The sequence below is a fragment of the Doryrhamphus excisus genome, chromosome 2 (genome assembly GCF_030265055.1).
Source record: "Doryrhamphus excisus isolate RoL2022-K1 chromosome 2, RoL_Dexc_1.0, whole genome shotgun sequence".
Lineage (NCBI taxonomy): Eukaryota > Metazoa > Chordata > Actinopteri > Syngnathiformes > Syngnathidae > Doryrhamphus > Doryrhamphus excisus.
Window position 1 is genome coordinate 17,737,958 of NC_080467.1, and position 288,358 is coordinate 18,026,315.

Consider the following 288,358-nt stretch of genomic DNA (forward strand, 5'->3'; position numbering starts at 1 on the left):
CCGTATCATAATATCCGTATAATATTCCATATCCGTATGGAAGTGATATGTTTTTTGCCTTTTTACTTGGTCCAGCTCCTTCACTCATTTTAGTGACCATAAACTTTAGCGAGGGCTTAAAATCTCGCAATTCGCCGACTAGCTTAGCACTTTGCATCGTTGTTTACGCATGAGCGGTGACCTAAAGGTCAAAATTCAGTTGTCATCTGACTGGTTGTCCTGTATGTCAATCAAGTAACGGGGATGGATGATAGGCTGACATCGTAAGTTCTGCTGCACTTAGAGACGTTGTTTGATTTGATTGGTCACCCGAAGGGCAACATTCAGTTGTCATCTGAATGGCTGCCCTGTATATCAATCAAGTGACGGCATTGATGCTGGGATGATATTTTTTTAATGTCACGCCGCGATCGACCAGCGATCGACCAGTACCACCTCCGCGATCGACCGGTAGATCGCGATCGACTTAATGAGCACCCCTGCTCTAAAAGCATCCACAAAGACAAAATGAGGGAGTCGTTGTCGTGCAACGCCATGGGGAACGATACTGCACACGTTGAATGTGGAAAGTCTAACCTGGGAAGATTGGCACTGTGAGGACGGTGGTAGTGATGCCATACAGCCACGGCTGTGTGCGGACACAGCACATACTGGTTGTCCTCCCAGCATCTCCTCATTGTCTCCACGATGCCGTCATCGCTCACTGTCCCAGTGGACACAATAAGAGACAACTAGCAGTAGAAAAGGAAAGGGACAAAGACAATGTCGATGAAATGTACTGTGAACAGCGGTTAATGAAGCAGGAAGTATAGCAGGTGAAGAACATCCAAATAGCGGGTACCAGTTTGTGGTGCTTGTCAAGCAGAGTATGTGAATGTGAATGCTGGAAATCCTCCATCATGTCCTTCACCAAAGCACCATCTCTACCCAGAAGCAGCCAGAACACTCGCTCCATGTTATACGGGTCCTGAGTTACAAACGGCAGCACAGTCGCACTCAGACCTAGACGAGCACTGATCCCGAGTGCAAAACTGCGGTACCTGGATGTCGATGGCAGGAGCCAGTGTCTGTGTGACGTTAGCTGCCATGCTAAAATCACCAGAGGTTACCGTCCTGTGCACAATGTCATTGGCATTCACCATGGCCACCAACTTCAGGGGCAATCCCATTTGCTTGACAATGAAGGCAGCTGGGATGGACGAATAACCAGAGAAATAGAACGTAAAGTGCTCCATCGCAGTCAGACAATCCATGAAAAATTCCCAGCAAATTGTGTTGTTCCCAAAAACAAAAAATTGAACCCTGGTCTCCTAGCTGTGCGCTAACCCCTAGACCACCGTGCCGCCCCCACCAACTAATGTTTAACTTTATTTATTAGTTACATTGTTTGTTTCTCATATTGTTAAATATTTCAGCTTAATGCTACTGGAATGATGTCAAATTTTGTCATAATATTATATGTCATAATGTCATTCTCATAAAAAGTTGAGCTTTTTTCGCTTCATATTTTGACTTGACTTGTGTAAAATTTTCCATATATTTTTTTTTACAATTTACTTGTTAAATGCTATTTTTAGAATGTGACATGGGCCAATAAAACAGCCATGCCCTGCACTTACTTGAGGGGGTAAGTGAAAGTGCAACAGTGCACATCAATACCTGTAAGGTTTCCCGCCCCTCCAGTAGGCACCACCACCTCGAGTTCAGGCATACAAGCCTCCATGTCCTCCACATCTGTGAGCCGCAGGTACGCATAGATGAAATGGACCAGCTGGATCATAATACGAGACCAGTTCACTGAGTTGAGGCTCATGAGGCCATGAGACTTTACAAGTTCCTGATCGGCAAACAGACGACGCAGAGGCTGTTCAATGTCATCAGATGAGCCGTCCGCTTTGATAACACACAACAAGTGGAATTATTATTCATATCCTCAATTATTTCCTCTACAACATAGGATGGTGGAGAACAGACAGCTGTTCTCCACCATCTTTACCTGCAAAAACGTGAATGTTATCCTCCAGACAGGTGATCATGTGTTTCTCTTGGATATGGCTAATACGTCCCCGAGGGTAAACCACCACCACATCCAGGCCAGGAGTACCTTTTGCACTCTGGGTGGCCGAGCCACCTGTGTCACCTGATGTACCTACATGGAAAGCAGAAAAGAGAGTGCAATGGTGGCACTTCACAAAAAGTGCATGCATGGGCACAAAGTTGAAGGGCCCTAATTTTGTAGACCAGGCGCAGGCGCAGGCACAGTGCACCTGCCCTGCGCTGTGCCAACGGAGTGTGGCCAGTGCACTTTGCAATTTTCGTGAATAGCGCAGTCCGGCGCAGTGCCGCGCACCCATGCCTCCCACCGGTGCAAGTGGCAAAGAGGGAGGAGAGAAGGCATGACAGGGTTTAACACAGACAAGTGCAATCTTAACCAATCAAATCAACGCCTCTCATTGCCTTTAAATGCACTGGACTGGATGCGCATCAAAACTGCGCCACGCTGCACGCCATCTTATGCTGCGCCACAAAATTAGAGCCCAAAAAAACCAAGGACTCATGTGATCATATAATTTTAACTGTGCTCCCAACTCCCTTGACATCATCAACCAGCTCCTCCGTTGTCATTGTGGGCTGCTCCCTCACCTTTCTCACAATCATCCTTACCCCAACCAGGTAAGATTTCACCTGCACAGAGCTCCAAAGTGAAGGTAATTGACTGTTTGGACTGTCATGGGTTTCTTCCATTTATCAGAGACTGTACCAGTAGTGTTCTCTTTCTCACCAAGCTTCCTGTAGTGCATTCCAGTCTTGTGCTGGTCAACAATCTTGTTGTTGGCGTTGCAGTGCCTTCCAGTCTTCTTCAGGTCCAAACTGGTATCAAACAGGTATCAAACTGGCACTGCCATCCTTCTATTTTTCAGTATGTGGCCCGAGCTGGAAAAAGTTAGCACACCCCTAACCACTCTTAACCTAACGTGCGTGTCTTTGAGAGGAAACGGGAAACGTGCTTAAGCACATTATTTTCTGTAAAATTGAAACTAAAACATGTACGAGAGGCCTCGTTTTACGATGTTTTGTGGCTACAAATGTGCTCCTATAAATTAATTCAATTTGATTTACAAAAAAATGCTGGTTCGAACACGCCGAGGACCTCGATCAATTGATTCTGTTGCTTTCATACCAACAAGAACAGTGGCTCTGCGTCTCTCTTTCTGCAGGAAGTAGCCAAGAAATTGCATGGTGCAGGTTATAGCCAGGTCCTTAAAAGCTAAGGTGTCCCCATGGAAGAGCTCCAGGATTGTCAGGCCATCCTTCAGCTTGACAGCTCTGATCACATCCGGCACAGAGAATCCACACAAAGCAGAGCCAACAAGGACTGAGACAGAGAACAGGAAACCATTTTTAGTGTGATACATGCTATCAATGTGACTTTTTGACACTGATTTCACCTTCCAGGTCCTTTCTGGGAATGAGATGAGAAGGAATGAAGATAGAAGCTACCTCCATCACCAGTTTGGGATACGACAGCCCACTCCAGTGCCTCAGAGTTACGGGGCTCAATGTGGGTATACTCTCGGGCATAAACATCCCACCATCAGGAGCATAACCTGAAAACAGCACATCCCGGAAGTCCCATCCCTGGACTCCACCGCGAGTACTGCAATACTTCATTCCGTCAAACCTGGGAGCACCAAAGAATATTATGCTAAGCTGTGGCCCAAAATATACAGTACATTTTACAGAAAGTGGCAAATTCTGTGTTTTAACTATTATTAATGTAAAAGGTAAAACTATGTGTTGCTGCTGATCCGTGTTGTAGAAATGAACAAAGTAGCCAAACAGTAATACATAAACATATAATTATAATATAAATAATATAATAATAATAAATACATTAATATACTTCTTCTTTCTCTTTGGGCTTTTCCCTTCAGGGGTCGCCACAGCAAAACAATCTCCTCCATTCAAGCCTGTCTTCTGCATCTGTCTCTCTCACACCAACTACCCTCATGTCCTCCTTCACTACATCCATAAACCTCCTCTATGGTCCTCCTCTACGCCTCCTACCTGGCAGCATCCTTCTACCAATATATTCACTCTCTCCTCTGGACGTTTCCAACCATCATAGCTTGGTCTCTCTGACTCTAAAGGAACTATTAATATTACAACTGTTTAATATATCAGGTTTAGCTGTGAGCTGGAGATCAAACTGTAGAAGGATAATATTTATTCTCTTTCCTATAAAACCTAAATTTAAAAAATATATATTTTTGTTACTTTTCTGTGCGACGCAAACATGAGACCACGTGACACAACCAGGAAGTGTGAGGAAAGCTAGACCATCTGAATTCACCAGGCTGTTCGGGGCTGGGGCAGGAGCCTACGAACGTCTGGGCTTCGTAGACCGGGTAGGTAGTAAGATGCATACCCGGAATTCAAACACAGCCATAGATAGACGCCGCATTCAGTAGGTTCGTCAACTGCTGCAATACGTCAAAGTCGCCGCCATATTGGATGAGTCAAGGCTGCGCTGTAAATGAATACAATTCAATGCGCTCTCTCAGAAGGCACCTTTCGACAAAGAAATGTATGTTTCCTCTCGTTTCATTTATCCACACAGCCACTGACATACTCCGAGAAACAGACAGGCACCAAAAACAATCACGTTGTACAAAAACAATGACATTTTTGGTGCCGAACTGTTTTCCAGGTAAACTAGTGCGTATGTGGAAAACATAGACGAGAGGAATCCACTTAAATGTCTTTGAAGAAATGTGCTTTATCAAAGTATGTATATTTACTTGCATACGTTTACAGTACAGCCTTGGCCGATCCAATATGGCGGCGACGTTGACGTAGGCCCGCCGCTCAATGCGGCGTCTATCTATGTCATTGGATGTGCCACCAAAGCGATGGAGACCTGTTAAAACAAGCATAACACAAACCAAGGTAGGCAGTCTTCATAGATATCTATCACCCCCGTTTGCTTGGCTAACCTCCGTTTTGTTCCTTAGACTCGCAGCAGCGTCACGTTTGTTTGCTTTTGTTTAGGATCATGTATATGATCATGTATACGTATGCGTTGATGTGGGTTTCTCCCTGTCCACCATAGTAAACTGTATAAGCAGGAACGCGTACACACTGTACTTGTACTTGTACGTTACGTTACGTTACGTTACATACATTTCCATGTCAAGATCCCCAGTCAGCGATTTTTGGACTTTCTTTTTACTTACAAAGTAACGCCTTCGCCAACCCCACCGTATCCTCCTCGTCTGTTTGGACTTTGTGTGGAGTTTCCACACAATGCCGTGTGGGACGGGTCGGGTCGAGCCAAATATCTATACTCATTGATACCAGCATCGGCTCGATACTGGCGTGATGAGGTCAATATTTGTCAGGTGTCGGTTGTTTTTATTTTTTACGGATCTGTATGTGTTTTTGTGTTGTTCAACAATATTGTATATATGTACATATATAATCATAATCAGTATCCAGCCAACAGTAACAAAACTGGGCCTTAAGATCAGCATCCTGAGCCAAAAAAGGACAAAAGAATGAATTAAATTTATCCAATCCTTCATTTTAATGCAGTATGTAAAAAAATATATGTACAAGTATTAACACTGGCAACAATGAAAATGTGTATCATCAAATTCACAACATGCAACCCGATACATTTTTGAGTACACTGAACACAAGACTGCGTCTAAAACAGGGGTGTCCAAACTTTTCCCATCGAGGGCCACATTCTGAAAAATGAAACGATGTAAGGGCCACTTTGATATTTTGGCTACATTTATACTGCAGGGTAAGAGGTCCAATTGAAAACGTATGTTTTATGTGAAAAAATGCACCATGTCGATGTGAACGTGATAATATTTATAAATAAATTATACATATTTTAAAATATATATTGAAAAAAATATTGAAACATAATTATTGTAAAATTACTGCTGATTTTTGCTGTTTTTTAGTAAGTTTTCTTTTTAAATTGTTCTTTATTTTTAGAATTGTTGAATTATTGTTGATTTGAATTGTTGATTATAGAATTGTATTTTTTTTTATGTACACTTATCCAAGCTGTACACTGACTGCATCTTTTTTTTTAGTGTTGTCTCATGAAAATATATAAAATATTTGCAGAAATGTAAGGAGTGTACTCCCTTTTGAATCCTTTCCAATTGCACATTGTTCATTCCTTGAACACCAACCGTCACTGACCAAGCGGCTCATTTGCTCTGGAACAAAGACATTTACGTACATTTGGACTTAAGCAAAGATAATAAATACTGGAGCAGACTTGAATGGGATGCAGATCTTACATCAGGAAGGATTAAGTACAGCCTGATCCGGCCTCTTCCTGCGGTAGCTGCTGTGTACGACTAATTGACAAGTGGCCCCTGGTATGCTTCATTGCTCCACCCTGTACGGAACGTGAGGGAACCATGGCAATTGACGCGAGAAGGGGAGAGGTCTGGAGCTGAATTTTGTTTAATAATTACAACAGTCACTTTTATTGCTAATGTTGATCCATCAACAAAGGGGAACGGTTGCTGAGGTGTATGTCAATGGCATCTGTTTTTTGGCACAATTGGCACAAAATTGAAACAAAAAAAAGCAGTAATTTTACATGAACAAATTGAAAATATTAAGAGAAAAGAGTTGTAGTCTCATGTGAAAATCCTCGGTTTTATGAGAACAACATGAAAAATTAAGAGGAAAAACATTATTTTAGTAACAACAGCACAAATGGAAACAACAATTTATGAGAATAAAGTTAACATACTCCTAGAAAAAAGTAATTGTAAACACTTCATTATTTTAGATTAAACTTACACTACGACGAAAAAACACCACTTTTGTAGCATGAGTTGAAATATTAAAGATGACAAATGATTACTTAAGAAGAAAGTCAAAATATTGGGAAAATTTGATTTAAAAAAACACAAATGGGGGAAAAGGGTGAGCAAAGTTATATATACTACTAATATATTTATTAGTAGCGGAGGTACAACAAAGCAGAGATGCATTTTCTTTTCTTGAAATATATAACTAGTTAGCATATTTACATGTGTTGCTTTACAAAATATCAAAGTGACCCTAACTTTCTTACATTTTCCAATGTGGAAAAGGTTGAAATAGCTCTGGTACAATGATTCCACCTTTGAAAAAGAAGGGTTCCAAAAAAATGAAGGCCATGCATGCCCACGAGGGAGGAGTGTAGTGTATGATGTATCACAACTTGCATGATACAGTATACTGTAGTGACACCTTTCATTCTGTCAAAATAAAATTTCAATTCCTTGTGGGTCTAAAAGGCACAATACTGAAGTAGCAACCATCATTCATAATAACAAATCATAACAAAAATGCCACTCCCATCCCTTCATGATTATCTTTGTACTACTGCTAGTAATGACTTATATTGAAAACATTCAAATGTTTAAAAAGAGCACAACCACCAAAAACTAAGGAAAGGGACAAAACAACTCATTTATTATGCTTCCAAATGCCGTTTGGATAAAAGCTTGGCTCTGGAATGTTTTCATCACTTACCAATTGAACTGTCACTGCAAACACTGACGACTGTGGACAACAAGCGATGGCAGAGAATGACCACAGGGACTCCTCTTCCCATAATGCACTGTGATACCCTTCCTGATCACCACAATGTTCCTTCATTCAAGTTCTCTTTGGCCGCTCCCACTGACCAAACACCAGATCGTCCTGTTAAAAGTCAATAGGCGTCTTTTTCCCCAACACGTGCGTGGAGGTCCTTAAACAGACAATGTTTTGGTCGACGTCTGCCCTCGCACTCACCACATAAGAGTGGAGGCAACAGCTGGAACTGATTATGAGTTATCCTGCAGTTCTTTGGCCTTCATCAAGATGGTGTGGACATCTGAGATGGGATAATCCTGACACAAACACCAAAGTTGTAAATATATTAGATGCAAAGTATATTTTTTTTCAAGCTACCAATACTAACAACTTTTGCACTTTTCAAATGCACAAGTGAATTCGGGGGAAGATACAACAAGAAAAGGAGCACTTGATTTGCTCACCCTAACTCACCGAGAGCACAATATGGTTATAATCTAACCACAATGGATCACTTTGGGTTTTTTTTATTGTTATCACTAATCAGTATTTTTTCATGTTATTAGACTTAGCGATTATAATGGCCGCCACACACAGTAGGTGACAAACGACTGAGATTGGCGAAACTCACCGGCAACACTTAGCGAACCATGAACACAGGAGGCGATAGCGACTGTAGCCAGCGACACCGGTGAGTGATGTGTTCACATTCAGATAGAATTGTATGAGACTCCCATGGTTTTGATGATGTAAACACACCCAGTATTTTTTTAGAATATAAAAAAATATATATCAATTTTTTTGAAATGTCAAATTGTTCCGGAAAATCTGACACGCCATGTATAGCGTACTGATTTAGCATCCTGTCTGCTCATTGGTCGATGAATGAAACTCCCCCATGTCCTCATCTGGGTGAAACCGACAAAAACATTTTTCAACTTTCTGGGAATGCTTTGCAAGCCAGCGTGTGCACGATGATATGCACAAACACAAACTTTTATTGGCCCAAATTTCTTGTGTCACTTGGCTGAATGGTGACACGGGAAATTTGCCCTATCACGCAGGTTCCATTTAAAATGAATAGAGTAAATGCAATGCCGCCTCCCGTGTGTGGCGCCCATTATTCCTCATATTGGCCCAATAATTATCAGTCTAATATTTATTGTGTAGTATTGTGTTGTATTGCGTATATGGCTGCATGGCGACCGAGTGGTTAGCGCGCAGGCCACACAGCTAGGAGACCGGAGTTTGTTCCATAGAAAAATGGCATGAACATGGCAACAATGGCATGAGTGAGCCCTTTTGTCAGTCATACAGTCTCTTTGCTTTGGTGGGTGGAGGCGGGGCCAGTAGCATACACACAGAGTGCAGAAGAGTGGAATATAGTAGAAATGAAATGGGTAGATTGCAATATATTGTCATATGTTTTACTTTTAATACAACTGATGACCCAAAATCAGAGACAGCATTGGCGAAGGTGTTCCGTGCACCCTCCAAACGAGTCATATACAGACTGAAAATGATGTACTATAAGATGACCAATCACAGCCCTTTATGCAGTAACATAACCCAAACTGAAGTATTCCAAAACATACCCACCTGCAGTAATCTCATATTTACTGTGAAGTCTCCTGCCAGAATGTTGTCTCGGATCAGTCTGTGAAGGTCAAGTCAAGAGGAAATACGGATAATGTGAACAAGTGTTTAGTGAAGCTCGGGGTAAACAGGCTGACATTCTCACATGAGCATGGCACAGCAAACCAGGATGAGGAAGTGGAAGCGGTCCTGGTCGGAGAACAGAGTGTCCCAGATGCGGATGACATCTGGCAGGAGGAACTCTTGTGATAACAACAGGGTCAGCCAGCGGAAGGTGAAATACTGAGGTTTGATATTCTGTTCTAGCTGAGGGCAAAGAAAAAGGAGAAAAGCCATGAATACCCCCATCTGAACTACAATCAAGAAAAACAGGAACTGCATTTTGATCTTGATGTTCCTCCAACTTTCTCCAGTTCACTTTTTGGGTTTTGCTTTGTTTTTGACTTTGGCTACTTTCAAAACACACATATTTGCCTGTGTTAGAAAAATGTCAAGAAGAGTCCACATACTAGAAACACACTGACTGGTTGTCATGTACCAGTCGATGTGTTTCTATGGACTATTCTGTTGTCAAATAACATTTAAAAGCTGGGGTTGTCAAACAGATTAATCTGTTTTTAAATTAATAGTGATTAATCACCATTTGCAACTATGTAAAACATGCCCATTTTCCTGTATTTTGACCAGAAAGACCAAATATATTGACCAGATATATATTTGGACATTGACAAAAGTTCTGTTTTACCTGTGTCGTGAAAGCTATTCCAATTATTGAGGGTGTCTGATATTGTCTTTATTGCCAAAAACAGATATGCCGATTGTACAGTTTTCAATTTCCGATACTAATATGTCTCCAGTGGGAGAATGTACACATACTGTATGTGTTATATACAGCATTTTTTATATATTTGTTTTCAAAAACATCCTGCACTAATATTGCATTTTTATGCTGATATCAGGCCGATAATTATCAATACTCCTACCAATTAGTTATATCATGGACATGGGTATAATGTGCAGACTGTCAGCTTTCATTTGCTGGTATCCACATTCAAATTGGATGAAGAATTTTCGAGTTTCAGCTCTTTAATGTATGCCACCCCATTTTAAAAAGTAATTGGACACTTGGCAGTTGTGGGAAGTTCCTTTGTTATGTCATTACCAATTAAACATAAAAGGTATGGAGATTATTTGAGGTATAGTGTTTGCATTTGGAGGATTGTGCCCGTAAAAACAACATGCAATCAAGGGGGGCTCACCAAGCAGGTGAAATCAAGCCATCTTGCAAAATCTGAGAAAATCCATCTGTGAAATTGCAATAGGAGTACAAAAATGACAGATTAAACCAAGATCAACCTCTCCCAGAATGATGGCAAGAAAAAAGTATAGAGAAAGCATGGTGCAGCTCTGGATGCAAAGCATATTGTGTCCTTTGTAAAACATGGCGGAGGCAGTGTGATGCTCGGGCATGCATAGCTGCCAGTGCCACTGGGTGACTAGTGTTTACTGACACAGGTCACAAGGGTTCAGAGACATATGGTCTCAAACCCAGCCAAACAGCCATACTACAGATGGATAATGACCCAAAACCCACTGCCAAAGCAACCCAGGACTTTATCAAAGCAAAGAAGTAGAATATTCTTGCATGGTCAGGTCAGTCACCTGATCTCAACCCAACTGCAAACCACTGCTGTGCAAGCATGGCAGAGCATTAAAGAGGAAGAAACGCAGAAAGAATCTGCATGAGCTCAAGACTTCAGGCAGTCATTGTCAGGAAAGGGGTTTCCAACCAAGTATTAGAAAAGAACAATTTACTTTCAGTTATTTCAATTGTCCAATTACTTTTGAAACTCTGAAATGAAGGGGTTGTGTTGGGAAAAATGACTATGTTCACTGAATTCAAGCTGAAAATCTGCACTTAAAATACATCTGAATTGTGTCATTTAACATTCATTGTGGTACTCTATAGAACCAAAGCTACAAAAACCTTTGTCTCCATCCAAACATTTATGGCCCTAACTGTATGTAGCTCCAAATAGCTCCAAATCAAATCAGGGCTGTCTGACCTTTTTCCAGTGAGGGCCACATAGTTAACAAAAAAATGCAAGGGCCACTTTGGTATTTTGTAAACAACACATGGAGCTCTGCTAAAAAGTGGGCCAACAGAATCAGAGAGAATGTCATAATTGTGTTTTTGATGTGAATATGTTTTTTTCCTGGCTTGCCGCATGTTCATGGTTGTGTTTTTTTATCTTGTTCTTTAAACTAAATCTGGATCTTTTAACTACTGAGAGGATGGCCTGAATAGCATGACTTTGTTCTTAGTTTCTCTGGAAGAAGACCTGACTTGACTCAGAAGGCTTGTTCTTACCAGCTTGAGATAGAGCTCCAGATCTTTCTCTTTGAGCATGGAGTACACACTCTCCATTTTGTACGTTATGCCGCACTGAGAGTCGTCGAGGCTCTTGATGAAGTTGTCTCTGTTCTCCGACATTAGATTGGTGAAGCAGAAGAACGTGTCTGCCTCTGCATGCTCTGCAAAGTACAAACAGTCCCATGTGCGTCAATGTTTGATCCACCTCAGAGCAAATGCAAAATTCATTGAAAGCAAAGGCATGCCATGCAAATGTTTCCACATTTTCGTAGTATTTCCTCTAAGGGTGTGGAAAAGAATCGATATTAATTGATACACCGATGCGCATGCGAGTGAATCAGCTCATTTACTGGGTATGGATGCAATTGACGCGTGAAATCTAGATTCATCACGATGCGTTTGTGGGTATCAGTAAAATTTGATGCAAGTGCTGTTTTATTAATGTTCAACTTCACTCCATATGCTGTTCCCAAGTTGCAATGAATGCATCATCATTATTTGGTGTTTTGTATTGAACACGGACGGAAGCCGTGAGGCACATACAACTACTAGTAAAACAGCATGGACTTTCGCACGTACTAAGCAGCAGCAGTATGTTTTTCAGACAGGAATATAAACAAACATTGATTCCAACTGTTGAAAGTGTCACTTTAACTTTGTTGTTGCTGCATACTGTATTTTTACAGCAGTAATTGTTTAATTGTTTGACTCCACCACTGAACCACTGCTATTGTAATTGCATAGCTGATTTGAAAGTGTGAGGAAAATCGTCTTGAAAAGTTGTTGAAGATTGTTGAGTTTTAAGATGGCAAAAAGAATGATCAAGAAGTAGTGCATAGTAAAAAAAGACAAACAGCACTTTAGTTGAATTTACTGCCAAGTGCCTATAAGGAATGAAGCCAAATCCTTTTTGGAGACACATTTTCCCCTTTGCTTATTTGCATCATGTTGAATTGCATCATATCGCAAGAAATTGCACCATATAATATCGGATTGCATTGATTTGAACTAAATGATTATCGCATCATATCGTATCATATCGCATCGTGAAGAGGGTTAATAGTATTGCATCGAATCACCAGAAAATTCCAGGTATCGTTAAAGTGTTGTATCACTTGCAGTGCCATCAAGATGTGTATCCAATCGTCCTCAGTGCTGAGATTCACACCCCTAAATTCCTCCCTTTGTTGAAACATCCACTTTGCAAGTACGCTCATTGTCCCATTGTTATCATTTGTCCTGAAATGAAACCCACATTTTGACCATTTGTGCCGCTTGGGAATCGGTAATGATGTTGCCATGAATGTTGCATAGCGCCCACTGGAATCGATAAGGCAATGATTCCCAGAAAATTAAACATGGAACGTCTTTAACATTTTCCAGACTATGTGTTCATAGTTTGGCTGGTCCTGTGACTTCGTAGTGGGGTGTGACTTACAGTGGTATGAAAAAGTTTGGGCACCCCTGATAATTTCCAAGATTTTTCTTTATAAATGATTGGTTGTTGGGATCAGCAATTTCAGTTAAATATATCATATCAAAAGAGTGAGTCAATGGTGGGTTGATTGCAGGATGAAGATTAATTTCCTTTAAGCACAGTCGAATGAGTGTTCTTTAGGCGATACATCATGGGAGTTGTTGTTGAATTATATTTATAAATTGTGTCGAAGTATTTGCAATGAACAGTCATTTTTAAGCTCGAAATGGTTCCACGCTACACTTTGCCCTGCACGCTTCATGTTTTCTACTTCTAATATGTCAGCTGGCAGGCGGTTTTCTCTGCTGTCCATAGGCTATATCGCCCCCCGCTGGTGGGATATTTTACTACCGCCACACAGTAAAATTCATTACATTGCTTTCTCGACGCACACTACATGAACTCTGTTTAACACTGTTGAAAAATCAAAAAATATCAATCATCAATTAATCGTGCCCATCCCTAGTTGATAGAAAACATTTGGACATTCCCGGTGTAGCAAAACCAGTGTTAATGTGTTATGTTAACATTGCAGACACCTATGCAGACTGTGGCTGTGTGATATTGTGTAATACAGGGGTGCTCATTAAGTCGATCGCGAGCTACCGGTCGATCGCGGAGGTGGTACTGGTCGATCGCTGGTCGATCGCGGCGTGACATTAAAAAAATATCATCCCAGCATCAATGCCGTCACTTGATTGATATACAGGGCAGCCATTCAGATGACAACTGAATGTTGCCCTTCGGGTGACCAATCAAATCAAACAACGTCTCTAAGTGCAGCAGAACTTACGATGTCAGCCTATCATCCATCCCCGTTACTTGATTGACATACAGGACAACCAGTCAGATGACAACTGAATTTTGACCTTTAGGTCACCGCTCATGCGTAAACAACGATGCAAAGTGCTAAGCTAGTCGGCGAATTGCGAGATTTTAAGCCCTCGCTAAAGTTTATGGTCACTAAAATGAGTGAAGGAGCTGGAGCAAGTAAAAAGGCAAAAACTGGACCAAGTAAAAAGGCAAAAAACATATCACTTCCATACGGATATGGAATATTATACGGATATTGTGATACGGATATTATCCATGACTGATAAACATTTGGAAGTGTGCTTGAGGCTGGCTATCAGCAGCTACTGTCCGGACTATGCATCCCTGGCTGGTTCAATTCAGTGCAAGTCATCAAAGTAAACTCAGGTAATTACAAAAAAATGTAATAGTTAATTATGTGTGTTTTGGAATATTGGCTCATTTGGTTATGTAAGGTACATCAACATACATTGTACGTACAAATAATCCTCAATACATTTGAAAATAAATAGATGTTTTGCATTTTTGTAGTGGGTAGATCATTTTGACGCGGTCATTTTAAAAGTAGCTCGCGTGCTGAAAAAGTGTGAGCACCTCTGGTGTAATAACTTGCCTTCCCACATTAAATGTTTGTTCTTGGTTTTGAATTTTGTGAAACAAATTTCGATATAAAAGCGACTTTGATGTCTTTTCCTCTTCATGATGCATTTTCTGACAGAGGCAACTTGGAAAATACAGTGATTGACACAAAAACGATTATGGTGCCTTTCCCTGCAATGAAGTATTTACTGAAGTGAAAAGCAAAAGATTTACCTTTCCACTGGCTGTTTGGGTCTGTGGCGAATGTATAGTAAATTGGACCAACGATTTCATTCATGCCCTGGACATAGGCAATCCCTGGATTGAGTTTGGCGTAGATGAAGAGGATGCGCTCCACCACCTCCCAATGTGCTTCACTGCCACAGGGCAACACCTCGTATTCATTGGATGGATACAGATTCAATGCCTTTCCAGGGGAGCTGACCTGGGGGGAAATGTAACAAAGCACATTAAGATGCTGGAGTGGCCTAGCCAGTCTGCAAACTTAATCCCAAAGAAAATCTGAGAAGGGAGATGGTACAGTATCTGCAATACAGTATCTTCTGAAAGAAGAAATTCATACATACATTGGTTACTCCACTGCGGTTCCGATTAACAGTTTGTGCTTTCAGGGTGGTTTGCTCCACTCGCCGACGCAGCGTCTCATAATCATTCTGAGGGTCTAAGATAAGTTGGCATGGGTAGTCCGTAGGACGCTGAAAGAAGGCCATGTCTGGATACAGCCTCCTGGAAAATGGAAACATTTGTCACATAGTGCTTCAAGTGGAAGATGTTTAAAATACAGTTTTTTTGTCCATCACTTTAGATGTCATCCCTTCAAAAAGGGAAAATATATATATACTATATATGGCTTGCTTGGCGGACAAGTGGTTAGCGTGCAAGCCACACAGCTCGGTACCCGTGCATGCGTGGGTTTTCTCCGGGTACTTCAGTTTCCTCCCACATTCCAAAAACATGCTAGGTTAACTGGTAAATCCAAATTGTCCATAGGTATCAGGGCTCTACATTAAAAACAAAAATTACTTGCCCATGGGGAATCCTTAAGGTGAGAACTCTTTGCCCGAACTTGCCCGAATATGCTGATAATTCATCAGATAATAGTACTGATGCATTGTATTTGGAGGAATGTCTGAAACGTATGTTAACATGGCATGCCATACTACCTTACACATCGTAGTCGTAGTAAGCAGTGATATTTATAAGTTGTGCACCACATTGAAACATTATTGAATAGACACATTTGTGTACTAGTAAAGTGTTTTTAATAGTGTTTTTTTGCTCAATGGTCAAACAATAATTTGTGAAGGTGAGAAAAATACACAGAGAAATGGAACTGCTAGATTTTGTAGCTTGTGCAAAATCAGCACTTGGTATTGGATCTAATCGGTGGTGTTTCATTGTGACCACTTCAAATTGTCACAGCAATGTGATTCACTCACCTGTGCCATCATTTGATTTGCTGCCGCTAATAAAATACTTGTTTAGGAGGCACTGGTTCATCACTTTTTGCTGTTTTCCTTCACAAGTTGTTGAAGAATTAGACGATGTTGGCAGGGACGCCATGATAGATGTTTTCGTAGTCAAACGATCGCTGATTGGTTGATCGCAAACAAGAACGGGTTTGGGTAAAACACGGATTGTGGATTACGGACCGCGGTCTAAATAAACGAACCCAACAAGAACCGCTTTTAAAAAAAACTCTTGGCAGTATGGCATGCCAAAGTGCACTTGCCCGACGGGAATATCACTGATTGGATTTACTTTCCCCAATTTTGTTTTAACTTGCCCCGGGCCATCGTTATTGTCGAGCCCTGGGTATGAATGTGAGTGTGAATGGTTGTTGGTCTATATGAGCCCTGTGATTGGCTGGCGACCAGTCCAGGGTGTACCCCACCTCTCGCCCGAAGACAGCTGGGATAGGCTCCAGCACCCCCGTGACTCTCGTGAGGATAAGCGGTAGAGAATGAATGAATGTGTGTGTGTGTGTGTATATATATATATATATATATATATATATATATATATATATATATATATATATACAGTGCATCCGGAAAGTATTCACAGCGCTTCACTTTTTCCACATTTTGTCATGTTACAGCCTCATTCCAAATTGTATTAATTTAATCTCTTAGCCCAAAATTCTACACAAAATACTCCATTATGACAATGTGAAAAAGTTTTTTTTTTTACTTTTTTTGAATTTATTAAAAATAGAAAACTAAGAAATCACATTTACATAAGTATTCACAGCCTTTGCCATGAAGCTCAAAACTTTTTTCCACTGATCATCCTTGAGATCTTTCTACAGCTTAATTGGAGTCCACCTGCAGTACATTCAGTTGATTGGATATGATTTGGAAAGGCACACACCTGTCTATATAAGGTCCCACAGTTGACTGTGCATGTCAGAGCACAAACACCAAGCATGAAGTCAAAAGAACTGTCTGTAGACCTGCGAGACAGGATTGTCTTGAGGCACAAATCTGGGGAAGGATACAGAAAAATTTCTGCTGCTTTGAAGGTCCCAATGAGCACAGTGGCCTCCATTATTGGTAAATGGAAGACGTTTGGAACCACCAGGACTCTTCCTAGAGCTGGCCGGCCTTCTAAACTGAGCGATCGGGGAAGAAGGGCCTTAGTCAGGGAGGTGACCGAGGCCCCGATGGTCACTCTGTCAGAGCTCCAGCGTTCCTCTGTGGAGAGAGGAGAGCCTTCCAGAAGGACAACCATCTCTGCAGCAATCCACCAATCAGGCCTGTATGGTAGAGTGGCCAGACGAAAGCCACTCCTTAGTAAAAGGAACATGGCAGCCCGTCTGGAATTTGCCAAAAAGCACCTGAATGACTCTCAGACCATGAGAAACAAAATTCTCTGGTCTGATGAGACAAAGATTGAACTCTTTGGTGTGAATGCCAGGCGCCATGTTTGGAGGAAACCAGGCACTGCTCATCACCAGGCCAATACCATCCCTACAGTGAAGCATGGTGGTGGCAGCATCATGCTGTGGGGATGTTTTTCAGCAGCAGGAACTGGCAGACTAGTCGGGATAGAAGGAAAAATGAATGCAGCAATATATAGAGATATCCTGGATGAAAACCTGCTCCAGAGCGCTCTTGACCTCAGGCTGGGGCGAAGGTTCATTTTTCAGCAGGACAACGACCCGAAGCACACAGCCAAGATCTCAAAAGATTGGCTTCAGAACCACTCCGTGAGTGTCCGGGAGTGGCCCAGCCAGAGTCCAGACTTGAATCCGATCGAACATCTCTGGAGAGATCTGAAAATGGCTGTGCACAGACGTCTCCCATCCAACCTGATGGAGCTTGAGACTTATTGCAAAGAAGAATGGGCAAAACTGCCTAAAGATAGGTGTGCTAAACTTGTGGGATCATATTCAAAAAGACTTGAGGCTGTAATTGCTGCCAAAGGTGGATCAACAAAGTATTAAGCAAAGGCTGTGAATACTTATGTAAATGTGATTTTTTTGTTTTCTATTTTTTATCAATTCAAAACATGTGAAAAAAAAAAACTTTTTCACATTGTCATAATGGAGTATTTTGTGTAGAATTTTGAGGTAAGAGATTAATTTAATAGAGTTTGGATATATGTATATATATATGTATGTATATGTATATATGTATATATATATATATGTGTGTGTATATGTGTATATATATGTGTGTGTATATATATATGTGTGTGTGTGTGTATATATATATATATATGTATGTGTATGTATATACTATATATATATATATGTATATGTGTATATATATATATGTGTATATATATATGTATATGTGTATATATATATGTATATGTGTATATATATGTATATATATATGTATATGTGTATATATATATATATATATATATATATATATATATATGTGTATATATATATATATGTATATATATATATATATATATATATATATATATATATATATATATATATATATATATATATATATATATATATATATATATATATATATGTACACACACACACACAACAGAATGTTCCTTATTTCCTTACCTTACATCTTTATCAATTTGTAGAAGAATTTCATTATCTTTGAAGTAAGTATTCCACCTGCTGTCTGGATTGGGATTTAGAGGCTGAAAAACAAGAAGACCATCCAGTTGTTAAGGACTGAGACACGAGCCACTGCTACAGGAAATCACTTTTGTTTAGATACCATCCATTCATCAATCATTCATTTCTTGTATACAGTGTTCCCTCGGTTATTATGGATAAAAACGTATGTCTATCTGCGATAGTGAGTTAACTGTGGACAAAAAGCAATTAATCGTGATCAAACATTTTAAATCGATTGAATAAAATGAAAAATCATTGCATGCCACATTTGCCCGGTGGGCCTTGAGGTTGACACATGTGGCAAAATTAATTATTTGGACATTATTGAATAAATGTAACGATTAAGCATGGTAATTATCCAGTCAATCCACTGCATTCATCATCCAGTGGAAAAATTTTTTTTGAAGTGTGCAGGAGTAGGGGGTTCATGATTTCAGGTCAAACATCAGATGGGATATATGACTGAAAAGTTTGGGAACCACTGCTGTCAAACGTTGTCAAAAGCATGACTTTAAGTGATGTGCCATTTTAATCCAAAGGGTTTAATATGACGTTGGCCCACCCCTTCCTGAAACACTGGCTGTACTTCATTCTTCCAACAAGATTATTTCATGTAACCCATGTACGTAAGGTTATATTGGTTGATCAAGATTGTGAAAAAGACAACTTGACTCACATGGTCTTCCATCGTTACATCTTCTCTGGATAGGCCCAGGTTGGCTTTAGCAATGCCAGGCTGGATGATCATTTCTTTCAGAAACTGTGAATACACCTCCCTGTGACAGACCAAATGTAGGATGGAGAGGTGGTGTTAGATGTATTAATATCTAGAGCCATGATGAGAGCTGCTTTGACAGGAGGGGTGAGCTATTTGTGTTTTATTAATATGATTGGAAACAGTTCAATGTCACTTCTTTTCCCAAGCAGATTGCTACTCAAACATTAGATGTATGTCATTGTCTTTATGCTATTTTGTGTTCATTTGAGGCATAATGTCAAAATTAGCTGTGGACCTACTGGTAGTTCAAAACTAAGGATCGACCAATACATCGGCCGGCCAATATATCGGGCCAATATTTGTGTTCTTTACTTGAATCGGTATCAGCCGATACGCGTGTGGGTTCACCGATGTATTTTTCCGCCACATGATTTACAGACAGGCATCCGCCGGGCAGCTTTGTGTTGCCGGAGGACCCTGCAGCACACGCAGTCGCTGTACCCCTCCCACACTGCAAGAGTGGTGAATCACAACAAGGGTACTTTTTCAACTTTTAATTAGCCTCTAATAGTTAAACTTTGGAATATTGCCGCCTGCTTTGAAATAGGAAACATGAATGCCAAGTGCATGCAATATACGTGCTTGAAAATATAGTTTAGTTTGTGGGTCTGAAAACCAGGAATGCTGCTGAATGCTTCATCCTTAAAAGTGCCTACCGTTGTAATTAGGGAGCTGTTGATGTAGTTGAAGGCTGATATGTACAGCTATTACCATCACAGGTTTAATGTCAACGTTGTCAATTCAGTCCCATGGTGTTTGTAGGAGTTTCATTCAGCGAACATCGGGCTGAGGTTAAATGCGTGTCGTGTTATGTGTGTGCATTCTCTCTGAACACACACGCACACACAGAACGAATTGGAGCAGCCGTGTCTGCTTATGAGAGGTCTTTAGCGTGCACAACACAAACGTTAATGATGAGAGAAATGTTTTATATATGTTACTAAATTGTGTCAGTGTGATGTGTTTGCGTGGTAGAAGCGGGGGGTGGGCGTCTCACTGCGGAGGAGCAGTCATCACATCGATGCTAGATAGAACTTAAACTACGACAGAAATGTTTGGCAAATAGTTGAATATTTATTCCTTTTAATTTCAATTAAATATTTCAATAAATATTTGTTTAAACTTGAAACCTGTAATATTTGTTATCATTGTCATTTTTTCATGTAAATTGAGGAAGCAAAAGCAGTATCGGCCACAAATATCGGCCCAAGCAAAATCGGCCATCGGCTAAGGGTGATGGAAAAAAATCAGCATCGGCTGGAAAAAAAACATATCCGCCGATCCCTATTCAAAACTACCTGCAGAAGGCTCATCTAGACAACTGGATAAAATCCTCACATAATAATGACGACAGCGACAAGTTTAAGTTATGATCTGATATCTAGCCATTTCCATGGTTTTCTTGATAATAACCAAAAATCATTGCAACCTTTCTGTCCTAATTAAATGACACAAAGCTCAACGAATGTTGCTGTACTATATTTATACAAATGAGGATTTATGTGGGTTGTATATGGATATCGGGGGTGCACGCACTTTTTCAGCATGCAAGTTACAAGTCCACATGATCTATCGCTGACTATAAAACATTCAACATACAGTTGTGTGGAAAAAATAATTGCCTCATTGCTGATTTCTAAAGCTTTGCAACTTCACTGAACCACAGTGAGATCCATTTTCCACAAATGGCCAAAACATGGACCAGTTGTTCGTAGGAGTGGCTGTCCAACCAACATGACCCACAAGTGCAGCAATGACTCATCCAAGAGGTTACAAAAGACCCCACAACAAAATCAGTTAGGTCAGGGTTAATGACTCCACCATTAAAAAGACACTGTGTATAAACAGCCTGCATGGCAGAGATCCAAGATGAAAACCAGTGCTGAACAAAAAGAACATTAAGGCTTGTCTGTCCTCAAACTGAAACCAACTTGGGTTCTGCACCAGGACAATGATCCAGAACACACCAGCAAGTCCACCTCTGAATGGCTGAAGAAAAAAACAAATGAAGACTTTGGAGTGGCCTAGTCAAAGTCCTGACCTGAATCCTATTGAGATGCTATGGCATGACCTTAAAAGGCTTCATGCTGGAAAAGCCTCCAATGTGGCTGAATGACAACAATTGCATGAAATACTGTTGTTCTCGTTTCAAGTTTTGTTTTTCTCTGAGGTCGTATTTGTCCTGTCTTGTAGAAAAGGTTTCGGAGCCTATACCTTTTTCCACACAGGGCCATGTGGGTTTGGATTTTTTTTGGCCCTTAATAATAAAAAGTTTAATTTAAAAACTGCATTTCGTGTTGAGTTGTGTTGTCATTGACTAATATTTGTTTGATGATTTGAAACATTTAAGTGTGACAAACATGCAAGAAAAAAAAACAGGAAGGGGGCTAACATAACCACACTGAAGATACAGTATATCATCTTTCCACCCATCATTAAGGGCCAGACAATCAATATGCAACCATTTTCCCATGATGTGTATGTAGAGTATATTTCAAGCAACTGCTCAGCACACACAATACAGTTGCCAGTTCTCCTATTTGAGTCATCAGATGGTATATATTCATTAATTCAAGCCATTGTTTACTCAGGGCACTTAATCCATTGCAACTGGACTAGTCCAGTCATGATGTCATCAGCTGTGCTACCTACAGTAGTTTACAATCCCACTTGAAAGTTACCATCCCACTTACCTTTCCTTTTTGAGGAAAGACTCCCATCTTGTCTGGTCAAGAGGAAGGTAGTTAAGAAGGACCTAAAGAGATTAAATGACAAGATTTCATTCCTTCATTGGATCAACTACAGTATCACTCTATTAGCATCATTACTCTGGTCCAAACAGTCAGATGAAACCCAAAACGTATGCTAACATTATTTTACTATAACAAATAAAGCAAATATAATTTATTTAAATTAAATACATTTAAATTAATTTTGAAATTATTTTTATAATATGGTTTTACCTGTGGGAAAAAAAATCAAAATGCACATACATAAATGCCAAATGAAAGGGATATTTAAAGTAACTTTACCTCAATTGGAGTCGAGTTATTTATTATCAACACACACTCTGAACTTCCTTTGGCTCCATTGGGTCTTATTTGAAAGCCATGATCAATAAGAGAAGCAGAGACTTGCGGTGCAACTGTTTTCGTCAGCAAAGACTGCAAAGTCAACCGCTGATGACATCAAAGAGGGGCGACTAAGATGGGGGACGATGACTTCCAATTCCGGTTTGTTGAGTGCAGGCTAACAAGAACGTTTTGTAAATGTTCAACATTATGCAGCTTGTTTCTGCATAAACAAGCCATGCAGGGTGACTCCACACTCTGTGCGGTGTATCGTAAGCACATCTACCACAGTACTAAACTAAAGCCAAAGAAGGTTGCCATTACTCGACTTCCAACACTTCGAGGCAAATGTTTTTCAAACAGGACAAGCTGTTTGGGCACAACGCCAAGCTCGATGTATGTTTGGAAGGGTCAAACCTAGGAACATTGTAGCAACTGTTTGTGGCTCTTTTACTGCCAGAGGTAATGCTACACTGCATGAGGTCAATGGAATCACCAAGAAGGACTCGAGTGGACTATGCTTCAATGCCAGGTCTGTGCCAAGAACCCAAGTAATTGAAATGAACTACATTCTGCCAAGACACATGGTGATACGTATATCCAAGCAGGAAGCCTGTTGATAGCTAGATAAAGACCTTGGACTTGTTGGAAAACTACAAAACCATATTTACCTTCCAGCAAAGAGCCCGTATGCCTCCTTCAAACGGGATTCCTAAAATGAATAAAACAAGATGAAAACATCAACATGAAAAAAACAACTGTCCAATGACTTTATTCAGAAAATAATTACCATTGAAGCACAGTTCTCTTAGTGTCTTCAAGTTGATATTCCCTTCACTCAAAGCTACTTTGAAGTCTTGTATCCTGTGGAAAAGAAAAGTTTGTATCCATATCAGTTTGAAGCTTTTTGATCCTCATCGTGAGGATAAGCGGTAGAAAATGAATGAATGAATGTCAATACATTATACTGTATATACAGTACAGCAAAGTCTCACTACTTCACGCTAATAATTTCACAGCTTCACTCTATCACAGTTGTTCCAAATTACATTCATTACATCAGTGCTGTTTTGTGGTGTAATATGGTCAATTATGAGCCCAAAAATATGCATATTTAAGCAAATTTTCAGCCCAAATTACACATTTTCAAGTACAACAATAGTTAAGGGAACTAAAATACAATATAAAGCGCTGTTCACACTGCAGGATTTGATGGTTAAATCTGCTTTTTCATGTGGTCGTTGACATTACCAAATACATGTGACATGTTAAAATGAACATCTGAAAAGTGACGTTCATGTGCAAAAGCACGTTATCGCTCACATTTCCATGTGTTTACAGAAGTAAACATTGCTGCAATGTGACCGCTAGTGATATGGGATACCATTGAGTTCAATTCTGTGGCAAGAGGTGGCAGGATAACAAGAGCTTTTGCAGTAATTTTCGGATAAGAAGAAGAACTTTGCCTACATCGGTGAGTACCTTTATCCAAGCGTTGCACTATAAACCACGCCTTTTCATGACTGCGTACATCAGTGAGTACACTGCAACATCTCCACATAGCCATGTGCTGTTTGACGCCCCTGCACTGTTTCATTGAAGGAAAAAGAAACCCATATCAGGATTTTACAGTGTGACTAATTCACTTGTGAGTGGAAAAAAATAAAAGGGAGTATCTATGCCAGGGGTGCTCACACTTTTTCAGCATGCGAGCTACTTTTAAAATGACCGAGTCAAAATGATCTACCCACTACAAAAATGCAAAACATCTATTTATTTTCAAATGTATTGAGGATTATTTGTACGTACAATGTATGTTGATGTACCTTACATAACCAAATGAGCCAATATTGCAAAACACACATAATTAACTATTAACATTTTTTGTAATTACCTCCACATTACTCCACATTTCCCTTCTTTGGTACTGCGATGGTAGAATGGCATATGAGGCAAACGCACTTCGAAAAAGACATTGTGAAAAAAAAGTCCACCTCCCATTCCGTATGGAAGTGATATGTTTTTGCCTTTTTACTTGGTCCAGCTCCTTCACTCATTTTAGTGACCATAAACTTTAGCGAGGGCTTAAAATCTAACGCAATTCGCCGACTAGCTTAGCACTTTGCATCGCTGTTTACGCATGAGCGGTGACCTAAAGGTCAAAATTCAGGTGTCATCTGACTGGTTGTCCTGTATGTCAATCAAGTAACGGGGATGGATGATAGGCTGACATCGTAAGTTCTGCTGCACTTAGAGACGTTGTTTGATTTGATTGGTCACCCGAAGGGCAACATTCAGTTGTCATCTGAATGGCTGCCCTGTATATCAATCAAGTGACGGCATTGATGCGAGGATGATATTTTTTTAATGTCACGCCGCGATCGACCAGCGATCGACCAGTACCACCTCCGCGATCGACCGGTAGATCGCGATCGACTTAATGAGCACCCCTGATCTATGCGCATACATTTTCCAGCCCTTTCATTGGTATTTTGCTCCTGAAATAAGTTCATACAAAATGACCAAAACAAGAGTAAGATTTTCACGCATCTGTATATAAAGCGACAAGTCTCCTACAACTTTTCAGCCAAGCTAGCTGGTGCCGCCGAGCAATGCAGCTTGTCAGCCCAATAAAGTTGGAAGCCATTAGGACTGTAATTTTTGTTCTCATCAGGACAGAAAACGTTCTTCCACCATGTCTGGTGATCTGTTTTCAAGTCTCACTCCCATTTCTTATTTTTGCATTTTGAAGCTCGACTTGGAACCTCAATGTACATTCTTGGAATTTTTGCACTGGTCTTAAGTTTTGGGCAGGAGAGAACATTTGTAGACATAACTGCCCTGGGGTGGACGGATAGAAACGTGGCTGCTAATTCACATCCTTCACACCAGTGTGGGCTACACTGGGGAAAGGTGGGTGAACCGTCTTGTACATGGGCACAACAGCAACCTGTTTCTAGACATCCAGGACGACCTGTTTATCTCCGACTGCCACCCATAGCCACTTAAATGGCCAGTCATAAATGGTCATATTCAAGGAATTTAAGACTAGAATTTGTAATAAAAACTTGGACTAACTTAAATTGTATGCCTTTGTGTTACCAATGTTGATAATTATTTTGCTGTTGGGTTGTTGTCATAGAGCTGGCAACATTGGGAAAATACCCTCAGGAGTTTGTACTGTGTGACCAGTACAGCTGGGATAGACTCCAGCATACCCTCGACTCAAGTGAAGCGGTGCAGAAAATTGAGTTATTACATGTGACATTTGATCCCCACAGACTGGTTATGTGTCCATGAAACCATGTCTATGAATCCTGTCCCTTCAGCAAGAAGCTTAGTGAAACAGAGCCCACCACAATTGGAAAATGGAAGAACTGCTAAATAAGAGTCTATTGCCACCGCTTTGAAGCATAAATGATGGAACATTCCCTCGAAATATTATCGGGGCAAGTTACAGAAAGAGTGTGTGTGTTTTGTTATTTTTTGACTCCATTGATATGAAAACACCCAGTCAGCTAAAACGTTAGCCTCGTGTTTATCGCATCAGCTGATGTGCTAACGGGAAGCTAGCACCGCTAGCTAGGCAATGGAGTTAGCTTAAGTAATAGCACTAATTTCCTGCTCCAATTCACCATCATGTTTAAAACTTAAAACGCGTGTATGCTAGAAGTCTGATGGCATGACCAACGCTTATCTTAATGCAGTTGGATATGCTTATGCTCAATTGCAATTGTGCAGTAGGGATGCTAGTTACTGTCAATACGCCAATACAAGTTATTTTTTAAGCGATTCTCGCGTCTTTCTCTGCAGACACAACAAATGTTTAGAGGTGCCCTACCTGTTTTTGTATGCGATAGACATAGCTGGGTAAGCGGCGATGTTTTTGTCCAAAGGTGATTGCCTGAAGGAAGCCACTTCCGTCTTCACACACCAGCAGACAACGCCGCTGTCCCCTCGGATGGGATGATCGATCCAAACATCGATAGTTTAGATACCAAAGGTCGTGAGAGACAATATTGTACAATTGTCTCCTACGTTCATATTATTGTTACAATGTTGATATTGGGTTGTGCTCTACGAAAGTGGCTCAACCAAACCAGGCTTTGAGCACAAGCTGCAATTCAACAAAAGCTATAATTAGAATTAAATTCGAATTAAACCATAATTCAACGGTGTTTTTTCGGTGGTTCTTTGTGCTCAGTACGTGTTCGCATACAAGGTAGCGTTTTCTGGTGCTATTCTTGCCTGTGGAACGTTATGAGGACTTAAAAAAGTTTATCACTGCCAAAAGCAACACCGTCGCCACGAGTAAAGGGTAGGAGGACAACAACTGTGTTTTATTTTCGATTGAAATCCTTATTGTTTAACAGTTTACTGATATCAATTCCAGAATGCCTGTGTGTGTGTTTATGAGTTGCATCAGCGTGTTCAAGAGACGTGCTGTACCTCGTGATGTGACCACTAGGTGGCAATGTTGACGCTTTTTCAGGAAACGTAGGCACCTGTGGAGCTCAAGAGAAACCCGGCATGAGGGTGCTGCTTCCACCTCCCTTGCCCAAGGAGGAGCACACAGTGCTGGACAAACGTTGTCAGAGGTACCTCTGGTGGCGTGGAGCTCAAAAGCTGGACATGAGGGCTCCACGTTTAACAAGTGCAGGCAATCTTGCCACAACATCGGGAGTGGAAATGTGGTCATTCCATGTTATTTGCGGGACCACCCGTATTTAAACACGATGTATAGCGAGGAACGACACCATTTTTGAGGGACACCCTGTGTATTTGATGAAAGGTGTTGGATGGGCATAACACAAGTGACTTCCTGATGGTGAGGAGGGGATCAGAACACATCGTGTTCCACATGTTTTATTGCCATTGCTGTACACAAGATGTAATATCAATGTGGCTCAGTTTATTTTCTTTCTGAGTCTTTGTCAGCACGCATTGAGCCAATTGGGCATTTTTCCACTTCACCGAAGGCACTTACAGCTGTTTGTTGAAGTTAGCATAGCTCAGGATAAGGCCACTTCCTCTTCCTCCTCCTTCTTCTTCTTCAGTTCCATCTCAGTCTGCATACGCATTGACTAAAGATGGGCAGAAAGAGTCCACATTAACATTGCACTTTATCTGATGCATGGACAAGTGTGAGTTTCCTCCCGGTTTCTTCCCACATTCCAAAAACATGCTAGGTTAATTGGCGACTCCAAATTGTCCATAGGTATGAATGTGAGTGTGAATGGTTGTTTGTCTATATGTGCCCTGTGATTGGCTGGCGACCAGTATAGGGCCTATCCCTGCCTCTCGCCCGAAGACAGCTGGGATAGGCTCCATCACCCCTCGTGAGGATAAGCGGTAGAAAATAAATGAATGAATGGCCCACTAGATGAAGTCCAAGTGGCCAGGTTACAACATCTTGTGTTCTGATATTTCATGGTTACAACCAGTGTTGGACACATTTGCAATTAGTTACAGTGAATTGTTACTTTTCAAGAAAAAATGAAGAGAATTATTCATTGAGGTATGCCTTTTCTTCTTTCTTTCTTTCTTCTTGTAAATGGTCAAAATGATGACTTTATTCCCAATTATTTAGACTTGTAACATATATTTTTCTGCAATGTAATTTGACAAAAATTGTAACATTGTTCATTGTTTTGTTTGTTTCTTATAATAGTACGACTAAATATCCGTTTTCTTAAAAATTTCTATTACATTTTTCATTTACATTTTTTTGCGTAATTAACGCATGCGCATAGGGCAAGCCACCCATCTCTATGACAACAGGCGGCGGCACAGTGTGGCTCCCCACAGAGTCACACAGACTTCTTTATAACTTAATTCTGAGCTGAGCACATCAACAATTCAAACATCATTTACGTGTCTCAGACGTCTCGAGTCCATTCGTCATCGCAACACTTCCTCACTAGACAGATAGCGAGATGCTTTCACTGACACCTCAAAAATCACAACAACATGCGATCTGCATCTCAATTTTTGTCATTATTCTTGTTTCAATCACAATTTCATTGAAACTGGAAAGGACAATATATTCTAAAATACTTTTTGTAAACATTCGTTCAAAAGACTGGTTCACTAGTGTCCATTATCTTTTGCTGCTTTAAGTGAACATAATTAAATGCAGCTCCCATTTACAACACTAGATGGGCACTTGAACGCACCAGGGCAGCCGCGCAGGTTTGAGAGTTGTCGTAACATTTGATGTTCAACTGAGAGTGTGCGCTTATAAACGTGAGTAACCTGGTTATATCTCTCATTCTTGCAATGCTAGACGGTTTTTGCACCGTGATATTGTAATGTGTTGGGATGCTGAGCTAAGTTAGCCGTTGCCACTAAATCAATGCTATTGTTAGCATGCTATTTCAGTGTGTTTAGTGTACTGCTTATAGCGGAGATGTTATGTTGCTGTGCATTTGTTTATGTTGCTAACTGTTACCTTTATAAACATTACAGTGTGGTAGACAAACATCATAACATAACACAACATAACATAACAATAACATATAGTTAAAGGCAAATTGGCTATTTGAGAAGTGTGTAAGAAATAAATAGGTTTGAAAACAATAAGTGTATATTCTTGGAAGCAGATGAAATGGACGTTGCCTCAGCGGAGCAACAAGTAGTGGATTTCCTAACATCTAAAGAGGTAGATGTTGACATCAAATCCATCGACACTTGTATCCCACTGTATGGCAGGAACAGAACCCGTCATCATCGTCAAGTTCACTAACAGGAAATCCAAGACCGCTGTACTAAAACAAGGAACGAAGCTGAAAGGTACAAATGTCTACATGAATGACCACCTGACCAAACGCAATACTCAAATTGCGAAGAAACCATGTGACCTGAGAAAGCAGGGAAACCTGCCTACGGGGGCAAGCATAAGGGTCCGGTGCATTGTGTGTTGGATGGCGGTCAAGGGCGGGTGCCTGGGCAACCTGGTCTTCGGCGGCCAAATCTGGTTCTTGGGACATGGAATGTCACTTCTCTGGTGGGGAAAGAACCTGAACTTGTGCGAGAGGTTGAGATATTCCGACTAGACATAGTCGGACCCACCTCGGCCCACGGTTTGGGTTCCGGCTGGACCTTGTTCTACTCTGGAGTTGCCTGGGCAACCTGGTCTTCGGCGGCCAAATCTGGTTCTTGGGACATGGAATGTCACTTCTCTGGTGGGGAAAGAACCTGAACTTGTGCGAGAGGTTGAGATATTCCGACTAGACATAGTCGGACTCACCTCGGCCCACAGTTTGGGTTCCGGCTGGACCTTGTTCTACTCTGGAGTTGCTCCAGGGGAGAGGTGGTGAGTGGGTGTGGGATTATTAATAGCCCCCCGGCTTGGTGCCTCTGTGTTGGAGTCAGCCCCGGTGAACGAGAGGGTCATTTCCCTATGCCTTCGGGCTGGGGAAAGGGTCCTGACTGTCCTGACTTGTGCGTACACGCCAAACGGCAGTTCGGAGTACCTGGCCTTCTTGGAGTCCATCAGCTGGTGACTCCATCGTTCTACTGGGAGACTTCAACGCCCATGTGGGCAATGACAGTGTGACCTGGAGGGGCGTGATTGGGAGGAACGGCCTCCCTGATCTGAACCCGTGCGGTGTGATGTTACTGGACTTCTGTGGGAACCACAGTTTGTCCATAACTAACACCATGTTCGAACATAGGGATGTCCATAAGTGCATTTGGCACCAGGACACCCTAGGACGCAGGTCTATGATCGACCTTGTAGTCGTATCATCAGACCTGCGTCCGCATGTTCTGGACACACAGGTAAAGAGAGGGGATGAGCTGTCAACTGATCACCACCTGGTAATGAGTTGGATTAGATTGCGGGGGAGGATGCTGGACAGACAAACGAGTAGTGAGGGTGTGCTGGGAACGTCTAGCAGAGTCTCTCGTTCGTCGAGTCTTCAACTCTCACCTCCGGCAGAGCTTCACCTGCATCCCGGGGTAGGACCGGGATATTGAGTCCGAATGGGCCATATTCCGTGTCTCCATTGCTGAGGCAGCAGACTGGCGCTGCGGCCGCAAGGCGGTCGGTGCCAGTCGTGGCGGCAGGCCCCGAGCCCGATGCAGGACACCAGAGGTCAGGGCCGCCGTCAAGCTGAAGAAGGAGTCCTATCGAGCATTGATAGCTTGTGGGACTCCGGAAGCAGCTGACAGGTACCGTCAGGCCAAACGGTTCGCGGCTTCGGCGGTTGTTGAGGCAAAAACTCGGGTGTGGGAGGAATTCAGTGAGGCCATGGAGCACGACTTTTGGTCGGCCTCAAAGAGGTTTTGGCAAACCGTCCGGCACCTCAGAAACGGGAAGCAGTGCCCGGTCCACACTGTTTACAGTGGAGACGGGGGCCTGCTGACCTCGACTGGGGATGTAGTCGGACGGTGTAAGGAATACTTTGAGGCCCTTCTCAATCCCACTGACATACCTTCCATAGAGGAAGCAGAGTCTGAGGACACATACATGGACAGTGCCATCGCCGTGGCTGAGGTATCTGGGGTGGTTAAAACGCTCCTCAGTGGCAAAGCTCCGAGGGTGGATGAGTTCCGCCCGGAATTTCTCAAGGCTCTGGATGTTGAGGGACTGTCTTGGCTGGCACGTCTCTTCAACATTGCGTGGAAGTCGGGAACAGTACCTTTGGATTGGCAGATCGGGGTGGTGGTCCCCCTTTTCAAGAAGGGTGACGAGAGGGTGTGTTCCAACTACGGGGGGATCACACTCCTCCCTGGAAAAGTCTATTCCAGGGTGCTGGAGAGAAGGGTACGACCGTTGGTCGAGCCTTTGTTACAAGAGGTCCAATGCGGTTTTCGTCCTGGTCGTGGAACACTGGACCAGCTCTACACCCTCACGATGGTTCTTGAGGGTGCATGGGAGTTTGCCCAACCAGTCTACATGTGCTTTGTGGATCTAGAAAAGGCATTTGACTGTGTCCCTCGTGGCATCCTTTGGGGGGTGCTCCGGGAGTACGGGATTGGTGGCGCGTTACTACGTGCTATCAGGTCCTTGTACAAATGGGGCAGGAGTCTGGTTCGCATTGCCAGTAGTAAGTTGAGCCTGTTTCCGGTAAACGTTGGCCTCCGCCAAGGCTGCCCTTTGTCACCGATTCTGTTCACAATTTTCATGGACAGAATTTCTAGGCACAGCCAAGGTGTTGAGGGAGTCCGGTTCGAGGGCATTAGAATCTCATCTCTGCTATTTGCAGATGATGTGGTTCTTATGGCCTCTTCGGACCTTCAGCGTTTACTGGGACGGTTTGCATCTGAGTGTGAAGCGTCTGGGATGAGACTCAGTACCTCCAAATCAGAGGCCATGGTTCTCAGTCGGAAAAGGGTGGAGTGGGAATGAGGTCCTGCCCCAGGTGGAGGAGTTTAAGTATCTCGGGGTCTTGTTCATGAGTGAGGGAAAGTGGGAGCGTGAGGTCGACAGACGGATTGGTGCAGCCTCGGCAGTAATGCGGTCGCTGTACCGGACCGTCGTGGTGAAAAGAGAGCTGAGCCGGAAGGCAAAGCTCTCAATTTACCGGTCGATCTATGTTCCCACCCTCACCTATGGTCATGAGCTTTGGGTCAAGACCGGAAGAATGAGATTGCGGATACAGGCGGCTGAAATGAGTTTCCTCCGTAGGGTAGCTGGACTCACCCTAAGACAGGGGTGCTCACACTTTTTCAGCATGTGAGCTACTTTTAAAATGACCGAGTCAAAATGATCTACCCACTACAAAAATGCAAAACATCTATTTATTTTCAAATGTATTGAGGATTATTTGTACGTACAATGTATGTTGATGTACCTTACATAACCAAATGAGCCAATATTGCAAAACACACATAATTAACTATTAACATTTTTTGTAATTACCTGAGTTTACTTTGATGACTTGCACTGAATTGAACCAGCCAGGGATGCATAGTCCGGACAGTAGCTGCTGATAGCCAGCCTCAAGCACACTTCCAAATGTTTATCAGTCATGGATAATATCCGTATCATAATATCCGTATAATATTCCATATCCGTATGGAAGTGATATGTTTTTTGCCTTTTTACTTGGTCCAGCTCCTTCACTCGTTTTAGTGACCATAAACTTTAGCGAGGGCTTAAAATCTCGCAATTCGCCGACTAGCTTAGCACTTTGCATCGTTGTTTACGCATGAGCGGTGACCTAAAGGTCAAAATTCAGTTGTCATCTGACTGGTTGTCCTGTATATCAATCAAGTGACGGCATTGATGCTGGGATGATATTTTTTTAATGTCACGCCGCGATCGACCAGTACCACCTCCGCGATCGACCGGTAGATCGCGATCGACTTAATGAGCACCCCTGCTATAGATCATAGGAAGTGTACAGCCGCAGTATTCATGGGTCTGACAAAAGCCTTTGATACAATCAATCATGACATCCTAATAACTAAATTACAAAGGTACGGAATAAGAGGATTAGTTCTTAACTGGGCCAAAAGCTATTTAGCTAAATAATGTGGTGTTTTTGAACGCAACTCCTCATTGCTCATCATAAAACATTTCAAGTTTGATTCAAATAATCGGCAATTAAGGCAACAATCCATCCATCTTCTGTGCTGCGTATCCTCACGAGGGTCGTGGGGGTATGCTGGAGCCTATCCCAGCTGACTCCAGGTAAGAATTAAATAAAGCAGTGTTAGGTAAATAGATTTTCAGACATGTGTGCCATCACTTCATTTGATTTACATTTTGGCCCTGTTAATACATACATAATCCTGCCCTTTAAATTTGGGCATATTTCAGACATTGTGAGACATGCTGATTAATCATGATTAATTAAAAAACTTCAAGATTGTAATCATTTGACAGCCCTAATTTCTATTTTATGATGCTGTTGTTGGATTTTTAAAATATTTTTTTAAAGTATTTTTAGAATATGCCACAGGCCAATACAGTCACATTGCACCAATGGCCCCCGGACCACACTTTGTACACACCTGTTGCATTAATGCAACTTATAGCGCAGTTCCACTTACAGTACTTGTTTTTTCTCCTTTTCATGACATATTTTTTATACTTTAGAGAGACATACATTGCGGTCATAAATATGGAACATGTACTTGCACTTGCACTGAGGGCATCTTGTATAAGAACCCAACAATCAATGTTGCATAAACTTACTGTCACGAGCACATGGCCTTACCTCCAGGTCTTTGGTGATAGCGTGGTTGGGCCCGTGGGTGACCATGAGAATGCCAAAGGCCTGGCAGATCATGCTGTGGCCCTGCTCAGTCTGCCCCGCCTGCCAGTGTATGACGCCTGCACGCATGATGGCCAAACCCAACAGGGGATTATTGTGGTGGTATAACTTCCTGTGGACGATACAGGTTAAGTTGAAATGATTTTCTTGAGCTGTAGTACCGCATGTTCATGAAAGAACCTGATGCAAAATATGACTTTCATGGTAAGACCCCTCAAAACTCCTCATTTCAATAGGGTGCTCCGCAACACTTTTGCACCTGTTCTAAATTGCACAAGCAATCATTGTTGATCACCTGCAACACCCCCATTAATAGTACATACCATTATTGACAATTTAGCACTCGTTATTTTGGACCTTTGCAGAGAGCTGTTTTTTTCAAATTTTTTGTTTTTTACATTTTCCACCTACAGGGTTCCCTCGCAACATCACAATTCACTTTTTCATTCAATGCTATAGTACAGCAGAGTAGCACCAGGACAACGAAGAGGCACAGTCAGAAGAGTGAAATACACTTGAGTCACCTTGGGCCACACTACCTTGGACACCCCTGGGTTGGATAATCCAATCCAATCCACTTTATTTATATAGCACATTTTATAAACAGAGTTTCCAAAGTGCTGCACAGACTAGTAAAAATAAAAAGTAATAATCCAAAACTAAAAGAGCATTTAAGAAATAAAATAATAAAATAGATATTAAAATATTAAAAACAAGAAACAAAGCAATAAAAAGTATAAAAAATAGAACCAATTACAATAAAAACGAAGAACTAAAAGACACAGGACCATACGACTCACTCTGAGTTCAAAGCCAGAGAATAAAAGTGGGTTTTAAGACGAGACTTAAAGCTTTCGATATTGGGGGCCTTTTTTACTTGGGAGGGCAGAGAGTTCCATAGTTTGGGGCCGACCACAGAAAAGGCTCGGTCCCCCCTGGTCTTAAGTCTCGCCTTGGGCACCACAAGTTGGAGCTGGCCCTCGGACCTCAGTGACCGAGCTGGAGAGTAAACTTGGATGAGGTCCGAGATGTATTTGGGGGCCAGCCCATTCAACGCCTTAAAAACAAACAATAAAATCTTAAAATCAATCCTAAAACGAACAGGCAACCAATGTAGGGAGGCCAGAATTGGGGTGATGTGCTCCCCCTTTTTGGTTCCTGTTAAAGGCCGTGCCGCAGAGTTCTGGACTAACTGTAAGCGGGGGAGAGACTTTTGGCTAATTCCAGAGTAAAGTGCATTACAGTAGTCCAGACGTGATGAAATAAAAGCGTGCATGACTTGCTCTAAGTGTTGCAAAGATAAAAAAGATTTAATTTTAGATAAAAGCCGAAGATGATAAAAACAGGATTTTATTCATTCATTCATTCATTCATTTTCTACCGCTTTTTCCTCACGAGGGTCACGGGGGGTGCTGGAGCCTATCCCAGCTGTCTTCGGGCGAGAGGCGGGGTACACCCTGGACTGGTCGCCAGCCAATCACAGGGCACATATAGACAAACAACCATTCACACTCGCATTCATACCTATGGACAATTTGGAGTGGCCAATTAACCTAGCATGTTTTTGGAATGTGGGAGGAAACCGGAGTACCCGGAGAAAACCCACGCATGCACAGGGAGAACATGCAAACTCCACACAGAGATGGCCGAGGGCGGGGACCGAACCCTGGTCTCCTAGCTGGGAGGTCTGTGCACTAACCACCAGACCGCCGTGCCGCCCACAGGATTTTATAACTGCATTAATTTGTTTGTTGAGTTTAAAATCACTGTCTATTACGACGCCAAGGCTGGTGGCTGAGGGATGAATGTTATTTTGGAGGGGACCGAAGTCTATAGGGGGGCCTTTATAGTTGAGGAGGATAGCTTTGGTCTTCTCCTCGTTAAGCATTAAAAAGTTGTGAGCCAACCAGGCCTTGACATCCCTTAAGCACTCAAGAAGGGGTGTCAGGGGATAAGCTTTGTGTTGACATTTGTCACTAAATAAGAGAATGGATAAGGTGGCAAACTTACACGTATCCATTCACCAGCCTCCCAGCGTACGCTGTAGCCTCAGAGAACGAGCGCTGGTATGACAGCACCTCGCTGGCCACACTCAGCACACGCAGTCTGGACAGGTGAGTGTCAGCCAGAACGTTCTCCTGCTTTTGCAAACACTCACGACACAGCTTCACCACCTAAAAGCAGGCTGAGCCAGTTAAGAGCCACATTGAAAATGGTGTGACACCAGGAAGCAAATGTACCTCGTGGAAATTTCCTTCCATTCGGAACTTCTCGATCTTCTCCAGACAGTCTTCAGTGAAGGCAGTGACCTCTTCCAGCTTCTCAGTGGATGGCTGTGAGGGACATACATGTATGAACCTGTCGGACGATTGTGCCCCATACTGGGGGCCTTATTGCTTTATTAATAATAATAGATAGTCATCATAATTGTACACATGCTATACGTCTATGTAAAGCTGAAAAGCTCAGCAAAACTGATTTTATTTGGTTTGTCGATTGCTTGTGGTTACACTGAATTATTTCCACCAGAAGTGTAACGTCCTCTTGTGGCTTCCTACAGTGGATTTCTGATCAACCTATTTGTTTTTTAATTCTTAGAATAATTATTATTTATTTATGTATAATTATTTTTCCTGTATAATCTTGTGTCCCTCACTCCAGTCCAGTATGTGTGCTAATAGGTGAAAGGATTTTGATTTGAGGCAAGGCGCAGATCTGTCAGGGTTAATACGTACAGTTACACAAATACAGTTAGACAATGACTTTCCAAGTCAATAAGTTATGGAGACGAATACCTGTGTATCCGATTCAGTAAAAACTGGCGTGTTTTAACTCTCACATCCGTATCAGTCAATCAGATCAGAAGCTCATATACACACACGTTTATGAGGAGCCGAGCAAACACACAGATTAGATTGAAATTCACACAATTGCCTCACCTTGCTGTCTGCAGCAGCCGTCATCAAGTCATCCTTGAGGTGTTGGCTGCAGTGCTGGCATTTGCACTCAAAGTGGAAACACTCTTCCAGCTTCTTCTTACGCTCAGCTGACAGGTTGAGAAAGTCCACGTAGCTCACGGTCAGCTCCTGACCCTCAGGGATTATTTCTAAAGCTCGCAGCTCAATCCTGGCAAAGAACAAACTATTGATCAGTTTCAAATTGGGAGACACGTCACAAGGCCGGAGTAACTGAGACACCCATGGAAATGTTTATTTCAAACTAACAGGACATCATCAAAGCAAACACGTCCCTTACCGAAACCAAAAATAGCACAAGTAACACGTGGAACACACAATGTAACCACACCACACAGATTACGAGGGTATCAAAATAAATGTTAATACATACAAAATAAAACTATTACATACTCTCATACATACATACTCATACATTACATAAATGATACTTCATCTGGCCTTAAATGACCATTTAGCCTATATATTCATTTATATGCATTTCCAATTGTTTTCTGCATGTCAAACAATGTTTTTTTTTGGTTTGGAACACATTCATCAGATTTATATGATTTCCTATGGGATGAATTGATCGTGTTAGAGTACATTTTAGTTAGTGTCTGACCTTCTGGAACGGATAAATGATGTTAACCAAGGTTCCACGTCCTTATTTGACACAAATGTACTTGGAATATTAAAAAAAACAAAACGTATATTTGGACTGATAATAATTGAAACAGTGACACTTATTGAGAGCCTTATTAGCAGTTTTGCAGGCAAATGTCTCCTGTTCTTGATCCAAAATAGTTAAGGTGAGCACGGGCTGTACGTACCTGCTCTGAGAGTGAAGAGCAGAGCTCAGAGCAGTTTGGCTGTAAAAAGAAAGGGACAAGTGTAGTGTGAGAAACACCATGGTTACCATAGGGCAGTGGTTCTCAATTATTTTCTGTCATGCCCAAAATGGGGGACAAAAAGGTTTTGTGCCCCCCAAATTTAAATAATAGTGAGAAACTGATATCTATATATTTATCTGTACAGACTGAAGTCAATACTGAAACCAGCATAATGCAACAAAATGGAGAGCAGTGAGCATACAAGCGTATTGAAGTGTCAAATTGCACGTATGACAAAGTCATACATGTTGGCAGATCTGCCTCTCACGCCCCTTTGGAGTCGCCAATTAACCTAGCATGTTTTTGGAATGTGGTAGGAAACCGGAGTCCCTGGAGAAAACCCACGCATGCACGGGGAGAACATGCAAACTTCACACAGCGATGGCCGAGGGTGGGATTGAAACCTGGTCTCCGAGCTGTGAGGTCTGCGCGCTAACCACTCGACCGCCGTGCAGCCCAAATTGTAATACTATGATAAAAATAATGTCATTTTAGTTGCAAGAAGTTTAAATATCAAATAAAAAAAGTTGTTATTTTTGAAGTGGTAATACTATGACAGGCCTGCACGGCGGTAAGTGGTGAGCGCGTAGGCCACACATCTAGGTGACCCGAGTTCGATTCCACCCTCAGACATCTCTGTGTGGAGTTTGCATGTTACTTTTAACCAGGGGATTTTTTTAAACATATCTGCATGTTTTTCTTTTCAAAATATCTACGTGGCCTTTGCACCATTCAGTTTTCAGTATGTGGCCCTTGGTATAAAACGTTTGTTAGATGATACATACTTGCCGTGGTTGAGGACAACAGAGCAGTTGGGCCAGCAGTCATGGTTGACCAGACACAGGTTGGGAAAAAGGCCCACACCGACAACTTGCAGCCCACTCTGGTCACTCAGTGTGAATCCATTGCATTTAATCTACAGGTACACAAAAAAGAGGAGCATTTGGAAAATAATGCGGTGGTCCAGGAGGAACAAAAACAGCTTTCTGTGTTCATTGTTACAATGCCAAAGATGTGTGAGATGTAGTCGACTGAGTGCTGTTTCTTTCCATAAGACCAATATCCCAGCAAGCTCTGGACATCACTCTCAAGCTTTCTGAGGCTGTCCCCTGGTAGGCTGGACACGTGGTCCTCCAGCTGGTCCACTGAGATCATCTGATTGTCTGCCACAATGCCTGTGTCCTTGTGAAGGCGCCACAGCACTCGTGCAGCCAGACTGCAGGGGAAATAAGAAGAGTACATAAGTGGTTGTTTCAGTCCATGATCAACACAGTCAGAGGCCCAAAGGATATCCTGGAATAAGAACATAAGCTCATGACACACAAAAGCCCTGATCAAGCTAAACAATAAACACAAGTTGTTATTGTAGTCCAGGAAGGGATAAACTACAGCTTGTTTAGCATTTTCATATTACCCACATACTCTCTACGTCTTCAACCATTTGTCTAATCAGAATCATTTCAAACGTTTCTGAAACTTGAGGCAGTGCTGGGATTGCATGCGTCACAGCAGCTCCGGGAGGACCAGGCTTTGATACCAGCAGCGTCTGCCTGTGTGATGAAGAGGGACGGAGAAGCAAAGTGTTTCTGACAAAGTTCACTGGGTGTTTTTTTTACTGTTTATTTTTTTTTGTTTCACCATGTTCCATCTATCCATCATCTATCTTTGGATTCCAGGGGCATCCCAAGGATCCCAAGCTTTTCTCTCCCCAGTGACCTCATCCAGCTCCTCCCGACTGATCCAGAGACATTCCTAGGCCAACTGAGAGACACATTCTCTGAAATGTGTCTGACTGGTCAGACATACCCTGAACACCTCCACAGGGAGGCACCGACGAGGCATCCTGACCAGATGCCAGGACACCATCATCTGGTTCCTCTCAATGCGGAACAGCAGCGGCTCTTCTCCGAGTTTCTCCCAGATGACGATTGACAGATGACAATCTATCACCATGTAGTCTGCCGTGGAACTTTCAATGGAACTTTCATTGCCGTGTTCAAAATACAGCCCAACCTTGGTTTTCAAATGCCCCGGTTTTCATCTGATTCGGTTTTCGACAAAAAAATTGCCTCAGTTCCCGACCACACATGCTGGATCATGTCACCCAACATGTCAACACATAGCTGACACAATGTTACGGTGTCCTTTAAGGCACATTCATTTGGCAAACTCAGATGAGAATGTAACATAAATGATTCCCTTTGCAACATCAACTGATGCTGAATCCATTTCAGTCCTCTTATTAAAAAATCTTATTCAAATTTATAAAATGTATTTTTCTTTTCAGATTTTTGGGTGTCTGCAACAGATTCTTTGGTTTTACTATACAGTGGTACTTTGGTTAACGTCCGTCCTGGTTAGCGGGTTTTTTGGTTAACATCCCAAATTTTTGCAAAAAATTTGCCTTATGTTGCGTTTGTCCGTTTCTTTAGTGTCCAAAATACCAGCAAGTTTGTTTACGCCGCCATTTTGGTTGACACACGCAAGATGTAATCTTGCGATACTTGCACATGTAGGCCACGGGCTCAATGTACCAAACACAAGCACCTTGTGGGGGCCTTGGCGGTCCAATCCTCAGCTACAGAAGCTAGCGCTTGGGACATAGAATGTCAGCTCTCTGGTAGGGATGGAGCCTGAGATGGTGTGCAAGGATGCTGTGGCCGTGTCTTGGTTGACACCGCTCTACAGCACCACATGGACATTAGGGACAGTACCGCTGGATTGTCAGACTGGGGTGGTGGTCCCCCGTTTTAAGAAGGGGGACCGGAGGATATGTTCCAACCATCGTGGTAAGGTCTATTCAGGGTTTCTGGAGAGGAGGATCTGCCGGATAGTTGAATCTCGGATTAAGGAGGTGTGGTGGTGTGGACCAGCTCTATACTCTCAGTAGGATCCTTGAGGATAAATGGGAGTTTTCCCAAGAAGTCTACATGTGTTTTGTGGACTTGGAGAAGACATTCAACCGTGTTCTCTGGGAATTCTGTGGGAAGTACTCCAGGAATATGGGGTATCGGACAAGCTAATTCAGGCTGTTCATTCCCTGTATGACTGCCGTCAGAGTTTGGTTCACATCGCCAGAAATAAGTCGGACCCGATTTCAGTGAGGGTTGGACTGCACCAAGGCTGCCCTTTGTCACCGATTCTGTTTATTACTTTTATGGACAGAATCTCTAGGCAGAGCCAGGGCGTTTGGTGGCTAAATGATTGGGTCTCTGCTTTTTGCAGATGATGTGGTCCTGCTGGCTTCATCGAGCTGTGACCTTCAACTCTCCCTGGATCGGTTCGCAGCTGAGTGTGAAGCGGCCAGGATGAGAATCAGCACCTCCGAGCCTGAGGCCATGGTTCTCGCCCGGAAAAGGGTGGAATGCCATCTCTGGGTCGGGGATGAGATCTTGCCCCACGTGGAGGATTATAAGTACCTCGGGGTCTCGAGGGAGGGAAAGATGGAACACGAGTTCGACAGGCAAATCGTCGTTTGCAGTGATGCCCTACATCAGTCCTTTGTGGTGAAGAGAGAGCAGAGCCAAAAGGCAAAGCTCTCAATTTACCAGTCGATCTACATTCCACATATGGTCACAAGCTTTTTGTAGTGACCGAAAGGACAAGATCGTGGGTACAAACGGCCAAAATTAGTTTTCTCCGCAGGGTGGCTGGGCTCTCCTTGAGAGATGAAGTGAGAAGCACTGTCATCCGGGGGAGACTTGGAGTGGAACCGCTATTTCTCCACATTGCGAGGTGCCAGATGAGGTGGCTTGGGCATCTAGGGAGGTGTGCAGGACACGCCAGGATACGTTGGAGAGACTATGTCTCCCAACTGGCCTGGGAACACCTTGGAATCCACAAGGAGGAGCCGGACGAAGTTGCCGTGGAATGGAAGTCTGGGTCTCCCTGCCTCCCGACCTTAGATAAGCAGTCGAAGATGAACGGGTGGATGGATGGACGTTACCAGACACCTTAAAAGACTTGGGTGCACTTCTGTGACATGACTGCCGCCAGCGGTTGTTATTTTTTTCATTTTCTATATTAATTGATTGGTAATGGGGTTTTTTTGTAGTTGCAGCAGAATAGTTTATTTTGTGTTATTTTGTGAATTGGTAGTTTTATGGAAGGGGATTTCAACAAAACTAACCAAAAGTGTGTAAGTGTTCACTTGTCCATCATGTGTCATTGTAGTTATTTTTGCATCATTTTATGCATGTAAAACTATAATTATTGTAGAGAACATACTAACTCCTTATTTGTAAAATCACCACTACTTAAACTTGCTGATATAGTTCATCTTCAAACAGCTAAAATAATCCATAAGGCTAAAAATAACCAATTACCTAAAAATGTCATCCAATACTTCTCTACAAGAGAGGAGAAATATGATCTTAGGGAAGAAGTACATTTGAAACACTTCTATGCTAGGACTACGTTATGCTAGCCATAGCATTTCAGTATGTGGAATCAAACTATGGAATGGATTGAGTAAGGACCTCAAACAATGCACAACGATGAGCCAATTCAAGAAACAATACAAGCAGTTGATGTTTGCTAAATACAAGGATGAAGAGTCTTGAACCACTCATGATGTGCTGTATATATCACTATATGGACCTACAGATCAAGGCACAACTGTACTTACTATGGAAACATTTGCTTTGTTTTTTTGTATGTTTCACTGTTACTGGACGTTTTGGAACCAATGAATAACCAAAAACAAGGTACTACTGTAAACCACCAAAATTACTACATAAATGTGCATTTAACAGCGAAAACTGGCTGTCGAAAAAAGGAGTTTACAGTGTGAGAAAAATATGTTTGACAATGATGATGATAATGATGTCTGGGGTTCCAGAGACTAAGCTTATCTCAGGAGAATGTTGCTACCAGCTAGTATGCTATGACAATTTGATTTTGCAAACACATCAGACAAACACAGGGAACAGGGGAGGTGTAGCTTATACTTTTCCCTGGCAGAGCAAATCGGGTTAGCATGTAAGGGTATTTAGATCGATAGCAGTATTTGCCTAAATGCCTGGACAGGACAAAAAAAGTAAATGATCCCCAAAAATGTAGTTTATCTATTCTTCACTCACAATCAGTCCAGCTTTCAGCTAATGGCGGTGAAGATGTCTTACCGAACATTCTGATTTGGTGCCTTGCCGACCTTCTTGATGGCCGCACACTCCTTCTTGTGTTCATCCCAGCATGCAGTCTGGCAGGTTCGGTTGCAGTAGTAGGCAAACTGACATTGGGCACAACGATGTAACTTGGCCTGCTGGCGGAAGCAGCTGTGGCACACCTGCATGAACATGCTGTGAGAACGCAGAGAGTATTGAGCTAGTTCTGTACGTATTCAAACATCATAAAAAAAATCCTACAAAATTGGGCCCACCGCATTACCCACGAAACACTGCATAGACAAGCATAACAAACCAGCAATTCTAAAAGGGGACCTATTATGCTCATTGCTGTCACTTTGTATTGAGTTGTGGATTCCAATAGAGCAGCTACACCCGATAACCTGCACAGAAAGCTTTATAGATCTTCCAGAATCTGCACCTCCTTCTGAAGTGTTTCCATGGACTTCCTGCTTCCGACCTAAACGGTCTGTTTAATTTACTCCAACCCCGGCTGTGATTGATAACACTACCAAGCGCTCCTGAGGAACTCAGTGGTAGGAAATACTACCATCCAAAACTGCTTTCAGGGCTGAGTTCCAAATATGCAAACCTCATTATGTGAGGCTTTGGCATCGTTTAACACGAGAATACAACATTGTAACAACATTTATAGGTTCGAAAAGTGGAAAAAGCACAATAGGTTTCCTTTAACTGAAGTCCTTTTCTAGACGAACAGTATTGGGGAAACAAAACAAAACAAAATTTGTCTTATTTATGTCTGAAATAGCTTATACTCCGTTATTACTATATTGGGTAATTGAAGTGTAATGGTGACTATGGGGTGTTCTTTTATGACTGTGGGGTTTTAATAATGTCAAAAACCATAATTAGAAAGTCATCGAGTGGTTCTATACTATAACTAATAATATTCATAAAATATTCAATTTTTAATAGACGGAATACGACTTTGCAGAAATGTGCTTATCACGGTCAGGTCTGGAACCAGTTAACCACAATAAATGAGGGATTCCTGTATTAGCATTGTTTAGCCATGCTCAGCATTAAAGACTTTTAAATGTGAAAGCTGTTCTTGTATTTTTCTATTCATGTGAAGGCTGAGAGTCTTATCCTTGCAGGAATGCAGGTGAACTCTGGCTTTGCCATGTTGCTAAGATGCTTTTCTCAATTTTTTATATTTCTTCATTCACGGCTTGGTCTTTAACAAATGTCCCTATGCAAAGGGAAAATACTACCATTTATTGCAACTTTTATTTCCTCACACAATTAAACAATTTTAACGCAGCAAAGTCTTGAAAAAGACTGCACTGAACAGCGGTGGAAGACACCAGATTCACCCACTGTGAAAGTCCTGCTAGAGCTCCACCAGTCAGTGATATGATATACTTTATGTTCTTTTGAAATATATAATATACAGTATGTTCTCTTGAAAAAGACAGTCAACTGTGTTTTTGTCTAAATTAAGGTGAGTTTATGGTTCCTTCTTTCAGATCACCTAGCAGTCAGATGACCTTGCAATTCCCCTCTTAAAAGGCACCCCTGACCAATAGCACAAAATAAATAAATATCAAACTTATTCAATTTATTAATATATCCTACTTCAATAATTCACTTATCGTGGCTTATCGATTCTGGAACCAATTAACTGTGACAAACGCGGGACGACTGTACTTAAAATTAAACTCTCGGTCATCAGGCAATGTTCTTCCTTCATTCTTCGAACATTAGATCTGACACAGTTATTGCACTTTAAAATCCAGAATAAAGTCAACCTTAGGGTCACATGACACCTTGCCAGCTACTGTGTATCTATTTGCTGATGTCAGGACAGTTGAGAATTTGGAAATGAGGTCACATCGCCAATGGGATGGAGGAACGACCTGTAACTAAGTTAGTAAACCATCACTTGATGTGTGTGTCTGTATAAGGACGCTGTCATGATCCTCCTACCTGTCAAAGACCACAGCAGCAAAGCTGGCCTCTGCAAACACTACCTCCCCAGCATTGAGCTCTTTGCCCGCCTTCAGGCCGCGGCCTTTCTGTCCTGCATCAAACAGCTCAGCACTGTCCATGTTGCCTACCGTCATTGCACAAACAAAACAAAAAGCAAAAACAAAAAGGAGAAAACAGCAACAGAGGCTAGACCGAGCTAATTACAGTGGTGGCTTCTGATGAAATTCTTGCACACATTCAGGGTCTCTGGCCTCCTTGGCCTGGCCCATGCTACAGCCAAAAATACATTCACCTCCTCTAAGGCTTCAAGCACCTCCCCCGTGGGAGAAGCAAGACCAGTGGAGGGAATTGAGAGGGTGTGTGGATCCAAGGTGGGAGTCGTTCCCTTGTTGGGTCGCCTCCCTTGTGGTATTTTTGTCTGCGCCATCTGTTGCCTTCGATCACAAGCACTTGACAAGCAAAATAAAACAAACTGGATGGAGTGAAAACACAGATGCTTCTTGGTTAGTATGTCTGTCTCCCGGTTCAAACATATAGTATCTTTCTATCCACGGTCTTCTGGTGCTTGTGTGTTTTTCGTGCTCCGGTTGCCTCCCACGTCACACAAACACGTGTCTTAGGCGAATGGAAGAGTAACGCTGTCACAGGTGCAGCAGTCTCAGGAGGGAAGCCCAGACTTCTCGGTCTCTGGCCACACATTCCAGTTTCATCAGGAGGACACCAAGGTGTTCCGAGGCCAGCTGTGAGGCATAATCTCTTTAGTGTTTCCTAGGTCTGCCCTGGGGCCTAATCCCGGCTGGGCATGCCCGAAACACTTCACCAGGGAAGCATCCAGGAGGCATACGGACACTACAGCGGAAACTCATTTCCACCTCTTGTATCTGTGATCTAGTTCTTTCGGACAGGACGCAAAGCTCATGAGGGTGAGGGTGGGAACATAGATAGACCTGTAATATAAGAGCTTTGCCTTCCGGCTCAGTTCTCTCTCCACCATGATGGTTAAGTACAGCAACCAGATGAACAAGACCCCGAGATACTTGAACTCCCAACCCGGAGGGAGCAATCCAACCTTTCTGACTGAGAACCACGGGCTCTGATTTGGAGGTGCTGAGCCTTATCCAAGATCCACACTCAGCTACAAAAACCTTGCAAGTTATCGCTCAAATTCTGTCCATGAGGGTTAGGCCACAATTGGCACAGACCACTTGGCAGCTGCAGCCCCGATCGGCTGCCACAGTAATAGAGGCATGAATTATGGCCCATTCGGATTCTTTCCCCGGATGCAGGCAAAAGGTGAGAGGTGAAAGTTGAAGACTTAACAAAGAGGAAACTGCCAGACGTTCCCAGCACACCCTCACTACACTTTTGGGTCGCCCAGGTCTGTCCGGCATCCTACTGCACCATCTAATCCACCAAGTGGTGATCAGTTGACAGCTCAGCCCCTCTCTTCCCTCGTGTGTCTAGAACAGGGGTGGGCAAACTACGGCCCGGGGGCCACATCCGGCCCGCCAAGTGTTTGAATACGGCCCGCCCAATCTTTCAAAAGTATTTAATTTAAACTCAACATACAACCTGGCATCATGGCCTGAGCCAACCTTTTGATGGTTGTATCAATTTCGTTGTTTGACATGGTCTGTTGTTTACAAAGTGCTCCTGAAAAAAGAGACACAAGCACATAATAATAATAAAAATTAAAATAATAATTATTATATTATTATAACTATTATGATTATTATATGTACTCTATTAATGCTAATTATTATATTAATTATATATAATAATATTGTTATATTTGCATATTTTACATAATAATAATATAATAATTATTATTTTAATTGTATTTTAATTATTATAATATTTTATTATTTTTAAAATATTTAAATATAAATATAAAATAATAAATAATAATAGCAGATTGCATGACAATTTTACAGATACAATAATACCAGGTGGACTGTTACGTGTAAAATATATAGTCTGCCCCCCCTGGAAATTGTGTTATATCAATGCGGCCCGCGAGTCAAAAAGTTTGCCCACCCCTGGTCTAGAATATGGGAACTATTATACAACTACAAAGTTGATCACAGACCAGCGGCCTTGGGTGTCCTGGTTCCAGTTGCACTTGTGGACATCCTTATGTTCAAACATGGTGTAAAGCAGGGGTGCTCACACTTTTTCAGCATGCGAGCTACTTTTAAAATGACCGAGTCAAAATGATCTACCCACTACAAAAATGCAAAACATCTATTTATTTTCAAATGTATTGAGGATTATTTGTACGTACAATGTATGTTGATGTACCTTACATAACCAAATGAGCCAATATTGCAAAACACACATAATTAACATTTATTATTATTAACATAATATTAACATTTTTTGTAATTACCTGAGTTTACTTTGATGACTTGCACTGAATTGAACCAGCCAGGGATGCATAGTCCGGACAGTAGCTGCTGATAGCCAGCCTCAAGCACACTTCCAAATGTTTATCAGTCATGGATAATATCCGTATCATAATATCCGTATAATATTCCATATCCGTATGGAAGTAATATGTTTTTTGCCTTTTTACTTGGTCCAGTTTTTGCCTTTTTACTTGGTCCAGCTCCTTCACTCATTTTAGTGAGGGCTTAAAATCTCGCAATTCGCCGACTAGCTTAGCACTTTGCATCGTTGTTTACGCATGAGCGGTGACCTAAAGGTCAAAATTCAGTTGTCATCTGACTGGTTGTCCTGTATGTCAATCAAGTAACGGGGACTGATGATAGGCTGACATCGTAAGTTCTGCTGCACTTAGAGACGTTGTTTGATTTGATTGGTCGCCCGAAGGGCAACATTCAGTTGTCATCTGAATGGCTGCCCTGTATATCAATCAAGTGACGGCATTGATGCTGGGATGATATTTTTTTAATGTCACGTCGCGATCGACGAGCGATCGACCAGTACCACCTCCGCGATCGACCGGTAGCTCGCGATCGACTTAATGAGCACCCCTGGTGTAAAGAAATAAATGGTGGTTCACACAGAAGTCCAATAATTGCACCGCACGGGTAAGTAAGTAAGTAAACTTTATTTGTATAGCGCTATTCTCAGTATTTCACAAAGCCCATATTAGTAAATATACAAAATACAATCAACAGGTCTGATTCAGTATGGGTTAAAATGTTTGTCTAAACCAATATCGAAAATCTTAAGATTTTAGATGATCTAGCTACTTGCGTATCAAAGGAGGTTTGTGGAACCATTAACAAATTCTGCCCAGATGACCTCAGGGCAGAGGTGTAAGGCTTGATGAGATCATCAATATATGCAGGAGCCTGTCCATGTAGGGCTCAATATGTAAGGACCAAGATTTTATATTGAACACGATACACAACAGGGAGCCAGTTGAGGATGCCAGGATGTCCAGATCGCACCCTTTCACATGGGCATTGAAGTCTCCCAGTAGTTCACTACATAGCCTTTACTGGAGAACGTTTTGGACACTCTGATCCAAACCCTAATCTAACCAAATCCCCAAACAATTGAGCTCCAATCCTGTATTATTGACACATTTTTAAAAAATCACACACAAATAGCGTAATCAATAATTTATTGATCATTAATTTTCTGTGCCACTTAACCCTCATTGGGGTCGTGAGGGTAGGTAGAGGTATCGATCCTGATTTTGTAAATATACATTTTGGAATGTGATATTTTATATACTGTTTGGTCAAGAATCATTCACATTGTACAGTACAGTGATAAGGAAGGACAGAACTATATTTAGAGACCATACAACATACATTATGATTGTTATTGTATTATTACATACAGCTATAATGGTGAGTCATTTAAACCATTTATTTAAACAATGACACATGCATCACATGGGACACCAGACAAAGGAAAATGAAAACATGAAGAATGTTTAGTTCACAAAATGTATGTGAATACGAGAGATGCTCCGATAGATCGGCCAGAGATTAGTATCCACCAATTTCCGTAAATACACATGATCGGCATATGCTGAGAAATGCCTTTGAAAGCCGATAACAAAAAAACATAGAAGTGCAGTGATGGGAAGAACGGCGTTTAAAATAACATTAGTGTTACTAACTTTTTTCAGTAACAGGTAATCAAACTAATTATTTTTACTTTTACTCTCCACCATTTTTTTTTTACATTTTTTACTGATGCCGATATCATTTTTGACACTCATTTTTGACACGTTACTGCACGTTACTGAAGCCGCCTAAAAATATATCACCGACTTCATAACTAATGTTGCAGGGTGACAAGGGAGGGGGTGAGATAACACATAAGCAATGACGATTGGCTCTGGTGTAAAATTGCGTCTTCAGCCAATCAGAGAATATGCAATATATGCAAGAAAATTTGCAATATATGCAATATGCAATAGTTACTTTTACTGGTAACTAGTTACTTTTGTAGTGGAGTAACTCAGTTACTTTTTTTGAGAAGTAACTGTAACTAACTACTTTTTTAAAGTAACGTGCCCAACACTGTAAATGTGTGGCGGTGATATGACAATTCATGTCATGACAACACAGACATGACAGCGTGACCCAGGCTACTCCAATCCATGCCAGTGTTTGATCACTCCCTTAATAAACATATTGGTGCTCGACTTCTCTTGTACCTTTCTTTACACCACATCTACCAGGTAACTAGCTAGAATTCTCCGCTGAGAACTCTCCTTTTCAGACTCCAAATGTGACTTTTTCACCACTGTGTTTGTTTTTAAAACAAACAAGCAATGCGGTTAGTTTGGAGCTCGCTTTTGTCCTAGAGAGAAGTAGATAGTACATACCCGATTTATGTAATATGTTTTTCAAGTTCCTATTGTTGTCATACGAATTAGGTCCTGTCCTCCGAACACTATTTATTTGTTGACATTTAGAACATGACCTGCTTGCCAGGGGCCCTTGGAATTGTCTAATGGCAACCCTGGACAATAACACTCCTAAATACAGTACACAGAAAAATGGACAGTTAATCCATGCCATTGGTATCGGCCAATGTCATTCATGGATGACCGGTATTGGAATCGGCACCATTAAATCATTCATTCATTCATTCATTTTCTACCGCTTTTTCCTCACGAGGGTCGCGGGGGGTGCTGGAGCCTATCCCAGCTGTCTTCGGGCGTAAGGCGGGGTACACCCTGGACTGGTCGCCAGCCAATCACAGGGCACATATAGACAAACAACCATTCACACTCACATTCATACCTATGGACAATTTGGAGTCGCCAATTAACCTAGCATGTTTTTGGAATGTGGGAGGAAACCGGAGTACCCGGAGAAAATCCACGCGTGCACGGGGAGAACATGCAAACTCCACACAGAAGATGCCCGAGGGTGGGATTGAACCCTGGTCTCCTAGCTGTGAGGTCTGCGCGCTAACCCCTAGACCACCGCCCCCCATTAAATCATGATCGGAATAAATCAAGGATGCTAAATTGTCAAGGCACATGTGGTCCTCCGTAATCCTAGTAAAAATATCTAACAAAATAACAAGATTTTGTAGCATGTGTCACTCAGAACAAGATGCATAAGAACTTGTTAGGTGTATAGATGGTGCTGCAATGTCTGCCTCTGTCTACCAGAAGGAGCCAGAGGAGGCTGAAATAATTGCAGCACACCAATGAATGTGTTGCTCAGAAGCAATGCATTGTGGGAAAACTTTAAAAAAGTCGTTCTTTCATTTTAAACTCGTATTGGTGCGTTTTTATATTTCTCAGGTATACCTTTTGAGTGTTAACTTGCTGTGTGATGAGTTTAGTGATCTTTCTAAGATGACCGTTATATTGTTTTACGGTAATATCACAACCTTATTCAATTTCCAATGGGCTGACAAGCTTGTTGTGACTGCACTGATAGCTTGTGATTGGATCCTGCCAAATGAAGCACTAACGACAAGCTCAGTGGCAATTAGTACTACAATTAGTACTAGTTCTGAAATAAAGGTTATGTCATGGGATTAAAATTTAACATTAGCTGCACCGCTGTATAAACCACAGGGTTCAATGTTTAAGAAAAAAAGTAGTAGTAGTTAGTAGTATACACCATAAATTAGGGTAAATGACAAATTTAGGAGGATAGAAAACCTGTTTACAACCTTGTAAATAGTAAATAAGGGTTTTAACATTATTAGAGTCCTTTAGACATGAAATAACACCCCCATAGTCACCTTTACACTCCTACTACCCAATATAATCAATATTAATAAAAAAAAAACACATATAAGTCATAAAATAGACTCACATGTTAGCATTGGAGGAATTTTGCAGGTATTTTATGACATTCTTCTGAAAGCCTTATATTTGTCCATCCATCCATTTTCTATGCTGCTTTTCCTCACTAGGGTCACAGGGATAGGCTGGAGCCTATCTCTGTTGATTTTGGGTGAGAGGCAGGGGACACCTTGGACTGGTCGCCAGCCAATAACAGGGCGCCTTATATTTGTATTTTATTTATTCATTCATTCATTTTCTACCGCTTATCCTCACGAGGGTCACAGGGGTGCTGGAGCCTATCCCAGCTGTCGAGCAAGAGGCAGGGGACACCCTGGACTGGTTGCCAGCTAATTGCAGGGCGCCTTATATTTGTATTTTATTTAATTTAGCTATTTTTATTCTTGACAGTGCTTCATTTAGGCAGAAAATATGCTTTAAAAAGCTGATTTTGGACTATTTATGGGCCATATTCAATCATGAAATGGCAATGATTTATCAATGAAAAAATGTGATAGAATAAAGCCGTGAAATATGAAGCGAGATTACTGTATCAAGATACATATCATTGACATAAGACAATTTTAAAATAGCTTCAACAATCAGTACAGGTTGATCACGGTATAAAATCGTCATTATATATAGTTGGGTGCTACCTCAATGAGAAAGTATGCTTACTTAATATATAGCCCCAGCATCTACACATCATATACATCAATGTGATCTCCTGATGTGTATTTGTCTTCTAGCAGCAGCTTCATCAGCTTGGCACAGGAGGCCTCACACGTGAGCAGCTGGCCCTGAGCAAACATGTCTGCAAACGCCTGCCTCATGCTGCCAAAAGCTGTTTGGGTCCGGGCCAACGCCTGCATGTCTGTGTCCAAAGGACCTGCACACAAAACACTTTGGTCATTTTGGAATTAAGAGTACAATCTTGTTGTTTCAATTGATCGCATAATCAGCAAGTTAACACATCACATAACTAACTATTGCTACTACATGGGGAATAAAAAACTAAGCACTAAACAGAATGTGTAAATTCAACCATTATTTGTAAACACCCGCAGGGCCACAAGCGTCCCACAGTAGCACTGCATGTCATGTTGCCAGCTACAGTTGATGCTAAAGGGTTAACAAACAGTCATTTGAAAATGCCCAATGGGCCGGATTAAGACTGGTGGTGAGCCTGATGTAGCCTGTGGCCTGCAGTTTGCCCACCCCTGCCCTACTACACCATAGGGCACCAACGCATTTTGATATTTTGTAAAATATGTGAAACAGAAAAGCTTTGTGTTATTGGTGAAGAAGCCTTTCATGAAGCCTTCACTCCCCCACCCCCATTTTTGCTGTTTTTTTAACTTTCTTCTTAAATATTCTTTTCCTTTTGTAACATAAAACTGACAACTTTTGTTTCTCATATTAGATTTATTTCATTACTTTTCATTTTCACAACTGAGCTACTTCCTCATAATATAACAAGTTTACTCCTAACGTTACTCTCATCATTTTTCTCTTTTTATTATTATTATTTTGACTTCATTCTTGCAAAACTGCAGTTTTTTATATTCATGCTGCAGTTTTTCCTTTTCATTTTCCAACTATTTCAACTTTCCTCTTGTAAACTTTCTTCTCATGATGATGACATTATTGCTATAATATTTTGGCTGTATTCTCAGCACAAACATTTTTCTTCAACCTAATTAGCCAAAAGATTCAAACCATCCCAATCGGAAAACATTGCGCTACTTCAAAATATTCTGGCTATGTATTTTTGCAATTCCAAAAAGATCCAGTTATTCCCAGAATTCCACATTTCCACGCCCAAAAATCTTCATTGAAATGAATGACATTTTCCAAACACTTAGTTAACACTTGTCCACATCACAAAAATTCCCCACATATCCTGTAAATCCCAATTTTTCATACAACATTCACACACATTGCCTTTTGTAGTCAATAGGTATAAGTAAATTCATATGTTTGCTTGAAATATGAACAACTTCTAACCTGGAGCATAATTGAGCACACGCAGTTCTGGTTCTTCTTCTGCCAGAACCTTAAACATCATGTCCCGGGCCGCCTTGCCTGTGCAGTACAGCACCCAGGAGGGGAACGGCTTCAGGGCACATAGCGAGGAGATGTTGACCACACAGCGTCGCAGACCTGCTTGCTTTGGAAAAGCCTGGAGTATGCCGGCAGTGAGGCACAGGGCGGAGCTCACGTTGAAAGACAAGTAGGAATCAACCTCAGCCATGCTGGTGAAGCTTGAGGAGAAACGGGACACGTCACCTAGAGAACCTTGGAGGAGAGAGACAGAGTGAGAGGTGCAATTTTCTACGGTGAATAGCTGATGAGGCAGCAGAACTGACAAGCATTTTCATCTAAAAGACTAAGTGGTGTATTCGGCAAAGCGAGTTTCATGAGTTAGCGAGCTGTATAGAGCGGAAAGCCGGACTTGCATCTTCAATGACGGTAGCGCTCTTCTTTATCGCCATGGTCGGGACTAGGTTTATGTTCAGCTTATTTTCAGCTTAAAATGGGCTATGAAAGTGCCGCTGTTTCACCGTTTAACTCATTCAGAGACAGTGTCACCATCTACTGAGAAGACATGGAAAACATTTTTAAAAAGAGCTTTGCCTGAAGATATTATCCATCCATAAGCAAAATAGATTTTCAGCCGAGACAATATGCCTAGATATGCTCACGCAAGAACCAGAAATAAAATGCAATATGAAATGTTAATAATTCATGTCAGCAGATGTAAATGTCACAGGAGTCCTTGCGTGAGTATTCACCCCATTCATCCTCTTATATTAAAATACTTGTTGGAGTAATAAAAATGTTTAAAATAGGTATGCAGATTGTCATGGGGGCATGTGAATAAAAATAAGATTGTTACATTGCCCATCGTGCCGCATGACAGAACTTAAAAGTGTAAATGTTACACTCTAGTGGTGACGTAAATTATTTGTTTTCATTTTCTGTGCGTTAAAAAAATAGTTAATTTCAGCTAGCTTAAAGTGCTGTCATTGTGATACACCTATTTCAACTATGAATCCATCTAAAAAAAAAAAACTCTAACAAAATTGCATCGTTTGATATACATGCTGTGATGTGTGATGCATTAACCCATTTAATCCCAAATTTTTCCCAGGCACAAAAATAATCACATCATTTTTCATTAGTATCCCTTGGAAACAAACAATCAACATTTTTAGAAATTTTCATGGAAAAGTGTGTTAAAAACTTGGTTTTATGATCTGTCACAATTGTGACCGGTGGGATACTTGTACTTGTATACTTGTACTTGTATACTTGTATCAACCACTGGACAGACTCAATATAAGTCTATTTGACCTGTGCAACGTGTTTGTGTGTTATGTGTGTGCGGAGGTGGGGGGGGGTTTGCTAGTGTGTGCATGTGTATTTGTGTGTGTACGTGTTGTGTATATATATATATATACACACACACACACAACATTCATCAATGTATTTCAAGACACTAACTTTATGCGGGGCAGACCTAGGACACGCTGGAGGGATTTTGTCTCACACCTGGACTGGGAGCACTTTGGTGTCCTCCCGGTGAAGCTGAGACTGCTGACCCCGCAACCCAGACCCGGATAAGCGGAGGAAAATGGGTTGTAGAACGAAGACATTTTTTCCCCCCAACTTTTCTTACTAGATGCCAAAGTACTGTTTGTAACTGTATGCAACCGCCAAAGCGATATGTTTGTGAACTGCATGGTACAGCTTGAAGCGCTCCATGTGCAGTGATACTTTGTATTTCTCACATGCATAGGTAGTGCATTTCTCACAAAGGCGAGGTCTCTGGAACTGGTGCATCATGTTAATTGGCCAGTTAGGCCTGTAGGAAGCTTTCGTGTCGTAGCTTGCGTGATCTTCAGTATTACTACTCAGTAGAGATCTCCTTCCATGGCTCACTGGTTTCGTTCCAAAACATTGCAGAAGGGACTCTGAGACTATCCGTGAGAAGTTGAGCAGGTCGATGCTCCTTCCAATAACATCGCTGTAAAATGGACGGCCATATTTATCAGAGCGCTGTTGATAGACCATGCAAATTTCCCCACTGAGGGACGAATAAAGGCATATCTTATCTTATCTTATCTTAAAGACGGGCCACCACTTCTTTTTTGACCTGATTGAGATACCTGTAGGTCGTCGAGGTCTACACCACCCATGTGCTTGGTATTGGCTGATGCATTTTGGTTGTTGGCAAGTGCACATTGATGCCTGTACCATCTCTTGACATGGGTTGACAATATTATTGTCTTTCCAACAAACCAGCAGCTTCTCTCCTTTGCACAGAACCTCAGAGGTTCCCCTGGATAACTTTACGAAGGTATTCAGTTGTATGAATGGGACATCAAACAGGTGGTTCTGCCTAATGGTTCCAGACCACCTATATCCTATTTTTTTTTATCTCATCCATGGGGGAAAGAGTGGTAAAGAAGTTGTCATGGAAGAACTTGCAACCTTGAGGCACCTGAGCTTGCTCTACCAAACCTATGATAATGCTGGGTCGCTGACCAAAGCCTCTCACTGGGAGGAGTGTGTGCAATCTACAGTATGGCTCCAAGTGGTATGTGCATTCATTGGATGAGGCAAGACTCCATACCTTGTAACCAAAGCCATTGGTTTACCTTTGATGAATTGTTTACATCCACCTTGGCTATAGTATGGTATCATGTTCTCATCTACTGACGGCCATTCCTGTAACGGCATGATTTTGTATGAGTGATTAAGTCATTGAAGATGGGTCTAACCTTTAAAAAATGGTTCATCTGTGATCTTGGAACCCCATGAACTGAGGCCATTATATCATCAAGGGCATTATATCCTCATTGTATCAAAATGGTGGGTGGGTGTGGTGGGTGGGGGGTTGTGTGTCTGTGTGTAAAATTTGGGAGAAAGTTACATAGCAGCAGAAAGTAAGGTAGAAAGTTAGCCTATGTGTATAAGCATGTAGATACAATGGGTTATCCCACTGGTCACAATTGTTGTCAGTGACATGTTTGTGAGTTCTATGGCTACATGAAACAAAGTTGAGTAATTGCAAATGCATATATCAATACTAGACACCTTAAACATGATATGTACCAAAAATCTATGTATTATCTTTACTTTGCTTTACTAACATTTCTTTGCTAAGAATAGCTAGCAGATCGGACAGGCACAGATAATTGGGGAGCTAATATAAGGCAAGACGCAAATCTGTTGTTTTTTCACATTGTTAATAAATAACAGAGACCTGTGAACCCCCAAGTCCCGGGTCAGTAAAAAAAAAAAAACAAACTCGGGAGTTTTGAACGACTCGTCAATATTCCACCATCTCTAATTCAAAGTGAAACAGTGCAACCCAATCAGAATGATGATATTTGTATAAAAGTAACAAGTTGTCAATACAGCTGGACAATACCTTACCAGCGTTATTGAACAGAATAACATGTTGGATGTCCTCTGAAAAAGCTTCTTTCGCGGTTCGGACGACACTCTCCACTCCTTCCATGGACGATAGATCCGTCACGACACACCGAACCTTTAGGTCTGACCCGGACATCTGTTTCTGTAGAGCCCGCAGGTCGTCACCTGACCTGGCCACCAGGATTAAAACCGACCTGGGCTTCACCAGCTGGGACACTTCATTCGCTATTGTTCGGCCAAAGCCTCTGGAGGCCCCGGTGATAATGCACAGAGCTCGGCCCAGATGTTCCATTTTCTCCGCGGAATGCTTGCTGGTCAACTGGGCGGAACTAACCGACTTCTGGCTGCTTGAGCGGTGGTTCTTCTTCTTGTATTTAATAAGCGTGACTCAACACTATCGCCATCTCTCGGTTTTATTCTTATTCACAGTGCCACTGGGCGATACTACAATGTTGGTATCGATCTGATACGGAGCATGGAAGATACTGGCCGATACTAATGTGTCTTAAATTGAAAATGTTTCAAGATCATTAAACGATTTTGTTATTTTGCATTTAATCGGTTTAACTAAGACAATCTAGCACAAATATCACCAAAATAATACAATTATTCCTTTTCTTGACATATAGTTGTTTGAGAAAAATCACGGTGGGCGACAGGAGCAAACACATCCAACATCCAAACAATCCACAGAAATGATACAAAACACCACAGAATCCACAGTGCACATGAAACATACAATACAACATACAATTACACAAACAGCTACATGTTCAAAAACTAATGCAAAAGAAACACACACACACACCTGAGACAACTGCATGGGATACTACATCTTCACAATATAAAGTTTAAATGAACCAAGCTACTAGGGAATTAGCCATGCTACCAGCATCCTAGCCAGGCTACTAGCATGTTAGCCATGCTATCAGGGATAGCAATACAGTAAATGTCTTAAGCAAATGTCCAATAATATTGGCACACCAATATTGTCATCCCAAATTTGGCATAAAAATGTATATCTGACAATATTGGTATCAAGTTTATGCCATTTATTTAGTTTTTTTGTTTGTTTGTTTCTCATATTGCAACCTAAAAAAATATTTTATGCTACTAAAATGATATTTTACAGTTTAATTGTCATAAAAACATGACTTTTTTGTTAGAATATGACTTTTTCCTAATATTATTTTTTGACTTGATACTCCTAATATTACAGCTGCTTTTTTTTTTTTTTTTTTTTACAATATTATGACACGATTATGATTTAAAAAAAGAACATCTTGATGTCAACTTTTGCCCAGTGGTACTGTCAACTAAAAAAAAAATTTCTTTTAACATTTTGACTTTATTTTTGTAAAATGACAACATTTCTGTTGTTATTTTGTACAACAATTTAAACTTTGTTCTTGTAAATTATGACATTATTCCCATAATGTTGTAAACTTTCCCCAATCACATTTTCAAAAAATGCCAACTATTTTATTTTGCTTCTCATAATATTACCACTTTCAAAAAATGTCCTTTCTCTTTAACATTTAACTTTATCCTGCTGAAAGCTGGACTTTTAACACCACTGGTCTAGCTGACCTGGTGATGAACATGTCCCCTTTCGTGTCCACAGGCTTTACTTCCTCTTTGGACGGTGCGTCAGTGGTAATGAGAAGAGCCTCAAAGTATTCCTTCCACAGTTGAGGTCAGCAGGCATCCATCCCCACTGTACACAGTGTAGACAGGGCACTGCTTCTCCTCTTTGAGGTGTTGCACAGTTTACCAGAACCTCTTTGAGACTGACTGAAAATCGTGCTCCTGAAGTACTCACTACACCAGGGGTGGGCAAACTACGGTCCAGGGCCAAATCTGGGCTCGCCAAGCATTCCAAAGTATTTCATTGAAACTTTAACATACAAGCTGGCAACATGACTTGCAAGTGGTCAGAGTCAATCTGAGACAACCTTTTAATGGTTTAAGTAGCTTTTCACATGCCGCGATCCTGACAAACAAACACAAGTCAACAAATATGTGACACACAACTTACCATACCCACTGCACTGTCTGGGAAGTACAAATGGAGGGACTGTCACATACTCTTTGTCAATTTTTACTGTTCATAGGTCATATTGTATATCACACATCCTTTATTATTTATGTACTTCCGGGTGTCTTATTCAGTTAAAAAAAAACCCTGTAAAATCCAAGCACATGCACATATATCACATTGTATGACACGTTTACAGATCAAATAAGACCAATTATTCCAGCTGGGCTGTTACAATGATAAGCTTGCACGTGTATCAAATATATATGACCCTTGTTGAGTCAATAAGTCAAAAAGTTTGCCCACCCCGTCCTACACCCAAACATTTGCTTCAGCCACAGCAGTTACTATGCACCACTTGACCTGTCGATACTTGTCACATCCTCCAGAAGTTCCCCAAGCCATCGAGGCATAAAGCGACATTTACACTTGCACACATTTTGCCTTCGCGTTACCTCGCATTTTGCCCTGACAATGCGTGTAATTCATTCACAGCATGAATGAAAAGCATGAAGACGAGTTTGCAAACTGTGTACGTTCTGTTGACGCATAAATTCCGCACTTGGCAAGTCATTTGTGACCAAAAATGGTGCGCATTGGCACAAACTGACCACACACAACTTATTTGCACCTTGTCAAGTGGTGTTTATGTCTAGTGCATGACTATAGTCATGCACTAGACATAAACAGTTCCCTACCATAGACAGGTAGGGAACCTATGGCTCGGGAGCCAGGTAGGGCTCTTTTGATGACTGTATCTGGCTCTCAAGCGTTTCTTACCACAATAAAAATGTATTTTTGCTAACATTTTAAAGTGAACCATCACAGAAATGACTGTTAAAAATAATATTCAAAATCAACAACTTTCTTATGCATTTTAATTCGTCCATCTATATTCTGCTGCAATACGGCCAACCATATCCATCTTTCCTGATGATGTTTTGCAGGTCAAACACCAAAACTTGATTATTACTGGGTAGTTATTACTAGTCTACCTCGGTCATTGAGATGTCAAAAAAACATGTAAATGTAAACTTTCCTCCTTTAGTCAAATAGCTAAAGTTGCAGAACCAAGCCTTCTGGTGAAGATGGCCAAAAGAATGAAATACGTGTACTGAATACGGTTCAAAACTATGCAGCAGCAGAAGTTGCATTAATGGCAGCAAGTATTTGATTTATTATTGGACACTGCGCTGCTCACGAAAGTATGCTGGCCACACCCCATTGGCGTGGGGTAGTGTGCCTGGTCTACGTAATTAGAGCTCATTATATCTAAAACTGTTGGTCTTACATAAAAATGCACACATTTTATTGCATTCAAAATGTATATGGCTCTCACAGATACACATTTTAAAATATCTGGCCTTCATGGCTCTCTTAGCCAAAAAGGTTCCCGACCCCTGCACTAGACTATAACTAGACTATATAGACTATATCCCGCATCCATGAAGCAGTCCTGGCATCATTTGGTCCTGCTGTGTACCGCTGCATCCCACGTCATGCCACGCAACAGTATTAATTCCTTTATTTACGTACAAGGGACATAGAAGATGCTGGACTCTATATTTTCTTGTAGCTGCAGGTAGACAACATGCAAAACAGGAGGAAGGCAATAAACTACAACCAAAACAGACAGACAATGTGGCAGAGGGAATTGCTGACTAAAAGACATTGCTTTGGTCATTGTGATTAGCCATTAACAGAACACAAGGAAGATCCAAGATGCAAATTACTTTTTTCCGAGACGTGGTGGAAAAGTTAACCCACTTATGTGAATCAGACATGCAGTGGTACAGTTTACACCTATTTTATACTTGTTAAAGACCAATTTCAACAACCAGTGTACTCATTGGCACCCCATTGTCCTTTGCAGGAGCAAACTGCGTGCAAGTGAGGCTTCAAGACACCTTAAGCTCGATGGCCGCCTTAACCGCTGGGGGTTGTCACCATGACTGCAGCTCCATTCAGCCACTTCAACTATGGAGCCACAGAATATGGCCAGATCAGACTCAGTATATCTCAGATCAAGATCTCCCGGAGGTGTGGAAAAAAAATGTTGGCAACAAAATGGTGAAAGTAGACGAAAAGGTCAATGTAGTCGTTAGTAATTGTAGATATAGTCACTCTGCTTTTCGCTGACATGGCAGTTTTTGTCCCTCGAATGCAGGTTTATTTTGAACATACTTTCACTTCCACTTAAATGATCTAGTTGCACATAAAGCTGCACACCACTCCCGTGCATGAAGATAACATGAGGATACATTAAACCACTATTTGAGACTATACTTTTTGCTTTTTGGATGGAAGAGGAATGTAAAACCTTCATCGATTCTCAAACACGACAAACAGCAGAAGCAGCGTGAAATCAACGTGTACAAAAGTGTACAATAACAAAAGAAACTAAACAGCCTCAGCCTCACAAACTATGCTAAAAGGCAGTAAACTAAAACTACATGCTCGATTCATTGTGACCACACTTGTCATTTTCAAAATCGCTATTTTGTGAGATGAGCTTGTAAGGCTTCTTCCTCTCTTTCTCCTCCAGCACAGAGTTTCCCATTTCCACATCTTTGCTGCGAAGTTCATGCCGAGAAAGGAACTCAACAATGCCCGCTCCAATGGAATCCCCCAAAACATTGGTGGTGGTACGCAGACGGTCCCTAGGCCCGAAGAATAAGAGAATGTGGGGTTACCGTCAGCTCCATTGAAAATGTCATCATGGTACTCTGGCATTATGACAAAACTGTAAAGCAAAAATGTGATGTCAGTGAGCAGTGAGCAAAAGTTTCCAATGATACTAGAGATGGCCCGGATAGACGGATAGCATATCTGCGACCCTCATGCGGATAAGTGGCATATAAATTGGATGGAAGGAAAATTAATAGCTTCTCAGCAAAATGTGGTGCATTCAAGGACAGTTGAACAATGTGCAATAGCTCCATGTTTGAGGAAAACACATTATAAACGTAAAAATGGTGGACTTTTTTTTAACAGTAGTGCATGTAGGTTGTACATTGTACCTGTACTTCCACAAACAATAATCCCTCTCACTTTGAATTTCTTCACTTTATCACAATTTTTCAGAAATATTTTAGAGTAATAAATAAATCATGCGGCTGCATGGCGGACGAGTCGTTAGCGAGCAGGCCTCACAGCTTGGAGAATCGAGTTCAATTCCACACTCGGCCATCTCTATGTGGAGTTTGCATGTTCTCCCCGTGCATGCGTGCGTTTTCTCCGGGTACTCCGGTTTCCTCCCACATTCCAAAAACATGCTAGGTTAATTGGCGACTCCAAATTGTCCATAGGTATGAATGTGGGTGGGAATGGCTGTTTGTCTATATGTGCACTGTGATTGGCTGGCGACCAGTCCAGCGTGTACCCCGCCTCTCGCCCGAAGACAGCTGGGATAGGCTCCAGCACCCTCGTGACCTTCATGAGGATAAGTTGTAGAAAGTGAATGAATAATAAATCATACTGTTACGTGTTGAAAACAACAAATTCTTTGTCCAAACTTCATATTTTACAAATTCTATGACTAAATTAAGCATGAATAGAAAAATGACACTGTCCTCCCTCTTCTGGGTGTCCTCACACTGCCCGTCACTGAAATGATGCTGGCCATTTGGCCTGAGAAAGGACAATCAATTGCTATGAACAAGACCTATTCAATTGGAAATTGTGCTAAATGTAGGTCAACTGTGTTAACTGTAGTTACCTGTAGTGAGCAATTTGCAAAGATGGATTTGGAGAATTCTAAACAAATGCCACTAAAATATATTTACTTCTCTTCACTACACATTTTTCAATACTGCGACTTATAGACCAGAAAGTAGGGTGAATGAATCGCACGTCGCATACGTACATAGACTCACCAGCCACTTACAGACTGCCATCTGTACTAAACAGTCAGCTCACCAACCAGCGCCAGGTGGTGACTGACCCTTCAAAACAAAATGTCACTGCCTATGGTGCAAAACAGGAAGTAATGAAACCAAAATAAGGTCCCACAACAGGAAATGAGGAAAACAACACTCCACTAGTGTATCCACCACAATTTTAAATTAAGCACTAACGGGTCTGGCTTCTTCAGGATTACGTCTGGTTTATGAAGTTAAAGACTTCATAGAGGACATATTTGGACCATCCAAGTTATAGGAGACAGGAACTTTTCTTCATTGCCCCAGTTAGCCGAGCAATTTCTGAGACGGGCATTCTAATTGAAATGATTAATTTTGGAAAGCTAATTATGTTTCTATGTTAAAAGTAACTCCAGAAAACATTCCATACAAAAGGAAATATGTAGAGCAGGACTTTAGGGAGACAGGAGAAGTGTGTCACTAGGTGGTAGTAGAGATGGAAGTAGGGATGATTCATGTATGGATGTGGATGTGAGGTAGGAGCAAGCCAGTGTTATGTAAGACTCAAGTAAGTCTCAGGTTTAATCTCATGTAAAGATGTGCAACCCAAGTCAATCTTAAGTCAAGATAACGCAGATCAAATCAAGTCCAAAATCAAAGGCTTGAAATTTTGGAGTCCTTGATCCAGAAGCATTCATTCATTCATTCATTTTCTACCGCTTATCCTCATGAGGGTCGCAGGGGGTGCTGGAGCCTATCCCAGCTGTCTTCGGGCGAGAGGCGGGGTACACCAATCACAGGGCCAATCACAGGGCACATACGTATAGACAAACAACCATTCACACTCACATTCATACCTATGGACAATTTGGAGTTGCCAATTAACCTAGCATGGTTTTGGAATGTGGGAGGAAACCGGAGTACCCGGAGAAAACCCACCCACGCATGCACGGGGAGAACATGCAAACTCCACACAGAGATGGCCGAGGGTGGGATTGAACTCGGGTCTCCTAGCTGTGAGGCCTGCGCCCTAACCCCTCGACCGCCATACAGCCATACATTGTTTTATGACTGAGTTAAATGTAAAAATTAGTTTGTCCAGTCATATTTTTTCATTGTACTAAAATTAATGTTAAAATCTCATCTTATTTTCATGGACCCAATCTCGGGCATCGTCTTGTCTCGTTACATTGTAAAGCAAAATTATTGTTCCTCTACATTCTTCTCCCCTGAGTGCTATAATTAGTTCTTGGGCAAATCTCTGTTTAGAGAGCAAAATCAAGTTTTAATGAATTCATGGCAGCATGTTTGAATACATGTAATGTATGTGTGTCAGTGCAGGATACTCACAGGAACCAATCAACCGCAATGATTAGAGTGATGTCATCAGTAGGAAGTCCAACAGAGGTCAATACAATCACCATGGTAACCAGGCCGGCTTGTGGGATGCCAGCCGCTCCTATACTAGCCGCAGTCGCTGTAATACTTGGTTAAAAAAGAACAATATAGTCAGAATTTTGCAATGATTTCCTCATTATAGCCTCTTAAATTCATTCTTACCTGATTGTGATTATTTGGCCAAAGTTCATCTCCATGTTGTTGACTTGAGCAATAAAAATGGCTGCCAATGCCTCATACAGGGCAGTGCCATCCATGTTGATGGTGGCGCCCACCGGCAACACAAAGCGAGTGATTCGCTTGTCAATTCTGTTGTTCTCCTCAAGACATTTGAAGGTGACAGGAAGGGTGGCAGAGCTGGGGGATGACAAATAAAATGTCACCTTCGCATCAACTGATAACCCAATAAAAATGTCACACAACTCGCTCCTTTTCCTACAAACTTTCCTCTTCTCTCTTCAATTGCAGTTGTTCATTTATAACGTAATCCAGGTTTAAACCCTAAATATGCCTCACGCACTTAAACACATTTAAAGCAAAACATGTACAGCTACTCCCCACTAATGAATGATAGATGATCTATGAACACATGGAATCACAGTCAAGGCACAGAACTATGGTGTGTTTAAAGACCTTCAAACAAAATGTGAAATTTCTATGCTTGATGAAAAAAACATTGAGGCAGCATAAAGACATGAACATATAGAAATTGTCAGCTTTTTAAACAGTGGTACATATATGCTGTACACTGTACCTAGATTATCACCTATTTATATGTACATTGATTACCCACTTATGGTGAATGAGACCTGTTTTCTTCCAAAAAGGCTCATTCATGAGTGTCATGTCTTCTCTCTCTTTGTATGTGTGTACATTTAATTTGTTTTGCATTTATACCCTCGTCAATTCATAAATAAGCCAATCTCATATGTTATATTATTTCTATTGTGTTGTATTGTATTTATATAACATTGCTTTTTAGAGTGGTATGACAAAGTTTGTGCACCCCTGATCATTTCCAAGATTTTCCTTTATAAATGACTGGTTGTTGGGATCAACCATTCCAGTTAAATATATCATATAGCAGAAAGTGTGCAATTATGATTTAAACAAAAGTTGGTAGGTGCATAAATTTGGGCACCCCAAAACTAAAATACTTTCATCTGCCTTGCACACAGCCCAACAGCATGATGGAACCACCACCAAATGTTGCCATGCTTACCGCCAGTTGTTATGTCCAAATAACTCCATTTTAGTGTCATCAGTCCACATCACCTTATTGAAGCTAGCTTGTCCAAATGTGCCTCACGATACCTCAAGCGACTGTTTGTGGCATGTGAGCAGAAAAGGCTTTTTCCGCCTGACTCTCCCAGAATAGCTGATCGTTGAATGATGCACAGTGACACCATGTGCACCTAGGTCATGTAGGTCTTTGGAGCTGGTCTGCGGGTTGAGTTTGACTGTTCTCACCATCCTTGGCCTCTGCTTATCTGATATTTTTCTTGGCCTGCCACTCCGGGCCTTAACTAGAACTTTGCCTGTGGTCTTCAATTACCTCACTATGTTCCTCAGAGTGGAACCTGACAGCTGAAATCTCTGAGATAGTTTTTTGTATCCTTCCTCTAGACCAGGGGTGGGCAAACTTTTTGACTTTTGATTTAACAAAAAAGGGGGGGGGCGCGGCAGACTCTATAGTATTTTACAAGTAATAGTCCATTTTTACAAGTAAAAGTGTCATACAATCTGCTATATGTGCAATTTGAGATCATTTATTTGATGTAAAGTGCATTATAAATTACATTTATTATTATTATTAGGCTAGCGCGCAGACCTCACAGCTAGGAGACCAGGGTTCAATCCCACCCTCGGCCATCTCTGTGTGGAGTTTGCATGTTCTCCCCGTGCATGCGTGGGTTTTCTCCGGGTACTCCGGTTTCCTCCCACATTCCAAAAACATGCTAGGTTAATTGGCCACTCCAAATTGTCCATAGGTATGAATGTGAGTGTGAATGGTTGTTTGTCTATATGTGCCGAAGAGCTGTCTTCGGGTGAGAGGCGGGGTACACCCTGGACTGGTCGCAAGCCACTCACAGGGCACATACGTATAGACAAACAATAATTTTTGGAGCCCAGTGAGGATAAGCGGTAGAAAATGAATGAATGAATTTTGTAAACAACAGACCACATCAAATAACGAAATTGATAAAACAGCCACTTCCACCATCAAAAGGTTGGCTCAAGCCGTGATGCCAGGTTGTATGTTGAGTTTAAATGAAATACTTTGGAAAGAACAGGCGGGCCGTATTCAAACACTTGGCGGGCTGGATGTGGCCCCCGGGCCGTAGTTTGCCCACCCCTGCTCTAGACCATGATGTTGAACAATCTTTGCTTTGAGGTCATTTGACAGTTGTTTTGAGGCTACCATGGTGCTACTCTGCAGAGAAGATGCAACTACCTTGAATACCCTTTCTTGATTGGCTTCACTTGTGTATGCAGGTCAAGGGTTAATGAGCTTACCAAATTTTGTATTCCAATAATTAGTGTCTATCAAATCAATTAAACAACAAGGGTGCCCAAATTTATGCACCTACCTACTTTTGTTTAAATAATTATTGCACACTTTCTGTAAATCCTATAAACTTCATTTCTCATCTACGTATCACTGTGTTGGTATGCTATATGATATATTTAACTGGAATGGTTGATCCCAACAATCAGTCATTTATAAAGGAAAATCTTGGGAATTACCAGGGGTGCCCAAACCTTTTCATTGTATGCTTATTTTAATATTTGTCTTTCTTCTGCAATTGAGCTTCTGCGACCAAGCAATTTCCTTTGCGAATCAGTCAAAAACTCTATATAAAAAGACCTGGAAAAAAGATTTAAAAAAATATTTTTAACCATAAATTTGCAACTGTGCAGGGATCACTGTAGTTGTAGACATAGAGGAGCATGACAGTTATGTTTTGGATAATTGTCATACTTGAACCTCACCTGGAGGAGGTGCCCAATGCTGTGACCAGAGCTTGCAGAAGCCCAGCAATGAAAATAAAAGGGTTCTGCCGAGTGATGACAAAATATAGAGTGGGAAGAATTAGAATGCCGTGGATCATTAAGCCAATGATAACTGTGATGGTATACATGCCCAACTGCCCCCCCATCTGTGTCAGATCATCCATTTCCACTATTTTTCCTGCAATCAGGAACAAAATCCCAATAGGAGCATACCTGTGAAGAGGAGAAGGTGATGTTTTAGATAAGTGTGACTGCAACATGATAAATGGTACAGGAAGTGAAAGGTCAAGTTTTACCACATGATGATGGCAACCAGGCGCATGATCGCGTCATTGAGGCTGTCAAAGAAATCCCTCAAGAGCTGGCCTTGCTCCTTCATGTTGCCAATTATTAGCCCAAAGCACATGGAGAAGACCACCAGCCCAAGCGCATTTAATCCGTTCACCTGACCGGACACTGGAATCACTTCTTCTCGGGTGATTTCCATCACCTCCTGGGTTCCATTGGTGGTGTTGAAGAGTGTGTCATTCACTGTCACCGTCACATGAACAGATCGCTTTCCATATTTGGTTTTATACTGGACACATTTGACAAGGGAGGAAGAGGAGGCATTACACAATTACACATACTGCATCATCGTTGTGTGATTTACAGGTTCATAAGGAGACATAATCCCGCCGGCCTTCTCCTGGCTGGGCATGCCCGGACCCTCATAAAGGGAGGCGTCCGTAAGGCATCCAGACTAGATGCAGACTAGGACTAGCAGCTGTACTCTGAGCCCCTCCCAGATGACTGAGCTCCCCATCCGATCACTTGGGGCAAGTCCAGCCATCCTACGGAGGAAACTCATTTCAGCCACTTGTATCCATGATGTTGTTCTTTCAGTCATGACCCTATATTAGGGTGGGACTATAGATTGACTACTAAATTGAGAGGTACATCTGCTTCTCTCGTGTTAAACAATGCCAATGAGTTAGATCACGGGTGCTCACACTTTTTCAGCATGCGAGCTACTTTTAAAATGACCGAGTCAAAATGATCTACCCACTACAAAAATGCAAAACATCTATTTATTTTCAAATGTATTAAGGATTATTTGTACGTACAATGTATGTTGATGTACCTTACATAACCAAATGAGCCAATATTGCAAAACACACATAATTAACAATTAACATTTTTTGTAATTACCTGAGTTTACTTTGATGACTTGCACTGAATTGAACCAGCCAGGGATGCATAGTCCGGACAGTAGCTGCTGATAGCCAGCCTCACGCACACTTCCAAATGTTCATGTACATTGTGAAAAAAAAGTCCACCTCCCATTCCGTATGGAAGTGATATGTTTTTGCCTTTTTACTTGGTCCAGCGCCTTCACTCATTTTAGTGACCATAAACTTTAGCGAGGGCTTAAAATCTCGCAATTCGCCGACTAGCTTAGCACTTTGCATCGTTGTTTACGCATGAGCGGTGACCTAAAGGTCAAAATTCAGTTGTCATCTGACTGGTTGTCCTGTATGTCAATCAAGTAACGGGGGTGGATGATAGGCTGACATCGTAAGTTCTGCTGCACTTAGAGACGTTGTTTGATTTGATTGGTCACCCGAAGGGCAACATTCAGTTGTCATCTGAATGGCTGCCCTGTATATCAATCAAGTGACGGCATTGATGCTAGGATGATATTTTTTTCATGTCACGCCGCGATCGACCAGCGATCGACCAGTACCACCTCCGCGATTGACCGGTAGATCGCGATCGACTTAATGAGCACCCCTGAGTTAGATAATGAGGTTTGTGCATTTGGAAGTGAGCCCTGAAAGTCGTTTTGAATGGTTCCGCACACTGTTTTTTTTTGTAACATCGAGTTCTACTGACATCACTGCAACCTGGACTTCCTTATATGGACTTGCCCAGTTGAGCAATAGCCCCCTTGTTGTTAAGCTTTCCTAAAGTGGCAACCGTCAGGAATAAGTGGTTGGAGTTCTGATTCCCGGTCAGCAAGACAAAAACATTCAATGGAACCACATCACACGGGACTGTTTTGTGAACATGGGCCCAATACGAGGCAGAACTATCTGCCAAACTGTTGCTGAAGTCTAATTCTTAGCACATTTACCTAATGTTGACGCAGCATCCGGAGCGACTGTGCGATCACTTATCTTGCCCAAGGATACTACAACATGATCATGGGAGGACGGAGGATCGAACCCGCAACCTTCAGGTTGGGAAATGACCGCTCAACCACCTGATTCTTACCACTGCACTAGTTGGTCATGTGGAATAGTCAGAAGAGCAATCTGTAAGTAGAAATTTATCTGTGTCCTAACTGTGTTTATTTTGTGTAAGTAATCAAAGAAAAGGGGTTCGGCAGCTGTCCGGACGTCCGTGGGAATGCTTGGGCATGTCACCAATCACAGCAGAGTGGGCTGGATGGGAGGTGTGCGTGGAGGGGGCCCTGGGGGGTGGAGTAAATTACACAAGATCTAGAAAGCTTTCTGTGTCGGTTATCATGTTTCGCTGCTCTATACGAGTCTAGAACTCAATACATAGGCTTGAAAATTAGTATATATTAATATTTCAACTTCATACTACTAAAACTATGTTGTTGTTTTTTCCTCATCATTTTACAACGTCATTCAGGTTCAATTTTGATTACGTTACATTATTTTTTTCACTTTATTCTTGTAGAATTACTGCATTTTCTTTCCAATTTTGCAATATTTTTGCCACAAATGAGGTCACACTCAACACTCCTGGGATAAATGATGGACAAACATTTTTTTGTGTCCATTGCACATGCCATTGTAATTGTGTGTGCAATTTTTGGCTAATATAAAAAATCTTTAAAGCTGTTAACACAAAAGCTAAGCAGATTTGTGTTTTTCGTTTTGTTTAATGAACCCAACCATGACTGTCCAAACCAAGATACGTATGTCGTATAATGTGATTATGGGGTATCCTTACATGTGGATAGGTATGCTTTCATGTCACTGAGCTTATCATTTGCGTACTTTGACGTCACTAGAACACTTAAGACCGTGCATGATATGCTGCAGACAACAAAGTACTGCAAAGGAAGGGACTCTCACATCTACGGAGAAAAAGAATCAGGTAGACGTATTGTAACAAGAATTATGTGACTCACCTGTTGTGTGCAAGCTTGGACCAAATTCGGAGGAAACATATTTCTGAAATGAAAATCCACAGAGCATTACAGCTAGTATTACAACTCATGATGTTGTGATTCTTCCATACACGCACAATGCTACTCTCTCACACACTTGCAAGCTACCTGATCAGATCTAAAAAGGCATCTGCAGGACTGACTTGCTCTATTGTCTGCTGCTTTCCAAACTCATCTTTGGATCCTCTTCCTGGATGGATGATGAGGACAATGAGGATGCCAATGAAGACAGCGATGAAGGTAGTGGTCATGTAGTAGATCACAGCTCTCATGCCCATCTTCCCTGAGGCTTTGCTGTCCAAAGCAGCCATTCCTAATGGACACAGGATAAAGACAACAATTGTTTATTTCTCCAAACACAGACTCTTAGTTATAAAATTGTGATATGTTTATGTCTTAATACTTCACTGATAATGTTTTTTTTTGTCTTTATTCGGTAGTCCTTGAATGCACCATAGTTTTGTGCTGTGACTGACTATACCGTGACTCCTACTCCATGTCTTCATGGACCATCCTACATCATCACGCAGTGGTGAGTATCTATCATTTTATATTTTAAATTGGTTTAATAAATGTGGAAGAGTGAGCTATGTGTTTTTATGGGCATATCAATTACTCGCAGACGTTCGTCATTGCTTTGTTTTTTATGAACTGAAAAACATTTTTGCTCTTGCCTTTAATTTGTGTATGAAGCACATGCACCCTATCCTTTCATTCTGATACTTAGTTGTAAGTGTCACCTCTTGGTGAATTTGAATATACAGTATAATCCACCTTCTCTGCAGTCAAATTCATTATTATTCAGCGTAGTATAAAAATCTATTTCATGCATTTGACTTGCTGCTCTCCAATTGGTGCTGGTGTTTGATCTTCATGGAAATATAGCAATTGTAGGAGCTATTTATTGGTGTGTTCCTAGGTTTCTGATATCTGTTGATTTATTTTTTGTTGTTGTTGTTTTGTTTGGACTACTTGATAATATTTTCTTGTTAGTTATTTATTTATTTTGTTTATCTATCATATTTTGTTGGGGTTAATTAGTAGTTAATTTCTGGGTTTATTTCATTGGATAACACCCTGGGCACCTGCAATATATTTAGGTAGGCAGTGCTCACAGGACCAGCATGCACCGACCGGGGTGGGCCTATGGTTTTTGTACCAGCGCAAGAGAGGCAACAGGAAAAGGCCCTTGTTCCTTTTTTGTTTGTTTGTTTGTTTGCTTGCTCGGTAATAAAAGGAAAGAAGAAGAAACGGAACAAGATTGTTTGGACAATGACTCTTTTGCCTGCGTAAAACAAAACCCATGGTGCATCAGTGGCTGTTTGATTATAGCATAAGTTACGTTTATTATTTTAGTGAAGGACAAATAGCCACTACAGAAATGATGACCACCTACCAGCTCACGCATACTACACACAAATTGATGAATTTACCTGTTATGAGACTGGAAACTAGCAAGGGTAGGACGAGCATCTGCAGCATTCTCATCAATAATTCTCCGGGGAAAGAGAAATATTTCACCTCTCGGTATGACATCTTGTAGGGGCGCAATGCAAACCCCAGAATAATCCCTGTAAGGGGAAGGAAGACTGAACAGTGTGTATGATACCCTTTCACCACATTTCCCTGCACACAAAATTCCTGTTCTAAGCAAAATATCTAAGCAAAAACCTCTGAGACATGCAAACAACTTTTTCAGATTGCCAATTCGGAATCATGGTTATTTTCTCATGATTAAAAATCAAATTGGTAACCCGGGCATATGCTTGCATCATTCCAATATTATGTCATAAAAACACGGAAATAGATTCAGGAGGAACAGTGTGGTTTTTGTCTTGGCCATGGAACTGTGGACCAACTCTACACTCTTGGCAGGGTCCTTGAGAGTTTCCCCATGTGTTTTGTGAAGGCATTGAACCATATTCCTTGAAGAATCCTGTGAGCAATATGGGGCACCAGACCACCTAATACAGGTGGTTCAGCTTGGTCCACATGCCGGCTATAAGTAGTAGGACTCTTTTCCAGTGATGGTTGGACTATTTCAGGTCTGCCCTGTTCATTACTTTTATGGACAGAGTTTTTAGGTGCTCGATCTCCAAGGCCAAATGCATTTTGCTCACCTGGAAAATAGTGAGGGTCATCTTTGGGTGAGACACTGCCCCAGGTAGAGGAGTTGAAGTACCTCTGGGTCTGGTGTGGAACCTGCAGTGATGAGGACACTGCATCGTTCCATACTGGTGACGAGAGAGCTGAGCCAAGAGGCAAAGCTCTCAGTTTACCTGTCCCGCTACTGTATGTATGTTCCTACCCTCACCTGTGGTCATGAGCTTTGGTTTGTCACCGAAAAGATGATAGGTAAAAGCGACTGAAATGACTTTTCCCCGGTAGGGTGCATATAGGAGGGCTCTCTCTACCACAGTCTGGTATTAGATCTGTGGCAGCTTTTTGCATAAATTGAAGGATGCCAGCCTCCTGAGGAAGTACAGATGGCTCTGCCCTTTACTGCACAGAGCATCTATGCTGGCAGTCCAGTTTATCATCCAGATGCACTCCCAGGTAATATACAGTAGTTGTGAACAGGTTCAGAGTGTGTCCACCACCATTTCCCTGGTCTAGGTAGTCTAGAGGTGCAGATGGTTTGTGTAGCACCGGTCCTGGATACTTTTTCTGTGCTCATCCTCCTGTCGGTTCCTGATACATCCCATGGTGGCTGTGTCATCCACAAACGAACACCGTTTCCATACAGTGATGCCATGCTGCTGGTCACAGTCCAAGACCTGCAGTTCACCAGTCACACGTACTGAAGTCTGCCAGTCAGGTGGTCTGTGATCCCTTCCCACATGGGGAGACCCTGCTGCCATCTGTGTCAGTTTGTCCCTGAGGAGCTGAGGCTGGATGGTTTTAAAGGCGCTGGAGAAGTCCAAAAATGTAATCTACACAGCACGACCCCCTCTGTCCATGGGTGATAGATTTGGTGAAGCAAGAAGTTGATGGTGTCCTCAACTCCCACTTTCTCCCGGGATGCAAATCGCAGAGGGTCAAGTGCGCGATGGGCGGTGGCCTCGGTGGCCTCAGCAGCCATTCTTCAGTCTTCATCACATGCAAAGTTATTCAGCTCACCAGGAGGTGGTCTCTTTGGGGCTGGAACAATGAAGGAAGTCTTCCACAGCTGTGGAACCCCACCCAACCCCAAGCTCAGTTTGAAGATGCGCTATAGAGGGTCTCACAGCTCCTCTGTGCAGGCTTTCAGTAGTGGAGGTGATAGCCCATCTGGACCTGCAGCTTTGCTGGGGAACAGCCTTCTTCCTGTGCTGATGACTTGAGTGGGGGCTGCTGTGCGTGGGTTGGGACAATATTGGGAATATGCTATATGCTGATGAGCATGTAGATGACTTGCCACACGACTTGCCTTAAAGAGAATATGAACCCTAACTGGAATATTGTGTGCATGTAAAGGCGGTCTTTGGGATCAAGGTGGCTACGTATTTAGTTTGAACAGGAATCCATACCTGCAATAACTGCACCGACTGTGAAAAGTACAAAGGCGTTCTTCTTCAAGAAAGTCTGGACATCCTCTTTGGAAATCTCCTCCACTTTCCTCTTGGCCTTCATGGTCCGTATGTGGATGCCTTCCCTGAAACGCTGCATCCTGCTGCAGCCATGCAAAAATAGTGACAGTTTACACTATCTCACAGTCTCAACGTCTCACAGTCATCTCACAGTCATGTGAAGAGCATATTTATTCATTGAAAGACTCATGCTCATCATGAGATGGTTCGCTTTTGTTGTCATTGTGGAAGACCACTTTGCAATAACTGCCTCCCCATCACCAAATCAGTTACATACTCACACACACACACACACAGAGATAGTGACAGATCCTCATAGAATCATGATGGAGGGCAACATGTAAGATAAACAACAAAAGAAGATAAAGTTGAAGTGTAAAAGATCAACATCTGAGGAAAGAACATGATCAGTGAAGCATAACGACATATCTACTCATATGTTAAAAAAAGGTGTCCTTTTTGTAACAGTGGTACATTCATGCTGTACATTTTACCTCTATCATTTACATTTGTAGCTTGCTGCTTGCGCCATGAATGAGGCAAGTATAGCCGCACCGCATACATTTCATTTCAAATCTCAAACTTTGAGTTTCGCCAAAAATGTTAATTATTAATCCAAAAATATCGAACTGTGACATTACAGTATCAAATCAAACCGTATTGTGAATTTTCGGTCTTTGCAACCTTAGTTATTATGGCATGTTTATGTGCTCCATAAAGTGATTCATTGACTCGTGTTGCTTTCAGGTCAACATAAGAATAAATACTGATGCCAGAACAGTAAATGATATAATAGTACATGACATATGACATGATACAAAACAACAACCTTACCTTATTATGTATTATCTATTATTGCACTACAAATTTGAATTGAACTTTACATATTTATTGATTTATGTATTTATTTTTATTCTATTTTCTTGTTTTTCCCTTCTTATCTCTCCTTGTCATTTTTAGAGAGCTGCTGCAAACATGAGCTTCTCTTGAAAATGGATAAAGTATATCATACTCAAATTGAATGTAAAACATAAAACTTATTGCACCTGCATTAAGCTGCTCTTTTAGTGAAGTGTTTAAGGTATATGCTAACTAAAAATAAAGATATTATAAGTCCTTAATGAAATATGCTTGTAATGAGGCCAGAAAGTTCAAATAATTAACCGTAGCTGTTTGTGTTGGAAGTACACACTTTTGATGATGCCAGAGAGTTTAAATAACTAGGAAAGGCTAATGTTCAAGAGCCATCAATACACGAAAGAACTGATGACTAACAGCAACATAAATATGGAGCTGATAGTGGGAATGTACTTGCAAGGTGCTGAATGTTGGACACTTCTAGTGAATCCCCATTTCTGGGGTGAGCTAGGGAGGGGCCCTACTTTGTGAAGTTTTTTCCCCTCCTCCCACCAACAGGGACCAAGGGAGATGGCTAGGAATCTCAGGGTCGTGTGTGGTTTTGTGTTTTCTATGTTTTGGGGCCTGAACTGCAGAATAAATCATACACTATAAACAATTACTTTTAATTTACGGCCAATTTCCAACTTATCTCTATTTTTTACAGCAGAATGAAGTAACCTGACTGAAATCAAACTGGCTAGCTGGCGAGACTGATTTTCAGTGCCAGAGAAAGAGCACTGCAATTAAGGACTTATCTCGAACAAACTACACACTTGGTGGCTGATGGAAGAGTGGAATGAGTAACAGAGATGGCCGTGGTGGGTTTTATTTTACTTTCTGTCAACGTTTACATGAGGTGTAATGATTTGTATTTTGATTAGACTGTGTTACGTTACGTTACGTTACGTTACGTTACGTTACGTTACGTTACGTTACGTTACGTTACGTTACGTTACGTTACGTTACGTTACGTTACGTTACGTTAGTTGCTCTCCTGCGTGCCGCACCAACTGACATTGATGATAAGAAAATCAAATGACCTTTTCTTTTCATTCTCAGGTACATCCACGCCTATTTTGAGTTGCTTACAGACACCAATGGGCTTCGTAGCTTGGAACTCAGTATTGAGGAATGTGGAAGAGCCATCACAGAATACTTCAGAGTAAAACTGACCAACAAACATATCGTCTGTAACAGCGAAGGTACAGAGATGGTGCTTCGCATTGGTCAGCTGCTCATGGTACACTTATGGTTGTCTTCCAGGTGTCTGCCTTTGTAGCTGACATTGAAACAACCTTCACTCCTGCTGCAAGTCCTCGTCTGATACTGCTTGGTAAGCATTTCATTTTCATTGTTTCATATGTTACATTGGTCATTATTTTGAGACTATAGATGTGTACATAAAGTAAATGATGTTGATGATGTCACTTGAAGTTTCAGGTGGAACAGAGAATGTCAATATTGGATGCTGGATGATCACTCTGGAGGGGCGTGTAAAATCTGAGGGCATCACACCGTCCCTTTTGACGGGACTGGCTGCTGTGTTTGCAGTCTACTACATATTCAACCTTCAGTATCAAGAGGAGGCAGTTTGTACTCTGGAATGTATTCACAGGTAAGAATCATTTCATTTCCTTGTCATCATTATAGATTCATTCATTCATTCATTTTCTACCGCTTTTCCTCACGAGGGTCGCGGGGGGTGCTGGAGCCTATCCCAGCTGTCTTTGGGCGTAAGGCGGGGTACACCCTAGACTGGTCGCCAGCCAATCACAGGGCACATATAGACAAACAACCATTCACACTCACATTCATACCTATGGGCAATTTGGAGTCGCCAATTAACCTAGCATGTTTTTGGAATGTGGGAGGAAACCGGAGTACCCGGAGAAAACCCACGCATGCACGGGGAGAACATGCAAACTCCACACAGAGATGCCCGAGGGTGGGATTGAACCCTGGTCTCCTAGCTGTGAGGTGAGGTGCGCTAACCCCTAGACCACCGTGCTGCCCATCATTATAGATTTTGTATTTTATTTATTTAATTACTGAAAACTGGAACCTGAATAGGCTGTATGGCAGCTGAGCGGTTCTCGGGCATCTCTGTGTGGAGTTTGCATGTTGCATGTTAGAATAGTTCCAAGATATAGTTTTCCTTTCGGTCTCTAATCATAGACTATTCTGATTTCAGTTGCTTCATTCGTATCAATCCAGAGAGAGGATGGAAGACCACCTGAATAAAGGATGTCTCCAAGAAGACTGGTATGATGGTTCCAGAAGAAGTCTGCCACAGTGAATACACGTCTCCACACTACTGAAGAACCTCATGGACTTTGAATAGGACTTCATATACGTAGGTCAGTGAGCTATCTCTTGTCTCATGCTCTTAACTCCATATGTTGTTCTGACTGACATTGCCACATTAAACCATAAAAGACTCTGATATGATCAGCTTTATAAGCATGTTATGTTATTGTACATCTCTGACTTATTTTGATTTTTGTTTTTGCTGTTGTTTTAGAGCATCAACACTGCTAGCCATAGAGACCAACAACGGCCGGGAACGTGATGATCATCTCTCCCTGACTAAATAATCTTTGCTTTGAATCAGGACTGTCCACGCCTACTCAGACGAAGATAAACATGCACCTACCTTGCAGAACTCTTTAGGAGGTAAAACACAAGCCTCACAGGACTCTATTGAGGTAAAGAACAAGCCTACCTAACCACTTTACCAAGAGCCTATGTCACAGAACTCCTTTAAGAGGTCTTGATTTTCCCCAAATGTTGCCATTGATGCATATTTAAGTTATATAAGTTCTTACTGAGATGCTGTATATTTCCATACATGGCAGGAAATTATATTCAAAGATATAGCTCTAGGATAGAGACCGTGAAGATTAATATGCTCCCAAGGCTTCTCTATCTAGTCCAAGCACTGTCAATTAATATCCCAGAAAAACAGTTTAAACAATGGAATAAAATGATCTCAAGGTTTGTGTGGCATAACCAAAAGCAAAGACAAGTGGGGCATGGGACTACCAAATCTTAAAGAATATTTCCATGCTGCACAGATGAGAGTGGTTGTTGTAAATTCCCTCATTGTGACTGCGATGTTTGGTGCAGGCACTGTTCAGGCCAGACTGTGGTCGTGTTTGTAGCAGGCAACTTGCGGGCCAGCTGAGGGGTTCTCTGTAAGACCACAGCCTAGCCGTCAGAAGGCTTGTTCTCCTTTCCATACATGTCTGTCTGCGTTCATGAGAAAGGTAAGCTAATGGGCTGTTAGGTCTGTTAACGACTGTTCGCGATCGTTATTTATATGCCAATTAGGCGGCGACTATAGCCCTTTATGTCGTGTGCCCAGGTTTATTATACTGACCCTTTCACGTGCTAGCTAACCTGTTGCCGCCCTTTCCATAGCCAAATAAGTGTATGTGTTGCGTAGTGCCCGTGCTGTTTCAAGCTAGTGACCTATATTTGTGCTGATGTTCATTCATTTCAGAAACCATTACTGCATTACTGCATACCAGTTAACCTGTCAGTTGGAATTGGACTGTAATCAATAAAGTCCATACAGTTCTGCCACAGTGTCCGGACTCACTCTCTAACCGGATGAGGTGCTCCAGCGACACTACCTAATAAACATACAGTCCGCTCTCCCCCACAGTGGTTCTGTATTGTGTGACATACATTTTCTTGGAACTGACCATTAATGGGAGAGAAATTCAAAGTGCCATAGTGGATGACAAGAAAGGGAGACGGGTATGACCATGCCGATGATGTGACCAGTTTTACACTAGAACTATGGTTCAGTCTAATAAGTAAACTTAACTTTGTCTGTAGCTGGGATAGGCTCCAGCACCCCCCGCGACCCTCGTGAGGAAAAGCGGTAGAAAATGAATGAATGATTGAATGAACTTTGTCTGTTACAATGGATAGCTTATGATAAGAACTTTGTTCTGAACAGTCATGATAAGACCTTTCAACAATGGATGCCAAGAGGTATACCCGCGCATTGTACAATAGTAAACAAGGGGAACTTCATGAGCTGCCAAGAACTACAAAAAAAAATTATTATTTTAAATACATTTGAGAAAATGTACTATTGAGAAATTACTATGACAGGAAAATAAAATGCTTGATGAATAGAAGAAGACATGGGGTGATTCAAATGGCAATGTCTGTTTATAAATCAAAACCTACCAAAATAGTATCCACGCTATATAAAAATTTAATGGAGAGAAAAGCAAATATTCAATATATTAAAGAAAAGTAGGAAAGAGAGCTCAAAACAAACATTACAGAAACCGAATGGTTGAGTATGATTTTGACCCAAAGCTCCACAACATCATCTCGGGTCTGGAGGGAGCATTGCTGGAAGAATATAATCGGATTTTTCATTACACCAGAAATCAAACAAAAATATCTTAAAGTTACCCAGCCATGCTGGCACCACTGTGGTACAGTCAGTGTTAACCATTCACATGTGTTTTGGTTCTGCCCAAATATCACCAATTTTTGGAAGATGGCATGTAAAACTATGGAGAAGATTTTGGGTTACAACGTGAATTTTTCATGCGAGACATTGTATCTGGGCCACTTGGTGAGAGACCTTGTGTTAAGGGAAGATAGGTATTTATATAAAATCATGTTGGTAGCATGTAAAAAAGCCATTACCAAAAAATGGTTTAATCCAAGACCCCTGGTACCGGAGGACTGGCTTTGTGTGATGAATACAATACACGATATGAAAAAAAAATGCTTGTAGCAACAAACACTTGTTTAACTGTGTGCCATAATGTGCAAACAGCTGATTAAAATAAGGAAAAGGCACTTGCCAAACAACAGCAAAATAAATACTTTATTTCTTTCCTTAGTTTGTCTTTGGCATCAAACACTTGTCGAAGTGGGATCTGCCTGGTAGGTAAAAATAGACTATTAAAAACGACTAGTTGACCATTACATTTGTTGACTATTTAATCGTGGCCGCCCCACATGACATATGACAATGTCATCATTGGTAGTAGTATTATAGTATACTGTATTAAACAACAGCAATGCATGATAGTAATAATAAGGATAATAAGGATAATATGGGTTAGGCACACATTTTCCAACACAAAAGTTTCCACCTACCTCTGAAGATGTGCAGCTTGGTTCTTCTCTCTTTGCAGTGGTTGAACTGAATGAGTGGAGTGCGTTGCATTCTATTAGGGTTCAGGAGAACAGAGAAGCTCAGAGGGGAGATGGTGCTTTCCCTTTCCTACACACACAGTGATTGGGAGGTGAGAGAGCAAAAGGGAAAGGGTTACATTCAAGTACATCACATATTTACAATTGTAGAATTCAACATGCATGAAAAGGTGCAGCATTTAACCCTACCCAATTCCATGTCTGAGGAACGACTGACAGTTTCTTCACTTCCTATCTTTAACACCAGTATTATTACCAGTTTATTGCGTGGTTGCAGACCCGACCTTGGTAAGTGAGTTTCCACGAAGTAAGATTCTTTCTTTTTCAATTGGATATATTTTGGTGGAACATGGAAAACCTGTTAATGATCTTCTAAATATGTTTTTTATATTAGAGCCCTCCACATGACATAACATCCCTATAATAAAACTTTACACTCTTATTACCCAATAAAGTAGATATAACAACTCTAAGCTATTACATTTAATTTAGAATTTAAAAAAATCTCATAATATTACAAAATTATTCTAATACAATAACATCATTTTTCTTGTTAAGGGACTTGGAGAGTAAGATTTAGCCTAGTCATCTAAAAATATTGACTTTGATAAAATTACAGGGTTTTTTTTTTCATTTCTTCTGTTATTTAAAATATTCCAACTATTTCAACTTTCTTTTTGTAATTTTGGTTCTCTTTAATGACCTTATTTCCATATCTGCTTAATTTTTGTTTGTCTCTCATAAAATGACATCTTTTTTAAAACACTTCTTAAATATTTCAACTTTTTGTTACTAAAATGACATTATGATAGTCAACTTTTTCTCATTAAATTACAAATTTATTTTCTGCTGATTTGCTTTTCATTTTGTAGTTTTTTTAGTTTTCATGTTAAATGAGACTGTGCTAATAAATTTGCCAATTAAAAACAGCTGTGGGCCACTGGGCCGCACTTTGGACACCCGTGCCATACGATGTGCACTATTGCTATTTTCTTCTCTTTGCTTTGTGTTTATGCACCCTCTTTTCTTTCATATACAAACAAAACTGTTTTAAATGACACTCTCACCAACCTGGGGACATGTGATAGTTTGAGTTAATTCCACAGATCCACAATTAGCTGAAAAAGTAGAGCTGCTTCTGCAATGACCTCACTATATGGAAAAGTATTCCCTGATGAATCTGAATATAATTAGCAAAGAATACCCCAAAAATCAGGTCATGTCGCTATTACTCTCCTGTCACACTAATGAATGAAATGTAGATAGTGGCAAAAGAAAAACATGTTGCCAACAGGTGTTTAACTAATTATTTTCACAGCAGCCATTTGGACATAAAGGGGGAGTAAAATTTCTGCAAGGTTGGTACGTTTGTCTTATGTCATGCTTGAGCAACGTTGGTGCCAGCAGTGGTTTGTACGGGTAAATCAGCTGACTTTGGGCAAGCGGCGGGGTTCACCCTGGACTGGTTGCCAGTCACTAGTCACACTCACATTCATACTTATGGAGTCTCTAATTAACCCAACATCCATGTGTTTGGAATGTGTGAGGAAACTGGACTACCCGGAGAAAACCCCCACACACACCCGGGGGGAAAATGCAAACTCCACCCAGAGATGCCCAAGATGTTACGTCAATTGGTGACTCCGAGTTGTCCATAGGTATGAATGTGAGTGTGAATGGTTGTTTGTCTATATGTGCCCTGTGATTGGCCGGCGACCAGTCCAGGGTGTACCCCGCCTCTTGCCCAAAGACAGCTGGGATAGGCTCCAGCATACCCGTGACCATAGTGAGGATAAGCGGTAGAACATGGATGGATAGAACATGAAAATGAGTACTCATGTTTCAATCTTTCAATCCACTGTGCCACGATCATCTTGCCAGCTTTCATGCAATGGAACAACTCATTCATTCATTCATTTTCTACCGCTTATCCTCACGAGGGTCGCGGAGGTGCTGGAGCCTATCCCAGCAGTCTTCATGCGAGAGGCGGGGTACACCCTGGACTGGTCGCCAGCCAATCACAGGGTGCAATGGAACAACTGTGAAACGTAATTTATTGATTGTGATTGCTTCATTAGTAGCCAATCATTAACTAGAAATGCGGACATCATCCAAATCCTGCATTTTTATTGGTTCAGAGATTCAAATATGTCATGTGCACAAGCATAGAATTTGGGTCCAAAGGGGTGAAATGCGAACATAAAATATATTCTTAAATACTAATAATCCAAGATGTGTGATATTATATAGTGGCAGTCTAGCTACAAAAAAAAGTGGCACTTGATGGATTTCCAACTCATGATGACATGTAAAACAAGGTCAGGCATGGATGTAGAGTTTAACGTTTTATTCTAACAATTGCAACTCTTAAAAACACCTACAAAATGACTGCGTGACAAAAAACTTAAACCAGTCACGCACAAAAACACATGCATGCTCGGCTGGAAAGCTGTGGCTCGTATCCCTGCCACTGATCACCTGTGTCTCCCTTATGTAATTTTTACGCAAGCCTGATTGCCATCAATTCCATAGCAACCCTAGGGTGCCTCACCTGACACGCACCCACGCACATCCATACACCCTGAAAATTGGCTAGAACATATTACATGTTTGGCTACACAGCGGCGAGTGGTACCGGAGTTCGATTCCACCCTCGGCCTTCTTTGTATGGAGTTTGCATGTTCTCCCTGTGCATGCGTGGGTTTTCTACGGCCACTCCGGTTTCCTCCCACATTCCAAAAACATGCTAGGTTGATTGGTGGCTCCAAATTGTCCATAGGTATGAATGTGAGTGTGAATGGTTGTTTGTATATATGTGCCCTATATGGCAACCAGTCCAGGGTGTACCCTGCCTCTCACCCGAAGACAGCTGGGATAGGCTCAGGCACGCCTGCAACCCTTGTGAGGAAAAGCGGTAGAAAATGAATGAGTGAATGAATATTACATGTTTCATTGTTCATGCTAAATGTATTCGTATTCCTTATGTAAAATGTATTTAAGTGAAGAACATATATTGATTGAAAACTATTGAAATTGTGACATTTTTTGAGTGTCTTACGTGCATATGTTGAAATAAAGGAATTAAAACCCACAAAGAAATATGAAAAAATATACCTGTAATATATAAGATAATCTCTGATTTAATGTCTACCTGTAAATTACACGTCATACATAATGTTTTTTTTTTTTAGACTCCATCACAAACCGCCTATTATGTTCTCCTATTCATGCATGCATGAATGCCACAACAGAGCACGTCCAACGTAAAAATCCCACGTTCTACGTCGCCAATCAGAGATCGGTATACAGATGACGTCATACGTGCTATACGTGCCTGCCAAGTTGGAATTTACGGGAAAGGCATGCTCGCTTCCAGACGTCGTTCGTACTCCAGCAGTTTATGAATATTCAGCTCTCTAAAATATGGTTGGTAGCATGGGCAGGGCGCAGACTTAATTCATATCGTGGTAAGATTGAATCCAGTTGCTACATGTTGGCGAGTTTTGAGCAATCTGCGAGCTGCTTTGTTGCTAGTAACTAGCCTGTACACTTATCATAACTCCTAACATTGATTGTCCAGTACCTAGTTAGCTAGTTAAATGGCGACTAATCACTGTTGATTTACATGTTAACAAATCACGGCTGGGAAACAACTAAAAGTAACCGGAACAAGTAAGTTAGCTGGTGGACTTGGTGACCTTCCAGACTCCTTTGAATGGATACGCAATAGTACTGAACCCGAGCGTCATTCCACACATTTATGTCGACTTTTATTTTTGATTTAATATTAAATTGCAATATGCCTCGACGTTCTGTGGCACACTTGGTGTGTCTTGGAAATCAGGTGGCACACGGAAGTTTAGTTCACACCAAATCTCGTAACTTCTCATCCAAACCAAAATATGGATTCAAACCCGGGAAAGTAGCAGTGGTTACCAAGACGACCCGGTATGAGTTCGAACAACAACGTTATCGCTATGCAGGTCTCTCTGAGGAGGATTTGAAACAGCTGGTGAGACGAGATTGTGTTGAAAGTCCCCCGATGCTAATGCTAACATCATGACTTCTACCACGTGTGAATGTTTGTATTTTTCAGCTCGCTATGAAGGGTTCCAGCTACAGTGGCCTGCTGGAAAGACATAACATTCACACGAACAACGTGGAGCATATTGTGAAAAGCCTGCAGTAAGATACTATCACAGCGACATGCTTGGAATTTTCCTCATGCTGCTTGTCAGAAGTCTTAAAATGCCGGCTTGCAGGAAAGAAGGAATTGACGTGCAAGTGGTGAAGAGGGGTGAATATGATGCAGAAGTAGTACAATGGGCAGATGCCATCATCTCTGCTGGAGGTACCTTTTTGGCAATTTATTATATATTTTAATTATATGCATGCAATATTGTGTATTGGGGGTTTCTAAAGTGTGGCCCTTTAAAGTGTGATTGTGTAAATAAGAGGCATTAACTTCAGTTTCTTGTGGAAAGGCGCTTAATGAACACAGAACTCTGAACTTTTGAGCGACACAGTATTAACAGCGTTATGCTGCAATTTCAGCAAGATTTGCGGCATAAGTGGTACATCGCCTTTCGTTAGAGAGAAGATACTGATATCACCCAGTATCACATTTTGACACTGATATTGGGCCGATTCATTATAATTTTTACAAGAATAAAGTCAAAATATTAAGAGAAAAAAAGCTATCTTAAAAACTTAATATGATGAGGAAACAACAAATTGTGTAGCGTGAAGTTGATATATTTAAGAAGAGGTAAAAAGTTTGTTGCAAGTCAAAAATACTAAGGGAATAAGGTCAACATGTGGGAATAAAATATTCATGAGAAGAAAACATTCGAACATTGGAAAACAACATTAAAGTTGAAATATTTGGAAAATGTAATTAAAAAACATTGATGGAATAAACAGGTGTAATTTTACCAGATTAATTGAAATATTAAGATTATAATTTTGTATTGTAACAAGATAAATGTCATGAGAAAATGCTATCAGCAGAGTTGGAATATAAAAAAAATTATGTACAAGTTGTAATATTAGAAACAAAATGAAAATTTTAGTTGAAAAAGTTATATTGTGGCAATAGAGTCAATATATGTGAATAAAGTTATGAGATCAAAGTTGACATATTTGGAAAAAGAAAAAATGTTTCATCTATATCACAACTCTTGACAGGACGTCCCACACACGGCAGACATGGTTGTTGTGATGCTGCAGAGGGGATCAGCATTTTAACGCCAGTATCGGACAATATCAATACTGTGCTTTTTCACTGATATGCATTTGCATTCTTTAATTTTTCAGTATGTGCAATATATGAACTATTAGACTATTCCTTAAATGTCTCTGTTTTTGTCCTGGGCTAGCAGACATAAGACAGTCTAACCAAGGATTAGGTAAAGTATGCAAATACACAAATATGTTCTCTTACGCTCTCTTTGTTTTGATAGGTGATGGGACAATGCTACTTGTCGCCAGTAAGGTTTTAAGCAAGGACAAACCAATTGTCGGCGTAAACACAGACCCTGAAAGGTATAACACAACACACCAATATTTTGGCAGGACTGTGTAGTATGTGTATCAATGCGCCCCAGGAAAGACGTTTTGATAGTTTTTTAAATCATCAAAAAATACTACAACTATTACCTGTTATCAGTGTACGTGTTAAAGCGTGATCACAGCGTGTATATGAAACCATGCACCGTTGGCTTCATAGTCGAAATAGGTGTATCCGAATGACAGCATCGTCAGCTAGCTGAAGTGAATTAACAATGTGTTACAATGCACAGAAAAGTGAAATAAATTTGTTCCACATCAGTGTAGTGAAAAAAGTGCAGTTCCTCTTCAAAAGCATTTGTCATTCTTTGTATTTCTCTTTCAACCTAAAGGTCAGAAGGTCATCTGTGCTTACCTGTTAAGTACACTCGCAAATTCCCTGAGGCGCTTGGGAAGCTCTCCTGTGGTGAGTTCAGGTGCGTATTTATTCACTAGGAAGTTTTGAAGCGTTATGTCTCACATTTGTAGATCTATTAAGTCTTAACCCTTTGGCCAGTCTGTTTTTTGTGCAGCAGTAAAAATGATGATCTCTGACCTAGTGTGCATGTTCTTCCCATGCTCCTCCTGGCCCCTCACCTCATCTGTTGTCATGCAGATGGCAGTGGAGGCAGAGGATTCGACTGCACCTTGAGGGCACTGGCATAAATCCAACTCCAGTAGACCTGCATGAGCAGCAGCTGAGCCTGGAGCAGCACAGCCAAGCCCATCGCATCACCACCATGGACAACAAACAGAGCAAGTATCTGTTTGTGTAATGTGCCTCCAACTACACTTCTGCTGTATTTTTTTGTTTTTGTTTTTTGATTGTTTGTAAACGCCGATGTTCTCCTTTGGGTTGGTTTCCAGAGATGGGAATACTGAATGAGAGCTTCTCTAAGGCCAGTCTTCTTCCCATCAGGAGCCTGAACGAAATCTTCATTGGAGAGTCTTTGTCCTCAAGGTACCTGGAAAATGACTATATCGACGTGCGTCTCCGCGCGTGTGTGGGAGAATGTGCAACAGCATCAGCACTCACGTTCATGCTGTGACTTGTTCCGTAGGGCGTCCTACTATGAGATCTCGGTGGACGATGGCCCATGGGAAAAGCAGAAGAGTTCAGGGCTTAGCATTTGCACAGGAACAGGATCCAAAGCCTGGTACACTTACACTATAGTCACAGTATTTTTTTTAATTTACATGAAGAACAGTTGTCCCTCGTTTATTACATTTAATTTGGTTCCAGACCTGACCATGATCATGAAGGAGGATTCCTTATTTATAAATGGAATTTTTCTATCATCTGAGAATGGAAATAGAAAACTAGTTTACAACGTTGTAAACACAGTTTTTAAAAATATTAGAGCCCTTCAGACATGAAATAACACCCCTATAGTCTCTCGTATTATTTATATCTAATGTAGTAGACGTAATAAGAGAAAATAAGACATAATATAGACTGAGACTTGTTGGCATCGGGAGAGTTTCTTGTTCTTTTTTCTTTTGGTTTCTGTACAGTACATCTGACTTGCAGTGGCTGTGTAACATGTACTGACACCTAGTGACCAGTTAGAATGCTACATAGTTTTACAGCCAGTTAAAAAGGTCTATTGTGAGTGTGGCTAAAATAGGTTTGGCATTTCAGTTTTGATTTAAAAAAAACAAAAACTAAAGTTAAACTAAAAATAATTGTACTTTTTAAGAATTTTTAAAAATAATTTTACTTTACTAAGAATTGTTTTGACATTAAAGAGCACACGACAACAAAAATGTTTGGGAAAAAAAGCATGGGATATGAGATAAGAGTTTCCCATAGGATTTTTTCAAAGCTGTGGTGGCGGGCTGTATGGGAGATGGACTGCCCTCCTGTGTTGTGCCTCAGCTGAGTTGCTTTGGCTGCAAACACAAAACATTTTTTATGGCTTATTTGTTAATTACTGTCTTTATTTAATTTCACACAGTTTGGACATCATGAGAGGTGTACTCCTGTCACCAGCGGTTTTGAGTTAAAGTGTGCGTGCGTTTTGTCGGGACAGTAGTTTACACTGTTATCCAAGTTTTATAGTGACTACATTGTACCAAAGTGTTGTCACATGAAAATATATAAAATATTTTCAGAAATGTGAGGGATGTACTGACTTTTGTGCCATGCTGTATATATATTACAATGACGGTAAACATTGTCACGTCAACACAGGTTTCCTACCAATAGAATGAAAGGAATTCAGCTCTCGCTCTGAACCAAACTAATTGAGGGGGAAAAAAAGTTTGACATTTTTCTCCACTTTTCTTTGCAGTTTTGCTGAGCAGGCACAAAGGTCTGCCTTTGTCTTGTGTTTTGTTAGTGTAAAATCTCTTTGAAGTAATTGATGCCTTCTCTCTGTCCATAGGTCTTATAATATCAACAAACTTGCTGAACAAGCAGTGAATGAGATCCTAAAAATAGGTAGTGTCACTCTCAGATATTCAGTATGAATCCAAAATAATGCCGACTAATAACATCACTTTTTTAAGGAAAGTATGAGACTGGCCTTGATATTCCACTGAACCCCCAGTTCATTGAGAAAGGTGAGTTTATAAATCCAAATTGTCCAAAAGACTGGACACAGGAAACTATTTATACTGTACAATGACAAATAATAATAAAATAAAATGCATTTTATATATACAAATATTTTGTTTAATTCAATGAGATGTTTTATTAATGCTAATTCTTTAAATACTGATTACTGAAATTGAACTTTTTTATTGTGTATGTCCAATGGTATTTTGTCACTAATTTGTTCCAAAGGTCAGATGTGAATCGAAACGTAAAAAAAACGAGGCAATAATGTAAATCCAATTAATCTGTTCTCGAGAATAATCATAGATATAACTATATATATCTATAATAGTTATAAAGTGGTAGCTTTGAAGCTATGCCATGGTATGAGTCCGTTTCAAAACATTCAACATTTTCATTCAAATTGTCCAACAAATTGCGACTTTCCTCTTAATATTTTTACTCGATTCTTGTACATTTACAGCTGTTGTTTGACTTTTCATTTTATTTTATTTTGCAGCTACAGTCATCCCTTGTTTATCGCAGTTAATTGGCTGCAGACTCCATATTTTTGTAGTAGAATATAAAAATCCAGTTTGACGGTATGGCTTTTGACACTATTAGAGCCCTGTAGACATAAAATAACACCCAATAATCACTTTTACACTCACACTGTTATTCTTTGTTTACATCACATTGCACAGGCTACGGTGTCACTGCAGGACATCAGAAATGGTCGCTGCTAGCACAGCAAGCTACTGGGCTAACAGTCATCCACAATCCTTATGTGAGACATGAACACATACAGCATGTGCCTCTCTTTTCTAAAGATACAAAAGATATAAAAATAGACGGCTCATTTTGGCACATTAGGATACACCGATTCCGCCTACAAAGACCTTCAAAAACAGCCAACAAGGTTTTGTGTTTTTTTATACATGCTATGACCATGCAGTAACAGGTGCATTCATGATAACTTGTAATATTTTGCTGTATTTTACGTACCTTAACTTCCTTCCAGGGCCCATTGATTTCACATAGCAAAATAGAAACGAACGCCCCACCTATCCTTAATGTTTCCAAACTCCAAAATAACAACCCAGCCGCAGTGACGGCATCTCCAATATGTAGCCGTACTTTTTTGGCGTAAATAACAATGTTGCTGACCTAAGTTAATATGCATGCCACATTATATGTCTCTTGCATTCAATAGTGTTTATCAGCTTCTTTATCAAAATGCTGGCACTTGCAACTTTCTGTGACTCCGTTTTGAGTTACCGAGGTGAGAAATACTATTGAATTCAAGAAACCACTCATGCGACAACAGGAAGTCTTTGTCTCGCCGTGTCATGAAGGTAAAAGTATCCTTAAATGTTCATTTATCCCTTTCATTCATCATTTATATATATTTAGAATTGTTTTCTGCATGTAAGACTATAAAAACATGTTTTGTGTTCATATTTTTGGCTAACTGGAACAGATTAATTTGATTTACATTAATTCTCATAATGGTTAACTAGTTCATCATAGTTCCTTCTGGAACTAATTAGTGGCGCTAACTAAGGTTCCATTGCAATTTAATTTTGTGTGGTCTATTTATTGTTCTTGTACATGTGCTTGTAGTTACTGACAAGTACAACGAATCACTGGTGTTCAGTCCCGAAGACAGACGTTTGTTCTTCAGCGTTCGAGAGCCGATCGTCAACCGAGTGTTCTCCAGCAGCCGGCAGAGAGGCTTCGCTAGCAAGTCAGTGGCCATTCCTCCATCTTACAAACGTGAAAGAGTCGAAAGGTTGGTTTATGCTTGATGCATCCACGAGGTCCACACGACTTCCTGTGGTCAAACTTTTCACTTTTGCAACCACGCCCCTCTGTAAGCAAGAGGTTTGAAAATACAGACACGGGTCATAGAGATCACCGTGATCAACAGATTGTCAATAATTCTTGGGGGAAAAACTGCCACTCTTGAGAGAGGAGGGGGTTAATAAAAAAAAAAAAAAAAAAGTTGGGAAAATTGAAGAGACCAACATGTGAAGCCAAGAAAGGGTGCTAAAGGGAAAAGGGATTCCGTGCAGCATCAAGTATAAACCAAGCTCAAGGCTGTGTCTCAGTTCGCACACTTGCATACTTACACATAATCTAAAGTGTGTAAGTGTCTTCACACTAACAAGTACAGCAAAATGTACTGCACCATCAGTACACGGGTAAATATTGCAATTGTCATTTCTGGTCAGTGCGTGACAAGACTACTGCCGTGTTTCATCTTTGAAACAGTGTCACGTGTGCTCTTCCAGAGTGTGTGTTCGCTCTCGGTGCTGGGACGCATGCATGGTGGTGGATGGCGGGACGTCGTTTGAGTTCAACGACGGTGCCATCGCAACAATCAGCATGAGCGAGGAGGATCAGCTCCGCACCGTACTTCTGGATAACTGAGACGCCGGCTTCTACTACGACACCTAACCACTACTGCAGCACCTGCTCAGACCAAGGGTTAAGGGAAGTACTGGTACCTTTTATTTATTACACCCCCACCTCCCTCCCTTTCTATATGAAACTGGAAAAGTTTTGTCCAGATATTTTTGGTAGAAAGTTTGAATTTTTGTAGCTAAAAACTCAGAGAGGAGCAAATAAAGTGTGCAAAGTAGAAGAAACCAAAGGACAGGGGTGTCCAATACCTTAGTATTACCTTAGGGCGGGGGGCACTAAGGTAATATGGTTGTTTTGGAAAATTAGATTGCGGAAAAAATTACGTTGTGAGAATCAAGTCATCATCACAAAATGAAATTATACAAGAAGGAAGTTGAAGTCGTTGTAAAAAAAAAAAAAAAAAAAGAATAAATAAGCTGTAATTTTACCAGAAAGGAAAAAAGTCCTATTGTAACAAATAAAAAAGTTAAAATGTTATGAGAATAAACTCATAGTATTATGAGGAACAATAATTAGTAGTGTAGGGTTGAAATATCAAAGTAAAAATATGTGACTTTTTAAAAGTCAAAATAAAATTTGGTTGGGGAAAATTCTCATGTTATGGGAAGAAAGTCATAATGTTGCGGAGAAAGATTATTTAAGGAGAAAGTTTAAATATTTGGGGTGCGGAAGCAAAAATGGGATAGTAATAATATTCTTATTCATTTGTATCACAAAGCTGAGGTGTGTATTTTTTCATGAAATGTACGTATGTATCTAAGATCCGCTGTAACGACTCCGAAATCAGGAAAATCCCCAAAGAAACAAACAAAACCTTAAGTTGTATATGTGTTGTTTTACAAAATAGCAAAGTGTGGCCCTTGCATCCTTTCATTTTACTATGTGGCCCTTGCTAGAAAGGTTTGGACACCCCTGCCAAAGTAGGTACTTTGGCTCCTCATCTTTGGTAAATGTTTGATCGCAAAACCATGTAGGTCAAAGCTGTTTCACATGTTTCTTTATCAAGAGCAATTGTCTCATTTTTAAAATGAATTATGTCACTATTTTAAATAAAACTCTTACAAAATCTTTTTTTTTTTTTACTTCATTTCACACGCACACACACACACACACACACACACACACACACTGGGCAACAAATGCCTGTGCCCTGTGATTGGCCGGCCACCAGTCAAGGGTGTACCCCGCCTCCCACCCGAAGACAGCTGGAATAGGCTCCAGCATACCATTGCCACCCTAGTGAGGGTAAGCGGCATAGAAAACGAATGGATTGCATCAAACCGATTAGCTCACATGAATATGAAATGTAATCAATTATCTTGGTATCAAAATTGCATTCAGAAGAAAATGGGGCCATAATAAAGCATTTCATTGCACAAGCAATGAACACAAGAAGCTTATTTTTAAGTTGAAACGGCAATGGTTTCTCTGAAAAACTGCTATTAAATAATTAAAAATGAGTGTCTTTTTAACAGAAAAGCTGCAACAGTACATTATGTTTAATTTCAAATTTTCTTGTTATCGTTGTCGCTGAGAGGAATTTTCCTGAATTTCCTCTTTTAGCTTATCTTTGAGGAAGATGTCAGTAGTGGAAGCACTCCGCAACGCTCCTGTCAGTGGAAGATGTTTTGTTTTGATCCAATATCCATACAATCCGTAGTGAACACTCATTTGCACGTTGCAATGTGTTATGACTCTCAGATTAGTCATAGTGGGTTCTAAGCAACGTTAACTTTAATTTGGCACAGGTCCATAAAGGACCTTCTAAATCAGGGGTGGGCAAACTTTTTGACTGGCGGGCCGCATTGATTTAACAAAATTGACGGGGGGGCCAGACTCGATATTTTACATGAAACAGTCCAGCTGGAATGATTGTATCTATAAAAGTGTCATGAAATCTGCTTTATGGGCACTTTGAGATCATTTATTTGATGTAAAGTGTGTTATAAATTTATAATAATAAATGTATTATTTATATCGATATTATTTGTTATTATTATTATTATGTGCCTGTGTCCCTTTTTTCAGGAGCACTTTGTAAACAACAGACCACATCAAATAACGAAATTATTCTATCTGTAAAAGTGTTATGCAATCTGCTATATGTGCACTTTAAGATCATTTATTTGATGTAAAGTACGTTATAAATTTATAATAATTAGAATAAATGTATTCTTATTTGATATTTGTTATTATTTTATATTATTTTATTTATTATTATTATGATGTAAAGTGCTTTATAAATGTATAATAAGAAGAATAAATTTGGTATTTTATATTATTTGTTATTCTTATTTTATATTATTATTATTTGTTATTATTATTATTATTATTATGTGCCTGTGTCCCTTTTTTCAGGAGCACTTTGTAAATAACAGACCACATCAAATAACGAAATTATTGTATCTGTAAAAGTGTTATGCAATCTGCTATATGTGCACTTTAAGATCATTTATTTGATGTAAAATACGTTATAAATTTACAATAATTAGAATAAATGTATTATTATTTGATATTATTTGTTATTATTATTTTATATTAATTTGTTATTATTATGATGATGTAAAGTGCTTTATAAATGTATAAGAATAATAAATTTAGTATTATTTTATATTTGTTATTATTTTATATTATTGTTATTTGTTATTATTATTATTATTATGTGCCTGTGTCCCTTTTTTCAGGAGCACTTTGTAAATAACAGACCACATCAAATAATGAAATTATTGTATCTGTAAAAGTGTCATGCAATCTGCTATATGTGCACTTTGAAATCATTTATTTGATGTAAAGTGCGTTATAAATTTATAATAAGAAGAATACATTTATTATTTAATATTATTATTATTATGTGCTTGTGTCCCTTTTTTCACTTTGTAAACAACAGATCGCATCAAATAACAAAATTGATAAAACAGCCAAACCATGAAAATGTCGTCTCAAGCCATGATGCCAGCTTGTATGTTGACTTTAAATGAAATACTTTGGAAAGAACGGGCGGGCCGTATTCAAACACTTGGCGGGCCGGATGTGGCCCCCGGGCCGTAGTTTGCCCACCCCTGTTCTAAATACATGTTTTTAACATTGGAGCACTCCAGACGTGAAATAACATTCCTGTTACCCAATATTGTATTGACAGAAAAGACACTAGAAAATAAAGAAAATAAGCCATAATACAGAATCACATATGTTAGCATTGGGAAAGTTCCTTGTTCCAGCTTCTGTACAGTGTGATGGATAATGGCTCATCAATGGAACATCACTGACACCGAGTGACCAGTGTATATAATAGTACCTATTGTATCACTACATGTTTTCACTGCATTTTCAGAATGCCTTATTTATATTTTAGTTCATTTAGCCATTTCAGCTGCCAGGTCGCCAATTGGCTGAAAGAAAAAGTAATAACTAGTATATATGGTCTTAATATTGCCGTGGAATTTTCATTTAATGCTTGTGTTTAGTGTTTTATGACAGTATTTTGTGTCCTTACATGTGTTGCGTGAACGTGTGAATGACTTAGGAGTTAATTTAGTTTTAAAAAGTCGACTTCCATGACAATGTAAGTATGTATAACCCAAGGACCACCTCCACACGGAAGTAGGCTTGGGCAGTGTTTGAATTGGAGTGATTCTGATTCGTTCCAATTCCTGTTCCTAATGATTCTCGATTCTGTTTGCATGGCCGCTAGCCAAAGTTCTTGGATGAAATGTCTGTCTCCATGGTTTTTAAAAGACTCTTTATGTAAGAGTACACATTGACATGGTTTGTATTTTTAAAAAGCTTATGAGAAAACAATGGCACATATCCTACTTATGTTTTGGAGTGTCTTATGATGCAGAATAGACGGTGTAAACTTCACCATGGTAAACAAGTGAATAAAGTAGTGTGGGGTCTGGTCAACTTCCTGGCTAAAGCTAGCATTAAGGTCAGGTAAAGTACACCTTCATTAGCTAGGATATTTGAATTGGCCGTCGTATTCACAGTAGAATTTAAATATAGTATCATTTGTTGGCTGCTTCAATGCTGGCATAAGATCCACGTTATTTGTTTTGTTCACGTTATTGGTTGAAAGTCCAGCGTAGTGCGTCAAACTGCCAGTAAACCGTGAATCTAGGGGGGTTTAATCCTGCGAGTAGTGCATCCATTCTGCAATTTTTCTTGTTTTTTTGTCAATTTTGGTCAAACTAGCAAGTGCCATCACACTATCCGAAATGGATGAACACAAACGCTGCCTCTTTTCGTTTGATGTTATGCCGCTGGCCAATCACCAAAACGTAGGCACTGGAAGTTAAATAAATGAACGGTTCCAGGAGAATGAGAATGTCAGACCCAGTTCCAGTCAATGCTTGATGCCCAACCCTAAACGGAAGTGACCTGTGAAAGCTAATTTCAAAGCAAATCACAAACGGGTGGTCAGTGGTTTACTTGTTTGGCACAACACAGTGAAACAATGCGTACACAGCGAACTATAACACGGGTTGTAGCTGGACGATCACGCTGAAAGCAGTTGGACAGATAATCAACACATTTACCTTTCAGCTGCAATGATCATTTATTGTAAACAGGTCAACTCGGCTTAGGTTTCTCTCTTGGAAAACAGAAACCTAACACTGATTAAAAGTGACCGACGGAGCATCATCTGCTTCAAAATATCTTTCTCCATACATAAAACCTCTTGAATTTAAAAACAGTACAACATTCAGCGTTCAAAAAGCACATAACTAGATTTATAAACAGATGATTATCCCTACCTTAAAAAACCTACAAACGTTTGTATTTAAAAAGGCTGCTTTCACTTGATCTTCAACAACTCGAACGCCACATCTCCCTGCATGAAGACAAACATCGTCATCGCAGGTTTCAGCTGAAAAATCCTTACAACTTGAACCTCAATCGACTTTTTTTGTTCCACATGCTGAGGCCGCCAACACCACCCACGGCGCTGGCAGGGGTGGGGCGGGCGATGGCAGAGAATGGCCAGGAGTTAATGCAAATGCCCGGGTTTTCCTTCCTCAGCGTCGGCAGGTGACTGTCGTTCACCAGCCCGAACACGTCCAGGTAATGCAGCGCATGGAAGGTTTTCTTGAGGTTGCTGAAAACGGAGCTCAAGTTAGTTTGTTGGCCGCTTGAACCGGACCCGGCTGGTTGATGGCAGAGCTTACGTGAGGGCGGCGATGTGAATGTGGTAGCAGCGGCTCAAGGACAGGTGCATGAGGTGTTGGAGATCGGAGAGGACTGGGAAGCAGTCGGCCATCAGCTGAGTACTGTCACTGGAACACATTCAGGGTTTCAGTTAATGTGAGAAGACTAGAAATAACATTAGCTTTGTTTGGCTTGAAATGAGCTATGAAAATAGATCAGTAGCTCTTGGCCATTTTCATTCTGTAAAAGTAGCGCTCATGTGAAAAAAAACCTCGGTGAGCCCTAATATAGCCGATTTACACTGCATGTATGTAATCGGTATTGGTATCAGCCGATTTCACTCATGGATTATTGGGATCGGTATTGGCAGCATAAAATCCTGATCAGGACATCCCTAGTGTACATACACATGGTACAATGTGGATATACTGTGTATGCAGATACAGAAGGGAGTTTGCTGTTGTACATCCTTGACTGACCATGAACATACCTGAGATCAAGAGTAAGAATGTGAGGACATCTGGCAACCAACACTTTCACATCTAGAAAGAGAAACCAAAACACATGAGGTAAAGTGCAACATGCCTGCAGCTATGGATATCAGGATAATATGCAATATCGGACACAAAACCTAAAGGTGGAGTGGAGTGTTGATCTCACTGCCAGACTGTGTCTTTGGCAACATGACAAGATGCTGACTCAGCCACTTGCAAGTACTTGAGGGGGGTGATGTACTACGTCTTGAAAGTAAGTATTTTGCTCTTTGAATCCACGGGTCTTGTACTAACCGTCTAGCGTGAGGCTGTCCCTGTAGCCGCTGAGGTTGAGCTTTGCAACACTGGGGGTCACGTGATTGACGACGCTCCTCACATGATTACTGTCAAAGGCGCACCACGATACGTTCAATTGCTCTATTCTGCACAAGGGTGAGACAGAGGGTGACAAAGATGAGGGAAACTGGAAGCGGAGACAAGGAAAGCAAGAGGAGTAAAGGGCAGACCTTAAGCAGGATTGTAGCATGTGAGCAAGGGCGTCGGCAGAGAAGTCTGAGCAGCCGCTGAGGTTGAGCTGACGTAGGCGTGGATTATTGTCCAGAGCTCTGCAAGACAAAATCAACATCCAACTATTCCAAAAACACTGACTTCATGCACCACAGACTCTAAAAGTGCTTCTTCCCTCCCTCCATCACACCTGAACACTTTACTGCATAATAGTACAGTACTACTATGCCTTTCTGCTTTACTCTGCTCACCATGTACCACGGGTGTCATTTTTGGAGTTGGTGATGACCGCAACCAGATGTGACCAGCGGCGTCGCCAGACAGATTTCACTGGGGCACGTGCCCCAGTAAAAATGTCACCAATTTAAAAAAAAAATCACTTCAGAGTTTTAAGTCTAAGGCACATACTACTTAGTAGGGTAATTATCTTAATTGCTGCTGTATTCACTCCACATAAACAATGACACATGGCTAATTAATATGGTAATATAGTATTAACGTGTAGCGACTTCAACTGATAATACTTGTGTGTCAACTCCAAGTCGAGAGAAAGGGAGCGAGAGAGAGAGAGAGAGAGAGGGAGAGGCAGGCGATGAGAATCACTGCGTGAGGTAGGTAATGTTAGCCGACAACAACTTGTTAAATATACTATTTTGATTTTGATTTGACTCCAACTGTAACTCCTAGCTAGATATCAGAAGGTTATTCGCCTGCGGCAGGGACAAAACAGCAAGGAATGAGAGAAGTAACTGAAGTCCTAGCTAGACAGGCAACAGAAGCCCGTCTTAAGTTAATGCTAAGTTAGCTAACGTTATTCCTTGTATCAAGACTACATTAATTTGCTGTACGAGCTGTCGGGAGAACTTCCAGTGAGTTTCATGGTTCATGGTCTGTTGGTTCTGCTCAGGAACCAGCATCTTGAGCATCCTGAACTCTGCATCAATGATGATTTTGAGTAAGCTTGTGTTAGTTGACAGATATAGCCTATGGATGGTGCAGTGGTTCTCGAATGGTCTATCTTCAGGAAGAAAACCATTTAAGTTTATTTCACAGAAAACGGCTCCACGCTTGGCTGAGAAGCACAATGAGGCAGGATAGGCTTCACCATCTTGCCATCATGTCAGTGGAGAGTGAAGAACTTTCCAAGTTAAGCCACAGCCGAGTGATTGACCACTTTGCAAAACTGAAAACAAGACGTTACAGTTCACTTGTTTTTGTAATGGTTTAATGCAGGGGTGCTCACGCTTTTTCAGCATGCGAGCTACTTTAAAAAATGACAGAGTCAAAATGATCTACCCACTACAAAAATGCAAAACATCTATTTATTTTCAAATGTATTGAGGATTATTTGTACGTACAATGTATGTTGATGTACCTTACATAACCAAATGAGCCAATATTGCAAAACACACATAATTAACTATTAACATTTTTTGTAATTACCTGAGTTTACTTTGATGACTTGCACTGAATTGAACCAGCCAGGGATGCATAGTCCGGACAGTAGCTGCTGATAGCCAGCCTCAAGCACACTTCCAAATGTTTATCAGTCATGGATAATATCTGTATCATAATATCCGTATAATATTCCATATCCGTATGGAAGTGATATGTTTTTTGCCTTTTTACTTGGTCCAGTTTTTGCCTTTTTACTTGGTCCAGCTCCTTCACTCATTTTAGTGACCATAAACTTTAGCGAGGGCTTAAAATCTCGCAATTCGCCGACTAGCTTAGCACTTTGCATCGTTGTTTACGCATGAGCGGTGACCTAAAGGTCAAAATTCAGTTGTCATCTGACTGGTTGTCCTGTATGTCAATCAAGTAACGGGGCTGGATGATAGGCTGACATCGTAAGTTCTGCTGCACTTAGAGACGTTGTTTGATTTGATTGGTCGCCCGAAGGGCAACATTCAGTTGTCATCTGAATGGCTGCCCTGTATATCAATCAAGTGACGGCATTGAGGCTGGGATGATATTTTTTTAATGTCACGCCGCGATCGACCAGCGATCGACCAGTACCACCTCCGCGATCGACCGGTAGATCGCGATCGACTTAATGAGCACCCCTGGTTTAATGTAATGGTTTAGAAGTCTAGAGTAAAGTGCACAAGTAGTGCACATCAACACACTGAACTAACCTGATGATGGTGTCAGAGAGTTGCAGGCCTTCCAGACTGAGACACTCTAAAAGATGACAGCGACTGAGGATGCTCTCCAGGGTTGGTGTGGTGATGATGGAACTGGACAGGTCCATTTCAGCTATCTGCAGTGTGCTAACAGGACAAAGACAACACTTTCATGTTGGAAAAACGTCAATAAGCAACAATGATGGTCTCATGAATTAACAATCAATCTGATATTGGCCTCAACATTCCACTGACAAAAGAAACTCGGCACAGAGATGTGTGTGTATTTGGATATTTAGGGATTAAACCTGGATTATGTCGCTAGTTGGGGGTTTCCGGGACAAGATTTCTTGTTCAGTTAGACGACCATAAACAATGGCGTTCCAAGCCACAATGAACGGGGGCCCCCCGTCGGTCATACAGTCGCTTTGTCTTTGTGAGAGGAGGCGGGGACACTAGCATACACACAGCAGAAGAGTCCTCATAAGGAGCAATGCAACGTGAAAAAACACCTGCAAAGCACCAACAAGCCAGTATGCCCAATCTGTTCAAAAATGGTGGCAGCAAAAAGGAAAACAAAATGAACGTGCTCACATCAAATGTATGCACCCGACCCAGTTTTTCCATTAAGAAAAAACCTACAGTCGACTATCACTGAGACGTTTCATCGGCAAAGTAAATACAAAAAACGAAAAAAAAACAAAAAAATGCTGCTTTTTAATAGAGTTGAAAAGCCAGCATTTCAAGAAATGCTACAAACAGACAGAGTACAATTTTCCTTTGGAAAACATACATGTCACTAGGCCTGTCACAATAACAAATTTTGCTGGTCGATAATTGTGCTATTAGATCGATATTCAATCATTTCAACTTAAAAAAACTAAACAATTATCATTAAGATTATCATTCAAAGATCACTGTGTCATGTCACATTTGAGCCACTGGTTGCCCTGTTCTCAAGACACAGCTAATCTCCAAAGTCATCAGGTTTTAACCCCTACTGTCTTTCAATATTTTTTGGACGAACAATAGGCCACAGCCAAACAAAATATCAAAATGGCCCTTGCATCCTTTCATTTTTCAGTATGTGGCCCTCGGTGCAAAGGTTTGGACAGCCCTGGGATAAATGTTGACAGAGCTTTTTTGCAGTCAACTGAATACCAAATTGGATTTCCTTCCAGACATGACAAGCAACACTCACCATGTGCCCGTTACGTGCAGGTTGTCTATAAAAGAGCGAGGGCAGCGTAGCCTTTGCACGCCCGTCTTCAGAACCTGCTCCAGAGCTGGACCCATGTTGGTCATCCCCTCCAGGTCTACACTGTGCCACAGTGATTCATCGAATCTGAAAGACGCCAGCGCCATCATCAACACATGGAAATAGAAATACAATATGACCATGTATGTTTAGGGGTGTGAGGAAAACAAACATTTAGCACTACTTTACATTTAGAGGCTGTTTTACTGTATTTTATTAACAGAAAAAAAAACTGGATATGTATCACACGTCTGAAAAGCTAGTAGTGGTGGGAAAGTGTTTGTCCCTTCATGATTTCTTATGTTTGTCACTTCAATGTTTCAGATCATCAAACAAATTTAAAAATGAGTCAATGACAACACAACTCAATGCAAAATGTAGTTTTAAAATTAAACATTTTATTATGAACGGAGGGCGGCACGGTGGTCTAGTGGTTAGCACGCAGACCTCACAGCTAGGAGACCAGGGTTCAATTCCACCCTCGGCGATCTCTGTGTGGAGTTTGCATGTTCTCCTCGTGCTTTGTGGGTTTTGTCCGGGTACTCCGGTTTCCTCCCACATTCAAAACAAAATTTGTTTGTCTATATGTGCCCTGTGATTGGCTGGCGACCAGTCCAGGGTTTACTCCGCCTCTCACCCGAAGACAGCAGGGATAGGCTCCAGCACCCCCACGACCCTCATGAGTATAAGTGGTAGAAAATGAATGAATGATGAAGGGAGAAAAAAAATCCAAATCTACATGAGCCATGAGCCCCCCCCAAGACTAATTAAGTTCTATCAGTCTGGAAAAGGCTATACGGCCATTTCTAAAGCTTTGGGACTCCAGCAAACCACAGTGAGAGCCATTATCCACAAATGGAATATTAAAACACGAAAATAGTGGTGAACCATTCCAGGAGTGGCCAACCAACCAAAACAACCAAGTGTAGTGACAACTCATCCAAGAAAAGACCCAAAACAACATCCAAAAAATTGCAGGCCTCACTTGCCTCAATTAAGGTCAGTGTTCATGACTCCACCATAAGAAAGACACTCTGCAAAAACGGCCTGCATGGCAAAAAGAACAAAAAGAACATTAAGGCTGAAAGGAGAATGTCCGGCCATCTGTTGGTGACCTGAAGTTGAAACCAACTTGGGTTCTGCAGCAGGACAATGATCCAAAACACACCAGCCCACCTCTGAATGGCCGAGTCAAAGTAAAAGTGCTGACCAGAATTCCTCCACAGCGCTGTAAAAGACTTGATTGCTGCTAAGAGTGCCCCAACCAGTTATTAGGTTTACGCTGCGCTTTGGTTTTGTTTTTTCATTAATAATAATAAAAAAAAGTTTCATTTAAAAGCTGTATTTTGTGTTGTCCATCCATTTTCTATATCGTTTATCCTCACGAGGGTCACAGGACTATGCTGGAGCCTATCCCAGCTGTATTCGGGCGAGAGGCGGGGTACACCCTGGACTGGTCGCCAGCCAATCCCAGGGCACATATAGACAAACAACCATTCACACTCACATTCATACCTATGGACAATTTGGAGTCGCCAATTAACCTAGCATGTTTTTGGAATGTGGGAGGAAACCGGAGAAAACCCACGGGGGAAACCTGCAAACTTCACACAGAGGTGCCTGATCTCCTGACTGTGTGGTCAACTACTCGGCCCCCGTGCAATCCCTGTAGTGCTGTCAGTGACTAATATTTATTTTCTTGATGATGTAAAATATTTAAGTGTGACAAACTTGTAAATCAATAAGAAATCAGGAAGGGGCCAAACACCCTTTCACATATATACATGTCACCCCAGTTGCACCCACGCTACTATTTAATACTATACTAACGCTAGGCGATGCCAGCGCCTGCAAGTGACTGATGTCATGAGTAGGTCGTGCAGCGGGAGGAAGAAGAGGATCCTGAGAATCAGCTCATCAGGAAGGTTATCCCATGAAACACCTGCAGGAGGACATCATGAATGAACGGGCAGACTGCAAGGACTACTAAGACATGATCTTACCAGACAGCGATTCCTTCCTCTTCCTCGAGCGTCTGGAGATGACAAAGTGGTTGCAGTCATTCTCTTTCCCCTTCCACATGGAGCGCTGTTTGTGTCCAGGTGACCACTGGTGGATGAGCTCTGTCGGGGTGCATTCGGAGTCCTGACCCTCAGTCCACTTCCGTTTGCTGCTGCCTTTACACAACAAGGAACCCTGGATGGCCAGGCAGGGAACATCTTGCAGTGGCATACTAAGTGGAAGACAAGCATTTTCTATATGAATGGGATGGAGTTATTGCATGTGTTTGTCAATAAACAGAGGTGCAGCACGTTCTAAAACAAAATAAAAACATTCAGCAGGAATTTTACAAGAATCAGGTGCAAATATCACAACATCTTATGTCTTCCAATGAAGACAAACAAAAAAATCTTAATTTTACAAGAATAATGTAATGTGAGGGGGGTGGGTGTAAATGCCATTTTAGGTTGAAATAATTTTAAATTTAACAATATGAGAAACAAGCAAAAAATAACAAAATTATCAGAAAAAAGCTGAAACTGGAAAATGTAAATAAAAGAAAGAAATGGGGGAAAAACTACTAATTGTATAAAAAAATAAAGTATTCTAATGAGAAAATTTGCAATTTTATGAAAATAAACTCATGATGAAAATATTTTAGTAGCATAGAATTTAAATATTAAAAAGGGGGGGCTTATTTTTGGACAAGTAGGGTGGGAAAAAACTATTATGGGAATAAAGTATCAAGTCACATCGCAAAAAGAAAATGCACATACTTTTTTAAGAAGAAAATTGAAATATTTGCAAAAAACCCATCAAAAATGGGGGGAAATGAGCAAAGGGAGAGTTCATACGATAATACACTTTTTCACCAGTTTTTTTTTCTTCAAATATACAATTTCTTAGCATACAGTATCCACGTGCTACTTCACAAAATATCGATGTGGCCCTCGCATCCTTTCATATTTTATTTTGTGGCCCTCAATGGAAAAAGTTTGTCCGCCAGTAGTTAATGTGTTGCTCGAGGTGAGCAAATGTGATGTGAACGAGTTTTGGGTTCATCCTTGTTCCTTCTGCCCGCCATATTAGCTTGACCGCGCAAAAGCACAACAAAATATGACAACTTTACTTAGTCATTTTGCCATCTTAAGACTCAGATCTTCGTCGATACATTACCAGGATTACACACGAGCAATCAAACAATGTGTTAGTATAATAGAAATAGCCATTAGGTGGCTGGCTCCATAGCAGTTTCACGGTGAATTGAACGACAAGAACAAACTACCGAAAAAAAGTTATTTTCTATCTTTAAAACAGAATTCTGACGATACCTTTCTTGTGGCATCGCCTCCGCTTCCGAAACAAATGTGTCATGTGCAACAAAAACCTGACACTGCAGACTTTAGTAAAGTTTTGCCGCAGTAACCCCCCAGCCTGACTCTTTTAAACGCACCGCCAGCTGCATGGCGCCTTGCGTCATGACGTCACAACTCGCGTACTCCCGCACTAAGTTGCCAGATGAGTAAACACAAATGTACAAACGTACCGGATACTTAAAATGATCCTATTTTGAGGAAACATTTCGTCCGAGCGTACATCTGGCAACGCTGATCCAGCATCCTGCGTCATCTGTCCATTGATCCGAGCATGCTTATTCCCAATATTTGACCTAGGGTCATAAGCAGGAAGTGATATGCATATAGTACTGGTTGTAATGGCACCAGTAACAACCTTCATTTGGGCTGTCTTTAGTTTTTTGTTTCTTAAGTAAATAAATGTCCTACTGCATCCAACCTCAGCAGCAATGGCCACTGGAAGAGGCCTTGATTATGCAGCTCTACAATCCCACCGCATTCAAAGAGTGAAAACAAAGCTTTTTTCCATTTTAAAGCTTTACTTCGAGTAGTAGTAGATCCTTACAAAATTTTAAGACCAGTAGAAAAGTTGCACTAATTTACATTTTGCACTGTTGGATCTAAAGGATGTTCGAAGTAGACAAAATGCGAGTGAGACAAAGAAAAAGTCAAGTCAAGTCAAGTCAAGTTTATTTATATAGCCCTTAATCACAAAAGAGCCTCAAAGGGCTTAACAAGCAGGCAAAAGAGTAAGAGTAAGACCATGCTTGTTTGAAATAAGCATTAAACAACATTTAAAAACACAATTTTAGCACAAAAAAAAAAGTGGAGTCATGTTCTCTTAACGGACGGCATCATGGTCCGGGGTGTTCTTTTCTTCAATGGAAAAAATGGAGCCACAGGTTGCGCAGGGGTGTCAAAATGCATCTGGCGATGTGGAGAGGTTGCAGGGGGCGGCCCTCATGACTGAAGGCGCTGGGCTGTGTGGTAATGACTGGCTTTTTCAACAGGACAACGTTGCCTTAGAGTTTCATTTAAGAGCTTACATCGAGGCATTTCCGTGGTTTTCTTGATAATAACCAAAACCATTCTCATACGTTTAAATGTTCTTATATCAATGGCTATGGAATTGTACTGCCAAAAAGTTTAACTCTTCCTGTGAGCCATTTTTGTCATCATTATATCTGTCCAAATAAAGGTACCTGTAGTTGTGCCAGGTATTAAAATGAATAAGAAACTGAAGAAACAAGGTTGGTCTAATTATTTTTCCATGACTATAAACTTATTTTAAGGTCTGTTGTCAGGAAAATGTGAGCAAAAGAAAACATTTGAAAGTAATGACCATACCAGTGATTTAGCAATATGTTCACTTATAGATCAGATATTAATCGCCTTTACCTCCAAATGACATTAATAAAAAAAAAACTGGCCACAACCTTGCAATGTTCCAGATAAATTGGAGTGTTTCAGTAATGGAGAAATCATTTGATCCCCTGTCAACTTTGTAAACTCACCAACGATTCTGGTGTGTTTGTGTCATTGTAAGTGGATCGACATTTACATTTATTAACATTTGCAAAGTGACACATGACCTGTATGTATTGAAGTGATGACTATTTTATTTTTCACAGTGAAATACATATTGTACCAATTATTACATTCTGATATGGTGAATATTTAATCTTATTTTCAAAGAAAATGAGTCAATCACAAAAGTCACCACTATTAAAATAGACAATAGATCATTTGAATTTGCACTGATTTTTTAAGCCCATCCATCCATGTTCTGTCACTTCAGGGTCACAAGGGGCTGGGGGCTACCCCAGTTGGCTTCAGGTAAATCGCGGACCACACCTTGGACTGGTCAGCAGTCGATCACAGGACATAAAAAAAAAGCATTCACAGCGTCACTGACACCACACTGTCTGCACCAAGTCAGGCCGGCTAAACACTAGAGTCTAGTGGTTTTGATGGTCAAGTCACTAGACTCTAGTGACTAGATGGATATATTAGGAATAATCAGGATAAGAGCCACGGAAACTGGACGGATGTTGAAATCAAACCCAGTTATGGACAAATAGAAACAAGGAAATCACGCATAGCCTTCAAAAAAGTCACCAAAAAAGGTAGTCAAGCTTTCAAATAAGCAGGAAAAAAATCCCAAAGTCAAAGCAGCCCTTGCAGATGTTCTTCCTACACAGCAATCCTTCCTTTATCACGGTTAATTGGTTCCAGACTCCACCATGATAAGTAAATTTCATGATATAGGATTCCTTCTTCATAAATGGAATATCTTCGTAGAGCATAGAAAACCCGTTTACAGCCTTTTCAATACAATTTTTAACATTATTAGAGCCCACTCGGGATGCAATAATAGACATACAGAAAAAACAGAAACTAAGCCATTTAAGTACTTATGTGTTCCTGTAAATGTGTTAAGGTGCTGGGGAGCAGACCGCTTGAAAATACAAACATACATAAAAATGTCTTGTATGTGCTTTTTTGCTTTTACAAATAGACTGTATTCAACCACACATCATGATTTAATATTTTTTAAAAACAGTGATTGCCGTTGCAAAATTCAAAGCGCAAAGTGGCGAGGTACAACCGTACCAGGATCATTAAAATTAAATGCTTATGTTGCAGGGGATATAATGAACACGCGTATACAAAGTATACTGTATGTACTGCATGTACATTATATAAGTCAGCATTCACAGTCCTGCAAATTTGGTCCCCTTTTCCTGCAAGAATAGGGCATTTTATTGCGCAGACAACTTCAAATCACCATTCATGGATAAATACAGTATGCGATAGGTAACATGTACCACTGTTTAAAAAAGCCCAAAATTCTTATGTTTGTCTTTGTTTCAATAATTCACTTTCTTGCTCAAGAGCTGAGAAATCTCATCTTGTCCAGCGGTCCTTCAAGGCCCCATAATTGTGTTCCATGACTTGGTTCCATGTGTTCACGAATCATTTTACATGAATGCTCGTTTGTGATAAATACCAATACACTTTATACTTTAAAGTAGTTAATTAATTTAGGATTGGATTGTCATACGTGAACAACGGTCATTGGGGGGGTGTACCACTACTTTTCATTTAACTCAACATACACAAACCTTCTGGAATAAGTGAAGTACAAACAATTTAACAATTTCATCTCGTTCATTTCATCAACGTTCAAATGATGTCAACACATTTGACTTCAAGTGGGATTTCAAACATGGCACGACAGCATACGTAAGGCTTTGTGTGAGGCTTGGCCTGTGCTGAAGCTGCCTGACTCCAAACAGCACAGTTTAGAGTAGTGGTTCTCAACTAGTTTGGCTGCGGAACCCACCATCACCCATCAATGAAATTTGGTGACCCAAAATGCAGATTTTTTTTCAAGCCAAACTTCTCAAACATCTTATCTTTAAAAAGGGACTGTTTAGAAAACAATGTGAGAGGCAGAGGTGAGACGCTGTTCTCTTAATAGCACACTCTTCTCCAGCATGTCTCTGCAGCTGTTTGTTGGACAAACAATATTAATATGTTTAACTTTCTGGAATGAATGAGTTGGATTTCAAAGATTTCTTATGGGTAAAATGCATTTGGTTCAAGTAAATTTTGATTAGAGATTCACCTTCACAACAGAATGACGCTAACCAAGGCACCCCTGTAAATGTCTGTTCTTGGTCTTCCAAATAAATGACTTCCAGTCCAGTGTAAGTTGCTGCTTTGTTTTGTTTTTTAGACCCATTTGTTTCGCTATGATCTATGATACTGTACTACTCCCAGTAGCTCCACCACCGCCCAGAACAGTAGTGGTAGTAAATTTGACAAACATAATTCATACATGGGAATTGTAATTCAAGGTCCATTTGCGAATTCAGGGGAAAGATGTTTGAGTGCCCCTCCTACCAGGTGCAGGCTGCCAGTGATCAGGATGTGGATCTCAGCTGCATTGCAGAGCGGAGCAACTTTGGCAATCATGCTGGGCTTCAATGGGAGCACTTTCTTAGACGCGTCAGCCAGCACGGGGTCTCTGCCCTGTGTGGCCCAATGAAGGGCACTAAGGATGCATGGGAACACCAGTGTGTCTGCTTTCTTATCGCGGGCCAAAGACAAGCTGCTCTCAATCAGAAGCGGAGTGCCCCCGGCGTCTCCCGTGCTGTTGTGCAAGCGCCAGCTCCTCTCGTTTTCCAAGCAGCGGGTCAACATGTGCTCCACAGACACGTTGAAGTTCTGTTGGTCTGAGAAGCAACAAGATGATTAATATCATCGTGAAATGTACAATCCTAAACAAACAAAGCACCCTACATGTTTGACGGTCTATGCATTAAAAAAAAAGTTTTTATGCAGTACAGCAGGCTAAATAGCACGTTGTGGGCCCATTGCTAGAAAAAGATCATGACAGTCAATACCAAATGGAAAATTATTCATTCATTCATTCATTCATTTTCTACCGCTTTTTCCTCACGAGGGTCGCGGGGGGTGCTGGAGCCTATCCCAGCTGTCTTCAGGCGAGAGGCGGGGTACACCCTGGACTGGTCGCCAGCCAATCACAGGGCACATATAGACAAACAACCATTCACACTCACATTCATACCTATGGACAATTTGGAGTGGCCAATTAACCTAGCATGTTTTTGGAATGTGGGAGGAAACCGGAGTACCCGGAGAAAACCCACGCATGCACGGGGAGAACATGCAAACTCCACACAGAGATGGCCGAGGGCGGGGACCGAACCCTGGTCTTCTAGCTGTGAGGTCTGCGCACTAACCACCAGACCGCCGTGCCGCCCCAATGGAAAATTACAGCATCTCTTTTTCGTACAAAATCAGTATTGGACTTAGTGATCTCACCTGCATTACAGGAAGTGATGGTCTCAGTGATGTTCGGGCAGAACACAGCAAAATCAAAATGGCATGGCTGAAACACAAACCAAGCTGTTCAACTCTTGAGTACAAACTGCATATACAATATTACTTATTTTAACTTGCAGGCATCATTCATTATTCAACATATCATGTATGCATCGGGGCTGATTTTAGCAAAAAAAAAATATATATATATATATATATATATATATATACATATATGTATATATATATATATATAATTGATATACAGTCTGGACTGTCTGCCATACACTGCCACCCATTGGTCAACTTTTGTAAGTGCAAAAAACCTGTTTCAAAAACAAGATGGCCGAAAGAAGTGCAGATGTGCCTTGCAGGGGAGGAATATATCTGTCCATTCCTTCTAAAAAAAAAATATATAATATAAAAAATATTGAGACATCAAGCAACAACTAAGGAGTAATGTAATTGTTAAAATGACCAAGTATTGATTTTGTGATTGATCATGTGTCCACTAAATTGGAGCTGGTAAAATGTCTATAGATTGACAATTGTCATTATCTTGCTGCATGATGAAAAATCTCCCAATCAGTTTGGATGCATCTTTCTTTAAATTCGCAGACAAAACCTTTCTGTAGACACCCGCCCCCCCCCCCCCCCCCCCCAGTTCATTTTGCTGCTGCTATCACGGGTTACATCATCCATGAAGATTAATGAGCCCGCCCCAAAAGAAGCCATGCAAGCCCAGACCATAACGTTGCCCACCATGTTTCACATATGAGCTTGCATGTTTGGGATCATGAGCAGATCCCTTCTTTCTCCAAACTTTAGCCTTTCCATCACTTTGGTGAAGGTTCATCTTTGTCTCATCATTCCATAAAACTTTGATCCAGAATTTTTGAGGCTTGTCTCTGTACATTTTGGCAAAATCCAGCCTGGTCTTCCTATTATTTTTGCTAACGAGTGGTTTGCATCTTTTGGTGTAGCCTCTGTACTTTTGTTCATGGAAGTCTGCAAACAGTAGATGCTGATACCTTCACTTCTGCCCTCTGGACCTTGTTGCTGATTTCACAAACGGTTGTTTTAGGGTCTTTCACTAGAGCTCTCACGATGTTCCTGTGGTCAACTGCTGTTGTTTTCCTTGGTCGTCTGTTACTTAGGACGTCAGTGATTTATTTCTTCTTCAGGACATTCCAGATGGTTGTACTGACTATGGCTAATGATCTTCGATCTTCTCTTAGCTTCACAGCTGCCTCTTTTTCCACCCATAGACAACTCTCTTGTTTTCATGTTTATTACACCTCTGATGTCTGCAAAGGCAAAACCCAAACCTGAAACTGAGCGTAGACATTTAGTAGTATTTATTGTCAATAATATTGTCAACCGGGCAATAGAACACACCCGTGAGTCACATGCTCCAGTACTTTTGCTCACATAAAAATGTGGTGTTCCTTGATAAATAATGTCATCTTCTAAGTTGTTTATCACATCCCAATGTATCTATTGGTGTGAAACCCAAACGTTTCCAGTCTATAGCAAAAAATTATGAAATTGGGACTCACTTTTGGAGGGGACTGTATATCCACAGTAAATACACACACGCTTGCACACGTCTAAAATCACCATTTCATCAGAAACTGATAAATCGTTCAGCCTCAATAAGCACACAACCAGCTCAGAGATGCCATAAAAGAGCTTCTGATTGGAAAGTTCATGCCACGTGGCAATCAAATCACCAGCAGCAGCATGCTAATTATTAGCAGTGATGCCAGTGGAAGAAGTTAGCTCCAGTCTACTTACCAGCAGAAGTTTTAGCATGGCTGCACAGTCTCTCTCTCCAGTAGCATTGAAGACCAAAATTCTGGCCACAGGTCCACTGCAACACAAAATAGTACTACTTTTTTAAAAAGCATAGGAAACTGAACATACGAAGGATCAGACACCCACATACTGTATGCTGCATGCGTTTTGTGGTTTCTCATGAAGGCATTTAATTTCCATCTTGTCTTGTTTTTCCTCAGTCAGAGACCTAGTCAGAGGCGTTGTACTATCCCTCCAGCTTCAACCTGTACAGTCTCTTTGGTCCCTGATGGATTTACATTGGTTGTATCTGACTTTTTTGAAGTCCTCAGTGTAGGTAAATGCAGAAGAACGTCCACGCTGCACGGACTGTACTTCGCAGTTCTTCCAGGGTTTTTGGTGTGGATTTGCGTCACTTGGTGGGGACAATGTTATTTATGCATGTGGCAAACACTGCTCTAGCTTTTAGCTTAGCATGTAGCCTGTCTCGCTTGCTGCGTCTCATTTGCCACATTGGATGAGTTGGCTGGCTACTTCATCAGCTTGGGCTCTCTGCTTTAGCGGCATGCCGGCTGGGATTGTTTGGGTGTTGGCATAGCAAAAAGCTACAATCCAGAAACTTCAAAGAAGGCTCATGAGCTTATTCGATGTCCAAAACATCTTTTTGTTGCCTTTCAAAGACCAGTTCACAAATGCACCGTGTGAGTTTGCCAAGTGACACTCGCAACAAAATCTGTTCATTTTCTTCGTTTTTATGTCCATCATCCTGAAGATCCTTGAGGATGTGCCATTTGTGCGCCTGGACCTCCGCTGAAACCCTTGGACTGACTCACCCAACCCCTGAGGTTCGTCAAACCCAGGTTAAGAACCGCTGTATTAAACATTCACAAATGTGGCTTGAGGATGTCGTCAGACATGAGTTGTAATCATGAGAATACTGACTGGCAAACTTCAGTATGGTCAAACAACCGTCTTATTTCAAGGTGTGGCTATGCTTAAGAAATCCAATTTCAGCTTGTACAAGTCATTCGTAGGACACATGCCAATAAGTCCATGCAGGCAGAGAACATTAGAATGTAAAAACAAAGTAAAGCAATTTTAAATATTTTTTTAAAAATAATTTCAATGTACTGTACTCACCTTGCATCCCTCTCATGCTGAGCTGCTGTCTCTTGGAACCAGTTCACACAAGCCTGCATACTGCGCATGGTATGAGCTCCGTCCAAAAAGTATGTGACTTGTCCATGCTTCATTGTTTGACTCCTCCCGGGCCATGCAGTGTTGGCCAACGCTGACAAAAAGAAATAAACAGAAATCCACATGTTTTGTCACACTTCTGCTGTTGAATTTGTAAGTTAAACCTCCCCCTGCAAAAGATATGGACAGTCCAGAACATTCCTGGTAGGTTCTAAAAAATAAAAAATAATATTAAGAGTATAAATTCATTACTTTCAGATAAAGGTAAACTAGTTTTTGATGGCAATACAAAAGGTGGGTCAGTCGGTGATGTACATTAGATGCTTCATGTAGCTGCTCACCAGGGTTGCACACATCATTGAAGGGTTTTGACCTGAGAAACGTCCCCAAAGCAAAAAGTTTCCACCTCCATGTTTGACAGAAGGGATGTTGTTGTTGGACTCATTTTCTCTATTTGTCTGTGTCCAAAACACATCCAGTCCACTTGAGGCCAAGGAGCTCCATTTTGGTGTCACGCTTGCTTTCCCACTAAGCTGCTTCTTATGCTGCTGCAGTATGTATGGTCTCTATATCAATAAGCTTTTTGTTGATTATTGATTTGTCCATTCCAGTCTTGCGTAGGTCTACAATCATTCTGATGCACTTGTGGTTCTTTCCAGTTTTTTCTATTTCCACAATCTTGTTGTAGTCTTGTGTAGGTCAACAATGTTGTTGATGGTCAGGTAGTCCATGCCAGTCTTGTGCAGGTCTACATACATAGTTTGCGTGACAGGTATCTTTTATCCTCATAGATTAAGAGTACTTTCTTAAAAAGAGACGGGAATCATTTGTGTTTCATAAATAATAATAAACATAACATAAACACTATGTGGAATGTTTTCTGGTTGATAGGGAATCCAATATTTCCTTCAATCAAAGACAAATTCATTTTTAACCTTCTGGACTGTTCATATCTTTATAGGTGGGTAAACTTAGAAGATCATCAGTTGCCACTACATAATCACACACACAAGTATTTGTGTTTTGATTAACAAGATGTGACATAAGTGAGAACAGTATTTAAAATGTAGTTGCGCTTGGTTTAACTTCTCTTACATAAAACACAACATAACTAGAATATGTTACTGGCTGGATAACATAAACACATAAACACACACTAACATAAAATGTACCTTTCTTCATGTTGGGGGAGGGTGTAAAGGAAGGTGCTTCTGAGATATTGGACACCTCAATATTGGTGGACAAAAACGTTCCATCTGTAGACAAACAACAGGCTTCACAAAATGTTCTACACAGTATACAGCAGGGGTCGGGAACCTTTTTGGCTACGAGAGCCATGAAGGCCAGATATTTTAAAATGTGTATCTGTGAGAGCCATATACATTTTTTAAACATTGAATGCAATGTGCATTTTTATGTAAGACCAACAGTTTTAGATATAATGGGCTCTAATTACGTAGACCAGGCACACTACCCCACGCCAAGGGGGTGTGGCCAGCACACTTTTGTGAGCAGCGCAGTGTCTAATAATAAATCTAATACTTGTTGCCATTAATACAACTTCTGCTGCTGCATGGTTTTGCACCGTACTCCGTACACGTATTTCATTCTTTTGGCCATCTTCGTCAGAAGGCTTGGTTCTGCAGCTTTAGCTAGGTGACTATTTGACTAAAGGAGGAAAGTTTATATTTACATGTTGACATCTCAATGACCGAGGTAGACTACCGCATTACCCAGTAATAATCGAGTTTTGGTGTTTGTCCTGGAAATTATCATCAGGAAAGATGGATATGGTTGGCCGTATTGCAGTAGAAAATAAATGGACGGATTAAAATGCATAAGAAAGTTGTTGATTTTGAATATTATTTATATCATTTCCGTGATGTTTACTTTAAAATGTTAGCAAAAATACATTTTTATTGTGGTAAGAAACGCTTGAGAGCCAGATACAGTCATCAAAAGAGCCCTACCTGGCTCCCGAGCCATAGGTTCCCTACATCTGGTATACAGTATGTGCAAAAACACGTTCAGTACCTGGTTGACATCTTCTTTGCAACCACGTGTGACTCAACTGCAGGGCGAGAGAGGCATTGGAGTGTTGATGTTGCCCTGCCAAGCCCAGACTCAGAGGTCCACAGTTTGCCTGGTAGTCCTCAAAGTCTGGACACACCGACAGAGGACACTACAAACAACAAATCAGGTGGAGTCATTTATAGAAAATGTGTTTGCAAAAGGTAAATTAAGTGCAATCATCACATTTACTTTGATCTATATAATAGAATCATCAAAATTAAAATACTTCAATAATTCACTCTCAGTCCAGGCCCATTTTGGATGTTGTCTGGGTCCAGACTCTGACCACCATGTTAGTGGTGTCTGGTCTACCTGGTGACTTACATTGATTTCTTTGGCCCGGTCCCTCAGCACGGCCATTGCCTCTTCTGGCTGTTTGACTGTGAAAGCAGGCACTCCTGGCTAAAAAACAAAACAAGCAAATTAGTTGAGATTTAAATATATATATATATATATATCCCTGTGATTGGCTGGCAACCAGTCCAGGGTGTACTCCGCCTCTCGCCCCCACAACCCTTATGAGGATACACAAATAGAAAACGAATGAATATACATACATAAACACGCACACACTGGGTTGCAAAAGTATTCATACCCATGAGCAACACTCAATTTATCGGCACAGAACAGGAAGGAAAAGGTGTGTTTCTCCTTTTTACATGAAAGGAAATAACACAAACATGACAATGCATCACTGATTTCGTTCAGAAGTACTCTTTAAAATAGATTGCATAAGTCTGTATTTCATTGTTGCAAAAGTATTCACACCAAGGCATCAAGTCATAGTCAGCACTTGGTTGCAACGCCTTTGACAACAACACAAGCTTCCAATCACTTTGGATGATAGCCAGCCATGTTGTTTGGACAGTTTTGCCCACTCCTCTTTGCAAGCTTCTCTTTCTTCTTCTCTTCCGAGCCATTCTTGTGCAATTCCAGCTGTGTTTTGGATCATTATCTTGCTGAAACATAAACCACCTTTCAAGGTCCAGGCTTTTTGCAGACTTGAAGAGGTTCTTCTCTTCCTTGTACACGGACAAGCTCCACAGGACCAGAGGAAGATAAACAGCCCCATAGTGTTATGTTCCCACCTCCATGTTTAAAAGGTAGGGATGGTATGAGCCGCATCATCAGCTGTGTTGGCTTTGCACCAAACATACTTCCTGGTCTATATGTTTGCCGAAAAGTTTGATCTGACCAAATCACTCTTTCTCACATTACTGCAAACGAGCCTTGACATGTTTCTTCAGGTATGGCTTTTTCTTTGCAAAACATGCATGCGTAAAGTGCGGATATATGGATTTGGATGCCCTGTTCTTTGGAGGTGGCATGGGATGACTGTGGACAGGTGACTTTTGACTTTGATTAGGTTAGATCGGTGCAGCATTTGGGGCTGAACACTTGGCAGGGTGTCATGAGTTTGAGGCTCACAATGTGATCCTCCGTCAAGCAGAGGCTACAAAGCCCCGGTCCCAACCTACTGTACGTTCAAGTGTGGGCACACATACCTCCTCAGTACGGATTTGGGAGAACGCAGACACTATGTATCACTTTTAGTGCAGGAGGAACTGTCGCTGTGTGCGGGGCTACGTCGGACTCCGGTTAATGTGTGGTGCGTGACGACTGAGTGTTTTGCCATGCTTGAAACGGGTGTTGTGCACACTGATATTTCATCTCCTCTCCAGACGCAGAAGAGGGAGTTGGCTGTATCTGCTCTTCAGAAGGCAGCAGATGTGGCTAGAGGGACCCAGCAGAGGTGACACATACTGACACTTGGCCATTTGTAACATGCTGGACTTAGGCAGCCCCCCCATGCCACACCCACCTCTTTGTGCGTTGGCCCATTTGCTTGAACAACGCTGTATTATGACAATTGCCCTGATTATGGATTATTTCAGGTCTTACTTGCAATCACTTTGTTTCCTTCTATTGTGCTAAGATGGCAGGATCAGTCATTCAAGCCAATTGTTGGATCAGCAAGAGGTTTTTAATTACACACATTAATGTACCCGTGAGTGAATGAGCATGCCATGAGCTTTGGCAGGGTGTAGTGCGTTTGAGGCTCACAATGTGATCCTATTTCTATTATGGAAGGTGGTAGTTATTAAAAGCTGGCTTCTTCCAAATGTATTCCTACTTTAGTTCTTGTAAAATTGTAGTACTTGCTTTGAAAAGACTAAACTTACTTTTAATCCTTACTGTAGCATTTGTATTCTTCCTTTTTCTTGACACTGCACTGGCTATATTGTGTAATTGTTCTCCCATCTGCTTATTCATTTAAAATAAAAAATCTTCCCTCTTTCCCTCCTTCCACAAAGGAAGTAAACAAAAAGCGAAACCATTTAAATGACAAAATATAAGCACACAAAACATTGCACGTGTAAAAGTTATGGTGTGAATGAATTAGCAGTAATAAACATGGACAAGGGGAAGGATTGAATAAGATTTGCTGCTTCATCACCTTTCTGGGTATGTTTAACTTTGTAATGTTTCTTCCTTGAACATGTCAAGCATGTCTGTAACAAATCAACCATAATGTACTGATAAATATTATTACACTTTTAGATTCAGTCTCACTACATTGTGAGTCTAATAACTTCTAATATGGGCATTCAGGGGGGAGAGAGAGAGCGAGAGAGAGAGAAAGAGCACAATCAAAGTTGTACAAGACTGATAAAAATACAAGGAGGCACAGAATAGATGCATTGTCCTCACACACAAAAGCTTAGTGACACCAAAGCGCATGTTAACCTAGTTATTTACATCATGAAAAATACAAATGAAAGGCATAGTTCCTGTTTTACATGTGTACTCGAATATTCAAATTGTGACCTTTTTAAAAATGTTCTTAAAATTTTTCTAGCGTCTGGACGAGGCAGCGCAAGTGATGTCCACAACAGACTGTGAAATCGAAAGTTGCCTTTTATGACGATGCAATCACTTTTTTCATGCTTCAGACCTTGTGTGGATTTCTCGTTTGTTACGCAGATAATGTTATTCCTGTGTTACTGAATGTCACTTTGTTGGCTTCGCTGGGATTCGTGGCCGTATGTGTTTGAAACTGGTTCCCGGAAGGTATTCTGGTTGTGATGGTGTCACATTTATTTATGTTTATCGACAACAGCGGTACAATAAAAAATGAGTCATTTTATTCAAACTTTTTTGGGGTGTTATGGGTACTTTCAGTTCTACACAAACTTGACTTTGACTTTCTAGAGGGGCGCATGCAACCACTGTATAGACTGTTTTTCACTCTAGGCTCTCCGTTCATCTTCCTTGTTGATGTAGAGTCCAGCACTGTAACCAGTGGTTATCGTGTTCTTCTGTTAACGTGGAACATATATGCCACATTTTTGCCTCGGTCTGTGTGCGTTATTTGGTTAGAATACAATATGGTGCATCTTGTGTTATTAACATACTGCATGAGTCCAGATGTTGAATGCACTTTTACCAAAAAACATACTTTCGGTTAGAATCCTATGGCAACCAGAACCGCAAGTCAGCTACGTAGTATGTTACGTCGTCCATCTGTGATGTCAACAGCGGAGGACTCCCAAAAAATGTGAACACAGGACACATTTTTATATTTTCACAATGAAAGTTTTACATGTATAACACAATTCTACGTGCATATCATGATAAAGAAAGGGATACGTGAGCATTTCAGGTTGCTTTCGCCTTCATTGAAGACATTGATGAATGTTCCCGAAGACACAATGTGACAGCAAGATCAACCATCACACTATCCATTAGTTATTTCTTGAATTCACTTAATTGTTTCTCACTTACTTTGTCAAAATGCTGGCACTTACAGCTTTATTTTGGGTAATTGAGGTAAGAAACACTTTTGAATTCAACAAATAACACATGGCAAAAAAGATGATGGTGGTTACTCTCTAAATCATGTCTTTGGAAACAGTCACCCCAAGAATCACATGATCAGGTAATTAAGGTAAGAGCAACCTTAAATGCTCATTTATCCCTTTCATTCATCAAGTATATGTTCTACTATAATAATCGTCAAAAAAAAAGTATGAAAATGAGTTTGTTGAAATTGTTGGCTTTCTGTGACAAACTAATGAATGTTTTGTGTTTTTTTGTGTTTTTTTTTTTATTTAATGGGAAAATCTGATTCAGTTAATGTCCATTTTGGTTAGGGACGCACCTTCTGGAACAAAATTTTCAAAGCTAATCAAGGTTTCACTGTATATTGCTCTTGTTTTTGTGGTTTGAAAACATTTAAAGTTGTGCGATCATTGACTACGTTTCTGATAGCAATGCGGTCCCAAGAACAGGGAAGAGAATCTATAGAAAATAACTGCTTTTATACCATACCATTCAGTACCTTGTATGCTACACCATACCAACATTGATTGGTCACTCACTAGATGTACAGCTGCTGTATGCTTCTTTTGATCATGAGTGAGGTAACAAAAATGTTTGGACGTCTGGGAAGCAATGCTTTAAGGTGAAACGCTATCAAGTAGACTTGGAGTGACATAAGTGTGTGTGTGATCCAATACTGACCTTGAAGATACCACCTTTTTGCCAGGCAATCTTTTCTATGGTGTCTCCAAGAATCTGAATGTGGTCTATACCCAGAGAGGAGATGCCGCATACCCAAGGTCTCCTGCGGAGATACAGAAAATAACCATTACCGTATGGAGCCCAATATAAGACGCTGAAGAAGGGTTGTCTTATAGTTCTAGAGATTTATACATTCTCATTTACACTCTCTTAGATTAGACTCTTTTAGATTTACAATCCACTGAAAAGTAATCAACTCAGCCACAATAGTATAAAGCAGACATGTCCAAAGTTCGGCCCAGGGGCCAAATTGTATCCGGCCCAAAGCCTCTGTCATAAAATTTATCATACATATATACGTAAAATACATGCTAAATGCAATTTTGCATTACCGACAAGAGGGCAATCACTCTGTCATGACACTGTGACCTTTCTGGACAGTTGGTGTCAATGGTGACAATGAATAAAAAAAGGAAAGTTGACGACGAGGGCTGACAATTCAAGGAACGGTGGAAACTGGACTACTTTTTCCACATTCTCAATTGTGATTATGAACTATGACTAATTGACTCTTGCCTGTGTGACATCTTACCATCAATACCTCTGCCAATGGGCAAGACCTGGCCTTTGTGCTGGAATCCAGATCTCAGTATGACCCTTCGCAGGAACTTCATCAGTTATTTACAATGACTAATGCAGACCTGATCAAAATGTTAAGACCAGTTGAAAAACAGCTAGCTTTTGCACAATAGCTCTTGGGGTTCAGAATAGAACCCCACGTCCTAACTTTTGATTTCAGTTTAATAGTTGTTTTCAATAAATTAATTTATTTTACTTTAAAAGGTGCTTTTTTGTCTCCCCCATCTTGGTTTTGCATATTGTCACTCTACTTAAAGCCCAAATGTGCAGAGGGTATCGATGTGCAATGCAGGTCTCAAAGCTGCATGAACTCCTCCAAAATGCAACACCACCCCTGACCAGCGAAAGAGCCAAGACCTTGGACTCTCCTTTCACCACACATGGTGTCTGAAGTGTAGCTGTAGCACATTGCAGAAATAAAAAAACAAAAACTCAGCAAAAGCGGAACAAATAGAACAAAAAGGTAAAATGTAACAAGAAAAATCTGAAATGTTGATTTTGTATTTCATGCAGAATAAAAAATACTTTTGAGTATAGTTTTGAGTATATTTGACCCATTATGCCTGTTTATTGATTAATTAAATATTTTTTATTATTTTAACTACTCAGGTTGAGTAGTTTGTCATGGGATTATGTCACATGTGAAATGCATTGAAATTGTCACCCAAAGTCCCAAATGCTTTCTAACTCTTACCTTATAATGTTGGTGCAATCATATGCTCCGCCAATCCCAACCTCAATCACAGCCAAATCCACCTAAAGAAGAGAGCACGGTCAGGTGCTAGTATTCTCTAAAATGCTCCCTAAATGATGAAGCATCTCTGCATCTTGAATAACCAAAGAGAGGTATGATAAGAGCATCGTAACAGGCATGGAAGCACTAACGCCACATCGTAGTAGGATTTTTACCTTCTCCTGAAGGAAGATATGGAAGGCCAAGATGGTGAGGAAACGGAAGTATGAAGGCATTGTCCCATCATGGGCTTCCTAAAAGTTTAAAAAAAAAAATTCAATAACCTCATGATTATTTTACAAATAATTATCCAAGTAAACGTAATTAACATCTTATTACAATAATAAATAAATAACAGCTTGGTGAACTTACCTTAGGGGCAACTTGGTTATTGGACTGGCTGACTCATGTTAGTTTAGTCTATTCTGCCTCCTCGGTATGAGGTTTATGCTGTTGTGTAGCTGAATAACCGATGTGACTTTGAGTTTGGAAAATATGACTGTTATGGTGAGCCAGTAAATAATTATTGTTTTGCTGGTTTATTCCAAACTACTGCAAGTTTTAAAAAAAATGAAAAACAAATGCTTACTTTTACAGTGGAACCTAGTTGGTTTGGTTGACTAAATTTAGTTTGTTCTCATACAATATTATGCATAAAAACTGTTGTATTTTATCATTTGGCAAATTGAATCTTGTGGTATTAATAAAAATGGGGATGGACGATATTTTCCAAGCATAGGTTGTTTATTCAGCTATCTTGGATTACACGTCCAATACCAAAGCTCATGATACATACTTGACACAATACTACAGTATCCTGTAAGGCTCATTCATTTGGCAAAATTGAAGGAGAACAAAACTACTTTGTTGGCCACCAAATTGTGTGCCGAAAAAGAATTCCACCTGTTCATACACCGCTAACTAACAGTTCCACCAAAAGTAGGGGGGTGGGGTACAGCTGCAAAATAACCCACAAAGGAGCCAAAGAATGTTGAAAGTACCGGCATCTTGATAAAGAAGGTGAGAGATACCTGAAAATATATAATTCAACAAATAGCTCATGGCGAAACTCCAAAGTGGCTGACCTCTGCCACACCATGTTTATCAGTCACGGCTTCAATCAAGGTGACACATCATACTTTATTAGAAAACCCATTTCGAATAGTTTATCTTATTTTAGAAATTCAATTTGTGACCATCTTGTATAGATAAATGAAGGTAACCAACATTAGAAACAGTTTTGAGTATCTCAGTACAGCTGTACACCGCGGAAAAAAAAAAAAAAAAACGTATCACCTTTCTAACCGGGAGTCAAAACTTGGGTGAGTGTGCATTTGTTACACGACCTACCTTTGTTTCATCTAGACGTCCGTAAACCTGCCAAAAGTATTTAGTAAAGAGCTCTTTCCCGATAGGTTGTCCGTTGATTCGAATCCTCTCTCTTACTTCCACCAAATGTGGGGAACTGTAACCAAAACACACATCACCTTTGGTAAAACAAAAAATAAAAATAAAAAAGTATAATTCCATCAATCAATCTACGGTGTAAAAGAGGTATCTGATCTCTTTTTTGTGGGTTACAAATACATGAAAAGTCCATAATTTATTGGAGTACTTTAAAGTGTAATGGAAAGAACATTATCCAATAGTACTTGATTGAGGGGGGAAAGTATTTGATCCCTACCGACCAGCAAGCCTTCTGATACCCAGAGTGGTATTTACTTTAGTCCTGTCCCTTTAGTACAGTCATCCCTCACCACTTCAAGGTTCGGCTTCACTCTGGCACAGTTTTTCAAAAATATATTTCAGTGGTGCCTTGGTTAACGTCAATCTGATCCAGAAGGTCCAACTCAAACCAAAACAGACTACCGTTGTATCATCGTGCTAAACGATGCCAAAGTTTCAGATAATGAGGTTTGGGCATTTCAAAATGAGCCCTTAAGGAAGTTTGGGATGGCTCTGTGCGCTTGGTTTTTAGAGTTTATTCTCACACCGGCTTGCTGTGACTGTGAGAGAAGTCACTGGCTCCATGTAGTATATAAACTGTTCTCTGTACAAGACGAGTGGGACCAGTCACAGCATTGCAGCATTAAGCTTACCTGTGAAATCCTGTCCGGAAGCCATAACTTCTTAAAATGTTCTCGGTGAAAGCACATGTTGAGCCCTAAAAGATGAAAACAAAGAGTAGAACTACCATAAGGGAACCTGTTATGCCTTTTGCCCCCAATTTTCTGACCTAGAAATAAAAGAATAGAATGTTGTATTATCATGTTAAACAATTCCAAATGTGGTTTGAGCATTTGGAAGTCCACCCTGAAAGTTTGGGATGGCTCTGAAAGCTCAGTTTCAGAGTGTTTTTTTCAAACATCGGCTCACTAGTGTTTTTTCAAACATCGGCTCACTGTGACTTACATGGGCTATATAGAAAGTGAGATTTAGAACTAGTCCAGATTAAGGATCGACTGATACATCGGGCCAATATTTGTGTTCTTTACTTGAATCGGCATCGTCCGATTGCACGTGGGTTCGCCGATGTATTTTTCCGCCACATGATTTACAGACAGGCATCCGCCGGGCAGCTTTGTGTTGCCGGAGGACCCTGCAACACACGCAGTCGCGGTACTGCTGAATGCTTCATCTTTAAAAGTGCCTACCGTTGTAATTAGGGAGCTGTTGATGTAGTTGGAGGCTAATATGTACAGCTGTTACGAACACCGGTTTCATGTCAACGTTGTCAATTAGGTCCCATGGTGTTTGTAGGAGTTTCATTCAGCTAACGCCAGGCTGAGGTTAAATGCGTGTCGTGTTATGTGCGTGCGCTCTATATATACGCACGCACGCACGCACTCGCAACCCCATCGGCTAAGGGTGGTGGAAAAAAATGGTATCGACATCGGCCGGGTAAAAAACATATTGGTCAATCCCTAGTCCAGATGTCCACAGTTGCGCTTGGGAGTGGGACCAATCACAGCAAAGAAGGCGGGCCGTGGGTGGAATAAATTAAAATATACTGTTTTGGAAAGCCAAGGAAATACAGCTAATAGGTTCAGATTCTGGAAGCTCGAGAAAACTTAATGTTTGGGTTATTGTGTGTAGCTGCTCTATAAGAGTCCACATCTCAATACAAAACGTAAACAAGCCAAGTTGAGCGCCACGGCAGACTTTCATACATAAGATGAATGAAATGCTGTCCTCGTGAGGAGAAGGACTGTTCGTGTGGGTATTTACTTGGTGGACCGCTCTCACTATACACACTAAACCACCTCCTCTTGAACTAAGCAGGTTGAAATTGGCGTTCAATACCGGCGGAATGGAAGCTAGAAGTCTTGGAGATCATTTATACAGGTACACCGCATACATATAGCTAGATAAGAATATAGCCACTTCTGACCAATCCATCTCAATTTCAGACTCAAAATAATGTACTGATGTAAGCGCCACCCATTTCCGGTTAAACTGCGCCCATTCCCAGTCTCTGCCCCAATCCGAGTACATGCAGGGATACAGTTAATTTAGATGAATGCACAGATACAAGTGTACTTCCTCAATAATAATAACAATAATGATAATAGATGGTGATGGTCGTGATCAGCTCACCTTGCCCTTTGTTCCAGTCACATGAATGATGTTTAGATGGTCCAGTTCCTTCACCTTTAAAAACATACAAACACACACGCAATGAGGTAATAAGTAATGACACAACCACAACAACAATAGCGTCCTTTGTAATCATTACGTGGACAGAATGCGCCCCTTTGCCCCATGTGAGCTCAATCATGTACTCACCGTGAGGCCGGCCCGTTCCAGAAAACTTCGCATGGCTTGGAGCTGCAGCTCAGGGTTGCTGCGCTCCCGCCATACCTGCTCCAGAGCGCTAGCATTTGTCTGAAGCGTGTTAAGGGTGCAAATGGCATCCTACAAGACAAGTAGTAAACTATTAAGAACAAACCAAAAAACTATTAAATCAGTCTTGCTGATGCCTGACAATTTTAACCCATAAAGATCTGTGTGCTTAAAGCAGTGGTTCAGACTTACCCACCAATTTCAAATGCTAGTGAATAAACAAGTTACTTTTACCTCCCATGAAGACATGATACTTGATGTGACTGTTAAAAAGGGGGGAAAAAAACAATGTGACAGCGAGATCAAAAAGGGTGAGAAACTAATGAATTCAAGAAATATCTCATGGCAAAACAGGAAAGTGGTGGTTGATCTTGCTTCCACATCGTCTCTTTGGGACCAGCATGTCTTCAATGATAAATGTTAAAAGTACCTTGAAATATTCATTTATTCATTCATTCCTCATTTAATGCTGTTTGTTTAATGCATGTGAAAGTATTACTTAGTTAATTTCCGCCCCCATTAGTGCATTTTGCTGGTTTATTTTTGCCGCCATCTTGGCTCACGCACCCAAAATTAACTCTCGCCATACTTGTGTGTGATCGCACAATGCATTCTGGGCTGAGGGCGCCATTTTAGAGTAGAATGTTTATAGCAGAGTTGTACGCGCATTTGTAACAAACACATAGACAAGCAAAGACATCGACCACAGAGACCAAGAGAAAGGCGTTGGATCATACAGAGACAAGGAAGACCTCCCAATTGTATGACATCTGTAAATGTGGCTTCATCATTGGCTGCAATAAAAGTAGGTAACATGTTAAGTTGTCCTATCATTTGTCATTATTACATACAAAAAACTCGCAATATGGAGTTATTTCAACATGTGAAAGAAACACTCGGGGAAGCCGGCACCCGTTTGACTATTCTGTTTGATGATAGCGGCGCATGGAGACAGGAGATTGCAATATTCCTTTCCATGTATACCATTGTTTTAGGAAGTCATTCAGAAAGATTCCATTCGAAAAAAAAAAAAGAGGAAAAACTCCTCATATAAATGCGGCTTATAAAATGTGCTTTGTGCTAACATTTCTTCCAAGACTTTTATATACCGGTATTCAGTCTATACCAGGGGTGCTCACACTTTTTCAGCATGCGAGCTACTTTTAAAATGACCGAGTCAAGATGATCTACCCACTACAAAAATGCAAAACATCTATTTATTTTCAAATGTATTGAGGATTATTTGTACGTACAATGTATGTTGATGTACCTTACATAACCAAATGAGCCAATATTGCAAAACACACATAATTAACAATTAACATTTTTTGTAATTACCTCCACATTACTCCACATTTCCCTTCTTTGGTACTGCGATGGTAGAATGGCATATGAGGCAAACGCACTTCGAAAAAGACATTGTGAAAAAAAAGTCCACCTCCCATTCCGTATGGAAGTGATATGTTTTTGCCTTTTTACTTGGTCCAGCTCCTTCACTCATTTTAGTGACCATAAACTTTAGCGAGGGCTTAAAATCTGACGCAATTCGCCGACTAGCTTAGCACTTTGCATCGCTGTTTACGCATGAGCGGTGACCTAAAGGTCAAAATTCAGGTGTCATCTGACTGGTTGTCCTGTAAGTCAATCAAGTAACGGGGATGGATGATAGGCTGACATCGTAAGTTCTGCTGCACTTAGAGACGTTGTTTGATTTGATTGGTCACCCGAAGGGCAACATTCAGTTGTCATCTGAATGGCTGCCCTGTATATCAATCAAGTGACGGCATTGATGCGAGGATGATATTTTTTTAATGTCACGCCGCGATCGACCAGCGATCGACCAGTACCACCTCCGCGATCGACCGGTAGATCGCGATCGACTTAATGAGCACCCCTGGTCTATACAGTCTTCCAGTGACAAGAAAATGCTTTTTTCCCCCTTTTAAATTATCATTTGTACAGGTATAAGTCAGAGTTGATGATCTAGAGTTGATGAACAAACGAAACATCAGCAAAAGTTAGCAGAACCTCCTCGTACGCAGTGTGAATGGAAGCTAGCAAGGTTAGCTTAGTTTAGCATGCTAGTGTGGTTGTGTGTGTGCGACTCGGGCACAATAAGTATATTTTCACCATGTTGAGTTTTACAGCTTTAATGTAAGAAGCGTTTTACAATGAATTTTTGACTAAAAAGTTACTGAATCGATTTATATTTACTGAAACGTATCGTCCTGAATAAAACAATATTGTCCTGGAATCGCATCGGCAACCACAAATCGGATTGTTACTAAAACCCTGCCATTTTTGGGAAGCCATATCCTGAAAGTGACTTGACTGTCACCTTGCAACCTCTCCAAAGTGTTTCATACGTCACTTTGGGGCTTGAGTTCAAGTCATGTAGAAAACTGTATAGGACACATTTGAACGTATATTACATGCTTGCATTATCAGACACGATTGCTATTTCATTTGGCTTTTAACGAACTTGATCAGCCTGCCTTCCATTCACAATGGAGTTCTTTTGTAAACCTCATATGATCAGTTGACACGTTGTATGCCATTACACACACTTAATTTGGCTCAATGAATACAAGACACTTGCATGCAAGATTAACTAGCAAACATTAGGGATGGTTCAATCAGGAGTTTATGCTGCCAATTCCAATACTGATCACATGGATTATCTGTACATTTTTTAATTTATTTATGAGTCAAGTGCTGCTGTATACGCGAGAAAGTTAGGACAATTCCAAGGTCCCATGACTGCCATGGGGTCCGAACAATAGTATAATAAAACGGGGGGGCGGGGTGTTGATGCCATTTTTCCTTTCCTTCCCACCAGTTTTGCTTCCAAAGTAATTGTGTACAATCCTGAGTCACATGTACAAGTCAAAATAAAATCCCATGGCAATCATTCAGTTATTTCTTTCTGTGGCAGCTAGTCAGTCACATTCACTGTAATTCATCTCACAGATTAAAAATACATCATCGATGCGGACATGCGTATTCATTACAGGGGACGCATACCTTAAGTCCAGCATAGAATAATACCACTCTTCTAAGAATGAGCTGTACAGTGCATTCATGCATTTACCACTATTTGTGGTGGCCCACCACTTACTAATTTGGACCACAAAAGATCAATTTTGTGCTATCTATTTTCCATATTTATGCACATTCATGGCTCCCATTTTTAAAACTTTAGCTTTGAAAGTGTGACTTTTCCTTCTAGTTTGTATGCTTGTTGCTATGCTATTCTGTGACGTTTTCCATGAGATCACTGCCAGTGTGAAGTTGAAGATTAACATTTGAAACATGAAAAGGTTTTGCCTGTGTGTGTGTGTGATGTTTTACTGATGTAAAAGTATTATCGTCTGAATAACAGCTGGAGTTGTGTTTAGTAAATAGCTATTGTGGCTAGAATAAATTATATTTGCCGACCAAACACCTTGGCAATCAGTGATTGTCCGAACCAATGTGCCCCTGCCAGAGCATGTTGGTATGTCGATATGTCGATTTATCCATTATCGTGGCAGGCCTAGGGGCACCATTTAATTGGATCTGTTTTAGCATCTATGGATTGACACTGTTGGAAAGAAACTAAAGTTTAAATATTTTTAGTACGAGTACTGCACGCATGCATGTGCCTTCTACTGGAAGTATTTCCTTTTTATTAGTTTACGTTGAAAAATGTGGAAAAGCTATTTGCAGTATCTGTACACTACACTGTCTTTATTTGAAATAGAAATGACTAATTCTTCAATGTGTACCCAAGTCACAGTATCCGTTCATTAATTAGACAGCAGTTTTTCCTGTTCTCTGTATCTTGGGTGTCATAATGCTTTGCACTAAAAGAAGAAAGCTTGGGGATTTTTGCAACTAGTACTTAAATTTTCTTCTTTCAATTTCTCTACAACATAATTTTGGAACATTACTAGCAGTGCCCTGATCAAACGACTATGGATCATGGGTTAATTGGATTTACATTATTTTCTATGGGAAAACTTGCCTTGGTTAGTGTCCGTTTTGGTTTCAGTCTAACATTCAGGAACAAATTAATGTTAACCAAGGAACCACTGTATTTGTATATTAGTTCACTTAAGACAATTTTATGCATAAAAACATGTAAAATGTGCTTATATGTGCATATTTAACTGATAATAGAAAACAGTAAAAGTTAATATATTTACTGCACTGTGTTTCCTATGGGGAAAATTGCATGGTTTTCATGACCTTTTGGAACACAAAACTGCAAATACTGGAATACTAGAAATACTACTGTGCTGTATAAGGTTCTAACCTCCCCTCCCAACCACCTAAAGGTTTGCAATAGATTACATGGTGTTGTATTTATTTATTATTTGTTTTATTAGTTATTCCTAAATATTTCCGCACTTCTTTTAGCTAAACACAACTTTTAGCTCTTTTTCCAACTGCATATTTATAATTTACATAGGGCCAATAAAAAATAAGCTGTGGTTCAAAAATGGCCCCGAGGGCTGCACTATGGATACCAGTGGTGTAACTGAAGGTAATAAAAGGCACCTGGGGCTGTAGTCAAGTGTGTCATCGTGAGCACAACAAATATTGTCATGAATTTGCATGGAACATATTAGGAATGATGAGAGGCAGCGCACGTGGTGTGCTAGCTATCTGCATGAACTTTGACGTTTGGCTAAGTTATACTTGTGGCATGATAGTCTTTCTGTCCATAGTTCGAGTCTACATTTGACAGTAAATGATGAGGATTCAGGGACAAAGCTAACATGAGCCTGCTCCGAGAGTGTTCCTGTCAATCATGTCGAAGTCGAGCTGGAAACTTTGCTACAACTCAAGAGTTGCGGCAAAATAGACATGTGTTCTTCCTGACGAGCTAGCTCGCTAGCAAGCGCTGTGTAGATGGACGGTACGGACATAAACAATACTCACATGGTACTCCATTCCTGGTATCTGAGGAGCCGCCTTGGTGCTGTAGTGTTGGACTGGAAGGCCCGCCAGCCTGCATGACAAAACTCGCTTTCCGAGCCGCGAGGCGAGCACGGAGGTTTGTTTCCATAAGCGAGACATGCACGCCATCATGGGGCGCTGAGTTGTCATCGGAAATTGCAACCAAATATGGTGACTCTTACAGGAAGATACAACCAAATATGGTGTTTAAGGGCGTTCCTTGATGGCTGAAGTCACTGCAGGCAGGCAAGACAGCGCTGAACTGAGAGCCAAAAGCTTTAAAAGATAAAAAATACAAATTAATGAAAACTCAACTACAAATGTATCATAACATTATTTGGGTGTCATTATAGTGTGGATTTAGGTTACATTTTAACCAAATCCAGCAATACCATTTTTTTACCTAAATCAGGCACCGGCCGCCAGATTTTTTCATCGGAGTGGCCAAGGAGAAACTATTAGTCATAGGCAATAAATTGTCTAGCTGGCCAAGTGGGGTGGCCGGGGAATGACCAATGGTGGCCTCCACACCACTAAAATCAGGTGTGTCCAAACCTTTTCAGCGAGGGCTGCATATGAAAAATGAAAGGACACAGAGGCCACTTTCATATATGCTAAAAGTTATAAATTAAATTAAATTAAAAAAAAAACAGCATCCCAGCTTTGTGACATTTGTGAAAAATCATATTAGTGTGAACGTTGTTCTTTAGAAGTAGTTCAACTTTCTTATATTTTGTCAATATTTTGACTCCTCATAACTCAGATTCTTCCCCCAAATTAGGTTTTGTTTTGTTTTTATTCATAGTATTCTTTTGTGTGTGTGTGTGTGTGTGTGTGTGTCCCGTCCAGCCATTGGGGCAGATAGTATTGTTGATCTAATTGCTCTTACATGCTAAACAGATTTGCTCTGTGTCAGGAAAGGTGTAAGCTGCAACTTCCCTGTACTATGAAATTTTATTTGCCGTTATTTGATGTTTTTGTTATGCGAATTACACAAATTTGGAATGGCCGGACCGGAGCAAGAAGAAACACAGACAAGAAGAAGAAGAGAAACTGGGGGGGGGGGGGGGGGGGGGGGGGGTCGGACAGTAGAGAGAGAGAGAGACAAAAACAGCAGCAACAACAACAAAACAAACAGGACTGCATCAGTTAAATGATGCCTAACGGTCACAATGGAGATGATATCACTTCACAGTCCAACTTACCAGTGGCAATAGTAACAATGAAGACATGAACCGTGATAGTAAACAGAATTACAGCGATACAGTTGCAGTAATTAAAATCTCACTCTCACATCATTACTACTGTAATAATAGCATACCAATAGCATAAAGACATCAAGGATAAGACGGTAGATTGTGTAGAGAAGCACCCATGTGCTCTGAGTGCGCATATGGAGGTGTGTACTTCTGTTGGCGTGCATATTCATATATGTGTGCGTAAGTGTGTTCATATGTGTGAATGCGTGTGTGTGAATGTGTAATTGTCACTGAGAATGACAAAAGGAGAGGGACTGCCTTCTACCACCCAGTAAACCCTGCCGCGCGCAGCCAGGTCAAGCTCTCACCGCCAGAGATCCACCAGCCCCGTGGGTGCGGGCAAATCCAGTGCCGACTCCCCAAGACCAGCTCCCAAGCATCCCCCTGAAAAGACCAGCAAGGGGCCTGGAGGAGCAATCCCAACCAGCAACAGGGCGCCAGCAGGCCGGAGGAGAGCCACACCCCCGAGACCGGCGGGAGACCATACCCCACTCGGGCAGAAGGGCATCGAGGGCCACACACCTGTGGGCACAAGGGCGCCCCCGCCACCCGGAAGGGAGCCCGCCCACGGCTGGAGGCGGAGCCCCCCCCCCCACACACACAGCCCCAGGAAGCGGAACCCGGCCAGCCCCAGGTAACCCCAGGCCCGACCGCCGACACAGGCCCGGACCCACTACCCCATGAAGGACCAAGCGGCAGAGATGGTACACCCAGCGCCAGACCCCCATAGAGCCCACCCCCCATGTATCTATATAGCTATACATGCACACACACACACACACACATATATATATATACACATATAACCATAATAAAACTAATAATTAATAAGTATTTAAAACAATAAATACATAAAAATAGCTCAGACACACACGCACAACCCATCCACTCAATACACACACACACAAGCACACACCGTGCATGTCCCTGTTCCCGTGGGGCGTCCGGGCGTTATAGGCTGGGGGACCCTGGTGTCCCAGATCCACAAGCAGGCCCCGAGCCCAGGGAGATACGGACCGCCAAGGGATAGCAGCCCAGCCCCCCCTCGGGCTGGCATCAGTAGGGGGTCCCACAAGCTTATTTAGTTTGTTTGGTTGGAATGAGCTATAAAAATAAGGGCTAGAAAATGGAGTAACTCTTGGCAGTTTTCATTTTTAAAAGTAGCTCTTATTCAAAAACAGGATGGAGATGTAAATACTGTACTGTACACCAATTATTTTTTTAGACAAAATTTAACATTAACCTAAAGGTTGTCCCTGATATCTGGACGCTTAGGCAAATATGCATATATTGTATAATTATTTGTAGAAATAATACAGGAAATAATCAAATTAATATACTATATATAATTGAAATAGATTCAGTATATAATAAATAATAAATGTATTATATACTTGAAATACATGTTAATATTAATAATAGTATTTATTTTTCATGTGTTAATCAATTATTAAACTTTGTTTGTACAATATACAACAATATAGATATTGTTTGTACAGTATACAGTGTAACCTAATTGCATGGTACTGAAAAATACAAACCCTGATCAAAAATAAAAACATTGCTAGGAGACGGACCACATTCACTGATACTACACAATGACATAATATGGGAACATGTTCAAGATTCCTCTTGTTTGTTATTAGCGTATGTTTTAATACAATATTTAGACCTCCGGGTCGCCAGAGGGCGTTGTTTGTCGGAGACGCTTGATTTGATGCCTTCATGTCCCGACTTTTAATCAGTCATTTTTATTTTAGATACAATACTGGATGGTAAGCGGTTGAAAATGATCACACCAAAGTTTTGTCTGCATATTTAGACATGAGTGTGCATTGTTACATTTTACATAATGGGTTTATTGTAAATTACCACTCACAACAACTGCTGTTAAAATACAGTCGGAAACATTTTTTCGATTCCGAGTGATCTTAAACGCACCCGAAGTCTCTGTGGTTGACTCGACACAGCAGCCATGCAGCGAGACAAAACAAATAACTCTGGCGGGGCTGAAAAGTAATTATACGTTGTTTTCACATTTTACTTAGATTTGCATTGTATTAAGTCATTACACATTTGGGCTTATTCCATGTGTTTATTGCTACCCAATAACTACCATAATGTCTTCTCTTTCAGGCCTGACCGGGAGGCTGCCATCATGTCCAAATACTACGATGGAGTCGAATTTCCATTTTGCGACGAGTTCTCCAAATATGAAAAACTAGCAAAAATTGGACAAGGGACATTTGGGTGAGTAAACTAACAATCAGTTGATAGCGTGTATATTTTAATTGTAGCTAGAACTGTTATCCGGTGTGGTGTGTTAATGTGACTCACTGTGCTAACTGGATGTTGACTCCAGCAACAAACAGCGTTTAGCTTTGTTTATAAGTGAGATGTAGCGGTGTCGCCAGATGGGAAATGACACAAGATCTTACCAGAAACTTTAGATGGTCATATTCTGAGGAAAATATGTCGTACATACCAGATATGGCGTTGCCGGGGGCCGCCTGCTACAGTAAATGATTGCCACAGAGAATGCCACTCGTAGTCGTATAGTTTATAATGATGCAGGTTTACCTTGAAATAAACTACAAAGCACTGTTGGAAAAACAATCCCCCTGGCAGAACAGCGCCCCCAGCTGTGTGGCGGAATATCACACGAACAGGAGGGAGGGAGACGAGACAGTGACAGTCGTTTCTAGATAATGCACAAATATCACAAAGTTGAGATGCATTTTTAAAATATATATAACTTAGCCTATACAAAATATCAAAGTGGTTCTTGTATCCTTTTTTCATTTTTAGTATTTAGCCAACCAATGCACGCAACCAAAGTTTGATATGACTAGTTTATGTCTTGTACAGTGCTTGTCAAGTAAACCATGAGTGAGCAATTCTGCTGGGGGACACCTTCTGCTCCACCATTGAAATGCACAGCATACAATACAATTTATCTTACATGAATGTGTTTTGAGATATTCTTTTGTCCTTCACAGGGAAGTGTTCAAAGCAAAGCACAGACAGACTGGGAAGAAGGTAGCGCTGAAGAAGGTTTTAATGGAAAATGAAAAGGAAGGGGTAAGATGTACTCAGTTTTCATTGAACTCTACTTCCTTTTACCCCCTTGTTGTGGTTTGCCCGCACTTTTTTGGAATTTTGCCCATCATCCATAATATTTATGTGAAACATGAACACATATTTCCTTCAGGATCGTGGAGGATGGGCAAAATTCCACAAAATGTGCAGCTTTCCTTTAAAGGCTGCAAGTAGGCCTCTCATGATAAAATAATTTTGCTGGATGGAAATTGTCCTACAACTTATTAATGTTATTGTCAACATTATTTTGAGACCTTTTTTCATTAATGTCATGATAATATATGGCATAATAATGCCAGCATGCCATAACAAATGAAATAAACTTGAATGCTGCAATAATATTTAACTTTGTAATTGGATTTGGAATGTTTTAAATAAATAGTTTTAAAATAAAATATTTTATATATATATATACGTATATATATATATATATATATATTAATAACTCGCCTTTGTTTGGTAAAAAAAAAAATTCATATCTTTAAAAAAAATTGAGAAGTTCAGGCATTTCAACTCTGGTCAGGGCCCTCACTGATTAAGAACCAGAATCAAAGCGATGAATTGGAGTCGGGACCAGTATCATTCAAATTCAAATGATGCCCATCCCTACATTTATGTATTTGCATTTAGATATGAATTGCATGCAGTAGTTAAAATGCTAACAGTTAACATGGTAACTCAGAGCAAGATAGCACTAAGTAGTAAGGATCGACCAATACATCGGCCAGCCGATATATCGGGCCGATATTTGCGTTCTTTACTTGAATCGGTATCGGCCGATACGTGCGTGGGTTCGCCGATGTATTTTTCCGCCGCATGATTTACAGACAGGCATCCGCCGGGCAGCTTTGTGTTGCCAGAGGACCCTGCAACACACGCAGTCGCGGTACCACTCCCCTACTGCAAGAGTGGTGAATCACAACAAGGGTACTTTTTCAACTTTTAATTAGCCTCTAATAGTTAAACTTAGTTGAAATATTGCCACCTGCTTTGAAATAGGAAACATGAACGCCAAGTGCATGCAATATACGTGCTTGAAAATATAGTTTAGTTTGTGGGTCTGAAAACCAGGAATGCTGCTGAATGCTTCATCCTTAAAAGTGCCTACCGTTGTAATTAGGGAGCTGTTGATGTAGTTGAAGGCTAATATGTACAGCTGTTACCATCACAGGTTTAATGTCAATGTTGGCAATTCAGTCCCATGGTGTTTGTAGGAGTTTCATTCAGCCAAGGCCGGGCTGAGGTTAAATGCGTGTCGTGTTGTGTGTGTGCGCTCATGCACACCCACACACAGAACGAATTGGAGCAGCCGTGTCTGCTATCAGAGGTCTTTAGCGTGCACAACACAAACTTTAATGATGAGAGATATGTTTTATGTATCGTACTAAATTGTGTCAGTCTGATGTATTTGCGTGTGTGGAGGCGGGAGGGTGGGGTGCGTCTCACTGCGGAGGAGCAGTCATCAGTTCGATGCTAGATAAAACTTAAATTATGACAAAAATGTTTTGCACATGGTTGAATATTTACTCCTTTAAAAGTTGATAATGCCGTTTAAATACTGTGTTCCGTGTTTAAATTTCAATAAATATTTGTTGAAACTTGAGACCTGTAATATTTGTTATCATTGACATTTTTTCATGTAAATTGAGGAAGCAAAAGCAGTATCGGCCACAAATATCGGCCCAAGCAAAATCGGCCATCCGCTAAGGGTGATGGAAAAAAATCGGTATCAGCATCTGCTCGAAAATAACCATATCGGTCGATCCCTACTAAGTAGTGCCAAGGAATTTCTATAGTATTCCTGCATCATGCCATGTATATATTTGCATCTAGACAGTCCCATAGCTAACATGCTAACAGTTAACATGCTCGCACCTAGCAAGGTAGCAATAATTTGGTAAATGCCAAGGCAACTTTTTCTTCCCTATAATCATGATTAGCCGTATAGTAAATGGATGGATGGATGGATAGTCTACATGTTAAGTAAGTAAGGGTGTGGGAAATAATCAATATTAATTGATTAATCGATATATTAATCGATGCGAGTGCATCACTGGGTATGGATGCAATTAACGGGTGAAATTGAGATTCATCGCGATGCGTTTGTGGGTATCGGTAAAATCCGATGCAAGCGCCGTTTTATTAATGTTCAACTTCACTCCATATGCTGTTCCCCAGGTGCAATGAATGCGCCATCATTATTTTGTGTTTTGTATTGAATACGGACGGAAGCTGTGAGGCACATACAACTACTAATAAAACAGCATGGACGTCCGCACGCAAGCAGCAGCAAGGAAGTTTCTATATTTAACCCACCCGCAACGTTTAAATGGAATGTTTGGAAACACTACGGGTTCTCAACGGCGGAAAGCTCGACAAAACGTCCGTCATTTGCAAAGAATACAACGGCAGCACGACAAATATGCAGACCCCCTTAAAAAGGGGACACCACAACACGGACAAGTCTACCGCCGCCTCCCTGTGTAGTTCCTAGTCGGACACCGGGGAAAAACCAAGCAAAACAGGTCAGAACAAGTGGATCTTCCAGTGCTTTCCAAATTGTCCAGGGAGCTATTTGTCCGTCTCTGCAACAAGTGCGCCCCCCTCCCGAACACTTTGCATCATGTTGAATTGCGTCATATCGCAAGAAATTGAAATCATATCAGATTGCATTGATTTGAACTAAATGATTATCGCATTGTATCGGGAAGAGGGTGAATCATATCGCATCGTATCGCCAGAAAATTCCATGTACCGCAGAAAATTCCATGTATCGTTAAAGTATCGTATTGCTGGCAGTGCATTGAGATGTGTATCGAATCGTCCTCAGTGCTAAGATTCACACCCCTAATTAACAGAAATGAATAATGCAGAATAGAAGTGATTGCCTTGAATGCACAATCTAAAACAGGGGTGCTCATTAAGTCGATCACGAGCTACCGGTCGATCGCGGAGGTGGTACTGGTCGATCGCTGGTCGATCGCGGCGTGACATTAAAAAAATATCATCCCAGCATCAATGCCGTCACTTGATTGATATACAGGGCAGCCATTCAGATGACAACTGAATGTTGCCCTTCGGGTGACCAATCAAATCAAACAACGTCTCTAAGTGCAGCAGAACTTACGATGTCAGCCTATCATCCATCCCCGTTACTTGATTGACATACAGGACAACCAGTCAGATGACACCTGAATTTTGACCTTTAGGTCACCGCTCATGCGTAAACAACGATGCAAAGTGCTAAGCTAGTCGGCGAATTGCGAGATTTTAAGCCCTCGCTAAAGTTTCTGGTCACTAAAATGAGTGAAGGACCAAGTAAAAAGGCAAAAACTGGACCAAGTAAAAAGGCAAAAAACATATCACTTCCATACGGATATGGAATATTATACGGATATTATGATACGGATATTATCCATGACTGATAAACATTTGGAAGTGTGCTTGAGGCTGGCTATCAGCAGCTACTGTCCGGACTATGCATCCCTGGCTGGTTCAATTCAGTGCAAGTCATCAAAGTAAACTCAGGTAATTACAAAAAATGTTAATAGTTAATTATGTGTGTTTTGCAATATTGGCTCATTTGGTTATGTAAGGTACATCAACATACATTGTACGTACAAATAATCCTCAATACATTTGAAACACATTACTTACATATACATTTGCGATTCACGTGTCAAATTTACTGTCTGTTGGTGTTTCAGTTCCCAATCACGGCTCTCAGAGAAATAAAGATCCTACAGCTGCTCAAGCATGAGAACGTGGTGAATCTGATTGAGATCTGCAGAACCAAAGGTTGGTTGCATTTCCATACAGTGGATCACCTGCACATTTGCAGTTCAGCATTCACCACCTCGCCAGTCCGTGGATGTTTCTGTGATCCAATAAAATAATTTATATTTTTTTTTTACACATTTTACTGATTATTTCTTACTTTTTTCCTCATTTCCAAGTCAGTAATAATTTACACATACATGATAATACAGGTCAAAATAATAATTAATAATATAAATAAATAATACAGGTACACCGTTCAAAAAAAGCCATAGTTTTTGTTCGTCTTTATGCATCACCGTTTTCCCTTAAGCATCTCCCTAAAGATTTCACACAGCGGTCCTTGAATGCACCACCTTTGTGTGTGGCTACTCTGTGACACCGATTCCATCTGTCCTTCAGTCATCTTACATTATAATTACAATAGTCTCAAACGTAAACGTCAAGCTAGCAGGAGAATTTGAAGGAGAGGAGTGAGCCGTGTGTCTAAAATAGAAATTATTTGTGGATTTTCAAAATTCCTTGGTCAGCATTATGTGTGAAGCAGGCATTGTGTTTATTTTGCAAACATCACAGTAATAATGACTTCAAATACAAATAATTTTACAAGATGCAATTATATCAGAGGATATGAAGATGTAGTTCTCAGGGTTTTCTTCTTTATCTCGGAGACCAAGCCTTATCCAACATCCATTCATTCAATAATGTAACAATTATAACGTCACATTTCCATTTCACCTGCCACTGACCGTTTGTAGGTTTACTTCATAGATAGAATAGATGGAATAAAAGATTCAAGTTCCAACAAGCTGTCGTATACATTTTGTCGTGGGTTTGGTTGATGTTTTTTGTCATCTCCTAATTCTTCCAGCCACTCAGTATAATCGATACAAAGGCAGCATCTACCTGGTGTTTGACTTCTGTGAGCATGACCTGGCTGGGCTGCTAAGCAACACAAATGTGAAGTTCACCCTGTCGGAAATCAAGAAGGTCATGCAAATGTTGCTCAATGGATTGTACTACATCCACAGGAACAAGGTAAGCAAAGCTCTCCGGATTTCCGCTTGTTGTTTATGCTGACTTTATGATTGCTTATGCTGCCAATGCATATGCAAATTGACAAACTATGTAGTGGAGAATATGAGGGATGTGGTCTGTTCTACACTACAATGTTGTCAACAAATGTAGCTAAAAGAGTGTCACCAAACGCAGCTTACTCTACCAGAGGGAATCCTAGAGTCCTCTGTAAAATTTCACAACGGTACCCTTGAACCAGCGTTTATCGGCATTATGCATAGCTCCACTGCTGTAGAAGTCCAAAGGGGGGTGGTGGTCATCTGGGTTCGGGACCCAAGTAGTTGCCAGCGCTCCTGGTCTCCATGTGTACACTGCATGTGCACCGCCGTCCTCACACGCACACACACAAAAACAAGCGTGGCTCCTGATTCACGGCCTTAACGGACTAAACAGTCAGACATCACCTAAATGCAAAACCTTTGGGTTTGTTACAATGCTAGCAAGGGCTAATCTGCTGCTAGCTCTAAAATAGACAATACATTTATTTCACCCACAGCTCGCCTCCGGGCAAGCCCACTCCATTGTGATTGGTCGCGCTCCTGAGGACTTCCGTACTACTGCCAAACCCCACTTTCTAATTTTGTCAGCATAGGAGTTTATTACGGCATCAAATAAAATCAAATAATCATGAAGATTTTTCCTGATTCAAGAATAACAATATGATGAGGACATCATCCATCCATCCATTTTCTGTGCCGCTTATCCTCACTAGGGTCGCGGGTATGCTGGAGCCTATGCCAGCTGACTTTGGGCGAGAGGCTGGGGTACACCTTGGACTGGTCGGCAGCCAATCACAGGGCACATATAAGACAGACAAGCTCACATTCATACCTATGGACAATTTGGAGTCACCAATTAACCTAGCATGTTTTTTTTTTTTTTTTGTCATTTTTGTCATATCAGCCATTGGGGCAGATAGTATTGTTGATCTAAATGCTCTTACATGCTAAACAGATTTGCTCTGTGTCAGGAAAGGTGGAAGCTACAACTTCCCTGTACTATGAAATTTTATTTGCCGTTATTTGATGTTTTTGTTATGCGCATTTGGAGCGACCGGACCGTAGCAAGAAGAAACACAGAAAAGAAGAGAAACTGGGGGCGGGGGGGCAGTAGAGAGAGCGAGAGAGAGAGACAAAAACAGCAGCAACAACAGTGACAAACAGGACTGCATCAGTTAAATGTCAATGATGGCTAACCTAGCATGTTTTTGGAATGTGGGAAGAAAACCCACATACAGGGAGAACATGCAAACTCCACACAGAGATGCCAATATGTCTTCCCGATCTCCTAACCGTGTGGCCTACGTGCTAACCACTTGTCCGCCGTGCAGCCTGAGGACAAATATGATGGTCCCTGAGATTTTCAAAGGCTGCAAACGCGTCACAGAAAATAACATTTACAGCCCTGGTCATTAAAGACACCCTGATAATTCATACATGACAACATTTAATATTTCAGTTTTATCATTTTTATTCAGTGAATTGAGCAGATGTGGTGGTGTGTTCCCAACATTCAGAGAGTCCAGAAATATCCATCTATCCATAGCACCTGTATTAATTACGGGTCAGCTGATATTGCCATGTTTAATTCTACCAAAGTTTCACATAATGAGGTTTCTGCATTTGAAAGTGAGCCCTGAGTGACGTTTGGGATGGCTCTGGAAGCTCTGTTTCTATAGCTCTGTTTCCCAAATAAGGAAGCCCGGCTAACTGTGATGTCACACTTATGATGTAGCTGCTCCATCGGAGTCCACAACTCAACCATTTATACTTCACAGCTTTTATAGCTAAACAGCACACAGAAGTGTTTCATTAACCTTGCTAATATGCATTCACAATGTAGTTTTGTCTTGTGTCAGATCCTTCACAGAGACATGAAGGCAGCCAACGTGCTCATCACCAGAGACGGCGTCCTAAAGCTGGCTGACTTTGGTTTGGCTCGCGCTTTCAGCCTGGCCAAAAACAGCCAGGGAAACCGCTACACCAATCGTGTGGTCACACTGTGGTACAGACCTCCTGAGCTGCTTCTGGGTCAGTAGTTAAAACAGGACACCGAAGTCCAATAGCACTCACACGCTACATTGCGTCCATGGTGATGTAGTACAGCACAGCTCATCAAAGTCAGAGCTAAAAGGGCATTTTTTTGTTGTTTGTGCGTGTGATCTAGGTGAGCGAGACTACGGACCCCCTATCGACTTGTGGGGCGCAGGCTGCATCATGGCTGAAATGTGGACAAGAAGCCCCATCATGCAAGGCAACACAGAGCAGCACCAGCTAACTCTCATTAGCCAGCTTTGTGGCTCCATCACTGCTGAGGTATGCACCATCCCTCATCATACAGAAGTGAAAATGGACAAATTGGACCCTGTTAGCCTCGTTCCCGCCTCTGTGTCATGTGACTTGTGTGTGAAATTGGGTGTTGTTGCTCTAACACTCATACTGCTCAGTGGAAGTTCACCATGGCAAAACAGAATCATTTTCTTCCCCCGAGCTAATTTCCAAAATTACAACTTTGTTTCTTGTAGTATGACTTCCCAAAAAATATATGCAATTAGTAATACTCATAATATATTCATTCATTCATTTTCTACCGCTTTTCCTCACGAGGGTCGCGGGGGTGCTGGAGCCTATCCCAGCTTTCTTCGGGCGTAAGGCAGGGTACACCCTAGACTGGTCGCCAGCCAATCACAGGGCACATATAGACAAACAACCATTCACACTCACATTCATACCTATGGACAATTTAGAGTCGCCAATTAACCTAGCATGTTTTTGGAATGTGGGAGGAAACCGGAGTACCCGGAGAAAACCCACGCATGCACGGGGAGAACATGCAAACTCCACACAGAGATGCCCGAGGGTGGGATTGAACCCTGGTCCCCTAGCTGTGAGGCCTGCGCGCTAACCCCTAGACCACCGTGCCGCCCACTAATAATATATTTAAAATAAAATTGCATTTTTCCTCACAAATCAGTCCTCCTTACGAATGTATCATTTCCCTAAAAATTGTGCCTTTTCTTCTCGTTAGTATGCAACGCTTCTCTCTTAATATTCTGACGTTCTACCAGCTGTAGCACAACTTTTCCATTTTTGCTGCTTTGTTCCAACTATTTCAGCTTTCTTTTTGTAAATGTTATTCTTGTCATGTTATGACTTTCATCCCATAACATTCAAACTTTTTTTTTTCTTTAATACACTCCTAATCACAATTTTTAGACCAGTTGAAAATTCGCAAGACATTTTGCAGTGTTGGATCTTGAGGAGGTTCTGAGTAGAGCTTCAAAATGCAAAAAGAAGACATGGGAGTTAGACCAAAAAAAATGTAATGCATACTAGCATTAAATTGAAAATCTGAGCATCATGACTTGACTTGTTGAATTGTAGATCAGTTTAAGATCACAGCCTTTAAAAGACAAAATCTTGGCAGAAATGTGTTCAATGTCACTTTTCTGTCAGGTATTCATACTGTCATCAAGGTTTCTCTCTTTGAATGTGGCCAGAGATTTGTGATCCTGTCTGGATTTCCTCTCCAGATATGGCCAGGTGTGGATAAAAAGTACGAGCTTTACCAGAAAATGGAGTTGCCCAAAGGCCAAAAGAGGAAAGTGAAGGATCGTCTCAAAGCTTACGTCAAAGATGCCTACGCTCTGGACTTGATCGACAAGCTGCTGGTCCTGGACCCCGCTCAGCGTACAGATAGTGATGACGCTCTCAACCATGACTTCTTCTGGTCTGATCCCATGCCATCAGACCTGAAGAGCATGTTGTCCACGCACAACACGTCCATGTTTGAATATCTGGCCCCTCCCAGGCGGAGAGGTCACATGCCCCAACAGCAGCCAAACCAGAACAGAAACCCCGCCACCACCAGTCAGACTGAGTTTGATCGAGTCTTTTAAGGAGGAGAGAATTTAGTAGAAATGAGTATGCCCTTGCTTTATACCTCCTTCTGTTTTTATATGGGGATCAAATACTTTGCTTGTGGATGAAAAAAATCCCAACTTGGACCTTGAACATTATAACTGAACTGTAGTATGTTGGGCATTTCGCTTTTTTTTCCCCCCTCACTTGTCTGTTTATAGACACACCATTTCTGGGATAAACCCACTCCACATTTTACACAGCCAAAATCCCTGACTAAGGTTGTTCCTGTCTAATTTGAATTAAAGCAACACCCAAGCAACCAAAACTGTGAAATATGTTTGAATGTACCCTTGACTACAAATATGTACACATACAGTATGTAGATCTTGGCGCCCATAAAATTGACTACTTTTGACACCTCCTAACCTTCCTAGCCTCCTAAACCGCCCCCTCTGATTTCAGATCAAAATTTGCAGTAAAAGTTGCTGCTGTAATTTTTAGATTATTGTAATTTTTAGAAAATTAAAGGAACACTTTTTTTTTTATTGGGCCTGGCATGAATTGAATTAAACCTGTCTGATAATTTTCTGGTTGGTGAGCAGCTGAGGGCCTCGTTAATCAATTTCAGCTGTATTGGTGTTCATGGAATTAACAACAGGTGCACTTCAGTGGCGACAATTAGAAAACCCTCAAAACAGGACTGGTTTTACATGTGGAGGCCATTTCAAGTTTCTCCCTCTTGATCTTTTTTGGCTGATTTTGGCTTGCATAGTCATCTCTACTGGCAGTCTGAGGCGATTCCTTAACCCTACAGAAGTTGCACAGGTTGTCCAACTTCTCCAGGATGGCACATCCACACGTGCTGCAGCAAGAAGGTTTAATGTGTGTCCCAACACAATCTCCAGAACATGGAGGAGATTTCAGGATTTCAGGACCGATACCTGCTCCTTTGTGCAAGGCGGAACAGGCTGAGCACTGCTCGTGCCCTACAGAATGACCTCCAGAGGACCACTGGTGTGAATGTGTCTACCCAAACACTCAGGAACAGACTTCATGAAGGTGGCCTGAGGGCCCGACGTCTTGTATAGTGGTCCCTGTGCTCACTGCCCAGCACCGTGGAGCTCGACTGGCATTTGCTCAAGAACACCAGAATTGGCAAGTCCGCCACTGGCGCCCTGTACTTTTCACAGACGAGAGCAGGTTCACCCGGAGCACCTGTGATAGACGTGAAAGAGTCTGGAGAAGACAAGGAGAACGTTATGCTGCCTGCAACGTCGTTCAACATGACAGGTTTGGTGGTGGGTCAGCGATGGTCTGGGGAGGCATATCCATGGAGGGATGCACAGACCTATACTGCCTAGGAAATGGTGCTCTGACTGCCATAAGGTATCGAGATGAAATCCTTGAACCCATTGTCAGACCCTACACTGGTGCAGTAGGTCCTGGTTTCCTCTTAATGCATGACAATGCCCGGCCTCACGTGGCAAGAGTATGCAGGCAGTACCTGGAGGATGAAGGAACTGAAACAATTGAATGGCCTTCATGATCCCCTGACTTAAACCCAATAGAACATCTCTGGGACATTATGCTTGGGTCCATTAGGTGCCGCCAGGTTGCTCCTCAGACTGTACAAGAGCTCAGGGATGCTCTCACACAGATATGGGAGGAAATGCCACAAGACATTATCTGTCGTCTCATTAGGAGCATGCCGCGACGTTGTCAAGCATGCATACAATCTCGTGGGAGCCACACAAGATACTGAAAAGCATTTTGAGTTACAGAAATTAAGTTTTGGAACAAATGGACTGGCCTGCCACATCTTCATTTCACTCTGATTTTATGGTGTCTACACAATTGAGCCCTCTGTAGGCTGAAAACTTTTATTTCCATTAAAAGACTTGGCATCCTTTTGTTCCTAAGACACTGCCCTGTCATTATTGTATAGATATCCAACTTCATATTGAGATCTGATGTATCTAATGTGTTTCTTTAAAGTGCTCCTTTAATTTTTGTGAGCAGTGTATATGAAACAATGAGTGAGGCAAAACAGTCAATCAATTTATTGCTAACAACCATCCGAATGGTGGTTGGGTTGTTCAACTGATTAAACATTTTAAGACCAGGCCTCCAAAAAGGACTCCGTAAGAGTAGCTGTACCACTCTTGGGTTTGGGTATGCTTGATGCCAGTGTTTTCTGGAGGCTAGGGGGAATGTTGCTCCAGGTAGTGAAGATGGCGTCACGGAGGGTATGATGTCCATTTTTGTAAATTTCCATCCATCCCCAAATGTTCTCAGTTTGGATGATCCAAAAGAGTTGAGGTTATTCATCTGGAATAACTCCTTTGTCAGGCAGGCATTGTGAACTGCAGTTGTGAAACCCAGTCATTACCACACAGATGCAGGCTCTCTGGCACATAGCCAGCTTCTGTTTGACACCCCTGCACAACAGAAGCTTCATTATTCCATAGCGGGACAAAGAAGCCCAGCTCATGACAATGCCGCCTCCACTGTGCTGTGTGGAAAACATGCCATGTGGAATCTCCTTGTCATGCCAGTGATGTTGGAAGCAATCAGGACCATCAACATTTTCTTTTCAGAGAAACCTTTTGTGGTATTGAAAAGACCTTTGAATGTTTTTTTCTTAACACCTTTCTCTCACAGAAACCCTCGGTTCCAAGCCTGCACTCAGCCATTTTATGCCTGAAAATTATTTGCTGAAATTACTTTAAAAATGCCATAATATATTCTATCACAAAGCTAATATTTATGTTAATACCCACCTTGCCGCCGGTGCCCACACTGGTACATGAGTCAATGTTTGGGGATGGTTGGAAAAGGCTGTTGGCCCAAATTGGCATCTACAGTTCCGTAAAGATGAGCCCAGGGCAGCTGTGTAACCACATACCAATGGATGGTGGGGAGTCAATGAATAATGGGTTCATTTCATTGCCTTGGAAATCACAATATAAACTCTATTTACAGTTCATGAATATATATGAAATTGAGTGAAGCAATGTATAATGTGGTGAGGGAGAACCTAACTTATGAAATATCCACCATGGTTTTCATAAAAGAATGAAACATTTTTGTGCGATTATAAGTACAAGAAACAAGAGTATATGCAGAACACTGTATGCACCAATTTCACGTCTCTATTTTATTTGGAGAGCTGGTGCTTGCAGAGTACATGTACCACTACTCGTACAGGACATGGAAAAAACAGGAAGAAGAAAGTTGAATTTTATTGGAAACAAGGCAAACAAATTAGGAAGTATCCATGGTTTGTACACTCTCCTCCATCACATCCAAGGTCAGTGGGGTCACCTGCTTGGTCAACACATCCGTGGTTCCTCGTTTGTACGTGTAGTTCCCACTTCTATTCACACAAAAGACATGTAGCCGTATTAGCATAACAGCACAATATTCATCATGCCAGTTCAGAAGCAGAAAAAAAAACAGAAAAAACTGTTCCATTTGTTTCTAGTAGATGTTTTGAGTGGCTAACTTGGCAATGCTGACTTGAATGCTTGAATGCTGCAACATCGTCTTACTCTCTGGCGGACCAGGTGTTACAATGCAATCTACTGTATGGATTTCTAATCACAAGCTACACAGACAGTCCCATTAGAATGTGTTTGTGAGTAAGGGAGGGCCAGCAGGTAATGCTACATGTATCACCGTGTCCATCACAACATGGGAAAGTCTGGTGTGTTTAAATAACATCCCTTTCTTTGCTCATCCTATCAGAACGCAGTATAGATACATTGACAGGCTTGTGCTGTGTCGGCTATTTCAAACTGAAAATGCACATTTCCTCAACTTCAGTGTAGTGCTCTTACTGTTGAGATGGAAAGGTGACTAGCGCTTTGGCTTTTTTCATTTATTTTGTATTTGGTGTTAAATGACTATTTTATGTCCTTATCTGCTGTGTATAAGTGACACTGCAGGATATGAAGCCCAATTCGACGTCAGACAGCAAGAATGAAGCAGGAAGAAAAGCACTTGTTCTGACCTGATACCCTTCTTGTTGGCCTGATCATGGGGCCGGATGTAGTCCACTTTGTCCTTGGTGATAACACATAGATCTATGTTGCTCCCAGAACCCAGATCATTGAAGATGCCTGCAGCGATGGCGTCCCGCACAAGCTTCTTGGCGTCCTCCTCCTTCCACAAAACACATGAAACAATCATGCACATATCTTATTTAACTGGCATGAATCAACATTTACTTTCTTTTGATGACTGACCTCCATATCGGGCTTGTATCGGTCTTCAAACACGGCCATGGCAGCCAGGGATCCAGACCCTTATCAAATGAAAGCAGCGTCTTTATTGCTTCTTCCAGAACACACAAGCAATATCCTTCTCTCGCAAATTCACTTGACTCAAAAGAAAATTTTATTTCAGTGGTAACATACGTTATGTATGTAACTCGTATGTCCACGTTTACTGAGTGAAGGCATACTAGTATAGACATAGTATGTCCGATATTTTTCCTTTCCCGGCGTGACCGAGCGGCTTGTCCTGCACAGCACAGCATCATAGTGTGTCTGGCATTAGTGTGCAAGACAAGAGCGCACTGTTTCTGGCTGACAAAAACAGTCCGTGTGAAATGCTGTTGACAGATTAAAATATGTTTCTCTTGCTGGGAATCACCAACTCCAAACTCTTCTGTGTGAGCTTGCCTCATAGAAAGATTTCCTGGGAGCCAGAGCAAACCACAAACAGAGTGATGTAGAGCTGTGGGGAGGGAAGTGCTAAAGCGTATCTGGCCTACAGCGCATACCCATATAAGGAAGCCCGGCTCCAATAGCCCGTGTTAGAAAAAGTTCTCTGAAACCGGGCATTCCGAGCCATCACAAACTTCTTTAGGGCTCACATCCAAATACGCAATCATTATCTTAGTCATCGTTTAACACGAGAATACAACATTCTAACTACATTTATATTTCACAAAAGTGGAGAAAGCATAACAGGTCCCATTTAATCAGCAGCTAGTCAAAGAAAAAAAAAGCTTTTGATTGAAGGGCGCTGTGTAACAGTTAGATGTTTAGCGCTGCTTTTCATTTGTATTTAGCAGTTCTTTGAAGCAAATGAGCAAACATATTGGAACTGACCCATGGTGACATAAGGAAGCTTGTCAGTGGAGCCATGCGGGTAGATGCTGTAAAGATGAGGACCGTTACAGTCCACTCCACCAAGGACGAGAGCAGCCCCGATGTAACCTTGATACCTGAATACAAACAACAACTTAGCAAAAACATTTTCAAATAAATACAGCTGTCATCATTAGTGGTAAAATGGTAGGCCAGGGTCATGGTTTGGTATGTCACTCCCGTTTCATTTTGGGTAAAACACAGGAACGAAATACAGAACATAAAAGTCCTAAGCTCTGGTGTAAACAGCTTTAATTACTTTTCCATTCTCATTGCAAACTGTCATTAATAAGGAGAAAATTATCTATGATAGTTTACAAGGCTTCTTTTAGTAAAGTGCAAGGATCTACATAGGTGCAACAGCGAATTAATTTAATTAAAGAGTGTGAATTAATATTACATTTTGAGTAAGCTCCATCTTATTGGTTCAAATGTAGTATTAATACGTCTATTTTGTAGTCCGCTTTCCTGCTTTCACACTGCTTTCATCTTATTCACGTTTTTATGATGCTTTGATATTTTATCTGGTTTCAAATCTCTGCTTGGACATCTCTGAATGTATGTAAGTGTACATTTTCTCTGTGTGTGCATGGGTTTTCTCCGGGTACTCTGGTTTCCTCCTAAGTATCAATCAATGTTGATACCAAAAGTTGAGTTTGTTATATTTTGCAATATTTGGGAGTATGGAGTGTACCTGAAGAGCATTTGCTTAAACATGCGGTTGGCGGTGGCCACACGCGGCAGTCTGCCTGTGGAAAGGGCATGCAGCTCCAGATTGGAGGAGATCATCTGTGTGGTCATTTCTGTGTCTGCAGCGGTTCCGGCTCCACAACAACTACACAACACACACACACACACACACAGGAAATAGTCATTGGTGACAAAGCCCATTTGCAAAACTAATCTCAATAATCTCTCTCATTTAACTATTTCATTCATTGCCCGTTTTAAAATTATTGAAGAATGCTTTGTCAAGCACATCACTTACTAAATGTTCGGGGAGATGTAGTGTATCTTGGAGCAGTTCTTGTCAGCCACTATCATATCCTCAGTGGCTCTGGTGTCTGCGCCAAGGACGATCCCGCCCTTAGTACGGAACCGTTACAAAACAATGTTTACATTCAGTAATGCATTACTGTCATAAATGGGTAACTACCGTATGCACCCGAATGTGACTCTAAAAATCAGATAACAGAGCCTCTGCAAAATAAGTTGTCATAACTGCATCTGACGTGTTTCTTCAAAAATGTTATATTGACCTTTTTATGTTTTCACTCCATTATTGAATTTTTTGAGTGCATACATATGTTGTAACCTAAAAGTAATAAACTGTGGAAAACGGCAAGAAAGTTAAGCCAAGTTGGAGTGTACCAGGAAAACCTTGTTTAGCTCTCTACTGGACTGACTGTTGTCAGGCTGCTTGCACATAGCCGATGCAGTGTGGGAATGTTGTGAAATACATAGAATTACACACCCACCCAGTACATTAGCCCACTTATTAAAAACAATAAATATTCTTATCTTTCAGATCTTATTTACACGGCAGCATGTCATTTCTGTCTCTGCATGCTCACGATTACAATTTATTACAGTTTGCCTTATGTATGGTATGAGGCTTTACAGCCTTAAAAATATATAACTGCTGTAAAAAAAGTACCTTGCAGATTTCACTTATTGTGGATTTCACTTATTTTGGGGAACCTCACCCTCATGATAAAGAAAAGAACACTGTAGTCTTAAAACTTTACTCTTTACATTCACAAATACATTCAACAATGTAATAAAGACACATCTTTGAATTAATGTGGTAAATGCGAACCACCACAGTGCACTTGGAAATAAATGACACCACATGAAAAGAGACTCACAATTGTGTATTCTATATGGATATTTAAACATAATATAGAATAATATGATAGCGCCCTATTAAATCTGTTTATTTTATTCCAAATTCTGTTTTTATTCATTCTATTTTTACACATATACGGCTAAGACGGGCTGCGTTAAAAAATAAATATGCTTCTTGTATTTTCTCACTCAGAACCTGCACTCTCACCGGGCATTGTAATACGCTCCATACAAGATTCCAGATATAAAACATTGTCATTTTGCTTAGAGAATTGCTCACTCACCTTAAACACCACACCGCAGATAGTAGTTCCAGTTTTACGAGCCGCTGGTATATTACAGCCCAATTCCTGTGCTTTGTAGTCAAGAAATGCATTTCTGCAAAGGCAAAAGCACAAGAGCAAATGTGAACTAGAGTGACATACTTCTATCCCTTAACCCTCATCTTACCCCTAGGCTTTGCTCAATCACAAGAATCAAGGTGTCCCAATTCTCCTTCAAATTGAGGGGTATCGGTTAAGCGCTACAGGGTGTACAGCCCTCAAAACCTAGTGTGGTCGGGACCAGACTTGAAATTAAAGGGGAGGAGGAGCTCCGACATCTGCGATGAGATGGCAGAGTGCAGACCGAAAGACGAATATAAATGTAAGTAATTACGCATAATTATTGATTTTCACAGTAACGTCACTCATGTTTTATTATCTATAAAATCGTTTGCCACTCCATGTAACTTTTCGCCATGTTTTTAATTAAAAACACGTCAGTTGTCGCTTCTTCTAACTAGCTGGCTAACCCCAATATGTAACTTCACTGCATTGTATTTGATATACTGCATAAATACACACTTAAATAGTGATCACATTAGCCTGTTAATTGTAAGTTACATTGTAAAATCACACACTAGCTTGCTGGTGAGTGGAATCTACATTACTGAACTCCACTGTGACATTTGCGTTCTACCAGTCATGGCAAGGTGCACTGTAGGTGGACACATGCTCCAAGCAGCCCCGGCGCTGCCACAGAGCTCTGGAGCTCCAGAATATGTATGGAGCAGGGAGAGTCACCCACTGTGGCCGGCCGGGCACAGTGCCCATCTAATTACTCATGGAACGCACTACATCATAGTGAGATCTCTTTGCTGTGAATCATAGCTACCCTAGTCCACCAACAATTCTCATGGTCTTCTTTCTCTTTTGGCTTTTCCCTTCAGTGTCGACACAGCAAATGAATCTCCTCCATCCAACCCTGCCTTCTGCATCTGTCTCTGTAGCTAAAATCCCTTTATGGAAAAGCAAAATGAAAAAAAAATGCCATTCTGGACATTCTTGCAAAAGAATCTTAAAGAGAATATCAATCACAGAAGGAGAGCAAGGCCAAAACGGGAAGATTTTTAATAGTTAATACGGTTTATACCTTTGTTAATGTTCATAAAGTTTGTAATATTGTTTGTATTTCATATGTAGATATTTGTTTATATTTTTCCATGAATGTTGTTACAGTGTTGGTTTGTAAGCTGTTTATTACAGAGGGCTGTTGTGTCCAGTTTGTAAAAATGTGTGCCTTTAATTAAAAAATAAGGTATTCTGAGGTAGGCATTATATCATTAAAATAAAGTGGAACTCTAGTCACCTTACTTTCTGGTAGGAAACATGTATTATGAACCGTTTCATTATCTCATATGCCTGCGTCACAGTCAGCGAGCGGTGAAGGGTGACGATAATGTTGTTGCATTTAGTGGGACAAAGTCACTGGCGGTAGTTGACGCCACGGCTTCCGTACGACCAGCGTGGTTTAATACTCACACGCATACCAATGCTTTATTGTTAGCAAAAATCTAGTCTGCCGTTAAAAACGCTCATTGTTGTTTGGCAACAATGCTAATTGCTAGCGGAAGAGCTGAGTCACTGCATTGATAGGCAGCAAAGGCATAAAAACAAGGCAAAAGTTAAGCCATAAATGACTGAAAGACAATAATTCATGAAAAAAGATGTCAATTTTCTACCGATAGTCTTTACCTTTTACAGTTGTCAAAACTGAAACCGCCGAGAGTTGGACGACTCGCAGTCAGCGTAGCCATCTTCGTGGTGATGATGATGACGAATGTTCGTCTTCCTCTTCAATTGGCGGATAGCAACGTTTGGGTAACGCCACCTTCTGGTGAGGAGTATACTTGCATGTACGTATGCGCAAACGTTTTGTTCACAAAGCCTCGCCCTTTAAGAAGAATGGCATTGTGGGTCGTCTGCGTGCTGTAGTTCTGTAGCTGTATCCCAGGTTGTGTTTGAATTCTGGGTCTGCATCATTCAAAGCACCCAGCCAATGCGGTCGACGAAGGCTGGGTCCTCATGAGAGTCCGCTATCTGTGGCGAAACATGACTGTCTGGTCTTCGGGACACTTCCGCTACTCTCCCGCTTCTTTTTTCTTTGCTGTCGAGTCCCCGGAGAAAAAAGTGGGCGAGACCTGAATAATAGCACCGATATTGTTTTATATTTATTTTGGGATTACGTGTTGCTGGAAAAAGCCCTGCGTCTGCAGATTTATCTCCAACACAGAAAGAAACCTTGTATTTTTAACTATAACATCAACTATTTTATTACGTCTAACTTTGTTGTAAACTTAAAAAAAAATATATAGAGATTTTAGCATTAAGATGTTGTTTGGGTATCTAAGTTATGCTTCGTTTATAGAGGATTTACTTTGTAAATGATTACTTTATTAGTTTGTGTTTATATAAAAGTCTTAGTAGCATATTGCCACAATCAGCTTTGCAAACTTACTTGATAGATAGATAGACTCCCTTTATTGTCATTGCACAAAAACACAGTAGTGAAATTGCCAACGAAATGTCGTTGCCTGGCTCCCATATAATAACAGACACAAAAGAAGATAAGTAATAATAAATAATAATAATAATAATAATAATGTGGAGAATAAATAGATATAAATGTGCTGGTGTGCCTTAAATTTAAAAAGAAGGTATTCTGAGGTAGCCACATGGACACAAGATGATGTCCCAGGAAGACACAAGTCATCATAGTCGTTGCTGGAGTCCATACAGCAACACCAAACTCCTACCCAACAAATGCACGTATACTGTCAATAGAAAGTTGGTGGTAGAAATGTATGCATATTTCTACTTGTAGGAGGGTTGTAATTATACTTTGTGGATTTATTGTTGACTTAGTGCTCGGGTAGTTGAGATAATGAGGGTTCATGTTCATTCCACATGGGTTCTCTTTGGGATGTCTGGGACCAAATACACATTGTGGAATACTCAGTGGGTGTCTGCATTATTTGAAGATTGGTTTTGGAGGCCTTTAACCCCCCCCAAAAAAAGATTGGGCAAAGAGGAATGGCCGAAGATCCCTCTTTCTGTATTCCCCATCTTGTGAAAGATTATAGGAGGGGATTAGGTGCTGTTTTGTTGTCAAAAAGGGGGTTGTACAATGTATTAACATCAGTTAGCATTATCATATGGTGTGTGAGCCATATGGGATTTCTTTTATTTTTTTTTAAAATGCAATTGGCCAGGAGATGCGGAAGACCTGGGCAAGACCTGGGTTTGAATCTCCACTTGGGCATCTCTGTATGGAGTTTGCATGTTCTCCCCGTGCGTGGGTTTTCTCCGGGTACTCCGGTTTCCTCCCCAAAACATGCATGTTAGGATAACTAGTGACTGCAAATTGTCCATAGGTATGTATGTGAATGATTGTCTATATTTGCTGTGCGATGGCTTGCGACCCTTTGACAGCTGGGATAGGCTCCAGCATATCCGTGACCCTAGTGAGGATAAGCGGCATAGAAAATAGATGGATGGATTTCACTTAATCACTTAAAATGCGTGTCGCCTCTTTACCACATCTCCAAAAAGTGCGTACGCCAAATGGGTGGTGTACCGCTGCGCACACTTTCATGTCAAGTTATGTTTTTATATGTACCATACTTGTCTTGGAAAATGCTGTACGCTTTTCAGGACAGTTTTGTGCGTACGCAAGCTTTATAAGTATGGCCTCAGAGGGTCCTGCTGAGTACATAAGCGATCTGTCATTAGATAAAGAACAGTACCATCCTTCGTCATTGTTGGGGGAAAAAAATTGCCTGAAATAGAGACAGAACTTGAGCAGATTTATTATTACCTTTGCAAAGCAAATGGGTCAGACAACAACCAGTATGCATGGCGGTCTGTTGGTGATTGGCCGAGAAAACTTTTTCACTCCACAGCATGCAAATGAATTTACATTGAGAAAGAAAGGACATATCATTTGGTGCCACTATGGCATCAAAAGGTAATACTTGGGCGTAAACTGATGTTTTCAGTACTGGCACTTACTGGGGACATTAAGGGGACAGCCTCAGAGAGACTGATTAAACAATGGTATCCTGGTTGATGTATTTACATGAAGAGACACCCTGTACTGAAATCTAACACTCATGGAGTATACAGGCACAAATAATGTGACTTAAGTTAGATCTGTAAATTCAAAATCTTGCCATCACAATCATCATCCTGTTTTTCTTTTGACTCCTCCAACAGCAGCTTCAGGCGACTCAGGTGATGCAAAGCCCTAGGAATGGATATTTTATTACTTTTGAGAATAGTTACAGTGTAACATCAGCTCCAGAAATTAATGGCAAAAACACAAGTAACATTTAGAATTATGTTCTGCTTCATCAATGTAACTGTGTGGTATTGCATGTCGGCCTGATATTATAGTATATATTATATTCATCTTTGGTGACTTTTTCCCATTCTTTTCCTTTAGCTGTTGCTACTCTCCGTCCTTCCAAGTTTGTGCACTTCATCACCTCTTGTATTGATAGTGATAGCGATAAAGAGTTCCCATGCATCTTTTGGTGAGACAGTGGGGCTAAGCCCTTGTGCAGGCCCTGACCGACTTCTGAGGATATTGTGGCTCTCTGTTATGCCCTGGGTGGGAGGTAACTTGCTCCATTAAGAGTTCTTCCGACTCATTCTGTCGAACATCATTTGGACACTTTCTTCATCAGAGGAATCTTCTGAGTCAGATTGATCCTGTTCAGTTGGATTTCCAGGTGGACGACTGCCACTGCCACTTGGACAAAAGTCTGGGTTATCAGACATTTCAGACTCAGGGTCCAACCCCGTTACTGCCTCTCCATCATCCAGCATATGTAGGACCATTTCAGCTGTGTATCTAGCAGCCAAGGCATGGATGAGGAAACACAATGTTTTCAATAGATCAATATGTAGCCATACATAATTTTGTGAACCTCTGCCTGACTTGTTCATTCATTGTTCATACAGTATCCCAATGCTATAGTATTCCAGATTGACAGTATCTCTGACAGGTGTAATACCTATACTGCATATTATATTTTACGAAAACTGTGCTAGTGTTAGCTATTTATAAAGTGTGCCCAACAATACATATAGTAATGTTAGCCAGCTTGTGTCAGCTCGTTACAAAGTAGGCTAATTTGTTGATAAATAATACTAGCACTATCATGAAGGACACACACACAATATCATATGAAGATAATACTTACATGTATTAGCACTTGATGTGTAAAATAATCTTCCTGAGGGGTGACACGTCTGATATAGTCTGTGTGGTCTACAGTTAATTTATTCCTGACAGCCAAAGTTGATGAGAATCAAAGGTTCCTATTGGATTCCATAGAAAATGCATGCGGGTCATTTTTGACGCACTCAAGGTAAAATTTGAATGGCATTATATCAAAAACATGTTTTTTGAGGAATACCTGGAATATGAAATGATAACAATTTTTCATTACAAAGACATTTCAAGAAAACAACCCGACCGGTTCGAGTGGTTAGCGCGCAGACCTCACAGCTAGGAGACCAGGGTTCAATTCCACCCTCGGCCATCCCTGTGTGGAGTTTGCATGTTCTCCCCGTGCATGCGTGGGTTTTCTCCGGGTACTCCGGTTTCCTCCCACATTCCAAAAACATGCTAGGTTAATTGGCCACTCCAAATTGTCCACAGGTATGAATGTGAGTGTGAATGGTTGTTTGTCTATATGTGCCCTGTGATTGGCTGGCGACAAGTCAAGGGTGTACCCCGCCTCTCGCCCCAAGACCATGGTACCCCCGCGACCCTCGTGAGGAAGCGGTAGAAATGAATGAATGAATGAACCCGACTGGGTCATTTTTGACCCACTTATGCATCTAAGGGTTAATGTAAAACTACAATTATTTCAATATTTAATTCATAATTATCTATTCATTTAATTATTAGCAACTTCATGAATTAATTAATCTGTCACAACTACCTATCGTCTGTGGGCACGATTAATACAAATCTGTTCCAATCATTGCTGGTCTGATGCTCTCAATTCATTCATTCATTTTCTACCGCTTATCCTCACGAGGGTCGCGGGGGGTGCTGGAGCTGTCTTCGGGCAAGAGGCACACCCCGGACTGGTCGCCAGCCAATCACAGGGCACATATAGACAAACAACCATTCACACTCACATTCATACCTATGGACAATTTGGAGTCAGCAATCAACCTAGCATGTTTTTGGAATGTGGGAGGAAACCGGAGTACCCGAAGAAAACCCACGCATGCACGGGGAGAACATGCAAACTCCACACAGAGATGGCCGAGGGTGGAATTGAACCCTGGTCTCCTAGCTGTGAGGTCTGTGCGATAACCGCTCCCCCGCCGTGCAGCCCTAGGGATATTTTAAATCTTGAAAATCTAAAGTATGTGGAAGTGGGATCTACTGACCCAGAGCACACAGAAGTAAAGAAATAAGCATTTATTGAAGTTGTTGAAATTATTTCTGCACTTTATGACCAATATATTGAACAAAGAGTGGCTGAAAATTTAGAGGCAGTACCCTTGCACTTCTCCACCACTGATATGAATGATATGCGTGTGATGGACAGTTTATGTTACCAATGTCTACTTGTTGCACATTGAGCGTATATGAGTTAACTATGGACCAAATATAATTAATCGCAATGAAATATTTTAATCAATTGACAGCTCTACTTTTTATATTGAGATTTTAATCTCAACATCAGTACAACTTTTTCCACAACAATTTCCCTCAAATTACTACTTTATTCATCGATTTATTTTTCATATTGCAACTTCATATAAAATGTTTTGAATATTTCAACTTTTTGCTGCTAAAATTAGAATTCATCATACTATTACAATATTATTCTCAAAAAAATTACAGCTTCTTCCGGTGAAGTTATAACTTTTTTCTTTTAATATTTTGACTTTATTCATGTTACTGCTGATTTTCCCACTTTTTCAGTTGGTCTTTATTTAGTTTATTTGTTAAATTATATTGGGTTAGACAGTTGATGTACACATTTGAGCACTGCTCAGGAAGAATTCCATTAGTGAAAATGATGGTTAATGTTCATTTGCAGGGAAGCTGCGCAGATTGGTCAAAGTTACGAGGTTGCGCGGAATTGGTCAAATTTGCCAGCATTGGCCCAATCGCAAAATCCTGAAGGGTCTGTACAATGTAAAAGTTTTACTTCCTTACATTTATAGGGATGAATAATCCTCGATTTAATTGAGTTTTCTAATCATTCCCATACATATTCACTTACCTTTGTAGTGACAGCCCACCAGATAAACTCTGCTCTGCTTCACGGTCAGACCTCTGTGACACAAATACACAGTAGAATAGAGATCAGTATTCATATTTTCCCCTTGAATATTGTCGCTTATGGTCTTCAAAAAAGAGGCCCTGCATGCGAATTTTCAACCCACTGCTGCAATGGCTATATTCGGCGTTGTAGATGAGAATTACTCTACAATTAAGAGAAGTCACAATATATTGGTCACAGAGCGCAGCCTTGGCAGAGGCCACCATTCAAAGGGAACGGGCTTGACGTCTGCTGGAAACGCGAATCAGGCTCCTGATCCCACTGTAGTGTCATGCCATCAACCCTGTACTGCTGAAGTACCCCCCATAGGACACTGAAGGACATGGTCGAGTGCCTTTTCCAAGTTCACACAGCACACTTTGCAAGGGTATAGAGTTTGTCCAGTGTTCCGCAACCAGGACAAAAAATACATTGCATCTCCTGCAGCTGAGATTTAACTAATGATCATACCCTTCCTTCCACCACTTTGGAATAAACTTAGTTTTTTCCACTGTTGCAACAGGGACAATATAATGTATTAGCAATATGATAGGTTTCTTTTCCCTTCATGAGGAGCGCAACAGTAGCACGGCACACCTTTCTCATATTGAAGTTTGTGCCAAGTTTATAGGTGGTGAAAATTATTTATATATTATATATTATTTAATTTTCATTCATTCATTCATTCATTTTCTACCGCTTTTCCTCACGAGGGTCGCGGGGGATGCTGGAGCCTATCCCAGCTGTCTTCGGGCGAGAGGCAGTGTACACCCTGGACTGGTCGCCAGCCAATCACAGGGCATTTCTTGAAATATATTTACTCAACATATCTACTGTGCATGGATTGGTCTACAAAATGTAAAAATTCTAATTGGCTCATCCATCCTTTGATTTTTCAACATGCAGCCCGAAATGGAAAAAATGTTTGGACACCCTGGGTTAAGAGTCTTTTTTTCCCTCCAATAAGCTTTTTCAAGCTGAATAAAGGCTCCTCTATGAAAATTTAATAAATGACATACCTTTGGAGCTTCCTCACCCTGCAACAAGTCACTGGAGACTGAAGCAGCTGCTGGGTGCTGATGTTGAAGTGCTGCCTCCACAGCCTGCAGTCTGAACATCATCTGTTTAAGTGCCTCCAATCCACCAGGCTGCTCACTGAGGATGCTGCTACCATGGTGATTGCCACCATGACTCTAGAGGAGACAGTCGGCAATAAATATAATGTGCCATGAGACAAGATTTTGGCCACAGCAGCAAAATAAAGAACATGGCCATTCTGTCCATTCACATGTCTAATGCCGGGGACTTCAAAGGATTACTTCAAAATGCCACATCAAAAGACCCAAACCTGCTATATACATACATACGTACATGAATAGTCTACAATTTCTCACAAGTTTTCAAAGTTTAACACTGCAGGACATTTCCAAGATGCTTCTCCAAAGAGATGGTCTTTGTCGCCATCTGGTGGTGGCCAAAGTCCAGACCCAGCCATGTGTTTTCACTGCCATTTTCTGTCAAATTGTACCTCTCACACTGACACAAACATGCTTTTTTGATTACAGTGTCAGCTTAAAATAAGATTTGTTTATTTATGATACTGGTTTGGAAATAAAAAAGCCAATTTAGGTACATTCAGAAACGATTAGTATTAAAGATTTGCCTCAATGCACCTTTCCTTCATGAAAATACCTTAGGGGCCATCCATAATTTTCAACATTTTCACAAGAGTACAAAGAGTACTCTTTTGAGCAACCCCCCCCCCCCCCCCCCAAAAAAAAAAGAGTACAATCCCAAATGAAAAATGTTGATAGGTCCATGACCAACTGACCCAATACAGCCAGGAAATTGAACATGTCCAATAGTGTTCTCTGGCTGTATTTTGGGACTCTGGTCAATCAGTCACTGCCCATCAACATTGTATTGAACACAAACAAGATAAAAAATTATATCAAATGCCTCTTTTTTTGTATTTTTCTTTCAAGAAAATACAAATGTATTACAAATTTGGTCTTTTTTTATTGTTCTTTCTATCAAATGATACATGTAGCAAAGTCCTGATGCAACAACTGTTTTCCACAGGATTTTTTAAACAAGGGAATACTTCTTATATACACACATGATTACTCAAGGAGCAGAAGAGTTGCCCCTGGTTTCCAAAAGCCTGAGGAGATAAAATCTTCTTTGAAATGATGGACACAACCCTTGAACTCAACTCAATGCGAAGTATGCAATAAAGATGCCACAACTGTTTTGAAAAGGCTTAACAATCACACCTATAGTCTAGTCAGTGTATCACAGGAAGTGAAAATCACATTGATTGTTGCTGCACTGTCCACAAAGTCAAATTCACCACCACAGAGTCATTCAGAAAATGTCAATCACAGCCAGGTATTTGGTCTATGCCCAAATATAGAACATAAACACAGAGCTGGCGAATAGATTCAGGATGGTCGCTTTAGTTTTGATCTTCTCCATTTTCGGAACGGCACTTCGGAACAAATCCGCCCTGCTCGATTCCTTCGATTTGGAATCTTTCCATGCCGCCTGGCCAGCCGCTACAGCGTCCTTCCGCTTTCTTTCCGAACGCACAAAGCAGTAAACATTGATGTATTGTTCGTATGCATTGCTCGGTGAGCGATGAATGGCAGTAATCTTTTTGATGAACGAAAATAGGTAATTGAAATCACCGGGGTCGGCCATTGTCTGATTGTTGTGTTGGAATGCGAAGCACGCAGAGCTACGTGGAGTATCGCGTGGACTGGTCTGCTCTCGCGCTAGCATACGACGACAGGGGACCAGTCTACTCGCGCTAAAATTTGACTGCGTCCCGCGGTTCGAACATACAGACATCGACATTTTCTGGTTTTCAAAAAAGCGTACGTTGATGTCTTACCCCCCTCCCCCCCTCGTACGGTTTGTACGCTCGTGAAAATGTTGAAAATTATGGATGGCCCCTTAAACACAAGGCAATAGTCATAAAACACTCATTTATTCATTCATGTTCTATCGCTTATCCTCAAGAGGGTCGCTGGGGTGCTGGAGGCTATCGAGAGGCGGGGTACACCCTGGACTGGTTGCCAGCCAATCACAGGGCACATATAGACAAACAACCATTTTCATTCAGAGCTAAAACAAGGCTAAAAGCGGGGCGCAGCAGTCAGATATAAAAAGTTAGACATTAAAAACGGATTTAAACAGGTGGGTTTTGAGTTGTTTTTTGAAAGTGGGAAGGTCAGGGCAAGCACAGAGTGAATGGGGCAAAGAGAGGGTGGGGGCAGCGATGGAGAAGGCTCTGTCTCCCCAGGTTCGGAGCTTGGTCTTACAGGGGAGTGCCAGGAGGTTGGAGTCTGAGGAGCGAAGGGGACGTGGGGGATTGTGTGGATGAAGAAGGTCTGTGAGGTATGGAGGGGTCAAATTGTGGAGAGCTTTGTAGCTGATGAGAAGGACTTTGAAATGGATACGTTGGGGGACAGGAAGCCAGTGGAGGTTTTTAAGGACCGGGGTAATGTGTTCACGGGAGCGGGTGGAGATGAGGAGGCGAGCAGCTGAGTTCTGAATTTATTGAAGTTTGTTGAGGGTTTTGGATGTTGTATCGTAAAGAATACTGTTGCAGTAGTCGATTCTGGAGGTGATAAATGCATGGATCAGGGATTCAGCGGCAGAGAATGTAAGTGATGGACAGAGTCGGGCTATGTTCTTAAGATGGAAAAATGCTGTCCGGGTTAATTGTTTGACATGGGGTTCAAAAGAAAGGGAAGGGTCAAGGATGAGCGGGGATGGAATGAGGGCGGCACTGTCGAGTTTGAGACAGAAGTTATGGGTGGATGTTTTTGGGACCAATGATGATAATATCTGTTTTGTCACTGTTAAGTTTGAAGAAATTGTGTTACATCCAGGTTTTGATGTCAGTTAAGCAGTTGGTGAGGGTAGAGTAGATATTGGAGTTGATGGAGGAGGTGGAGATGTAAAGCTGAATATCATCGACGTAGCTGTGGAAATTGAGGCCATGACGACGGATGATATTGCCAAGTGGGAGGATGTAGAGGATGAAGAGGAGAGGACCAAGCACCGAACCTTGGGGAACAACTTGAGGTAAAGGGGCTATGGAGGAGGAGCAGTTATTTATGTGCACAAACTGTTGATGATTTTTGAGGTATGACTGGAGCCAGGACAGAGCAGAGTCGGTGCTGTTGAGGCTGGTCTTGAGGCGGGACAGGAGGATAGAGTGGCTGATGGTGTCAAAAGCTAGCGAGGTCTAGGAGGATGAGGAGGGTGAGATGGCCAGAGTCGGAGGAGAGAAGAAGATCATTGGTGATTTTAAGAAGAGCTGTTTCAGTACTATGTTTGGGATGGAAACCGGACTGGAAGGATTCAAACAGGCTGTTGGACTTGAGGTGAGTTTGTAGTTGAGCAGCTATGACACGTTCAAGGATTTTGGACAGAAAGGGGAGGTTAGATATGGGACGGAAATTGGAGAGGTTCTTGGAATCAAGACCAGACTTTTTGAGTGTGGGGGTGATTGCTGCCAGCTCGAGAGACTGTGGAACGGAACTGGTGGTAAGGGAGGAGTTTATAATTCTTGTTATCAGAGGAGAAATTATGTGGAGGCAGGGTTTGATAAATGAGGTGGGGATAGGATCCAGGGAGCACGTTGGAGTCTTAATACCAGTTAGGATTTCAGTGAGTTGCACGGGTGAGATGGGTGTGAAATGGGAGAGTCACTGAGTGGAGCCAGATAGTAGAGGGTCGGGGGGCAGCGAGTGAGCCAAAAGGGGATTGAGGGAACTGTATATTTCTACAATTTTGGACAGGAAGTAGGTTAGGCAATGGTTGCATTTGGTGGTGCAATCTCTCAAGCTGGCGTTTACGGGACTTCATATTATGGAGTACAGGAGTGTACCAGGGCGCAGTATGGGAGAAAGAGACCATTTACATTTTTTAGGGGACAGGAGGAGAGGGTATTGTAGTAGGAGACAAGGAGACAAGTTCAGAGGGGTCCTCGGACAGAAAGGGGGAGGGGAGACAGCAAGTTTGGTGGTGAGAAGTGAAGTAAAGACATGGGGGTTGATGGATTTAGCATTTCTAAAGGTTATTTCACGTTTTGCTTTTGGGGCACTAAGTGAAGTGTGGAGATCAAATGTGATGGCCAGATGGTCTCATATGTGGAGGTTATGACTGGTGAGGTCACTGGTGAGGTTGTGTGGAGCAGACCAGATCCAGGATGTGACCTCTGGTGTGGGTGGGGAAGTTAACTTGTTGAGTGATAGAAAAACAGCTGAGAAGGTCAAGGAATTCTGTCGCGGACTTGGAGTTAGTGTTGTCAATGTGTAAGTTGAAATCACCGGATAATTTGGCCTAGTCATAAAACATTTCATCCAAATTGCAAACTCAATGTCATTTCATTTCACTTTTAAAACACATTACAATACATATAAATGAATCATATTACAGTAAATATTATTTTATTTCAACAATCTAACTATTTCCACAGTTTTTGATGTTTAATGCGAGTTGCAATTTGTCCTACTTTCATTGAACGCACTGATGCACCGTTCTCCGATGCACAGAGGGATGTATGCATGTATTTGGATGTATTTCCCCCCTTTTTCCTTTCACCTCACATTTGCTCCTAGATGCTGATACTATGTGGGAATGCATAAAGGTAAGATTTCATGACTTTAGTTAGTTCCATGCTGAATGGCTACTGGACTTCAGCCACGGTCATCACATTGACAGCCCGTCAATAGCAGCTGTAACTCCAATTTTAGCTGGCAGTTCAACGCAAAAATCAGCAGAGAGATGTAACAATGTCAAAAACACTGGTTGGTTGGGCCACTATTATGCCAATATACACTGTATATGACAATTAAAACAATACCTGCACTGCTCCAGTCTCTGGCAGGCCATGTAATCCAAGTTAAACACAGCAAGAGTAGATAAAAATAACTCTGGTTTTGCTACAAGAGCCATCTGCCAGGGCTTTGAAGCTAACTTTACCAATCTAAATACTCTTTTTTCTCAATTTCCCATCAATATTTGTTCCAGCTGGGGCTACCAAGTTACTGTGCTTCAATCAAACTTTGGTGTGGGCCGAGGGTCAAACAGGAGCGCATGTTAATTGTGCGTCAAAAAAATTAACACATTAACTTTTACAGCCGTAATTTATTTGTATTCTATTTTCTTATCCCTCCTATCTTATTTGCTTTGTTTTTAAGTGAATATGTTTATTATTACATTTTTGCAGTGCTGCTGGAAATGTGAATTTGTCTTTCATATTAATAAGTATTTATCAGTATCTATCAGTATCTATCAGTATCTATCAGTATCTATCAATCTAATCCAGCCACATTGGTAATCACTTTTTCACAGAGTCATCTACCATATTTTTTTCCCCCTTAATAATAAAGTTTCATTTAAAAACTGCTTTTTGTGTTCAGTTGTGTTGTTTTTGACTAATATTTAAATTTGTGTGACGATCTGAAACAATTATGTGTGACAAACACGCCAAAATATGAGAAATCAGGAAGGTGGCAAACACTTTTTCACAACACTCTATATGACAAGGCTGAGATGATCCATTTTTACTTGGGATATAAAGTATACAATAGAAAATATGAAATTGGCCTTTGCATTCTTAAATTTTTCAGTATGTGCCCCTTTGGACACCCCTGGTCTAGAAGGTCATCCCTAAGTTTACTTTCTGATAGTAACGTTTTGGTGGTGGTGGTTCTACTCCGCAGGTACAGTGAAATATAAATAAGGACCCATCAGTGCTGGGACCTACCTGAAGGATTTCCTGATGGATGCCCTCTGCTGCCTTTATTGACCCCCTGCATTAACAAAAAATGTAAGTAGTATTTGTATATATTTGTATAATGCATACATACAGCATGCATAATTCTGTACAGTGGTACCTCGGTTTTTGCAAATTATCTGCTGAAGGTCAGACAAAACCCGAATCGTACAAAATATATGTAAATCCAAATTAATCCTATTCCAGACACCCAAAAATATTTACAAAAATTATATTTTATAGAGGCGGCACGGCGGTCGAGTGGTTAGCGCGCAGACCTCACAGCTAGGAGACCAGGGTTCAATTCCCACCCTCGGCACATCTCTGTGTGGAGTTTGCATGTTCTCCCCGTGCATGCGTGGGTTTTCTCCGGGTACTCCGGTTTCCTCCCACATTCCAAAAACATGCTAGGTTAATTGGCGACTCCAAATTGTCCATACGTATGAATGTGAGTGTGAATGGTTGTTTGTCTATATGTGCCCTGTGATTGGCTGGCCACCAGTCCAGGGTGTACCCCGCCTCTTGCCCGAAGACAGCTGGGATAGGCTCCAGCACCCCCCGCGACCCTCGTGAGGAAAAAGCGGTAGAAAATGAATGAATGAATATTTTATAGAGGCATTTACAGGTTTATTTTATTAGATTAATAATAGTTTTACATGCAGTGGCCACTTTTATTCAACAGTGCTAACTAATTGTACTCCATAAAAAAAAAATCAGCAATGCATAGGGTGCTTTGTTTGGGCATTCGATTTTGTGGAACAATACAGTACAGTGCAAATTGACTACTTTCATGCAATGTTGTACCATAATCAGGACGTATGAAAAACGGCACAATATTTCCATAAAAATGTTCTTTCAAAGCCTAATCATATGACAACAGGAATTAGGGAGCTGTTGATGTAGTTGAAGGCTAATATGTACAGCTATTACCAACACCGCTTTATTGAGTTTATGAGAGGTCTTTAGCGTGCACAACACAAACTTTAATGATGAGAGAAATGTTTTATATATCTTACTAAATTGTGTCAGTGTGATGTGTCTGTGTGGGGGGTGCACGTCACACTGCGGAGGAGCAGCCATCACATTGATGCTAGATAAAACTTAAACTACGACAGAAATGTTTTGCACATGGATATGAATATTTACTCCTTTTAAAATTGATAATGCTGTTTAAATGTGTGTTTAAGAAAGCTGAATCCTGCTGTTTTCAGTGTTTACATTTCAATAAATATTTGTTTAAACTTGAGACCTGTAATAGTTGTTATCATTGTCATTTTTTCATATAAATTGAGGGAGCAAAAGCAGTATCAGCCACAAATATCGGCCCAGGCAAAATCGGCCATCGGCTAAGGGTGATGGGAAACGGTATCGGCATCGGCCGGAAAAAAACATAATGGTCTAGTGGTCAGTCAGTTATATAACAAGCTCAGATCAGAAGAATACAGAATACAAAAAAAAATAAGAATACTACAACTAGCAATGGAGAATTTTTTAAAACGAAAGAAATAGGAGAAAAGCGGTGCCAGTCCCCCCCAAAAGACTATATTTTTTACAAGTACAAGTATTTTTTATAAGTACAATCCTGACTTCATCAAGTACAGCTTTGTAAATGGAGGAAGCGAGGCGGAGCCGTGAGTATTTTTTCACTACCTTTTTTATTGATTTTATTGATTTTTATTCTGATTCCTTTTTTGTTAAAAGTTTGGTCTTTTTTTATTAATAAGCCTGATTTAAGCCTTTACATTTTTTCTTGCTTGATTTGTTCGTCCATTTTCTACCGCTTATCTTCACGAGGGTCGCGAAGGGTTCTGGAGCCTATCCCAGCTGTCTTCGGGCAAGAGGCGGGTACACCCTGGACTGGTCGCCAGCCAATCACAGGGCACATTAAGACAACAACCATTCACAACCATATGCAAACTCCACACACAGATGGCAGAGTGTGGAATTGAACTTGCATCTCCAACTGTGAGGCCTGCACGCTAACCACTCGTTCGTCGTGCAGCCCTAGCTTGATTTGTACCATGAATTATTAACAAAAGTTAAGATAGGTTTAATGAAAATCTTTGTGATTTCACTTTTTATCATGTCATTATTCATTTAACTTCATTCAGGTTTTATCTTGTTAAACTGTGAGTGGATTTGATTTATTATTGAAAACAAATTAATGAGATGAAGTAAACTGATACAGTGTTAATATTTTATGAGCCCCGGGCCACTCTGCACTGAAAAAATCGGGCCTCAACGTCAAAAAGGTTAAGAACCCCTGGGTTAAAGGGTATATAAAAAAGTTTTGCTTCTTCCTACTCCTTTTTGGACACCATCTAGTACAGGGGTGGGCAAACTTTTTGACTCGCGGGCCGCATTGATTTAACAAAACGGGGGGGCGGGGGGGGGGGGGCAGACTATATATTTTACATGTAACAGTTCACCTGGTATTATTGTATCTGTAAAAGTGTCATGCAATCTGCTATTATTATTTATTATTTTATATTTATATTTAAATATTTTATATTTAAATATTTTATATTTAAATATTTTATAATTTATTATTATTATTATTATTATTATTATTATCATTATGCTTGTGTCCCTTTTTTCAGGAGCACTTTGTAAACAACAGACCACATCAAATAACAAAATTGATAAAACCATCAAAAGGTTGGCTCAAGCCATGATGCCAGTTCGTATGTTGAGTTTAAATGAAATACTTTGGAAAGAACGGACGGGCCATATTCAAACACTTGGCGGGCCGGATGTGGCCCCCGGGCCGTAGTTTGCCCACCCCTGGTCTAGTAGGTTTATAGCCTTATTGCTCTGTTTCCTTTTATGTGTCTTTTCCTGGCCTTGTGCTTTAGTGTCTGCTTTTTTTCAACAAATACCAAATCATACAAAAACAGGGGAGTTTCAAAACCGAGGTATGACTGTAAAATTTAAGAGTGACAGGATGAAAAACTCACATCGGCAGCGGGGGGTCGCATGAAGATGAACAGACCTGCAGCTCTTCAACATTCACTGGACTCACAGCATCAATGCGAGCTGACAACAAAAAAGATAGTCGTGGTTTGTAAAGATGAAGCAGCAAAGAAGCCAACCTGTTCACCTGTTTAATTACGAACTGCTACTGCTGCTGCTCACCACTATTGAAGCAGAACCTATGGGAATACTATAATCATCCATTAATCCATGTTCTTCTGCTCATACATTTCAGGGTCATAGGAACGCTGGAGTCTCTCTCAGGTAAGTTTGGGCAAAAGGCAGACTTCCCCCTAGACCAGGGGTCGGGAACCTTTTTGGCTAAGAGAGCCATGAAGGCCAGATATTTTAAAATGTGTATCTGTGAGAGCCATATACATTTTTTTAAACATTGAATGCAATAAAATGTGTGCATTTGTATGTAAGACCAACAGTTTTAGATATAATGGGCTCTAATTATGTAGACCAGGCACACTACCCCACGCCAAGGGGGTGTGGCCAGCACACTTTCAGGAGCAGCGCAGTGTCCAATAATAAATCAAATACTTGCTGCCATTAATGCAACTTCTGCTGCTGCTCCGTACACGTATTTCATTCTTTTGGCCATCTTCGTCAGAAGGCTTGGTTCTGCAGCTTTAGCTAGGTGACTATTTGACTAAAGGAGGAAAGTTTACATTTACATCTTAATGACCGAGGTACACTACCGCATTACCCAGTAATAATCGAGTTTTGGTGTTTGACCTGGAAAATATCATCAGGAAAGATAGATATGGTCGGCCGTATTGCAGTAGAAAATAGATAGATAGATAGATAGACTCCCTTTATTGTCATTGCACAAAACACAGTAGTGAAATTGCCAACAAAATGTCGTTGCCTGGCTCCCATATAATAACAGACACAAAAGAAGATAAGTAATAATAAATAATAATAATAATGTGGAGAATAAATAGATAGAATAGACACCAAATATGAACAACATAATGTAAAGTGCAGCGTGAACAGTAAATTGCCCAAATAATTTAGATAATTTAAATAAATAATAATAATGTAAGTAAGGTAGAGGGGCTTGTTTGGCATTGAGCAGTCTGTAAATAGATTTACAGATTAAAATGCATAAGAAAGTTGTTGATTTTTTATATTTTTAACAGTGATTTCTGTGATGTTTACTTTAAAATGTTAGCAAACATACATTTTTATTGTGGTAAATGCTTGAGAGCCAGATACAGTCATCAAAAGAGCCCTACCTGGCTCCCGAGCCATAGGTTCCCTACCTCTGCCCTAGACTAATCACATGTCAACTGGTCAACTAGTCAAACTCACACATATGGTCACTGAGTAGGTCTCAATCACGATGTTGTCTGTTTGTCTCCACATTCATGAGCAGCCCGGCAACAACTTGGATCATAGCTAAATCATAGCTACATCCAACAGACATGGAAAGATACTAGCGTGAACAGTTACAAGCAACAACCACTGAACATTGACTTATATTAGCTTGAACAGCTACTAGCAATGTCCATAAAACGAACATTTGCCAATTGCTACACAATCATGACGCGCTTGGTCACAATTCATTGTGGGTGACATCCCACCATAGAGACTGGTACGTGCACAGAACGCAGAACTACTTTCCAATAGTGTGTTAAAGGGGACCTATTATGCACATTTTTCGACCATTTGCATTGAGTTGTGGACTCAGCTATACGCGATAACCAGCACAGAAAGCTCTCTTGATCTTCCAGAATCTGCACCTATTCCAGCTGTGTTTCCTTGGATTTTGTGCATCCCGCGAAAACAGTCTGTTTTGATTTAGTCCACCCACGGCTCGCCTCCAGGCATGCCCACCCCGCTGTGGTTGGTCCAAGTGCTCACGAGGACTTCCGGATAACTGCCGAACTCAACTTTATGAATTGATAAACAGTATAGGAGTTGATAATAAACAATAATATGTATGTGGATCACAAATCCAATCCGGAAGTAGAGATTGGACAGTAGGGATGGGCACAATTAATCAAAATCAAGTAATTTTTTTATTGATTTTTTGACAGTGTGAAAGTTAATGTAGTTAATGTAGTTCATGAGTTCATGTAGTGTGCGTCGAGAAAGCAATGTAATGAATTTCACTATGTGGCGGTAGTAAAATATCCCACCAGCGGGGGAGCGATATAGCCGAAGGACAGCAGAGAAAACTGCCTGCCAGCTCACTTCTGCCCTGCCGTCGTATCTGAAGGTGGAAAACACCGCAAAATGTAGCGTGGGAACATTTCGAGCTTAAAAATGACTCTGTTCATTGCAAATACTGCAACTAGTTTACAAGTATAATTCAACAACAACTCCCATGATGTATCACCTAAAGAACACTCATCCGACCTTGCTTAAAGTTAATGAATCCACATCCTGCAATCAACCCACCATTGCCTCAGCCTTAAGCCGGAGGAGGTGTGTTGCAAAGCAGGCAGAGAAAATCACGAATCACTGCAAAATGATTGAAGTAGATATGCTGCCCATAAGTGTCGTCAAGGGGAAAGGTTTCTGAGATGGGAATAATATACTCAAACCCGAATATCAGATTCCTTCATGGCGCACCATCACCAGGCTCATAGAAACTCACTACGAGGAGCGAAAGCAGGAGCTGCTAAACAAGTTAGCCACTGTAGCCAGTGTTCCTATAACAACCGTCTGTTGGACCGCTTTAACAGCGGAGAGCTACCTCATCATCATGTGCCATTACATTCGCGAGAAATGGCAAATTAATTCAGTGGTCATGCTGACTGAAAGCCTTCTAGGCCGGCATACTACGAGTAGCTACAAGTGTATGTACTATGTTCTTTGATTAAATGACTATTAGTTGATAATATGATGTATTATTTTGTGTTTAAAAGAGGCAAAATGTAGCCTATTTATTTTCTTTTGGAGAGTAGCCTATTGGCTCTTATTTTGTTAAGATCCCAAGTCCCGACGCCTCCGTGTAGGCCTATTTCTATTGTTTAACTGTTGCACATTTAAATAGTAAATCGCAAAAGACGTGGATTAAATTATTATTATTTATGATGATTTTTTATTCTGTCTAAAAAAGGCGGAATTGTATTTTGTTTGAGAAAATAATACTATCACTGGATTTTATTTTGTGAAGAGTTTCAGCCCGACGCCTCGCGGTGTATTGTTTATCAGTTGCACATTTAAACTGTAGCCTAAATTTTGCAAGAGGATTGTTGGATTAAAGATTCTTCTTGAAATAAATTCTTAATTGAGAAAAAAACAGACTGCCTGTGGTATTTTTAATCATTTTTTCTATCAGACATTTCTTAGTGATTCAATTGATAATTGATCGTTAATTCTCATGATGAAAAAGTTTGTCGAAAACGCCCATTCCTACTGGACAGTCCAAAGTTTCTGAAGAAAAAAGGCGTCTCTGAATGATAAGTAGCATTAACATTTTAGAGTTAGGTTTTCTACAGCATTGGTAACATGTAATGTGGTCATTACACGTTTTAGTGTTCAGTGTTAGAAAAAACTCTGAAATTGAGGGTTCAGACCCATCTCTTACTTCCTTCAGGGCTCACATCCAAATGCGCAAACCTGATTATCTGAAACTTTGGCATCGTTTAACATGGAAATACAACATTCCCACTACATTTATAGGTCAGAAAGTGGAAAAAGCATATTAGTCCCCTTTAACATGACTTAAAAAGATAGACACAATTTAAAGTGTTTACAAGCTAGTCCTATGCCAATTCATGGGGAAAAAATGTATTGTGCATTTAAACACATACATTGACAACATTCATGAGCTCACCAGAATCTGCAAGACTTTCCGTTGCTCCAAAACTCCGAGACAGAAAGTTCACCACTTGATCCGCTTTTTGGATCAAAGACTCGAGGCGATTACCTGACAAATAGAACGATACACACTGCAACAGGGATCAACAACACAGATACGCATCTTTAACCCATAAGAAGCCATCCCTGCACATGGTGGTTCAAATTCTGAAGTTGACACAATGATGTTCATGAAGTGTGTTTTTGGTAATGGTAATCGAATGTGGTTTTTTTTGGAGTGAAGTTTCAATTCAAAGCCAATTGTACTGTTTCTGTGATTTTCAAGAAATATATGATATGTACGTATATGTATTTGTCAAGTTAAGAATTTATCTTGAACAATGTAACATACAGTATGTGTAACATGTTTGTCATGAATTAGTTGTATTTTACAAAAAACATCACAAATTTCTTCCATGTGCTATATCCCCTATTATCTGACTTCAAATGGCTCTGGCTTCTTATGGCTTAAACTTCACTCTATCACATTATGTTTCACCTCTTAAAAAAGACTCTGTAAAGTTTGGGTGTTTTCTCTCAGAGGCAAGCAGTGATATCTGTTCAGCAAACTGAAGTCGGAGATTTCTGAGACTCTCCTGGCTGTCATCCTATGTATTGACACATCACAAAACAAAAAGACAGAAAAATTAGCCACAATCGCTTTTTTATTTTCTTGAAGTTTAAAGGGGACCTATTGTGCTTTTGCCACTTTTCTGACCTATGTTGTTAAAATGTTGTAGTATGGTGTTAATTGATGCCAAGGTTTCAGATAATGAGGTTTGCACACTTGGAAATGAGCCGTGAAAGAAGTTTGGGGTGTTTCTGAACATTCGGTTTCAGAGAGGATTTTCTAACACTGGCTCTCTATGACTTCACAGAGTGCCGGGCTTCCTTATGTGAGCCAGATATGCTTTCTGCCTGGCTCCATCCAGCTGGTGAGTTCCTTATTTGGGCGTGCCTGGGTACAGGCTGTACAAGCTGAGTGGGACCAATCACAGTGTAGTGGGCGTGCCTGGAGGTGGGCCGTGGGTGGAATAAATTAAAATAGACCGTTTTGGAAAATCAAGGAACTGCAGATGGAGATTAGTTGTACATTCTGGAAGATCTAAAAGCTTTCTGTGCGGGTTATCGTGTGTAGATGCTCTGTAGGAGTCCACAACATAAACGACCAAAAATGAGCATAATATGTCCCCTTTAAACCTGACTAAGATTAAAGGTCCAGAAGTAGTTAGTATAGTTAGTTAGTATAGTTAAATCCCGCCAATACCCCAAACTTTTGTCCAGAAGGTATTTGGTTGTCCTACTCCCATACAAGATACCGTCTTGAGCCTCCTGCATGTCAGTCACTGATTTCAATTAAGTATTTTATCTGTTTAAGTGCTACAGTACTTTCAAAATTGTGCTTTTAGATCATTATAAGCACGTTGTCTGGTGAGGGCCACAATACAGGTCAAGATGCAATGCTATTTTCCAAAAAGTTCCACATGTGTTTGACACATGTGGTCAATGTGGGCAGATTTCTTCAAATGCTGGCTTTTCAACTGTATTCAAGAGCAGCATTTTGTTTGCGAGGACATTCTGTAAACGACACATAAATACATGTTATGCTCTTACAATTGTATTGGGGTTGTGTGATATTTATATACCGGTATAGTCTTACAATGAGAAGAAAATGACTTATACCAGTATAAATGCTAAAAACATAAACACCGCTTTATTGTAAGGGGCGTTTCACAATGCGGGATGACAGGTTCCGAGTGAAGATGCAAAGGACGTTTATTCTTGTACCCAACTCATTGTAGACATTCTCAACACACAGAATACATAATAGTGGCCTTCAAAATAAAAGCGTTGTTTGCCGTCTAACTGTGTAAGCAACACAAGCTTTGGAATTTCATGGATGACTACTACTTCCTTAATCACAAGCACAGGCATTACAGAAGATTAAGTCATGTGTGCAATCTCAATGTGTGCAGAAGCAGACATCCGATTAGAAAAGTTTGTTACCCATGCGACCTGGTCTTCGGCAGCCAAATCTGGTTCTTGGGACATGGAATGTCACTTCTCTGGTGGGGAAACAACCTGAACTTGTGCGAGAGGTTGAGATATTCCCACTAGACATAGTCGGACCTCGACCCACAGTTTAGGTTGCGGAACCAAACTCCTCGAGAGGGGCTGAACCTTGTTCTACTCTGGAGTTATTACAGAGGAGAGGCGGCGAGCTGGTGTGGGCTTATTAATATCCCCCCGGCTTGGTGCCTGTGTTGGAGTCAGCCCCGGTGAACGAGAGGGTCATTTCCCTCCGCCTGCGGGCTGGGGAAAGGGTCGTGACTGTCCTGACTTGTGCGTACGCGCCAAACGGCAGTTCGGAGTACCCAGCCTTCTTGGGAGTCCATCAGGGGGGTGCTGGAGAGCACCCCAGCTGGTGACTCCATCGTTCTACTGGGAGACTTCAATGCCCATGTGGGCAATGACAGTGTGACCTGGAGGGGCGTGATTGGGAGGAATGGCCTCCCTGATCTGAACCCGTGCGGTGTAATGTTACTGGACTTCTGTGCGAACCACAGTTTGGCCAAAACTAACACCATGTTCGAACATAGGGATGTCCATAAGTGCACTTGGCACAAGGACACCCTAGGCTGCAGGTCTATGATCGACCTTGGAGTCGTATCATCAGCCCTGCGTCCGCATGTTCTGGTCATGTCCGCATGCAGGCCCCGAACCCGATGGTGGAGGTCAGGGTGTCCATGTCAAGCTGGAAAAGGATTCCTATCGAGCATTGATGGCTTGTGGGACTCCGGAAGCAGCTGATAGGTACAGTCAGGCCAAACGGTTCGCGGCTTTGGTGGTTGTCGAGGAATTCGGTGACGCCATGGAGCACGACTTTCGGTCGGCCTCGAAGAGGTTCTGGCAAACCGTCCGGCACCTCAGAAAAGGGGAGGAGTGCCCGGTCCACACTGTTTACAGTGGGGACGAGGGCCTGCTGACCTCGACTGGGGATCCGCCCAGAATTCCTCAAGACTCTGGATGTTGAGGGACTGTCTTCGCTGGCACGTCTCTTCAACATTGCGTGGAAGTCGGGAACAGTACCTTTGGATTGGCAGATCGGGGTGGTGGTCCCCCTTTTCAAGAAAGGTGACCGGAGGGTGTGTTCCAACTATAGGGGGATCACACTCCTCAGCCTCCCTGGGAAAGTCTAGTCCAGAGTGCTGGAGAGAAGGGTACGACCGTTGGTCGAACCTTTGTTACAAGAGGTCTAATGCGGTTTTCGTCCTGGTCGTGGAACACTGGACCAGCTCTACACCCTCACTAGGGTGCTTGAGGGTGCATGGGAGTTTGCCCAACCAGTCTACATGTGCTTCGTGGATCTGAAAAAGGCATTCGACCGTGTCCCTCGTGGCATCCTTTGGGGGGTGCTCTGGGAGTACGGAATTGGTGGCGCGCTACTACGTGCTATCAGGTCCTTGTACAAACGGGGCAGGAGCCTCGTTCGCATTGCCAGTAGTAAGTCGAGCCTGTTTCCGGTAAACGTTGGCCTCCGCCAAGGCTGCCCTTTGTCACCGATTCTGGTCACAATTTTCATGGACAGAATTTCTAGGTGCAGCCAAGGTATTGAGGGAGTCCAGTTCGGGGGCCTTAGAATCTCATCTCTGCTATTTGCAGATGATGTGGTGTTTATGGCCTCTTCGGGCTGTGACCTTCAGCGTTTACTGGGACGGTTTGCATCTGAGTGTGAAGCATCTGGAATGAGACTCAGTACCTCCAAATCAGAGGCCATGGTTCTCAGTTGGAAAAGGGTGGAGTGCTCCCTCTGGGTTGGGAATGAGGTCCTGCCCCAGGTGGAGGAGTTTAAGTATCTCGGGGTCTTGTTCACAAGTGAGGGAAGGTGGGAGCATGAGGTCGACAGACGGATCGGCGCAGCCTCTGCAGTAATGCGGTCGCTGTACCGGACCGTCGTGGTGAAAAGGTCATGAGCTTTGGGTCATGACTGAAAGAATGAGATGGCGGATACAGGCGGCTCAAATGAGTTTCCTCCGTAGGGTACCTGGACTCACCCTAAGAGATAGGGTGAGGAGCTCAGTCAGAGTCAGGGGCTCAGAGTAGAGGCGCTTCTCCTTCACATCGAGAGGAGTCAGTTGAGGTGGCTCGGGCATCTAGTCTGGATGCCTCCCGGACACCTCCCTGGTGAGGTATTCCGGGCATGCCCAGCCGGGAAAAGGCCCCGGGGCAGACCTAGGTCACGCTGGAGGGATTATGTCTCACAGCTGGGCCTGGGAACGCCTTGGTGTTCTCCCGGTGGAGCTGGAGGAGGTGGCCGGGGACCGGGAAGTCTGGGCTTCCCTACTAAGACTGCTGCCTACGCGACCCGCACCCCGATAAGCGGAGGAAAATGGATGGATGGTTACTCATAAATAAATGTGCTTTACAATTTGGGAGTTTATTTCATGGGTTACGGTTTGTAGCTCCGCCCCTGCTTCAGCATTCAGAACAACCATGTCTGCCGTGTGTGAGACTTTCTGGCTTTGTGAGTGATATAGTTTTGCACCCTGCAAATTTGGGGAGAGAACTTGGCAGGGTGTGGAGAGTTTGAGGCTCGCAAGGTGATCATCCGTCAGGCAACGGCCATAAAGCCCCGGTCTCAACCCACTGTATTTACAATTGTAGGCAAAATGTGGGGATGAATACCGCCTCAGTCAGGATTTGGGAGCATGCAGACACTATGTAGCACTTTTAGTGAAGGACGAATTTCATTGTGGGCGGGGCTGTGTCAGCATCGGATGACTTGTTACATGCGTGCCCCTCTGCAACCACTTCTGTGCCAGTTAGTCTTGGTGCAAACCTGCTTTTCATTCAGATTTTCAGTTAATAATGTGAGAAGACTAGAAATAAATGCATTGTGAAATACAAAAATGTGAGTTGTGGACACCAGCATTTTGTTAATGTTCTGGTGAAGCATATTGTCTTTGTTTGGCATGAAATAAGCTACGAAAATAAATGTTACAAAAATGAGTAGCTCTTGGCCATTTTCATTTCAGCTCTCACAAGAAAAAACCTTGGCGACCCCCTAATATACACTGCATGTATGTGATTGGTATTGGTATCGGCCAATTTCACCCATGGATTATCGGGATCACTATCGGCAGCATAAGACCCTGATCGGAACATCCGCAGTAGTCACAGCTGCCCTAGGGAAGACTGACGGAAATGTAGCTATCAATTCATGCCTACGGCCTCTCCGACCACTACACGTTCATTCACAATCATACACCTGTGTGGGCATGGGGGCAAGGTGGGGTAAGTGTCTTGCCCAAGGACATAACAACAGTGATTGGGTAGAGGGAGTGAGGCTCAAACTCTGGATGATCAGCTCTACCTCTTGAGCCACTGCTGCCCAACAGACCTCCAGGGAGGGATGGGATGTGCAGTTGCTTCGAAATATCTCTAAAAGACGTGTATGGAGGTGAAGATGGACCTCTGATGGCTCACTGAGGTCACAGTACTGGATCCGTGCTGGGTACTTCAGTACTGGCTCACTGATGGCTGACTGAGTGTGGTCCATGTCTGCTTTGCTCCCAGTTATGCTGCCAGACAAATGAAGATACGGGGACATCTCTGTTTCCCTTGTTCTGTGTGCACACTGAAACATGGAAATACTATAATGAATAATGCTAAATAATATAAGTAAGAGTGAGATCCTAAAACAGGTACAGTGTTAAAATAAAATGATTGGTAGTTACCGTTAAGCATCTAACAAAGGGGACATCTTGTTTCAATGTGGAAACTTGGCCTTCATTTTTGCACCTGCTATAAGGAAAAAAAAGTGACACAACATTCTAAATGACACACATACTTGTTTCCGGCAGGACTGCAATTTTGTGTGGTGTTTGGTTGTGCCAAAAATCGTGAATGCATGTACCGTTATGCTCCTAATAAGAACAAGAGTTTGAACCTGCAGCGTCTGCAATTCCTTCTTAAATTCGGGTAGGACAGGTCATCTCCTGGTCTGGATGAGGCTTGGTCCTTTGACATGACAGATTGAGACAGGACATCAGAACCTGCCAAAAAACACAATGAGGCACAGCACAGATTGATCAAATATCCGACCAAACGTATGTTTAGATATGCTAGGCTAGTTGTAGGTATAGAGGTGCTGCATTTAAGAACCTTGGATGAATGCGGTTGTGTGGGTGACCGGCATGGAGCCATCGAGGGGGATAGACAGCAGCTCATCAGTTGTCATTGAGAGTCTGTCGTGGTTGTCACGGTGATGGAGGGAACTGACAGGAAGGGTCAGCAAATCTACTTCTCGCTCAGTTAAACGCTCCCTGAGAACTACAAGCAGAAGAACTATGAAAATTAATTAAATGTTTTTAAAAATCAAACCATACACACAGTATTTCACCAAATGAATACACACCTCACATTTGTGTAAATGTTTTATATGACGCTAACTCACTTTTTTAAGATACTGTACTGTATAGGCCCAACTAGTGGGGAAAATATGTTTGATCCCCTGCTGATTTTGTAACAAAGATATGAACAGTACAGATTTTAATGGTAACAGAGAGACAGAATGTAAAAAAAATGAAATAATGGTGATGTTACCTAGTGACCTTTTCATTTTGCAGATAAGCGAGTAGTTACCTACCAGATCTATTTCTGAATGTGCGCATTCTGGGTCTTTTTGGGGTGCACAATGGACTCTGTGGAATGAGCAGCCTTCCCATCAATGACTTGCTGTTTTGACTTTTTTCGAAGTCGGCAATATAGGCCTCCAAGGCAGCTGAAGCTGAGTCATACTCCTTTGGACATAAAAAACGATCACTAATTAAAAACCATGACAGACGGATCTGAGTCAACATAGTCAACACATCGTCAACAGTGAATAAAGTTGTAATTTAAATTTAAAAAGTTATAATGTTACAAGAATGAGGTCAAAATATTATGGGAATAAAGTCATAACTATGAGAAGTTGAAATACCTGTAAAAAACAGCAGAAATAGAAAGAAGAACAATACTTTTACAAGAATAAAATAAAAACATGGATGTAGCAATTTGTTTTTGAGTGGCCCTTGCCTCGTCTCTCACCTCTTGTTAGTCATATCGCCGCTTTTTATCTCATATATCCACAAAATTAGAAAGTGGGGTTCGGCAGTAGTCCAGAAGTGCTTGGGAGTATGACCAATCACAGCGGAGTGGACATGCTCAGAGTTGGGCCGTGGGTGGTATCAATTAAAACATATGTTTTGGAAATCCAAGGAAATCCAGCTGGAATAGATGCTGATTCTGGAACATCTAGAAGAGGGGTCTCAAACACGCGGCCCAAATGCGGCCTGCAGGACGCTAGTTTGAGGCCCCCGTCTTAATATGAAAGTTTAATGCTAGTTCAGCCCGCGCAAGTTTGATATGGCTGCTTTATGGTACCATGTACCCAGAAATGACAGCTTACAGCTGTGTGCACACCGGACACAACTGACGCGATTTTGGCCCGCCCATACGCGAGCGAGTCCGCCTGTATTGCTTTTTCTCTCATCATCCATGACTGAGATCACCTCCGTCGCTGCGCTCTGAAAGTCCGAAGCTCCGCTGTCATTTCTGGGTACATGATACCTTCTGGAGGCGCACAGGGCTCAGCTGGTTCCAACGCTTCTTACCGGAGCTCCGCCTGGTCGACACGCCTTCTAGCAGTATTTCAGGCTCAATTTGAGGACCTGCTAGCTTGGGTTAGCACCGGGATTTCCAGGCAGGAAACCAACTACAGACGCTTTATTTTAGCTGCTAAGTGCCTGTCCACCTGTCTCTGCTGAGTATAGCGGTGTTTGTTATGTCAAAAGCAATAAATAAGGCGCTGTCTGGTCCAACAACAACTACAACATTGTATTAGCAGTGAAGCTACAGGCTTATGACGCTGGGTGCAAATAAATGCAGGAAATTATGCTAAATAAAACTGTAAATACAAGTCACAAGTTCGAGCAACTCATCAAACATGTGGTTAAAGTTATGACGCTGCTCCCAGATGCAACTGAGTACGATGCTAACATGCTAATTGGGGAAAATTATTAAGTTTCATTAATGTTCATGTTAAAGGTTAAATAACTGTTAATACTGTTCTCTTTAATCAGAAAAAAATTATTTCTCTACCCACCAACTAGTATATGTGGTCTCTTACGTTTCTTTAATATGCTGTTTTATTATTATTTTAGTTATTTATTACTGATTAATAGATCAATTTTCTTCATTCTTGATTTGTTTATTTATTTTTTCATCTTATTATGCGAAGAAAAATACAAATTAAGATATTTGAAAACAGTGGAATGTTTTATCAGAGCATTTCTTGTGGAAAACCGGAACCAAAGCACTGAAAAAGTGCAGGGTATAGCAGAAGCAAAAGCATTTAAGACAGTTTTTTCCACTTTTTAATAAATTTGTTTTTTTTTTTTTTTTTTTTTGAACCTGATGCCCAGCCTCACCCAGACCCTAGCTCCAGTGTCCCCCAGGTAAATTGAGTTTGAGACCCCGATCAAGAAAGTTTTCTGTGAGGTATTGTGTGTAGCTGCCCCACAGGGCCCCAAAGGGCCCAAAACTGAGCATAATACAGTAGGTCCACTTTAAAGATTAGGAACCGAATCAACAGTATGAATTAACCTTATCTTGGTATCTGAAGGTCGTGTTGTGGTCAGGCACCAGCAGGTTGCTTCTAAGGTAGCCTGAGCTTGACAACAGCGTTGTCACTGTCGACTCTGGAGATGCGACGTCTGTCCCACGGCAGGTGGAGTCCATGCTGACAAAAACAACACAATATTTCCAGTGGTTTCACATGCCTAAAACTTGAAGCGCCAAAACTGTGACAAGCAACATTGCTGAATTTAACAAGCCATTTCCTCAAATGTGGTTCCAATAGTAGTTTATACCAGGAGATGGCGGACATCTGTAACTTTAATCTAAACTACATTTGTTGCCGTGGTTTTATGCAAAATGTAGGTGTTAATACACTTTCAACAACTGTGTACTGGCGACAGCGAGTCCGCCATCACAGTCCACCAGCAGCATACAGTACATATACTTTTGCCAATGTTTTGCTTAACCATGTTTGGGGTTGCAGGAGGGGATGTGGTGGGTTGTCAAACGCAGCTAATGGTGAATGTACAAAAAAGGGGGCACAGCATCATGGCTAGTCATATCCGTGGGAAAGTCCTCAACAAAATGCGCTGCTAATTGGTAGATTACACCTGGGAATACCATGACCTGGATGAATGATAACCCAGCAGTATGGATTATCCTTACTGATCTTTTTTGCAGTACATTTAGCGAGTGAAGATTGCTTTTATAGTTATTACCCCAAATCTCCACACAATAAGTTAGATATTGTAGAACCAGTATGTGTGATTTTTGATGTATTCAATATTGAAATATTTCGCACCAAAATTGAGAAAGTAGTAGTTGAACCTTTTAACTATATCATTCATATCATCATTGTAGGCGTTTCCAACCATGAAATAATGACGGTAGTCTGTCTTCTTGTTACTTTCCGTAATTTGCAAGTAAGCCATGAAAGTGAGCCCTGGAAGATGTTGGGGATGGCTCTGAACGCTCCGTTTCAGAGAGTCTTTTCTAACACCAGCGAGAAGTGAGAAGTTGCCGGCTCCAATCCAGCCTTCCGTATATGGCAGTGCCAGGGTACAAGCTTTTAGCTGTACAAGATGAGTGTAGCCGTGGGTGGAATAAATTTAAACGGACAATTCAAGGAAATACAGCTGGAATAGGTGAAGATTTAGAAAGCTTTCTGTGCGGGTTGTCGTGTGTTTTATAGGAATCCACAACTCAATACAAAGAGACAAAAATTATCATAACAGGTCCCCTTAAAAAGAGCAGCGAGACGTACTTTAATGAGAAAAAGCCCCGGGCCGCATTTTGGACACCACTACGTAAACACGTAATGTACTTAAAGTTGTTAAATAGTAATTAATATCACCAAATTCTTAGCACATTGGATTGATTTTGATTTTGCTTTTAAGCAAAATAGAAAAACATAATGATGTCCCCGGCATCCTTTAATTTTTCACAGTCTGTGGCCTCTGTGGGAAAAGCGAGGATGTCTGCAGTTGTTTAGCGATCATTACAGCAAAGGACAACCACAAAGCGCGATTGTATTTAAAGTTATCACAAGCATGTAGTATTCAGAAAAAAAGTACTTTGTTACCGAATTCCAGTATGTTGTGATAAAAACAGCATCCGGGTTCACTTCTTGAAAACGGCGACAAACAAACTGTTGCCTTCCTGCTGCTCCGAGAAGTACATTCAAGGCTCCCAGGGAACATTAATACGGCCCTTGGCTGCTCTGGAATCAGATCATGTAAGTGTTGTCTCCGATTGGCCCAGTTAGTTTTCATCTCGTCTCTCATTGGTTACATTAAGCAGCAAGACGCTCGTCGTTACTGGCTAAAACAGTGACGTCAAACACCTCTTATGCCCATGCGCAGACAACGACAGAACGGAAAGTTATGCCGTTGTGTCGACGGAATGGTTATGTGTCAGGATGACTTTACACGAATAAGCCTTTTATCGGTGAACAGCACTGCATACATTAAAGCAAGGCGCACTCACCATTTTCAATACCGCCAAACCCTGCTCGCGTTTCGCCACTCTTCTTTCTCGCGGGCTGGTTCTACAGTGGCAATTAAACGCCACTGCCCTCTGTAGCTCAAACCCGGAATCACAGCTCAGAACCATAAACTGTATTGCACTCTCATTCAGTGCCGACCCTGGGGCCCTTGATTCCATTCAGTGCCGCCCCTGGGGTCCGAAGGGAAAGCCCCCCGCCCCCCTTGCCCGCACCACATCCTCACAACCTCTCCCCCTTCCAAATGTAATTATAGGTACAAAATGACTGTATAACAAACCTGCTACAAACCATCCACCCATCCACCTTCTGTACCGCTTATCCTCACGAGGGTCACGGGCATGCTGGAACCTATCCCAGCTGTCTTCAGGTGAGAGGCGGGTTACACCCTGGACTGGTAAAATGAAATAAAATAAGGCTGCACCGCGGACGAGTGGTTAGCGCACAGGCCACACAGGAGACAATGGGTGTGGTTTTATTCACCCTCGGCCATCTCTGTGAGGATTTTGCATGTTCTCCTCGTGCATGTGTGGGTTTTCTCCGGGTACTCCACTCCCACATTCCAAAAACATGCTAGATTAATTGGTGACCGCAAAATTGTCCATAGGTATGAATGTGAGTGTGAATGGTTGTTTGGCTATAGGTGCCCTGTGATTGGCTGGCGACCAGTCCAGGGTGTACCCCGCCTCTCGCCCGAAGACAGCTGGAGTAGGCTCCAGCACCCCCATGACCCTCGTGAGAATAAGTGGTATAGAAAATGGATGAATTAACCTGGAATAAATAAATTAGGAGCTTTAAAAAGATCTACTTGAAATACATTAATATTAAAAAAAAAATTCAACCTGAAATAAATAAATAATTATTAAACTAAAAAATTCACATCCAAACTCAGCTCCAGCACTCATGGCTTTTACTTGTTTCATTTATCATGCAACACCCTTTCTCACACACTGACAGGTAAATGACCACGCCCGAATGAGGCTGAAGTGTGATTTAAGGAAGATGAAGATCCCACTCTATAAAATAGGGCGAGATCCACCCCAGTAGCATCGCGCTTTGTGGTTGTGCTGCGCTATGCTCTCAAATGTGCCAAGGAAGCTGTCAGTACTGACTGACTGCTGTGGCAGCCCCCGCTGCTTCTCAGTAAAAACACAAACTGCAAAACAATACATACCTTTAAAGGGGACCTATTATGATAATTTTTTGGCCCTTTGTATTGAGTTATTGACTCCAATAGAACAGCTACACACAATGACCAGCACACGAAGCTTTAAATAAAACGGTCTGTTTTATTGTATTCGCTGCGGTCATTCATTTCAAAGATTTCATCACAATTGTCCCTTCCCTCGCCACATTGCGCTTCCTATTTCACGACTATACCTTCTATCATGTTTTTTCAAACATGTACTCATTAATAAGGCATGCTGGGTTGAATACAAATTAGTAAATAAATATGCATATTTTGGGCGGCACGGCGGTCGAGTGGTTAGCGCGCAGACCTCACAGCTAGGAGACCAGGGTTCAATTGAGTTCAATTCCCACCCTTGGCCATCTCTGTGTGGAGTTTGCATGTTCTCCCCGTGCATGCGTGGGTTTTCTCCGGGTACTCCGGTTTCCTCCCGCATTCCAAAAACATGCTAGGTTAATTGGCGACTCCAAATTGTCCATAGGTATGAATGTGAGTGTGAATGGTTGTTTGTCTATATGTGCCCTGTGATTGGCTGGCGACCAGTCCAGGCCTTACGCCCGAAGACAGCTGGGATAGGCTCCAGCACCCCCCACGACCCTCGTGAGGAAAAAGCGGTAGAAAATGAATGAATGAATGAATATGCATATTTTAGCAAATGTTATGTTATGTTGTGGCTGTTCCAGGAAAGACTCAGCCACAGCATTACAAAGATGGAACATGTCTAATATAGCGAACATTTACATGCAAAAAAAACAGGGATCAAGCCAAGCCCCCAACCCGCCTGCCGACTTGGTGAGTGACCTGCCCCCTAGTGTCCACCACAATGTCATACATTTTCTCTATGATTCCAGTCATTAAAAAAAAGCATTTTCTTCTGTAAAAATCACTGAATTTGCAGATATCCTGATCAAATAGGGAAGAGATAGAAAGTGAGCCTTCTCTGAGCGTGGCTTCTCTCCTTTGTGTACAAGTCCCCCCTACCATCTGAGTGCACACTTAGGAAACGTTTTCAGGTCACAATGGCCAAGTATTTTATAGTTTCAATCTTTCATCAACATGTAAAACATCATCTTGTCATATCCGTAGACAAGCAAACCACTCGATGACGTTGTTCTGATAGGTGTCAGTAATTGTTTGGTGAGACAAGCACCATACTTGATCGCTAGATAAAAATGCAGGCTTATTGCAGGCTCAAATCTCACAAATGTGACAATAATAACAACATAATAATAATCATAACAAAAAGATGGGATACTGCTGTGGCCATAACACATGATAAGCGACTAAAACTCAACTCTGAACCCCTGACGTTACTTCCTGTACCCATTGAGCTCCCACACTAGCACTGGATGAACATTTACTGCGGCACACAGACGTTTAAATTTCTTATTTTCTCTTGAGTGTAAATGTGACAAATTTTATTTCATGTCTGGGGGTTCTAGTGATGTTAAAAAAATATTTGGAAGGTTGGAACCAGGTTTTCGATGCTCAAAGGTAACTACAAAGGTATTCAAGTTGTAAATAAGGAATCCTACTTCACGGAAATTCACTTACTACGGTTGTTTCTGGAACCAGTTAACTGTGATAAGGAGGAATACTGCATTATAATTCATTAAAAGTACATAAAAATCCATTTAAAGTGAACAAAACAACAAATATGTATCACCCCTGAATGGTGCGTCTCGTTGGCAATGCAATTATTTTTTAATTTGACCTATTGGCAAGTTACAGTATCAATTAATTTACAAAACACATGGACCACATCGGGCGCTGAGAAGCTCAGGGAGTCTCTTGGGTCTCCAGAGTCGGGACTAAACACGGTGAGGTTGAATTTCAGTTTTAACCTGCCAAAATCAGTCAGAGTCTTCCAAAAGATGTGTGACAATCCTCTACATACGCAGGAAGATCCCACAGTTCGATTAAGCTGTAAATATGACAACTGAAGTATGTTACCTGCACTCTTCACTTTTAATCATCCATGAATTTTCTATGCCGCTTATCCTCACTATAGGGTTGCGGGCGTATGCTGGAGCTCAGCTGACTTCAGGGTGAGAGGCAGGGTACACCCTGGTCTGGTCACTTTTAATCAGCGTTTACATGTATGTTTTATAGAATTTATGTTTCATGAAGTGATTTTAGCATGTTGTTCAGGGTGAAAATTGGTTATTATCGCTCACGCGATTCAGAGTGACACCTCAGTGTCAATAGAAGATCTTTGAGAATGTGGCGAGTGAGCGAGAGGGAGAGAGAGTGTGACGTAACAGCCCGCCGTTAGCGCAGCTCGGACTTTGCCGGGCGTTGGCGTTCTTCCGGGGGTAACTGAAACATATTTCGTGACTAAAAGGCAGCTTACTTTCATTCTTCCACTTTTTATGTAACCAAGAAAAAGCGCTATTAGCGGCCAGGGCGGAGTTACAGGGCGAGCCGGCCATAACGTGACATCTGTGACGTTGTGCTTGTTCCGCCTGGGCTGCCTTCACGCTGTCTGTCTGCTGGAGCGCCATTGGCGGCGACCACTCTTCACCACTGTTCACGACTGTTTACCAGTTGACTTGAACGGCTGAATCCTGGGATCCATAAGACGGTGCTGATGGAGAAGAGGAGGTCCGACTGTCCTGCTCTGCCGTCCGGTTGGAAGAAGGAAGAAGTAATCAGGAAGTCTGGTTTGAGTGCCGGGAAGAGCGACGTCTACTACTACAGGTACACTGCCCTGCTTCAAGTATACTCAATTTACTAAATGTACTGTATCAGTGATCAAGTACCCACAAAGATCTCACAAGGAATGATCCTCATGGCGTAAAAGACAGCGACGCTCTGGCTTATTCCTGCTGGTGCTGATCAGTCATGTAGGCTTTAAAGCTAACTTCCTGTGTAACACAACATCACTGAACTAGTACAACATACGATATTACTGTATGACTTTGTAAGTAAACTCTGATAGCAGCTAAGTGTCACACCCTGCCTCTACTGATCACGACCTCTCACATCAGCACACTTCCTCTACAACCCCAGCTTTTCTTACAAAACAACATATATTCACCTGCTCATTTTTTGTTTACTCACAAAAGAAGGTGACATTTGTTACCCCAAAATGTGGTAAAATGTTTGGTTAAAAAAAGCACCCTATTTATTTTTGTCGTATTTTTATCGATGCCTCACTGATGCTGTTCTTTCATGCTGTTCTCATCCGCTGGAGAACAACCTGGTTTAAAGACAGCTACTTCCCCCTGGCCATCAGACTGCTGAATGCCAAATATGTCCCTCTACCTGCCCACATGCACACACAAACCTTTAAATTATTATTATCTATTCCAAATTCATTCATTCATTCATTTTCTACCGCTTTTCCTCACGAGGGTCGCGGGGGGTGCTGGAGCCTATCCCAGCTGTCTTTGGGCGTAAGGCGGGGTACACCCTAGACTGGTCGCCAGCCAATCACAGGGCACATATAGACAAACAACCATTCACACTCACATTCATACCTATGGACAATTTGGAGTCGCCAATTAACCTAACATGCATGTTTTTGGAATGTGGGAGGAAACCGGAGTACCCGGAGAAAACCCACGCATGCACGGGGAGAACATGCAAACTCCACACAGAGATGCCCGAGGGTGGGATTGAACCCTGGTCTCCTAGCTGTGAGGTCTGTGCGCTAACCCCTAGATCACCGTGCCGCCCTATTCCAAATTATTAAAATTATTTGTGCAATTTACTATTTACGCTGTACATTACATTGAAGTCTATCTATCTATCCATCTATCTATCCATCTACGTATCTATCTATCTCTTTGTTCGGCAGCCTTTGAACACACCATAGATGTTGTGAAAACTTGTGTATATATCTTTTACACCATGTCTCATGGTTTTATCTTACATTATCATTCATTTGTGGTGAGTACAACAAATTACATTTATACTTAATGTATATCCATTTATACTTAATGTAAATCAAGTATGTAATGTAGGAGCATCAATATTTTTTTGGCCAGTTGCTGGTGGTCCTCGACTGCATAGGTGGGAGCTAAATATTTGATCACTGACTAATGAAAAAAAAAACATTGTGCTTGTCATGACACGGTTACACTCAGCAAGATCTACTTCCTGTTCACCGTCACAAACATCTGCACGCTGTTACTTCCCCAGCCTGTCTTGTGAAAGTACATCATAAGCTCAGAGCTGTGACTTACTTTCACTTTGGTTTCTGATGTGACTCATCAGTTCCAGCCAGGAAACTAGTCAGAACCTCCACTTACTGGAAGAGCACTAAAACTCAGCTCTTCCAACCACATCTCATAATGTTTTGTTCAAGTGCTTATCATCATCATTTTCATCTTTATGAAAAAAACAACAACCTAAAACTCCATTGAGGGTGGTAGTTCTGCTGCTTCACCACAAGAATGTTCTGGGTTCAACCTGAGGCCTGACTGACCTGGAGTGGCACTTTAATTGGAAGGTAATTTCCATTAAGGAATAATTGGTAATAATTGACGTGGAAACTTATTTTTCACAAATAAAACACAATTTCTTAGATATGAACGATAGGGCCAGACCAGTTAATCGGCTGGATAATTTGAGCGGCTGATTGTTGCCATTGGAGAATAGATGTTTAGTAAAAAAAGTAGCCTTTTTTGTACTATAGTCTGCCTCTGTTATATTGGCAACGATAAGAAGAATTCTGGTACTGATGTGTAGTGCTGCAGGTGGCAATATGTCAACTAAGCCCAACTGTTAGAGGCTAATTAGAAGTTGAAAACGTACCCTTATTGGGATGTGGCGGCAAGGTGCCGCGACTGCGTGTGTTGCAGAGTCCTCCGGCAAGACAAAGCTGCCTGGCGGATTCCTGTCTGTCAATTATGCAGCGGAAAAAATATCGGCGAAACCTTGCGCATATTGGCCGACACCGATTCAAGTAAAGAACGCAAATATCGTCCCAATATATCGGCCGGCTGATGTATCGGTCGATCCTTAATGCTAGCACACCTGTCATTGTGATCACACGGGTTCTGCATACTGAATAGACATAGAAATAGAAATGCTGGTCTGGAGTATGGAATGGACTGCTTGTTTTGGAGTGAAAATCTTAGATGCAGGCCAATATAATCCAATACTGTGCTTTTAGCTGATATCGTACCAATATCGGATCGGGAAACCCCTCGTCAATTAATTGTTGCACCTCTAATGATAAACATCCATTTATGGAGTCTAGAAAAAGTCTGAAATTTTGACATTTCGGAATCATGTATGGACTTTGCAGTTTTTTTTTTTTAATTTCCCAGACCTTTACTGCCCTTTTAGACATCATATGTTTTATTTATTTGATGTTCTAATTGTTTTTCTAATACTTGTTCCACACAATTTTTGATAATAAAAGTATGTAAAAATAGTCAAATGATCACCTTTCCATGTCTTTGTAACTCTCTGGAACTATATTGACGTAAAAAAAATGCAGCTATTTCTACCTTTTTCAATTGAAAAATGTAAAATCAGCCTATATATCACTGCAATAGAGTGAGGACTGCTGATACATTTGTTAACTTCCCATTCAACATGTTACCTTTATGAATAATAGTTATAGTTAATAATAGTTATGAATAACACAAGAAATGATGAAGCAATATTCCAATGTCTTAAAATGAAGTTGATGTTTGTAATTCTGTATGGACAAATTGCTGTAAACTGCATGAACACAGGCTGCACGGCAGCGAGTGGTTAGGATGCAGGCCTCATAGCTAGGAGTTTGCATGTTCTCCCCGTGCATGCGTCGGTTTTCTCCGGGGACTCCGGTTTCCTCCCACATTCCAAAAACATGCTAGGTTAATTGGCGACTCCAAATTCTCCATAGGTATGAATGTGAGTGTGAATGATTGTTTTGTCTATATATGTGCCCTGTCATTAGCTGGCGACTAGTACAGGATGTACCCCACCTCTCTACCCAAAGACTGCTGGAATAGGCTCCAGCACTCCCCGCGACCCTTGTGAGGATAAGCGGTAGAAAATGAATGAATGCATGAACACAAAAAACACTGCTGAAAACAGGTACTGGTAACAGTAGAAATAGCACTGCTGGCAAAAACAGCTAAGCAGGGAATAGTGAACACACTCACAAAAACAGATTATGGCCAGAGAGAAGCACACAGCGAGCATGGCAGCCAGGCTGGCAGGAGCTGGTACATGGCAGGACAATCTGGCAGGTGCAGAAAATGGAGGAGCTTAAGTACGCCAGCCAGTAATGGGAATCAGGTGTGTCGGATGACTCCTCCCCAGCGCATCAACATTGTGCTGCAACAAACGACAGACAGCAGCAAGGCAGCATACACAGGACATGACACTTGGGCTACGACTAACAATTTTTCTTGGTTGATTAATGTGAAGCTTGCTTTGGTTAATGAAAATGAAGCAAATACAAACAGCCCAACATAACAGAAAACAAAAGTTGATCACTGTTTTTCAAAGTCAAAACTGGTCTGTGACGATGTATTCATTCATTCATTCATTTTCTACCGCTTTTCCTCATGAGGGTCGCGGGGGTGAGCCTATCCCAGCTGTCTTCGGGCGAGAGGCGGAGTACACCCTGGACTGGTCGCCAGCCAATCACAGGACACATATAGACAAACAACCATTCACACTCACATTCATACCTATGGACAATTTGGAGTCGCCAATTAACCTAGCATGTTTTTGGAATGTGGGAGGAAACCGGAGTACCCGGAGAAAACCCACGCATGCACGGGGAAAACATGCAAACTCCACACAGAAATGGCCGAGGGTGGGTGACGATGTATTGTTTTACTTAAATAACAAAGGTAATGATTAGGAAATTTAGAAAATATTGACATTTGCAAGGCTGGAATCAGATGATATTTAAATAAAAAAACAGTAATGTACCAAAGTAGATGTTGATTAATTGGTGACAGATAATCAATCATTCATTCATTCATTTTCTACCGCTTAACCTCACGAGGGTTGCAGGGGTGCTGGAGCCTATCCAAGCTGTCTTCGGACGAGAGGTGGGGTACACCCTGGTTTGGTTGCCAGCCAATCACAGGGCACATATAGACAAACAACCATTCACACTCACATTCAGAATCAGAATCGACTTTATTGTCATTGTATTGCATACAACGAAATTTGAGTGCAACTCCCCGGTGCATTTTGTAGAAAGTAAAAATTAGAATAAGGAAAAGGATAAAAAGAATACTAAGAATAACAATATTAATATAAAAGTGGCATGTGCAAGTGTAAATATATGTACATCAAAAACAATAACCTATGCAGTAACAAAATGTAGAATTGCAGTCAAAAACAATAACCTATACAGTAACAAGATGTAGGCGGCACGGCGGTCGAGTGATTAGCGCGCAGACCTCACAGCTAGGAGGACCAGGGTTCGATTCCACCCTCGGCCATATCTGTGTGGAGTTTGCATGTTCTCCCTGTGCATGCGTGGGTTTTCTCCGGGTACTCCGGTTTCCTCCCGCATTCCAAAAACATGCTAGGTTAATTGGCGACTCCAAATTGTCCATAGGTATGAATGTGAGTGTGAATGGTTGTTTGTCTATATGTGCCCTGTGATTGGCTGGCGACCAGTCCAGGGTGTACCCCGCCTCTCGCCCGAAGACAGCTGGGATAGGCTCCAGCACCCCCGCGACCCTCGTGAGGAGTAACAAGTCTCATAGTCATCTATGAGTAACAAGATGTAGAATTGCAGTAACCAAAATGTGGAATTTCAGTCAACAAAATGTAGTATTGCAGTATTGTACCTGAGTTTAACTTGAATGAATGAATCCTATTACACATACGTAAGTCCAGTATTGCACATTTGAAGCATTATTGTACATAACAGTGAGTTCCTGGCTTATGCTCTTATTGCACGTTTGAAGCATTATTGTACATAACAGTGAGGTGTGTGTTTTAATAGTGCAAAAATAAGTAATGTTCATTTATGATTGTTCATTGCAGTGATGGCTTTGGAAAAGAAGCTGTCCCCGAGTTTGTCCGGGTTTTGTGTGACCTGTACTGCCTGCCTGAGGGTAGCAGGTCAAACAGGTGGTTGCCGGGGTGGGATGCATCCTTGATGATGCTGGCAGCTCTGCTGAGGTAGTGAGAGCTGGCAACGTCCTCCAGGCTGGGCAGAGAGCAACCAGTGATCTTCTGTGCGGTGTTGATCACTCTCTGCAGCGCTCTCTTGTCTGCTGCTGAGCACCCTGCGTACCATGCTGTGATGCAGTATGTCAGGATGCTCTCGATGGTAGCTCTGTAGAACATCACCAGCAGCTTCTCCTTCAGGTTGTTCCTCCTGAGCACCCTCAGGAAATGGAGTCGCTGCTGGGCTTTCCTCACTGCCACCGTGGTGTTGGCTGTCCAAGAGAGGTCAGCGAGAGCTGCACGGCCAGGAATCTGATGGAGCTGACCCTTTCCACACAGTCCCCCTGGATGTAAAGCGGGCCTGGGTCCGCTCTGCTCTTCCTGAAGTCCAGTATTAACTCTTGATTTTGTGGTGTTCAGTGGCAGGTTGTTTACTGAACACCACACTGTCAGTCTGTTGACCTCATCTCTGAAGTTCATTCATACCTCAATCATTGGTTCATCAATATTTGCAGCTTTAAAGGGGAACTCCACTTTAAAAAAAAATTGCCCAGCATTTACAACCCTTATGTGAAACTGTGAATTTATTTCACTGTGTTAGCGAACAATGCATGTCATTGGGACACACCTATTTCGACTATGAAGCCCTCTAAAAAAGCTAACAAAGTTTTAGCATTTTATATACAGTGAAGAAAATAAGTATTTGAACACCCTGCTATTTTGCTATTTCTCCCACTTAGAAATCATGGAGGGGTCTGAAATTTTCATCGTAGGTGCATGTCCACTGTGAGAGAGATAAACTAAAAAGAAAAATCCAGAAATCACAATGCATGATTTTTTAACAATTTATTTGTGTGATACAGCTGCAAATAAGTATTTGAACACCTGTGTATCATCTAGAATTCTGACCCTGAAAGACCTGTTAGTCTGCCCATTAGAAGTCCACCTGCACTCCATGTATCATCCTGAATCAGATGCACCTGTTTGAGGTCGTTAGCTGCATAAAGACACCTGTCCACCCCATACAATCAGTAAGACTTTAACTTGTAACATGGCGAAGACCAAAGAGCTGTCCAAAGACACCAGAGACAAAATTGTACACCTCCACAAGGCTGGAAAGGGCTACGGAGCAATTACCAAGCAGCTTGGTGAAAAAAGGTCCACTGTTGGAGCTATCATTAGAAAATGGAAGAAGCTAAACATAACGGTCAATCTCAATCGGAGTGGTGCCCCATGCAAGATATCACCTCGTGGGGTCTCAATGATTCTAAGAAAGGTGAGGAATCAGCCCAGAACTACACGACAGGACTTGGTCAATGACCTGAAAAGAGCTGGGACCACCGTTTCCAAGGTTACTGTAGGTAATACACTAAGACGTCATGATGTGAAATCATGCATGGCACGAAAGGTTCCCCTGCTTAAACCAGCACATGTCAAGGCCCGTCTTAAGTTTGCATATGACCATTTGGATGATACAGAGGAGTCATGGGAGAAAGTTTTATGGTCAGATGAGACCAAAATAGAACTTTTTGGTCATAATTCTAATAAGCGTGTTTGGAGGAAGAAGAATGAAGAGTACAATCCGAAGAACACCATCCCTACTGTGAAGCATGGGGGTGGTAGCATCATGCTTTGGGGGTGTTTTTCTGCACATGGGACAGGACGAGTGCACTGCATTAAAGAGAGGATGACTGGGGCCGTGTATTGTGAGATTTTGGGGAACAACCTCCTTCCCTCTGTCAGAGCATTGAAGATGGGTCGTGGCTGGGTCTTCCAACACGACAACGACCCGAAGCACACAGCCAGGAAAACCAAGGAGTGGCTCCGTAAGAAGCATATCAAGGTTCTAGCATGGCCCAGCCAGTCTCCAGACCTGAACCCAATCGAAAATCTTTGGAGGGAGCTCAAACTCCGTGTTTCTCAGCGACAGCCCAGAAACCTGACTGATCTAGAGAAGATCTGTGTGGAGGAGTGGGCCAAGATCCCTCCTGCAGTGTGTGCAAACCTGGTGAAAAACTACAGGAAACGTTTGACCTCTGTAATAGCAAACAAAGGCTACTGTACCAAATATTAACATTCATTTTCTCAGGTGTTCAAATACTTATTAGCAGCTGTATCACACAAATAAATTGTTAAAAAAATCATGCATTGTGATTTCTGGATTTTTCTTTTTAGTTTATCTCTCTCACAGTGGACATGCACCTACGATGAAAATTTCAGACCCCTCCATGATTTCTAAGTGGGAGAAATAGCAAAATAGCAGGGTGTTCAAATACTTATTTTCTTCACTGTACATGCTCTGATCATGCATGAACAAGTACATTGACGATAACATGTAATACTTCCTCTGCACATTTGATTGATCAGAACTAACGCTGCTTCTGTCAACAAGGTAAGATGCCTCCTTCCCCCAGGCAGAATCATGTTGCTGTGTGTTATGTCGATCAGGATATAGTGAAACATACGTACACGTACACACAGAACAGTAACTTACAATGTCCGCTCGGATGCTGACTGGAGGAATAGCATCAATAGTATCTTTCAGCACAAGACGTGTGCTCTAGGGCTGGGTTAAATTATTATTTTTGTAATCGATTAATCTAAAAAATAGATTTTCGATGCATTGATTATGTCACGCTGGGATAGGCTCCAGCACCCCCCGCGACCCTCGTGAGGAAAAGCGGTAGAAAATGAATGAATGAATGAGTGATTATGTCACGATGTAGGAGTTAGCCCCCGTGACAGTTCACTTAGTTTCATTTTCGTGTTTAGTTCCTGGCTTATGCTCTTATTTTGATATCCACTTCCTGTCTTGCCTGTTTTCCTGCTTTTGTATCTTCCACACCTGCTTCTAATTTTTACCCCGTCTATTTAGTTCAGGTGTGTGCTCCTTCCGTCGTCGGATCATTGTCGTTTTTCTGTTGGACATGCAAGTGAGTTGTTCTGCTGCATATAGCATCTTCATTAAAGCCATTTTTTCCTGCATTTGGGTCCTCATCTATGTATCCTGGGGTCCCAACGCTACACGACCATGCCAAAACGTGACAGATTAATCTAACCATTCATTTTTAAATCCGATTTGATTCGATTCGATTATCTCCCCATAATTTGACCTATATAGCATTCATTCATTTTCTACCGTTTCTACCGTTCACGAGGGTCGCTGAGGTTCTGGAGCCTATCCCAGTTGTCTTCGGGCGAGAGGCGGGGGCACACCCTGGACCGGTCGCCAGGCACTCACAGGGCACAAACAACCATTTACACTCACATTCATACCTATGGACAATTTGGAGTCCCAATTCACCTAGCATGTTTTTGGAATGTGGGAGGAAATCGGGGTCCCCGGAGAAAACCCACGCATGCATGAGGAGAACATGCAAACTCCACACAGAGATGGCCGAGAGTGCAATTGAACTCGAGTCTCCTAGCTGTGAGGCCTGCACGCTAACCACTCAAAAGACATGCAGTCACCTATATAGCAATTAATGCTAATTTATCACCATGAATAAAACACAGTTCTTCTTTCCAATATATTTTTATTAACAAGTAAATTGTATTGAACAATACAACAATAAAGTTCACAATTGAATCCTATATTAACAAAATAATAAATTAAACTTTCTTTCAATAAATAAAACTATTGTGCAAAAAAACATAAAAAAAAACATTGGCTGTTCCTGCAACTCCACAGCGACTTATAAATGAAAAAATATATAGCCACAGACAGCCACAAGAGGGCACTCTAGACTTTTGCACCGATAGCTCAACAATTTAATATTTAAACAGTAATGTTAGCTTACAAAGACAACTGAGAACGACAGAACACAAAAGAAAATCATATTCTGCAGACTACAAGCTGCAAGTAGCTGAAAACAGCAGAGAGAAATTTTGGGCATCTCCGTGTAGAGTTTGCATTAAAAAAAAATGTGGCTAAACAGAAATTGAAAACAACCCCGTGACGTTCATCAGCTTTAATGCCGCGCTTTGCGGTTGCCATCTCTGTCGCCGCTTGCTGCTGTGCGCCAACAATGAAATCCCAGCGGTTGCTGGTGTGGCTTTGTTTGTGACTTTTGACAATTTTGTGACAATTGCCCTTGTCGTATTTGAAGCTGCTATGTTGCGTGGAAAAATGACTTGTTTGGTTGCGCCATTCGTGCCATGAACGCCATTGTAATAATGTAATAATATTAATTATTATTAGTAGTAATAATTTTCTCATGTACTTGTTCATTTTTTATTGCCTGACTGAGTGACTAGTGGTGTCACTGGCTTAAGTTTTTGTTGTTACCTTCATTTTGGCTAATTTTATGTTCATTCATTCATTTTCTACCGCTTGTTGGAGAAGAAATTATCCGCAACCTAATTGAGGCCTCCAAGACCACTTGTTTAAGTAAATTTCATCTCCCCAAGCGTATTCGTTCATCTCCACTTATGAGAAGGAATAAAACTCACTCACTAGTAAAAGTTAACATCATGCAGGGCTCGACAATAACGATGTACCGATGGCCCGGGGCAAGTTAAAACAAAATTCAGGCAAGTAAATCTAAAGTAAATCTAATCAGTGATATTCCCGTCGGGCAAGTGCACTTTGGCATGCCATACTGCCAAGAGTTTTTTTAAAAGCGGTTCTTGTTGGGTGTTGGTAAAACACGGACTGCGTAATTCTGGTGGTAATTTGCAAACTAATCCTTGCAAATCTTGAAATGGACCAATCAGAATTGTTTATTTAGACCGCGGTCCGTAATCCACAGTCCGCGTTTTACCCACACCCGTTGTTCGCGATCAACCAATCAGCGATCGTTTGACTACGAAAACATCCATCATGGCGTCGCTGCCAACATCGTCTAATTCTGAAGGAAACAGCAAAAAGTGATGAACCAGTGCCTCCTAAACAAGTATTTTATTAGCGGCAGCAAATCAAATGATGGCACAGGTGAGTGAATCACATTGCTGTGACAATTTGAAGTGGTCACAATGAAACACCACCGATTAGATCCAATACCAAGTGCTGATTTTGCACAAGCTACAAAATCTAGCAGTTCCATTTCTCTGTGGATTTTTCTCACCTTTGCTTCACAAATTATTGTTTGACCTTTTTTTTCTGGATTAAAAACACTTTACTAGTACACAAATGTATCTATTAAATAATTCATTTGTGGTGCACAACTTAAATAATAATAATAATAATAATAAATTTCACTGCTTACTACGACTACGATGTGTAAGGTATTATGGTAGTACTCTCATTTCATCTTTATTTGAGATTCTCATGTGATGCCACAAAACATTACATGATATCATTATGGCAGTCTTTTCATTTTACATGGGGCAAGTTCGGGCAAGTAGTTCTTACCTTAAAGATTCCCTATGGGCAAGTCATTTTGGTTTTTAATGTAGAGCCCTGTCATGTATTGTAAAATTGGTCAGACAGAATAAAATCACAAAAACACAGGATCCTGTGCTGAGTTTCTCTTCCAATGTCCGCCTGCAGCCTCCCTACGATAAGAAGGAAAGTCAGCATCCCAGAGCTTTTTGTAACTTGCCTTAGATGGGGTGGAGCTGGGGGTATGTGTGGGGGATGGATCAGGATCCCGTTCCCGGACCAGATACTTCCTCCTTCACCCCATTATCTTCATTGCCTCCTGAGTAAATAGCTGTAAATACCTAAGACCAGGGGTGTCACACTCATTTCGCATCGTGGGCCACATACGGCCTAGGGAGATGTCAAGTGGGCCGGACCATTAAAATTATACCATACTCTGCTATAAATAACCAAAATATCATGTCTTTCCTTTGTTTTGGTGTAAAGAAGCACATTAGGAACATTAGGAAAATATTGAAATTTAATGAACTATCCTTTTACAAAACATTTTATGAAACACCTCATATTTCCTTAGACAAATGTGCAATTTACTTTTATCATTCACAAATATGCATTGCAACTGATCCCACTGATTGTACAAAGGCACAAAACTTTAATTGGTACTGAAAAATATAGTAATGCACTTTAAGATTAAATGAGACTTTTAAAGAAAGGGATTTTTAAACCACTTACACATACGCATATAAAATCTAAATGTAATCCCTGCGTACACCTTACAAACTAAGGAGAGTGATTTTAAATGTGTAATGAAGAAAGTGTTCGCCTGTCCTGTAAATCTGTAAACTTCATACATGAAACATACATACACATACAATATATACTGAAAATTTATGGAGTTGTATGAACAGTAGAATTCCATCACACAACTTTCTTTGTTTTTTTTTTGTTTTGAAGCTGCTGACTAACATTAAAGTGCACATTTTTTGAATCACCACAGTAAGGATTCATCTTCACAGAGCTGTATTATTTCAATGCAAACAGTAAGCCGTCATATTTTTTTTTCGCTGTGATGAGTCTCGTAGTGGCGTCGAATTTTATATTCCTTCAATACCGAAACTTGTTGCAAACACACCAAGCACAAAGGTTTTCCGTGCATCTCTGTAAATAAATAAGACGTGGTCCATTTTTCTTTGAAAATTCTACACTCCTTATCTACTTTTCTCCGTTTGGATAACGACATTTTGGCTAATGAGGGTGTAGCGGAGAGGTAGAGACCAAGGTATTAACAACGTCGTAACAAGCAGCAGATGGCGCATTGATACCGTCTGCTGTTTTCAGTCTGTCTCAGTGATGTGGCTTGTCTTCTACTCTGATGGAAAGAGTGCGCCCCTTAGCGGATAATCCATGAATTGCAGCGAATTAAAAATATTAATTCCATGTCTTTTATGCATTTTTTCCACTTTCAAATTATCCTGCGGGCCTGATCGAACCTCCTTGGGGGCCGGTTCCGGCCCGCGGGCCGTTTGTTTGACACCCCTGCCTAAGACCCTCCTGGCCTTTTGGTTCTCTCCCAATGAGCTCTGCAAGGATGAAAAGAAGAAACACAACACAGGATGTTGTGCCGTGACCTTCTGTTAGCTGACCCTTGATACTGACCCAGCACTGGTCAACAGTTTAACTTGATACTCATCTACCCTACATAAAAGACAATTGCTTAAAAAACTAAATTAGACTACAATTCCCCCTTTGGACCACAGGTTATACTGTGGTCCACATCCCACAGGCATACCAAAGATACAGAAGGACATTTTCAAGAGTAGATGTTGTTTCCTCCAAAGTGTTAGGAACCACAAATTTTTTTTTCCTTCAGCCAGAGGAAATGTGACGTTCTTACTGTCACCCAGTATGGGCGTATCAACCTGGGCTGCGTCCACACTCTTTTTTTTCAAACCTTAAGTACACCCATGGTGATGTGTACACCCCGTTCTCAGGACCCCCTTTTGCAGTATCAGCAACCTGTACAGAAAATTTTACTCACCAACCATTGTGGTGCAACAAGTGTCATACATCATTTTCTCCATGACATCTGTGGGAAACAGCTGACATCCAGTGAGTTCAAATGTTGTGAACCTCATCTGGATGTTTACGCCGCATCTGACAGCTATATGAGCTAATGGAAGTGCTTCAACCCATTTTTGTATCCTGCATATTTTTGCTATTTTGTTTTTACATTTTTTATTAATTCCTTCAACCTTACCTCAGCTTTATCTATCATCTATGGATGACACCTGTGTGTCCTTGCAGGTATCATATATTGTTTACCTAACCTAAAAGTGCCTCATCCGGAGCAGCCGCGCAGAGGGGACAGTGCACCCATCACTAGAAACCCAAACTCCATCCTTGTTTTTACTACCACTCTATGATAGCCAACATTTTTTTTCTTGTGCTGCTTACAACACTATCTAATTATGCCAACTTTGATAACAGACCTTCAATTTCTAAAACACTCAACTGCAATTGAATTGTAGCAAGCTACTGCCTGCATTTCCTAGGGAGATAAGATCACCCCCTTTTGCATGTCCTTTATACCTACAACCGGGCATTTTACAGCCTCAAAATGTCCTTTTCTTGTTGCAATTTTCTATCCTACTCTCTCCACTGTACCAACTCTTAATGTACCACACGCCACCCATACAATGTTACCTCCTACCTTCTGAGAGCTCCAGCGCTCTTATAACTCCCCTTAGTTTAACTAAAAGGTCTACTTGTCACTTGCTTTGCCTCCAACACTTCCATGTTCCCATCCTCCTACTGCCTTACCACTGCATAAGCCACTTTCAACGAACCATCTGTCCATAGATCTGCTCTTGTCTTTGTTTCTTCCATCACTTTCTCTGTACCCAGATGTGGGACCCCCTCCTGTATCATCACAGCCATATTATAGATGTACTGAAAGTGCAATGTAAACCGCAAAACTATACATAGTGAGTACTATCAACAAGTGCGACATGGTGTGCATATGAAAGCGAGAGGAGTCGTGGTTGGTAGACATAAACAGGAAAGCTGCAAGAAGTGTTGAACAGGCCCTCACTTCCCCAGAAAAACCAATGGCCGTAGGGCACACACACACACACACACACACACACACACACACCAATGATAGAGATAGAGATCGAGGTCTGACTTTGTGGAGCTTTGTGTTGCTTAGTGAGAGTGAGTCATCATTGGCTCCTCCCGCATCTTATGGGATAGCCTAAAATCCTTGGTCATTTTTTTGTTGTCCATCTGTCTTGTTTACAACAAGACAGATGGACAAAAATGTCAAGTCCTACTACATACCATGTGGATGTAACAACTCTGTAGACTCAAGCTGGATGCTAACATACATAAAAATCATTCACTTACCCACATCCCCTCCTGAAAAGAACACATTTTACTGAGTGTTGTTTTCAGTATAGGATGTAAGTCGACCGCCGAAGAAAAAACTTGTTTGAGAGCGATGAACGACTCCTGCGACTTGGGCATCTACACCAGTGCAGCAGAAAACTTGCACATGGCCTGAGCGTTGACCAAGGCTCGAAGAGTGGTCAGCTCACCATTATTCGCAACAAATAAGCAGCTGACCAATGCTGCATACGCCAAATGGGAACCATGATCCCTTGTGACTGCATGATGTTCCATGACAGTAAAATTAACAGCTGATGCAGAGAGTGAGGGAGAGAAGAAAACACACTAGATTATTGTGGAAGCAAAGATGCTTGATGTCCTAAAATCACATTGGATTGAGGAGAAGCTATCAAGCACACATCGTCCTCATCGTCATAATTCAAAATACAATGTAACGCATCAATGAGAGGTGTAAACAAGTGCAGGCTCCTACACCATGGGGACCACTTAGAGAAGAGAAAACTTCCAGGCTCGTCCGGCATCTCTGGAGTCAAGGCTGCCCAATAGATCTGCACACTGATCACTTTATGGAGTATTGTCCAATGCCACCATGATCTTTGAACCCAGTTGCCCTTGACAGTTCAGCTGTAGTCTAGTGGGAAACGTGTCCTGTAGCCATCTTGGTCCACATAAGATGCTTGCCCCTTGACAGTTGGTGGTATGGTCAGCCGAAGTGCGGAGGGAACCTCAGAGAAGCCCACAAATGGGACTTTTCCTGTGCTGACCTTGACAGGTGGAGGAAGGCTGCTGATGGTGGAGTACTTTGCACCAGTGTCAAGCATCATTGATAGCACAGTGTTATCTCCAGTCACAGGGATGCATGGGTCTGCCAAACCATGCATGCCGGGGCTCCTTGCCCCCCTTTTTGGTGTGAGGGCTATTGACCTCCCCCTCAGGTAAGGGGTTAGTTGAATGGTTCATGATTGAAGCATGTCCCCTTGAGGACCTTGAATAGTCTATTGCTGCTGATAAGACTGCTGTCCTTGTTGTTGAAAAGCATGTCGTGGGCAGGTCATGGCATCCACATGGAGGGAACAAGGTGGTATCACTGGGCATTCTCTCACCCGGTGAGCCATGGAGCCACAGAAATAACAACTTTCTCAACCAAGTCCCACTGCACCCCCGCCTCTCTTACCTCTACCACAACCACTCTGAGCCAGAAACTTGTGCAAATCCCTGTGGGGCTTGAATCCTGTCGACAGGTCCCCATATGGGAAGTTCTGGCGGTAGAGGAGCCCAATCAGACTTTTGGTATGATGCCTGTTGTTTGGACACCATTTGTTTTTCAGCCTTGGTGGCCCTTGAATTGTCTCGCTTCGCTCCCTGCACCTGCAATTGCAACAATTCAGATTTTAATAAAGATTCATTTTTCTCTTTTTCCATTTGCTTTTCAGTATGTCGAAGCAAATGATGCAAAAAATGTTTTTTTCACTCGTTATGTGTTGCATCAAACATATCAGCTCCAGTCATTTCAACCCACTCGCGAAGACACCTGACAAGATAAGTCATACCAGTTTCACGAGGAATCATAGAAAAAGTACATTGAGCCAGGAGAGAAGTGGAGGGAGGATAAATGCGTTGCAATACTTGACCCAAATTGCTCATTACACCACCCGTTCACTGTTCACTGTCTGCCATGTCATCGATACCAGCCTGTTGTTGCACATACCTCAACTCACTGACGGTCAATTTCACCCCCAGGATGGCTCAAAGGTCGCCAATCACGGTTGTAAACCCATGTGTTGCCTCTGTGAGGCGCTGCATAAAAAGTGCACCCCCAGAGGATGGCAAGGGTAGTTTTTCAGCAATACATGTACAATCTTTGATAGAAAAAGGCACATAAACAGGGTGAGGGCTGTGTAAGAATGCAAGAAGGGGTGCCTGAATATTAATCTCTGATACTTCTGACACACACAGCAACATTTTAGCTGTCCTACTTGCATGGCGCTGAGTCCTCCGCTTTATTGTCTTCTTACTGGCCATCTGCTGTTTACTTTCTGTACTCCAGCCCCCTTTCAACTCCTCATCTGAACCACATTCCTCTTCATCCTTCTCTTCTCCAACCTTTTCCTGACCGACCCACAACTTATCCTTAACCTTCCTTATCTCCTCATGTTGATACTGTGTTAGCAATTTCAACTGTTTCCTTCCTCCAATTTCCTTCATTAATTGTTCCTCCCTTATTGTTAATGACACCCTGTAGAGGCACTCCGCCTTGGCCTCTGCCACCTTTGGATTTTTGGCCTGTTCCTTCAAGTCAGTTAACATATCATGTGCTTCTTTGTATAAATCCTGTGTCTGCTTGGCATTTCTTAAACTCCTATCAGACCACTCGTTAATGCAGTCGCTGTCACTTTTAGTGAGGGGTCTGTCCACCTCTTTCACGCCGCCCAGACCTGTGAGGAAAGACACACTGGACATTCTGTTATTTACATTCCTTCTTGTCGCTTCCCCATCATTTTCATACATTACCTGTCCGCGTATGATGGTCACTGTTGGAGCTTGTACATGCAATGTGCTGTTTTCAGTCGAGTATGGTGGTGAGTTCTGATCACACTCAGAAGGTGATGTCTTTTTTTTACTGTTCTCGACATATTTGCAGCACTCCCTATGGTAAATAACATTACTTGCAACTCCTCTCGTTTAGCCATTCTCTTTTTTTAGGCCCCCTTTTTTAAACATCCCAGCCATTTCATGTTGTTTTTCCAGATCATCAATTTTATTCATCAGGCCTTCTCTCGCTTGTATCACTGATTGATACAGGTTTCTCATATCATAATCTCTGAGCAGTATACCATTTTCTTGTAGTTGTTTAATCATCTTCCTTACCCAGGCTTCTTTTTTTTCCTTATCTGACTCCAAACCGCTAAAGGTGGCCTCATAGTAAGGCCACACTTCTTCCAACTGTGTTCTCCACACCTTTGTGTGTGCATTTACTTTATCCACGTTAACCTTAATAAGTTCATTCTTATAAGTAAACTCCGTCATCTTCTGCCCTTACTTACCCTACATTTTGCAATTTTTTTGTTATTTTCTATACACATACACACACGACGTCTTACATTTATACTTCAGTGGGCTTTCACCACAGGTTCAAAACCTTCACTTGGTACTTTAGAAGAATTACTAAATTCTTCTGGGCCTCCAACCCATCTAATGATTTATTTTATACCACAGGTCCGAAACCTCCTTTGGTGTTTTTAGTGGAATTGTTAAAATTTCTCAGGGACGTTAACCCAATTTATTTTCTACCACAGGTCCGAAACCTCTTTGGTTTGTTTAGAAGAATTGATCAAGTTCTTCAGGGCCTTTAACCCAATTTATCTTATACCACAGGTCTGAAAGCTCCTTTGTTTTTTTTTTAGAAGAATTTTTCAAATTCTCCTGGGAAAGTACCCCAGTTTGTCAATTTATTCTGCCTCATCTTAATAATTGGCAAACTATGGATTCAGAAAAGTCCAGGAATATCTTTATGAAGTAACAGCCAATATGAAGAGTTTGAATAAACAGGTCTCTTCTTACCTTTTATATGGGCCGGCCCTGATATTCCAAACACTTTTCCGTCCACCCGAAAAGTTTTTTTTCCTTCTCTGGAGATCACGTCGGGGTCACCATAATTGTTGGAGAAGAAATTCTCTGCAACCTAATTAAGGCCTCCAAGACCACTTGTTTAAGTAAATTTCATCTCCCCATGCGTAATCGTTAATCTCCACTTATGAGAAGGAATAAAACTCACTCACTAGTAAAAGTTAACATCATGTATTGTAAAATTGGTAAGACAGAATAAAATCACAAAAACACAGGATCCTGGGCTGAGTTTCTCTTCCAATGTCCGCCTGCAGCCTCCCGACGATAAGAAGGAAAGTCATCCCCGATTTTTGCATCCTAGAGCTTTTTGTAGATCGCCTTAGATGGGGTGGAGCTGGGGGTATGTGTGGGGGATGGACCAGGATCCCGTTCCCGGACCAGATACTTCCTCCTTCACCCCATTATCTTCATTGCCTCCTGAGTAAATAACCATAAATACCTAAGACCCTCCTGGCGTTTTGGTTCTCCCCCAATGAGCTCTGCAAGGATGAAAAGAAGAAACACAACACAGGATGTTGTGCCGTGACCTTGTGTTAGCTGACCCTGGACCTGCACTGGTCAACAGTTTAACTTGATACTCATCTACCCTACATAAAAGACAATTGTTTAAAAAACTAAATTAGACTACACGCTTTTCCTCACGACACGGGGGTGCTGGAGCCTATCCCAGCTGTCTTCGAGGCGAGAGGCGGGGTACACCCTGGACTGGTCGCCAGCCATTCACAGGGCACATATAGACAAACAACCATTCACACTCATACCTATGGACAATTTGGAGTCGCCAATTAACCTAGCATGTTTTTGGAATGGGGAGGAAACCAGAGTACTTGGAGAAAACTCACGCATGGGGAGAACATGCAAACTCCACACAGAGATGGCCGAGGGTGGAATTGAACCCTTGTCTCCTAGCTGTGAGGTCTGCGCTCTAACCACTTGTCCGCCGTGCCGCCTATGTTTATGTTATGTCTTTTAAATGTCTGTTTCTTGTATCTTTGATGGTTGCTAAACCCTGAACTGAACGAATTAATCTTTTACCAACGAGACTCCCTCAACCTCCCTATACCATTTTATTTCAACTTATTTTCAACTTTATTTCAACATTTTCGTTTACCTGCTTCATTCACACTAGTTAGTCTCCCTCTGGAAGTCTTTCTTCTGTGTGTAGTCATATTGCATATAGTATACGTATATAGCCGCAAACATAACCACACACACTGCACTATGTCCATTGAAGACATATAAGCTCCATTATCTAGTAGGTAATTCAACCAATTGGTCCTTCATTACTTTGTCAAATGTTTTATTTTTTCTTGTGAATTTATTAATTCTCTTTAAACAGCCTAAAATATGTTTTATCCGATTACTCGATTAATCGAGAAAAATATCATTAGAATACTCGATCACTAAAATATTCAATAGCTGCAGCCCTAAATAATAATATGAGGAGGTGTCACAATCTATAGATTGAAGAAGATCGTTTGTCAGTTTTGCCAGTGCCAATTCAGTAGAGTGCTTCACCCAAAAACCAGACTGAAGAGGTTCAAATAAATTACTGAAGGCCATGTGACCATTGAACTGTTCCGCAACAATTTTTTCAAGGATTTTCAAAATAAATGGGAGGGTAGACACTGGCCTTTAATTAGAAATACTCTCGAGGTTTGTTTTTTTCAAAGAGGTCAAATCACTGCACTCTTGAAAACTGTAGGCACAGTGCCGGAGGAAAGATAGATATATAATATTTAAGATTGATAGAGCTAAAATTGGGAGCAGTCTTTCTCCCATATTCCAAAAACATGCTATGTTAATTGGCAACTCCAAATTGTCCATCGGTATGAATGTGAGTGTGAGTGGTTGTTTGTCTATATGTGCCCTGTGATTGGCTGGTGACCAGTCCAGGGTGTACCCCACCTCTCACCCGAAGACAGCTGGGATAGACTCTAGTACTCCTGCAACCATCCCCCTCATGGGCAAAATCGGGCGAAAATGAATGAATCATTTTCTGCAAATAGTATGTCACTGGATAATTTACATGAATATTTAAGTCACCCATGAGTACAATATTGTCCGTGCGGGTTACCAAGTCTGCAATAAATTCAGAGAATGCACCCAAGAAGCCCGAATAGGAACTGGGGGGACAATAGAGAAGTGCCAGATAAAACCTCAAATGTTTTAAAGTCGGAATTGGAGCAAGTTTAAAAGCGGTTTCATGGATTATTAGAACGTGCAACCTGAGAACTCAATTAAAATTAAGGGAAGATGCCTCTTTAAGTGATATGAAGTCTTTTGGTTTCAACCAGGTCTCACAAAGACCAATTATGTTAAGACTGTGGACTCTTATGAGATCATCAACAAGCATAGCATTTGAGGAGAGCGATCTAATATTCATAAGGCCAATTTTCGTTCAAGTGGGCTTTGTGAGGCTGTTCACCCCCAGTGAATTCATATTAGTAATATTAATAAGATTGCTTTGTCTAGAACCCATGTTGTATTTTGGTTTGTTAACCACACAATAAGAAGTTAATACCATACGGGTCTGATAGTTATTTGTTGAATTATCACTAGAAAAAGAGATCAAAGAGGGAGGTTCAGGTTTAGCACCAAGCGGTACCTCAGTAAAAAGCAAGACAGACTATGGTGCATTCATGGGTTGTGCACAATATGTCGCTTTATTCCACATAAAGACCTACAGTATGTGTATTGTGTAAGTCCGGCCTTGCGCCAGTTAGGGCTGGGACAACGCGTTGGCGTCATCGATGACGTGCAAGAACTGCACGTCGATGCGTTGTCATTCAAAAAAATTTTTTTTAAAAAGGCGGCGGCCGCCACAGTATGGAATCATAGCAAGTCGGGGGAGAAAAGATCTTGCAATAGGATGTCAAATGTATGGGAGTACTTTACACTTAAAGGAAATGATTTGTTGGTCTGTGACCTGTGCAAAATGGAGATGGCGTACCATAAAAGCACTACTGCGATGCGGTAGTTGAACAATTTTGATCCCAGTATTGACCCCTGGGGTACTTCACATGTAATATATGAACTTGCAGATGTGTATTCTCCTAGCTTTACATATTGCTTGCTGTCAGCTAAGTAGCTTTTGACCGAGTTCAGAACTAATCCTCTTATTCTGTACCTTTCTAATTTAGTTATTAGGATGTCATGATTGATTGTATCAAAGGCTTTTGTCAGACCCATGAATACTGCGACTGTACACTTTCTGTGATCTATAGCATTAGTGATTTTCTCCATAATTTTGATCAGTGGCATGGAGGTAGAAATGTTAGCTCTGTATCTGTACAGACTTTTTGATTCGTAATTTGTTTGCATTAATACATTTATCCAGCCTATTGTTGAATAGCTTCTCAATAATTTTGAAGAATTGTAGTAGTAAGGAGACTGGTCGATAGTTTGTAAATTGGTGTTTGTCACCATTTTTCAAAATTGGAACAACCTTAGCTGTTTTCATTTCTTGGGGAAATCTTCCGGTATGAAAAGATAAATTACTGATGTACATAAGCGGTTCTACAATCTTGTTGATTACCGCTTTTATAGTGTCCATTTCGATTCCAGTACAATCAGTTGATGTTTTTGCTTTACAATTTCAGACAATGTTGATGTTTCCTTTTTTGTTACATCTGTCAGGATTCCTTTCTATTGTTTCATTCCTTTCCTCCCTTGTTGTTTGTTTTGGAATCCCTTCTTCCAGTTTGGGACCAATATTGACAAAGTAGTTATTGAACTTTTCAACTGTCTCATCCATATCATCATTATAGGCGTTTCCAACCATGAAATAATTAGGGTAGTCTGTCTTTTTGTTATTTTACCTGATAATACTATTTAGAATGCCCCAGGTTGCTCGAATGTTGTTTTTGTGCTTGTCTAATAGTTGGCTGTAATATTTCTTCAGACACACTCTTGTAGTCAACTTATTTTTATAAGTTTTATATGTTCTTCCTGTTTGTTTAGACTGTTGAATGATGAATTTCCTGTATAGTGTGTTTTTTTTTCTTGCAAGCATTGGTAAGTCCTTTTGTCATTCATGGCTGGTTGTTTTTCTTTTGCTTCTTTGACTTTTCTCTCCAGGAAAAGTTCTTATCGTACAGCTTCATATAGGTATGTAGAAAGTGTTCATATGCTTCATCCATGTCTTTGGCACTGTACACACACTCCCATTTTTGTTCTTCTAGATCAGGGGTCGGCAACCTTTACTATGAAAAGAGCCATTTCACCCACTTGCCCACTAAAGAAAAATAGCCTGGAGCCGCAAAACGTTGTATGTTTAAAACAACATTGGAGGGAAAAAAAAGACGAGTTGGAGTACTCTTGCTAGTACTGGAGATAAACTTTTGTTTTTAAATGAGCTCTAATTTATTTTTTAGAATCGTCAAATAACTCATTAATAATAATTAATAACTCAAATAACTCAAAGTATTACTCATTTCCCTTCATGTTAACCTGTCAGAGAGAACTGGATAGCATCCTGTCTGCTCATTCAGTCACCAGTCAGAACTCAGTCAGGATGCATTCATGGTCTCACACAAAGTTGGATTTTTGTAAACTCATAACAAAGACGTGCATTTTCACCACACGGGTGCTAAAAAATATTCAAGCATTGCAAAGGGAGCCGCAACAAAGAGGCTGGAGAGCCACATGCGGCTCTGGAGCCGCGGGTTGCTGACCCCTGTTCTAGATCCTTCTTGAAAGTGCACTATGACCCATTTATCATTGCACTAAAATTAATATATCTGCTCCTGCATATGCTCCTGTGCAATACTATGTGTATATTTTGGATATCTTGTATATATCTTGTATGTATCTTGTTAAATTGTCTTTTTACTCTACTTTATATACCTTTTGTTTTTTTAAACTTGACTAATGCACTGAAAAGAGAAGCTCTCCAATTTCGTTGTACATCTTGTATAATGACAATAAAGGCCATTCCATTCCATTTCTCTGAACGTAGTCTTTGGACAGTCTTTGTAGCCTCCATTGTTCTGTTGTTGTAATGATGCTTGTAAATTGTAAAAAAACACAGGAAGATGATCACTGATGTCTTTGATTAGTAGGCCACTAATGGTTTTGTTATCAAAGTAATTGGTGAATATATTGTGATATATTGATTAAAGTGGCACGGTGGTCGGTTATTCTACTTGGTCTGGTGATTTGGGGAAACAAACTTAAGCTGTACATTTTATCTATAAAATCATCAATTACCTTGGTCTTGTGTGGATTCAGCAGATCGATCAATTGAAGTCTCCACATATGGAAATTGTTTTTTGATTGTTATCTGAAAAGTTGTTTTGATCCAATCTTCAAACATTTCTATCCTTGAATGTGGCGTTCTGTATAAACAACTTATGAACATGTGTTTGCTTTTTTCTTTACAGATCTCATTATTTATGCATTCTAAGATATTGTCAATAGCAACTGACATTTTTTACCACTTGTAATGTAGTTGTTTGTCCACATACAGGGCGACTCCAACTTCCAACTTAAAGTCTGTGCCTTTATCCTCGTTCAGCCAGGTTTCCGAAATGCGGTTACTTTGAAAGGTTCCTTGAATACATTCAAATATTGTTTGCATACATGCTTCTGCAGTTTATATGTATGTTTGACAACTTGTTGCCAATACTTAAATTATCATTGTATTGCTCATCTGTTTAATAATGATAGTCAATTCTCATGTGTGAAAAAAATTGTGTCCAGATCTATATCATTTTCCAATTCCAATTGTTTGTAATTTGTAGAGCCAAAGGTGTCCAATTGTAGATCTTCTTGTGTCATAATGGTGATGTTTAAGCCGTTTTCCATTTTCAAGTTAGAGTAATCTTAGTACTGTTCCACATCCTTGATATTTTTGACAACGAGCACACTGGCTTCCAGTCCTCCATTGAACTTGATGAAAATTTTGCAGTTGGCACTTCAAGTGGCTTGAATCTATCCCTGCTTTCTCAGGTCACATGCTTTCTTCGTAATTTTAGCATTGCGTTTGGTCAGGTGGTCATTCATGTAGACATTTGTACCTTTCAGCTTCTTTCCCTGTTTTAGTACAGCGGTCTTGGATTTCCTGTTAGTGAACTGGACGATGACGACGGGTGTGGTTCTGTTCCTGCCATACAGTGGAATGCAAGTGTCCATGGATTGGATGTCCACATTTACCTCTTTAGATATTAGGAAATCCACTACTTGTTCCTCTGTTGAGGCGACATCCATTTTGTCTGCTTCCTCCCTGTTCCTGACTGCTCTGGCATAAGACCTGGGTTTGATCTTCAGCCCCGTCACAATAATGTCTTTCATCCTTGTGTTTTGATCCATGCCGTTGATTGTATTTTTCAGCTCCTGAATTATTTTGTCTTTCTCCTCATTATCTTTTTTGATTATGGTATGACTCTCCTGTAATTCTTGATATGCCTCTTTCAAATTTATCATCTCCTGCATAAGGGTTTGAACGTGCTCTTCCATCTTCTGCTCCGTTTTATCCAACTTCAGAGCCACCTTTTGCAGTTCATCCCCGTTTTTCCGTACTTTCCTGTCAATGTGAGCCGTCCTCCGGGTTATGTAATCCACCTTACATACCAGCTTTGATAGCAGCTCTAGTCTACTCTCCGTTAGCGGCTGCATCATCAGGTGGAGATCGCTTTCAGTGGGAATCGGCGGCGGATCTATATGAAGACTTTCTCTGTGTCTATAATTGTGTCCAGAGTGCTTCAGCCTGAGCTAATTGAGCTCACAGGTACACCTCGATCCGAGGTACTTGGGCTGGGAGGTTCAGTATTTTGTCCGTGGGGTGAACCCTTCCTCTTGGATCTCGGTATGTTGTGGTTGCTAGGCAAAGCGTGTGTCAACACCGTCTGTCTGTTAGCCTGTTAGCTTGCCTTTACTATCTTCTGTCTTCTATATTTAATGTTGGTTGTTATAGCGAATATAGTCTCTCACTCGATGTTACAGCCTGAAATTACAGTCACCGATTCTGGTCACATTTTTCATGGCCAGAATTTCTAGGTGCAACCAAGGTGTTGAGGGAGTCCAGTTCGGGGGACTTAGAATCTCATCTCTGCTATTTGCAGATGATGTGGTGTTTATGGCCTCTTCGGGCTGTGACTTTCAGCGTTTACTGGGACGGTTATCATCTGATTGTGAAGCATCTGGGATGAGACTCAGTACCTCCAAATCAGAGGCCATGGTTCTCAGTCAGAAAAGGGTGGAGTGCTCCCTCTGGGTTGGGAATGAGGTCCTGCCCCAGGTGGAGGAGTTTAAGTATCTCGGGGTCTTGTTGACGAGTGAGGGAAGGTGGGAGCGTGAGGTCGACAGATGGATCGGTGCAGCCTCGGCAGTAATGCGGTCGCTGTACCGGATCGTCATGGTGAAAAGAGAGCTGAGCCGGAAGGCAAAGCTCTCAATTTACCGGTCGATCTCTGTTCCCACCCTCACCTATGGTCATGAGCTTTGGGTCAAGACCGGAAGAATGAGATTGCGGATACAGGCGGTTGAAATGATTTTCCTCCGTAGGGTAGCTGGACTCACACTAAGAGATAGGGTGAGGAGCTCAGTCATCCGGGAGGGGCTCAGAGTAGAGCCGCTTCTCCTTCACATCGAGAGGAGTCAGTTGAGGTGGCTCGGGCATCTCATCCGGATGCCTCCCGGACGCCTCCCTGGTGAGGTGTTCCGGGCATGCCCAGCCGGGAAAAGGCCCCGGGGCAGACCTAGGACACGCTGGAGGGATAATGTCTCACAGCTGGCCTGGGAACACCTTGGTGTCCTCCCGGTGCAGCTGGAGGAGGTGGCCAGGACCGGGTAGTCTGGGCCTTCCCTACTGAGACTGCTGCTGCCGCGACCCGGACCCGGATAAGCGGAGGAAAATGGATGGATGGCTGGATAATATTTACTCTACACATTTTTACAGCATTGGAAAACGTTAAGAATGTTTGTGTCATGGCTGTCCTCCTACAGAAACCTTATTAAAAGAAAAAAATATATTTTTCTCCCCCATCTTTTTCCATTTTCAAACATTTTTCAAAAAGCTCCAGGGAGCCACTAGGGTGGCGCTAAAGAGCCACATGCAGCTCTCGAGCCGGGGGTTGCCGGCCCCCGGATTAAGCAAAAATGGCACACAATAGTACATAACAGTACTTCACAACTGTTGAATTTACTCATTAGCATGCAAAATTACGCACCACTCCAGGGACAAAATTTGTGGAAGTTTCAAGGTGGCTTTACATGTGTATTGTTGAACAAATATTGTTTGTTCTTCTCAAATGTGTCTTTCTGACTCCTCCCTTTTGTCTTTCTGCATTTAGTCCAACAGGGAAAAAGTTCAGGAGTAAGCCTCAGTTGGCCCGTTACCTTGGAAACTCAGTGGATCTGGCATGTTTCGATTTCCGGACGGGGAAGATGATGCCTGGCAAACTGCAGAAGAACAAACAAAGGTTGAGACATGACCCTCTCAGCCTGGCTAAGGTAATCTAAAAAAACTTTGATCTCTTCCGGGGCCATGCTTTTCTTGCACTGTGTGTCATCAGATTATCAGATTAACACCACATTCTGCAGCAGCTCCACAGGTTGGTAGGTCAGGTGACAGGCACTCGTTATGCCTTACTTAATGACTTGGTTTAGGACTTAGGTCTTAATGGTACTTGTTTGTTGAGACTTGGTTATTTGGCACTTTTGGTGAAGTCTTTTTTCCATCAGTGTTGTGGAATTTATGTGGTCCACTCTTGCATCTACTGGACGGAGTTGTAACAGCAACCCATTCATGCGCATCATTATAATGTAAATGTGATCAAGGGTGAACACATCGAAGCCACCCTGGAAACACTGGATCACATTGCCATCTCCAACAAAGACAACAAAGATGTTTTCTGTCATTGTCAGGACTTTCCATACATTTTACAATTACATTTGTATTGCCACAGAAGGATTTTCTGTGACTTTTTTTTTTTATTTTTAGATTTGGTACTGTTCATCCTTGTCCACAATCACAGTATAGTATGAGTTTGAATGGCTGTTACAGCTCCGTTCAGTAAATGGCATCAGAACTCTACAAAACCAGAAGTCAGAGGCACTTCAACTTGCATAAGGAAGGTGCCCTTTAATTTGCAAGCAATAGCTAACAACTAGCTAGACAACACAGTGCAAACAGACAGAGGGTCATCAAACAGAACAGCAATCTTAGTCACAGTTGGAAGTAAAATGTCACAATCTGCATTGTTGCCTGTGTGACAATTTCTGTGTTTTCTGTGTTTTGTTTCTCTTCACCTTTGTAAGCCTGATTTCCTGGTTTCGTGCTCTTATTTTGTATTATTTCCTGTGTTGTTCTGTTGTGGTTCTCGCAGCTCTTGCGTTCCCGCTTATGCACACCTGGTAGTAATTGTTGATTGTTGTATTTAGTTCAGCCGGGTGCTTCTTCCTTTGTTGGTGCATTGAGCCTTTGAAGTGCTGTATGCCAGTGATTCGCCTAGTCCACGCTCATTATCATAAATAAAACTTAAAAAAAAAAAAGTTTTTCCCTGCAATTGGTGCTCATCTCTGCATCCTGGGGTTGCATCGCAACGCCTACATGCACAAACGTGACAGACTGCACCAAACAGATGAAGACGACCTCGCGGAGATGGACCTCTGAACCTGGCAGGTTCTAAAGGCGTGCACGCAGTTTACTCCAGAGGAGTTGGAGGACATGGGGGCTGGACGGCACGCTGATCCCGATGGCGGGTGTACCCCGGACCGCCGCTGTCACACCAAACCGACGCCAACGCACGTCTCGACCGATTCCGTCAAGGGCTTCACGGCGTCATACAGTACAGCAGTCTTCTTCCTCACTTCCATGCCAAGCCAGGGTGCACCACCCCGCTCACGCTGCTTCGGAGTGCCGGCCTATGATTGAGCGCACGAAGGCTCCCGCTCCATGTTAGCACGCCGATCTCCCGCTGTCCTCGTCTGGGTCCCCGTTGCCTCTCGTACAACACAAAGAGGAGCACAGTACACTTTCTCCTCACACGCCTTCGCGCTCTAAGTTTCAGCTGCCCTCTTCACATTCGACAACGGCCTAGTTCCAAAGCCCGCGCCATGGTGCCCCAAGATTCTGCCGCCCTCCACCTCGGAGTCAACATTGCACGCAGCCAAATTCAAAGTGGCCAATATTCCACCCACTCCCGCACCTCGACTCAAGAGGCTTCAGACCTATCCGTGCCCACTCCACGCAGTTTGAACACACAACAACAATGAACTTCCATTCTACAAGGGTAACGACGACGAAGCGCTAACACCAAACACGTCACTTTAGTTATTTGCAAAATGCCCGCAAGACATGCTGTGTATTCCAGCGCCAACACTACTTGACACTACCACATTGTGAGGTATTAGATGTACAATGTTACACACACTTACATGGAGCCCAGCTAACCTCATGCAAGTATTTTTAAAAGCTCATATGTATTATAAAGCACGCACACACGCACATCTGTGGCTCTAGCCTCCACCAGCCTTGCTCTGTGTGTTTTTGTTCCATGGTGCACCCTTTCCGACATCATCGCCTTTTGTTCCCCTTTGGACTCAATAAACTCTTGTGAGTACTCACCTGCCTCCGTGTTTGGGATCCAGGCCCAACTGAGAACGTGACAGAATAATCCAGCCAACAGAATGGACCCCGTTGACGCGGACCCCATCAAAGAATCCCTTTGTCTCCAAGCCATGCGCCTGTCCAAGCAGGAGGAACAGTTCGACGTACTTGGAGCTTGCGTGCAGAACCTAGCGGAGCGACAAGACGCTCGCATGGCCGCACTCGAGGCTGTCCGCCATTCAGGTCCACCCGGCTCTCACCGCACCACAAGCGCCGGATCCTCCTCCTCCCTCGGTCGCAGTCTCCAGCTCAGCAGCCACGTGTCCCCAACTCTCGAGACCGGAGCGATTCTCCGGGGACTCAGGTGCGCTCCTTTTTAACCCAGTGCGAGTTACATTTCTCAGCCATCTGCTCCTCTTTCTCCACTTTTGCGAGAGCATTGGAGCAAGTTTTCCAACGAGACCCTCCCGGCCCCGAGGCTGCCCGCACCCTGAGGCTTAGCCAGGACAGACGCTGCGTATCCGATTACGCCATTGAATTCCGCGCGCTCGCGGCGAAGAGCAACTGGAACCCTTCGGCCCTCCTGGACGTCTTTTCTGATGGGCTCGCTGAGCGGATAAGGGACCATATGATTCTCCTGGAGACGGCGGGTGAACTGGGCGACCTGATCGCCCTGGCGGTGCGCATCGAGAAGCGCCTGGACTTCCGGGAGCAGGACAGGCTGCTCCGACGTGCCGCGCCCCCTTCGCTTGGGGCTCCCTCGATGACTCGGGCTCCCTCCGACAGCAGGTCATCCATTCCCTCGGGAACGCCCCCTATGCTGGCACTGGAGGAACCGATGCAGCTCGGCGAACATCGCCTCACGTCGGCCGAGAGGAAGCGTCAGGTTTGGCTCCACCTCTGCCTCTACTGTGGCCAAGCGGACCACGCGATCTCCTGCTGTCCCGTCGCCCGGACAGCCAACGCTCCCAAGCTTCGGCCACGCTTCTTTCTGGTTCGCCGGTGGAGCCTCCGACCGTGCCCCCTTCCGCGATCACGCCGGCATATCTGTGTTGATATTACGGCGTTTATCAACTCTACATACATTACATACATACATTTCTTCCTCGCTCGCCGCTGGTCTCATTCGACCCTCTTCCTCCCCAGCTGCCAGTTTCTTTTTTGTTGAGAAGAAGGATAAGTCACTCCGCCCTTGTGATGATTACCGCGCTCTCAACAAATACCCACTCCCATTATTGGATTCCGCATTTAATTCCCTCAGCTCTGCCAAGTTCTTCACTAAACTCGATCTCCACAATGCTTACCACCTCATACGCATCCGGAAGGGGAAGACGAGTGGAAGACCGCATTTAACACCCCTATTGGCCATTTTGAATATCTTGTCATGCCTTTTGGCCTCACCAATGCACCGGCCATCTTTCAGTGCCTTATTAATGACGTGCTACGCGATATGCTTGGTCGCTTCGTTTTTGTCTATTTTGACGATATTTTGATTTTTTCTGATTCTCTCAAGGAACACACTCAGCAGGTGCAGCTGGTATTACAGAGGCTCCTTGCCAACAAACTCTTTGTCAAGGCGGAGAAATGTACGTTCCACGCTCCCTCGGTTTCTTTTCTGGGGTTCATTGTTGAGAAGGGGCAACTTCGAGCCAACCCTGCCAAGATCCAGGCTGTGGTTCAGTGGCACCCTCCTACATCAAGGAAGGACCTTCAAAGGTTTCTGGGCTTCGCTAATTTTTTACCGCCGCTTTATTCAGAACTTCAGTCGGATTGCAGAACCTTTGAACAGGCTCACATCCACTAAGAGTCTGTTTGTGTGGACCCCAGATGCTAACGCCGCTTTTGAATAAAATGCGTTTCACCTTGGCTCCTGTCCTTGCTCACCCTGACCCCTTGTCTCAATTTTTTGTCAAGGTTGATGCTTCCGACACTGGTGTGGGGGCTGTCCTCTCCCAGCGCTCCACCACCGACCACAAGCTGCACCCCTGCGCCTTCTTCTCACGTCACCTGAACCTGGCAGAAAGAAACTACGACATTGGCAATAGGGAATTATTGGCGGTTGTCTTGGCACTGCAGGAGTGGAGGCACTGGCTGGAGGGTTCTGAGGTGTTGTACTCACGGACCATAAAAACTTGGCCTATCTCCATTCTGCTCACAGGCTCAACCCCCGGCAGGTACGCTGGGTGCTCTTCCTAACCTGGTTTGACTTCTCCATAACCTTCCGCCCTGGCTCCCGAAACGGCAAGCCCGACGCCCTCTCCAGGATGTACTCCCCTCCCTCGGACGCACTTCCCAAAGAGACCATCCTTCCTCAGTCCCGTATCCTGGGGGGCTTCAGTGGGAGGTAGAGAAGCAGGTGATGGATGCCATGGAGGACTCCTCCCCCCAAGGGACTGCCCTGCCGGGCGCCTGTTCATGATCCTTCACTTTGCTCTGAGGTTCTTCGCTGGGCGCACAAGTCCAAGCTCGCCTGCCACCCGGAATTGCACGCACCCCCTTCCTCCTGTCACAGTGCTTCTGGTGGCCTTCCCTGCGTGCTGACGTCAGGGAGTTTGTGGCCGCCTGTACTACCTGTGCAAGGAATAAACCATCCCATCAGGCTCCACCGGGTCTCCTGCGCCCCCTGCTCATCCCCACCCGGCCGTTGTCCCATGTGGCTTTGGACTTCGTAACTGGTCTTCCCCCTTCCAATGGCAACACAGTCATCCTCACAATCGACAGGTTCTCAAATATGGCCCATTTTGTTGCCCTCCCCAAACTCCCCTCTGCGCTGGAGACGGCTCAACTCCTGGATCACCATGTCTTCAGGCTCCACGGCATCCCCCTCGATGTGGTCTCTGACCGGGGTACCCAGTTTTCTTCGGCCATGTGAAAGGCTTTTTGCAGGGCCATGGGGGCTACCGCTAGCTTGTCGTCAGGCTACCACCCGCAAACGAACGGCCAGCGAGCTAACCAGGACTTGGAGGCCGCCATTCACTGTGTTTGCCACCAGCAGCCCGCCTCCTGGGCCATCAACCTGCTGTGGATCGAGTATGCTCACAACTCCCTTGTCTGCTGTGCCACAGGCCTTTCGTCTTTCCACTGAGTGTACGGGTACCAGCCCCCAGCTTTTCCTTCTCTGGAGGCGGAGTCGGCAGTCCCTTTCATCTCTGCCCACCTGCACCATGCTCGCCTGGCTTGGCGAAACACCCGGAAGGCCCTGGCACGCACAGCCGAGGGCAACCTGCGTCTGGCCAACCGCCACCGCTTGCCTGCTCCTGAATACAAACCTGGCCAGAGGGTGTGGCTGTCGAGTCGGGATTTGCCCCTCCACACCAATTCCAGGAAACTACAGCCCAGATTCATCGGTCCTTACCCTGTGGAACGGGTCATGAGCCCCTCCTCTGTCCTGCCTCCCAGACGCCCTGGGAGTACACCCCACCTTCCACATCTCCCTCCTTAAACCTGTCAGCGTCAGCGACCTCAGTAGAGATTTAACAACAGTTAAATGTCAATGATGGCTAAGGGTCACAATGGAGATGATATCACTGAAATGAAACAGTCCAACTTACCAGTGGCAATAGTATGACCCGTGATAGTAAACAGAATTGCAGCCATACAGTAATTAAAATCTCACTGCTTGACATCATTATTACTGTAATAATAGCATACCAAAAGCATATAGACATCAGCGATAAGATGGTAGATTGTGTAGAGAAGCACCCATGTGCTGTGAGGGAGCATATGGAGATGTGTACTTCTGTGTATATATTCATATGTGTGCATAAGTGTGCTTGTGTGTGTGAATGCGTGTGTGTGTGAATGTGTAATTGTCACCGAGAATGACAAAAGGAGAGAGACTGCCTTCTACCACCCAGTAAACCCCGCCCCGCGTAGCCAGGTCAAGCCCCCACCGCCAGAGATCCCCAGGCCCTGTGGGTGCGGGCAAAGCCAGGGCCGACTCCCCAAGACAACAGGGCGCCAGCAGGTCGGAGGAGAGCCACACCCCCGAGACCGGCGGGAGACCATACCCCACTAGGGCAGAAGGGCATCGAGGGCCACACACCTGCAGGCATAAGGGCACCGCCGCCAACCGGAAGGTAGCCCGTCCACGGCCAGAGGCGCCGCCCCCCTCGCCCTCCACACACCCCCAGGAAGCGGAAGCCGGCCCCAGGTAACCCCAGGTCTGACCACCGACATAGGACCACCCCGGCCAGGACAGAAGAGGCCCGGACCCACTGCCCCATGGAGGACTGGGATGGAACGCCCTGCGCCAGACCCCCGCAGAGCCCACCCCCCATATATCTATATAGCCATACACACACACACGCACACACACACATATATATATATATATATATATATATATGTATGTATATATATATATATATAGGGGGGGATACTGTCACGTCCGGTTGCCCTTGCTTTGTGCCTCTGTCTCCCTCCTGTCCATTTCTGTTGCTCCAGATCTCTTGCTCCTGGCTGGAGGCAGAGCTGCTGAACGCACCTGAAGCTGATGACCCTTGTCCAGTACTTAAGCTCATCTCTAACAGCTGGCTCTCACTGGATTATTCTCTTTCGCCACCCGATGCTACAGCCTTGCTACAAAACCCTGTTTGTGTAGTTTATGCGTTCAGTGGCTCTAGCCTCCACCAGCCTTGCTCTGTGTGTTTTTGTTCCATGGTGCACCCTTTTCGACACCATAGCCTTTTGTTCCCCGTTGGACTCAATAAACTCTTGAGAGTACTCACCTGTCTCCTGCCTCCGCGTTTGGGATCCAGGCCCAACCGAGAACGTGACACAGACTGTGAATTCACTGTGCTACACATTTCTCCATGCGTCAGGTGAGGATACCATGGATACCAAGAGGATACCATGATAACCCTACTATAGTTGGCATCCATTACACATGCACACTCACTGCACTTCTATTTGTTGCATTCTCTTGTTAGAGTTCATGAGACTTTTGTTTTGCGGCTCCAGGCTATTTTTCTTTAATGGGCAAGGGGGTAAAATGGCTCTTTTCATAGTAAAGGTTGCCAACCCCTGGTCTAAGACAGAACTCAGCCAGGATGCAGTCATGGTCTCACACAAAGTTGGTGTTAAACAAATATTCGAGCATTGCAAAGGGAGCCACAACAAAGAGGATGAAGAGCCGTGGGTTGCAGACCCCTGACCTAGACAATGTACGAGAACTAATTTTGGTGAATCATGCAGAAATCATGCAGAAACCAACCTCAGTTGGAAAACTGAGGATGCTGAAGCTGGTGAAGGTAAGGAGAGAAAGGCTTTCACTGACACACTGTTTCTATCCCCACAGGGAGGTAAGCCTGATCTGAACACATCCCTGCCCATCAGACAGACGGCATCCATCTTTAAACAGCCTGTTACCAAGGTTACAAGTCACCCTGGAAACAAGGTCAAGACAGACCTGCAGAAAGCGACTGAGCAGCCCACACAAGTATTGTCCTTTTAGTCACTTTTTCTCTAATACACATGCATACATTGTATTCTTGTTGTATTCTCGTGTACAAAGTACAAGTACAAATAATGAGATTTGCGCATTTGGAAGTGAACCCTGAAAGAAGCTTGGGATGGCTGAAAATGCTCTGTTGCAACGGCTCGTAAAAGTGTTTCTTTGGATGTAAAGCTGTATTTTAATGCCGAAAGTTCATTTTTGTATTCACACATCAATGAGAATACTGTTGTCCCTCGTTTCTTAAATAATTGATCATGATTAATCACCATTAACAACTATGTCTGAACTATGCCCATTTTTACTGTATTTAATGAATAGAAAGATATTGTGAGGATAAGCGAGCTAACCTGTAACTAGCCTACAATTTATTTGTTATAACCTTAAGAAAGAGTTTTAAATAGGGAAATAGTATCATCTGTCAAGCTGCTGTAGTTTGAAGATCGGATAATATCAACTTCCGTCAAGAGATCTAGTCGATCCCATTCGTGACTCTGGGCCACACACCAACATTGTAGCCACTCAACTCCCACCACCCGCAAGAAGAAGAAAACACAACACCACCATGCAAACTTGTGCGGTGTACCATGGTGAAATTAGTTTCACATTGGATGTTAGATATTAGGCTCCATTGTTACAACGGTAGTTCCCTCTTGCTGTGCCTGGACTGCTGTGTCATTGTGCGGGCAGCTCGCATAGGAAATTCCGCTATAACCACTGATTGTTTATACCAGGGACTGTCAATAAATGTGTTTAAAGTTTATTTACCTCAACTGGTTCCTCTCGATGTGGAGGAGTAGCAGCTCTTGTCACAATTATTTTTCAGTGATAAATGAGTACAGAATATACCAGGCTTTGGTAATAATTTTCAGGTTAATGACACTGTGTTTCAGTATTCTTTTTTTGTACTTTGTAACCACCATGTTTTTGTACTGTTTTTTTTTTTTTAAACTGAAATTGTGTAGAAATGCAAAGTTCATCGTTTATAGGTTGAAGTGCAGCATTAATACCTCTGGTTGACTCCAGCTAGTTCAAGGCTGGACTGCACAGTATTTGTTTACCAAGTAAATGCGAGTAAACTAATTGATCATTTTCTTGTGTGTGTGTTGCTTCCTGTGATTTTCCATCTGGTGAGTGGGAAAACTGCTATAAATTGGTCTGTAAGTGAGAGACAATCTTTCATTCATTAATTCATTTTCTACTGCTTATCTTCACAAGGATCACGGGGGTGCTGTAGCCTATCCCAGCTGTCTTTGGCGAGAGGCGGCTAACAACCATTCACACTCACATTCATACCTATGGACAATTTGGAGTCGCCAATATGTTCATTCATTCATTCATTCATTTTCTACCGCTTTTTCCTCACGAGGGTCGCGGGGGTGCTGGAGCCTATCCCAGCTGTCTTCGGGCGAGAGGTGGGGTACACCCTGGACTGGTCGCCAGCCAATCACAGGGCACATATAGACAAACAACCATTCACACTCACATTCATACCTATGGACAATTTGGAGTCGCCAATTAACCTAGCATGTTTTTGGAATGTGGGAGGAAACCGGAGTGCCCGGAGAAAACCCACGCATGCACGGGGAGAACATGCAAACTCCACACAGAGATGTCCAAGGGCGGAATCGAACTCAGGTCTCCTAGCTGTGTGGCCTGCGCGCTAATCACTCGACAAAGAGACAATCCATTCAGGCATATTCAACTTTAGATTTTTCATTGTGACCAAGCAGCAGACTCCAACTTGGAAAATAAGTCATTATGTACAGTGACAAATGAAAGAATGGCTCCCTGACGCCACTCAATGCTGTCTCTGTCTCTCTGCAGCTTTTTTGGGAGAGGAGGTTGAAAGGTTTGCGATCATCAGATATCTCTGAAGAGGTTCTACGTACCATAGACCTACCCAAAAGCTTACAGAGTGAGTCTTCATCATCTGCTTAGGACCCAAAATATGTGCACTTTGGCTCTGACCTTTATGACACTGCAGGTGTGGGTGTCGACTCAAGTGATGACACTCTCCTGTCTGCCATCGCCAGTGCTCTGCACATGAGCTCGTCTCCTATCACAGGACAAACTTCTGTGGCAGCTGAGAAGAACCCAGCAGTCTGGCTGAACACATCACAGCCCCTGTGCAAGGCCTTCATTGTGACTGACGAACAAATACGGTGAGAGACAGAGAGGTGCTATTATCGTTGAGGCATTTTTTTCTCTGCATGGCTTGAAATTGAGAAAGGTTTATACCTGGATGGTAATGGAGCAACGGTACATTTATTTGTAATCAGATATTTTATGGTACAAAACTTACGGTGGGATATACCCACTATTTTGTGGGTGCTCTGTCAATGCTCTGACCATTTTTCTGTGTCATGAAAAGCACAAAAGGTGAAAATGGTCCCCTCTTGCAATTTACAATGCAAATATTCCTGGATCCAGACAGTGATCCAGATCACCCCCAAAGTTTAAGCAGTTCTTTCATTTCCATATCGTAACTATATTGTATCTACTAATACAGGGGTGCTCACACTTTTTCAGCATGCGAGCTACTTTTAAAATGACCGAGTCAAAATGATCTACCCACTACAAAAATGCAAAACATCTATTTATTTTCAAATGTATTGAGGATTATTTGTACGTACAATGTATGTTGATGTACCTTACATAACCAAATGAGCCAATGTTGCAAAACACACATAATTAACTATTGAAATTTTTTGTAATTACCTGAGTTTACTTTGATGACTTGCACTGAATTGAACCAGCCAGGGATGCATAGTCCAGACAGTAGCTGCTGATAGCCAGCCTCAAGCACACTTCCAAATGTTTATCAGTCATGGATAATATCCGTATCATAATATCCGTATAATATTCCATATCCGTACGAAAGTGATATGTTTTTTGCCTTTTTACTTGGTCCAGTTTTTGCCTTTTTACTTGGTCCAGCTCCTTCACTCATTTAGTGACCATAAACTTTAGCGAGGGCTTAAAATCTGACGCAATTCGCCGACTAGCTTAGCACTTTGCATCGTTGTTTACGCATGAGCGGTGACCTAAAGGTCAAAATTCAGTTGTCATCTGATTGGTTGTCCTGTATGTCAATCAAGTAACGGGGATGGATGATAGGCTGACATCGTAAGTTCTGTTGCACTTAGAGACGTTGTTTGATTTGATTGGTCACCCGAAGGGCAACATTCAGTTGTCATCTGAATGGCTGCCCTGTATATCAATCAAGTGACGGCATTGATGCTGGGATGATATTTTTTTAATGTCACACCGCGATCGACCAGCGATCGACCAGTACCACCTCCGCGATCGACCGGTAGCTCGCGATCGACTTAATGAGCACCCTTGTACTAATAGATGTGCTAATTTAACGCTGTTAGGTCTTGGACCTGATGCAGACACGAACGTCACAAAATGTGACAGTGGATATACAGTATGTGTATTTGTAATTCAGTATTCACGCCCTTGCAAATTCTCAGATTATTTATTTTAATTGGACATTTCTTCGACATACGACACATCTTACTTGCCCTAAGTCAATATTTGCGTTCCCTTTCTATTTAATTCAGGTGCGTGCACCCAAGTTTGTCGTTGTATTGTTTGTTGTAGCTTGCCACACTACTGCAAGTGTCTTCGCTGGTGTCCTGCTGCTGCATATCCACAATTATAATTAAAAGTCAACTTTTTATCTGTACTTGGGTCTCCTGGTCCCTGCATACTGGGGTTTAAGGGGGTGGAAAATAATCGATGCGCATCTGCATGATGTCAGTGCATCGGCTCATTCACTTGGTATGGATGCAATTGACGGGTGAAATCTAGATTCTAAATCTCGATGCTATTGTGGGTATCGGTAAAATGAATTAGTTTTATGAATGTTCAACTTCGCCCCATATGCTGTTCCCCAGGTGCAATGAATGCACCATCATTATTTTGTGTTTTATACTGCATACGGACGGAAGCTGTGAGGCACATACAACTACTAGTAAAACAGCATGAACGTTCGTGTGCAAGCAGCAACGAGGAAGTTTGTACTATATTTAACCCACTCTCAACGTTTAAATTGAATGTTTGGAAACACTACGGATTTGCAAAGAACGGCGGAAAGCTCTACAAAATGTACGTGATTTGCAAAGAATTCCGCGTTAAGAAACCCTACAACGACAGCACAACAAAAATGCAGACCCCCTTAAAAAGAGAAAATGTTGGCTCTTATTACACAAAATCCTTGAAATTACCACAAACACGTTAAGGAGAGCACACTAGCAATGTGCAGATTGATACTAGGATCGACCGATATGTTTTTTTTTTTCGGGCCGATGCCGATAACGATTTTTTCCCATCACCCTGAGCTGATACTGCTTTTGCGCCCTCAATTTACATAAAAAAAACACAGTAGGATTCAGCTTTCTTAAACACACATTTATACGGCTTTATCAACTTTAAAAGGAATAAATATTCAACCATGTGCAAAACATTTCTGTCGTAGTTTAAGTTTCTCTAGCATCGACTCCTCCGCAGTGAGACGCACCCCCCCCCCCGCCCCCCACACACACACAAACACATCACACTGACACAATTTAGTACGACATATAAAACATTTCTCTCATCATTAAAGTCTGTGTTGTGCACACTAAAGACCTCTGATAGACACGCTGCTCCAGTATTGGATTAGACATTAAATCAATGTAGTACTTGCACACACACTACCTCAATCTTTATTTCCATAAACACAGAAAAAATGTGATGTTGTGCTTTTTACGCATGCACATCACTTTCCAGATGCTTTGTGTTCACATTAACAAGGTGCATTTGTTTGGTAATTTGATAACCGCATAAATCAGAATAAATAGCGCCACCCCGATTTGAGAAATACTTGAGAAAGTGAATACTTGAGAAAGTGATAATATTTATTAATGTGTCTGTACTGTACAGACTGAACAAAATGGAGAGCATACAAGCGTATTCGGGAGTCAAATTGCATGTTGAGTACTATAAATGTCTACAAGTTGGTAGGTCTGCAGTAAAATGAAAAACTCTCGCCGCTCTCAATGGCTGGGTCCAGGGCATTCATGCTATCCCACCGTACGTCCAATGGACTTTGGCTGGGGGAAGCCGTCCACCGAGGTGGGGGTCAACAGCTGTAGGAGGATGTTGCCCGCTACTGCAGGAGCTTATTGCATGCAATAATGGCATTGTAACTGCTGCTACTCTTCATTTTTGTTGCTATGTAGTTATCAGTGGTTGGCGGTGCATTTAGCCCCTTCTGTGGGGACTTGACCAGCCAGAATTTTTATTGGCAGACACTAGACACGTTTTCATGACATTTTCTTCTTTCCGAATGGAATTTTTTTTGAATGACTTTTCCGAAAACAATGGTATACATGGAAAGGAATATTCCAATCTCTTGTCTACATGCACCGCTATAATCAAACAGAATGGGGCATGCGCAGTAAAGCGTAAACGTCAACATGACGTGATACTGGCTTCTCAGAGTTTTTCTTTCAATTGTTGGAATAACTCCGTATTATAACTTCGTAGAGTTTTTCATTTGTCCAGTCTTGAAATTTAGTTTGGATCAAAAACAAACTTTCCGCAGCATTCCAGTGCCAATTGCTCGCCTCCGTTTTTAAAACTGAAGAAGTCTCAAGCTGCGTGTTACGTCATATCTGAGCATGCGATGCACGAACGCACCCGGGATAAATTTAAACAGGAAAAGATTAAATTCAATCTTGCTAATATTTTATAATTAAACTCAGGGCATGTTTTATATAGATATATATTTTCTTTTTAAAGAAAAACTGGACTTGTGAATAAAGTATAGAAGGGTTTAGATTCTGTTCCACAGATGACTGTAATGCACACCGAGAGCTGCTTGCCAACCGCCAATAAACAACAGAAGAAGAAAAACACGACGAAGAACACACCCTGACAACTTTCCGTTTGAGCGGGTACAAGATACCTCAATCGGATTGGGGAAAGGAATATTCCACCCCTGTGAATCCGATTATATGTTCATTCCGATTGGCACTTTTCTTTCGGAATGAGGTGTATACAAAGGTTACATTCTTTCCGTTTGAGCAAATAAACCGAATGCAATTGGAATAGTTGGGTCCATGTATACGTGGCTAGTTTTAGTTTTTGTTCCAGTTTGTTTAAAACATTCAACAGTTAAAACCATCGTGGGTAGGTTATGCATGCACATTTCAAAATGTATTTGCGTTGTTTTGTGACTCAGTTAAAGAAAAAAGTCTGTTTGTCCAGTTCTCAATTTTATCAGTGTAGTTAAAAAAATATATATAATCATAATAATAATATTGGGTTCATTAAGAGCTATGACTTTGCGCTCCTTATTAAAGTCTTCTTAATAACCTTTGGAGTAACATTGTTTATATATATATTTATATATAACACATTATAGTCTTTTGAGTAAATTATTACACATTTTCATGAGCATTTTTGACATCCAACAATATTATTGTTGCATTGATTTTAGTCTACATTTTGAAACATGTTATACTCTGCTCCACTTGATGAGAGAGACAGGCTTCTCTTGATGTCTCGTTACAACTATGCTTCTTTGTCGCTCCTCATATGGTTGACCCCATGACGACTGCAACCAGACACAATGTCACATGCAGTTGATTCTTAATCGGATGTTATGATTGTGTTTTTAGCGAGCAGGAACTGAAGGTTCATCAGGCAAGGAGGAGTCTGGAGGAGGCGCTGATGGCTGACGGTTTGGCACGTGCTGCTGAAAACACCCGAGAGATGCTGGAGGGCATGACAGCTTGAGCACAGAAACATGAGACAGGTACACAAACATTGTTATATGTACATATACATGTTATACATGTTATACATATACATACAGACTGAAAAACTGTACCACCTCTGTGACGCCTCTGCTAGAATTTGGACCTTGATACATATCACCAATTCTACAATTGATGGAGTGAAAGATGAAGCAAGATAGAGAAGAGAAAATATTGCATATGTTATTCATTCATTGATTCATTTTCTACCGCTTTTCCTCACGAGGGTCGCGGGGGGTGCTGGAGCCTATCCCAGCTCTCTTCGGGCGAGAGGCGGGGTACACCCTGGACTTGTCGCCAGCCAATCACAGGGCACATATAGACAAACAACCATGCATATGTTATTATTATTATTATTATTATTATTATTATTAACAGTAGTCTATTTGGTCTCAAATAACATTGACAGTAATATATTTTAGCATCAGTTTATGGGGCTATAAACATTTAAAAACACACCTGCATTTTTTTATTTGTGATTTGATTAAATGCAAAACTTTGTTTGTCCTGTCTTTTTTTTTTCCCATTGTACTTTTTTGATAATATGACCTTTTTATGAATTACTTAATAATGACCATGAATTTCTCACAGGGCTAGTAATAACCAGTATACAGTATAAGTATCAACCCGTTGAACATGAACATAAAAACATACTCTTTATATAAACCTGAGTGGTTTGGAAAGTTCAGCCTAGCCCGTCGTAAAACGGGGTGAAAAGTCTAGTGTAGCGTGTCATAGACTGTACACTGTGAATCCGAAGGTGTTTAATCCTGTGAGTGGTGCATGTGCCTTTGCACAATCGTCCTTTCTTCACTATTTCAGACAAACTAGCGAGCACCGTTGCACAATGTCCATGGTTGAAATGGATGGCTCTTCTTATTTGGTGTTATGCCGCTTGGCCTATCACCGAACGTAGGCACAGGAAGTTAAATAAATGAACGATTCCGGGAGAATCGGAATGTCAAAACCTGTTCCGATCGATGGTCGATGCTCAATTTTAATCCCAACCGGGTTAAATGGAAATGTATGGCAATATACTGTACAGTAAAGTCTCGTTATATCGATATCGGTTATATCGAAGTACTGCTTATTACGATACTATTTTCATTTCCCGGCAAATTCATTACGTGGCTAGTTTTAGTTTTTGTTCCAGTTTGTTTAAAACATTCAACAGTTAAAACCATCGTGGGTTATGCAGGTTATGCATGCACATTTCAAAATGTATCCGCATTGTTTTGTGACTCAGTTAAAGAAAAAAGTCTGTTTGTCCAGTTCTCAATTTTATCAGTGTAGTTTTAAAAATATATATAATAATAATAATAATACATTTTATTTCAAAGCGCCTTTCAGGACACCCAAGATCGCTGTACAGAAGATATAAAAACACGAATATAAAATACAAGATTAAAAAAAAATATATAATGTAAATATCATATTTTATCGGCCCGCCTCGTGAACCTAACATTAATGCGCCGCAAATGCATCGCAACCGAGGTGCAAACAGTGCCGATCGTGCATATCAAAGCATGTCTCATTCACATGAATGGGTAAACCTTTTCACCCCTTTTGGAGCAGGTTGTGGTGCAATTAATTTATCTAGAATCTTGGACCTTCCTTGTTAACTTCTGTGAATAACTCATCAAGTTACTCACACATAAGCATAGCCTTTTGGGTAATTATGCTTCATTTGTAGCAGTGTTAATTAAAGTACACGGTTCCTGTCAAATAAACCAATAAAATAAAGCTATTTGGTTTGTTCCATTATACACATAATGATTTGCAATTAAAGTACTTTCTGAAAGGGTCAGGACTCATTTGTGTCTTCTCATGTACACCTAAGGTATCAAATACTTATTTTACTCATATTTTTTTTTCATAAACTTCTCTATTTTGTAAAATGTATTGAAATCTGGGTAGATTATGAGTGGCAATGTTTTTTCATTCTGTCTTTGCAGAGTGTTTACCAGCCTCAGGTTCATCATCATCTTCATTTGGACCCCAAAGCAAACAAAGAAACCCAAAATATTGATCGTCCCACAATGCTACTGTTGCAACTTTCCCATTAGTGGATGTTTTCCTGGATGGCGTGCCTGGACGGTGTTCACTTTATTGTTGAAGGAAGCCTCTCTTTACCAGGAAAATAATGAGCAACACCAGCACAACAGCTACGCAATACGACAACCACTGTACAACACAAATGTGTGTGTGGACAAAACAAGCCTCACTGATGAGAAATCTCCAGAAAGCTTTGAACTAGTACTTTTTGTAAATGGGTTTTTAAAATGCAACAGTGTATTTTTTCCCATTTTCTGATGATCAATCCCAAAGACTGTCACCCTCACGTAATCTATAACCTGCTTGCAAACTGCTGGACAGCTTTTGCTAACGACTCATTCTTTTTTTTGTCATGGCACACTTTAATTCCGCTCAAATCAGTGTTTTACATTAATAGAATATGAAATGGAGGAGTGTCTTATTTAATACAAATTTTATACGTTAACAGTCATGTACATTTCTTGGACTGGACTAAATAAAAATTATATTCATTATTTGTTTTTTTTTCTTTTGTAAAATATATTAATGCAGTCACCTCGTCTCGTCTTGGCAATTCCTTAATTTATTTGGAACGTACTTAATAAAGTTACATTCAAGAACATCACATGTTCACCAAGGATTTTTTATTAAAAGGGGACCTATCATGCTCATTTTTTTGCTCTCTGTATTGAGTTGTGGACTCCTATAGAGCAGCTACACACAATAACCCGGACAGAAAGTTTCTAGATCTGCACCTACTCCAGCTGTATTTCCAGCTGGCTTTCTAAAATGGTCTGGTCTAATTTATTCCATCCATTGGTTGCACTTCAAAGCTCAACTGATGACTTCGGGACTACTGCCGAACTTTGCTTTTCTAATTTTGTCAATATAACAGTTATGAGTTTTGAGTATAATGAGCTCCTGGTCGCTAATTAGCTACTGTTTTGTTTAATTAGCTACCATTCAAAGAATGGTAACATAGTTACCATTAGGTTTGCCTTTATTTAGGCCAGACAATTCTGGTACAACAACGGTATTGGAAATGTCATTGCTCGTTTAAAAAACAAAAACACCTCTGGTCGACCCACCGATTGTGATGGAAAAGACTATTAGCAACTCCAGACATTGGTGAGATTGTAATTTGCATGGATGCAGACACTCCCTATATTCCATCCATCCATCCTTCCATTTTCCTCCGCTTATCCGGGTCCGGGTTGCGGGGGCAGCAGTCTTAGAAGGGAAGCCCAGACTCCCAGGTCCCCGGCCACCTCCTCCAGCTCCACCGGGAGGACACCAAGGCGTTCCCAGGCCAGCTGTGAGACATAGTCCCTCTAGCGTGTCCTAGGTCTGCCCCGGGGCCTTTTCCCGGCTGGGCATGCCCGGAACACCTCACCAGGGAGGCGTCCGGGAGGCATCCGGACTAGATGCCCGAGCCACCTCAACTGATTCCTCTCGATGTGAAGGAGAAGCGGCTCTACTCTGAGCCCCTCCCGGATGGCTGAGCTCCTCACCCTATATATTCACACTTTATAATGCTACACGGACAGCCACTTAATAAACAAAATAAAATAACATAGTTTGGACAATGATAACTTGTTGCTTACAGCTTGCGCTTCTGAGTCTTCAACATGACCAAGTAACCTTGGAAAGTCACAGGGCTTCAGCAACAGTTTGGCGGATAATCCAGCTTTGCCCATGTACACTAAACAGTCTTTTCTCGAGCTCGCTTGAATTCTGCAACTCCAACCGCTTTTGCCTCATGTTTTGGCAAGTAAGTTTCCCCTTAAACCTGAATATATACCAGGTATGAGCGAGTACACCAGTATGTGTATCTGTTCTGGTTTGTATACTTCAACAACATTAGGGTAGCCAGTGCGTCCACTGAGGACATTAGGGCTCTAATTAGGGTTCTAATTTTGTAACACAGAAATGTGTATCAAACTGATAGCCCTTCACATTAATCAATACACAATAGGTAACTCGTTTTAAAAAACGTTAGTGACCGTGGTCTAAAACAGAAATGCAAATAAGTGGATTTTATTGTCACTCACTTTGTAACTTTTCACTCCTTAATTCACTTAATTTAAGGATGCTGGGAAATCCCAGGAAAATTCACTCAAAACATGTGAAGTCATCTTAAATGGCGTAATGTTTTTCACACAAATGTGTGTGTGGACAAAACAAGCCTCACTGATGAGAAATCTCCAGAAAGCCTTGAACTAGTACTTTTTGTAAATGGGTTTTTAAAATGCAACAGTGTATTTTTTCCAAAGACTGTCACCCTCACGTAATCTATAACCTGCTTGCAAACTGCTGGACAGCTTTTGCTAACGACTCATTCTTTTATTTGTCATGGCACACTTTAATTCCGCTCAAATCAGTGTTTTACATTAATAGAATATGAAATAGAGGAGTGTCTTATTTAATACAAATTTTATACGTTAACAGTCATGTACATTTCTTGGACTGGACTAAATAAAAATTATATTCATTATTTTTTTTTAGAAAAAATTCACTCAAAACATCTTGAAGTCATCTTAAATGGCGTAATGTTTTTCTTTTTTTTTTTTTTTTTGTCCCGTCCAGCCATTGGGGCAGATAGTATTGTTGATCTAAATGCCCTTACATGCTAAACAGATTTGCTCTGTGTCAGGAAAGGTGTTGGCTACAACTTCCCTGTACCATGAAATTTTATTTGCCGTTATTTGATGTTTTTGTTATGCCATCACATCTCCACATTTGGTGACGCTCGGCGCGAGACAGAGGTGGCTCGGTGGTGGCCCCAGTCGTTAGCCGTGGAAGCTAACGTAGCTAGCTAACTTTTTAGCTGTGACGCTTGTACCTCATTATGCCAACATTGGACGCTGCCGACTCGCCGGGAAAGTTGGAACAAATGCTGAACAAAGCATACGAAAAGATCGCTCACCTTCTTGAGGACATCGAGCGGATGTCAAATGAACTCCAGAGGAAGGATTCAGTGCTGATCTCCCTCAAGACCCGTTTCCCGACGCTGACCAACTGGCTGGAGACCTCTCGATTCGGTGAGTTCGCTCCGCCGAACACCACCTCCGTGCTCGGGCAAACGGTTCTTTGGGACCCGTCCTCCCCCTGTCGGCGGCCCGCCTGCTCCACTCCAAACAAGGGGACCCCCTGGACCGAAGTGGTTGTCCGTGGGCGGAAGAGGGCTCCGAGCGGGACTCACGGCGGGGCTGCTTCTCCTCCGTTACCGCTCTCCAATAAATACGCGGCTCTGTCCGTGAGCGAAAAGTCGGCGACCCGGGACCCACACCAAGAGTCAACATCTGTTGCTGTGGCCACAGGCACCATGCCCCCGCTGACGGACACCACAACCTTCCCTCCACTCACTGTCAGCAGCCCTCCGGTTGGTGGGTGTCCAACAGGGAGCCGTCTGCCGGCACAGGAGCCGACCCGCTCCTCAACTCGGCGTAAGCAGCTCGTGAGGGATGCGGTGCGCCACCACTCGTCCCACTCGTCCCGCTCTTCCCATCTGGCGAGGAATCACACACGGGCCCTGGTTTGGGTGGTGGGGTGGCTGAGCTGGCCTGTTCCCCTGAAGACCGAGTGGCCGCTCCGACAACCCTGGTCATCGGGGACTCCATTGTGAGGCATGTCCGCATGAGGGAGGCGTTAACTTTGTCGTTCCCCAGAGCCACCGTTTCCGACGTAACCGGGAAAATACCAGACATCCTGAACTCTCATCCGCAGGCGAAAAGGATTATTATCCACGCAGGTACGAACGACATCGCCAGGCAACAGTCCGAACTTTTAAAACAGGACTTTAGACACCTTTTTAATTCCATTTCACAGTCCAAAGTGACTGTTTTTATTTCTGGCCCCACCCCCACCTGCGGCAGAGGGATCGGCAGATTCAGCCGTCTGCTGAGTCTCAACACCTGTTCTCACTGAGGCCTGCCCACCAAATTTTAATTTTTTATATTCTACTAGAGAGGGTAAAAGAGGAGGTGGGACGGCATCCATCACAAATGACTCACTGACCTCAAATGGAGTGTCTTTTAACAGTTACAAGTCATTTGAGCACCATGCCTTTACTTTTAGCAGCCCTCCGATTCTTTGTGTCACTGTATACAGACCACCCCATCACTCTAGTTCTTTTATTAGTGAATTCTCGGAACTTTTATCAATCATTCACACTTCTTATAACAGGATTTTATTATCTGGTGATTTTAATCTACATGTTGATGATACCTCGGATCCAATATCCAGAGAGTTTTTAAACCTTTTAAATTGTCTTGATTTTAAGCGGCACGTCACACAGCCAACTCACAACAGAGGACACACCCTGGACCTGGTCATAACCCATGGCCTGTCCATCGGTGTGTCCTCTGTTGTTGACCTGGCTATGTCCGACCACTACTGTGTATTTTTTAGCATCACCAGTTTTAACCAGGAGGAGGCCCCGGTGAGAACAGTGAGGAGACACTATCTAACTTCTGAAGTGGCTGCAAGTTTTATTGAGATTTTACAGAGCACTCCTGCTGAAATTTTACCTGCACCTTGTGATTTTATCGTTGATAATTTTAACAGTAAACTGAAGTCAACTCTGGACTCAGTAGCTCCACTTGTAACAAAAACAATAAAAAGGAAACCTACACCCCCGTGGAGAAATAACGATGAGATCAATAAACTGAAAAGAAAATGCAGGAGTGCTGAGAGAAGATGGAGAAAAACTAAATTGACAGTTCATTACGAGATTTTATGTCAACAACTCAAAACCTACAATAATACAGTAAAAAAGGCACGAATTTCCCATTTCTCACAACTCATTTCCAACCATAAAAACAATCCCCGGTTCCTCTTCTCCACCTTTAATATTTTAACAGGCACAAATTTTAATAAAGTTTTTAAGACACCAACAGACGATCTTTGTGAAAACTTTGCAGACCACTTCAGAACTAAAATCAAGGACATCAGATCCTGCCTGTTACCCCAGAAAGTTTTGCCTGTTAACACACCTGGACTGTTGTCCTTGCCTGAGGAGAGACTGGAGAGTTTTGCCCTGGTTGATGCAAGGACACTTGGTCGAGTTTTCTCCCAAGTAAGCCCAACAACCTGCCTTTTAGATCCAATTCCCACATCACTCTTAAAATCACTTTATGGATTCTTTGAGGAGCAGTTTTTAAACATCTTGAATTGCTCTCTTCAGACGGGTGTCTTCCCCACCGCCTTCAAAACGGCGGTGGTGAAGCCCCTTCTGAAGAAGAGCAATTTAGATCCCAACAATCTTAATAATTACCGACCTGTATCCAACTTGCCGTTTTTAAGTAAAATTTTAGAAAAACAGTTTTTTTACCAACTTAATGACTTTTTAAACAGAAATTGCATTTTAGAGAACCATCAGTCTGGCTTTAGGAGGAACCACAGTACCGAGACAGCACTTTTAAAGATTTTAAACGACATCAGGTGGAATTTAGATAACAAGAACCTCACAGTGTTGGTTCTACTGGATCTAAGCTCTGCTTTTGATACAGTGGACCATCACATTTTATTAAATAGACTTAGATACCTGGTCGGCCTCTCTGGTACTGTTCTTAACTGGTTTTGTTCTTATCTCACAGGCCGATGTTTTTATGGAAGTATGGATACATGTTCCTCAGGAACCCATGAAATTGAATGTGGGGTTCCCCAAGGCTCAATTTTAGGTCCACTCCTTTTTAATCTTTACATGCTTCCCCTTGGGGACGTCATCAGGAAGCACGGCATCAGCTTCCATAGTTATGCTGATGATACACAGCTATACATCGCCGTGTCTCCTGATGACTCAGGGCCACTTGATGCCCTTTTTAACTGCATTGTAGACATCAAGTCACGGATGGCAGAGAATTTCCTGCAGCTCAACCAGGACAAAACTGAGGTTTTAGTTTTAGGTCCTGAAGGCCAGAGAGAGAAACTTTTACCAAAATTACAGGATATTAAACTAGCCGACTCTGTAAAAAATTTGGGCGTGATTTTTTACTCTGAGCTAAATTTTATCCCACATATTAAAAATATAACAAAAATAGGTTTTTATCACCTTAAGAACATAGCCAGAGTCCGCCCGTTTCTCTCTCAGGCCAGTACGGAGGTGCTAATGCATTCTTTTATTTCCTGTCGTTTAGATTACTGTAATACCCTGCTCTCTGGTCTTCCCAAAAAAAAGTATTTTCAATCTCCAATTATTACAGAACTCAGCCGCACGTGTGCTGACGAGGACCAGAGGGCGGGAGCACATTACACCGGTTTTAAAGTCGCTGCATTGGCTCCCCGTCTGCTTCAGGATCGATTTTAAGATTCTCTTACTGGTTTTTAAATGTCTTAACGGCTTTGCCCCTTCTTATTTATCTGATCTGCTTTTACCATATCAACCCCCGCGGACCCTGCGGTCCTCCGGCACTGGCCTTTTAGCGAAACCAAAACCCAGAACAAAAACCCACGGTGAGGCAGCATTTAGCCACTATGGCCCCCACCTGTGGAACAGCCTGCCGGAGAGCCTCAGGACTGCGGAGACTGTTGATATTTTAAAAAAAAAGATTAAAGACACACCTTTTTAATCAGGCTTTTAACTAATATTGTTAAGCTTTTATTATGTTTTCATCCTTTTAGTCCTATTTTATGTTCTTATTCTTCAGCTTTTAACTCCAGTGTTTTGTTTTTATCTTGTTAGTCCTATTTTATGCTCTTAATCTTCAGTTTTTAACTCCAGTGTTATGTTTTATCTTTTAGTCCTATTTTATGGTCTTAGTCTTTAGCTCCAACTCCAGTGTTTCCTCAGGGGGGTCCTCCACACTGGGGGCTGTTTGGGTATGCTGAGGGGGTGCCATCCTTGGGTCCCTTCGACACGGCCGGCTGGGGGGTTCCTCCCTTTAATGTGGGGGTCCGCCCGTCTAATGGAGTCGGAGGGCCCGGGTGCTGGTCCTCCGATGGCACGGCCTGCAGCTCCTCCCAGTGTGGACGTCCCCAAAGGTGGCGTTTCCTTGTTCCTCAGTACCATGCCATGTCTCCCTACTGTGGGTGATTGTGTGCTTGCGTGTGTGTGTGTGTGGGTGGATGGGTGTGTGTGTGTGTGTGGGTCTAGTATGGAGGGTGGGAAGGAGGGGCTTTCTTTTTTCTTCATTGTTTTCCTTTTTAATTGTGGTAATTGTTTTAATTCTGGAAAGCACTTTGTGTTGCATCTCCTTGCAGGAAAAGTGCTCTACAAATAAAGTTGATTTGATTTGATTCTACATGTCTATAGTTCACATGATTTACTTTAAAGACATCCAGCTTTCATGTGGACTTCATCTTTGGAGCCAAAAAGGTTCCCCAACAGCAAATATGGGGTGCATGCATTTCACTGCAGAGCTGATTTTTGACCTGCCGAGATTTGCATGCACCCCTATTTAGACTAAGATAACTTCTACATGTCTATAGTTCACATGATTTACTTTAAAGACAACCTCCTCTCATGTGGACTTCATCTTTGGACCAAAAAAAGTTCCCATATAGGAAATATGGGGTGCATGCATTCTACGGCAGGGCAGATTTTGGCCTGCCGAGATTTGCATGCACCCCTACTTGGACAAAGATTAATACATAATCTTAGTAATATTAAACCCTGTGCATTGTTCGGTGTGGCATGAATCTGGACAGAGTGAGTCAGTGATGTGCGATACCACATATTTCCTTTCTGATGCGATATTGAATAAAATTCAGACTGGCCTTGGCTGTAAATACCCGTCGACACCAGTAGTTTGTGTAAATACACTTCTGAGCTTATGCATTCCATACTTACCCAAGAGGAAAAATTATTTTCCACCAAGTGCCTATGATCAACATGAGCAACATCCCAATCATTAACTTACTTTCCATTGTGTGCTTGGTAATGATATACACCACTTGAATCTGACATAAGTATCAAAAGGGAAAAAAAATGATATTTTAATTTAAGAATCTATTTTCGAGCATGGAGATTTGGTATCAAATATTCGATATTTCAGTATCGATCCTAACATCACAAGTGGCAAGTGCGTTTCATAAGTTATTTTGGTAATTTCCAATAACTTCATAATGGACCCTACTTTGTACAGAGATATTTTGTTGTACAAGACCCATACGAGGTATCCGGATGGATTGACAAGGCAGGAAAAATCTGAACTTCGCAGAAAAGCGTCGAAGTATCAAGCTGAAGGTGGTTAGGCTAATTATGGCCAAGTGGCTAACGTGAACCTGTGTAGGTGCTTGTGATATAATTTGTGCATTCCGTAGTTTGTCAAAATAACGTGAAAATAAAATGCTATGCTTTCAGTCAATCAATACATGGTTTAACAATAAAATGGCATTTAAGATGTCCATATTGGAGTGACTAAATCGTGGTTTGGATGATGACACTTTATTTATTATTTTTTATTTTTTTTATTTAGGGCAATAGATGAATTATTTTACACATTTCAGATGAAACTTTGCCATTTTACAGTGTTACAACGAAGCTATTACAAATGTTCTATGTGTGCAACACTTCCTGACAGCTTACAAACTCAAATAAAGTCCTGCAGGAGACCAGCCACTGCGTATTTCTTGCAATTGCTGCAATGTCTATTAATCTATATAGCTTAAAAAAAATTATCAGGCTACTTGATGCCATTGATGGATATCGTATCAGTCAGCAGATGTTATCATAGTGTTTGTGTTTTAATTCAACTCAAGGTGTGGCATCATTTATCCTGCAGGTGGTGCACTGTATTACACCAAGGGCAAAACACAAACAAAAGTGGTTTGTGGTGCAGAAGATGCAAACACCATTTTTGTGGAGTTTCACGCCAGCCCAACAGGAGCTCACACAGGCCAGAAAAAAACACAGGATGCCATTGGCATGCGTTTTTTCTGGCCTGGAATGACGAAAGATATTGACAAATGGGTAAGAACACACACGTTTATAATTGTATTTTCTAGTATTTGGCCGAAGAACCATATTCAAAGAAGCAAAGAAGTACTGAGGACTGTACTGAGTACCGAGGACTCTGATTTGCCAGCTTCTGATTCGTCAATTTGATGTAAATTTAAGTGACCCAATGAGCAATGTTGGGGGAGGGCATTCAGAAGGTGCTGTATGTGTGTCTTTTGCACACTGGCTGTACAAAAAATATTACTGGCCCAGTAAGTTAGTTACTGCTGGCTCATATTGAGGTCATGACCCTTTTCTTGCATTTTAACAAAGAAAGATTTCACACACTCACAAACACAAACTCTGTTTTTAGGAGTCTTTGGGGTCTGTATATAAATCCAGTCCTGATTTGAGAAGTCCAGATATAATAGTTTTTGAAGTGGAGCAGGTCTAAAATGAACTAGATGGAAAGAAAATGTGTAAATGTGACTTTATTCACAAATACAATAGTCACCTTCAGGAAAGGGCAATGTCTTACATGAAATGTTTTCACATTAAGAGGTGTCACCAAATACAGACCAAAAACACTAAGATTCATCATTATGTGACCTTCAATTCTATCTTATATTTAAGTACTGTATCGGAAGCCAACTTCAGCATCGTAACATACTGTTGGAAAAATAATTATTCTCATATATGTATTTCTTCTGAATCCAAATTGCGTAGTTTACATCTGTCTTGTGTTCATTACACAGGTGTCAGAATGTACTGTCTGCCAGGCGGCTCAGCACACCATATAGCACAATGTCCAGCATACTCCCATAAAGGTATCATTTGTTCTATTACTTTGTCCTCACTAGGGTCGCGGGTGTTCTGCTTGGTGTCAAAGCCAATTTAATGTTTCACTGTTTTTTTTTGTTTTTTTAGGTCACACAGCCATTTGAACTGGTGGGTATGGACCTCATTGGAAAACTAACCACCACAACAAATGGACACATGTATGTGTGCGTGATGGTGGACTATTTCACCAAGTGGCCACAAGCCTATCCCCTGAAGACCAAAAGGGCTGAGGAGGTCATGGAACAAATATTGAAATTTGTTCATCAATTTGAAGCAACGCATTCTCACGGACCAAGGGAGTGAGTTTGTAAATGCGGTAAGCACAGAACTTATATCTTATTGGAATCTATTCTTCTTCTTTCTATTTGGGCTTTTCCCTTCAGGGGTCGCCACAGCAAATCACCCGCCTCCATCCAACCTTGTCTTCTGCATCTGTCTCTCTCACACCAACTACCCTCATGTCCTCCTTCACTACATCTATAAAACTCCTCTTTGGTCTTCCTCTACGCCTCCTACCTGGCAGCATCCTTCTACCAATATATTCACTATCTTTCCTCTGGACATGTCTCAACCATCTCAGTCTGTCCTCTCTGACTTTATCTCCAAGACCTCTAACATCTAATGTCCCTCTCATCCTATCCATCCTGGTCACTCCCAATGAGAACCTCACCATCCTCATCTCTGCTACCTCCAATTCTGCTTCCTGTCTCCAGACCAAACAGCATGGCTGGTCTCACCACGGTTTTGGATACCTTTCCTTTCCTTTTAGCTGAAACTCTTCTATCACACATTATTACACCTTATTGGAATTGATTACTATGTGTTTAAAATAAGGTTTCTTAATATGTTATGCAATTGTCTGAAATTGTATATGTGTTACCAGGTCAATAAGAATGTCTGCAATATTTTGGGGATCAAAAGAAGTTTGTGTGCCCCCTACCATCCTCAAACGAATGGTTTGGTGGAGCGCATGAACGCAACCATCCAGAGGTAAGTAATGTCACCTTGTCATCCAAGTTGTCCCTCAAAAATTATATTGTTGAATAGATTTGCAATCTATTATTTCTCTTTTAGGGCTCTTGGTAAACTGGTAGGGTGCAAACCAGAAATGTGGGACGAATATTTGGATGCTGTCATGTTTGGGTTACGTACCAAAAAACAGATGACAACCAAATTCTCCCCCTATTTTTTGATGTTTGGCCGTGAAGCCCGGCACCCAACAGAAGTTCCGGAGGACTTTCTGGTTTGTGAAATGCAGTATTAAGTTTAATTACATTATGAAGAATTAATGTTGTTATTATGAAATTGAAGAAGTAATATATTTCCATGCTGTTTTCTTTCATATTTAATGTATTTGTAGAATGAAAGTGTTGCATGAGCTATTGTCTATTTTACAGATGGACAGTAATGTGGAGGATTACATTGGAGCGGAGACAGTTTGCGAGGACATTAGGCGGCTTGATGTGATCAGGGACATAGTCCTCAAAAACGTGTCCCGATCTCAGCAGAGAATGGTGCAACAGATTAGTTCAAAACAGAAGCAAGTCAGCTTTGCAGAGGGTGACAGAGTGTGGCGACAGAATGTGAGGAGCCAGCAGCTGGTGGGTGGGAAGCTGGAGTCTAATTTTCTTGGGCCCTTCACCATCACAGCAATCAAGGGGAAAAGTGCTGATCTCCTTGGGGACAATGGAGTGGACTACAAGAAAATCAGCATTGACCACCTGAAACATTTCAGGCAGGAGACTCCACGGATTCCACACAAAATTGGAGCACTGGAGTGCCAAACCGCTGCCACTGCTCTCAATGTGCCAGGCGTGTCTGTCCCCACTGCCACTGTCCTCACAAGACCTGCAGTCATTGTCCTCCTCAAAAAAAGACCTTCGGTGATTGTCGCAGTAGCTTCAGCCCTCGCCAGCACAGCCACTGTCCAAGCTGCCTCTGTCCCCACCGCCACACATGTAGCACCTGTCCTGGCTGCTCCTGTCCCTTCTACCACTGTCATTGCCATGACACCTGCAGCCACTGTGCTGACTGCTTCTGTCCCTGCGGCCAATGTCCTCGTTGCCACAGGACCAACTACCCCAGTCCACCCAGTCGCTGTCCCAGGTGCAGCAGGACCGGAATATCAAGACTCTGAAATTGTGGCACATACAGTGACACAGAAATACAGAAATGTATGTTTGTTATTTTTATTTTTGCCTTTACAAACACAATAAATCTGGTATGCATGGATATTTAAATGTTTCTAAGTCAGTGTTCAGTCTTGTAACTGTGATTAACGTATACGTTTCACTTTTGTAGATCTAGAAGCAGTGTGGACTGGGAACCATTCTAGTGACCATGTGCTGCTCTCAAAAATAGAAAATTATAAACTATTTTGTTAGGACATTGCTAGGATCGCTCCTGGCAAAGAGCTCGAGAGTGAGGTAATAATTCTTTACTTTCAAATGACAGACTTTAGATTAAGTATATCTTGGATTGAGAGTACTGATAAAATGTGTGTGTGTATTTGTTTTTTAATTAGTTGTTCTTACTAGGCACTTCTGGGCCATATTTTAATCCATGAATACATAAATATGTTTCTGTGTTGTGTGGAAACAAAATGTTATCTTTTTGTTGTCTTTAAGGTGATAAATGCATATCTAACATTGCTTGTCCGGCGATACACCAATGCCAACAGCGGTGATCAAGCTGCTGTCATTGACAGCTATGAAATGACACGCATTTGGACTCACAACACCTCCAAGCTCAAAGTTAGTGGAGAACATATTTTTCTAATTAAGTAATGGTTACACAATTGCTTTTTATAGTCACATTTACTTTATTATCCTTCAAGTTGTTTGTTTGGATTGATTTTCAGATGGATCCGATGCAGTTCAACATTATTGTGGGGATTTTTAACCAACATCATCACTGGATGTTAACGGTAATGTCACGTCCGGTTGCCCTTGTTTGTGCTTCTTTCTCCCTCCTGTCATTTTCTGTTACTCCAGATCCGTTGCACCTGGCTGGAGGCGGAGCCGTTGAACGCACCTGAAGCTGATGACCCCTGTCCGGTATTTAAGCTCACCTCTAACTGCTGGCCGTCGCTGGATTATTCGCCTTCGTCACCCGATGCTACCAAACCCTGTGTCTCTAGTTTATGCGTTCAGCGGCTCGAGCCTCCACCAGCCCTGCTCTATATATATATATATATTATTTTTCCATGGTGTACCCCTTTTCCACACCATCGCCTTTTGTTACCCTTTTGGACTCATTAAACTGTTTGACTGAACTCACCTGCCTCCTGCCTCCGCGTCTGGGATCCTGGCCCAACCAAGCCGTGACAGAATAATCCAGCCAACAGAATGGACCCCGTCGACGCGGACCCCGTCAAGGAATCCCTTCGTCTCCAAGCCTTGCGCCTGTCCCAGCAGGAGGAACAGTTCGGCGTACTTGGAGCTAGCATGCACAACCTAGCAGAGCGACAAGACGCCCGCATGGCCGCACTCGAGGCTCAGCTCGGCGCCGTGCTGTCCGCCATTCAGGTCCACCCGGCTCTCACAGCACCACAAGCGCCGGGTCCTCCTCCTCCCTCGGTCGCAGTCTCCAGCCCGGCAGCCCCGTGTCCCCTGCTCTCAAGACCGGAGCGATTCTCCGGGGACTCAGGTGACGTGCACACCTTTTTAACCCAGTGCGAGCTACATTTCGAGCTCCAAGCTGCCGCTTACCCTACGGAGCGCGCCCGAGTGGCCTTCGCCACCTCCCACCTCACGGGCAAGGCGGGGGCCTGGGCCACGGCCGAATGGAGCCGACGCTCGGCCATCTGCTCCCCCTTCTCCACTTTTGCGAGGGCATTGGAGCAGGTTTTCCAACGAGACCCTCCCGGCCGCGAGGCTGCCCGCTCCCTCCTGAGGCTTCGCCAGGGCAGGCGTCGCGTATCCGATTACGCCATCGAGTTCCGCGCGCTCGCGGCAAAGAGCGACTGGAACCCTTCGGCCCTTCTAGACGTCTTTTCCGATGGGCTCGCTGAGCGGATAAGGGACCATATGATTCCACTGGAGACGCCGGGTGAGCTGGGCGACCTGATCGCCCTGGCGGTGCGCATCGAGAAGCGCCTGGACTTCCGGGAGCAAGACAGGCTGCTCCGACGTGCCGACCCCCCCTTCGCCCGGGGCTCCTTCGATGTTCTCCCCTCCGACGGCAGGCAATCCATTCCCTCGGGCACGCCCCCTATGCTGGCGTTGGAGGAACCCATGCAGCTTGGTGGTCATCGTCTCACGTCGGCCGAGAGGAAGCGTCGGGTGCAGCTCCACCTTTGCCTCTACTGTGGCCATGCGGACCACTCGATCTCCCGCTGTCCCGTCCGCCCGGACAGCCAACGCTCCCAAGCGTCGGCCAAGCTTCTTCCTGGTTCGCCGGTGGAGCCTCCGACCACGCCCACTTCCGCGATCACGCCAGCGACCAATCGACTACAGTTGCCAGGTACACTCTCTTGGTCGGATATCTTTGTGGATATCACGGCATTTATTGACTCTGGCTCGGACGACTGTTTCCTCGACGAGGCGTTTGTTGTTAATTCTGATATTCCTGTGATACCGTTATCCTCTGCCAAAGTTGTTCGTTCTCTGGATGGGCGTCATCTGGCTAACGTCACTCACCAGTCCCGCCCCCTTTCGCTCCGCCTGGCAGGCAATCACATTGAGAACTTGACTTTTTTATCATTCCCTCGCGCTCTGCCCCGGTAGTATTAGGGCTTAATTGGTTGAGCAGGCACAATCCCCACATAGACTGGTCTAAACCAGCTATCGCTAGCTGGAGCATTTTTTTGTCACACGCACTGTTTCAGGGGGGCGTGTCCCCGTCCCTCAGACACTCGCGCCCCCGCACCAGAGAGGATCGACCTTACTTCGGTTCCCCCTGTCTATCATGACCTTCGAGACGTTTTCAGCAAGCACAGAGCCATGTCACTCCCCCCGCACCGTCCGTACGACTGTTGCATTAATCTCCACCCCGGCGCCGCGCTCCCTTCCTCGCGGCTGTATAACGTGTCTAAGCCTGAGAGGGAGGCTCTCGAAGATTACATATCTTCCTCGCTCGCCGCTGGTCTCATTCGCCCTTCTTCCTCCCCGTTAGCTGCCGGTTTCTTTTTTGTAGAGAAGAAGGATAAGTCACTCCGCCCTTGTGTTGATTACCGCGCTCTCAATAACATCACGGTCAAGAACAAATACCCACTCCCATTATTGGATTCCGCATTTAATTCCCTCAGTTCTGCTAAGTTCTTCACTAAACTTGATCTCCGCAACGCTTACCACCTCGTCCGCATCCGGAAGGGGGACGAGTGGAAGACCGCATTTAACACCCCCATTGGCCATTTTGAATACCTCGTCATGCCCTTTGGTCTCACCAATGCACCCGCCGTTTTTCAGTGTCTTATTAATGACGTACTACGCGATATGCTTGGTCGCTTCGTTTTTGTTTATCTGGATGATATTTTGATTTTTTCGGACTCTCTTGAGGAACACACCCAGCAGGTGCGGCTGGTATTACAGGCTCCTTGCCAACAGACTTTTTGTCAAGGCGGAGAAATGTACTTTCCACGCTCCCTCTGTTTCTTTTCTGGGGTTCATTGTGGAGAAGGGGCAACCCCGAGCCGACCCTGCCAAGATCCAGGCTGTGGTCCAGTGGCCCCCTCCTACATCAAGGAAGGACCTTCAAAGGTTTCTGGGCTTCGCTAATTTTTACCGCCGCTTTATTCAGGACTTCAGTCGGGTTGCAGAACCTTTGAACCGTCTCACATCCCCTAAGAGTCCGTTTGTATGGACCCCAGATGCCAATGCCGCTTTTGAAGACCTTAAATTGCGTTTCACCTCGGCTCCTGTCCTGGCTCACCCTGACCCCTTGTCTCAATTTTTTGTCGAGGTTGATGCGTCCGACACCGGCGTGGGGGCTGTCCTCTCCCAGCGCTCCACCACCGACCACAAGTTGCACCCCTGCGCCTTCTTCTCACGTCGCCTGACCCCGGCAGAGAGAAATTACGACATCGGCAATAGGGAATTATTGGCCGTTGTCTTGGCGCGGCAGGAGTGGAGGCACTGGCTGGAGGGTTCTGAGGTCCCTTTTGTTGTTCTCACGGACCATAAAAACCTGGCCTATCTCCGTTCGGCTCACAGGCTCAACCCCCGGCAGGCACGATGGGCGCTTTTCCTAACCCGTTTTGACTTTTCCCTGACCTTCCGCCCTGGCTCCAGAAACGGCAAGCCCGACGCCCTCTCCAGGATGTACTCCCCACCCTTGGACGCTCCTCCCAAGGAGACCATCCTTCCTCAGTCCCGTATCCTGGGGGGCTTCAGTGGGAGGTAGAGAAGCAGGTAATGGATGCCATGGTGGACTCCTCCCCCCCGAGTGACTGCCCGGCCGGGCGTCTGTTCGTGGTCCCGGGCCTTCGCTCTCAGGTCCTTCGCTGGGCGCACGAGTCCAAGCTCGCCTGCCACCCTGGAATTGCACGCACCATCTTCCTCCTGTCTCAGCGCTTCTGGTGGCCTTCCCTGCGGGCTGACGTCAGGGAGTTTGTGGCCGCCTGTACGACCTGTGCAAGAAATAAACCGTCCCATCAGGCTCCAGCCGGTCTTCTGCGCCCTCTGCCCATCCCCACCCGGCCGTGGTCCCATGTGGCTTTGGACTTTGTAACGGGTCTTCCCCCTTCCAACGGCAACACAGTCATCCTCACCATCGTCGACAGGTTCTCGAAGATGGCCCATTTTGTTGCCCTCCCCAAACTCCCCTCGGCGCTCGAGACAGCTCAACTCCTGGTCCACCATGTCTTCAGGCTCCACGGCATCCCCCTCGATGTGGTCTCTGACCGGGGTCCCCAGTTCTCCTCGGCAGTTTGGAGGGCTTTTTGCAGGGCCATGGGGGCTACCGCCAGCTTGTCGTCAGGCTACCACCCGCAGACGAACGGCCAGTCTGAGCGAGCTAACCAGGACTTGGAGGCTGCCATTCGCTGCGTTTGCCACCAGCAGCCCGCCTCTTGGGCCATCAACCTGCCGTGGATAGAGTATGCCCGCAATTCCCTCGTCTGCTCGGCCACAGGCCTTTCGCCTTTCCACAGAGCGTATGGGTACCAGCCCCCAGCTTTTCCTTCACTGGAGGCAGAGTCTGCAGTCCCTTCCGTCTCTGCCCACCTACGCCGTGCTCGCCTGGCCTGGCGTAACACCCGGAAGGCCCTGGCACGCACAGCCGAGCGCAACCAGCGTCTGGCCAATCGCCACCGCTTGCCGGCCCCCGAATACAAACCTGGCCAGAGGGTATGGCTGTCGACTCGGACTTGCCCCTCCACACAAACTCCAGGAAACTACAGCCCAGATTCATCGGTCCTTACCCTGTGGAACGGGTCATCTGCCCCTCCTCGGTCCTGCTGCGCCTCCCAGATGCCCTGGGAATACACCCCACCTTCCACGTCTCCCTCATTAAACCTGTCAGCGTCAGCGACCTCAGCCCTCCGGAGGCGCCTCCACCTCCTCCCAGGCTAATAGACGGCCACCCGGCTTTCTCGGTCAAGGCCATTTTGGATGTGAGAAGAAGGGGCAGGGGTTTCCAGTACTTGGTCGACTGGGAGGGGTACAGCCCCGAGGACCGCTCATGGGTTTCTCGTGCCCTCATTTTGGATCCTAAACTGCTCTCTGACTTTTACAGCCGCTTCCCGGAGAAGCCAGGTAGGCCGCCAGGTGGCGCCCATCCTTAAGGGGGGGATACTGTCACGTCCGGTTGCCCTTGTTTGTGCTTCTTTCTCCCTCCTGTCATTTTCTGTTACTCCAGATCCGTTGCACCTGGCTGGAGGCTGAGCCGTTGAACGCACCTGAAGCTGATGACCCCTGTCCGGTATTTAAGCTCACCTCTAACTGCTGGCCGTCGCTGGATTATTCGCCTTCGTCACCCGATGCTACCAAACCCTGTGTCTCTAGTTTATGCGTTCAGCGGCACGAGCCTCCACCAGCCCTGCTCTATATATATATATATATATATATATATATATATATATATATATATATATATATATATATATATATATATATATATATATATATATATATATATATATATATATATATATATTTTTTTTTTTTTTTTTCCATGGTGTACCCCTTTTCCACACCATCGCCTTTTGTTACCCTTTTGGACTCATTAAACTGTTTGACTGAACTCACCTGCCTCCGCGTCTGGGATCCTGGCCCAACCAAGCCGTGACAGGTAAAGCTTTGACTGTCGCTTTGAATACCTATAAAATAGTCCTTATTGGGACTGATATGAAGTTTATGATTACAGTTTATGAAACATTTTAAACAAATATTAATCTGTTTTCATTGTCTCAATTGGTGGTAGTTGTAGTGGAAAAGTTGTAAAGTTGTTACCTTCCAAAAGGTCATTTATCCTCATGAAAAGCGGACCTTGTTTGTGGATCCATTTGGGGAAACCCAAGATAAAATAAAAAGATGCCTGGAAACAACAAGGTAAGAAGAACTTAAAGAAAGCAGTTAAAAACATAAATCTGGTATAGACAAAGATGTATAATTTCTTCAAAGGACATTCATGCGGAAGAGGGACTGTAAGGTGTCAAGGTGGACATGTGGTACCCTTCCTCATGGACTTCAGGGTGATGGCACATCATGTGGTGTGTTAGCCTTGAAAGTGAGTACAGTTGCAGTTTGTTGACTTAATCAGTCTGTCTTATGCACACATACGTATATTCATAACAGATTTTCAGCTTGTATTAGTCCTGTCATTGTCTGTAACCCCCCCACCCCCTTATATGTTTTGCAAAGTATGTACAAAGTATCACAATTCATTGGGTCCATATATAAAAACTTGTCTTCAGTTTGCTCAGTGTATCCTGGAAGACCAGCCCCTGACCTTAGATACCAGCAAAGGGGCTGTCAACAACATGCGAGAAGAGATTGCCAAAACTCTTCTCCGTGAATCAGGTGTGCTACCGTTTGCCTTCTTTTGTTTGTGTTAAAATTCATTAACAAAGGGACAGTTTGTGGATTTTTTGTCACCATTCTGTCAAATTAATTAAGGTTTTTTTGTGTGTGTTTCTTTTTAATTAGAATCCCTCAAGAACCTGTGCCACCATTGTGTGTCTGAGGAAACGGACGACATGCTATGGGTAATGACATTAAATTGAACATATCAGAACACATACAGTACTTAACAAGCCAACTTGTACTAATTGTACTTAGTAGTATTGTAGTAGTAATGCCTACAGTAAAAGACGGATGTGAATAACACCTTAAATGTTTGTCATTTTCAGATTGGCTGACAACTGCAGCAGGTGGTACCACCACAGTTGCTTAGGTCAGCCACCACTTGAGGCGGACTATCTCTGTCCTCTCTGCCTGTATGGGGGGCAGAAGACCATTGAGTGTGTGTTTGTGTTTTGCTGATGGATCATGTATATTTCTCTACTGTATATAGTTTAAAACAATTGTCACACAATTCAAATATTTTCATATAAAGTTTTCGTATAAAACATTTTCCTGCTCCTATTTCTTTTTGGGGACATTTTGTGCACACATTATTTTAAAAGCAAATTGGCAAACTGCCGTAAAATGCATGCACCCCGATTTGCTCTAAAACAGGGGTGCTCACACTTTTTCAGCATGCGAGCTACTTTTAAAATGACCGAGTCAAAATGATCTACCCACTACAAAAATGCAAAACATCTATTTATTTTCAAATGTATTGAGGATTATTTGTATGTACAATGTATGTTGATGTACCTTACATAACCAAATGAGCCAATATTGCAAAACACACATAATTAACTATTAACATTTTTTGTAATTACCTGAGTTTACTTTGATGACTTGCACTGAATTGAACCAGCCAGGGATGCATAGTCCGGACAGTAGCTGCTGATAGCCAGCCTCAAGCACACTTCCAAATGTTTATCAGTCATGGATAATATCCGTATCACAATATCCGTATAATATTCCATATCCGTATGGAAGTGATATGTTTTTTGCCTTTTTACTTGGTCCAGCTCCTTCACTCATTTTAGTGACCATAAACTTTAGCGAGGGCTTGAAATCTCGCAATTCGCCGACTAGCTTAGCACTTTGCATCGTTGTTTACGCATGAGCAGTGACCTAAAGGTCAAAATTCAGTTGTCATCTGATTGGTTGTCCTGTATGTCAATCAAGTAACGGGGGTGGATGATAGGCTGACATCGTAAGTTCTGCTGCACTTAGAGACGTTGTTTGATTTGATTGGTCGCCCGAAGGGCAACATTCAGTTGTCATCTGAATGGCTGCCCTGTATGTCAATCAAGTGACGGCATTGATGCTGGGATGATATTTTTTTAATGTCACGCCGCGATCGACCAGCGATCGACCAGTACCACCTCCGCGATCGACCGGTAGATCGCGATCGACTTAATGAGCACCCCTGCTCTAAAAGAACCTTTCTGTTCAAATGATGAAGTCCACATGACAGGTGGGTGTCTTCAAAGTAAATTATGTGAACTATAGACATGTAGAAGTTATCTTCGTCCAAATAGGGGTGCATGCAAATCTCGGCAGGTCAAAATCCGCCCTGCCGTAAAATGCATGCACCCCCTATTTCCTATATGGGAACTTTTTTGGTCCAAAGATGAAGTCCACATGACAGCTGGATGCCTTCAAAGTAAATCATGTGAACTATAGACATGTAGAAGTTATCTTAGTCCAAGTAGGGGGTGCATGCAAATCTCGGCAGGTACAAAATCCACCCTGCCCTAAAATGCATGCACCCCATATTTGCTGTTTGGGAACTTTTTTGTTCAAATGATGAAGTCCACATGAGAGATGGATGTCTTTAAAGTAAATCATGTGAACTATAGACATGTAGAAGTTACGCTGGTCCAAGTAGGGGGTGCATGCAAATCTCGGCAGGTAAAAATCCACTCGCTGTAGAATGCATGCACCCCATATTTCCTATTGGGGAACTTTTTTGTTCAAATGATAGACATGTAGAACTTATCTTAGTCCATTTGGGGGTGCATGCAAATCTCGGCAGGTCAAAAATCCGCCCTGCCGTAAAATTCATGCACCCCATATTTGCTGTTAGGGAACTTTTTTGTTCAAATGATAAAGTCCACATGAGAGGAGGGTGTCTTTAAAGTAAATCATGTGAACTATAGCCATGTAGAAGTTATCTCAGTCCAAATAGGGGTGGATGCAAATCTCGGCAGGTCAAAAATCTGCCCTGCCATTGAATGCATGCACCCATATTTGCTGATGGGGAATTTAAAATTCACCAAATAACCATTGTGTTGCCACATAATGAATAAATGAGTGGAGCCCCCAAGTTCAACACTTTTATTTTTCATTTTACAGTCCAAAGTATGCCAAACGGGTGAGATCGGCTGTTGCATCATGCCTCATTCACTGTCTGTTAACAACTCTTCCTTTGTGGTTTGGTTGGGTTGGGCATATTTGTCATTTGTCATGCAGAAATACCTAAATGGCGGAAGAAATGTGTTACAAAGCGCCACAATTACATTGTAAATGTCTAACCCCGCTCCAATCACCATATTCCTGGATACGCATGCGTCAAATGCTTGACATACTTAACAAATACCAAGCCAATAAATCCAAGCTTTCATATACTGTGTGCTTTAGGTGTCTCATAGTAACTGATAAAGGAGACACAAAGTATAATGTCTTCATTATCGTGAAGTCCTGTGGCGAAAAAACACCGCTGTGTCACATATTTCGGTTTTAACTGAGCGTGCGGGCTCCCGCGAGGTGGATACAAATTCCGGCAGGCATGCAAGACTTGGCACAACACCGGAAGAAGCACGGAGGCTGGTTGTGTGTGTATTTGAACAAACACTGGGGCAGAAACGCTGTTGTGAAAGACTCCTGTTGTGCACCTGATTTGACGATGATGGCTATGTCATTCAGAGCCAAGTATTTTCCCCGGGAGTTCGGTCAGCTAGCTGTAGTTCTTCTTTACATTCCTCCCTCTGGCAACGTCATACGTACATGCGTCAGAGGCTATAGCCGCTTGTGTCAACCAGATTGAAAGTGCATCCCCAGACTCCCCTATTTTCATTCTAGGAGATTTTAATAACTGCAGGCTAAATAAAACACTCCCCATTTACCAACAGTATGTCACATGTGATACCAGGGGTGACAAAACAATTCACCTCTGTTCTGGAAATATAAAGAATGCATATAAAGCATACAGAAAACCACCTGTTAGCACTGCAGACCACATGCTGTTCACCTGATTCCGGCCTATCGTACAAAACTGCAGAGGGAGGGCGTGGCCGAGAAGTTGGTTAAAAGGTGGGATAAAGATGCTGTCGAGACTCTCCAGGACTGTTTCCAATGCACAGACTGCAAGCAAGCAAAGTTGGAGCTGCAACAGACTGAATTGGAGCTCATGTTTAAGAAGACAAAAACCAACAAAGCACCAGGACCTGACCAGATCAGCGGGCAGTTGCTGAAGTCCTGCTGCAGTCAGCTGGCTGGTGTTTTCTGCCATCTCTTCAACCGCTCCCTGTCTGAGCATCATATCCCGTCACTTTGGAAATCCTCCATCATTTGTCCAGTTGCAAAACAGAAGAATCCCACCTGTGATCGGCCAGTAGCATTGACATCTCTTGTAATGAAAGGCTTTGAAAGGCTTATTCTTCCCCAGCTATGGGAGGAGGTCAGTATACATGCTGGCCCCTCCAGTTTGCATACAAACAACACAGAGGTGTGGAGGATGCCGTACTGACGCTGCTGCATAGGGCATATACGCGTCTTGAAAAGCCCAAGTCATTCATCAGGCTGGTGTTTGTGGACTTCTCGAGCGCCTTAAACACTGTCCAACCTCACCTGTTGGGGCGTAAGCTACTCCAGATGTCAATCCAATGTCAAATAGATGTCAATCCGCACCAGATCCTTTGGACCCTCTCTTTCCTGACTGACAGACAACAGCGGGTCAGAGTTAATGGTCACCTGAGCTCATCAAAATCTGTTTCCACAGGAGCCCCCAGGGCACTGTAATCTCACCGGTCTTGTATACAATGTACATGGATGATTGCAGGAGCACCAATACAGGTATGACAAACATAAAATATTCTGACGATACTGTGATCATGGACACTACAAACAACTCAGGACAACTACAGTCGGAGATGGACATTTTTGAAGGGTGGTGCAGGCGGAACTGCCTTGATCTCAACCCTTCAAAAACGAAGGAGGTGGTTGTCGACTTCCGCAAGAACCCCACCGCCATGCCCGCGATGCTTCATTGAATCTCTAATTACCTTTAACATTTCAGCTTGGTACAGTTCACTATCAAACATTCATCGCAATTCACTAAACAAAATCATAACATTGAACAGCAAAACAATTGGATTACAGCAGGAATCACATCACTCATCAGTATTTACAATAGGAGGGTTAAGCTGAAAGATTTGGGTATAGCTTTAGACACTACTCACATATTGCACAGCCACTATAGCCTGCTACCTTCGGGAAAAAGATACAGATCACTTGCATTTAGGACTGAGAGAGCCATATCAAGTTTTTTACCGACATCTATCCGGCTCATGAATTCATGATTTTCATGTGTGTGTTAGGCAAGCATGTGTGTATCCGTATGTACGTGGCTCACTAACACTGATTGACACTTTTAAAGTTTATCGAGTATTATTTATTTATGCAAATTTTAGCATTGTTTCTTTATCACTGTTTTTATCATGTGTGGTATCGTGCTGGCAGGCTTTCTTTTGCAAAAAATGATATTGAAATGTTGATTGTTTGTTTCTCTTGACTGTTTGTGTTTTATGTCGTATTGTTTGGTACATGAACAGCACACGTTGATGCTCTGCACAAATGAAGTTCCTAACGGATAAATAAAGTTCTTAAGTAAGTAAGCATCTTAAATGTCCACTGGAGGGCGGTGTTGACTTTGTTCACCATCATCAAGACGGCTGTATTTTATACAGTATAGTAGGCTTCAGCTAATTGAAATACATTGAAAATTAATTTAAAAAAAACAGCAACGAAAAAAGGAAAAAAGAGCAAAGCCAGAACGCCATACTATAATTAGCTATTTCATTTACAGCAGTCCCTCATTTATATCGTTTTTTTGGTTCCCAACATGACGGCGATATAGAATTTAATGTTAATAAATGAAATATTTTTGTATTTACAGCACTGAAAACCTTTTTGTGACTTTCTAAATACGGGTTTTAACATTTTAGAGCCCTGTTGACATGAAATATCATTTATAGTCACATTTACAGTCCCATTATTATTTGTTTACACCATATTGCGCAGCTGAAGGGACTCGAGACGGCTGCAAGCTAGCAAGCTAGTGAGCTAAGAAGCGAACAAGGTAACATAATGGCACAGATCAGTTTTATTCTGAACATGTGCACTCACCACGCCAGTCCAGACAAATCACGCCTACTTTATGAGTTCTAGTCCACCTGAGTCGTTCATATCTACTGTTGTTTTACTGCCCGTCCAGTGCTAACTATCAAGGTCCAAAGATTGTTTCATTGCTTACTCAAGTGCACAGCAAGGAGGCCCACGAGGACCCCAGCTCACGTCCCTGAAGCCAAAACCTTGACTTGCAGGCTCTGATCCCACCGACTCCTCCATCCTTTGTATATTTGGTCCAGCAGGAAGAGTTAAAGTGCAAAAGTGAGTGCATTCAAGGATCTGCTTTTGTGCTTTATAGTACATGTGCTATATAGTATCACTGGCTTAGTCCTGATCCCGAGGTGTGTCCTGGAGGCCTCCTACCGGTCGTTCGGACATGTACTGAACACCTCCCCAGAGAGGCAACCTGAATGAAGGAAGATGGGGTCAGCAGTGTCCTGTTTTGGTCGTCTGTGTGGGCGGCAGAAAAAGAAAGGTGAGACATTCAGCTTCCAATCTCCTTGTTGGCGGACTGTTTCACGTCATTTTCCAACAGAGGAGGAGAGACACTTGCAGGCCAATGACAGACATGTCAACCTGTCTCACCGATACGCTGTGAGTCCAGAAGATTGTAGGTATCGCAACACAATGTGAATGTCGGACGTCAACTCTCACTTCTTCCCGCGTCAGAACAACGCCATCAAGACGTCCAAATACAACATCTTCACCTTCCTGCCGCTGAACCTCTTTGAGCAGTTTAGGAGGCTCGCCAACTGCTTCTTTCTCTTTCTCTTTACACTCCAGGTAAGACAGATGTTGCTGATTTGTTGAACAACACAACTACGGATGACGTTAGTCCCATAATATCATTCATTCATTCATTTTCTACCGCTTATCCTCACAAATTATAAAAATTACTATAAAATATAATGATAAAAAACAATATAAATATGTGCCCCAAGATTGGCTGGCGATCAGTCCAGCATGTATCCTGCCTTTCCCCCGAAGTCACTTGGCATAGGCTCCAGCATACCCACGACCCGAGTGAGGATAAGCGGTATAGAAAAGGGATGGATGGAAGAAAACAATGAATAATAGGAGTGGGAGAGTGACTATAGGGGTGTTATTTCATGTCTATAGGGCTCTAATTATTACTTCATCAATGGATGTGTCAAAGCTGTCTGTGTATGTGTGTTTTGACAGCTCATCCCACAGATCTCCTCGCTTGCCTGGTTCACCACCGCAGCCCTTCTCATTGTGGTGCTCTCTATAACAGCGGTCAAAGACGCCTCCGATGATATAGTGAGCCAACATTTCAATATTGCACTTTCATCATTGTCTGAGCCAAGTTATCACTGTTGATTGTGTTCTTTCTTCCTATGCTTCATTCAAATAGAACAGACACAAAAGTGATAAAGAAGTGAACAACCGGGAAGTGAGCGTCCTCATCAACGGCGAGTGAGTCAAATAAAAGGACAAATTTGTGCTTCTCACCTCACACATCATAAACAGTTATTTGATTATATATTTTTTCAATTCTGGCAGACTTCAAAGTGAAAAGTGGATGAATGTTGAAGTTGGAGATATCGTTAAACTAGAAAATAACCAGTTTGTCACAGTAAGTAACACAACAATTTTACACTACAATACAGTAGATTACATACATTTGGGCACACTGTTGGTCTAAACCTAAATGCATTTTAATTTTGTGTTACACATATAAGAAGAATTCTTATATGTGAACCGTTACACAACATTGCATCTTGTTAAAGCATCTTTCTGCTGGTGGGTGTTGATTGAATTGACCCATGAGACATTTCAATGTGCTGGATCCATCGCTGCAGAACTTCTTATTTAAAATCAAATGACTTAGAATTTAAAGCCTAAAGAAGAAGGAAGAAGGGATCGACTGTACTGCTGGAAAGTGCATATTTTTAGTAACTACCAGGGTCCCAAAGTTGATATTCCATGAATTGAATGTAGTGTTTGCTGGTTTTGTGGTGTCTATCTGGTTATCTTTGCAGGCAGACCTTCTTTTGCTCTCCAGCAGCGAGCCTCTCAATCTGGTCTATGTTGAAACAGCAGAACTAGACGGGTGTGTACAGTATGTGTACTTTTTATTCCCGTCTCTCCTTCTCATGTGCTTGTGGTGTCCTCCAGCGAAACCAATCTGAAAGTGAAACAGGCTCTTACCGTCACTGGAGAGCTAGGAGGCAGTACTGAAGCACTGGCCGGCTTCAATGGTAAGCAGAGGCTGTTTTTTTTCCCTCTAGAGCTCTAGAAACACCTTGAACACCTCATAATCACACATTGCAGTGCTCGAAAGTAGGAAAGATGGAGACACATACAGAGTTGTTCATCATTCTGTGTGGTTTCTGTGAACAAGTGAACCGCACATATAGACCTAATAAGGACAATTTAAGGATTCCTGGCTGGAATCTGTCTATAGCAGGGGTGTCCAATCTTTTTCCAGTGATGGCCACATCACAAACAATTGTAAACAAATATTATATATATATTATATATATATATATATGTATATATATATAAAATGTAAAAAATATTAAATATTACATTTATTTAACTCTATGTCGCAAAAATTACATAATTTTTCCTCATAATATTATATTATTAAAATAAAAACTTTTTTCTTGTTAGAATGTGACTTCTTTCTCTCTTTATATTTTGATTTTATTGTCATAAAATTATAGCATGGTGTCCCAACTCTAAAAGGACAGCAATACATGGATGCTTTGTTTGTTACGATAACCGGTAACGATATTGACATATTTGTGGCAATACGTTTTTTCGAAAACAGGATTCTTCCAAAACCAGGGTACATGAAAACTGGTTCCTCTGTATATACAAAAAGATGACTCTGTCACTCCACTGCTGTGTCTTTCAGGTGAAGTAAGATGTGAAGCCCCCAACAACCGTCTGGACAGACTGAAAGGGACGCTAACAGTGAATGGACAAATGTACTCTTTGGACAATGACAAAGTGCTCCTACGAGGATGCACTCTGAGAAACACAGAGTGGTGCTTTGGACTGGTTATCTTTGCAGGTAAACCACTTTACTATATATGGAATTAAGGTGGCATCAAACAGACGTAACTCTTTAAGCCAGTGGTGTCCAAACACATTCTAAAAATATGAACAAGAAAATAGAACGGGAAAAATGGTAAAATGAGCAGTAATTTTACAAGAATAAAGTAAGAATATTTAAATTTGCTAATTTCCTGATCAAATACAGCAAGGGCCTCTCTAGAGTTCATTGGGGGCCATTTTTATTGGCACAACAAGAAGACAAAAAAATCCGCAAAACTTATATAAAGACAGCAAAAATGAAAAATAAAGCAGAGATGCATTCTTTTCTGAAATACAAAAAAGGAAACCTCCTGTCTTTCATCAAGGAAAAATAAATTGTTTCTACCCTTTTTAGTTCTTTAGTAATTAGCAATACAACATATGTAAGTTTCAGGAAAATTTCAACCAAAAACCAGTTTTCTCCCTTTGACTCAAATTTTTTGCTTTTGTGACAGCTATACCACCACATAAACACAAAAAGGTTGTTTTATATCAAAATAATAACTTGATAGACTTCCTGTTTGATCCCTGACCGAACCCTCACGGGTCGAGGTCCAGTGGTGCATGTGTGGAGCTGATTAACAAAATAGTAAAAGTAAAATCAGGAAAGAAAGAAACATGTTTTTTGGAAAAGTTCTGAACTTCCAAGTGAAGGCAAGTTGTGGGAAGTGGATTGCATAGCTCTCGGCCGACGGCGTGTATAGGCCCGGTACGACGAGACCTGTGCGCCGCAAACCACAACTCGCTAAAACACGGACAAACAACTGGCGGTGTCAAGAAAACGAAGGGTGGATGCAACCAGGCTGTACCGTGAGTGTAACAATGAGCTGCAACGCGGAGAATGATAGTGACGAAGGGACTAATGAAATGGAATATACGCAGGTTAAAATGGCAAGGCAACAATCGTGGTCAGAGGCAAGCAGTGGCGTAGATAATGATGGAAGACAAACTAAGAAAAAAATGTGCGCAAAAGTAAGCAATAAAGAAGGGCCCTGGGGCTGAATGGAAAGTAATTGTCACAATGACTAAGGATAAAGGACACTTTCACCCAGTACATCTGACCAAAGCAATAGAAAAAGAAATAGGGAAAGTCAAATATGCCAAAATGCTCAATAATAGAATAGCAGCAACTAATAAAAAACAACAAGAAAATATAATGAAACTGAAATATCTTGATGGTGGAGAGGTAAAAGTACATATTCCAGGATTTGCAGCAACAGTCAGAGGAGTTATATCAAATGTACCACTGGAAATGACAATAGAAGAAGTCAGGAGAGAAATTCGAGGAGGAAAAATAATTGAGGTCAAAAGACTTCAAACCAACAGAGGAGGAATGAAAAGTGATAGCCTATCTGTACTCGTTGTCTTTGAAAAAACAACGCCAGATGAGATATAGGTTGTGTAAACTTTAGGGTGAGGGAATATATCCCACAACCACTAAGATGCTTTAAATGCCAGAGGATGGGACACACAGCACAGCAATGTCACTGGAGGCAAAGATGTCCAAGATGTGGTGGAGAACACGATTATGGGAAATGTGCTAGTGACGCCAAGCTTAAGTGCTGCAACTGTGGAGGACAACATAGTGCTGCATATGCTGGATGTGAAGTCCAAAGGCATGCCAAAGAAGTGCAAAGATATAAAATCGAGAACAAAGTATCCTATGCTGAAGCAGTGAAGAACATAGGTGTGGGTGGAAGTAAGCAAAATAAACCAGTAGACATGCCGGGAACCAGAACTGAGTATACAGGACATGCAGCAGGGCTGCCCCAGAGAACAGGCCCCAGAAAACCTCAAATAGAATGGCCTGCCCCCAACAGAAATGTAAACATAAGTGCATAATAGTAGACATAAAAGTAGACACCTTAGTTGTGAAGAAAAAACATTTTGTAGCATTAATATGCAAAGTTATCAATGTGGCCATTAAGCAAGAAAGGACAAGTGACAGGATTAAAACCATTGAGCATTTTTTAAACATCCAGGACATAAAAGCAGAGGAAATAAACAGTATGCTAACCATTCCAAATGATGCAGGTTCTCAACAAGTTCACTAAAATCATAATGGTACTCCATATCCTACAATGGAATGCAAGAAGCTTGATAGCAAATGGACAAGAATTCAAGAAATATACATGGCTCAGACCACACCTAGATTTTATAGTGTATGGATATCAGTCAGTGAGATACGACAGAAAGGAAAACCAAGGTGGAGGTTGTGCAACATTCATAAGGGATGGAATAGCATTCAGTAGATTAACAACTTCAACAGAAATAGAATGTGTGATTATAGAAGTATACCAATCAAATAGAAAAATAATTATTATTAATATTTATAACCCCTGTAAATCATTACATATAGAAACATTAGTGAAGTTAACAACGAGGCATGAAGGCAAGCAGATATGGTTTGGGGACTTTAATGCACATAATAGTCTATGGGGTAGTAGGCAAACAGATCATGACGGAACTGTTATGGAAGAGTTTATGGATATCAGACAGCTTGTATGTTTAAATAAAGGAAATGGTACAAGGATAAATATACGATCAAATACAATGTCATGCATTGACCTAACTTTGGTGTCTCATAACTTGGCAAGTTATTGTTAGTGGAATGTTAATGAAAATACAAATATAGGAAGTGATCATTTCCCAATTATATGTACAATAAACACTGAAATAAATATACAAGGCCGGCCCAGACATTAAAAAATGGACATTCTCTAAAGCAGATTGGGGGAAATTCAGGGAGAAATGCTGTAAAGCAGCTAAAATAATTCCAATGGAAGGTGGTATTGAAGAATGCGCTTCAGAAATCACAAAACACATATTGAAAGCAGCAGTGGAGAGCATTCCTTGTAGAACAGTTGGGGGGAGGAGAGGAAAATGGTCCCATGGTGGAATGACAATTGCTCCACAGCCGTAAAAGAACGGAATAACGCGCTAAGAACGTTAAGGAAGAATCTTAATCAAGAAAACCTAATAAAATATCAGAGGAAAAAAGCTTTAGTTCGGAAAGTAATTAAGAGCAGTAAACAAAATTCATGGAAGGATTACTGCTCTTCCATTGGAAGGGAAACCAAGATAGGGGCTGTATGGTCAATGCTGAAGAAGATGAGTGGGAAAAAAGCGTTTGATAAAATACCTGTATTAGAAGATGAAGGAGTAATTGCTCTGACAGATAAAGAAAAAGCAAATATGTTGGGGAAAAAGTTTGTTAGTGTGCATAGTGGTGATCATCTATATCAGGGGTCGGGAACCTTTTTGGCTAAGAGAGCCATGAAGGCCAGATATTTTAAAATGTGTATCTGAGAGCCATATACATTTTTTTTAAACATTGAATGCAATAAAATGTGTGCATTTTTATGTAAGACCAACAGTTTTAGATATAATGGGCTCTAATTATGTAGACCAGGCACACTACCCCACACCAAGGGGGTGTGGCCAGCACACTTTCGTGAGCAGCGCAATGTCTAATAATAAATCTAATACTTGTTGCCATTAATACAACTTCTGCTGCTGCATGGTTTTGCACCGTACTCCGTACACGTATTTCATTCTTTTGGCCATCTTCGTCAGAAGGCTTGGTTCTGCAGCTTTAGCTAGGTGACTATTTGACTAAAGGAGGAAAGTTTATATTTACATGTTGACATCTCAATGACCGAGGTAGACTACCGCATTACCCAGTAATAATCAAGTTTTGGTGTTTGACCTGGAAAATATCATCAGGAAAGATAGATATGGTCGGCCGTATTGCAGTAGAAAATAAATGGACGGATTAAAATGCATAAGAAAGTTGTTGATTTTGAATATTATTTTTAACAGTCATTTCCGTGATGTTTACTTTAAAATGTTAGCAAAAATACATTTTTATTGTGGTAAGAAACGCTTGAGAGCCAGATACAGTCATCAAAAGAGCCCTACCTGGCTCCCGAGCCATAGGTTCCCTACCTCTGATCTATATGATAATCATAGAAGGAGAAAATAAATGATGATAATAGATAATAGAAATGTGTATATTAAACAAGATCAAGAAGATGGCGTGATGGATACTGAAATTAATATGAATGAATTGATAATAGCATTAGATAGATTAGATTAGTAAAAACACTGCTGCAGGAGAAGACCAGCTGAGTTATGTTATGTTTCAGAAATTGCCGGAAAATATGATGGAAAGAATACTTTACCTATTTAATAAGATATTGGGAAGAAGGAAAACTACCGGAATATTGGAAAAGCGCATTAATACTTCCATTTAATAAACCTGGCAAGGATCCAAAGAGTCCCGAAAACTACAGACCCATTGCTCTAACCTCACACCTATGCAAGTGGATGGAGAAAATAATAGCCAGGAGACTCCAGCATTTCCTGGAAAGTCAAGAGCTGTATGCACCATACCAGTGTGGCTTATAAAAGGACGGTCAACAATGGATGCTGTAGTTAAAGTATGCAATGAAATAGAGAAGACATTTAAAATGAAACAGCTGATGAATATTATATTTTTTGATATCGAAAAAGCATATGACTCTATGTGGCGAGAAGGGCTATTGATCAAGATGAACAAGATGGGAATAAAAGGCAGGCTATATAACTGGGTTCTTGATTTCCTATCTGATGGAAAATTTAAAGTAAAGGTTGGAGTGGAAATATCTAACGAATATCATATAGAAAACGGCATCCCACAAGGCAGTGTTATTAGCCCAGTATTATTTAATATAATGATAAATTATATATTTATGGATATAGATAGAAGGATTGGATCCGGCTTATACGCAGATGATGGGGCCATATGGGCAAGGGGACCAGACCTCTCAAATGTAAACAGCAAAACTAAGGAAGCAATTAAGAAAGTCGAAAAATGGTCGTATGATTGGAGCTTTAAGTTATCGCCCACTAAGTCTTGCTACATGGTCATAACCAAGAAAAAAGGCATTAAAAACCAGAACCCGAAGCTGTATGACCAAAATATGGTTAAAGTGGATGCATTTAAATATCTTGGGATATGGTTGGATCAGAAAGGTACATGGAAAATTCATGTAGAAAAGGTAGTAGATAAATGGAAAAAGATAATTAATTTAATGAGAGCTGTTACAGGTACAGCATGGGGAGCAGATAAACAATCACTGATGTATATATACAGAGCTTTGATGAGAGCAAAAATAGACTATGGTAGTTTTGTTTATGCAGCTGCAGCTAAAACACATTTATTGAAAATAGAAAGAAATATACACAAAGCGTTCAGGATTTGTACAGGTGCAATTCGATCAACTCCGATGAAAGCAATGTAGATTGAGGTAGGAGAAGTACCGTACGATTTCAGAAGAAACCAACTTATGCTGACATACTGGAGTAAACTGAAAGGATGCCGACACGGACACCTGGCTAAGAGTGTCATTCCGGACTGTTGGGTGTATAATTCAACAAAAAGCAATACCTTTGGATGGAAAATTAAAGGCATAGCAGAGGAATATAAATTAAATACTATTGATATTAATAATCCAATACCCATTAGTAATGTTCCTATCTGGCTTTTCCCCAAACCGGAAGTAGATATAGATATAAGTAAGTGGGATGATGGGGGGAAAGGAGTTAAAACAAGTCAATATATAAGAAATAAATATTATATGTTATTTAGATATATATACAGATGGCTCAAAAAAGAGTTTATATACCATCAATGAACTATAGCATTGCAAAAAGAATCCCAGATCAGCACTCAGTTTATACAGCTGAAATGATGGCAATCATTATGGGATTGCAATGGATAGAGGAAGTTAAACCAGAGAGAGTGGTATGTTGTGTAGATTCTTTGTCAGCCTTATATAGTATTAAAAGTATGAAATCAAGTAGAGAGGATTTATTATTGGAAATACACCAAAGACTATTCCAACTAAGAATGCAAAAAATAGAAATAAGATTCTGCTGGATACCTGCACATCTCGGAGTGGAGGGGAATGAGGGAGCTGATCAAATAGCTAAAAGAGGGACAAGAATGGTGGACATGATTAATGTACCCATGGGTAAAGGAGAAATAAAGGCAATTGTCAAAAAACAAATCATGGAAAAATGGCAAAGCAGATGGGATAGGGATAAAAAGGGAAGGCAATACTACAAAGTACAAAAAGATGTTAAAACACAAGGGGTGAAGATGAAAAACAGAAAAGAGGAAACTGTCTTAACAAGGTTAAGTTTTGATCATACTGGGTTAAATAAAACATTGTTTTTAGTAGGCAAAAGCACATGTGAAGTATGTAAAGAATGTAATACCATAGAAAATGTGGAACATGTACTGCTACATTGTAGGAAATATAGGGAAGAGAGAATTAAGCTAAGGGAAAGAATTATTAAAATAGGAAAGGTGTGGAGCATGGAGAGTTTATTAGGGACAGTTGGTGAGGGTGTTAGAAAAATACAGAGGGCGGTGATAAGGCATTTACAGGACTGTATAAAAAGAATATAGATTAGTGAAACAAATATTACAAATATCAGGATTATATAATATTATAATATTTATTAACATTATTATTAATAGTAATATTATATGATATCGCTACTACTCACCCGAACAAAAGTAAGTAAAATGCCCATAGATACATATTCTGGTACAGTGGGTGGCGGTATGCACCTTTTAAAGTCATGGATGCAACCCGCCATTAAACCAAAAGAAGAAGAAGAAGAAGAAAATAACAACTTAACTTAACAAATTTTCACATATAGAACGGAACTGTGTGTGTGCACGCATTTTACTTCTGCACACTACACTTCCTCCTTGCTTTTATAGATGTTGTTTCCATTCAGATTCACATGCAGAGTCGTTTTTATGGCGGCAAAGTGCTCTAAAAGTCTTTAGTATTGAATGAGTTAATCACTCTACCCACCTTTTGCAGGTCCTGACACCAAGCTGATGCAAAACAGCGGGAAGACGACATTCAAACGGACCAACATCGATCACCTCATGAATGTCTTGGTGCTTTGTGTACGTTTGTGTAACACAGAACTGTCATATTTTATTTTGGACACTTTGGAATCGTCTTTTTTTTTAATAAAAGCAATCTTCACTCGCTAAATGTACTGCAAAAAAGGTCAGTAAGGATAATTCATAATGCCGCCAACAGAGAACATACTAACTCCTTATTTCTAAAATCACAAATAGAGACACGGCAACAGCTGACGACATGGAAGAGATTAAAAAAGCATTGAATTTTATGTCTGGTGAGCTTGCTAAGCTAACATCACAACAGGAACGACTAATCGGATTGGTGGAGGAAGTAAAAAACCTTGAAGGCAATGCTAATGGAAAAAGACAGAAGGATTATTGTGCTGGAGCAGAGGGTGGACGAATTGGAACAATACACGAAAAGAGACAACTTGGTACTAACAGGTCTGGAAACGCGACGCCGAACTTATGCACGAGCAACAGCTAACTTGGAGACAACAGAAGATGCACCACGGGAAGAACTACTGACACTGGAGCAAAAAATACTTAAACTTGCTGATATAGTTAATTTCCAAACAGCTCAAATAATGCATAAGGCTAAAAACAACCAATTACCTAAAAATGTCATCCAATACTTCTCTACAAGAGAGGAGGAATATGATCTCAGGGAAAAAGTAAATTTGAAACACTTAGATTACGTTAAAAAGCCATAGCATTTCAGTATGTGGAATCAAACTATGGAATGGATTGAGTAAGACCCTCAAACAATGCACAACGATGAGCCAATTCAAGAAACAATACAAGCAGTTGATGTTTGCTAAATACAAGGATGAAGAGTCTTGAACCAGTCATGATGTGCTATATATATCACTATATTGACACGCACTATGGTACCCATTATGTCATTGTATGGTCATATCACCTCGTACTTCGGTACAAAAAAATATCATAACGATCATAACTACAAACAAAAAAAAAAAAAAAAAAACTGTATTATGGAAAGCAGGAAGTGAACAAATGTAACAGTTACTGATCTTAAAAGTACCAGGTGGAGTGGTAGGATTTAATAAACTTTGCTTCTTCCTACTCCTTTTGGACATGTGGAACTGTGAACTGATTATGTGATGCATTCAATTGTAATCTGATGCATGTCCAAATGAAATAAAACCATCACCATTACCATTAATGTCCAACCTTTTTCCACCATCAGATCTTTGTCTTCCTGCTGTTCATGTGCTCCATCCTGGCCGTTGGTCACGCAATCTGGGAGACGAAGGAGGGTTCAGCGTTCACCGTGTTCCTCCCGGGAGAACCCGGCGTCAAGGCGCCTCTCTCGTCATTCCTAACCTTCTGGTCCTACGTCATTCTTCTCAATACAGTCGTGCCTATGTCTCTCTTTGTCAGGTAAACTCCGCCGCAAAAAAAAGATCAAAAAAGGATGTCGATTTTTCTCACCTGGCTTTAATACGTTCAGCGTGGAGGTCATCCGTCTTGGGAATAGTTTCTACATCGACTGGGACAGGAAGATGTATTACCCCAAGTGTGACACTCCCGCTCAGGCGAGGACCACCACTCTGAACGAGGAGCTTGGTCAGATCAAATACATCTTCAGTGACAAGACGGGCACCCTGACACAGAATATCATGACCTTCAATAAGTGCTCCATCAACGGCAAAAATTACGGTGAGCAGATGATGCCGTACTCCACAGATGAATACATGAATATGATCACATATGGGCTTTTATTTCAGGGAACTTTTCTGGACAGAAGATGGAAGAGGTGAGATATGTCGGTATGGACATAATTCAAAAATAAAGTAATCCAATCCAAAGATGATAAATCTCAGTTTCCTTTCTGGAGAAAGGTTGATTTCTCGTGGAACCAGCTGGCCGACCCATTGTTCATTTTTCATGACCACAGTCTGGTAGAAACGATCAAGGAGGGCAACATGGAGGCTCAGGCCTTCTTCCGTTTGCTAGCATTGTGCCACACCGTGATGCCTGAAGAAAAGAAAGAAGGTGAGCTCCTCCTCATCACATTGTCTACAGTTCTAATACAAAATCATCACTTTCCTCCCAGGGGAGCTGTACTATCAGGCTCAGTCTCCTGATGAAGGTGCTCTAGTCACCGCCGCAAGAAACTTTGGATTCGTGTTCTGCTCACGCACACCAGAGACCATCACGGTCATAGAGATGGGCGCAAGGGTCACCTACGACCTTTTAGCTGTGCTGGACTTCAATAATGAGCGCAAGAGGATGTCAGTCATAGGTGAGACTGTTGTGTTTTAAGCTGTGGTGGGTGGTGCATTTCATACCAAAGGCCTGCAGTCGGTAACTCATTCACAACTTCACTGCGTTTTCCAGTACGTAACCCTGAGGGGAAGCTGACTCTGTACTGCAAAGGAGCAGACACCATCATCTTCGAGAGGCTGCAGCCCTCCTGTAACAAACTGATGGGAACCACCTCAGAACATCTCAATGTCAGTCTTTGGATTTTTCCTTGAAATCAAAAGTGTTGTCATGATTCGCCTTTTGAACTCTGACCTTAGGAGTATGCAGGCGACGGGCTTCGCACATTAGTTCTGGCTTACAAGGATTTGGACGAGTGTTACGTGAAGGAGTGGATGCAGCGCCACCAGGAGGCCAGCATTGCCATCGACGGGAGAGAGGAGAAACTTGATCAACTCTATGATGAGATTGAAAAAGACTTGTTGGTCAGTCATTGCTTCATACATGGATATTATGGCACATTGGATTATGATCATTTTAATTTGTATTGTTTTACCAACAAAAGAAACATTGAAAGAAGTCAGGGTGCAGAGCGCAAAATTGACAATGCAACTATTGTATAATTCAATTAATCAATAAGAATTGGATTATTAATAATACAATAATAACTATTATTCATTGTGTACATGTGTTTTAGCTCCTGGGAGCAACGGCTGTAGAAGACAAGTTGCAGGATGGTGTCCCACAGACCATAGAGCAGCTGGCGAAGGCCGGCATCAAAATATGGGTGTTGACCGGAGATAAACAAGGTTAGTATTCAGGAGATATTTTAGTGTGACACTATGGGATTAGTTTGTGATTGCTGATATGAAATCAATGTTTTTTTCTGGATCAATTGGCGTGTATTTTCAAATGTACACTTCAAATGATGGTATTCTGGACTCCAGAATCCAGAATCTGGAGATTTGATTCAAAAAGAGCGCAATCGGCACAATTGCTACAGCAACCACATATAAACCGAAATCTGAATTTTCACCAGAGACAGCTGAGAATATCGGCTATTCCTGCAACATGCTGCGAGAAGAGATGAGGGACGTGTTTGTTGTGTCTGCAAATACAGCAGAAGATGTCAAAGAAGAGCTCCGGTATGTTTTTCCACTATGTAGGTCCTGGAAAGTTCTTACACACATGATGCGAAACAGTAAATTAGCAAGACCGAATACTCATGATATCATGATTTTAGGAGTGCAAGAAAGAAAATGTGTCCCACAGCTGCAGAGGAACCAACTGTAACCAAAGCTCGTGCAGGCCTCTTCTGGCATCAGAAGACAGAAACTGTGCATGATGACAAAGTGGAGGGAGAATATGCTCTTGTTATAAATGGACACAGTCTGGTAAGAAGATCATTTGCTGAATCTGCTATTTCTCTCTCTTGGCCTCAGTGCTTTGTTTCACTAGCTTCCATCTGACCCTCAGGCCTTTGCCTTGGAGAAAGGCTTGGAGTTGGAACTATTGAGGACAGCATGCATGTGCCAAACAGTGATTTGCTGCAGGGTCACCCCACTACAGAAAGCCCAAGTTGTTGAACTGGTGAAGAAATACAAGCAGGCAGTCACTTTGGCCATCGGGGATGGGGCCAACGACGTCAGCATGATCAAGGGTATCATTCCACAGTCGCAGGAACATCTTAGAATTCAATGATTCTCACTTCCTGTTCGTCCATCAGCTGCACATATTGGTGTTGGTATCAGCGGTCAGGAGGGCATGCAGGCTGTTCTGTCCAGCGATTACTCCTTTGCCCAGTTCCGCTACCTGCAGCGCCTCCTGCTGGTGCACGGGCGCTGGTCCTATCTGCGCATGTGCAAGTTTCTACAGTATTTCTTTTACAAGAACTTTACCTTCACCTTTGTGCATGTCTGGTACGCCTTCTTCTGCGGGTTCTCAGCACAGGTACCCCCACACATTTTATATCACTCGGTAGGTCTCGATGGTGGATAGTGATATTCATAGTTTATATATTTATATATTCTGTGTAATGTAACGGCTGTCTAATTAACGACCAGAGTTGAAAACCCACCCTTAAAACTTTAAAGTACATAACACATGCTACAAAAGCGGGCTAGAGGTAACCAACAGGCAGGCCCATACAATTTCTGGAGTTGCTCCTACGCTACCTCTCAGCAATGTCCATAGAAACTGTCAATTTTTCCATTTTAGATCTGCTAACATATTTTTTTCTTTACTAATTGATAGACTGTGTATGACCAGTGGTTTGTCAGCATGTACAACGTACTCTACACAGTTCTCCCAGTCGTTGGCATGAGTCTCTTTGACCAGGTATGCAATACACCCAGCTCACACTTTATGTAGTATAACTGCGTAGTAGAACAAGATTTGATCTAAGAAATATTAAAAAAGGTTTCCTCGGTTTCTTTCTCTCGCCACTTTGTGTGATATGGACTTGGACTTAGTCTGTGTTGGTTATAATTTCCTTCTTTGCAACCATTTTTCTTTCTGCAGGATGTGAATGACCACTGGAGTTTCCGTTACCCTCAGCTTTACTCACCGGGGCCTTTGAACGTTTACTTCAATAAGACGTCTTTCGTCCGCTGCGTGATGCACAGCTGCTACAGCTCCCTCGTCGTCTTTTTTATCCCGTGGGCGGCCATGCACGACACGGTGCGGGATGACGGCAAAGACATTGCGGATTATCAGTCCTTTGCTTTATTGGTGCAGACGTGTCTCCTTATTGTGGTCAACATCCAGGTGACGGCATACAGTACATACTCACTGTCATTTTGTACCAATCGTGAATTTTGGAAACGGTTCTGCGATCCACCAGTTAGAATAATCAAATAAAATCGAATAAATGCAATGTACTTAACATTCACAAACCCAAATGTTGCAGCTTTGTCTCGACACCTATTACTGGACAGCCGTGAACCAGTTCTTTATGTGGGGCAGCCTGGCACTCTACTTCGCCACCACGTTCGCCATGCACAGCAACGACATGTTCTTCATCTTTGCCTCCGTATTTCCTTTCATTGGTGAGTGACTGCAGTTCATTATGAGAGGACTGTGCAGAAATAAGTGTCGCTACCATGCTCTGGGTGCTTGTGTGCTTACGGATAACTGCGTTTGCGACTGCAGGTACAGCTCGGAGCTCCCTCAACCAGCCTAACGTGTGGCTGACGATGTTCTTGACGTGCCTCCTTTGTGGTTTGCCGGTGATGGCTTTCCGTTTCATGATCATTCAGCTTAAACCCACCATCAATGACAAGGTACCACAATTATGATGGGTCTCTTTTAGATTAGGATTTAGGATTTGCCCAAATAATGAGGCCAGCTTTGGATACGTATGTCAGTAGAGCTTGAGTACAGTGTAGACCTCCACCAAGGCCAAATTCCTAACAACAGTTGTTGATTGTATTTACTATATTTGTTTGTTCAGCCGTTAAATTACTTCCAAGTTCATGTGCACTTTTCCTTTAAGACCAAATGTGTCTTATTCTTGGGAGACATAATGAAATACAATAAGTGAATTAAGAAGTGATGTTGATGGCCACTGTGTTTGTGCTTATTCATCCGCGTTTGCTGTAACTACTTCTTGAGCACGGACCGAAATTACGTTTAATTCACAAAACGGCTGCACCGACATCAAGTGGTTAGCGCGCAGACCTCACAGCTAGGCGTCTTGAGTTCAATTCCACCCTCGGCCATCTCTGTGTGGAGTTTGCATGTTCTCCCCGTGCATGCGTGGGTTTTCTCCGGGGACTCCGGTTTCCTCCCACATTCCAAAAACATGCTAGGTTAATTGGCGACTCCAAATTGTCCATAGGTATGAATGTGAGTGTGAATGGTTGTTTGTCATATTTTCCCAAAACACATGGTTGAATTCCTACGTCCCACTGTATTATCCGCAGGTGAGACATAAGGTACGTACGGAGACATTGCCTCCTCCTGATCCTCGCCATCCACCACCAAGGCGCACCAGCACTCGTCGGTCCAGCTACGCCTTCTCTCACACCGAGGGCTACGGCAATCTGATCACATCCCGTAGATTCCTGCTGAAACTCCCCTTAAAGAGTTGGCCTACCCTGTTCAATAAGACCAGTTCTCCTCTGGTGCAGAACCAGCCACAGCTCTACCGTATGGTGCCAGAGGAGTTCAGGTGAAAGGGTAATCTTGATATCTCACAATCCATTATAAGACTCTCCCACAGTGCAAAATGTTAATGAGTTGTAGTCACACTGGCCACTCTGTGTCACTAGTAACATGCATCAGATTTAACAATACTAACACAATAATAGTAATAATAATGGTCATCATCATATTAACACTGTTTAGGCCCTCCTCCAGCTATACTCTTCCTGTCCATGTGTCTGGAAAATGTATATTGAAACACACAGAAGTCTTATTTACGTCGGAAATCTACCATATATGGTGATATAGTTGTAAAGGTAACTATAGGGGTGTTATTTCATGGCTAGAGGGCTCTAATAATGATAAAAGTGGTATTTTATGCTCTAACTATGAAAAAGGGCTACATGAGGCTACACTCCTCTGCACTCTATGTCTGTATGTTACTGGCCCTGCCTCCCCCCACCAAGACAAAGAGACTCTTGGACTGATAAAAGGGCTCACTCCGTTCATCCCGTTGTTCTATGGACCAAATGCATCAAGGTACTGAAATCGAGTGAACTTCCTGCTAGTTTGGAGGTGGGAAACAAAGAAAGACACACATGCACATGGCAATATTTTGAGGCTGACAATGAGATTGAGTTTGTGTGATTAATTAATTCATTTGTCATCCCAGGCCAAGACTCACATTTTTAAAAACTATTGAATTTATTTAAAAAATTGAGAGTTTGGGGTGTGGTTTCACTGGTGGAGAGAAGAAATAAACTGCTCAATGACAAATGTGTCTGTTTATTCTGCAGAAGGAGCCGCATGGTAGAATAGTGGTTAGCATGTGGGCCACACAGTCTGGAAATTGCAAAGCTCTGGGTTGGAATTTCTGTTTTGGCATTTCAGTGTAGAATTTGTATGTTCTCTCCATGCACGTGTTGGTTTTCTCTGGGTACTATGGTTTCCTCCCACATGGTAGGTTCATTGCACTCTAAATCATTCATAGGCGTGAACGGTTATTTGTTTATTTGTACCCTGCAATTGGCTGGCGAGCAGTCCATTGCAATATTAAGTGCAGAGAGAAGAGGAAAAAGTGATGGTAATGATAAACCTATTGTCAAGAACAACGTATGAACTGGTCTGGAACCCAAGATGAGGAGGCAGGAAATACAACAAAAATATTTATTAACAACAACAACAACAAAAGTGCACACAGGGTAAAAGTACAAATAAACATAAAATAAATATAAAAGGTTGCTTGGCAAAAATAACACTAGGCAGAACACGGTAACAAAAAACAATGCAGCAAAAGGCATACAGGCATACAGGCAAAACACTCACACATAAATGAAGTAACAACAGAAAACACCATGGCAAAAACCCACAGGCAGGCACTAACAACTTGAAAGCAGAGGAACAATGACAGCATGCACATGGCGGGCGACGAGCAGCAGACGGGGACAATCTGGAAATTAGTGCAGCTGTGAGCAGGGCTTTAAGTAGTCATGAATGACTACTTGGTAATGGATGATTGAGCACAGGTGTGTGCAGGATGGTCGGCCTCCTGCTGGTCAGGATTAGGGATCGACCGATATGGTTTTTTTTGGGGCCGATGCCGATACCGATTTTTTTCCATCACCCTTAGCCGATGGCCGATTTTGCTTGGGCTGATATTTGTGGCCGATACTGCTTTTGATCCCTCAATTTAGTGAAAAAATGACCATGATAACAAATATTACAAGTCTCATCTTTAAACAAATATTTATTGAAATGTAAACACTAAACACAGTAGGATTCAGCTTTCTTAAACACACATTTAAACGGCATTATCAACTTTAAAAAGAATAAATATTCAACCATGTGTAAAACATTTCTGTCGTAGTTTAAATTTATCTAGCATCGATGTGATGACTGCTCTTCCGCAGCGTGACATTTCTCTCATCATTAAAGTTGGTGTTGTGCACGATGAAGACCTCTCATAAGCAGACACGGCTGCTCCAAGTCCTTCTGTGTGTGTGTGTGTGTGTGTGCGCGTGCTCGGAGAGAGCGAAAATACATCGGCGAACCCATGCATGTATCGGCCGATACTGATACAAGGAGAAAAACGCAAATATCGCCCCGATATATCAGCCGGCCAATGTATCGGTCGATCCTTAATCAGGATGCGCTGCAATGAAAGGGCGGCAGGCGGCAGCAGAGAGACAAAACACAGATAATGACACCTATGTGAATACTGTATATTAGGTATGGAGGCATATGGGATGGGGGGTGGATGATTTACCCCTGCCCCCACCTCCAAACTGGCAACAGCTTAAGTCTTCAGTCAGTAACAAGTCAAATACATGAACTTTTGTGCTCTGCTGAATGAATAAATGAATGGAGGATTGTACAGCCAAGCTCAACAGAAGGCGATCAGACCTTTACAACAAAGTAACAAAGCTTTACATACGTACATAAATGGGACTAAAACTCCAAACCTTCCTCTATTATCATATACTGCACATATGGAAGACATGTATGAGTGCACTCCCTTCAAGGTGTGCTGCACACCTGCCCAACCAAATCATTCTATTCATCTCTACCGTTGTTTTACTACCCAGCCAGTGTCACCAGCCAGGTCCAAAGATCACTTCATTGTTTACTCAAGCTCTCACCCAGGAGGCTCGAAGGGACCACAGCGCTTCCTTTTTGAACCTGAAACCTCGACTGGTGTCTCCTCTCTCGCCATTTCCTCCATACTGTTTGTCTTTCATCCAGTTGGGGGCCTCGGCAGAAACCCCCCACCCCAACTTTTCCGCTCGCAAGAGGCTGTATAAAAGCCTGAATGCAAGTTTTCCTATATTTAGGCCATGCGTCTCTAAGAGCAGAAGACATAACGGACGCAGACATCTTAGTTCTGTCTTATTAAGGTATGTGTTCATTTGTCATTTTATTATTCTTGAACCACAGCCTGACTGTATATTCAACCAAACCTCAACTAAGCTGTGATGTCATCATAAAAGTATAAAGATTAACTGGTCATGCTGTCGTTAAACGTAACCCCATGCATCGGGTTGGGTTGGTTGTCCAGATGCTTCTCTTGTTTGAGACCACTTTTTTGGACTTCCACTTCCTCTTTCAGGTGATTATTAATACAAGCACACATTTTGGATGTTTGTCTGGCGCAAGCCAGTCAAACGACGGGGTTCATATCACCTCGGGTAATCTTTGTGGTTATAGATTATCCCTCTTTGATTTGCCTCAGGTGCAAAGGGTTGACTAAGGAGTGGCACAACGTTAATACAGCAAAACTGTCATGCATCTTTTCCTGTAACAATGTCACACTTTGCATTTTTTTCATCGATACATACTGGGCAAAAATATTTTTTCCACTAGATAGAGCGACTCAAGTGCTGCAGCAATATAATCAGATGTTACAAACCAATTTCAGATTGACATTTGCAATAAAAGTGACTGTCACAATGATAAGATGAGCTAATCATACATATATTGATATGTATTTATGTGGTAATGTCGCCCCTTTTCTCTCCAGCTGTACAAAATGAAGAAACAGAGCTAAAGATGGGATCAGTAGCGTCATACTGTGGCCAACTGTGTGGGAAGCAGCAAAAGACTGGTGAATTGGATTTTGCATTATACATGTACTGTATGCGTTGTATCGCTTATGTTGTTTTTTAAAAAAATATAATATACTGTACATTCTCCTGACCAACAGAGGAGCAGAGACTCTTGCGAGCCAATGACAGACCTTTCAACCTATCCTACCACTATGCAGTGAGTACAGCAGATAGTAGAAGTAATATAACAAGGATATAACTTTTCTCTTTTCGTTTTACTAGAATAACGCCATCAAGACGTCCAAATACAACATCTTCACCTTCCTGCCGCTTAACCTCTTTGAGCAGTTCAGGAGGCTCGCCAACGGCTACTTCCTCTTCCTGTTTATACTTCAGGTAGGCCGTCATTGGCGCAGGTACACCTACACACTGTAACAGGATGTAGTTTAGAAACACCAATGAGCATATTTTTTTTTCTTTTTTGACAGCTCATCCCACAAATCTCCTCGCTCTCCTGGTTCACCACGGCCGTCCCCCTTGTTTTGGTACTTTCCATAACAGCGGTCAAAGATGCCACTGATGACATCGTAAGCTGACATTACAATATTATAAGATCATCACCTTTTAATACAGAAACTAATGCAGCATATTATGTTTTGATGTTATTTCATTCAAACAGAACAGACACAAAAGTGACAAACAAGTGAATAACCGCAAAGTGAGCGTCCTCATTGACGGAGAGTGAGCCATTTCACTTTTCTCCCATCATCTTATATTGTGTATTGCACGCATGTAAAAAGCTTGTAAAAAAAACTTTTTTTATACTGTTAAATAACTGTGTGCTATCATTTTTTATTCTGGTAGACTTCAAAGTGAAAAATGGATGAATGTCCAAGTTGGAGATGTCATTAAGCTGGAAAACAACCAGTTTGTCACAGTAAGTACAACAATGGCATAACACAATGGAGTCTACAAAATTCACATTTTTCGTCTTACCGGCTGCACGTTAGTAGAGTGGTTAGCATGCAGGCCTCACAGCTAAGATACCGAAGTTCAATTCCACCCTCGGCCATCCCTGTATGAATGATTGGATCGGCTTCAGCACCCCTCGCGAGGATAAGCGGTAGAAAATGAATGACTTCTATTTACTTTTAACGCTTTGCTTTTTCTGTTCGTATTTACAGGCGGACCTCCTTTTGCTGTCTAGCAGTGAGCCTCTCAATCTGGTCTATGTTGAAACAGCAGAATTAGACGGGTACACACGATAGATGGTTTAATACTCAATGTATGCATTCTTGCCTGGTTCTTCCACATCGTCCTTCTCATGTCCATGTGGTCTCCCCCAGGGAAACCAATCTGAAAGTGAAACAGGCTCTGACTGTCACCGGAGAGCTGGGAGACAGCATTGAAGCACAAGCCAGCTTCAATGGTGAGATGTTTATTTGGGGTTTATACTTGGGTGAATATGTCTACCGTATGTATATCTGTGGCTTGCAGGTGAAGTGAGATGTGAACCTCCAAACAACCGCTTGGACAAATTTAAAGGGACGCTGACAGTGGAAGGGCACATGCACTCTTTGGACAACGACAAAGTGCTCCTCCGAGGATGCACTCTGAGAAACACAGAGTGGTGCTTTGGACTGGTTATTTTTGGAGGTAAACCACTGCCTACCACTTCACAATCACAATGAACCTTATGCCCATTCACTGTCCAACATTTCCCTGCTGAATACAGCTGAATCTGAACGATCAACCTTTTTACAGGTCCAGACACGAAGCTGATGCAAAACAGCGGGAAGACGACCTTCAAACGGACCAGCATCGATCACCTCATGAATGTCTTGGTGCTTTGTGTAAGTTTTAATCACACATGCACACATGCAAGACAAATTGAGTCAAGTCTGAAGACAAAACATTCACTGGGTGTTAAGTTGCTGTGTAATGAGTTTTGTGTTCTTCATGAGTTGACACCGTAGCTCAGACTTTTATATTGAGTAAACCTATTTCCAATAGGTTTACTCAAGTCACAAGCTCCTTGTGACTTTTTCATAGTTCATGTGACTTGTGTGCACCACATATGAATATATGTATATATATTAGGGTGCATCAAATTTGAATGGGAAATTTTTATTTCATAATATCAATTTGGCTGGCATTCCATTTTTTTCTAATGAACATAAAAATGTCTTTTGCAAAGTTTTGAGGAATTCCATTGAGATTTAGGGGTGCCACCTCACACATACACCTTTGTAAAATTTCGGAAAATGTGCAATTTCTAGTCTAATTGCCAAAAAGTTGACCTGGAAATGTTGAGTACAATGAACTTCTATACAGCATCATTTTCTATAGGGTTATCAAAGTAAATATATTTGTTTTCTCTTTGAGCAGATTGGGTATTCCTCAGAATTCAACTTTCAAGATTCTCCATTCATTTGTCCTATTGACAAAATGAATGGCGGTAAATGGGACACATGGCCTTACCCTGAATTTTATGTAGCTTTGATGGATCTTTGACATACATATAAAATTTAAACACTTTGTTTTTTATTTTATTTGTATTTTATTGTAAACACAAGGGGCAATAGTCAATAGTAACACATTTAAATAACAAACTCTCTCTACTGGCAAACTCACCAGAAACTCACAGGGATAAGAACATTATGAATGTTCTTATCCCTGTGAGTTTAGTTAAACTAAACTTCAATCTTAATTGCTCAGTCTATTGTGCCAGAGTTCTCTCCATCGAGGAACATCACGAGGGAGAGATGAAATCTGAACTGAACCTCACCAGTGCATCTAACCCCAGATTTGTCATCCCACCTGCCACCCAGGAGTAACCCTCCTAATTCAGGGACCAGCTTGCGTTTGCAGCGACGAAGGTTTGTTCAACTGCCTGCAGCACATTCTGCTGGTACTGCTACTTCCTGGTCATTGCGACAAAGTCGGATGTGAGTTTGACGCCACGCTTGGCACAGTCATTCACCACATTCATCCCACAGACATTGACCGGACTTATTTTGAACGCAGCATTGATAGCCCATTCTATTCTCGGTCAGCTGTTGCATAGGAGACAGAGAGATGTGTATAATCGCCGCCTGACTCTGCGACCAGGCCACGAGTGAAGGCAGCCTGTTGCATTGGTGACATCTTCAACCTTGCAGCCAGTGACACAACACTTGGTCGGCTAAGGATATCAGGCGGAATGAAGACTAAAATAATAAATGGACAAGTGTATATCAGATTATGTAGGACTACAGTACTACTCTCAATAAATATGAGGCATCAGTAATACTGTCTACTCTATATTACTGTTGTTGATGTTAGGCTTGCTCAGCTATTAGCTAACTGTCATTAGCAAACTGTAGCTAGCTAATGTTAGCTACAGTAGAGGCAATGAGCACTAAATACCTATAAATATGACTACAAATCATTCTAATTACAAAGACAAAACCACAAATTTGGTAGTAATATGTAATAGGAGTATAAATACCAACAAAAACATCAAAGATCACTGCAGTTCTTGAGCTGCAGTATTTGCTGACCTCAAATCTCCATGGCGACCAGTGAGCACTGTTCACCACTTTATTCCACAAAAACAGATGTATGGTGCACCCCTAAATAATCACGTATTGGAAAAATATTTTGTATGTGTTGTTTCTACATATATTGGAACACTTTTAATACCCAGCCATATCAAAATTCAATAATTGTGTTTTTTGATGCACCCTAGTATATATATACATATATATATGTTTTTATATGAATTACTATTATTATTTCCTTTCGGCAATCAGATTTTTGGCTTCCTGGCATTCATGTGCTCCATTCTGACCATTGGAAACGCAATCTGGGAAACAATGGAGGGGTCAGTGTTTACCGTGTTCCTCCCCCGAGAACCCAGTGTTGATGCTCCTCTCTCATCATTCCTCACCTTTTGGTCCTACGTCATCGTCCTCAACACAGTGGTGCCCATATCTCTCTATGTCAGGTATGTATTCAAATAGCTGACTGTGGCACCACTTCATATTTTTCTCACATCAAATTTTTGATATGTTAAGCGTGGAGATCATCCGTCTTGGGAATAGTTTCTACATCGACTGGGACAGGAAGATGTATTACCCCAAGTGTGACACTCCCGCTCAGGCGAGGACCACCACTCTGAACGAGGAGCTGGGTCAGATCAAATACATCTTCAGTGACAAGACCGGCACTCTGACGCAGAACATCATGACCTTCAATAAGTGCTCCATCAACGGCAAAAATTACGGTGAGAAAAACACTGATTAATTACTGTATCTACTGTGATCCAGTGTAATAACAATTTCTGATTTCTTTTATGTGTCAGGTGAACTGTTTGACTTTTCAGGACAGAGGATGGAAATAACAGAGGTGAGATATATGATTGTTTCCTGCGCAGTGCGCTTGAACGGCTCATCAGTGCACAGTGCACTGCTTTGATTCCGGTCAGCAGCAGTTTGGGGGCTTCTGCTCAAGGACCAAACCATTTAATGCACATGGAGGTGGCCGGTCAAGCTGAATAATGAACCTTAACAACCAAAAACCAGTAAAAAAAATAGTGGCCCCAAAATGGGGCTAAACACAGCCTAGTACTTTCAGTATCGTGACACCTGTTCAAGTCCCTTTCTCAGCTTCTTTCTCCCTGCAGAAGACACCAAAGGTCGACTTCTCCTGGAACCAGCTGGCTGACCCAAAGTTTGTTTTTCATGACCACAGTCTGGTAGAAACGATCAAGGAGGGCAACATGGAGGCTCAGGCCTTCTTCCGTTTGCTAGCATTGTGCCACACCGTGATGCCTGAAGAAAAGAAAGAAGGTGAGCCTCCTCCTCATCACATTGTCTACAGTTCTAATACAAAATCATCACTTTCCTCCCAGGGGAGCTGTACTATCAGGCTCAGTCTCCTGATGAAGGTGCTCTAGTCACCGCCGCAAGAAACTTTGGATTCGTGTTCTGCTCACGCACACCAGAGACCATCACGGTCATAGAGATGGGCACAAGGGTCACCTATGACCTTTTGGCGGTGCTGGACTTCAATAATGTACGCAAGAGGATGTCAGTCATAGGTGAGACTGGAGGCAGCTAAAATATAAACGCTGTTATTTTTGTTCACGTTTTTCATGACAAAACTCAAATATCCTAAACTTTTTGGAGTGGCCTTTTATTAGGGCCAGCTGTAATCATAAGTAAATAAGTTTTTCATTTTTATCATTGTTACAGCCCTCTAGACATGTAATAACACCCCCATGATCACCTAACAATCCTGTTGCCCAATATAGTAAACATAATAAGATAAAACAAGCCATTCACGGCGTAAAGAAGATTTATGCTGGTGCTTGTGTGTCACACGAAACATTACAGTAACGTTACTGACATACGTATAGTGACCAGTGTATATACAGTATCTGTGTTTTAGTACATTTTTGCCATTTTTATTCTTGAAATTGTGATACCCCATTATCTCTGTCACAAAGTGATGACTAAATTACTAAGTGATTATGATTTCCAGTACGTAACCCCGAGGGAACGCTGACTCTGTACTGCAAAGGAGCAGACACCATCATCTACGAGAGGCTGCATTCCTCCTGTAGCAAGCTGATGGCCACCACCACAGGACATCTAAATGTCAGTGTTTGATTTCTCCTAAAAATGTCCAAAGTCAGACACACTAATTGTTATTTTGAACTGTACACTAGGAGTATGCAGGCGATGGCCTCCGCACGCTGGCTCTAGCCTACAAGGATTTGGATGAACACTACGTGAAGGAGTGGATGCGGCGCAACCATGAGGCCAGTACCGCCATTGATGGAAGAGAGGAGAAACTGGATCAACTCTATGAAGAGATTGAAAAAGACTTGTTGGTTAGTCTGCATTGTCTCATATTTGGATTCAGTTTGATGTTTTGTTGTCTACTAAAGCCTTCCAAATGTTGGTGGTCGATTTTCCATGTAGTACATGTAGTACAATTACAGTCGTCCCTCATTTTCAGCGGTTAATTGATTTCATATCTGACTGTGATAAATGAATTTCCGCAATACAGGATTCAATGTAGCATTAGCATTATTAGAGCTCTGTAGACATGAAATAACACCCCTATAGTCAGCTTTGCACCCCTATTATTGATCGTAAGAAGCCAAAAACTTACCACTTCCACACTGAATGTGAAGAATACTTTTTTCCTATAGAAATATCATATATATACATTTCCATTACAAATATCAACACCTGTTTTAGCTTCTGGGAGCAACAGCTGTAGAAGACAAGTTGCAAGATGGTGTCCCACAGACCATAGAGCAGCTGGCCAAAGCGGACATCAAAATTTGGGTATTGACCGGAGATAAACAAGGTTAGTATTCATCACCTTTATAGTGTATTGTTTTATTATTTTCATCCATATTTAATTCCATAATTTTAGGTTGTCGGAAACCTGGAATACATACATACATACATTGACAAATCATGTTTTAATCTGCTGATGAATGAATTATGCCGGTATGCTCCTTTCCGCCAGAGACGGCGGAGAATATCGGCTATTCCTGCAACATGCTGAGAGAAGAGATGAACGATGTGTTCGTGGTATCAGCAAGTACAGCAGAAGGAGTCAAACAGGAGCTGCAGTGAGTCCTCATTTTCTGTGGCGCTTGTCCTCATTAGCCAGTCCCAGCTAAATTCTGGGGAGAGGCGGGGTACGCCCTGGACTGGTCACTAGCCAACACTAGCCAATAGGCACAAACAATCACATTCATATCTATTGTTTAATTTAGAGACCTGATATTCTAACCCTTAAATATCCATATATCATATTCATTCATTCATTTTCTACCGCTTTTCCTCACGAGGGTCGCTGGGGTGCTGAAGCCTATCCCAGCTGTCTTCGGGCGAGAGGCGGGGTACACCCTGGACTGGTCGCCAGCCAATCACAGGGCACATATAGACAAACAACCATTCACACTCACATTCATACCTACCGGAGTACCCGCAAAAAAGCCCACGCATGCACGGGGAGAACATGCAATCTCCACACAGAGATGGCTGAGGGTGGAATTGAACCCTGGTCTCCTAGCTGTGAGGTCTGCGCGCTAACCACTCGATCGCCGTTCCGCCCTATCATATATATATATATATATATATATATATATATATATATATATATATATATATATATATATATATATATATATATATATATATATATACACACATATATATATATACACACACACACACACATATATATATATATATATATATATATATATATATATATATATATATATATATATATATATATATATATATATATATATACACACACATATATATATATAGTTCTGCTTTTTTTAAGGAGTGCAAGAAAGAAAATGTGTCCCACAGCTGCAGAGGAACCAACTGTAACCAAAGCTCGTGCAGGCCTCTTTTGGCTTCAGAAGACAGAAACTGTGCATGATGACAAAGTGGAGGGAGAATATGCTCTTGTTATAAATGGACACAGTCTGGTAAGAAGATCATTTGCTGAATCTGCTATTTCTCTCTCTTGGCCTCAGTGCTTTGTTTCACTAGCTTCCATCTGACCCTCAGGCCTTTGCCTTGGAGAAAGGCTTGGAGTTGGAACTATTGAGGACAGCATGCATGTGCCAAACAGTGATTTGCTGCAGGGTCACCCCACTACAGAAAGCCCAAGTTGTTGAACTGGTGAAGAAATACAAGCAGGCAGTCACTTTGGCCATCGGGGATGGGGCCAACGACGTCAGCATGATCAAGGGTATCATTCCACAGTCGCAGGAACATCTTAGAATTCAATGATTCTCACTTCCTGTTCGTCCATCAGCTGCACATATCGGTGTTGGTATCAGCGGTCAGGAGGGCATGCAGGCTGTTCTGTCCAGCGATTACTCCTTTGCCCAGTTCCGCTACCTGCAGCGCCTCCTGCTGGTGCACGGGCGCTGGTCCTATCTGCGCATGTGCAAGTTTCTACAGTATTTCTTTTACAAGAACTTTACCTTCACCTTTGTGCATTTCTGGTACGCCTTCTTCTGCGGGTTCTCAGCACAGGTAAGGGATTTCCACAAGCTCTAACGTTGGTAACTGTTGTTTTTTTCATATAGTTCTATTATTTATGAAATCACCTGCATGTATTACGTTCAATGGATGAAGAAGAAAACTTTGGGTTAAACTTTTCAGATTAATTCCACACTTGATTTCCACGTTACATCTGTCTGCCAAGACCCAGGATTACTGAAGTCCTCCACTAGATGCAGAAAACTAAAATAGATTCTGAAGAGAACGTTGAAATCCAAAGGAACTGAAAACATATATATATATATATAGGACAGGGGTGCTCATTAAGTCGATCGCGATCTACCTGTCGATCGCGGAGGTGGTACTGGTCGATCGCTGGTCGATCGCGGCGTGACATTAAAAAAATATCATCCTCGCATCAATGCCGTCACTTGATTGATATACAGGGCAGCCATTCAGATGACAACTGAATGTTGCCCTTCGGGTGACCAATCAAATCAAATAACGTCTCTAAGTGCAGCAGAACTTACGATGTCAGCCTATCATCCATCCCCGTTACTTGATTGACATACAGGACAACCAGTCAGATGACACCTGAATTTTGACCTTTAGGTCACCGCTCATGCGTAAACAGCGATGCAAAGTGCTAAGCTAGTCGGCGAATTGCGTTAGATTTTAAGCCCTCGCTAAAGTTTATGGTCACTAAAATGAGTGAAGTAGCTGGACCAAGTAAAAAGGCAAAAACATATCACTTCCATACGGAATGGGAGGTGGACTTTTTTTTCACAATGTCTTTTTCGAAGTGCGTTTGCCTCATATGCCATTCTACCATCGCAGTACCAAAGAAGGGAAATGTGGAGTAATGTGGAGGTAATTACAAAAAATGTTAATTGTTAATTATGTGTGTTTTGCAATATTGGCTCATTTGGTTATGTAAGGTACATCAACATACATTGTACGTACAAATAATCCTCAATACATTTGAAAATAAATAGATGTTTTGCATTTTTGTAGTGGGTAGATCATCTTGACTCGGTCATTTTAAAAGTAGCTCGCATGCTGAAAAAGTGTGAGCACCCCTGATATAGAATATAAATCACCCTTTATCAGAACACTGTGAGAGACACAGTCACATCGCAAAAAGCACATGTGAACTGGGAGGGCAACCACCCACCCCACCCCACCTCAAGCACCCACCATTACCCTGGTTCTACAACCAAGATGAGAACTACATTGTTCCTCTGCTTTACAGATGACAGGACTTATTCTCCAACTATTAAGCAGGAAAGTCCCACAATATTCAGAGCCATGATACCTCTATTGTCCAGCACGTGCTTGGGGGGTGGCTCAGCAGCCAACAAATGCGGCAACTGCTCCATTCACTACCCTGGAGGCATTGGAATATGGTCCAATGGGGCCCAACCTCCAAGCCCTGCCAGATGATTCCATAATGAAGCATTATCCATAGATGTGTTTTGATCAAGCCTAGTCTGATTCTTCACTGTGGACGAGGTTCTACCAGGAAGCTTATTCATTCATTTTCTACCGCTTATCCTCACGAGAGTCATGGGGGTTCTGGAGCCTATCCCTGTTGTCTTCAGGCAAGAGGTGGGGTACACCCTGGACTGGTCGCCAGCCAATCACAGGGCACATAGACAAACAACTATTCACACTCTCATTCATACCGATGGACAATTTGGAGTCGCCAATTAACCTAGCATGTTTTTGGAATGTGGGAGGAAACTGGAGTACCCGGAGAAAACCCACGCATGCACGGGGAGAACATGCAAACTCCAAACTGGCTGAGGGTGGGATTGAACTCGGGTCTCCTAGCTGTGAGGTGTACGCGCTAACCACTCGCCCGCCATGCAACCCCCAGGAAACTTATACCCACCAAAAACATGACTTATAATCTGTTGTTGCTCTCCTCCATAGACTGTGTATGACGAGTGGTTCATCACCATGTACAACCTAGTTTACACAGCTCTCCCAGTCCTGGGCATGAGCCTTTTTGACCAGGTATGCATAATACTCTACACTCACCGGATACATTAGTTCTCTCCTTTCACCCAATGTCTTCCTCCAGGATGTGAATGACCGCTGGAGTTCCCAGTATCCTCAGCTTTACTCGCCGGGGCCTCTAAACGTTTACTTTAATAAGAAGTCCTTCATCCGCTGCATGATCCACAGCTGCTACAGCTCCCTCATCCTCTTCTTCATTCCGTGGGCCACCATGCACGACACGGTGCGAGATGACGGCAAAGACATAGCAGATTATCAGTCTTTCGCGTTACTGGCGCAAACGTGTCTGCTTGTTGCGGTCAACATCCAAGTGAGGGAGTTTGTAATTACTTTTGTAATGTAGTAGTAATCTTATAACTATATAAATATGTCTTTTATGTATGCATATGTTCCAGTTGTGTCTAGACACCTATTATTGGACAGCAGTGAACCAGTTCTTTGTGTGGGGAAGCCTGGCCGTCTACTTTGCCACCACGTTCACCATGCACAGCAACGGCATGTTCCTCATCTTCACCTCCATATTCCCCTTCATCGGTGAGTCACTGCTGCTTCGGGATGCTTTTTTTTTATTGATAGATAGCTGCTATGACGTTGACCTCATATGTCTGTGACTGCAGGTACGGCAAGGAACTCTTTGAACCAGCCTAACGTGTGGTTGACTATATTCTTGACAACCCTCCTTTGCAGTCTGCCGGTGATAGCTTTCCGTTTCATTATCATCCAGCTGAGACCCACCATCAATGACAAGGTATTAAGATAAGATAAGATATGCCTCCATTAGTCCCACAAGGGGAAATTTTAGGTTTACAGCAGCGAATGTACCAGCATATATGTATTTTATACAGCAGCATGGCTGCACGGAGACCAGGTGGTTAGTGCACAAGCCTCACAGCTAGTTCAATTCTACCCTCGGCCATCTCTGTGTGGAGTTTGCATGTTCTCCCCGTGCATGTGTTACAGTTTGAAAATTAATACAAATTTGAACCACAATGTGGTAATTCACTTTGTCTCAGTCAGTCGATACGTTTGGGAAAACATTTAGCAAAATTGTATTTGGTTGGGGCTGCATGGCGGTCGAGTGGTTAACGCGCAGACCTCACAGCTAGGAGACCCGAGTTCAATCCCACCCTCAGCCATCTCTGTGTGGAGTTTGCATGTTCTCCCCGTGCATGCGTGGGTTTTCTCCGGGTACTCCGGTTTCCTCCCACATTCCAAAAACATGCTAGGTTAATTGGCGACTCCAAATTGTCCATAGGTATGTATGTGAGTGTGAATGGTTGTTTGTCTATATGTGCCCTGTGATTGGCTGGCGACCAGTCCTCTCGCCCCAAGACAGCTGGATAGGCTCCAGCACCCCCCCACAACCCTCGTGAGGATAAGCGGAAGAAAATGAATGAATGAATTAGTTTCTTCCAGTCTGTTTCGATCCAGATGTCATCTGTGTGCAAACACATGCCAACTACCTGTTTCTTCTCTGCAGGTGAGACATAAGTTGCGTAAGGAGGCCCTGCCCGCTCCCGCTCCTCGCCGTCCACCGACTAGGCGAATCAGCACCCGGAGGTCGGGCTACGCCTTCTCTCACACCCAGGGCTACGGAGATCTGGTGACATCTCGAAGGTTCCTGCTGAAACGTCCTCTGAAAAGTCGGACCACCTTGTTTAAACAAAGCGAGTCTCCTCTGGTGCAGAACCGACCACAGCATTACCGCACCATCACAGAGGATCCACAGCAGCCCCGCATCCACTAGTTCAATCAAAGGTACCGACTTGTTTTGTTTACTTAAAGCTGCTCTATATAAAGACTGTCAAATAGAAATACACCTTCAGGGATTTGGAATCTGCTGAAGGCTCATTGAGACCTTCCAAATGTACCATACTGTACATTGCAGTTCAATTATTGTCATCCATGCTGTGATTTGCTGTTTGTAGCTAGACTGTCTGTGCTAAAAATACAACTTTGTACCTTGTTAATTAAAATGTAATTCTTTCCCCATGACATTGCCCTTGCTGAGGGTGATCTTACTGTTCTTTCTCCTGTTTTCAATTTGTTGTTTACATTTTTTTGACAAAATTATTTAAAATACACTGGTGTGTTGTTCTTCTACACTCTTGTAATGATGTGTTTATTTACTTTATGTCACATACTTCCACGTGGAGCTGTCACAGGGACTGCAGTTGCAGTGTTACTAAAGTACCGCCAGGTGGCGGTGTTTCAGCGTCTGTAATATACTGCATGTTTTAGTTCCTATTTCACTTTTACCACGGTATCTAGCTTAGCATTGTTTTTTTATTAGCAAATCTATGTTTCAACGTAACGTTTACTTACTCATCTTCATCACTTCAGTACGAATAAAAGAAACGGCTATAAAAGTCAAAGCAGTTGCTAGTGAAATTTGAAGAGTTCAGTTTTAATATCATGATATTGTAGGTAAAAAAAAAAAAGAAAAATCCGGATCTTTGATACCTCCTGGAGGCCACGTGTTGCAATTAAGCCAGCTCTGAATGAATGTGTTATGGATTTCATATCCAAGCATAAAGATATGCTTTATTAAATGAATTGAATTTTTTTAATGTTATTTTTTAATATGAAATGCGATGAATAAATTATTAATTTAAATATTTTCCAATTTATTTAAGATCCTAAAAGTATATTGAGGTAGATAACTATGTAAATTGGTAAATATGTAAATTATGTGAAATGGTTAAAGAGTGAAAAAGACAGTAAGTAAACTAATAAAACCATTAAAATAAATTGATTATTATTAATTATAAAATTAAATTAAAATTAATTAAAATTACAATTATGAGGAACTACTATAAGAATGGAAACCTGACCTCAAATGACTGAGGTACCAAAGTATATCTAAGGTAGCATGAAGAGCTGGTATCGGAAATATTGATCATACTATCAAATGAAACGATATGAGGGTCCATTTTGATATTTATCATTTTAAAAAGGCGAGAGAAACACCGACATCTGATTAGGATGCCTCCTGGACGCCTCCCTGGTGAGATGTTTAAGCCACATCCGACCGGTAGGAGGCCTCGGGGAAGACCTCGCTTGTGACACCACTAGTAGCAGTCCCAGAATGGCACACACCCAGGAGCTCTGAGGTCAGCTTGTAAGGGGGACATTCAAAATCACTTTGAATTAAAGCAAAAAGCCTCCAAAACAGTTCTAATTGCTACCATAATCACAGCCTGGTTGTTTATTTCTAGTGATATTAGTGAAAATTAATTTCTCCTTCCCACGAGGCCATGCGGCGCTATCAGCTGGCTCATCATCCTTCAGTGAAGGTCACCGTATGATCCCACAGTATGTGGGAGGAATGGGCGCCGGCATGTGTTTAAAAATAGACCCATCCTAACCACATGCGTGACACCCGAATAGATGATGCTTTTTTTTCCTCCCGACCAACGTAATATAAGTTTGTGACATGATATTTTCATCTACAAGGAAGGCTCTGGACCAGGAAGTTAAAATACAAGCCGCAAAGCGGCATTCTCTTATGGAAATAAATCCGTCTGTGTTATTATACAATTTTCAAAGAGTCAGAGGTCAAGCGAAAGGCTGCAGGCAGGTCAGTTTCTGTAAGAAGAGATGACACAACTTGTGGAGAAATACTCATCACTTGGCGGTCAAACCAAGCTCAGCCCATCCAAAGCGACAGTGTGCTAACTGCAAAAACTCATCTCATTGCTACTGTCTGTTTTTTTGTTCTGATTAGTTCCATTTTTACAGGTACAAAGCATCTGAACATATTTACTATGTCATGGTAGTACAGTAATCTTCACTTTATTGCTGTTAATTGGGTTCCAGATTCGACAGCAATAAGTGAATTCCTGTGAAGTAGGATTCAATATTAATAAATATGTTTAATCATGGCATATGTCAGAGGTGGGCAAACTACGGCCCGGGGGCCACATGTGGCCCACCAAGCGTTTGAATCCGCCAGTATTCTGCATTCAGTATTTCAACATACAAGCTGGCAACATGACTTGCAAGTCGGATGTCTTATTCAGTAAAAAAAAAAAAAAAAATTCTATTCATTTGTTGAGGTCTGATGTTTAAAGTGCTCCTGAAAAAAAAAGGGTATTGAGAACATATAGTAGCTGATAGTATAACACTTTTACAGATCAAATTAGACAAATAATTCAATGCGGACTGTTAGATTAATAAGCGTAAAATAGTGTGTGTGTGTGTGTGTGTGTGTGTGTGTGTGTGTGTGTGAAATATATATTCTGGCTCCCTGGACAATCTCGTTAACTCAACGCAGCCCATGAGTCAAAAAGTTTGCCCACCCCTGGTATATGTTGTCATGAGTGGAATGACAACAGGGAAGCAGTAGACGCGGCTTAGGGAAAAGCCCATCTGACATAGTCATTCATTTAGGGACCACAGCAATTGAAGAGAGAAGCTGAATCTAATTTACAACAGTCTTTATTGCAAATGTTGATCTGAAATTGGACAAGGATATCAACATCAAGCTCGCAGGAGAGTTTGGAAGCAGTGGATCGAGCGGTCTATAGACGAAATGTTCGATATTTGAGGAGACGACTTCTACTTCTGCGTTGTGGAACTGAGGAGCTCAGACTTTTGCGTGAACATCAAACTGAGGTGGCCCCTTGACTCTCAGGACTGACAGAGTAACACACGAGTCAGGATTTGTGGTGTCAGTTGTAAGCCCCGGGTCTAAATAAAGGATTAGCCTTAACCTTAGAAAGTGCGTACACTCTGTACTGACACATTAGCAGGCAAGGGAGCGTGTTGCATTTGAGGAGACCCGGAATATCACATGGACATCTTTTTTTGTTTAGTTTGGCCCTTTCATCAGCAAAGTCTGTGCTCGAACATGCCCCGTTAGATTACAAGAGGAAGAACCTTCACCTGTCATAAAAGTTATCAGTTCTGGATCACAGAAAGGGTGGTCAAAGCTAACATCTGCACAAAAGCCACCACTTTCTGGGGGCATCGCCCCCCTGAACCCATTTAAAGTGGGTCAAACAAGTGCCAGAGTCCACGCTTGGCTCAGAGATGCAGGTTGTTGATAATGTACCAAAGTTCAGCGTTCAATACCGTCCCTGTGGATGAGTCACACTGAGAAGGAGCAGAGGTCCTCTAGATAGCACGGAGAAGCAAATCCTGAGAACCAAAGTTCTTATTCTGCTTATGGTGGATGGTGATCACTTGCGAGTTGTCCGAGGACCACGTAGTGGAAAAACAAAATGAAAAGGAGGCAAGGATCGGTCCCCACAAAGTTATCAATCATCAAAAGCAAGCGAGAGGAACAACTGCATTGATGATGGCACGGGTCCACCTCCAGAGAAGCATAGTAAGCCTTTCCCCAGACACAAAGTCCTCATTGAAGACTGACACTGCTACATTTAATTAACTGGCCTTTAATAAATGCATTCATATGTTTCCATTTATGACAAGTTCTTTACAATACATCCAAATAACATCACCACAAGATTGCATAATAAGATATCATTTGAGTATAGATTGCAGTTATATATTTCTTTTTCTAAAAAAGGCACTGTTGGACTGTGATTGAAGGGAGACTGTTTCATGCACTGGGAAGAAAAAAAAGAGTTTACAATATCGATACACAGTAGTTATTGATTTGATTATTGCTGATGTAGAAAAGTGAACGGCGTGCATGTACTCTCACAGCAGCATAAACAGTATTACAGTCTTTATACAAATGACTCCATTTAAAAAAAGGTGTTCATTGCATAATAACGGGATATTATCTTCGAATAAGTGGCTGTTTCTAATGGAAGTTTTGGCTGAAACCTTTATAAAAATGGCCACAAAGTGAAGATTTTTACAGAAATACATCTCAAAGTATTGAATGTGCATGATATAATTAGCTGCTTGGACACATACTGTAAAACGTGACGTCAAAACAATCCAACTGGTGCCAAGGTGAGAAATACCGTGTCAGTGACATGTAATGTAGTTTTCCTAAACAAAGCAGTGTACCGTGCCTGTGAACGCATTCAAAGCCGTACCGAGGTCCAACTATTGGTCTGACATTTGTGTGAGTATCAATCTACTTTGCGTCCCACTCGCTCACAATAAAAACAACCACATTTGTGTTGAAAACAGCCCCAGTTACTATTGCAATGCAATGCGGTATCGAACGTACCTCGTCATCACGTTCCCCTCACAGGAATCCCCACCATTTGTGCACGAGCAGGTCGTCACCACGTCCGGTATGGAGAAGTCTGTTACCGCATTCTTCCCAGCGACACACCGCCCCCTTGTCCACCACCACAAACTTCCACTGCACGTGGCTCTCGGCGGGAAGACTCACCATGCCGGCCCAGAGTCCGTCCTTCGCTCTCTCGAGAGGGATGAACCCCTTCCAGTTCCCGAGCCCCTGATGGTTCCCCGTGACGGCCAACGACTGGAAGGGCGATTGGGTGAAGTAGTGGACCCGGAAGGTCACCCTGACGTTCTTACTTCCTGTGTTTTCATGGAGTCCATTTATTTGCTTGACTTCAGAGAGAGTCGGGGGGTCTCGATCCGTGTGGATGCATTCTTCAGTGGGAAGCAGGCGGGTTGTGGGATAATGGCTAGAAGACCCCAGAGAGATGTTCATCCAGGGAAGGTGTTGGTTACCATCTGTGATCCACTCGTTATGGTCCATAGTTGCCTCCATGATATTTATTTCAGTCTGTGCATAGGCGTCGTCTTTATTTTCTGCACATTTCATTTTCTCTCGAACACTTGCACCTTCAGAAACTTTCATGTCCACTTGATTTTTCCAAACATCACTTGCCACCTCCACTTTTTGGACTTCATGGCTCACCAGGTCCCAATTCGCTGTTAATGACCCGTGTTTAGATAGTGGCTCTGGGTGAGGTTCAAACCCCATTCCTGATGCAACGTCTTCCACGCCTGACAGAGTTGCAACGTCAGCCAAGAGGCAAGTTGGAGGTTCTGGTTTCTCCTCGTCCCGTGGCTCATGATCCATCAACGGCAGCTCCAAGGTATTGCCGGGATCTAGCAAATCAGGACTGACGGCCATGCTGGATATTCCGCTCTCTTCACCGACACCACATGAGATATCGTTATCCCTCAGCTCGCTAGGCTCACACAGCGGTAGGGTCATGTGAAGAGCAGGATCAATGACAACAAAAGAAAAATCATCATCATTTTCGCCATTTTGTTGGAGGATGTAGTCTCTGGCATCTGTATCAACTGCAGAGGCAACCCTCAGTTCCTGAATGGATGGATCTGTATCTCCAATTGTATCAGGACCAGTTGGATTATCGTCGATCTCCTGAACGCTTTCTTGATCATCACTGAGGAGAACATGGGTTTGGAACATACGGTAAACCGGTGCCTCTTCTTCCGCTGTGGTTGTACCATTTCCAATCATTCCAGTTATGCTTTGACCCAATGTTACTGGAAGTGCCCCATCTTGATCCACAGTCAGAACTTCTACTTTCTGTGATTTTTGATCATTTGCTGACTGGTCCATGTGGGCTATTACATCAGAGGTGATAAGTGACACAAGATCGTCAACCATTGTTTGGACACTTGACCCGCCTTTGTCTTCACTACTGCTACCTATTTGACCACTCTCTGCAGTATCAGCTTTAGCTGGGAGAACATCAGTCACTTGGTTGCATGTGAGGCTATGGTCCTCGTTATACTCCAACTTCGGTGACTGAGCATCAACATTAACAGGCGTGTTCTTCAAGAGATCTACGTCTACTTTCTTCTCCTCTTCAGCCCGGATGACCTCGATTGTTCTCCCCTCTCCCGGAGTGATGTCTTGGCGGTGATGTACATCCTCAATATCGTGATTTTGGTTCTTGTGTGTTGGAATGACATATTCTTCCAAGTTGAGCTCCACTCTTTCAATCTCCAGTGTGGCTCCATTGTCTTGTTTGTCATGATCAGCATATTCCCCCATAAGAGAAGCGTTTCCCTCTTGTGTGGATTTCTCCATGACAATATCCTCATCTGTGGTAAGATCCCATTCTTTCAATACCTGGAAAGGAGAACATGGAATTCAGGTCGTCTTAGAATCTGAGCAGGCTTCATCAGTTGATGCTCAAAAACTAGATGGGACAGCTTAAGTCTGAGGGTTTTAAGGGATCACAGCCCAATTAAATGTGTGGGTTATTTGCAATCCGTCTTTAAACCGTACATAACCATAACTACCATCCTGTCAGAATAACAAATTGACTTCTTACTTCATCCTTAACACCGGCGTCTATCACACTGAGGTGACAAACACCAGCATCACCCGCCAGGATCGGACAGCAGTCCTCCGAGTACACATTTGCTTCAGTGGAAGAGGATGGCACCGATTCCATTCCCCGTGTCTGAGGTGAAGCATCATGGCGGTTGACTGGTGCTTGGACGTCACTCTTAGGAGGCGAACGTAGCGACAAGTCCTTCTCAGCAGCAGCAGCAGTAGCAGTAGCACG

At 41.9% G+C, this 288,358-nt stretch overlaps 15 protein-coding genes across 29 annotated transcripts in view; 5 read left to right on the forward strand and 10 right to left on the reverse strand.

Annotated features, from left to right (window-relative positions):
• thnsl2 (threonine synthase-like 2) overlaps positions 1 to 5,367 on the reverse strand; it is a 7,320-nt gene extending 1,953 nt beyond the window's left edge. Inside the window, exons 1-9 of one of the 5 annotated variants that reach the window (XM_058061860.1) lie at positions 5,238 to 5,302; positions 4,430 to 4,921; positions 3,450 to 3,682; positions 3,182 to 3,376; positions 1,997 to 2,149; positions 1,660 to 1,893; positions 1,041 to 1,189; positions 842 to 967; positions 577 to 731 (exon numbers count right to left, since the gene is read on the reverse strand). In XM_058061860.1, coding sequence (XP_057917843.1) covers positions 577 to 731; positions 842 to 967; positions 1,041 to 1,189; positions 1,660 to 1,893; positions 1,997 to 2,149; positions 3,182 to 3,376; positions 3,450 to 3,672 — 1,235 coding nt within the window. In that variant the 5' untranslated portion in view covers positions 3,673 to 3,682; positions 4,430 to 4,921; positions 5,238 to 5,302. Of the gene's footprint in view, positions 1 to 576; positions 732 to 841; positions 968 to 1,040; positions 1,190 to 1,659; positions 1,894 to 1,996; positions 2,150 to 3,181; positions 3,377 to 3,449; positions 3,683 to 4,354; positions 4,377 to 4,429; positions 4,922 to 4,997; positions 5,017 to 5,184 lie in introns of those variants that run through there. The other 4 variants (XM_058061837.1, XM_058061869.1, XM_058061850.1 and 1 more) reach the window with 4 other exon arrangements.
• A 196-nt stretch (positions 5,368 to 5,563) lies between these two features.
• On the reverse strand, positions 5,564 to 26,417 carry tbc1d13 (TBC1 domain family, member 13). 2 transcript variants are annotated; one of them, XM_058061889.1, is made up of 13 exons: positions 26,258 to 26,417; positions 23,207 to 23,280; positions 23,088 to 23,128; positions 22,039 to 22,100; positions 19,244 to 19,343; positions 18,505 to 18,587; positions 15,032 to 15,191; positions 14,679 to 14,889; positions 11,573 to 11,736; positions 9,347 to 9,507; positions 9,205 to 9,262; positions 7,825 to 7,922; positions 5,564 to 7,731 (listed from the first exon to the last, which is right to left on the reverse strand). In XM_058061889.1, exons 1-12 carry the CDS (start codon positions 26,278 to 26,280, stop codon positions 7,857 to 7,859), a joined length of 1,203 nt encoding a protein of 400 aa, XP_057917872.1. In that variant the 5' UTR covers positions 26,281 to 26,417; the 3' UTR covers positions 5,564 to 7,731; positions 7,825 to 7,856. The 2 variants fall into 2 exon arrangements, with proteins under 2 accessions (XP_057917872.1, XP_057917863.1); XM_058061880.1 differs by having other exon boundaries at positions 5,564 to 7,922.
• An 802-nt stretch (positions 26,418 to 27,219) lies between these two features.
• smyd1a (SET and MYND domain containing 1a) lies at positions 27,220 to 44,813 on the reverse strand. The gene is made up of 10 exons (XM_058062041.1): positions 44,568 to 44,813; positions 42,615 to 42,791; positions 38,494 to 38,707; positions 38,277 to 38,407; positions 37,432 to 37,470; positions 36,584 to 36,770; positions 35,885 to 35,977; positions 35,655 to 35,818; positions 33,588 to 33,756; positions 27,220 to 27,500 (listed from the first exon to the last, which is right to left on the reverse strand). Exons 1-10 carry the CDS (start codon positions 44,702 to 44,704, stop codon positions 27,429 to 27,431), a joined length of 1,383 nt encoding a protein of 460 aa, XP_057918024.1. The 5' UTR covers positions 44,705 to 44,813; the 3' UTR covers positions 27,220 to 27,428.
• A 3,335-nt stretch (positions 44,814 to 48,148) lies between these two features.
• On the reverse strand, positions 48,149 to 56,647 carry spra (sepiapterin reductase a). Its single transcript, XM_058064269.1, has 3 exons — positions 56,257 to 56,647; positions 52,819 to 53,109; positions 48,149 to 51,700 (listed from the first exon to the last, which is right to left on the reverse strand). Exons 1-3 carry the CDS (start codon positions 56,546 to 56,548, stop codon positions 51,510 to 51,512), a joined length of 774 nt encoding a protein of 257 aa, XP_057920252.1. The 5' UTR covers positions 56,549 to 56,647; the 3' UTR covers positions 48,149 to 51,509.
• Positions 56,648 to 60,743: 4,096 nt separating this feature from the next.
• On the reverse strand, positions 60,744 to 73,399 carry LOC131113750 (excitatory amino acid transporter 1-like). The gene is made up of 9 exons (XM_058064268.1): positions 73,261 to 73,399; positions 71,185 to 71,322; positions 69,860 to 70,064; positions 69,713 to 69,755; positions 66,864 to 67,144; positions 66,547 to 66,780; positions 63,715 to 63,909; positions 63,505 to 63,639; positions 60,744 to 60,954 (listed from the first exon to the last, which is right to left on the reverse strand). The coding sequence occupies exons 1-9, from the start codon at positions 73,397 to 73,399 to the stop codon at positions 60,744 to 60,746; spliced, it is 1,581 nt and encodes a 526-aa protein (XP_057920251.1).
• Positions 73,400 to 82,746: 9,347 nt separating this feature from the next.
• Positions 82,747 to 90,305, forward strand: nadk2 (NAD kinase 2, mitochondrial). 3 transcript variants are annotated; one of them, XM_058064693.1, is made up of 13 exons: positions 82,770 to 82,880; positions 83,340 to 83,425; positions 83,510 to 83,598; positions 83,676 to 83,764; positions 84,876 to 84,957; positions 85,314 to 85,397; positions 85,577 to 85,716; positions 85,828 to 85,921; positions 86,022 to 86,117; positions 87,348 to 87,403; positions 87,472 to 87,525; positions 89,123 to 89,291; positions 89,794 to 90,305. In XM_058064693.1, the coding sequence occupies exons 1-13, from the start codon at positions 82,814 to 82,816 to the stop codon at positions 89,930 to 89,932; spliced, it is 1,245 nt and encodes a 414-aa protein (XP_057920676.1). In that variant the 5' UTR covers positions 82,770 to 82,813; the 3' UTR covers positions 89,933 to 90,305. The 3 variants fall into 3 exon arrangements, with proteins under 3 accessions (XP_057920674.1, XP_057920675.1, XP_057920676.1); XM_058064691.1 differs by having other exon boundaries at positions 82,747 to 83,425; XM_058064692.1 differs by having other exon boundaries at positions 82,747 to 83,425; positions 89,123 to 89,246.
• Positions 90,306 to 94,324: 4,019 nt separating this feature from the next.
• skp2 (S-phase kinase-associated protein 2, E3 ubiquitin protein ligase) lies at positions 94,325 to 102,957 on the reverse strand. Its single transcript, XM_058064982.1, has 10 exons — positions 102,789 to 102,957; positions 101,460 to 101,689; positions 101,287 to 101,398; positions 99,400 to 99,543; positions 98,211 to 98,345; positions 96,072 to 96,170; positions 95,860 to 95,987; positions 95,562 to 95,613; positions 95,092 to 95,199; positions 94,325 to 95,021 (listed from the first exon to the last, which is right to left on the reverse strand). Exons 1-10 carry the CDS (start codon positions 102,800 to 102,802, stop codon positions 94,805 to 94,807), a joined length of 1,239 nt encoding a protein of 412 aa, XP_057920965.1. The 5' UTR covers positions 102,803 to 102,957; the 3' UTR covers positions 94,325 to 94,804.
• Positions 102,958 to 105,541: 2,584 nt separating this feature from the next.
• Positions 105,542 to 131,289, reverse strand: fpgs (folylpolyglutamate synthase). Its single transcript, XM_058057117.1, has 16 exons — positions 131,161 to 131,289; positions 127,399 to 127,692; positions 122,416 to 122,544; positions 122,227 to 122,280; positions 120,729 to 120,793; positions 119,980 to 120,094; positions 118,806 to 118,883; positions 118,591 to 118,652; positions 117,258 to 117,360; positions 113,058 to 113,135; positions 112,695 to 112,842; positions 111,833 to 111,916; positions 110,604 to 110,754; positions 109,464 to 109,539; positions 107,667 to 107,733; positions 105,542 to 107,053 (listed from the first exon to the last, which is right to left on the reverse strand). The coding sequence occupies exons 2-16, from the start codon at positions 127,564 to 127,566 to the stop codon at positions 106,671 to 106,673; spliced, it is 1,761 nt and encodes a 586-aa protein (XP_057913100.1). The 5' UTR covers positions 127,567 to 127,692; positions 131,161 to 131,289; the 3' UTR covers positions 105,542 to 106,670.
• cdk9 (cyclin-dependent kinase 9 (CDC2-related kinase)) lies at positions 130,530 to 142,435 on the forward strand. Its single transcript, XM_058057130.1, has 8 exons — positions 130,530 to 130,691; positions 130,812 to 130,925; positions 131,675 to 131,756; positions 135,482 to 135,572; positions 136,423 to 136,589; positions 138,487 to 138,658; positions 138,795 to 138,943; positions 140,161 to 142,435. The coding sequence occupies exons 1-8, from the start codon at positions 130,651 to 130,653 to the stop codon at positions 140,524 to 140,526; spliced, it is 1,182 nt and encodes a 393-aa protein (XP_057913113.1). The 5' UTR covers positions 130,530 to 130,650; the 3' UTR covers positions 140,527 to 142,435.
• A 1,194-nt stretch (positions 142,436 to 143,629) lies between these two features.
• psmb7 (proteasome 20S subunit beta 7) lies at positions 143,630 to 149,783 on the reverse strand. Its single transcript, XM_058057142.1, has 8 exons — positions 149,511 to 149,783; positions 147,780 to 147,873; positions 146,636 to 146,733; positions 146,342 to 146,482; positions 145,609 to 145,724; positions 144,739 to 144,797; positions 144,504 to 144,655; positions 143,630 to 143,867 (listed from the first exon to the last, which is right to left on the reverse strand). Exons 1-8 carry the CDS (start codon positions 149,570 to 149,572, stop codon positions 143,756 to 143,758), a joined length of 834 nt encoding a protein of 277 aa, XP_057913125.1. The 5' UTR covers positions 149,573 to 149,783; the 3' UTR covers positions 143,630 to 143,755.
• Positions 149,784 to 151,600: 1,817 nt separating this feature from the next.
• On the reverse strand, positions 151,601 to 179,385 carry c2h18orf54 (chromosome 2 C18orf54 homolog). 6 transcript variants are annotated; one of them, XM_058064316.1, is made up of 14 exons: positions 179,307 to 179,385; positions 177,348 to 177,483; positions 175,351 to 175,504; positions 174,867 to 175,034; positions 174,652 to 174,757; positions 174,440 to 174,506; positions 174,076 to 174,339; positions 169,201 to 169,309; positions 168,679 to 168,771; positions 164,867 to 164,945; positions 161,901 to 161,946; positions 156,133 to 156,306; positions 155,075 to 155,127; positions 151,601 to 152,670 (listed from the first exon to the last, which is right to left on the reverse strand). In XM_058064316.1, exons 2-14 carry the CDS (start codon positions 177,480 to 177,482, stop codon positions 152,448 to 152,450), a joined length of 1,671 nt encoding a protein of 556 aa, XP_057920299.1. In that variant the 5' UTR covers position 177,483; positions 179,307 to 179,385; the 3' UTR covers positions 151,601 to 152,447. The 6 variants fall into 6 exon arrangements, with proteins under 6 accessions (XP_057920299.1, XP_057920298.1, XP_057920300.1 ...); XM_058064315.1 differs by lacking the exon at positions 179,307 to 179,385 and adding an exon at positions 178,903 to 179,057 and having other exon boundaries at positions 174,440 to 174,503; XM_058064317.1 differs by lacking the exon at positions 179,307 to 179,385 and adding an exon at positions 178,903 to 179,057 and having other exon boundaries at positions 174,175 to 174,339.
• Positions 179,386 to 182,764: 3,379 nt separating this feature from the next.
• On the forward strand, positions 182,765 to 226,373 carry mbd2 (methyl-CpG binding domain protein 2). 2 transcript variants are annotated; one of them, XM_058060911.1, is made up of 7 exons: positions 182,765 to 183,211; positions 209,252 to 209,411; positions 216,809 to 216,949; positions 218,792 to 218,882; positions 218,952 to 219,129; positions 223,639 to 223,775; positions 223,874 to 225,685. In XM_058060911.1, exons 1-6 carry the CDS (start codon positions 183,102 to 183,104, stop codon positions 223,754 to 223,756), a joined length of 798 nt encoding a protein of 265 aa, XP_057916894.1. In that variant the 5' UTR covers positions 182,765 to 183,101; the 3' UTR covers positions 223,757 to 223,775; positions 223,874 to 225,685. The 2 variants fall into 2 exon arrangements, with proteins under 2 accessions (XP_057916894.1, XP_057916888.1); XM_058060905.1 differs by lacking the exon at positions 223,874 to 225,685 and adding an exon at positions 225,732 to 226,373 and having other exon boundaries at positions 182,766 to 183,211.
• Positions 226,374 to 248,472: 22,099 nt separating this feature from the next.
• On the forward strand, positions 248,473 to 266,992 carry LOC131110876 (phospholipid-transporting ATPase ID-like). Its single transcript, XM_058064014.1, has 28 exons — positions 248,473 to 250,197; positions 250,265 to 250,411; positions 250,472 to 250,530; positions 250,606 to 250,719; positions 251,119 to 251,217; positions 251,312 to 251,373; positions 251,461 to 251,533; positions 251,940 to 252,010; positions 252,076 to 252,158; positions 252,821 to 252,979; positions 259,887 to 259,975; positions 261,147 to 261,340; positions 261,411 to 261,619; positions 261,688 to 261,716; positions 261,784 to 261,955; positions 262,017 to 262,205; positions 262,301 to 262,416; positions 262,486 to 262,650; positions 262,863 to 262,974; positions 263,205 to 263,310; positions 263,409 to 263,559; positions 263,642 to 263,825; positions 263,892 to 264,115; positions 264,419 to 264,502; positions 264,686 to 264,931; positions 265,074 to 265,212; positions 265,316 to 265,446; positions 266,089 to 266,992. The coding sequence occupies exons 2-28, from the start codon at positions 250,357 to 250,359 to the stop codon at positions 266,338 to 266,340; spliced, it is 3,567 nt and encodes a 1,188-aa protein (XP_057919997.1). The 5' UTR covers positions 248,473 to 250,197; positions 250,265 to 250,356; the 3' UTR covers positions 266,341 to 266,992.
• Positions 266,993 to 268,927: 1,935 nt separating this feature from the next.
• On the forward strand, positions 268,928 to 282,013 carry LOC131110850 (phospholipid-transporting ATPase ID-like). 2 transcript variants are annotated; one of them, XM_058064012.1, is made up of 28 exons: positions 268,928 to 269,202; positions 269,826 to 269,909; positions 270,009 to 270,067; positions 270,133 to 270,246; positions 270,339 to 270,437; positions 270,530 to 270,591; positions 270,715 to 270,787; positions 271,035 to 271,105; positions 271,197 to 271,279; positions 271,348 to 271,506; positions 271,615 to 271,703; positions 273,645 to 273,838; positions 273,909 to 274,117; positions 274,196 to 274,239; positions 274,517 to 274,682; positions 274,745 to 274,933; positions 275,377 to 275,492; positions 275,564 to 275,728; positions 276,102 to 276,213; positions 276,379 to 276,484; positions 277,213 to 277,363; positions 277,446 to 277,629; positions 277,696 to 277,919; positions 279,822 to 279,905; positions 279,973 to 280,218; positions 280,304 to 280,442; positions 280,526 to 280,656; positions 281,389 to 282,013. In XM_058064012.1, exons 2-28 carry the CDS (start codon positions 269,855 to 269,857, stop codon positions 281,653 to 281,655), a joined length of 3,591 nt encoding a protein of 1,196 aa, XP_057919995.1. In that variant the 5' UTR covers positions 268,928 to 269,202; positions 269,826 to 269,854; the 3' UTR covers positions 281,656 to 282,013. The 2 variants fall into 2 exon arrangements, with proteins under 2 accessions (XP_057919995.1, XP_057919996.1); XM_058064013.1 differs by lacking the exons at positions 268,928 to 269,202; positions 269,826 to 269,909; positions 270,009 to 270,067; positions 270,133 to 270,246 and having other exon boundaries at positions 270,346 to 270,437; positions 270,530 to 270,568.
• Positions 282,014 to 284,365: 2,352 nt separating this feature from the next.
• Positions 284,366 to 288,358, reverse strand: part of stbd1 (starch binding domain 1) — a 5,570-nt gene continuing 1,577 nt past the window's right edge. Inside the window, exons 2-3 of the mRNA XM_058064849.1 lie at positions 288,122 to 288,358; positions 284,366 to 287,916 (exon numbers count right to left, since the gene is read on the reverse strand). The exon at positions 288,122 to 288,358 is cut by the window's right edge and continues 80 nt beyond it. Of these exons, the coding sequence (XP_057920832.1) occupies positions 286,078 to 287,916; positions 288,122 to 288,358 (2,076 nt within the window). The 3' untranslated portion in view covers positions 284,366 to 286,077. The remainder of the gene's footprint in view (positions 287,917 to 288,121) is intronic.

Excerpts from the sequence above, each read along its gene's own strand:
- tbc1d13 (XM_058061889.1), bottom strand. The coding sequence starts at position 26,280 with ATGTCTATCGCATACAAAAACAG. Across the intron at positions 9,508-11,572 it reads TGGAGCTCTATCTCAAGCTG|CTAGAACAGAATATCAAACC; the intron begins GTAAGAACAAGC and ends CTTTGCCCTCAG. Across the intron at positions 9,263-9,346 it reads GTTTGCTGTGCCATGCTCAT|ACTGATCCGAGACAACATTC; the intron begins GTGAGAATGTCA and ends TGACCTTCACAG.
- smyd1a (XM_058062041.1), bottom strand. The coding sequence starts at position 44,704 with ATGACGGTAGGCAACATGGACAGTGCTGAGCTGTTTGATGCAGGACAG. Across the intron at positions 38,408-38,493 it reads TCTCACACATCTTTGGCATT|ATTAAATGCAATGGATTCAC; the intron begins GTAACAATGAAC and ends GTGTACCTGTAG. Across the intron at positions 36,771-37,431 it reads GCTCTTCACTCTCAGAGCAG|GATTGAGCTGCGAGCTTTAG; the intron begins GTACGTACAGCC and ends GTTCTTTGCCAG.
- spra (XM_058064269.1), bottom strand. The coding sequence starts at position 56,548 with ATGGAACATCTGGGCCGAGCTCTGTGCATTATCACCGGGGCCTCCAGA. Across the intron at positions 53,110-56,256 it reads TATTCTGTTCAATAACGCTG|GTTCTCTAGGTGACGTGTCC; the intron begins GTAAGGTATTGT and ends CTCTCCTCCAAG. Across the intron at positions 51,701-52,818 it reads TGTGCTCAATTATGCTCCAG|GTCCTTTGGACACAGACATG; the intron begins GTTAGAAGTTGT and ends TTTTGTGTGCAG.
- LOC131113750 (XM_058064268.1), bottom strand. The coding sequence starts at position 73,399 with ATGCAGCGTTTCAGGGAAGGCATCCACATACGGACCATGAAGGCCAAG. Across the intron at positions 69,756-69,859 it reads GCCTTTTTAGATCTGATCAG|AAATATGTTTCCTCCGAATT; the intron begins GTAGCTTGCAAG and ends TTTTCATTTCAG. Across the intron at positions 60,955-63,504 it reads ATTGCGGTTGATTGGTTCCT|GGACCGTCTGCGTACCACCA; the intron begins GTGAGTATCCTG and ends CTTCGGGCCTAG.
- nadk2 (XM_058064691.1), top strand. The coding sequence starts at position 83,174 with ATGTCGACTTTTATTTTTGATTTAATATTAAATTGCAATATGCCTCGA. Across the intron at positions 84,958-85,313 it reads GTAAACACAGACCCTGAAAG|GTCAGAAGGTCATCTGTGCT; the intron begins GTATAACACAAC and ends TTCAACCTAAAG. Across the intron at positions 85,398-85,576 it reads CTCTCCTGTGGTGAGTTCAG|ATGGCAGTGGAGGCAGAGGA; the intron begins GTGCGTATTTAT and ends GTTGTCATGCAG.
- skp2 (XM_058064982.1), bottom strand. Across the intron at positions 101,399-101,459 it reads GAGGAAGGAATCGCTGTCTG|GTGTTTCATGGGATAACCTT; the intron begins GTAAGATCATGT and ends GTCCTCCTGCAG. Across the intron at positions 99,544-101,286 it reads AGGCGCTGGCATCGCCTAGC|ATTCGATGAATCACTGTGGC; the intron begins GTTAGTATAGTA and ends GGCGTCTTTCAG.
- fpgs (XM_058057117.1), bottom strand. The coding sequence starts at position 127,566 with ATGACAACTCAGCGCCCCATGATGGCGTGCATGTCTCGCTTATGGAAA. Across the intron at positions 117,361-118,590 it reads GATTGCACCAACATTATAAG|GAGACCTTGGGTATGCGGCA; the intron begins GTAAGAGTTAGA and ends GTATCTCCGCAG. Across the intron at positions 110,755-111,832 it reads CTCCCCCAACATGAAGAAAG|CGTTGGCCAACACTGCATGG; the intron begins GTACATTTTATG and ends TCTTTTTGTCAG.
- cdk9 (XM_058057130.1), top strand. The coding sequence starts at position 130,651 with ATGCAGCGAGACAAAACAAATAACTCTGGCGGGGCTGAAAA. Across the intron at positions 130,926-131,674 it reads ATTGGACAAGGGACATTTGG|GGAAGTGTTCAAAGCAAAGC; the intron begins GTGAGTAAACTA and ends TGTCCTTCACAG. Across the intron at positions 138,944-140,160 it reads GTGGCTCCATCACTGCTGAG|ATATGGCCAGGTGTGGATAA; the intron begins GTATGCACCATC and ends TTTCCTCTCCAG.
- psmb7 (XM_058057142.1), bottom strand. The coding sequence starts at position 149,572 with ATGGCTACGCTGACTGCGAGTCGTCCAACTCTCGGCGGTTTCAGTTTT. Across the intron at positions 145,725-146,341 it reads TTTAAGCAAATGCTCTTCAG|GTATCAAGGTTACATCGGGG; the intron begins GTACACTCCATA and ends GTTTGTATTCAG. Across the intron at positions 144,798-145,608 it reads GCTTCCTTATGTCACCATGG|GGTCTGGATCCCTGGCTGCC; the intron begins GTCAGTTCCAAT and ends TCATTTGATAAG.
- c2h18orf54 (XM_058064313.1), bottom strand. The coding sequence starts at position 178,934 with ATGCTGTTTTTATCACAACATACTGGAATTCG. Across the intron at positions 164,946-168,678 it reads GGAAAGTCTTGCAGATTCTG|CTCGCATTGATGCTGTGAGT; the intron begins GTGAGCTCATGA and ends TTTTGTTGTCAG. Across the intron at positions 152,671-155,074 it reads GGTGGGCTGTCACTACAAAG|ATACACAGCTGAAATGGTCC; the intron begins GTAAGTGAATAT and ends CTTGGCTGCTAG.
- mbd2 (XM_058060911.1), top strand. The coding sequence starts at position 183,102 with ATGGAGAAGAGGAGGTCCGACTGTCCTGCTCTGCCGTCCGGTTGGAAG. Across the intron at positions 209,412-216,808 it reads ACCCTCTCAGCCTGGCTAAG|GGAGGTAAGCCTGATCTGAA; the intron begins GTAATCTAAAAA and ends CTATCCCCACAG. Across the intron at positions 216,950-218,791 it reads CGACTGAGCAGCCCACACAA|CTTTTTTGGGAGAGGAGGTT; the intron begins GTATTGTCCTTT and ends GTCTCTCTGCAG.
- LOC131110876 (XM_058064014.1), top strand. The coding sequence starts at position 250,357 with ATGGGGTCAGCAGTGTCCTGTTTTGGTCGTCTGTGTGGGCGGCAGAAA. Across the intron at positions 261,620-261,687 it reads CATCAACGGCAAAAATTACG|GGAACTTTTCTGGACAGAAG; the intron begins GTGAGCAGATGA and ends CTTTTATTTCAG. Across the intron at positions 262,975-263,204 it reads GTTGACCGGAGATAAACAAG|AGACAGCTGAGAATATCGGC; the intron begins GTTAGTATTCAG and ends AATTTTCACCAG.
- LOC131110850 (XM_058064012.1), top strand. The coding sequence starts at position 269,855 with ATGGGATCAGTAGCGTCATACTGTGGCCAACTGTGTGGGAAGCAGCAA. Across the intron at positions 270,068-270,132 it reads ACCTATCCTACCACTATGCA|AATAACGCCATCAAGACGTC; the intron begins GTGAGTACAGCA and ends TCGTTTTACTAG. Across the intron at positions 271,704-273,644 it reads TGAATGTCTTGGTGCTTTGT|ATTTTTGGCTTCCTGGCATT; the intron begins GTAAGTTTTAAT and ends TTCGGCAATCAG.